Consider the following 225298-nt stretch of genomic DNA (forward strand, 5'->3'; position numbering starts at 1 on the left):
GGCCAGACACTATCAAACTCTTAGAGAAAAACATAGGCAGAACACTCTATGACATAAATCACAGCAAGATCCTTTTTGACCCACCTCCTAAAGAAATGGAAATAAAAACAGAAATAAATAAATGGTACCTAATGAAACTTAAAAGCTTTTGCACAACAAAAGGAACCATAAACAAGATGAAAAGACAACCCTCAGAATGGGAGAAAATATTTGCAAACAATGCAACTCACAAAGGATTAATCTCCAAAATATACAAGCAGCTCATGCAGCTCAATATCAAAAACACAAACAACCCAATCCAAAAATGGGCAGAAGACCTAAATAGACATTTCTCCAAAGAAGATATACAGATTACCAACAAACACATGAAAGGATGCTCAACATCACTAATCATTAGAGAAATGCAAATCAAAACTAGGAGGTATCACCTCACACTAGTCAGAATGGCCATCATCAAAAAATCTACAAACAGGGCTTCCCTGGTGGAGCAGTGGTTGAGAGTCTGCCTGCCGATGCAGGGGACACGGCTTCGTGCCCCGGTCCGGGAAGATCCCACATGCCACGGAGTGGCTAGGCCCATGAGCCATGGCTGCTGAGCCTGCGCGTCCAGAGCCTGTGCTCCGCAACGGGAGAGGCCACAACAGTGAGAGGCCCGCGTATTGCATAAAAAAAAAAAAAGAAATCTACAGACAATAAATGCTGGAGAGGGTGTGGAGAAAAGGGAACCCTCTTGAACTGTTGGTGGGAATGTAAATTGATACAGCCACTATGGAGAACAGTATGGAGGTTCCTTAAAAAAATTAAAAATAGAATTACCATATGACCCAGCAATCCCACTACTGGACATATACCCTGAGAAAACCATAATTCAAAAAGAGTCACGTACCACAATGTTCACTGCAGCACTATTTACAGTAGCCAGGACATGTTAGCAACCTAAGTGTCCATAAACAGATGAATGGATAAAGAAGATGTGGCACATATATACAATGGAATATTACTCAGCCATAAAAAGAAACAAAATTGAGTTATTTGTAGTGAGGTGGATGGACCCTGAGTCTGTCATTCAGAGTGAAGTAGTTCAGAAAGAGAAAAACAAATACCATATGGTAACACATATATATGGAATCTAAAAAAAAAACTGTTTTGATGAACCTAGGGGCAGGACAGGAATAAAAACGCAGACGTAGAGAATGGACTTGAGGAGACGGGGAGGGGGAAGGGTAAACTGGGACGAAGTGAGAGAGTGGCATGGACACATATACACTACCAAATATAAAATAGATAGCTAGTGGGAAGCAGCTGCAGAGCACAGGGAGATCAGCTCGGTGTCTTGTGTCCACCTACAGGCGTGGGATAGGCAGGGTGGGAGGGAGACGCAAGAGGGAGGGGCTATGGGGATTACGTATACTTATAGCTGCTTCACTTTGTTATACAGCAGAAACTAACACACCATTGTAAAGCAATTATACTCCAAAAAAGATGGTCTTAAAAAAAAGAGCGAACAGACAGTGCTTCCAAGAGAAACTAGGCTCGCCTGTAAGACTGTAAATCCCCAGTCACCAAACGGTGTATAAGGGCTACTCCGTACCAAAGAATTTCAGCGCCTGCAGAAGCGTGGCCTAATTCTGAAGGTCCCTCGGCCTCGAGTTATGATTCTTAGAGTCTGATTTTTGGTCCCTGCGATCCACGTATCAACACGCAGGGACGCGCTCCCGGCGTGCAACCGGCGCGCCAGGAGCCGGCAGCTCTCAATAACGTTGATCCCAGGCTGCCTCAGGCTGAGTGGCTAGACACCCGACACGCCTCCTTGGCCCCACCCCTCGGCCCCCGACGCCCTGGGGGGCGGGACACGCAGACGCCGTGCCCTGCCATTGGCCCGCACCGGCAGGGGAAATAGGGTCTGACTACTCCGCGTCCCTGCTGTGTCGTCATCCGGCGGCGGCTAGAGGACACGGTCAAGATGGCGGCGGTGGCTACCTTGACGCGGAGACCCCTTGAGCAGGTCGGCAGCGGCTCTCGGGCCCATGACCCTGCGCGACCCCTGCCCAGTCTGCGTCCCCTCAGAGCGTCCTCTCTCTCTCTCTCTATCTCTCTCTCTCTCCCCGCCAGGTCTCCGGGCTGCTGAGGAGGCGCTTCCACCGGACCGCGCCGGCTGCTCTGCAGGTAACTGGCCTGGAAGCTAGCCGGGCCGGCGAGGCCCCTCGTCCCGGCGCGGAGGCTGGGGCCGCATGTCACCCACGCGAGGCTCAGGGGAATCAGATGTCCGATCTGAGGGAACTAGACTTGACGCTTCTTCCCTCACCCTCCCCCTTAAAATTTTTTCTTGTGGTAAAATATAAGAAAATTTACCCTTTTAAACTGTATATGCAGTGGGACTAAGTACATTCACCACGTTGTCCATTCACCACCAGAACTTTGTCATCATCCCAAACAGAAACTGTACCCATTGAACAATAACCCTCCATCCCATTAGCCCCTGGTAACCTGTATTGTGCGTTCTGTGCCTATTAATTTATCTACTCTAGGGACCTCCCATAAATGGAATCATACAGCATTTGTCCTTTTATGTCTGGCTTATTTCACTTAGCATGTTTTCAAGGTTCATCCATGTTGTAGCATGTGTCAGAATTTCATTCCTTTTTAAGGCTGAATGATATTCCGTTGTAGGCATATACCACATTTTGCTGATCCATTCATCTTTGGTGGACATTTGGGTTGCTTCCACCTGTTGGATTTGTGAATAATGCTGCTGTGAACATTGGTGTGCGATTATCTGAGGCCCTGCTTTTCAGTTCTTTGGGGTCTATATCTAGAAGTGGGATTGTTGGATTATATGGTAATTCTGTGTTCAACGTTTTGAGGAATTGCCCGCTCTCCCCCTTTTTGTTACTGGAGGATTCTACCAACATGTGTAGTAAAATAACTCCTACATCCTGAAGGCAAAGTGTTTGGCAGTGCCTGGCACCTAGCGAGCGCTCAATATGTAGTATTATTTAGGCTTTCTTGACTGTTTGCTGCCCCACAGCATACCAGATGTGGAAATAAAATTACCTAGTACACTTTTCTACTTAGGAAGCCACCTATGAGCTGGTATGGCCAGCAAGCAGATTTCTTAAGCTTAGGTGCACATCAATAAAGTGTTCAGTATACTTCTCATTTACACATCCAATCAAAGACTGGCTATGAGTGATAGAAATGTTACTTTTTGAATTTTTTGAACTTTTGAAGAGAAGCCTGTTCTAGTGATAGTTTGTACATTGTGTGCTGTGGGCAGCCTAGGTCAAGAGAGAGAATCTCAATAGTCTCCTAAGTAATGCTGTAGCTTATTGACTGCTTTCCCATACCTGTGACAGGTGACAGTTCGTGAGGCTATAAATCAAGGTATGGATGAGGAACTGGAAAGAGATGAGAAGGTATTTCTACTTGGGGAAGAAGTTGCCCAATATGATGGGGCATATAAGGTAACCAAGATACATGAAAGCTACACAGAACTGAGATGGCCATTTGCCCCCAGTATAATTAAAGGTAATGGGGTCATTGCTTAATTGTAGGTTAGTCGAGGCCTGTGGAAGAAATATGGAGATAAGAGGATCATAGACACTCCCATATCTGAGGTAAGCCTTCCATCAGGAAGCAGACCTTTGAGGGGCATGTCTATTAAAGGGTACTGTTCTAATTTTTGTGGATTTTTACTTATGTTTGCGTTTTACGTTCTAGATGGGTTTTGCTGGAATTGCTGTAGGTGCAGCTATGGTATGTAGTCCTCTTTATGAATCTTATCCAAAGAGATTACTTTCAACATGACCGTTTAAAAACATTGCTTGAATGTTGGGGGAGCGAAGTGCTGGTGTGCCACTCTAAATTGCTCTTTCTCGTCTTTTTAACATCTATGTTTTTGATTTGACAGGCTGGGTTGCGGCCCATTTGTGAATTTATGACCTTCAACTTCTCTATGCAAGCCATCGACCAGGTTATAAACTCAGCTGCCAAGACCTACTACATGTCAGGGGGCTTTCAGTCTGTGCCCATAGTCTTCAGGGGGCCCAATGGCGCCTCAGCAGGCGTAGCTGCCCAACACTCACAGTGCTTTGCTGCCTGGTATGGGCACTGCCCAGGCTTAAAGGTGGTCAGCCCATGGAGTTCAGAGGATGCAAAAGGACTTATTAAATCAGCCATTCGGGATAACAATCCAGGTCAGTAGCGTGACGTGTTGTGGGTCTCTTTTGAACATTAAAGAACAAAAATGAAATATCTGCATGGAAGGAACCATTAAAGACTTCTAGTTAGGCTTAGACGTATCATATAAAATGTTAGTGATTTACAGATATAGTAAAGATAGGAAAAAATGTGGTGTTCTTCTTATTTCTGACTATAACGGGGCCAATTAGATACCGGAGAAATTTGCTGCATACCTACAACACCGGTTTAACCCCATAGATAAAATCAGGATCGCCCAGACTACAGATGTCTGTACTTAAACCATCCTCAAGGCTACTGGACACGATAGGTATGAGGCTTCCTAATCAGCACAGTGAAACTTTTCACAATATGAATGATAGTGTTGCATATACTTTTTTGGGGGGGGGTTCGCGGGCCTCTCACTGTGGCGGAACACAGGCTCCAGATGCGCAGGCTCAGTGGCCATGGCTCATGGGCCCAGCCGCTACGCGGCATGTGGGATCTTCCCGGACCAGGGCACGAACCCATGTCCCCTGCATCGGCAGGCGGACTCTCAACCACTGCGCTACCAGGGAAGCCCGCATATACATTTTTAGTCATGTAGTTACTTTGGTTTAAATATGTATATTTTGCAGTGGTGGTGCTGGAGAATGAATTGATGTATGGAGTTCCTTTTGAACTTCCCCCAGAGGCTCAGTCAAAAGATTTTCTGATTCCTATTGGAAAAGCTAAAATAGAAAGGCAAGGTAAGAGAAATTAGTATACATGTAAACATTATTTGTAATCCGTGCCCTCTATTTATGTTGGTCAAATTCAGTCTAGAAGTCACTGCCCTTTACTTTGACTAGGAAATTATAGGATGAGTTCAAGTTTAAAATGTGTCATGCCCTGATTGCACATATATTTGTTCTTTTCTAAATCTTGGTCCAGTAGATTTGTATTTCGTTTCTAGAAAGGCTGCCACATTCCTCATCTCGCTGGAATGTAGTTGAGTTTAAGATTCTAAAATGAAGAAGAACCATAGCTGGCTGCAGAGCAGGACAGTGTCTTTGGTTTCAATCTGACCTCTTATCTGTGACCACTTTGTTTCAGGGACACATGTAACCATAGTTTCCCATTCAAGACCTGTGAGCCACTGCTTAGAAGCTGCAACGGTGCTATCTAAAGAGGGAATTGAATGTGAGGTGAGTGGACATTCACTTGTTCTTAAAGAATCAGGGGACTTGCCTGGTGGCGCAGTGGTTAAGAATCCGCCTGCCAACGCAGGGGACACAGGTTCGAGCCCTGGTTCGGGAAGATCCAACATGCCACGGAGAACTAAGCCTGTGTGCCACAACTACTGAGCCTGTGCTCTGGAGCCCGCAAGCCACAGCTACTGAGCCCATGTGCCACAACTACTGAAGCCCATGCACCTAGAGCCCGTGCTCCACAACAAGAGAAGCCACTGCAGTGAGAAGCCTGCACACCACAACGAAGTGTAGCCCCCGCTTGTTGCAACTAGAGAAAGCCCACACGCAGCAATAAAGACCCAACGCAGCCAAAAATAAATAGGGCTTCCCTGGTGGCGCAGTGGTTGAGAGTCCACCTGCCGATGCAGGGGACACAGGTTCGTGCCCCGGTCCAGGAAGATCCCACATGCTGCGGAGCGGCTGGGCCCGTGAGCCATGGCCGCTGTGCCTGCGCATCTGGAGCCTGTGCTCCGCGACGGGAGAGGCCACAACAGTGAGAGGCCCGTGTACCACACACACAAAAAATAATAATAAAATAAATTTATTAAAAAAAAAAAGAATCAGAAAGTTCCCTTTAAGACCCAGAAAGAGGCGTTTGAGTTCTGTAACAGGTTAATTAGGTATAAAATCTTGCTTTGTCACTTAGTTCTGCCTCTGCTTAAAGCTGGGAGCCTACGTGCTTTTCAAATACCTAGCCTTCTACCACCTAGGGTCTGGATCTTTTTAGTATGTGTTTTGTCAAATTAAGATCCAACCTTGGAGCTGGAGTTTGGGAGAAGAGAAAACTTAGAAGTCGTCGAGTCTAACACTTTCATAACCAGGAGGTACCACTTCCTAGTTAACACTTGGGCATGTTACGTACTCTAAATCTCTGCCATCAGCTATAAAATGAGGATAATACATTTACTGTCCCGTCAGGGTGGTTGTAGAATTATACTTAGTGTAGTGCCTGGTACAGGGTAAGCGGTCACATGTTAGTTATTATTTTAATGAGGAGGAAGTTAAGGCCAAGGGAGGATAAGTGAATTCTGTAAGTGAACAAAGCTGCTTGTAGTAGAGATAAAGATTTTTGTTTTAATTACAGTTTCCCTTTGACAGTTTGTTCATGAATGGGCAGATTATGTTTCCCTAGACCCAAAGATTAAAAGGAAACAAGAAAGGAAGTGGCATTTTGGGGATAAGACTATATTTGTGAGGAAGTGGCTCTGTAAAGCTATTTATTATCTGTTTAGGTGATAAATATGCGAACCATCAGACCAATGGACATTGAAACAATAGAAGCCAGTGTCATGAAGACCAATCACCTTGTAACTGTGGAAGGAGGCTGGCCACAGTTTGGAGTAGGAGCTGAAATCTGTGCCAGGATCATGGAAGGTATTTCAGAGAAACTGATTCCAGAATAGTTAAACTGTAATAAACACTGTGTTACAGGACAAAACAATCAAAAGCTAGGGGTGGTCAAATGACTTGAATTTTCAACTTGTCAGCTTGGTATTTTTCCTTTGGGTAAATGTTTAAGAAAGCAAGCCAGAGACAATTCTCTGTAATTAGCATTCCTTTCAGATTTCATATTTCCTTCTTCAGATTTTCCTTCTCTGGGCAGCCATACCTGCTATGCTGAGGTGGTGGTGCTCAGCTGGTTTTTCATGCCTCTCTCATTTGCGCCTCCTTCCCTCTTAGGCCCCGCGTTCAATTTTCTGGATGCTCCTGTAGTTCGTGTCACCGGTGCCGACGTCCCTATGCCTTATGCAAAGGTTCTAGAAGACAACTCTGTACCTCAGGTTAAAGACATCATATTTGCAATAAAGAAAGCACTAAATATGTAGCTTGGACTTGAATTTCAAGTCATTGGGATTTCCTTAAAATACTTAATGACATTTCATCTGGATTGTCCTATAAGACCTTTTGATTTGTAAAGTTATGTCTAAAGCAACAACACACGTTTTTGTACTGGGAAGAAGTTTAAATATGTCTGTGGAAAAACTCTCCACTCTCCTGCCTAGGGGCCACGCTTTTTTTATCTGTTACAATAGCCATGTTCTTTGAATAAGATTAATGTAAAATTTTACCCTCTCATTAGAAGGACAAGGTATAAATGTGGCAAGAGTCCTGATGAAAGATATCTCCAAAAAAACATAACTTATATGTAAAAATAAAAGCATATAATTTACGTTTACTGTTAGACTGTTTTGATAAGGAATAAAGGAATTCCTAACTATGACTAATTGTATTTTTATATTCTTGAGATAATAAATGTGGGATAGAAGTCTTAAAATTCTGTTAAGAAATTACTGCCATCAGGAACTAATCAGTAATCATTAATCTCCTAGACTGCATTACTTACTTAAAACAGGAACTTGCCCCCCGACTCTTCAAATGCCTAATTCTAGTAGGTTCCCTTTAAAGTTAAACCAAAATCTGTGTCAGGTATTTTTCCCACTGCCAACAAACACACACTCTGCCATACACTGCTCTCTTCAGAAATTGAGATGGAAAAGATAGATTTAAATTAGTTATAGAAGCATACAAGTGGTACCTAATTAAAACAGGAACACAGGATTGTTAGCTCTTATTAATTAAGAGGGAAAATACGACACAAAAGAAAATAGAGATAGAATAGGTAGGGAGGAAACTTTAGAAATACTGTGTGAATCTTTTCTTTATATTTACCAAAGTTACTACAAAAAGTTCCCATTTAAAATATCTAGCCAAGCTACAAATAACACATTTTCTAGACATGGTTTATTTTAATAAAAAATACAGCTGAACATTTATCACAGATTACATGAAACTATACACAATGACATTCTCTCTGCATAGTAACCAACACTGATGTGTGTAACTTGAATTTTTAGATGGATTATTTATAATCCTTTAAAGTGCAATTTATTTAAGGGTTTAAGCAAATCATAGGATAAAGGATCTTTCTAATAAATGAGTAACATTAAACAGATGATATATTTGGATAAATCTTTGGAAAATCAGAACTGATTTTGCCAGATGTACTTGTGTTGTAATAATAATCCACCCCCACAAACGCCAAACTTGACTTAATTGCTGAGGATTAAGGAGATCCTCTAATTGGCAAGAGCTTTTTCGGATGTCAACATTTTTTTGTCCATTCGATACATACTAAAAGGAACTAAGAGTCTAGAGTAGTTCCTTTAGCAGCCCTGAGTTCTATAACCACAATGGAGTTCCTGTTTGAACTTTGTTAACAGACTGTTACGAACTTTCCCCGTTCTACTTGAAGGGAAAATGAAGAACTCAGTTGCTTCTCTGACTCTTAGCGACATAACTATGCTTTGGGCTACAGTGTTAATGTCTAGGATGAAATTAAGGTAGCAAAAATGGGAGTTATCTAAGAAATAACCAGAAAATGCTTTAGAATAGAGAAATGAACTCTGAGAGGAACATTTCTAGGAGCTGTCTAATGGTATAGGAGGGATTGCGACACGAAGGCCATCCACCGCTGTGACTGTATATTGTCATTGTTTTTTGTCCACTTCCTTCTGTTGGTGGAAATAATTGATTCCAATATGCTGCTGCCACCAAAAGATGACCATTAGAGGAAGAGCAAGACTCCTTTACAAGAGTAATGAAGGAGCAAACTATTTCTTAAGGCAGCAATGCCAGCCTGACTTTATTCTACTTGAAGACTATTTCCCTCTTGAAAAGCCTCTTACATGAGCATCTGCAAAGTCGTATGTGACTGTACTGGCTCAGCAATTATTCATCCAGATAGAGGGTACTTTAGGGGTTGCAGGTTGGAAGGAAAACAAAACAAATTTTCCCTCCAAGTGTAAACACAAAGCTTTAGCCGATCTTAGGAGCACTATGATCACAGGTTTCGGCTTTCCTCAAAGTTCCTTTTTGGAAATTCTGGATGGAGCTGAGTAAGGCCCCTCGGCTCACACCATTCACAGCCTGGGGCGGAAGCTGTGTGGGCGCCTCTGTGCTCGCAGGAGGCAAGGGAGCTGCTGGTGGCGGAGGCGCAGGTGGAGGAGGTGGGGGTAACGCGGACATCCCTGTGGAGGAAAGGGCACAGTCAGTATCTCCACACACCCTGTATCCGTGCTACTGCTCAGTCCTGGGCAGAAAGGACTTCGGTGAGACTGCAAATGTTTTCCCTCAAACGGGCCAACACACCCTGTACTGTGTGATTTTTTTAAAATACTTGAACAAGAAACGTAGAAGCATTAAAGGGGAATTAATTAAAAGTTGCCATTTCTCCCAAGTAATAGTCATGTGAGAAAAGACTGAACAATATCACAGATTACATGAAACTATACATAGTGACATTCTCAGCATAGATGAGGCTCTACTTCCACTTCCAAACTTTAATCATGGTCCCAAAAGAAAAGTTCCATTAGCTACTTTTTCCAGGTTCCAGGCAGCTCCACCTATTCCTGAGCTAGCAATTAAAGATAGACATCTGTATGCATAGAGCTGGGCTACTGGAATATCAATTACTAGTAAGGGATGAACGGTTCTTTAGCTGCTCCAACACACACAATATTTGAAGGACGTGATTTAACATAAAATGACAAATCACTTAGGATTCTCGGCAAGTAACCATTGTCTGCTGGGTTATGGGCTCCCCAGGGGCATCCATCTTGAATAATCATTTCCTATTAGGTTGCATGAAAAAAACATAAAACGCTAATGTTAGCAATGCACAGCAAGGCGCAGAGGGCTTTCTCTCTCCAGCAATGGTATTCTCAGGGAGGAATCTTCCTCAAGCACCCATGTTTCCACTGTGGCCCAACCCAGGGACAGGATGGAAATGCCCTAACCCTACATCTTTGCTGAAGTGTCAGGGGAGACCGGAATGCCGAGCTGTACCCTGGTGGGCAAGGAGAAGGTAACTGGACAGGTATCTGAATCCTCCCTTAGCTTTCAGAAACACAAACATTGGGCGCTCGAATTTTATAGTTTTGAATCAATGAATGAATTGTCCTCTTGGGACAAAATAAACACTAGGTACAGAAAAATCCCTGCTGGGACTTCCCTGGCTGTCCAGTGGTTAAGACTCCGTGCTTCCAGTGCAGGGGGGCGTGGGTTTGATCCCTGGTCTGGGGAACTAAGATCCTGCATGCCGCAACTAAGAACCCACGTGCCATGTGGCATGGCCACACACAAAAAACAAATAAATAAAAGCCCTGCTTTAAAGAACTTGACTGTGTCACAGTTGTCCCATTTCCTGTGACCCTTGCAGCTCCCCGTGACTCCACATCTCTTTCTAGTCTTATCCTCTACCCCACCCCAGTGCTACCACAGAAGACATTCTGCTAGATGGCTCCCCTACCACCTCCCTCAAACTGCTACTGAGCTGTGGTGATACTAGGTAAACATACCAACTGCTACTTGAGTTTATATGGATGAGTGGTCAGGATCATCCATAAAATACTTCAGTAAGTGCAACCTTTTTACCAACTGTGATAGGCAATGGTTAAAGCATTGTATTTCATAGAAAACCACTTACCTTCCTTTACATCTTTACCCAAACCTAAGGCAGCTGAAATTAAAGAATCACACAGATGCACACACTCATGCTCTGCAATCTTGGAATTCTCAAAAAATAATATAGCAATACAAATAAACATTAAATACAGACAAATGAACAAAATGTAATTTTCACTGGTTCTGTACAATAACAACTAATGAATGAAGTTCTATTATGTTCTATGCCAAGGTGGATTATGGGGAAATGTTCCTGGCTTTACGTTACAGGGTTACAGAGATAAAAAGGACTTCAAACCTGAAATGACTGTTGAGATGAAAAGAGCAGGGAGAGTAAGTGTGTGACATAAGCATTCCTCTGAAGGGGGTTCTTGGAAAGTGACCCGTAAAATACCAGGAGGAAGGGAGACGGCCTCTGAAGCCTCTTGGAACTCAACTGCAGAGCCCGGAGGACTGAGTGGGCGCCAGTGCCCTCCCAGCTGCCCCCTCCCCTTCCCAGCACTCTCACCCAACGGCCAGAAAAGGGCAGCAGAATCTGGGCTTGACACGTACGGCCCAACACGTACCCAAATGAGTGCCAGCATGTCTGCCTCCCAGCTTTGTGCTTTGACCCTGGCAGAAGAGTCAGTGAGGGTTACAGACGAGAAGACAGGCCTGCAGTAGCACTTTGTTCCACTAAAGGCATGGAATTGGCCATCCAGAGACTGCAAGTCTTCTAGCCCAGGATTCTCGGAGGCTAGAGATGGGCCTCAGGAACTGGACTTGGGTACAGGCTGCTATCTTGGCACAGAACGAAACTGCTTGGCCCTCGTGAGGAACCATCCCTTGACTTTGGCCTCATTACTAGGCACTCTAAATTAAAAGTGCAAATTCACTAGCACAGAGTTTGGAAATCGGGGCGTGGTATTCCGTAAATGGATCTTCATCTTACAAGTAAAGGCTGAAACTGTCTGAATGAATCGCTTTGAATATGTAGGCAGCATAAATAAATACACTGTCCAAAGTGCCACAGGGTAGCCTGTGCCTATAATATGATGCTGAGGGCTGTGAGAAAGGAGACTATGTCCATCCAAGAGGAAAGAGCAGGTCACCTGTGGTCCCCTCACAGAGGGCCCAACCAGTCGTAAAGGGCACAATGTCCCATGAGGCCCACCTTTCCTCATTGGGCCTGCAACAACTAGGGCAGATCCTGATATGTATGATTAGGGCCAGGAGCAGCTCAGAATGCTCTGGAAGGGGAGAGGAGGTCCAGGTCTGAAGGTCAACAATGGAGGAGGCAAGAACATAGACCCAGGGACTCACAGTCTCTAATTACAGCCTCCATCGATTTTTTTTTTTTTTAAGTGTTTCCTTTTTGCCTCTTCTGTCGTCCACAAAATTCCTTTAAAGGTTCACTGGAGCTTAAGCTACAACACGTTGGTAATGATGTGGGAGGGGGGAATGTTAACAAGGGGCCAAATTCGGACTTGGCTCTTTGGCCTGGAGCAAACCTGGGAACAACTGCCTAATGCCCGGGCCCCCCACTCCCCAAATATGAGGGGGCGCCCCCCCAAAGGCCTCCTATCACCCTCATCCCCAGGCCGCAGACAAAACCAGATTCCGTGTCAGGCTGATTGCCAAATGAATTCACCCAGCTTTGAAAAACATTGGCCTGCAACACCCCAGGATGACGGATGCTCTGAAACAGCTTACCTCCAGTGATCACCAGGTCAGCCCTGATCTCTCCAATCTTACCTTCTCTTAGACAAAAACCCCAAGAGCCAACTACCCCACCCTCCCCAGAACCTCAGATGGGAGCCTGGAAATCCAGCGGAGGCCCTGGAACAGGCCACAGACTGTTGCAGCAGCAAGAGCACAGGTTAGATCTGGGTAGGAATGTCTCGCCAGAAACACTGTCCCTAGCCCCGTCAAAAGGACGTTTGAGCGTCCCCTTGCCTTGGACCAACTCTGACAGTGGGCAGTCTACTCGTGTCTGCGGCCTGGGTTCCTTTGTGGTCTCCACACACATCAGGGGAGGCCACATGGCCGCAAGACCAACACCACACCTACCAGCTACCCTCGAGAGGGAGTGGAGGGCAGGGACCCCTGGAAGCAGGCAGGCCCCAGCTCTCTGGAACCGCCTTAGCCTCTTACCTCAGAAAGACGTGGAGGCTGTACTCATGTCCCAACTCAAGTATTGTTAAGGATGCTTAAAAAAGAACTGTTTTTCCCTATTGTCAGTTATACAAGCTGTAAGTTGCTTCCCTGTGACCAAGAATGCAACTGCCCAGCGCCTTTTCCCCTTTGTCAGAGGAACAAGGAACCGACACATTTGCAACAGGACTGTGAGGTGCTGGTTTCCAAAATTAAAAGATACCAAAATGCCATGCAGTTGATTTACAGGTTTTAGAGCTCTATTTTAGAACTAAAATCAGGGTGAAAATGAAGATTTTGAAGGTCATGATGAAAATGAAATGAATGTAAATGAAGTCACATGGGTGCTTTTTAAAGATGCTGTATTTCATTTAAATATTCAGATAAGGAAATCGTCTCGAATCTGCTTTCCCATTTGTTCATCACTTCAGTGAGCTAGACACACTGGGTCCCATTTCACATACAGAAACAGAGCATCTTTAAAGTTAGAAAAATCAGTATAGCTTACTTTACCGAAAATTCACGTTCAAAATGGTGCATGCTCTACTGAAAACAGCAAAGAGAGAGAGAGAGAGAGAGGGGGGACACAAGTCATTATTCAGATTTTAGTGTCATTTAATCAAATAGTAAGAGACAGCAAAATATTAGTCTGAATCACAGGCTGATTATTCTTACTGCCGAACTAGGATATACTTAAGTTAACCACAAGAAGCACTGGTTTGTAAACTTGACTGTGACCCTTTTAGAACATGGCAAACACACTAACAGAGTAACTAATGAGTCACTTTCCTCTTCATTCTTTTTTTTTTCTTTCTTTCTTCTGAGATATTTTTAGTTATTTACGAGCACAGCACTCACTTAAGAAGACCCATCACGGTTTTACCTCCCCTGGAAAGCGGAATGGGTACTGGGAGCGTACCTAGTGTACTAAATAAGGACAGTTTATCAAGAGGGGAGAAAAATTAGAACTCATCACTTCCCCAAGCAAGTCTATGGTCTAAAATAGAGAACTGTCTTTTTAAATTTGGGAAGAGCAAGAGCACAGGGACGTCTAAGGTAGGGCCCCTGGGCAGGAGCAGGGGCCTCTCCCCTGAAGGCAGCAGGCTCCAGAGGCTGAATAGGGCTCGAGCAGCATTAGCTGACCTAAGGCTAGAAAACCATTCAAAAAAAAAAAAAAAAGGTGGGAATTCCCTGGCGGTCCAGTGGTTAGGACTCGGCGCTTTCACTGCCGGGCCAGTTTGGGGAACTAGGATCTCACAAGGCCCAAGGCGCAGCCCAAAAAAAAAAAGGCAAACATTTCTTCCTATCTTCTTTTTAACTGACTGGATTCCAGGTTAATTGTGAAAGATAACCCTTTCCCTGACGGTGAATCCCAGCGTTCCAAACCAATGTGCCCCACTGCCCAGAGGAGAATCCCTTCAGCGAGGCCCACGTGGGGCAGGGCAGGCTGACCACTGCCGATCTTGGGGGGCTCTGGGAGGATGCTGGGGACACTGCCTGCCCCACCCCCAGCAGCTGAGTACCCTGGAGAGGAGCTCACACACTTGGTCTTGGAAGCGGGGAGGAAGGCTGTGAGCCGGCAGGACAGCAGAACCAACACTGTTCGGAGGAGCACTACAGGGCAGACCTGTGTATCCTAGAAACTGCTTTGTGTTTGTGTAGTTTTGAGAAAACGAGGCAGTTCTTAGGGCCAGAGCCATCGATTTTGAGCCTAGAATGGGTTTCAGATTTTGACCTGGCTTGATAAATTCCGGAAGCTCCAACATTCTAAATGAATTCATCTCTTCTTGTGCCTTACTTATTCCTTTTCTTTGTAATTTTTTTTTTTTTACTGAAGTATAGTTAACATACAATATTATATAATATTATATAAGTTACAGGTGTACAATATAGTGATTCACAATTTTTAAAGGTTATAATCCATTTATAGTTATTATAAAATATTGGCTATATTCCCTGTGTTGTACAATATGTCCTGGTAGCTTATTTTATGCATCATAGTTTGCGCCTTATTTATTCTTAACCCTCCTTCCTGTTATTCAAGTTCTCAGTCACTCTGTGCCCACAAGGCCCTGTTTTCCCTCCTCCAGTCTCCAGATATGAAACTTCCCTCTCCCTCCAGTCATGCTCACAGACTGGTTTTCTACAGACTGCCAGCTCTCTCTTCAAAAGTATTGCTGCAAATGATAAACTTCACGCAAGAAGGGCTAGAATTCTCTTGCAAGGTATTCATAGCTTACACTTGACAGTACTTTACTGCTTATAAAGCCCTGTTGTGTACATTATCTACCTCATAAAGACCAGATATTCTCTTAAAAGACAGCTTCAAAGGATGAAAATTACTTGTCCAAGGCCATCTGGAAAGTGGTGGAGCTACGACCCAAGCCCGGGGTTTCTAACTGTTCTTTTGGATCTCTTTGCACGCCAGCCAAGCAGAGCGTTTAGCAGCACAGGCCCTGTAGTGCACCTGAGAAAGCAGGCGCTCAGGAGAAATCAAGTAGATGAGCAAAGACAGAACCAAGTTTAAATCTTGGCTCTAGTATCCCCCACTTGTGTGACCTTGGTCAAAGTCCTTTAATGCCACTAGTGCCTCAATTTATTTGTCTGTAAAATGGAGCTATAAGTATAATCCCTGCTCATTGGATAGGGAGGTATTCATGAGGATTAAATAAAACAGTAACTATAAATCACTTAGAACAGTGCCTAGCACAGAATAAGCACTCAAAAGATGTTAAACACAATTATTAACAACAACAGTAATAATTTGGGTCTTCTGCTTACTAAGATTTTCCCAAATACTCTTCTGCAAATCTTTTGTTTAAACACACACACACACACACACACACACACACACACACACACACACACACAAAATGGCAAGGCAACAGGTTTGTCTCCTCCCAAAGGGAGGGTAGGAGCAAATATCTGTGTGTCAATTAGGACCATCTAAACCACTCAGGTCCATGAATAAAGAGTGTAAACACTAGCTGGTGACACTGACCGTGACATAAGTCAAGATAAAGCATTTTAAAGTTCTTGAAAGAATGATCTTCTAGAGGCAGGAAACAGAAACCTTAGCAAAAAAAGAAAGTGCTAGGAATGTTCTCACTGAAAAAAAAAAAAAGAGTTTTAGAGAATCCCACCCTACCTGATGGAATTGCCAGCAGACTTAAGGAAATATTTCTCCCATCAATTTGGTAAGGATTTCAAGAAGAGGCCCACAGCAGGGAAGTACAGTAAGAAACAGGAGAGGCCCCAGTCCTTACACAAATGCTGGAAAGGGCTCATGAGAGTAACACCCCTTCGCTTAGAAACATCTGTCACTTCTGCCCCGTCCTGAAAGCAACTGAGCTGAAAACCACCCTCAGCTACCACGAATGTGCTTAAAAATTGACGCTTTCAGGAAGAAAGGCAATGCTGTCAAACTGAACTTGCCTCAGTTGATCTATTGCTGAACAAACTGCCGAAGGGCGGGGTCCACAGTGGGTTTACAGGATGCTTGATTAGAACTGTGAGATAGTCTCCTCTGACTCCCACGCTTTTTGCCTTCTACAGAGGACATAACCCAAACCCAGACACGGAAAGTGACTCACTCAAGGTCTCTCAGTAACTAACAGTGTCCTGAGGGCTTACTGTGTATCAGGCGCTGTTCTAACTCCATGGGCATGGAACCCTCTGGACCCTCGCAATAAACCCCCTAGGCAGGCACTGTTATTAGCCTCCTTTACAAATGGGAAACTGATGCTGAAAGCTCAGCCTCTCTCTACACCACTGCCAAATCAAATCTCGGGGACAGAGTTTTGGGTGAAGTAGAAAAGGATAGCTTTATTACTTTGCCAGGCAAACGGGGACACAGCAGGCTCCTGCCTGGAGAAACTATGTGTCCCCACCCCAGAGGACCTGATGAAGGGTTTGATAACAATAGGTCCAAGGGTGGAGTCTCTGACAAGATCAGGGCGTGTGCCGGACGTGCACTTCTTTAATCTCAACTCAGGTGGTTTCCTGGCTGCTCCTCCCATGATTAGCAACTCTTCCAATCTGCCCTTTGGAACTCAGGGAAGGTCATGGAACCTGGAGTCTTGCCTACAAGAAAGAGAGGACAAGAGGTCCTCCGTGCCCGGGAGTCCCACAGGGCCTCACTCGGTTTCAAAACCTGAAGCCCAGGGAGGTCAAGTATCTCCTCCAAGGTCCCAGAACTAGCGAGTGGTGATCCTCAAGTTTAGGTTCCACAGCCCAAGGTGTAGTTTCCGAGGGCTCCCAGATCGAGTTGTGTTTGAGATGCTACTTTTAGCAGGAATTCCTTTTCTAAACTAGCCCTTGAAAATGAAGAATTTTCCTTCATTTCTTGAGAAAATTGCATTTTATCATAAAGCTGGAAGACACTATGCTTGACTTAGTTCCCAGATAAACCATAAATGTGGCCTAGAAGTAAAGACATAAATTGGAGTAAATGTGATTCCAGCAATAAGACAGGCAGCGTGCAGAGAGGCGGCAACACAGATGAGCCCAATGAGAAGCCTGGCCTCCTGTCCTGGAAGGAAAAGGACCAGTCTAAGCAGGGGCTTCTGAGCCAGAAGTTGCCACCCGTAGGCTGACAGCCTTGCCCTCATCCAGCAGAGACCCTGAAGGCAGACCAAGTCCAAGCAAATCCACCCATAAGGATTTACTGAGCATCTCCCATGGGTACGGTAGCATGAGACTATCACCTGTTTGTAGCTCCCTGATGCCTTGTACAGAACAGAAGCTCGAGATGTCACTTTGTTGGTGGACTAGTTTTTTCAGGTGGAGATTCTCTATTTAAGAAGTGGAACTACTGGGAGAAAAAAATTACCATGGGTGGACCCCAAGGAAAGCACTTGCTTGAATTGTATCTATCATTTTGGAGCTCCTGAGAGGTGCTGGCAATGTGAGGCCACCTCGGCTGGGGCCTTGTCTGCCTGCTCATCTCTGTGACCCAGCGCTTAGCACAGTGCTGGGCACACAGCAGCTCTCAATAAATGCATCTCCAGTAGATGAATAAATAAACTCACCATGGGTGGCTCGCTTAGGGCCTGAAATGCTAGGTTGATAGGCAAATACTAGCTATTATTTTTATGAGACGTGTTACAATAAATAACCAGCAGAGGTCAGAGTACAGTCTCTGGGGCTGAATCAATAATTTCATCAATAAAACATTAAAGGACATAAAGGAAAAGAGGGAGCCAATACTTGCTGGGAACCTCCCATTTCTGCCAGGCATCGTGCTTGTGGCCTCACATATGTTTCCCTCTGAATCTTTACAACTCCCCTTCAGGATAGGGAACTATCCACCCAATTGCTCCCTCTTGCCTCAGATGAAGTTTTTTCCAACCTTGAGTCTAACTACAAAAGATTCCTCTTTTTCTTCTTGTTCTAAAAGTTACCTCATCTCATGCAAACCTGCTACTGTATGAGAATCCTCCCACTGAGAACTCAGGTCAATCAGAGGATTCATCAAAAATAATCCATATAGACTGAATTCTCCAAGGCGTTTAAAAATGAGCACTGGCAGGTAACTTCCCACGTCCAATGCACACAGCAAAGTGCTCTGAGCTACCGGATAGACACCTCATTTGTTAAAGGAGGCTTCATGGATTCTCACTATTAATTCTCTCCAGTCTCCTTAATATGTCTAAGTGGTGTGAAATTAATATCCTATCTTCTAGAAAACGCCTCAGCATGATCTGGGCAGTGGCTCCCCCAAAATTTCTGATCGGCCTATACAGGTCACCTCTACAAAAGACAGAGAAGTCTATTTTCTATATTGATCAATATTTGGAAGCTTTCTTGTAAAATCTGCTGACAAAGTCAGACAGGAAATAGAATATTATCCCCCATCAGCCAGGTACTTTGCTATTAAAATAGGCCCTGGGCCCAGAACACTCGACAGCAAACTACCAGTAACCAGGCTCGGCCAGCAAGGAGAGACACCCACCAGACAGACGCGAGGCCTTCAAACCGGTCTCCTTACATTTGACTGTTGTTTGGGGGGGTTTTTTTGGAAGGTCAGTTAGAAGCATTTGAGAGCTGTCGGGTAATGCTCTTGGTAGCTCCTGGGCACCACTTTAAGCCTTAATGAATATGGTGTCATCAACTCATAAATCAACCCCAGCCCGTGACTCTCCCTCCAGACAGCTGCAGCAGCTCTTCCAACCAAGCACAGCCAGCCAACAAGCTCTGAGTGGCAGAACCGACTTCTCTGACATCCAGAACATCTGGTTCAGTTAAGAAGTGAAAGGAGATACTGGTGCCCCAGTGCGTTTTTATGAGGCGTGCAAAATGGTTAGGAGAGAGCTATTAGTTCAAAAAAGAAAGAAGAAAGATAGCATTATGAGGCCACTCCACAGAATTAGAGATAATTTTTATAAGTATTCCCTGAAATAAACTCTTTTTACATTTTTCAAACAAAACTCCCAGTATCTATCTGATTTAAGTCACAAACGCAAAACAAAGGTTAGCTAGCCACAGAAAAATATTCAGGTGATGAAGTGCAGAGCAGAATAAAGCACAAATAGTTATCAGGAAATCAGAAGCTCGGTGGGCAGTTCACTCCCACACCCAGGCATTTCACCAGCTGTGCTCTGTGACAAAGCCGACACTGTGGCTGGTCTCCCTGAGGAGAGAGCCCTGGCAGGACCGGGCCCCTGGGCAGCAGCGCGATTGTTTTGTTCAGCTGAGCGCGTACCCAGACAGGCTGTGATCTGAGGAGCCTGCGTGAGGCTTTTCAGTAGAGAGAGCGAGCTGGAGGTGGGGGCAGTGAGCAGCCCTGAAGCCGACCATCCCGCTCCCCGTGAAATCCGACTCTAGAGACCTGGACCCTGGTCTCTCCCAAGTGACACTGCTAATCTGCACTCCCACTGGTTTCTCTGGAGGAGGCTGGTCCCCTCTGACCCCTGAAATGTTTGGGCCAAGGTGAGAAGAGAAAGCCCCACCCTTCTCCCGGGCTGGTGCAGAAGGGGAGGAAGGCAGCTTTCTCTTCCTCCTCACTAACCTGCTGTGGAGGGTGGAGTCGGCGATGACGGGGATGTGAGAGGTGAGCTGGCCCCAGATCCTGCTAAGAGAAAACACAGAGAGACCCTCATGGGGACCAAAGGAAGACATCTGGGGCTTGGCCAGAGCCGGCACCCACCACTGTCTGAGAATCTGCACTGGGCTGAGTGTGTGAGCCTTGTGGGAAAAAGCGAGGTTGGGCAGAGAATTCAGGGACGGGACCCCTGACCGCAGGCGTCCAACCCGCTTCCTTCCCCAGGCCTCGTTGCCTCCCACTGCTCCCCACAGCCTGCCTGGTTTGCAACCAACTTTGTGCAATCCAATGGCTTACGCAACTGGCTGCAGTTTCTCTTCCTGAACCAAGCCCTGTCCTCGGGTAATGAAAGACAAATGACAGTGCCACAGCAGTAGAGGTGACAGAGAAGGGCAGGACCATCTGGGGGAGGCCTCTCCAAAAGAAGCGAGAGTTCCCCACCACGTCCACCCAGGAACACTCTCTGGAGAAGTTCCATTTTACCAGCAGGCACATTCAATTGATTAGGATCAGCCTACTCAGTGTGTGGATTTCCCAGGCCTTTTCTTACCTGAAATTCAGTAAATACCATGATTTACATCAAAATAATGTGCATATTCCCATACGTTGCATGCTTTTTCTGGACCTAGTAACCTTTTTATATTTCAAATATTGCCAAATTCCCAGTATCTCCTCCATTGCTCAGAAATCCCCAGAATGCGTCCTCCTGGCTTGACATGAAAGTACCCCAATGAGCAGATGGAAGCTCCCACATGAGCCCCCTCCCTCACATGGCAGTCCTATCAAGGGGTTACCAAAGCTCCCGGAGGGCTGAGGCCATGCCCCTGAGAAGCCACTAGCTGTCCTGGGGCAGCCTCCCACCACCTCCCTCACACCCACAGGACGTGGGGGGCACAGCACGGACACTGAGCACGAGGAGAAATGTCCTAATGAAGCCACACCTCCCTCCAGCTGAAGACCCTTCCACCATCTGCAATATCCTCTCGTCTCCCTATAAAAGGGAGAGGCGTTTCACTGAAAAAGATGGTGAAATTCAGCCCATCCTGATATCATACTGCTTGTAGTGCTAACACAGATTTTAAGGGGGAGAAGGTTTGAATTTGTGATTCCAGTGGGGTGTGGAGATGATCTATACATTTCCATCAACTGCTACTTTGCTTTCCTAAACTCCCTGAGGTGGTGTCTGGGGGTCCTTGGCGTCCCATCCAGCTGCATCTGGCAAAGAGCCTTGCAGGCAGGCAGGGCCTCAGGAAGGTGGAGTACACCAAGCCAGGCTTTCTCTGCTTTATAAAGAAGTAGATGGGGCTTCCCTGGTGGCGCAGTGGTTGAGAGTCCGCCTGCCGATGCAGGGGATGCGGGTTCGTGCCCCGGTCCGGGAAGATCCCACCTGCCGCGGAGCAGCTGGGCCCATGAGCCATGGCCGCTGAGCCTGCGCGTCCGGAGCCTGTGCTCCGCCACGGGAGAGGCCACAACAGTGAGAGGCCCGCGTACCGCAAAAAATAAAAAAATAAAAGAAGTAGATGCTGGACAGAGTGCCCGCCAGAGTGACAGGCTAGTTGGAGACATGAGTCTCAGCCTAGTGATGACAACGACTGGCCTATGTCCATCCCATCAACCATGGAGAAAACAGACCTCCAACTCTGAAATTACCTGCCGGCCACAACAGCCTCCAGCCCCTTCTCCTCTCCTAGCCTCCATCCCCAAGGAGCCTGCCTTGGTCCTCACAGGGACCTCCAGGGCCTGGAGCCTCCCCTCCTTCTCTTCCCTCCAGAGCCCGTCTCTGGCTTGGCTCTCGAAGCAGTGGTACGGGCACGATTCCCACCCTCCCTCTGGAGTCTATGATCTTCTTCCATCCCAACTCTTCCAATTTCAGCTCTACCCACACTGCCTGCATTCTCTGGCTATGGCTAGACCAGCCTTCAGGTCTTGCGAACCCCTCACTTCTTCTCTTGCCCCTGGCAGATGCCTTCCTCACTGACTTCCCTGAGAAGACCTGAGAAGGCATGAGCTGTGAACACCCTCAATTTCCTCCCTTCCTTCCACTTTTAAACACCTCTAACTCTTCACCTACCCCTCCTGGCTCCTGACACCACGAAGGGATGGATGGGTTTCCTCCAAGGCTGAGACTGACAGCTGGGCACTTGATGCTAACCCTTTGACCCCCAGCCCCCTCACTCCCCCCAACAATCACTCTCTCTTTTGCATCTTCAACTTCTCCGTCTCTACTTGGTCCTTATTCCGCCTGGAAATGTATGCAGCTATCCCTCAACCTAAAAAAACCCTCCCCTTCCTTTGGCCCTCCAGGGCTAAACCAAAGCTGCCCGTTAGGATGAAACCTTCCCTTCTCTATGTGGAACTCTACTTCACAGACCATAAGGCAGAAGACCTAGAAGGTCCCAAGGGATCACTTGATCTGATTTCCAAAGATGGGGACATTAAGGCCCAAAGCCAGCAGGGCTGGGCAAGGGGCATCCAGGAGTGACAGCAAGGATGGCTAACTCATGACACTGCACTCTGTGCCATCTTGGCGCTCCTGGAATGTGGCTTTTTGCGATCCCCACACACTATAGAGGCCTCTCCTTGATGCAGGAGGGCATATCCTTCTGCCACGTGGGCACCAAGCAGAGGGCGGGATTTACGGCCATTTCAGTTCCTATAGGCTCTGCTGATAAACAGGAGGCCCTGCATTGTAAGTTGGGTGGGTTTTTCTTCCAGGGCTGATGCTGCCATCAGTGAGGAGGCTGGTTACCCAGTAAGCTCTGAGGTGCCTTCTAGCACTTGAGTCCTGTGAGCCTCCGAATGCTGTGGCAATCCTTCCCTGGGGGCAGAGTTCTTTTGTCCTCTGCACTGGTCACACACTGCCCAGGAGAACCCAAGAACCCTTGACTCCTGGTCCTAACCTTTGGGACCTGGGCCCCACTACAACCTATAACCAGTTACCTGAATTATTGGCCTGGCCCCACTACAACCTATAACCAGTTACCTGAATTATTGGAGTTGCTGTATTTTGCTGAATGCTCTTCACTATTTTCAACAGCAGATCGTTTTGACTTCTTTAAAAATAAAAAATAGAGGGGGAAAAGCGAAGAATAAACATACCAGAATAAAAACATTTTCCAGGCATAGTTAGACTAGCTACACACAAAGTCATATTTGGTCTCATAACTGAACACAGTGAAGAAGCCACAAGCCAAAACTAAAGGGAGAAATAAAACCAAGAATGCTGAGTTCACTCTCTCAGGCCAGTCATTTCCCGCAATTACATTAAGGCCATAATCAGCCCAGCAAGCCAGGAAACTCTATGGTCCATTTCTCTGCTGATATTATACGGCTTTTCTTTCAGAAGCTGCAAACCAGTCATCTGGAAATGGTTTTAGCTTTCATGGAGATAAAGCACAGAATCTGTCATTAACTAAATGGGCACCATTAACCTAGAACTTTTTTCACATCTAGTCAGGAATTCGCAAGAAAGAAATCAGAGAGACACCGGCCTTACCTTTCGAGCTAAGATCTTCCTCTTTTTTCTTTCTTCTTCGGATCCATGGTGAGACTGAGCTCTTGTCAGTCTTCGATGCTGGTGGATCTTTAAGAGACCACAGTTCACCACAACTGTAAGCATATCCTACACTAATGAAAATCTCTAACATGTTTTGCCAAATCAAATCATTTGGATGAAAAGTCTTTCCTTGCTCAGCCTGTCTGCCTCCAAGCTTGGGTCTGGATGTCTGGGAGAAGAGTGTGCCAGCAGATGAAGACCTTTCTCTCTCCCCGAGTTCCTTCCTGCCTTTCTCTCTCTTACGGAAAATGAGTGTGGTCCCCAGCACCTTTAGAGCACGGAGCATGTGTGCCCCACCACCACCCAGTCTGCCCTGATCATAAAGGAGGACTGCTCTTTGTGGACATGTTTTTTTCCCCCCACAGGCTGAGGTCCTTGAGGGTAGGACTGTGAAGTACTCAGCTGTCTTGTAGCACTGAACATGGAGCCTGGTCCAGAGCAAGTATGCAAGAACACTCAGTTACAAGTAAATCACTGTGATCACCACAGCAGAGGATGGGGACACTAAAAGATCAAAAGGCAATGAGGAACTATTAGCAATTTACCTGTTTCTGTTCTTCAATTAGCCTCTTTTCTATACATTCTTTGGCAATTCTCAATGCCTCTTTTAACTTTGTGGGGATCTGAAAGAAGAGAAAGTACATAATCTACTGAGTAAAATAGCTGGAGAGTCTCTCAAGTCCCAGTTTGAATAAAAAACAGTTGCTAGTCAAGGAAGAGGACACCTGGAATGAAATCAGTTACAAGCTGTCCACTTGACTCCTATCCTGGCCACTTCTGGTATCCCCGAACACACTCACCTCATTAGCATGTTTTAGCAATAAATATATAAAACTAACACATAAATAAGCATGATGTATGTTTCAAGTATTTCAAGTTATTCTCAAGGAACCCCAAATTACCAAAACAATCCTGAAAAAGAAGATGGAAACTGGAGGCCTCACGCTCCCGGATTTCAAAATGTGTTACAAAGCTACAGAAAACAGTGTGATACTGGCAATAAAGACAGACACACAGACCAATGGAACAAACAGAGAGCCCAGAAATTAACCCTCATGCCAAAAGCACACAGTGGGAAAAGGACAGTTTCTTCAATAAATGGTGCTGGTAGAACTGGATATCTACATGCAAAAGAATGAAGCTGGACCCCAACCTTACACTGTATGCAAAAATTAACTCAAAATTGGATTAAAGACCTAAACCTAAGACCTAAAAACATAAAACTCTTAGAAGAAAACATAGGGAGAAAGCTTTGTGATAATGGATTTGGCAATAATTTCTTGGACAGGACACCAAAAGCACAGGCAACAAAAGCCAAAATAGACAAATGCGACTGCATCAAGCTAAATCAAGCTTAAAACTTCTGAACATCAAAGGAAACAATCAACAGAGTGAAAAGGCAACCTACGGAATAGGAGAAAATAAATGGAAATCATACATCTGTTAAGGGGTTAATATCCAGAATATATAAAGAACTCCTACAACTCAAAAACAAAAACATAAGTAATCAATTAAAAAATGGACTTGTCACCAAAAATGGATTATGCCACAATAAACCAGAAAAAAAATAAATAAATAAAGAGCAGAAAATCAAAGGAAAAAATGGCAAAGGACCTAAACAGACACTTCTCCAATGAAGATACACAAATGGCCAACAAGCATATGGAAAGATGATCAATAACTCCAATCATGAGAGAAATGCAAACCAAAACCACAATGAGACATAACCTCACATATTAGGATGGTAACTATCAAAAAAACAGAAAATAACAAACGTTGGTGAGGATGGAAAAAACTGTACACTAATGGTGGGAATGTAAAATGGCACAGCAGCTATGGAAAACAGCATAGAAGTTCCTCAAAAAAATCTAAAAATAGAATTACCATATGATCCAGCAATCCTGCTTCTGGGTGTATATCCCAAAGAACTGAAAGCAGGATATCAAAGCATGCCCCATGTTCATTGAAGCATTATTCACAATAGCCAAGGGATGGAAGAAACCCACATGTCCATCGATAGATGAATGGATAAATAAAATGTGGTATATACAATCAGGGGAATATTATTCAGCCTTAAAAAGGAAAGAAATACTGTCACATGCTTATAACATGGATGAACCTTGAGGACATTACACTGGGTGAGATAAGCCTGTCACAAAAGGACAAATCCTGTATGATTCCACTTATATGAGATATCTAAAAGGTAAAATGTGTTTGCCAAAGGGCTGGGGGTGGAAAAATTGGGAGTTGTACTTAAGGTGGTTCTCGAGTTTCGGTTTGCAAGATGAAAAAGTTCCAGAGATCCGTTACACGACAATGTGAATACACTTCACACCACTGAGCTGTACACTTAAAAATGGCTAAGAGGATACATTTTTACATGATGTTTTTATCATAACTAAAAACAAAAATATATATAAAGCTTATTGGAACACACACAAACAAATTCAAGTAATTATAATATTCTATAACTTCAGAGGGATTTTCTCTGTGAAAGACTTATTTCCTCCCTCCCTCCCTCCCTCCCTCCCTTCTTTTCTTTCTTAAGACTTATTTTCTGAATTTCACAACATTAAGTTTTTTCCTATTGGAAGATGCTATTAACAAAAGCTTAGTGTGGTTCTGAGCTTGTCATTTCTTAATTTATTAGTTTTTCAAACCATGAGGAGTTCAGGCCTAGAAAACAGACACCCAGACCATGTTCAACTTTTTGTCTCTATTATTCTTCTAAAAATTTAAGTTTAGGGAACTTCACTGGTGGTCCAGTGGTTAATTTGCCTTCCAGTGCAGAGGATGCAGGTTCGATCCCTGGTCGGGGAACTACCACCCCACGTACTGCGGGGCAACTACTGAGCCCGCGTGCCTCAACTAGAGAGCCTGCGTGCCACAAACTACAGAGCCCATGCGCTCTGGAACCTGTGTGCCACAACTAGAGAGAAGCGTGCACGCCACAACGAAGAGCCTGTGCGCCACAACGAAGAGCCTGCGCGCCACAACAAAGAGCCTGCACGCCACAACTAAGATCCGATGCAAGCAAAACCAAATAAATAAATTAAATGAATATTAAAAAAAAATTTTAAGTTTAAAAAAGTTTTGAGTAGGTAATACACAGTGATATGGTTCAAAACTCAGAAGGCATAAAAAGGGTATATCCACAGTAAAAAACATCCCACCTAGTCCCCCACCATGGAGGCAACCAACATCACCAGTCTCTCGTGTATCTTTCCAGAAAGAAAACAGACATACACTGGTTTTTAAGATCACAGTGTCTTTGCTGCAGGCTCTCTGGCTTGGAGGAAGAACAAGGGCTGATGATAACCCCCGGGCTGGACTACTAGAGTTGAGGAGGGCATATTTATTTACAAGGCTGAATGCATTTCCTGAAGAGTTTCAGTAACAAAGACATGAATTTAAAAGTTTTTTTTTTCCTACATCAGATCCAAAGAAGCTATTATTGTCAGAACTCCTCTAACTGGCAAAACAGGACAGAGGAAAACTTCTCCCTTGCCTATAAATCTTCTGACCCCACCTTGTTTGGGGTTTTCTTTCGTTTTTCCCCCCCCCCCAAATGTAATTTCTTCGTAAGAGTTTTACAGGTTTTGGGGGAATAGAGAGAGGAGAAAGAGAAATACCCTTCATCTCACTACCCAAAACAATGCTAACAGTGAGCGCCCAGCCCTGAACTAGGCGTTCTCAGGGATCATCTCAGTTGTCCAGTGACAAGAGACAAGTTTTACTCACCAATTCTACACAACGAGTAAACGTAGGCCCAAAGAATAGGTCCTTGCCCATATATCAGTGGCTCTCAAATGAGGGTGATTTTGCCCCCGTCCCCTCCCTAGGGGACAGTTCGCTGCATCTGGAAGCAGTTTTCACGGTCACACAGTTGTGGGGTGGAATGAGAGTACTGCTTGTATCTAGTGGGTACAGGCCAGGGGTGCTGCTCAACATCCCACAACGCACAGCAGAGCCCCGGCAACAAAGAACAGCGACCTGGTCCACAGTGTCAAAGGTCAGGGCTAAGAAACCCTGCCTTAGATAAATGGCTGGTATCATGAAAGCAAAGCAAGGCATCAACCTGGTTTGGGGGAGTTCCAAAGCCCCTGCTCTTTTTTTTTTTTCTTCCTTTTTTAAAATTGGGATATAGTTGTTTTACAATGTTGGGTTAGTTTCTATTGTACAGCGAAGTGGAGTTCCCTGTGCTATACAGCAGGTTCTCATTAGTTATCTATCTTATACATATTAGTGTATACATGTCAGTCCCAATCTCCTAACTCATGCCACCCCCGCTTCCCCCCTTGACGTCCATACGTTTGTTCCAAAGCCCCTGCTCTTTGCATAACACCACATAACACTGCCACTTCCCAGGATACTTCCTTCCAGTCCTTATTCTAGACAGAGGTATTTTTTTCTTACACACTGTATTTTATATCCTGTTTTCTTCCCTTAGCCCAAATAATAATCATTTTCCAGGCTACTACAATGTCTTCATAAATTTTACTTTTATTAGATAAAACATATTTAATCCAATACATGTACTTAAATTATTAAGCTATTCCCTTATTACAGGATATTTAGATTATTTGCAATTTTTCTTTATGTAAAATAAAGAAGGCTGCTGGCCATTCCCGTTCCACAAGGATTAAGCTGCAACCCATTGCAATTGCCCCCGAAGGTTCACGCTGGGGGGAATTCAGGGTGGAGAAAAACAGGAAGCATTCTGTGCTTTGGATATACAGGACCCTAGGGAGTTAAGATGCCTATCTAAGGAAAAATTTCAATGACCCCAGGTTCTTGGCATCTTTCATACATAGAAAAACACTAAAATCATTAACTTCAGATGTCTGTCTTCTGTGATTAGCAGTAATCTTTTTATGCTTGACTACATGTTTTTTTCCAGCAAAAAGTTCATATATATCCTGGCCCCTCCCCTGCCTCTTCATAGTTCCTTAGAGCTATCTGAGAAGCTGTCTCCCGGCTACTGTCCTCAGTAAGGTCCCCAAATAAAAACGCTCTTAAGTGTGCTTTTTCCAGTCCACACTTAAAAATCCTTCTTTTTTTGATTAAAAAAGCGCTAACTTTCCAAGTACATATTCATGTCACAAACCAAGAAATGATATAATTTGCTTTACCTTAAACTGTGGCTTTTCTGAAGTAGTCAGCAGAACATCACTGAATAATCTGTAAAGAAAAGAAACAAACAAAAATATCTTTCTTAAACCAGGTGCACTCCCAGAACACGATCAAAGCAGAATGAGACATTTTTTGCCCATCAAGTCCCCCCCAACATCCCCCGGCCCGAGCCAATACACCATCTCGTGTTTATCAAACTCAAAGGAGTTTCCGGGCCACCCAAGGTGACCTCCAGAAACCGCCACTCCCCACCATCTCGGAGCTCTCCACAGGGACTGGGTCAGCTGCGTAGGGGAGCTGATTTCCCCACTGAGGGGTGACAGTCTTCTCACGCTACATAGTGAATTAATTCACGTTTTGAAAAGAAATCTGCACATTATTTATTGTATTTATATCATATTGCAAATAATATATGCAGTAGATATTTCTAAACAGAATAATTGGCTTTCCTTTTTTTTTTTTGCCCCAGAGGAGGACAAAATTTATTCTAGAGCTCAATATAATAAAAACATGAGAGTAAGTAAAAAAGGAATTGTTCTGATTGGAATCCAACGAGAAAATAATTTTCTTCTAAGAAAAGTAGTGTTTCTCATGCTCTCTTAAAAAGAAATAGCAGCTCTGGGAGAATATCAATTCTCTCTTCAAAAGTGTGTTTTTTGTTTTTATAAAGGGAGCTATTTTTTTTAAATAAATTTATTTTATTTATTTTTTGCTGTGTTGGGTCTTCATTGCTGCGCGTGGGTTTTCTCTAGTTGTGGCGAGCAGGGGCTACTCTTTGTTGAGGTGCGCGGGCTTCTCATTGCGGTGGCTTTTCTTGTTGCAGAGCACGGGCTCTAGGCTCACGGGCTTCAGTAGTTGTGCCACACGGGCTCAGTAGTTGTGGGTCGCAGGCTCTAGAGCACACGCTCAGCAGTTGTGGCACACGGGCCTAGTTGCTCCGCGGCATGAGGGATCCTCCCGGACCAGGGCTCGAACCCGTCTCCCCTGCATTGGCAGGCAGATTCTCAACCACTGTGCCACCAGGGAGGCCCAAAAGTGTGTTATTAAAAACAACAGCATGAGGAATTCTGAACTGTTTTGGCTAAAACAGGTCAGAGAATTTAAATGGTTGTCTGGGCAGTGCCCAAAAGGCTCTAAGTAAGTCTTTCTTTGAATGGTTCCCCTTTTTAAAAAACAGGAACTACATCACAAGTACAAGTGACAGGGTTAACTTTTCCCCACAGCACTCCCTGGGCGGCCTGGAGGTGGAGACAGAACTCTCCCCTTCAAGGCCGAGGGTCCACTTATTTCCAGACAACACGTTTTGAACTGAACAGAGTTCACACCTCTCCAAGTGCTGTCTCAAGGCTGAAGCCCACACGGTAGAAAGACTTAAGTGAAGAAAAATTATCTGGATTCACTTTAGAACTGGAAGATTGGGAGAAAAATGTAAGAGCTTTGGAGCAGGGGGTGCGACTACAAACCCAAGTAAATTAACATGGATACAAGCTGTTCCCTAACTACAAATGCGTATGTTCTAAAAGTGTGTGTGAAAATTGTTTTGTTTCCCTGACTAGACCTATTTTTCCACATTTACACTGTTATTAATGGTGGCTGGTTTGGGGAGGGAGGCACCAGTGTCAGTCAAACATTAGGAAGTCACATCCACGTGGTGGGGGCTTGGGCCACTCTGTCCATCACAGCCTCCCCAGGGCCTAGGACTGTGCCGGAGCTGGAGTAGACTTTCCCTAACACAAGGAATCTGAAGTTATCACCGCCTCCTCTGACCTCGGGCTGTATGTACCTCAAGCTGTCCCGCCTTATTTCCCCATACAATTGTTTCCCAAATACATCTGTTTACAGAGCACTGGGTAAGTCGCAAGGCACAGAGTATGAGCTGAATCAATAGTAAGCATAACTAACATTTAATAAGCTCTGCTTTAGTAACTGGCACTGTACTAGGAATCATTGCAATAAATCCTCCCAACAGCCCTCTGAGGTGGAGGCTATTATTGTCCCCACTTACAGACGGGGAAACTCAGCTTCCAGAGGTTAGGAAACCTGCCCAAGGTCACCCAGGTAGAAGTGGTAAGGCTGGGCCCACCCCCAGGTCTGTCTAACCTCAGACACATGCTTCTTAACCACCCTGCTGCCTTTCCATGAAGGAATAGAAAACATACCTAAAGGAAAGGCCCCAAAGCACTATTTCACCCACCTCAGTTGACTATTCATAACCCTGTTTAAAGGAGAATGTCTCCTGAGCTCTACGCCCCAGCACAGTGCCTGGTACACGTCAGACGTTAGATATGTGTTACCCAGTGAGGAAATGAACAAACAAGCGCAGGGGAGGCCAGAGCCACGCTGCCCTCCTCCGAAAGGCCAGAACCTCCCCAGCCAGCGGCTAGCGAAGCAGCCACAGCCGTGGGCCACGCGGTGCACTGAAACAGGGTGGCCCCCCTTCAGTACCTCCCAAGCGGGAAGTCCATGTATACAACGCCAACAGGGACAGGGAGAGACACATGTGAAGATGACATTGATGTGAAGAGACAGCAGTCAGGCTGTGGTGCAGAGAGGTCACAAGGAAAGGTCAGGACACCATGCGGCAAGTGACCACCAGCAAGCAGGTCACGGTGACTCTGCGGGGACGCTGTTGAGTCTCTACCAGGACCAGACACTTGGGCTAGTGGTCAACACGGTTAGGAGGGTTACAGCCAAGGTGTGGGATTGACTTACGGCATCTGTAAGAGCCGGGAGACGGTGGGCATGCCATTTTTACAGGCTTCACAAGACAGCGTAGACTCCAACACGGCCACTTGAAATGAACAGATACACATTTTAGTTCCACAGAACATGCTGGCAAATCCACTTGGTGATGAAAAGTTTGACACCGCTTTGCAACAACTGTCTGCGGGCTGATCAGGACAGTGTCAAAACTCTTCACGCACAGACAGATGGCATACGTGCCGGGGAGGGGGATGCTGGCAACACTGACACTACTGACGCCTCAAAAGAAATGGTTCAGGAGCCACATGCTGACAGAAAGCTAAATATATTCCAGAGATTACTGGAGGAGGGATTCAAGATATCATCCATAAATATGTTTGCTCTCTGAAAAGAGAAGTAAACACTACACAGAAGTAAAATTCTGAACCTGAGTGACATTTCTCTGCTTGCCTGCTTTTAGTCAAAACCATTACACGAAATGCCAACTGTTAGTATCGCACCATCCCACACCCTGGATGATGTAAACAAAAGCAGCCAGATTTTTCTACTTGCAGGTAACTGTTCAGTGTCAGCTGTTCTGTTCAAACTCAACCCAAAGAAGTCTCGGGGCCTGTTCTCTGGAACCATCTCATTTGATACAAAACTAACACTGGTGGAGGGTTGCCCCGCATGCCTGGAAGGCACAGTGGTCCAAGACCTGCCCTGCCCTCCGCTCCCTCTGCTCTGGCAGTGAGTTCTGAGCTGGCTGTGGAGGGGATGAAAGGGTCCCCGGATGACTCTGCATCAGTCCCCACATCCCTTCTTCTTACAGGTGCCCACCCATCCCTGCACTCGCTTCAGCCCCCTCAGTAATGCTAGAAGAGCTCCTGGATCCTGGTGCCAGGTATCTGCATTCCTGTCTGCCTTTCCTAGCCCTGGGCTTGCCAGGCTCTCCTCTACCATGTGTCCAGCCTGTGGCTGTCCTCGCAGGTCTCTCTCCAGCCTTGGTCTGACTCCTGACACCTGCCTGAGTCCGCAAGACTGGCTGCAACTTTCCTGCTCCTGGCTCCTGCTTCTGTATCAGACTCAGTCTGGCCATACTTCTCTTCACATTCTCTGGCCTCCAAAATTCTAATGCATGTTATAAAATGTCCCCTGAGGTTTCAGGTAGCCTGACAAATAGACAAGTCTATCTGAATTTTCAGGGAAATGCATTTAAGGAAGTCACTCAAATTACTTTTATCTGAGTAAGACCTTCTGGCTGTGGAACGTAGCAACTTCCTCTGGGTCTTCCCTGGACTCTGGAAAGAGGGTGAGTAGCTCTGCACATTACAAGGGCCCAGAAGCCCCCTCCACACCCCATACTGACCCACAGCCATAGACGGTGCAGGAGGGAAGGAGTCTACAGGCACTGAGTCTGGCGGTCGTCCGTAAGTCATTTCATACAGTAAGTGGCCAAAGCAGTGGACGTCCACACTCTCCAATGTCTGCAGAAGAAAAGAGAGCAGCGGCGTATTTGGCCTTTGCTTTGGCTTTGTGAATCCCAAGCCTCCTGCCCTGGGCTTCCACTAGGAAACATGGCCCAGGGGCAACCCCACTCACAACTGGTAGTGATGACCCAATTCCAAAGACTTCTGTAAAAGCTCACAAAGCATTGCTCTGACCAAAGGTCTTGGTCCTACCCTCCATGGTATTCCAGTCACTGGTTCTATGCCCTCCTTGTCCCAGCTACCACCTCAACTAGCCTCTTGGAGAAACAGCAGTGCTGTGGGAGAACAGCGCCAACAGGCATGCCTACCCCAACTGTACCTGTCACTGCTTAGTGCATATCTCTTACAGTGACAGATCATGCATCCTGCCATGGGGATAATTTACACCTAAATATAAACCTACTGCTTCATGACTTTCAGCAACTTACATTGATTTTCCTGAATTGTGAGAAATAAGATCGGTAGAAGGAAGGAAGGCCCAACAAGGAATTCTCAAGGTCCAGCAGCCGGCAAGCGTCCCCTTCCAGCATCACGTTGGAAGCATGAAGATGCCCATAAGGGAATCCCTTGTCATGGAGAAACTTTAGTACCTATTAAAAACTAGGTAGAGGTCACATTCTCCACCCCCCAACTCATTCAGATAAAAGACAGGTTAAACTTTGCTTTTTCAGTCAATATATTTTGAAACAAAACCAAACTGGTCACTGGGGAGATACCTAGAAAAAAACTGAACAAGATAGCTGTCTTATCTTGGCACCAAGATAAAGATCAACCGAAAATAACACAAAAGTTGGTACTCACACAATAAAGTTCTTAAATCAGACACTAACTTAGGAATTTCCAATAGCTAAGCTTTTGGAACTTTGTTGATCTAAATTACTGCCTTAGTCTCAAATATTTGCTTTTTGGGATAAAATATGACAATGTCACCAGTTTATAAGCCATCAGACAACTTAAACTACTTTGGATATTGCCTGAGAACTTTCCCAAAAGACTATGGTGAGGCTGGGTGAAATTCCAACGCAACTTACACCAAAATTAAATAACTCTTACCTCTAATATTTGCCGCCCATATGTTTTTATTTGCTGAAGTTCAAGGCCTTGAATCTTCTTAGGGTTGCAGTACTTCCTTAGGAATGGGTCTTTTGGTTTTGCCTTTGGAAAGGAACAAAGAGCACATAAGAAGGCAGGAGACTGGTTGAATTCTACACACGGCCTCCCTGAACAGGCAGGACGCTAAGAGGCTGGGGGGCACCAGATGAGTCCAGCTGGCAGGATGTGGGCTCTTAAATACAGCAGTCTGCACAGTTAATAGAAAGAGGCTGACCTGGGTTCCAGCCTTTCTCTAGTCCAGTGAAGACGCCAAAGTCTTGTATACTGTTAGAATTCTTCAGTATTGCTTTTTTTTTAACATACAGAAGTGTTAATTACAGTTATCATGTTGTATACTACATCTCTAGTACTTATTTATATTACTTATCTTACAGCTGTGAGTTTATACCTTTTGACAGCCTTCTTCCACTTCCCCCTCACCACCCCCCTCCCCACCTCTGGGGACCACAAATCTGATCTCTTTTTCTATGAGTTTGTAAAACTTCTCAGTATTTTTTAAAATTTTTTTTACAGCTTTATTGAGATAGTTCAACATTGCTTTGTTAAGTCAAAGTCATAAACTTTAAAACGGACCTAAGAGCAGCCTACAATGTAATGGATATAATCATGTAATGTTCAACCTTCCCTCATGTGGAGAAAGGAATGCTCTTTAGCCAAATTGGGTAGTTTCTATTGCTAAGATAAAAATTAATTCCAAATAAAATTAAAATTAAATCCTCAAGGCCTAGTTTCTGGAAGCCTAGGGATCAAGTATGAATAACAGGTTCTTAAGGGACTTGAGAACTTCTTTATGACCATGAATTTGCACCACAAGTACCTTGTAGATCAGGTCCTTCAAAGTTCCTTTTTCATTAAACATTCTAATTAGCAATGCTGAGGATTCGTTAGCTGTGGCAAAGGTAACACGATAGATGTAAGGGTGCTGCCAAAACAAAAAAGAAATTCACGTTTATCTGCATCAGCATCTACACTCCTTTTAGATCCAGGATCTGGTTATGCAGAGTCAAGTACCAGCTCGACAGTTTAATTGCACATAAATGCAGAATATTCCTGGAACACATGGCATTTTCAAGTTATTAGATGGCCAACTAGTAATTCATTTTTTAGATGAGAGAAGGAAGGTAAACTATAGTGACAAAAGGAAGTGGATAAATGATGAGCTAAGCTCTCCAAGTGAAGGTGCCTGCTTTGGTACGAGTAGTCTCACAGTTCAGACAAAAGTGTGGTGCAAGAGAGAGAAAGTCTGCATTTTTGGAACAGTGGTTTTAATATTCTGCCTCTGTAAATTGGTAAGAAATACAGCCAAATCCTAGAACAGCCAAGTGGGAACAAGGATAAATGTGTCTTCACTCACAGCTTTGCCTAACATTTCACACTGCTGTTTAGTGACAAGCCTGGGAGTGTAACAGCCAGGAAACAAGCAACAGCAGCCTTCTTTCGGCATTATGGCCCTTTTCCAGGGCAGCTAGCATGAATCTTCCTGTCCCTCTACTGGAGTGTGCAATGGATGTCGACAAAGTGGGGTGGGGAGTAAGACAAATTGTTTAATGACTGAAAGAAAAGTCCTCACGTGACCTGGAATTTTGGTTACATGGACCAACTGGCTTTAGGTATTACAGTGTCCATTAGCTCAAAGGAGTACCATGAGCATTTAAACCCTTGGGAGCTGGGCTGTGCAAGGACTTGATGAGCAGGGACTGAGTGCGTCGGGGGATGGAAGGCTGTGCCCAGCGAAATATAGTAAATTAATCATGAAGTTTCTCCTGATTATCACAGCGAAGCGACTGCTGCTGATATTTTAATGGCTTTATTAAATATAATTCACATCCCATTATAAAGTGAACTCAGTGGTTTTCAGTACACTCAGAACTGTGCAACTATCACACAACCTAATTTTAGAACATTTTCATCACCTCAAAATGAAACCCAATGAATACAACAAAAGTCCTTGAGTCCATATTGATTTAAATAGACAAAGAAGAGAGAAGAGGAAGTTATTCCTTACAGTAGAATGCCAACTAATAAATAGAAGAGGAATGATGGAATTAGAAAATCTCTATGAATGCTAAAACCAGTGGATCTGATAAAAAAACAGGCTATTTATGTAGTCTCAAAAAATCTCCTTCAATTACTTATTAATTCTAGCTATTTATCTTATAAAAATAATTAAGGAAGGGTACAAATGTTTAGCCAAAATTGTTCACTATGGCTTTTTTTTTTTAATAAGAGCAAAAAACTAGAAGTGATCCAAGTGTCTAATAGATTAGCTGAGTGAATTGAGGTAGAGCCAAGGATAACTCTAACGCGGCCAGTAATAATGATATTATACTATATTTATTAACAATAAAAGATGTTCATGGTATACCATTAACAACAACAAAAAATCAGGTTTTAAAACAACATCTATATAATTTTTCAAATATAATCATATAAAATTCTAGAAAAGTAACAACTGGACATTTTGGTTCATACTTCTGGTTGGTTGGAATTATGGGCAAGTTTTATTTTACTTTTGCTTATCTGTGTTTTCTGAGTTTCTGTAATTAATATGCACCATCTTTTTATTTATTTACTTTTGTTTGTTTGTTTGTTTTCGCCATGCCACATGGCATGCAGGATCTTAGTTCCCCCAACCAGGGACTGAACCCATGCCCCCTGCAGCAGAAGTGCGGAGTCTTAACCACTGGACCGCCAGAGAAGTCCTGCACTATCTTCTTTTTAAAAAGCACATCCATTCAAAGAAATTTAGAATTAGGTGCTCACAGCCTGTGTGACACAACTAATCAAACTCAAAGACCACAGCATTTGTTTTTTGGCCAGGCATCACACCTCATTAAAAGCTTGGTTTTGCTAGCCTGACAAGACACTCTATCTTCAAGAATGAACTTGCCGGGCTTCCCTGGTGGCGCAGTGGTTGAGAGTCTGCCTGCCGATGCAGGGGACACGGGTTTGTGCCCCGGTCCAGGAGGATCCCACATGCTGCGGGGCGGCTAGGCCCGTGAGCCATGGCCGCTGAGCCTGCGCGTCTGGAGCCTGTGCTCCACAACGGGAGAGGCCACAACAGTGAGAGGCCCACGTACCACAAAAAAAAAAAAAAAGAAAAAAAAAAAAAGAATGAACTTGCCAGGACTTCCCACGTGGCGCAGTGGTTAAGAATCCCCCTGCCAATGCAGGGCACACAGGTTTGATGCCTGGGTCCGGGAAGATCCCACGTGCCACGGAGCAACGAAGCCCGTGCACCACAACTACTGAGCCTGCGCTCTAGAGCCCTTGAGCTGCAACTACTGAAGCCCGTGCAGCCTAGAGCCCGCATGCCGCAACTACTGAGCCCACATGCCACAACTACTGAAGCCCTCATGTCTAGAGCCCACGGTCCGCAACACGAGAAGCCACCACAATGAGAAGCCCGCGCACTGCAATGAAGGGCAGACCCCACTCGCCACAACTAGAGAAAGCCCGTGTGCAGCAATGAAGACCCAACACGGCCAAAAAAAAAAAAACTTAAAACAAAAAGAAGAATGAACTTGCCAACCCAACTGGACAGGTCAGATTAATTGTGCTCATTCAAGGGTCCCACAACCTCATGCATAAAACAGATAAAGAACATCAACACTAACTCAATTTTCTGGCCAGATTACTCTTTTCCTTAAAAATTTCTGCATATATTTTGAAATACACTCATGACATTCTTTCCACTGAAAGCCTTCGATTAGAATTCTTCATCCAGTTTACCTAAAACTGTATCAGTTCTGTTTTCTCAGGCTGGAAAGAGCTCTTTCAATTCACTGATACAAACGTCCTTACCAAGAACAAGAGGCTCAGAGAAGTGGCTGCTTTCCTCTTCTGGTATTTGCTTAAAACACAAAAACTACATTTACATTACCACATGTGTCATGGATTGTCTAGAGGTAATGAATGTCATTTAAATGGCCTCTGATCTATGGGAGTAGCCCCGAGCTCTCTCAGTCTTAAATGAAATCCACTGTACCTCTCCATTCTCAAGCCTAGAGACTATTTCCGGCTCTTCTGTCCATGGTCACTCATGAGAAAACACTGTGAATCTCTCATCAGCACCAAGAATAATAGAAGGACTTGTACTCACCAAACAGGATGGCAGAAGTTTGATTAGACACTGAAAATCTTTATCTGACAGATACTTGTCAGGACCAAGGTCAGCCTGCAAACATGGGAAGAAATATCAGGGTGCTGTCTTGGTCATCAAAAGAAAAACTCCTTTTAAGTCTTTCCTTTTTTTCTTTTTTTCATGTTTCTTTCTTTCTTTTTTTTTGGCAGTGCCACATGGCTTGCGGGATCTTAGTTCCCCCACCAGGGATTGAGCCTGTGCCCCCTGCAATGGAAGTGTGGGAGTCCTAACCACTGGACCGCCAGGGAATTCCCGAGTCTTTCCCTTTTTTTTAATCTGTCCAAATATCTAACTGTAAACCAAAGATGAAAACCACATTACTTCTTGCTGTCTCACTGCCTTTCTGGAGAGACAGCATATAAACATACAAATACTAGGACTTAACTGTAATCTTATCTAATTCCATTAATCAAGTGTATCACTAGAACTCTCAAAGTGATAGATAAAACAAAGTATTACCCAAGTATTTTCTTTAAAACAAACTGCCCAACTGTCAACCCTAAAGAGGTTACAGAGAACTATTTTAAACTGTTTGTATTTTTTTCCAAATGTTTACTAGTTGATCAAACATAATCACATCGATACTACCAAATGCATAAAAAAGTGACTTAAAATGACTCTCCTTTGATGTGTGACTAAGGAGGCCTTTACATCACTCAGGAACACAATACAATTTTGTAATTCTCTTGTCAATATCTGCTTTCATAAACCCATCTGAAGTCCTTGAAATGAGCCTGAAGCAAAAAAAGCTACAGCTTACCCAGCTTAACACTAGCCGCTCCTTTGGCTGATTTTTAATCTTCATCAAGAAATATTTCTTCCTTATCCTCCAACCTGTCATAAAAGCAGAGATGTGTTTATAGCTACATGATTTTACACCGATATGTTTTGGTGACCAAGTAATTAATAAAAATTAATTTTGGAAATATTATTCATAGCTATATAGGCACCATTAAACAACTATCTGGTAATACTGACATGGTAAAAGCTGAACTAAAAAAAAAAAAAAGCAAAGAAATTACTCTACTCATGGAAAAGGGAAAACAGCACTTCAGTTTAGATTTAGTGAAAAAGGTAAAGCAAGAATGAATGATGGTTCTGAAACTATTAGTTACTACCATCCAAATCTTCAGATGGAGCTTTAACCAAGATTCATTAAGTAATAAAAGTTAAGGACTGCATCCTAAAACTGTACGGAGGCAAAAAGAAAAAGAAATCACCTGCATTTCTTATGCATTTCACCTGCATAAAAACTTTCTTGGGATACTCATAAGAAAGCATGACAAAGAACCCAGTTCTCTGATCTTTCTTAACAAAATGGGCATGCCAGTTTCTCACCTATGTCTTTCAATGGTTCCACCACCTCCCACTTCGGTTCTGACCGGAAGAACATGGAAACCTGTTGTAAGGCAATCTCTGCAAAGATATTTTAGAAACTCATTAGTCAAACATTATCAGGAAAGTGCCATATGCTTAAGATATTATTCTTGCAAATGAAATTCTTATGGTCTATGACCTTCTTGAAAAACTTAATTATAAAAAAATGAACACAGACTAAATAAAATATGGGATTCTAGATTGGATCCTGGAATAGAGTAAGATCATTAATGGAAAAGCTAGTGAAATCTGAATAAAACTATAGTTAAGAGTAATGTACCAATGCTAATTCCTTAGTTTTGACAGATGTGCCATGCTTACATAAGATGTTAACATTAGGGGAAAACGGGTGAGGGGTATACGGAAACTCTGTACTATCACTGCCATTTTTTCTGTAAATCTAAAATTACTCCAAAATAAAAGGTTTAGTAAAGAAAAGAAGGTAACTACTAGCGGAATAATTACTTATACTGGAAGATCTAAAATATGCAAACTAGTTGGCTTAACCCAAGAATTCAATATATGCACCAGACAACAACCCGAGCACAAAACTCAAAGCATATTGTAAGCTCAGCTTGGAAGAGCATTAAATGTTGCTCCAAGTGATATTTATCCCACCTTCATTCCTCATGAAATTATAGCTTTCACCAACAAAGAAGCAATTAGCCTTAAATACATACATACTGGAAATAAAAGCCAGTGTTTTAGAAAAACATCCATGTACAGCAACAATATGGTTCTACGGTGGGAAATTACCGTATGCCTGTTTACTGGAAAAAAATCCACCCTTCTCTTTGTGTTTATTTATCATGAGAACGTTTCCCCCTTCTAAGAAGACAATGAAAAGAGGAAGTTCTTTAAAGTTCACTGTATAAGGAAATTATCAGAATAACTGTGTTTTTACATTTCCTGCAAAAAGCAACATCTATAATTTGCTATTTTCCCTCAATGTAGTGAGTGAATGAAGCCACACTGGATCCCTGAAAGCAAAGAGCAATCCTGCAAATTCACTGTGGAACTGCACCTCTGCCTAGCATTAGTTACATCCCAGGCACGAGGGATTTAGCAGAAATGTTTTCCATGTGTCAAAATGACCTAGTCTGGAATTAACTATGCCGAGAGCTAGGCAAACAATATCATTTTGATATATTTTACAGTACATTATGAATTGAAGTTTGGGGAAGAAAACAATCTTACTGACTCAATATGTAAAGTGTCAGTGTTGTCCACACAAAAGAGAACATGAGATGACAGACACAGAACAGACTCCATTTACATTTGTTTTAACTACTCCAATGTGACAACACATTTGGAGAGAGGTTCGGAGTGGAAGAAGCAGATGAATTTTTATAACCGACACTGGGAACTCTGAACCTCCTCTATAAGTAATGCGGATATAAAATGCTTTTAGTATTTCCAAAATAACTTGAACATAAACTACTTAAAAAGATATTCTTCTACGTGAAAATCATTATAACTTTGAGGAGGATTATGAAAAATAATTTTCTAAATGGGATACAATGTCATTCTCAGAGACTATAAAGGACAATTGGTTCAAAACTAACAGTGGCTCATGATTCCCCACAATATCATTATTCCACAATGTTTACTGTACGCTACTATATATTATACATTGTTTTAGGAATGGGGGAAACAGCTGTGAGCAAGTGGAATATGGTAGATTTGTTACTGGCAAATTAAGGACTAGAAAATAGCTTTTTTTACCTTTGGGGTCAGGGAATTGTAGACAGGACATTTTCTTTCCTCTGAACTATGATTTATTGTCAGTAAATCACATGACTACCATGTTCCCGATATTAATCCCTTCTCTCCCCAGAGTCAGGTAACACACTTCAAACCTAAACATCTACTCCTCTGCTAAGAAGCCTTTATTGGGGCCCCATTTCCTTCCCAAATCAAGACCAAGCTTCTAGCTCTGGCTCGACCTTACCCTTCTGTCTCTACCCCCCACAGTGTATGAGCCTCACACTCTTTTCACTGAGATTTGCCTGCCAAGGCCCCTGAAGACTGGTCTACCTCCACCCCTTGGCATTTTCTATTCCTACCCATCTATCCTTTGAGGCTTAGCCCACATTTGCCACTCCCCTAGCGGGGACTCCCTCCCTTCTTCCCTCCTCTGCACACTTCGGTGCTACACCTGTCCCTCTCCTATGGGATCCTGTCTCACATTAGGGCTACTGTCTTCCACTAGACTGTGAACTCTGGCTGGAAAGAAATAACTTAACAGGGCAGAGCCCACAGCCATACGAAAATACTTCTTTCTCTCTGGGAGCACTGGCCCTTGCCTCTTGGCCTGGCTAACTTCTACTCACCCCACAGATCTCTATGTAGGTATCACCTCTTCTGGGAAGCCTTCCTCCATCTTCAGATCTGGATCATCTGCACCCTGACCCCCACCCTCAAGGTGCTGCCATATTTTTAACCTGCCACAGTCTTCACCTGTCAATCTCCCTGCAGAAGTGCCATGGGGTGGGCATGGGATTAGGAGACTATTCATTCCTCGGTGCTGTATTCGTAGCACCTGGCACATAGTAGGTACTCAATAAATAGTTGATGAAGTAAGAACTAAGGGTTCAATACATGTTCAATGGATGTGGACACTCCCTCCCATTAGAACATGAAATCCATGAAAAGGAAGGCATTTGCCCTCCATTTCTCTAGCACTGACACATGGGAAAAGCTGCATGCTCAGTAGTTGCTGATAAACAAGCCCCAGACAGGAAATGCAGAGCGATGCCTTCAAGTCCATCCTGTGCTTCCCTCAGAGCTCAGACTTCTCAGCTCAGAACGTACCAGCTGCCCCCACTGTGTGCAGCCTTTGACGTCCTAGATCCCAGCCCTGCGGGATGACTAAAGGGAATAAACACTGACTCCTCCAATCCCACAACTGGGCTCCAGATCTCCCAAACTACTACAGCATGTGATACTGCAGCGGCCTGCAAAGCGGATGTGGGCCTCCAGCCTCTCTGAAGCACCCTGCTCTTGTTCTGAATATAATTTCATCTTCCCTCCCAACCTCCCCTGCTGCCCAATCCCTCTCTCACTCCCTCCTTCCCTTCATCTTGGAGTCCTCTACTATCTGACCTGTTCATAGGATTCCTGGGCTTTTAGGACTAGAAGAGAGCTTTGACACTACCTGGTCCACTGTCCCCACCCCCACCTCCTGTGTTATAGGTTGGGACCTCAAGGCCTACAGAGTGGAGATGCTGCTAATAACAAAGCTGGGACCAGGATGCAGGCCTCTTGATTTCTGGTCCAAGTGACTTCTGCGTGGACATTAAAAGCTTCCTTACGGAGTCGTTTACCGGGCAAAGACGGCTACAGTGCAGTGAAGCACCTTGCTGACAAGATGAATAAGGTGGTATATGTGTGCGTGCATGCATGTTTCCCAACACAAACCCCTCATGACCGGGAGACACCTGTTTTCCCTGTACAGTAGCTGGCCCTCAATTAGACTTTCTAATTCAAATGAACACCCCAAAACCTGCCCTCAACAAAGCACCAAGGACCTATTTCCCTTCTGTGAATTTGGTCATAAGGAAAACATAAGAAAAAGAAAAAAGGGACCAGCAATCCCAAGCTGGGGACCCAGGGAGGAGACGAGGCAGCTGCTGATGTCCTCCGAGCTCCTAGTCACCCATCCCCTGGGGAACGGCTGTTATCAACAGTTCCCCTCCAACAAAGCACCTCTGGGCTCAGTCAGAGCAACAGGCAGGAATGTGAGCATGGTGATTTTGGCCACATTTGAATGCAGAACTCAAATCCTGCTGCAGTGAAGCCGGGTGGTGAGCACAGACCATTTGGAAACTGATGAGAGGTAGAGACGTTATCCACATTAAAGGGAAACTGGCTCTGCTTAGGGAAGTGCCAGAAGTGTGAGGTGTGCAGGGAGCCATTCTGTAAGTTTTGGGAAACCTGAACAAGTCTGTCTGGCTTTTCGGGGAATGGCTCAGTTAAGATGGTGTGGAGGAGGCGGCCTGGGTTTCCCTTTCCTGAGGCTGCTGGTGAGTCAGCATAGAGGAAAGACAAGTTCTGACATTTCATGCAAAGGGGGAAATAAATCAGCACTTCTCTGAAAACAGCATCCATCCCTTTACATCAGGACTGTGCCCTCTAAATAGCAGCAGCTTCTTGAGCATTTGAGTTCTGGCAGGAGCCTCTGACAATTTTCTTATACTCCTGCCCACATCTGCTTTGGACTCCTAACTGTCTGCCATGCTGGGAGAGGGGAAAGATCAGGACAAGAGCAGCATGTGAGAGATGTACAATAGAAGGAAATACAGGGATCAGACAACCTTCCAGGGGTTGAGGAGCATTTCAACTGGGAAACATTCAGACACTGGACACTTGTACAATCATACAAATGTGCAACCCTAGGTAAGGCCCTTCTTGGGGGGGGCCACTCATGTATAAAATGAGAGGGTTCTCCTGGAATTCATCAATGAGCTCGGTAAAGTTGCAGGATACAAAATTAATATACAGAAGCTGGTTGCATTTCTGTGTACTAACAACACACTATCAGAAAGAAAAAGTAAGAAAACAATTCCATTTACAATCACATCAAAAAGAATAAAATACCTAGGAATAAGTCCAACTAAAGAGGTAAAAGACCTGTACTTCGTAAACGCTAAGACCCTAATGAAAGAAATTGAAGAGGACAAAAACAGATGGAAAGATATACCATGTTCATGGATTGGAAGAATTAGTATTGCTAAAATGACTGTACTACCCAAGGCAATTTACAGATTCAGTGCAATCCCTATCAAATACCGCTGGCATTTTTCACAGAGCTAGAAGAAATAATTCTAAATTTGTACGGAAACACAAAAGATCTTGAATAGCCAAAACAATCTTGAGAAAGAAGAACAAGTTGGAAGTATCATGCTCCTGATTTCAAAGTATACTACAGAGTTACAGTAATCAGAACAGTATGGTATTGACATGCACGTGCACACATGCACATGCATATACAGAGAACAAAGGAACAAAGGAACAGAAGTATGAACCCATACTTCTATAAGCAGTTAATCCACGACAAAGGAGGCAAGAATACACTATGGAGAAAAGGCAGCCTCTTCAATAAATGGTACTGGGAAAACTAGACAGCTACATGCAATAGAACCAAACTGGCTACTCTCTCACATCATATACAAAAATAAACTAAAAAATGGATTAAAGACGTAAAATAAGACCTAAAACCATAAAACTCCTAGAAGAAAACATAGGTGGTAAGCTCTTTGACACTGGTCTTAGTGATATTTTTTTGGTTATGTCTCCTCAGGCAAGGGAAAAACAGAAAGCAAAAACCAACAAATGGGACCTAATCAAACTTAAAAGCTTTTGCACAGCAAAGGAAACCATGAACAAAACAAAAAGGCCATCTACTGAATGGGAGAACATATTTGCAAAAAATATGGCTGACAAGTGGTTAATATCCAAAATATACAAAGAACTCATATAACTCAACATCAAAAAACCAAACAACCCTATTAAAAAATGGGCAGAGTACCTGAATAGACATTTTTCCAAAGACAACATACAGATGGCCAACAGGCATATGAAAAGATGCTCAACACTACTAACCATCACGGAAATGCAAATCAAAACCACAATGAGGTATCACCTCATACCCATCAGAAGGGCTATCATCAAAAAGACCACAAATAAAAATCAAGTGTTGGTAAAGATGTGGAGAAAAGAGAACCCTTGTGCACTGCTGGTGAGAATGTAACGTGGTGCAGCCACTATGGAAAATGATATGGAGGTTCCTCAAAAACTTAAAAGTAGAACTACCATATGATTCAGCAATTCCACTCCTGGGTATATATCAGAAGAAAATGAAAATGAAAATTAGAAACAAATATATGCACCCCCATGTTCATTGTGGCATTATTTACAATAGCCAAGATACGGAAGCAATCTAAGAGTCACAATGGAATATTAATCAGCCACAAAAAAGAATGAAATTTGCAACCACATGGATGGATACAGTCAATAACTATGTAATATCTTTGTATGGTGACATATTGTAAGTTGACATCATCAACTTTTCATGATGATTATTTTGAAATGTATAGAAACATCAAATCACAATGTTGTGTAACAGGAACTAACATAGTATTGTAGGTCAATTATTCTTCAAAAACAAACAAACTCATAGAAAAAGAGATCAGATTTGTGGTTACCAGAGGTGGGGGCTAGGGGGGATAGGGGGATGGGGAATTGAATGAAGGTGGCCAAAAGGTACAAACTTCCACTTATAAGATAAATAAGTACTAGGGATGTAATACACAACATGATAATTATAATTAACAATGCTGTACATTATATATGAAATTTAAAAAGGGAGTAGATCCTAAGAGTTCTCATCACAAGGAAAAAATTTTTTTCTATTTAATTTTGCATCTGTATGAGATGAGAGATGTTCACTAAACTTACTGTGATAATCATTTCACAATGTATGTAAGTCAAATCATTATGCTGTACACCTTAAACTTATACAGTGCTGTATATCAATTATATCTCAATAAAACCGGAAGGAAAACAACAACAAAAAATAACATTAAAAAATAAAACGGGAGGGTTAGTTTTGATACGTCTGCTCCAAGATCCCTGCTAGCTCTGACCCCTGGCAACTCAAGGTACTTCCGGTATAAGCTCCCTGAGAACAGAAAGCACATCTTCTTCACACCTGCACCCCAACACCCAGCCCTGCACCCAGCACATGGCATAGGCAGAGCAGACAGTCAAGGTTTATGGAATGAATGGCATCATCATGTGTGCACTACACCTTGACACTTGCCCTGGGAGAACATTAGCAGACACCCTCAGGAAAAAATGTGGACAAACCAATGAAGAGGGCTGGGTTGGGACTGATTTGATAAAAGTCAATCCAGGGACTTCCCTGGTGGCACAGTGGTTAAGAATCCACCTGCCAATGCAGGGGACACAGGTTCGAGCCCTGCTTCGGGAAGATCCCACATGCCATGGAGCAACTAGGCCTGTGCGCCACAACTATTGAGCCTCAGCTCTAGGGCCCGCGAGCCACAACTACTGAGCCCGCATGCCACAACTACTGAAGCCCACATGCCTGGAGCCCGTGCTCCGCAACAAGAGAAGCCACCACAATGAGAAGCCCGCGCACCGCAACGAAGACCCAACTCAGCCAAAAATAAATAAATTAAAAAAAAAAAAAAGTCAATCCAGAAGGCCCATGATCTGAATTCTGAGAACAAGTGAGGTAAATAAAGCATGGTGAATTGAAAGCCAAGCGAGATCTACTCTGAAAGAATGTGAGCTGTCCTGGGAGCCCCTTTTCTCCTACGTGAACCGAGAAACAAGTGGGGGAAGGATGCAAGCCTTGTAACAATTCATTGTTACTTACAGTAAATGTGAGTGTGAAATTAACTTTCCTTCACTTGATTGCATTCTACAAACGCATTTTTCTTACAAGCACTTCCATTAGAAGATGGCAGGTACATTCTAGGACAAGGCTTCTCAAACTTTAAGTATGCATGCAAACCACATGGCAACCTTGTTAAAACCACATCCTGATCCTAGGTTTAGGCTGGGGCCTAAATCCTGCATTACTGACAAGCTCCCAGTGATGCCAGTGCTGCTGTCAGAGGACCACACTGCAAGTAGCAAGTTCTAACTGTGGTTTTCAAACTCGGTGGCAATTAGAATCTCTAGGGGAGCTTTACAAATTAGGAATCCAATCCACAGATATTCTGATTTAACTGGCATGAATGCAGCCTGGGCATCAGGATTTTTTAAAGCTCCCCAGGTGGATTATATTATGCAGAAAAGTTTGGTGCCTGACAAGTAGTCCTCTATTTCCCTCTATCTGACACAGAAATAAAAGTGTCTCCCTCCAATTACTTCAAAAGTAGCCCCTCTATCTGACACAGAAATAAAAGTGTCTCCCCCCAATTACTTCAAAAGCAGCGTTCTGAGGACGTAAAATGTAGCCGGTAAACAATCTGTTCTCTTAGCAAGGAAATCAGCTTATTAATAATACCCAGAGTTCCACTTAGACTCTAAGCATGGTTTAGTTTTAAAAAACCAGTTGAATTCTAGTCACTGGTTCAGTTCTACAACAGTTTCTATTGGTCTCTTCAAGGCCACGCCAGAGTGTATTAAATATTTAATCACTCATTCTGCTGACAACGGGCTTACATTACTGATGCTAGCTTTGTGTGTGACTGGCACCCTTTCCAACTCAGGCCCCTGGCTGCCACCCTGACCCAGGGAAGATTTGGAAGAGAACTACCTCTTCTTTAGGCTTTGCACAGAGTGGATTTCAGCAAGCAACAGGGAAGACACAGAAAGAACACTTCTGGATCACTGTTGTGTTTAAAGTAATTCCCAGGAAAACCAGGCATAGTATATACTGTAAACACAAAAACAGAGCCAAATACAAATCAAATTGAGATTACTGTATAGATTATTGTGGACTATTTACTCTCTGTTTTGTCAGGGAAGATAATAAAGACAAGACTCTGTACACAGACAATAAGTTCTCCTCCATATTTTTCTAAACAGACATCACAAACATTTTAGAACAATGTTCTTCTTATATATCTACGGTAAAAATACAATCAGGTAATTATTAGTAAATGAATAACACCCTATAACAGATGTACACATCTCCTCATTTGGAAGGAGAATTTCTCCCACGTGTATTATCTCCAGCAAAGAAAAGCGCCTCTTTTGTCCCGGGACTGTAGCTGATAGATCCCTCTACTTACCAGTATAGCTTGCAGAATAGTTGTTTGGATCTAAAAACTTCTTAACCAGCTCACAATTAGACAAGATATGATTTGTGGTGATAACGTTGAGATAGTTCTGAAGACCTTTCTGCCTCTCAGCTATGAACTCACGATCCATGTTACCAATCAATTTTTTGGGAGGAAGAGGTAGACTTAGGCCTGCAATCTTTAATTAAAAAAAAAAAAGTATTATACTCATGTCATCCCCAAATAAGATACATTATCAGAATCCTGAGCCATCATATTTCATTAGGTCTAAGGTATTTTAGGATGCATCCTAATTTGTCAAACTATAAAAATGTGAAAAACCGTAACAACTAAGAATTGATAAGATGCTTTATTCAGCGTAGCAACTTTAAAACTTAATTTTGTAATGTGGTTTTCTTTTTATCAAACATATACATGAACATAATTTCAAGAGTCAAATAGTTCTTTTTTTATTATTACTAGCAGTCCCACAGTGCTCCTACTACCCCCCCTCAACAGGTGACATATCCATTCCCCACTCCCCAGAGGCAGCCACATTCAACGCTTTCGGCTGATCTTCTGGAATAGGGGAACGTTCACATTGTTATGTCTTGATTTTTCACTTTTAGGCATTATCTGTAAGTTTCTAATTATGGAAGATTAGGATTAAGTTCTCTTTCACAATCCTCATCTCATTCCATACACGTTCTATTACTACTCCTTCCAATATAGTGATGTTATAATTTTATTTAGTGCAATATTCATATTTACATTAGGTAAATGATATTCACAACTGAGCCAAAGAGCATGCTTATTATTCCTTTCTGTCAATTAGTAGTCTTTTTAAGTTTTCTATTCAACTCCAAACTCTCCGCCTAAGCCTTTTCTCAACACATTCAGATACAAAGATGTATCAATTTTATCTTCTTAAGGAGTACCTTCCAGAACCCACCAACATGCTCCAAGCAGGACTGGTGGTCCCTATACCTGCTGCAAAGCTGGCATCCTGGGACCTCCCTTCACCATCATGCTGGAGAAGTTTTTGCCCTTTCTCCTGCTGAACCCCATTTCTATATCCATACCTGCCCTTTTCTTAGATAATTCCCTGACTTTGGGTGGAGATACCCTCTGTCAGCTTCCTAAAAAGGGAGCAAGGGAGATAAGTGTTTTGAAACGTTGCATGTTAAAAAATGTTTTTATTCTACCCTCACACTTGATTGATAACGAGTCTTGATATGGAATTCTAAGTTGGAAATACATTTCTTCCTCAGAATTTTTAGGAGCTACATTATTGTCTTTTAGTTTCTGGTGCTGCTGTTAAAGGTTCAAGCAGTAGATTCTTCATTCTGGTTTTTTTCTCTCCCTGGAAGCTTGTAGGATCTTCTCTTTGACCTCGGTTTGTGAATTCCATGTGCCTTTATATGGCTCTATTTTCATTCTCTGTGCTGAGTACTCGGCCCTTTCAATCTAGAAACTAATATCCTTACATTCTTTGGTATTTTCTTGTATTAGGTCATTATTTCTTCCTCTCCATTCCCTTTGCTTTCTTTTTCTAGAACTCCTGTTTTCCAATGTTGGACTTTCTGGACTGGTCCTCTGTTCTTATCTTTTCGCTCCCATTTTCCACCTATGTTAAACATTTTCTCCCTGGGATATTTCCTCTATCTTTCAGCCCTTCTAAAGAGTTTTCATTCCTACTGTTATCTTTTTTACTTCTAAATACTTTTCTTTCCTTAATAGCATCCTGATGTAATGTAATGCAATTTTTAATCTGAGATTATAAAAGACAATTTTTCTAAGAACCTGTGACCTCACTCTCTTTAGCTCTTTCCTCTTAGGCTGGACAGATCCTCCCAAAAGAATCTTCCAGTCTCCTGCCTGGAGGGTCTACGCCTGACTGCCAGTATTCTGGGAGCTGAAAGGAAGAAGAGGGCTTGGCTGGGGGTAGGGGTGGGGAGTAGTCAGGTCTCCTGTTTGTTATGTAAATTTTCCAACTATGCCTGCATTCTCCAGTCCAAAGACTGTTCTACCCTCCCTAGAGAATAAACTCAGTTTTTCTACTGGAGGGAGAAGAGCAGCCATAAATTGCTCACATGGGGAGACTTGGTGATCTGACTGCTTAAACATACTTTCAACTCCTGATTTTAGCTTGACCTCAGCCCAGGCTGCAGGCAACAGCTGGTGCTGTCAATTGCTAAATCTTTTGGAGGTTCTGTAGTATAAACTGGGACCCAATGGGGTTAGCCACCCTCACTGCCATCTCAGAATTCTGCCTTCCCATATCTGCTTAATTAGTTAGCTCTCATCCATTGGATTTTCAGTTTCAAATGTTTTTGTTGTAGTTTTCTCCTCTCCTATTCTATTTGTCCTTGAGGGTGTGTGTGTGTGTGTGTGTGTGTGTGTGTGTGTGTGTGTAAGATCAATTTACTGTTGTTTTAGAGTGGCTTCGGGAGAGAGGAAAAGTAAATGCGGGTGCTCAATCTATCGTTTTCCAGATCATTTAAAACTTTGAGTCCTGGGCTTCCCTGGTGGCGCAGTGGTTAAGAATCCACCTGCCAATGCAGGGGACAAGGGTTCGATCCCTGGTCCGGGAAGATCCCACATGCCGCAGAGCAACTAAGCCCGTGCGCCACAACTACTGAGCCTGCGCTCTAGAGCCTGAGAGCCACAACTACTGAAGCCCAGGCACCTAGAGCCCATGATCTGCCACAAGAGAAGCCACCATGATGAGAAGCCCACGCACCGCAACGAAGAGTAGCCCCCACTCACCACAACTAGAGAAAGCCCGCACACAGGAACGAAGACCCGATGCAGCCGAAAATAAATTAATTAAATAAATTTAAAAAAACAAACTTAGCATATCCCTCAATTATAAATGTAGGCCATAAACCTGGTATTATTAGCAATATCTGACTTTTGCCACTAAAAGAAATCACAGATATTTAAATATTAAATTATAGTGGCTGAAGATATCTTGAAATAAAAATAACAAACAACAAAAAAACTTTATAAGTCCTTTTTCTCTTTTGGCCACACCGAGCGGCATGCAGGATCGTAGATCCCCAACCAGGGATCAAACCTGGGCCCCTGGTAGTGAAAGCACGGAGTCCTAACCACTGGACTGCCAGGTAACTCCCTATGAATCTATTTTTTAAACTTAAAAAAACAAAGTGTCAGATTGGTATCTTAATTTAATGAGCAAAACTGCTTTCAAAGAGCACTGCTAGTCTACACTTGTACGTAGATTAGAGCTGTCCAAGTGGCATGTGTATTGATCAAGGGGAAGGTCTAAAGAGAAGGGCATCTTGAATTCAGACAAGCATGTCATGTAAATCACCCATGTGAATGAACCTAACTTAGCCTGTTCCACTCTGTTGTATTTTTCAAACAATGCTGAAGACCTTGAACTTGATATTGGGCAAGATGAAGAGGTTGGTTGACAATTCTAAATTGCCTATTTCTCCAAAATATTTATGAAAATATGTCAGAACATACTTAGAGTGAATTTTCAACCATGGCAAAATTCATTGCCAGATGACACACTTCAATTTCAGGTTGTTTTCCTCACTCATACAATTAGGCTTTACGTAACAGCAGCTCCTTTATTAGCTAAATACAAAGCATACTTATGAAGAAAGCACATCACTCAGCTAGCACACATCCAAGCCAATCGTTTTATTATTAGTTTTGTTCAGGAGCATTGAGTAATACAGGGGAATCAAAGGTAATATATTACTGAAAACATAACTGATTTCTTTTAAAAGCTCCCTTATTAAGTTGCAGGATATAATCTCATTTGTGTGTGTATGTATGTGTGTGTGTGTATAAGCCCAGGCATATAGTTATACATGCACCAAAAACGTCTAAAAGGACTCACACTACCTGCTTGAGAATAGCTACCTCTGGGAGTGGGTTGGTGAATTAATTTTTATTTCTATACTATGAAATGTTAACATTTCTCATTTACTACTTTTTTCAATTAAAAAAAAGAAAGAAAAATCCCTTTTGCTCATCAAAGTGATCATATACACAACAAGGATTTTTTTTAAAATTACTATCAGCCAATATCAGCGCATTTTCCTGCACTACCTGCCCAAGAGCAGACCCAGCTGAACCTCACACATCACTCGGAATGGACAGTCACATCTGACAACATTGGATTCAAACCCCAACAGGGCTATTTTTTTTTGGGGGGGGTGCTATTTTTCATTCATGAATTTGATAAGCTATCTGTTTCAAACTTTGTGGCCTCCAAGCTTGAACCAATCTTTTTTTTCATGCTTCATTTCTCTTTAGGAAAATGTATTGATCTGCCCAGACATCCCATCAGCTCTTCCAAATCAACAGGTGAAACAGAGTTCTTTGCCAACAGCTGTGATTAGAGTGTCCCTGCCATGTCAGTCTGCTAGACAGATGGGAGGTGTTTTCCTGCCCTGGTTTAAGATCTCACAATAAATATTCCTAAAAGTATTGAAACTATGCTGTGTGTGTTACTTTAAAATCTTGCCTTTGAGGGACTTCCCTGGTGGTCCAGTGGTTAAGACTCCGTGCTCCCAATTCAGGGGCCCTGGGTTCGATCCCTGGTCAGGGAACTAGATCCCACGTGCCACAACTAAGAGCCCACATGCCACAACTAAAAAGATCCCGCATGCCACAATAAAGATCCCGTATGTGGCAACTAAAAGATCCTGCATGCCGCAACAAAGATCCCATGTGCCACAATTAAGACCCGGCGCAGCCAAATAAATTTTTTTTTTAAAGTTCACTAATAAATAAATAAATAAATAAAACTAAAATAAAATCTTGCCTTTGAAAGGAGATTAACATTCAACAGAAACTTCTCTTTCAGCTTCCTCCCAGAATTTCTCAAATGCTTACCAGTCACAGAATATAAAATTCAGAACTCCCATGACTAATTAGAAAGGAGGGAGAGAGAGTACTAGCACATAAAGTGATGAAGCCACTAAGTCAGTGATTTCCTAGACACCTCCACAGGGATGGCTTCAAGCCAATCATCCCATTTTTTATTGTTCCCTCTTCAACGTACCCTATGTATTCCCTTCTTGAGTTCCTTGTATAAAGGAAAAGAGAACAAGAAGCCCAGCAGAGAAGTCCCCAAAGTTCCTCCATTCATAAAAGTTCCTCCATTCATAACATCTGCGGAGTGACAAAGCAAAGGGGGGATGACAGCCAAACTGGGGTCTGGAGCCCATAATCTGACCCATGCTAGCCTAGCAGAAGCTTCTAAATTCCATAACAAACTCTATCAGTTTCAAGAAAACTAGCTTTTTGTCTGGAGGAAAAACCTAACTCTGAATCTACTAGTCTCTCATTTCTGTTATCAGACCTTAACGATCTGTAAATTGTCTTCAACTACATTCTAGGGAGTATTCTAGGGAGTTCTAAGCTCTCAACAGACCCTAATTTGTCCCCATTTCCCCCCAGTGTTCAGTAGTCTCTCCTACGTCAACAATGGGCAGTACAGCCAAATCACAAAACATTTGTGCTACAACAGACCTGAGAAGTCATCTGGTTCAGCCCCTTGGCTTCAGACAGGGAGAGTGAGGACAGAGAGAGGAAGTAACTGAGCCCAGGTCTCAGGGCTGGTAAGAGGCAGAGGCTGGGTCCCATGCCAAGTCTGAGGGTTCCCTGCCAGTTCCCATCACTGCAGTTCTTTCTTCTTTTCCTGTGTCGCATGCTATCTCTCTAGATGGTCACCAATTTGATGGTGCCTTTAAAATAAGGTGGTGATTTTTCTTCACTGTTACCACAAGATATGCTCACTATAAAAAGTTGGGAAAGTACAGCTTTTTTTCTGTTTTTCTACTTATACAGCTTGCATGTGTTTACTTGTACCGAACTTGGAAAGTACAGAACAGTATAAAGAACCAGAAATAAACATAACCCATAATCCTGCCACCTGGGGAACCCCATTGTTAACATTTTGGCATATTTCCTTCCAAGCTTTTTTCCTAAACATTTCAATGTAATTATTATATTGCATGTATAATTTTACATCCTGCTGGTTTTTTGGGTTTTTTTGCTTAGGTATGTTTCCTATTGGACTCAGACAACTCTGCATATGTGTATTACATTTCTCTTTTTTCAGCAGGAACTCATTTATCTGTCAGAAGGGTAATCAGACACTGAAATTCATGGTCACAGTTTTCTTCTGTGGTTTTGGAATCTTTTTGGTCTGTTTTATGGGGTTGTTTTGAAATTATTTTGTTGCCAAAAAGCTGTATGTGCTTTCTTCTGTTTGTTTACTTGGATCCAGAAAAACCTCCCACTGAAATGCTGTCTGGCCATATCCTGCCCAGCACAAGCCAACATCAATACATGTGGATATTTGCATCTGAAATAAGATGCACAGTGAAAGTGCCCATTTTAACAAGGAAAATTACACTGATGCAAAAATAAAATTCTATTATATTAAAAAGGCTATAATTGAATAGTCATGGAGATTCAACTTTATATCCCCAAAGAAGGAACAAATAGGAGATAAAACCCTCCTCCCCACCCCCCATTCTTGGGGGCTAGGCCTAGGCAATTTCAATTTCAGAAGTATTTTTCCCATGATTCTTACTCAGCCATGGCTGAACGGCACTGTACAAAATCACTCCCCCTCTGGGACTTCCCTGGTGGCGCAGTGGTTAAGAATCCACCTGCCAATGGAGGGGACATGGGTTTGAGCCCTGGTCTGGGAAGATCCCACATGCTGTGGAGCAACTAAGCCCGCAAGCTACAACTACTGAGCCGATGTGCCACAACTACTGAAGCCCGCGTGCCTAGAGCCCATGCACCACAACAAACAGAAGCCCCCACTTGCCACAACTAGAGAAAGCCCGTGCACAGCAACAAAGACCCAATGCAGTCAAAACTTTAAAAATTAAATAAATTTATTTTTAAAAAAATGTAGACAGACAACACGTGTGAAATGCAGGACCATATGTCAATTACAAGAAGGTCTGCAGATACTCAGGCCAGTTCTACTGGAAGGAAAATAAGGCATTCATGCTTCCAGCAGTGTTGTAAATAATATGAAAGTCTGGGCCCTACAAATGCTATTTTTCCAAAGTCTAGTCAATAAAAAACGGCCTTTTGAAGGAAATGAAGCATTACGCTGCCTCCCAGTCAGCAGTCCTCCTGATCTTTGTGGACAGGATCAGAGGTCACTCAGAATGACTGATGATGGCCAGTTCACCTCCCAGCTGGGCTGGTCATAAGCCAAGCACTCTGGCTCAAGGGTTTATGCTACCAATCAAAGCTGAGATATGATACAAGCCCAGTGGTCTTCAATAACCCATGGCCCCTGAAGACCAATCTACCAGGTGAAGACATAGGTGGTATTGCCAGTACCTACGGTGCTAACACTTCTCTAGGACCCTTCGATCATTACCAGCACTAGCTTTGTTTCCAGCTCATCCCTCTTTGCATTATGGCCACCAAGTTACAAACATTTAAATCAAAGGGATTTAGAAATACATATTTAAGAGAAAAAAGTTACACTGAGGGACTTCCCTGGTGGCGCAGTGGTTAAGAATCTGCCTGCCAATGCAGGGGACATGGGTTCTATCCCTTGTCCAGGAAGATCCGACATGCTGTGGGGCAACCAAGCCCGTGCACCACAACTATTGAGCCCGCGTGCCACAACTACTGAAGCCCGCATGACCTAGAGCCCGTGCTCCGCAACAAGAGTAGCCACTGCAGTGAGAAGCCCGCACACCACAACGAAGAGTAACCCCCGCACACAGCAACGAAGACCCAATGCAGCCAAAAAATAAGTTTAAAAAGTAAAAAAAAAAGTTACACTGAAAAAGGCTGAGTCTCTAGTTACTGCTGAGTGTTGTTGATCTGCAATGCTGACTATGCAGCCTTGTTTAAGAGAGTCTGAGAGTCCCAGCTCTCAGTGAACAACTCTAGCAACCCATCTAGTCATTCCTAACCTGCGAAAAGGAGATAACACACAGCATCCCATGATTGTGGTAAGGACGCAATCTGGCTCAAAGGTACCCAGCTGCAAGGTGATTATTATAAATGATGTTTATTCCCCAAAGTTTATTTTTAGAGTCACACATCATCTGTTTAAAGTATGAGCTTATCTCCTTTGCTAGGGAAATTTGCTAATTTCTTGTTCCTAATATTGTTGTTTCCAACCAGTTTCTAAGATACCCCAAGCAATAAATGTGTCATTGGTGTTTTAAAATAATTACCTGCAAGCTGTTGTTCAGCAAATCAAAGTCACTGTATCTCCTAACAATCTGTAAGAAATAAAAGTGGTGTTTTGATTCAGCAAAGACCATCAATTTTCATTTCCCTATTTAATATTTATTGGCATTTTAGAGCCAAGGCACTTGCATTAAGGGTAGCAGGGCTTATATACCTGGTGCTTAACTTGCTTAACTCAGCAGCCCCAGAAAACAGACCAAGCACTGCCCCTGAGTTGGCTGGGCCATGGGAAACTGGTTAATGCTAGCCAAACTCGCAAGATGCCAACAGGTAAGAAAGAATGATGACGTATTTGTTTCCAGGGTGAATAGCCCTTTAAGTATTTTTTTTTTATTAACCAGGCACCTAGAAAGATGAATTAATGATTTACCAAAAAAAAAAAAGTTTTAGTGAACATAAAATTAAAGTTAAAGCATGTGGACAGTCTTGAGGCCATTTCATCCTTGCCCTGGATAAAACTTCCCCCATTTGAGATCCAACCAGTCTAGAGATTGGACGCATCTGCAGGCAGAGAGGCCACACAGCTCTCTGATTGCCCGTTTCCCCTCTTGGCCAACGGTCCACATCCACTGTGTATGCATTCTTTCTTAGTTATGGTGATGCCATTGATTAGGCCATAGCCAAATTCCACTAGCTCTTCAGTCTCCGGGGAAGGAAGTTATTTTGCTTTCAAAAAGTTTTTTCAATCTTTATTGATGATTCTCAAATATTAGTGTGCATAAGAATTGCTTGGAGATCACCTAGGAATTCAGGAATTTAAGGAGGTTAAGTATCAACATTTTTGTTAAGTGTCCCCCAGGACTCTAAAGCATTGGATCTAGAAAACTACATCAAGGGTCGATTTTTCTGGTAGGACATTGCCCTTGGGCCTGTTTGACAAATATACATCAGAAAGTTAAACATGAGGGCATCCCTGATAAGTGCAAAGGAGCAAAAGGTAGTACAATAGTTAACCACAGAGAATGTGCAAATTCCACCCCTGTTCTGTCAGGGATATAAGCGTGACCTTGGACCAGTTACTTACCTTTTGAATGTAAAATGGGGCTAATACTCTCACACAGAACTGCCTTTAAAGGGCTAAGTGAATTAATGTGCCTAACAATAAATGCTCAACTGATGTTAAATAGTATAATTAGTCCAACAAAAAGCAGTTTGAATTTTCAGGCAAAGAAAAGACCAAGTATGGGTCACTGAGGTCAAAGACTGCTTAAGGTGAGAGGTAAGGTTCAACCTGGGCTATGAAGGACAAGGTAAGATTTTTGGAAGGCAGGAGGGTCATTATAATTACTAAAGCAGGAAAGAAATGGTCCCTGTACAGAATTCAGCCACCCTCTGCAAGTCAGCTGGGATGGGAAGCACCTCTAGATGTATATAGTTAAGTTCTGCCTCTCTGAGGCCACCTGTGAGGAAAGCAGGCCCTGGGGCTGTAAGCAGATCCTTACCTATGGTCAGTGTGGGAACTAGCACTAGAAATTGTCCATGACTGAACTTGGGAGTCCATGAAATGCACAATGTCCAGGGCACTGTCTCATCCTTCTACCTGGTGGACTGAATGTTAACCTGCCTCACCCAACAAGCCATGGCTTCAGGTGAGGTTTGAATTACTAGGAACAAAACAAGTAATTTGCCTAGCCCACTTACTCTGTGTCCACCTGGAGAACAAATTCCTACTCTCTGTAGTAAAATACACGAATTAAACTGAACAATTGGGAACATAAAAGCCTTTTATAATACCTGTGTTAGAGCTAAACGTTTATATCTAAAAGACATATGATTAATATAGTTTTTCCAGATTTTTAGATGCCCCAAGTCAGAATTTTGTTTAAACATTTTTCTAATGACAAAAAAAAAAAGCTTACCTGCCAGCTATTTTCTACAGAAATTCCTCTTTGTACCCGAATGATATATTCCTAAAAAAGAAGGTGAAAAGAGCCTCAATTACAAAACACCCAAATCATGCAGCTATATGGATGGACCTAGAAATTACCATACTAAGTGAAGTAGGTCAGACAGAGAAAAACATATATCATAAGATATCACTTATATGTGGAATCTAAAAAAAAAAAAATATATATATACAAATGAACTTATCTACAAAACAGAAATAGACTCACAGATATAGAAAATAAACTTATGGTTACCAAAGGGGAAAGTGGGGGCCGGGGGGGAGGGATAAATTAGGAGTTTGGGATTAAAATATACACATTACTATATATAAAACAGATAACTAACAAGGACCTACTGTATAGCACAGGGAACTCTACTCAATATCTTGTAATAACCTATAATGGAAAAGAATCTAAAAAAGAATACATATCTGAATCACTCTGCTGTACACCTGAAATTAATACAACATTGTAAATCAACTATATTTTAATAAAAACAAATTTTTAATAAGAAACAAAACAGAACAAAAAAACACCCAAATCAGAGGATCAAAAATATTAAGTGAAAGCATCAGATAAAGTAGACTTCAGAGCAAAGACTACTAGAAACAGAGAGGGACATAAAGATACAAGGGTAATCTCACAGCAAGACATAACAATCTTAAATGTGCGTGCACCAAATACCAGAGCTGCAAAATATGTGAAGCAAAAACTGATAGAACTGGAAGAAGAAATAGATGAATCCATGATTACAGTTGGAGACTTCAACACCCCTCTCTCAGCAATTGATATAACAACTAAAGAGAAAACCAGTAAGGATACAGACAAATTCAGCAATACCATTATTGATGAAAAATTAATCAGTAAGATTCATAATCTTACCGAATATTAATTAATAATTAATAACCAATTAATCTAAGAAAGAAATGAAAACTTTTATTTGAGCCAACCTGGGGACTATAACCCAGGAGACAGTCTTTCAGAAAGCTCTGAGGACTGCTCCGCCTGTTAGAGGTCAAAGCGCAGTTATATAAGTTTTTAAGACAAACAGGTTATACATCAAATGACATATCAACAGTTTACACAATCCAGATCTGCACGTACAAAGCAAGTCGTGGGTCATGGTGACCCTTTACCAGATTAAGAAGGAATGTTATCTCCTAAGGAGGTCTAGTCAATGCAGCCACACAATACATACTAAAGGGGAGGGAGGAAGCCTAAATGGAAGCCTTTTCCTGAGAAAAATTTTATGTTTGAATTTTTCTTGTCTTGCCATAAAATATGAATTTTATTTCATTACCATCAACCAACAGATTGATCAGCATTTATAGAACACTCTATCCAACAATAGCACTCCATCCAATAATATTCTGCTATTCAAGAGGATATACAAATGGCATATAAGCACAGGAAAAGATATTCAACATTACTAGTCATCAAGCAAATGTAAATTAAGACCACAGTGAGATATCACTATATCCCTATGAGAATGGCTGAAACAAAAAATAATGATAACACCAAAAGCTGGCTAGGAAAACAGAGAAACTGGATCACTCATAAATTAATGGTGGGAACTCTAAATGGTACAGACACTCTGGAACACAGTTTGGCAGTTTCTTAAAAAACTACAACATGCAACTATCATATGACCCAGCAACTGCACTCCTGGACATTTATTCCTGAGAAACAAAACCTTATGTCCATACAATAACTCACACATGAAAGTTCACAGCAGCTTTATTGGTAACAGCCCAAAAGTAGAAACAAGCCAGATGTCCTTAAGCAGGTAAATGGTTAAACTTTGCTACATCCACACCAGGGAATATGACTCAGCAACAGAAAGGAATAAACTATTGATACATGCAACAAATTGGATGAATCTGCAGAGAATTATGCTGAGTGAAAAAGCCAATACCAAAAGATTATAAACTACACGTCTCCATTTCTACAACATTCATGAAATGACAAAATTATAGATATGGAGAACAGCCTAGTGGTTGCCAAGAGTTAAGACTGCGGTAGGAGGGTGTGTGTGGAAAGGAAACTAGTGTGGCTATAGAAGGGCAAATGAAGTGCTATGGTTGGAAGGTCTCTATCCCCCCAAAATTCATGTGTTGAAATACTAACCCCCAAAGATGATGGTATTAGGGGGTGGGACCTTTGGGAGGTACTTAGGTCATGACAGTGAAGCCCCATGAATGGGATTAGTGCCTTATAAAAGAGGCTTCAGAGGGGCCCTTGCCTCTTCCACCATGTGAGGATAGTCTGAAACGTTGCTACTAGCTATGAATCCGGAGGAGGACCATCACCAGAAGGCAACCATGCTGGCACCTTAGTCTTGGACTTCCGGCCTCTAGAACTATGAGAAATAAATATCTGTTGTGTATAGGCCACTCGGTTTATGGCATTTTGTTATAGCAGCCTGAATGGACTAAGACATGAGGGATGTCTGAACCAACGGAAATGTTCTGGATTATGTATCTTGATTACATCAATGTTAATGTCTTGGTCGTGATATTGTACCAAGTTTTGCAAGATACTACCAATGAAAAAACTGGATGATGAATATATGGGATCTCTCTGCAATGCTTTTTTTTTTTTTTTTTTTTTGGCGGTACGCGGGCCTCTCACTGTTGTGGCCTCTCCCGTTGCAGAGCACAGGCTCAGAGGCCATGGCTCACGGGCCCAGCCGCTCTGCGGCATGTGGGATCTTCCCGGACCGAGGCACGAACCCATGTCCCCTGCATGGGCAGGCGGACTCTCAACCACTGCACCACCAGGGAAGCCCTGCAATGCTTTTTATAACTGTATGAGAATCTACAATTATCTCAAATAAAAAATGTTAACCTTAGGCATTCAAAACTACTATGGTAGACAGAGTCAGAAGACTAAGATCCATGATTTTTACCACTCAAAGTTTGCATTTTGTATGCATAGTCAACTAGAAAAGGCCATGGTTAAGAAAACAAGTAAAAAGGTAGAATAGATAAGCAGTGATGGCATTTTCCAAAGAAACCAAATCTAGTGACCCCCAAAGCTGCCTGAGCATTGAAATCTTCCTGCTCCTGGGGAGGGAAGACAAGAGAGGGTGTTAAAAATACACATTCACAGGCCTTGCACCAGACTTGCTGAATGAGAATCCCTAGGATAGAAACTGGGAATTAGAAGTTTTAATAGCCTCCCCAGGTAATTCTTACTAATCAAATAAGAAGGAAACAGAGACCTAGTCCAGCATTCTGCTTATACACACAAGGAGTTATGATGAAGGTACAGATGAAATCATATAAAAAACATTAACTTTTTTCCTCAAATGCTCAGAATTCTTTTAACATCTTTGGATGGTATGATTCAGGTATTACTCACAGTCACTACTCAACAAGTGCTTATCAACACAGTACTCAACAAATCCTTTCTACTGAATTAATTCTGATTTAAATAGGTTATTTAGAAAATAAAGCCAAATAAGCACTGTTAACTTGGTAACTGAATTTTAAAATAGATCTTATTTTCACTACCATTCATTTCCATTTTGTTTATTATTTATTTATTCTTAATAAATTTATTTACTTATTTTTATTTTTGGCTGTGTTGGGTCTTCGTTGCTGCGCACTGGCTCTAGGCACACGGGCTTCAGTAGTTGTGGCACGTGGGCTCAGTAATTGCGGCTCGTGGTCTCTAGAGCGCAGGCTCAGTAGCTGTGGTGCACGGGCTTAGTTGCTCCGCCGCATGAGGGATCTTCCCAGGCCAGGGCTCGAACCCGTTTCCCTTGCATTGGCAGGCGGATTCTTAACCACTCCGCCATCAGGGAAGCGCCCTCCATTCTGTTTAGTTTGCAAAGGTTGATAAAGTCCACATACGCAGGAATTTCTCCTGCTCTGGACTATGTTAAGAACGGTACATTCAACGATATCCACTCAACTTACGAGTGAATCAACTATGTACCTGGCACCCTGCTTAGCTGGTTACATGTGGGGTTATAAAATAAATACTTCAAAATTAACTTGTGTACTACGGCAAATCTCTTAAGCAATATGCCAGTGCAATTATTTCTGAATACACAGAGATAAAACACTAGAAGTATCTGATATTCTTGTATTTGGGGATCAGTCTATTAGCTTTAAAATTTTCTTTTTTTCTCAGGGTTGTCTTACTGGCAAATTGTCTGGGCTTTTACCTTCTTAGAGTAGAGCTAAAATCAGCACATATAATTGAGTACTTCCAAACAACTACACATAGACAAGCTGATGTCTAAGTCAGGGAGGAACTGTTACTTCTCAAAAATCACTTCAAGCATCCATTGCTTCACTATGATTTATAAGAGGAATAATATTAATTTTAAAAATTTCAGTTCAATGTTGAGCACTTGGTAGGTGCTAACACTGCTGTCCTGCTTTATATACTTTGGGTTTAAAGCTTAGACCTGTGTTTTACAAAGATGTTGCAGCCAATTGTAAACATCAATTAAGCACCTATCATGTTCCAATCCCTGTGTTTTGTTCATGCTGGGGGTATAATTCTAAACAGGAAAGGTACAGTGTGACTCCATTCCTTCCCTCTGTATATGCACAGTTTAGGGAGTTGGGGGTTTTTTTGTGTTTTTTTTTAACTTGGCTATAATATGGCACACAATAATGTTGGGGAAAAGCATTTGGCAAGAGGGAAGCAGTAACTACAAGACGGTGCCTGGGCCCTGATGTCAGACTACAATATCCCAAACTGACATCCTAATTAATGTTTCTGCCGAGACACTCTTTATGTTTATATCAGTGTTTCTACAAAGAGGGTGGTTCTGCCCCAGAGGAGACCTGGCAATGTCTGGAGACATCTTTGGTTGTCACAGGATGCGGGAGGGCTATGGGCATCTGACAGCTAGAGGTCAGAGATGCTGATAAACACCTACGATGCACAGGACAGCCTTACAAGGAAGGACTGACTACCTGGCCCCAAACGTCAACAGTGCTGAGGTTGAGAAACCCAGTTCCAGGTGCATCGAGTAAAACAGGTCATTCCAGTCTATGGAGGCTGGGGATGCAGGGTGGTGGAGGGGTTACTTCTGTCATCATCTGCCCCCGGCTGCAGTTTACTGGTACTCCACACACCACACCGTTGAGAATATGTGCACTCCCACCTAGAGGGCTCGCTTAATTACTGGTGGCCTCAAAAACCCCATTGTGTTTCTTCTGTAAAGACACACTAAGACACGTTAAGGCTCCAGTGTTGCCCTCAGGTCCCATCTGCCGTGTGGTTGCAGATACAGAAAGACAATGGGAAATAGGTACAGTGATTTTGCTCAGAAATACTTTCATTCCACTTGAATGGAGCAAGTTCATCCCTAACTACAAAACATTTTAATTTTTTTCGTTGGCTTGGTACCACCACCCAGCCTGACCAAAAGGAAATACTTTCACCTCAAATCTCCAATTTGTCAACTAAACATAGTACAGCTGTTCTACTGCTTGCAACCAGGCTGAAGCTCTGATTAAAGCAGAGAGGAGTGCCCTGGGGACCAGTAGAAACGCAACATTTGAAGTCAGGCTTCCACCTCCAGAGTCGGAGTCACCAGCCCAGAATCCTCCAGTGACTCATTCCCATCTTTGCCACCCTCTCTTGTGTGGAACAGAACCTGCAGTCTATGTAAGAGACAATCAACCACCAGGCACAGAAGGGAAAGCTAAGAGCCCTGTAGGGCGGCTCTGCGTCACACAGACCTATGCCGGCTGCCCATCCCTGCCATCTGCTGCCACGCGCCCAAAGGGCCTTCTTCCCGCTCCTCTTCACAACACCACACCCTTATCCTGGAGGAGCAGGGTGGGCATTTCGGCAAGTCAGGGTGGTTGGGACCGAAGTTGTTCAAAGTGGAAAGGCACTGGGACCACGTGATTTCTGACTTAAGTAAAGGAAGAGAAGAGAGAATTAGCGTAAAATAAGCACTGATCTTGTGCCAGGAACTTTCCTAGGCCCATTAACACTTCTCATCCAATCCTCACAGCTGCCTGGAGGGTAGATCTCAGCAAAATTAAGTGAGCTGTCCAGAGTTGCACAGCTAGGAAGCAGCTGACTGGGAACCGGAACCCCAGTCACTGATTCCTAGGACCCTCCAACCTGCCAGACATGGCTGGCAACCCCCAGGGACCTGGGGACGCCCTGAGCCTGGCTCTTTCTGCAGCCCTGAAAGATGAGGGTCCTCACCAGTCTGGGGAACTCGGGTGGACTCATCCTGAGAGTACAGGGGTAGGGACTGTCATTCCCACAACTGTTGATTAATGCTTCCAGTGCAGGCCATTTCCCCAGTAAGCATCCTCACTGACATTTTGTATCTCCCGAGTTTCCAAAGAGATACTTAAGATTTCACTGCACTGTAGCTGGCGGGCATTCAAAGATGCCTCAGTGTGATGAGATTTTAGAAAAACTAGGGAGGAAAACTTATTTTGAATCGTTCTGGCCCCAAATTACTTTAGTGAGGGTACAAACACAGACCACTTGGAAAGAAATGTGTAAAAGAAGCTAAAGCCAAAACTTAAGTCAACCTCCAAACCCACCTAACCCACGGCATTCTTCTCTCTTCCCTTTTGGCACAGCTATCAGATTTACTGAGACTCAGAGTACAGAGAGACGGGGCAGCTGTCTGGAGGTATTTTTACCTGTCAGCGTTCCCACATCTCTACCTCTAAAGCAGAGGGTTTCAACCCTCCTACATTCTAGAATTACCCAGAGAACTTAAAAAAAAAAAACACAAAAAAAACCAACAACCATGCTTTGACCCTACCTGCCAGAGATTCTGATTTAACTTGTCTGGGCCGAGGCACAGGCATTAGTAGGTCTTAAAAGTTCCCCAGGTGATTCTAATGTGCTGCCAGAGGCAAGAATCACGGTTCTAAAACCTCTTCAATAGGAAGCAGCTTCACACTACAAAAAGAAACACCCTGTCCTGAGAGGAAGGAAACCAGTGAACCAAGCACCCACCACAACTCACAGCATCCTCTCCGCCTACCCTCAGCCCTCCTGGCCTCTTCGGCAGGCACTCTCCTTTCTTCTTCGGTGTAGGAGGTACCTAACCTGAGCCCTCTAGGGTTTCCCGAATGGTCCTACGGTGGTGGCCCCACTCACAAGATCTGCCAACGTCACCTTCAGGTGAACAAGGAAGAACAGTAACTCTCATTTGCAGCCAGGGAGGGGCACTGAGTCTCTGAAAGCATAAATGCCTTGACTGGAGAGCAGTGGCTCTGGGATAGGAGGCCAGATCTGTGGGTCTCCAGCGCCCACGAACCACACCACTCCCAGTTCACTGCCAGACCTGCGTCCTCCCGGCACTTTCCCTTCATAGGGAGGCCCGCAGAGAAGGCTGAGCACAAGTGACCTTGCTAGACACCCAACACTATGCTACTTCCCCACGCAGGAACCTTCTAGGGCTCCCACTGGCCACGGGATAAAACCCAAACTCCTTAGCCTAGCTTCCGTGCTCTTCCACCGCCTGCCTGAACTGCCCTAACCCTTTCTTTCCGCTTAATCCCTCCTCTACCCAGTCAGACCCTGCGTATCCTCAACACCCCTCACTCACTCCTCTCCCTTTGCTTTGCTACCTAATCAAAACCTGGGAAGGTCAGCTTTTTAACCATGTTACGGCTATCTTTGTCCCGTGTCTGCCTATGTGTGAGGGGTGGGGTGGGGGCCAGGTTTCCTCTCCAACTGAACTAAGTTCTTCAAGGGCTAGAACACACGTTTCTTCATATTCCAAATAGCACCCAGCACAAGGTCAAGCCAACGGGCTGAAGTGCAGCGAACGGTTGGTGATGGGTATTTGTTAACTGACCGCCTGCACCTTCGGGAAGCAGGCAGCATGATGCTATCTTCATGTGCACCTATATGCAGGTAAAGTCTAACAGCACTCTCCGGAAAATCCCCACGGGTCTCCCACGCCCTCAGATTTTATAAAATCAATATTCAAACCTACTGTATCACACGGCACAAGAGCTGCGGCCTCTGGGCCAGTGGGCGGCACCACCCTGCTGGACAGCAAGCTTTCTGAGGAAATTCTCATGGTTGCAGGACTTCTGCTCAGCCCACTGGCCACCTGCCTGGCTGCTTACAATCCTTAATATTCCACTTAGAATTAATGATTACTCCTTGCTCTGCTGAATATTCATTACTTATCGTTGTTTCATCCACAGATTTTCAGGGATGGAACATGCCTTTGCTTTAACTGCTGTGCAAGTCAATAATGTACAAAACCTGCCCCCAAACGAATGAAAGAGTTAAGGGTTTTAAAAGGCATCTGAAGAATCACCACTATCTTAACCTGAGTTTTGGCAACTCAGGTTAAGTTTTTTATTTATTTATTTATTTTTATTTTTGGCTGTGTTGGGTCTTTCTTTCTGTGCGAGGGCTTTCTCCAGTTGCGGCAAGCAGGGGCCACTCTTCATCGCAGTGCGCAGTCTCTCTTGTTGCGGAGCGCAGGCTCCAGATGCGCAGGCTCAGTAGTTGTGGCTCACGGGCCTAGTTGCTCCGTGGCATGTGGGATCCTCCCAGACCAGGGCTCAAACCCGTGTCCCCTGCATCGGCAGGCAGATTCTCAACCACGGCGCCACCAGGGAAGCCCTCAGGTTAAGTTTTGAGCGAAGCCAAGTGTATCTCCTTTTCAACCAAAACTGACTGAATCACAGAACCCTGTGCTTTAACTTTATGCAAAACAAATTCTCTAGTTTCCACTCTGCGTTCACAGAAGGGGCAAGGAACACATCACAAACATGCTCTGATCCCCGTAGTGAGATTCAGCGGCTGTATTGCGCATGCCTCCTTCTCCAGGCCTTTTGAAGTCCACGCTCTCCTCTGTGGGACGGTCTCCTGCCCTGCCAGGGGAGCTGGCCTCCACGCTGACTTCAAAGACAGCCAATGTTCCAGCCAGAAGAAATACTGCAAAGCGGCACTCCAAAATCCTTTGACCTGAGACACGACTACGGAATGCATGCGGCATTTTAAACAGCAGTTTCTGTAGCATTCTATAGTACAGAGACCCCTAAATGATGCCAAAGCAATTACATAATTTGCTAAGATGGGAACCCATGAATTCCATCTTACATCAAAGCAAAGAAAATAAACCCTGGAAAATCTGAGGCTCAATTAAATAGTAATTAAAAATGAAATACAACCTTCCCTTGTTCAATAATCCTCACATGTCTTGGGCCGACGCCCTGAAAGGGCAGAAACAGAGGCAGTGAACATAATCTGAGAGAACCACACCCGACATATTTAACTGGCTAGAAAAGACAAATACACAAACTCTCATCTGGCTGGCAATCAGGATTTTTATGTGGGTTCTGGTATCTAAGACGGCCAACTCCTCACCCTCACGCCCTGAGCTGGTTCCAACCTAAGTACCTGCCGGGACTGAAGTGCTCCTCTTCCTTGGGCTAATTCTCTATCTACCCCCGTTTGCCGCTGCCTGGGGACAGGCCACCCAGAGTCCTTTTGGAGCCCGCAGCAGGAGCTGGCCACTATGTGGAGATCGGCTACGATGTGTGCCCCTTCCCCGCGTCACAACCACAAGGTCCCAGGGAAAGGGCAACGGCTCTCTGCCACTTACTAGTTTTGTGACCTAATTCCTCTGAGCCTCAGTTTACTCATCTCCAAAACCATACCATTCCAACAGGGTTGTGGCGAGCGTTAGGCAGGGTCGTGTACTCAAAACTTCCAGCACAAAGGCTAGCTTTGTAACTTAGTTTTCTTTTCTGCCAAGAAAACAGTGAAGGCAAGGTGTCTGCAGGTGAATCAGCGCACACAAGACAGCAGCAGCACCAAGAGCACCGAGGAGAAAGAAGCAGCAGCCGTCTTCTCTGAACATGAGAAACAACGTCATCAGTCTCTGATTGCTAACAAAGAGTACCATCCTTCCAGCCTCTATCGTCCCAGCTTCTACACTCAGTTTTAAAGGGGGCTAATTAAAAAGCCTCTCCCGGGGCTTCCCTGGTGGCGCAGTGGTTGAGAGTCTGCCTGCCGATGCAGGGGACACAGGTTCGTGCTCCAGTCCGGGAAGATCCCACATGCCGCGGAGTGGCTGGGCCCGTGAGCCATGGCCGCTGAGCCTGCGCGTCTGGAGCCTGTGGTCCGCAACGGGAGAGGCCACAACAGTGAGAGGCCCGCGTACCGCAAAAAAAAAAAAAAAAGCCTCTCCCGCTAAGATAACTTGGATATCAGCAATGAGAGGATTGGACAAGCTATTTATGGTTTATCTACATAGTGGAAGAATACACAAGCCTTTAAAAGGAGGTACTGGGACCTCCCTGGAGGTTCAATGGTTAAGACTTCACCTTCCAGTGCAGGGGATGAGGGTTCAAATCCTGACTGGGGAGCTAAGATCCCACATGCCTCGCGATTCGCGTGACCAAAAAACCAAAACAAAAGCAATATTGTAACAAATTCAATAAAGACTTTAAAGGGACTTCCCTGGTGGCGCAGTGGATGAGACTCCACGCTCCCAATGCATGGGGCCCAGGTTCGATCCCTGGTCAGGCAGCTGGATCCCACATGCATGCTGGGGCTGGGGGTTTGCATGCCACAACTAAGGAGCCAGCCTGCCACAACTAAGACCCGGAGCAGCCAAATAAATAAATAAATCTTAAGAAACAAAAAATGGTCCACATCAAAAAAAAATCTTAAAAAAAAAGGATGTATTAAAATGATTTTTCAATACTTGGGAAAAGGTATATATTATAATGTTAACTATTAAAAAAGGATTAAAAATTCTGTGATAACATTGATAGGAAGAGGGAACTACACCAAATGTTAACAGTTGTTGTCTCCGGAGGTGAAATTATATGTGATTTAAATTCTCTTAGCTATTGTTTTCTATTTTTCACTTTATCCTCAATGAGCATATATTACATTTGCAATCAGGAAAAACAATTTTTTAAGAAGTTCCTTGGTTTGTCACACATGTAGTTTAAAACATGCTACTTTAAAATAAGGAATCCCCAGACTTCCCTAGTGGCGCAGTGATTAAGAATCCGCCAGCCAATACAGGGGACACGGGTTCGAGCCCTGGTCTGGGAAGATCCCACATGCCGCAGAGCAACTAAGCCTGTGCGCCACAACTACTGAGCCTGCGTGCCACAACTACTGAGGCCTGCGCGCCTAGAGCCCGTGCTCCACAACAAGAGAAGCCACCGCAATGAGAAGCCCACGTACCGCAATGAAGAGTAGCCCCGCTCACCGCCACTAGAGAAAGCCCGCGCACAGCAACAAAGACCCAACCCAGCCAAAAATAAATAAATAAATAAATAAAATTTTAATAAATAAAATAAGGAATCCTGAGTGATAAGGACTGAAATTATCTGAGCTTAGATAAGAGCACAGGATGTTAATGATAAATGCAAGCTAGCATCTTTTTTCCTTTGGCAAGGGATCTTTTGGTCATTTTACAACCCATCAGCACTTTTACTGTGCTGGGAAGACTGGAAAAACAGAAGATGAAAGTCAAATAAATGAACTCTTCTACTTGTATCAGGGATGCTAAAACATTTGGTGGGAAAAAAGCTTGAAACTATAAGTTGAAGTCAAGCTAGGGGAGTCCCTACTGGTTTCAATAATTTCTAGTAGAACTGGCCACCATCTCTAAGGATAATGGAGAGCTGCCTACACATAAATCTATTCTACCTGGCCTAAAAATGTCACTGTGCTCTTTCCTGAGACACGAGTTCCAGTTCATAACTAACCACATACGTGACTATTCACACCATGCTGCCATTTATCTCTTCAGAGCTGAAGGTAATAATTGCTGTTTATGGAGCACTTACTCTACGCCTTCTGTTCCTCAGCTTATTCCATCTTCCAGCAATGTGTGGAGGTAGATATCACTATTCCTCTTTTATAAGAATCCCAAGGCTCAGAGAGGGTAGATGCCCTGAACAAGGACACTTAGCTAGTAAGTGCTGAGAACAGACTCCACCCCAAGCCTGACTGACCCAGGGGCAGAGCAGTTCCTCGGTTCTATGGCCTTGGGCAGAACGCTTTCTCACCATCTACCCTCTCATTCTGAGGAACTGAGGTTGGCAGAACAGGCAGAACCAGTCCATCAAGTCAGGAAGAGGCTGGGAGAGAGTGGAGGCAAAGTAAGGAGAACCCGGGCCTGGGTGATCTGAGTTAATATGGGGCTCGCACAGCGCCTCCCAGCCCAGTCTCTTGACTTCAGTGCGCTGCACTTTGCAACCTAACCTCCTACTACATGTACACAGACTGTTGTCTACGTACATCTGGGCTGGATGTTACCTGGGCACTGCACAGAGACTGTGTAAAAGTAAGAAAACTATTTTAAACAAGCCCCACTATGAACACTAGGTTCTGAAGAAGCAGAAAGAAGCATTTTTATATGAACATGCCTAAAGTGGACACAGATTTACAGAGTACTCAGCCATCTGAATGGCAGTTGCACCAAACCAGAACAGGGTCTTTGACTAGGCCGTGCTGTTTCTACACTACGCTCCTATTAACCTCTAACAACAGCTGCACAATGAACAGTGAACCTCTTTCCTGTGCTTTACTGTTAAAAACCACGGCGGCTCTGGATCTCAATGGTCACAAAGCCCCGCTGGATGCAGACCGAAAGGTTCTACTCTCTAGCTCAGCCTTCCCCAATCAGGTCAACGGTTTGAAGAAAATAATAACCTAAGGCTGTGAGGTCCAATATGGCAGCCACTATGCACATGTGGCCTGTGTGACTTAGGAACTGAATTTTAAATTTTATCAAATTTAAGTAGTCCAGTGGCTACAGTACCATTATAGACTACTTATTTGCAGATATAAACAGATATTTATGAAAATGCAAGCATACTAAGCATAGTGTTAAAACTTGCTTTTTCCCCATTTACTGTAACGTGAATTTTTTCCATTTTAGTAACTGTGCCTCTGGACATTTTTAATGTCTACATCTGTGCTGTCCAGTATAGTAGCCACAAGCAGTGTGTGGCTACTGAGCACCTGAAACGAGGCTAATCCTGGAAAATACACACCAGATTTCAAAAGCTTCATATGACCAAGAGAATGTAAAATGCATTAATAATTTTTATATTGATTACATATAATCAGTGACAGTATTTCAGATATAGTGGGTTAAGTAGGCTATATTATTTACATTAATCCCACCTGTTTCTCTATACGTTTTTAATGTGGGCTACTAGAAAATTTTAATTTACACACATGGTTTGCGTTATACTTCCATTGGACAGCACTGCCCTAAGGCCTCCACTATATGTAATGAATTAACTCCACTCCTAGCAGCCAGAATGGAAGAACGCGAAAACAGTCCCCCAACTCCATGTCTGGTTCTGCGGCTCAGGGAAGGACCGCTAACTTGCCCTTGGCTAGGCCTAGGCTATGTGGAGCCATCATACTGGTGTGGCCGTAATAACAGATCAGGTTGGCTATGGCTCCCGACTGGTATCTCTTTCATTCAAAGTCCACTAGCATCATACAAACCTTCGTTCTGCTGCCCCCAGTCCTATGGCCTGGGGCAAGTTACGTACCCTCTTGGCACTTTACTTTCTTCTAACGGAAAAATGGGAGAAATAACAAACTCAATTCACAGTGGTTATGAGAATCAAATGAGAATCTAGAAAAGTCTGGCAATTTCTTATAAAGTTAAATATTCACTTAGCATATGACTAAGCAATTCCATTCCTAGATATTTACCCAGGAGAAATGAAAGTGTGCCTACTTTCATTTCTCATATGTTCACAGCAGCTCTATTCATAATCAGCCCCAACCTGGAAACAACCCAAAAGTCTTCCAGCTGGTGAATGGATAACAAACTGTAGTACATTCATACAGTAGAATACTACTCAGCAATAAAAAGAAACATGCAACAGCATGGAGGAAGCTCAAAGCTTTATGCTAAGTGAAAGAAGCCAGACACAAGACTATATCCTACAAGATTCCATTTATATATGACATTCTAGAAAAGGTGAAACAATAGTAAGAGAAAGCAGATCAGTAGTTGCCAGGGATCAGAGGAAAAGTACTGACTGCAAAGAGGACCAAGGAAATATTTGGAGTGATGAAAACGTTACACCGTGGTTACATTTACATTTGTCAAAACTTATCAAATAAGTAATGTAAAGCACTTAGCACAGGGAAGGGTATATAATAAGTGCTTAAACAATGTTAGCTGTTATCATGACAAGTATTGTCTAAAACCAAACTTAGACTCACGATCTTCCTGGGAAGACCAGGTACCCCTTGCTTACCTTGTACTATTTCTCTAATCATTTCTAGTGCCTCTTTTTCCCTCCCGGCCCCTACCTAGCAGACTTTTCCTCTAATGTGCTCCTCCTTCTCTTTCTACCTTCTCTCCCTTCTGCCACTGACCTGAGATGTGGCCTTTCTAACTGCACTGCTTCGTTATCACCCTGGACTCTCTTCTCCCCTTCCCTCACCCTTTTTACTGAACCTCGAACACCACCAGCAAACTAAGCGTCCTAAAATACCACTTTCTGCCACATATATGCTCAAGCCCCCTCACTGCTGTTCAGATCCCTTAGCCTGGCATCCAACGGGCCCCTCAATTGGCTCTAGTCTCCCTTTTCCATCTTTTTTTTTTTTTTAATTAATTAATTTATTTTTGGCTGCACTGGGTCTTCGTTGCTGCGCACGGGTTTTCTCTAGTTGTGGCGACCAGGGGCTACTCTTCGTTGTGGTGCACGGGCTTCTCACTGCAGTGGCTTTCTTGTTGCGGAGCGTGGGCTCTAGGTGCGGGCTCAGTAGCTGTGGCTTGCAGGCTCTAGAGCACAGGCTCAGCAGTTGCGGCGCACGGGCTTAGTTGCTCCAGGGCATGTGGAATCTTCCTGGACCAGGGCTCGAACCCATGTCCCCTGCATTGGCAGGCACATTCCCAACCACTGTGCCACCACGGAAGTCCCCCTTTTCCATCTTTTACTCCACACCAGAATCCTCCACAGTAAATCCTTGTGGGATGAATGAACAAATGAAGGCAGGGACCAAGTCTATCTTGCTTAGACCTACATCCCAAGTGCCTAGGATAGTGCCAGGAACACAGGGGCATACTCACAGCAGTATCAGCTGAATGAACTAATGACCTCCTGCAGCCTGCAAATGCATCCTGACCTCAGAGAACATAGCTGCTCATTCTTTAGTTTTTTTTAAACTGAGATCCTTATGGTGGATTAGTAAGAGTCTGGAACAAGATGAACAGTTAGGGGCTCTGGAAAGTGTTGCAGAATTTATGTGTTAAAGGCTACAAGGCTTCTGTTTCTATTTCTACTTAAAAAAAAAAATCTGTCAATAAATAATTATTTAAATATTTTCTCCCTTTAACTCAAAACAGGCAAAGAGCCTCCAAGTGTGCACGCAAGAAGTACAGGAGGCACCACAGAGATCAGATGAGGGTGCTCATCATTTAGTTGGTTTATCATGGTTTTGACCATCACATAGCTTTTAAAATTATTTTGTTCTTAGTCATATATGTTTTCATTTACACCCATAATGGACCATGACTAAAGGCAGGCTTAAAGAATGCCAATGGCAAAATATGAGTTAGTGAGAGATTAGTGAGAAATACAGGAAGTGCGAATCATATAAAAATGGTTATTCTGCAAATTGTCTGAAAAAGCCCTTTATCGGTGCCTTAAGTTTTATTCACCTTATCACAATTCTTACTGTCTGTAAGATTTCAAAAACCAGTATAATTCTGATCCCAAACATTAATATAATTTTCAAAAATGTGCTAATCTGAATAAAATATTTTTTAAATTTAAAATCACTTCCAGAGGAGGTTTTCACAATTCATTATTACTATGAAAAGAGTTTGCAGGGCTTCCCTGGTGGCGCAGTGGTTGAGAGTCCGCCTGCCGATGCAGGGGACACGGGTTCGTGCTCCAGTCCGGGAGGATCCCACATGCCGCGGAGTGGCTGGGCCCGTGAGCCGTGCCTGCTGAGCCTGCGTGTCCGGAGCTTGTGCTCCGCAACGGGAGAGGCCACAAAGTGAGAGGCCCGCGTACCGCAAAAAAAAAGGGTTTGCAAGTTAAAAAAGGCCTGGGGGGCTTCCCTGGTGGCGCAGTGGTTGGGGGTCCGTCTGCCGATGCGGGGGACGCGGGTTCGTGCCCCGGTCCGGGAGGATCCCACATGCCGCGGAGTGGCTGGGCCCGTGAGCCATGGCTGCTGAGCCTGCGTGTCCAGAGCCTGTGCTCCGCAGCGGGAGAGGCCACAACAGTGAGAGGCCCGCGTACAGAAAAAAAAAAAAAAAAAAAAAAAAAGTCCTGGGGAGGGATTTCCCTGGTGGCGCAGCGGATAAGACTCCACACTCCCAATGCAGGGGGCCCGGGTTTGATCCCCGGTCAGGGGACTAGATCCCAAATGCATGCCACAACTAAGAGTTCGCATGCCGCAACTAAGGAGCTGGCAAGCCACAACTAAGGAGCCCACCTGCTGCAACTAAGGAGCCTGCCTGCCACAACCAAATAAATAAATAAATAATGAAAAAATATATATATATATATATCAGTTAAAATGGCCTGGGACAACAGAAACTAACACAGCACTGTGAAGCAATTATACTCCAATAAAGATGTATTTAAAAAAAAAGGCCTGGGGAGTGCTGATTTAGAACAAGTTCTCTGAAAGGCTCTGTTAGGCCTTTCTTAGTTCCCCCAGGAGGACCTGGGTGGAGCCACGCCCACTTTGCCCTCCCTGCTCCAGGGCAGACTGACACCTTTCTTTTTTTTTAAATTTTATTGAAGTATAGTTGATTTACAATGTTGTGTTAATTTCTGCTGTACAGCAAAGTGACTCAGTCATACACATATATATTCTTTTTCATATTCTTTTCCATTATGGTTTATCACAAGATATTGAATATAGTTCCCTGTGCTATACAGTAGGACCTTGTTGTTTATCCATCCTATATATAATAGTTTACATCTACTAATCCCAAAGTCCCAATCCTTCCAGACTGGCACTTCCAATACCTTACTTCTTCTTTGGTTTAGAGGTCTGCCACCTCTACCAGGATATAAGCTCCCTATTTCATTCATCTTTTTACTTTAATACACAGCACAGTGCTTGGCACGCAGAAGACTCTTCATAAATGCTCATTAATGTTCCCAACATCTTAGAGGCTTTCTGACACGGCAGAAACTGTGTGCTTCATTCATAGAGCAGACTGCATCCAAGCCCAGGATATACACCCACAGCCTGACTGCACTCCTCTTAGGGGAAAGGAAGACAGCTGGGCCACATAGAATATAAATGCATTTCTCAGGAAGCAGCGTTCTGAAAGATGTCAGCTGTCCCCTACCCCCACAAATGTCAATTAGCATGGTCACTTGTCAGAGGAAGTGGCAGGAAAAAGAACAACGCAGAGGGTGATTTTATTTTTTCACTCCGCTGCCAGAGGTCAAGTGGTGTGAACTGACATTGGGATTCCTTTGGCGATGAACAAAAGCTGGGATGTGAGGAGATGAAATGGGCACTGGCCAGGGGTCTCCTCCCTTCAGGCCTGGCCTACGGGAGCTCCTCTGCCAGGCCCGCAGCTGAGCCCGTGGCCTGCCCACTTGCCTCTTTCACCTCTTCTGCCACCTTTGAACACCAACAGCCAGCTCTGCTGCCAGTCAGGGGACCCTGTGCTATATCTCAGAGCCTGGCTGTCACAGCGTGTCCCTCCAGGGTAAAAGCGGAAAATGAGCAGGGGTGACAGGGCAGTGGGAGTGTTCTTTGAGATATCACTGGGTTTTTTGCTATTTGTTAGCAGTCACAGTTGACAGTGAGACATACTTTTAAATAAATAATTTTCCTTTTTCCATTCAACACCTAAAAAGTACTAGTGCCTAAAAAGTTACTAGTGCTCTAGAAAATACAGAGGTAATAAACTACAACAAGAACAGTGAGATCTGTGTGCTGAGCTCTGTTCAGAACGCCCCATGTGTCTGAGCTCAGTTAATCCTCACAGCAGCCCTAGCATCCTCTTACTATCCCCACTTCACAGATGAAGAAACTGAGGCTGGAGAGATTAAGCAAGATCATTAAGGCACTGCCCCCTCCTCAAGTTATTTACAGTTTCACGTGTGTTGGAAAGGGAGGGTATAAATAGAAAACAGGGAATAAGAAATAATCAGTGTGTAAAATGCTTGCAACTTTTGGACAAATAAAACTGAATGGGAATTTCAGAGGAAGGAAATCACACTCAGCTTGGTAGGTAAGACGGTGGGTAGCAGTCCACAGGAAGGGTTTCCTGAGCTGCGCCTTGAATAAATGCATTCACTCAACAAACTCACGCATTCAACAATACTTACCGAATGCTTACTATCTATGTGGCAGGAACATGGTTTGAAACTGAATCAAAATAGCAATACATAGACATGAAAGGCTGGATTTCAGAGTAAAAAAAAAAAAAAACACCTCAAAGAGAAAGGCATCCACATGGGCAGAACAAGAGGTCCATGTGGCCCTTTCCATCTAAGGACTGAGAAGGGGCAGAGGTGTGCCCTCCAAGCGCAGACCCACTTCTCCACCCTCAAAAGCCTGAGAGCGCCAAGAGCAGGGCCTCTCCCCACTGCATCCCTAGAGCTGACCACACTGCCCGGAAAGAACCGGAGCTCGAGAAGGACCCATGGGACAAATGAGCGCAAGGCTGCTATTGAGTGTGGTTATCTACCTGGTCACAGGCAGAGATGCCCAGAGCATGACAATGGGCCCCCAGCCACTCCCTGTGCTCTGCTGGGCCAGTGGGTGCCATCGCACTGGCCAGACCCTTACCCTGACATTAGAGGTCTGATGTGAGCAGGACCGCCTCGGGTTTCATTCCCCTCTGCTTCTGCAAAGAGCAAAGCCTGCAGGACCAAAGTCCCGGCCAAGAAATCACTTGTCCCCTGGGGAAGGGCAGGCTCAAAGGAAGGGTGGATGAACAACACTCCTTCCCTTTCACATCTCCAGGCGGTCCTCAGACATTTTTTGATTCACGATTGTCCCATAGCAATCCTCCATTCATCCCCTCCTCCCAGCACCCCAAAAAAGCCTCAGCTGAATTAAGGAGGAGAAATGGCCTGTTTCTGATGAGCCATGTCAAAGAAATGTGGGCAGCCTTGTTTGGATATCATAAACAGAAGTGCTGTGATAAGAGGCAGATCCAAGGCCCGGGCTTTCCAGCACAGCGCCCTTTGCCCTTCCCCTGTGCACTCTGTCTACTAAGTCACCTGGCATGCACACCTACATGCCCCAGGCAGGCTGTGACTGAGAGCAACTCTTCACACTAACAGGACGTAATTCATCTACTGTTCTAGATACAGCTGACCCTTGAACAACAGGGCTTTGAACTGTGCAGGTCCACTTACACGGGGATTTTTTTCAGTAAATATGTACTGCGGTACTACACCACCCGTGGCTGGTTGAGTCCTCCAATACAGAGGGCTGGCTATAAAGTCACATGCAGATTTTCCACTGCAAGGAGGGCTGGTGCCCTAACCCCCGTGGAGTTCAAGGGTCAACTGCAGTGGGTTTTCTTAAAGTAGGCTGTATGTAGGAATTCCCTGGCTGTCCAATGGTTAGGACTCCAAGCTTTCACTGCCAAGGGCACGGGTTCCCTGGCCGGGGAATTAAGATCACACAAGCCGTGGGGCGTGGCAAAAAAAAAAAAGTAAGGGTATATGTGGTAGTGCAGCACATTTTTTTAGATGCACATCTCTCACCAATTGAAATAAGTAACTCTCCAAGTTTACAGTTTTCAAGATTTTTCCAGAGATTCCAGCCTGAAGATCCACAGCCCAAGAGCAGGCTTCAGGTCAGTGAGGTTCTGAGAGGTCATATAAACGTGTGTATGACTGTTTATGGAGAATTTGTCCCTCTGACGAGATCCTTAAATGAGCTGGACCCAAAGAGCTAAAGGACTCAGAATATATCCCGAGGTTAGCATCCTGCAATGTTATAAAACTTTCCAGGGTGAGAGTTAAGGGGTTGGGGGCTTCTTTTCAGGGTAACAAAAATGTTCTAAAATTGAGTATAGCGACAGATATACAATTCTGTGAATATACTAAAAGCCACTGAGTTGTATAACACAGATGGGTAAACTGTACGGTATGTGAATTATATAAAGCTGTTACACAAACAACTTTCCAGGAAGACTCCTGTTGCTCTGCAATGGATTCCCCAAGCTAACATTATGTTAATAAATACCTGTTAGCCACCAAAATGTGACTACTGTATTATTTGAAGACAGCAGAATTCCCTTTTGCTTTCAACTGTACTCTATTAGTAAGCAGGAAGAAACACGTGATATCTTGATGTTTAGCTAGAAATGGCCAAATTTACCTCAAATTTGGTGATCAGAAAGTCAGCCAGAGACAAAATGGCCAACCTGCATAGACTCTTCCCCTGGCTGAGGTCGGAGTATTTACCCAAGGTGAAGTACTTGTTCCTTAGCCCTGAGTCAAAACTTTCAAACTGAAGAAACGGGGCCCCCTTCATCACCTCTGAAGTAGAGGCACACTCTTAATTTCCCCAAACCATGTGCATGTCACCCATGAAAAAAGTCACGGACAAGGATGACTTCCAGGCTCAGGGGAGAACAACAGGAAAAGCCTATTGCTCTCCCTCCACAACGCCCCGCACACTTCTGAGTTCTAAAACAACGTCTGGGTCCAGCTCTGCCCTTTTCAGGGTGGGACTGAAAGGAGCTTCATTTCATGTGAAGCTGCCCCGGCAACTGCTAGCACTACCTGCCTGCAGTGGAGAACAGAGGGTTTGTTTAACTTGCCCCAAATGAACCCATTTAGGCATCCAATCAACAACCTGTATTTTGAACAATCTCAAGACCACAACCCACAGGGAAGCTGTGTACGCATGGGTGGCTGTTTCCACTATGCCCCCGGGGGAGCAAAGTAAATTATCTTTTCACATAAAATAAACCTTAGCCCCAGAATCCTGCATTTCCTTCTAGTAACTACAGCCAGTTTCTTATTTGTATTCCCACAACAAGAAACCTTTCTAGTGGGATACTCCTCGAAAGAGGTGATGTAGGAGAATTGAGTCCTCAGCACCTAAATGAAGCTGTGAAAAAACTGACTTCATCAACAGGAAGAGAATGAAGAAGAGACTGACTCTACAAATTAACGAATTACCAGTCTCTAAGCTTCCAACTCAGTTTTCCAACTGCACCCATCATGGGTTTCAAGGACAAGCGGAGAAAAATATATAACCAAGTGGAAGACCAGCAATTAGATTCCCAGAAAACCACTACTGTTATCTTCTTCCAATGTGTGCAAGTGCTGCAAGTTAACTATCATCCTGTCTCTACGTGTCTAGGCACACATCTTCAAAAAAACTTTCAAAATATTCAGTATAAATTGGAATTTGAAAGAAATCTCCAAATAGCATCTCCAAAGGAAGCCGAGATGGATTCTGATATTGAGCACTGGATTGCCTTAAAACGTCAGGATCTCTAAGGCAACGACGTCTCCTGTTTTGGCATCCCATTTGAACAGGTATTCTGGTGATACGTGAATAGAGTTTAAAAGACTATTAAAAAAGGTGACTGATGAAGAGGCTGAAGCTCATTAAACCAAGCCACAAAAGGAACTTTAAAGTATCTGTGTTATGACAGGTAAAGATTCTGGTTGACTTGTATACACCTTGGAAGACAGAAGATCTCAGAATCCCATAGAACAAAGCTCCATGAAAGCAGAAGCGGCTGAGTTCACCACCAGATCTCCAGCTTCCATTCCGCCTGGCACTCAACTAGGTGCTCAGTACATTTCTGGTGAAGGAATGAGTATTGTTGAATAAACAAACGGCAGGAATGCAGTTTCCAAAATCAAAGGCTCAAGGTGAGATCCATTTCCAGTAAAGATCTTAACATGAAATATTATCTTTTCCACAGACTTTTAAAATACTCTGTTATGCCTCAAATACCACTGAAATTATCTTTTGTTTCTCAAGAACAAAATGCACCAAACACAGAATCAATGGGCCCTGATTCAGATGAACCTCCGAGAACCTTTTTCCTTCCTAAAAAGGAGGAAATGGAGATTAAGAGCTATGGCACTACAGCACAGTCACCAGCAAAATCCAGATATGTGTATTTGATAACAACCTTCTCCAAAACTGGCAGCTTCCTCTGGTTTCTGTTTCAGCTAAGTAAGCATTTTTCTTCAGTCTACTGACTTTAAAAGTTGTCCCTTTTAGTCAAGAACTTACATATTTCCTTGTCTTCATTCTTAATGCTCCCAAAGTTTCCCACAATTTACCTGTGTGGCTTTTTACCAGAATCCCTTTTGTCAGGAAAATCCTTCCCTTTCCACGCCCCCCACCCTCCATTCCCCTTACTGAAAGCATCCCTAAATACCATCCTTTCTTATTTTATGGAAGCTTCATTTCCTTGCAGCAGAGGCCTGGTCTATTTCCTGAAGCTAAATTATTTGGGCTCCATAAAAGTCAAAATAAAATCATTCAAACCACATTCAGGCACAGAATCACCTACGAACCTGCACCTTCCGCCAGCTGCTTATCCCAATATGCCTTTCTGGTGGTGATCTTGTGTTCCCTTCATCCTTCTGGCACCTGTATTTTCCAATCCACAGAATTTTCCCCTCCCATGTCCATAAATCCTAAATCATAGGTAACAAAAAATTTCCTGCTATAAATTCTGTTTCCCAAGACTAAACAACCTTGATAAATGAAAGCAACCATGGACAGAAATGCGCTTACTTGCAATAAAAACGCATTAATGTGTTTAATCCTTTGCATATATGGCGCCATAAAGTGAATAGATGGAAGAAGGAAGGAATGCACTTTACAAATACTTCATAAAGATTATTTCATTTGATCTTTGTAACAACTGTGGATGACAGGCAGGGCAGGCATTTATTACTGCCATTTACAGATGATGAAACTAAACATCAAAAAAGGTTAAGTGACTTGCCCAACCAATGATATCACATGACTAGCATCAGCCCAAACCCATATGAAGGTCCTGCCTCTTCCAACCCAAAGGATGTCCACTATGTACCCTCTCTGTAGGTTTCTGTCCTACAGCCAAGGAGCAACTTCCTAGAGATTCGGCATTTGAAAGGGAGGACAGTCCTCTCACTTTGGGGATACCATCTCCCTTCAGCTAACAAGCCAGAAAGCCATCTTCAACCTTCCCAACAGAAAACAATGCCTTTTTCTTCTGTAGACCACTCTTAGCAACTACTTCTTTCCAAAACAATTTCCAACAGTTCCTGTTCTAAAGGGACTTACTCTTATGACACTAATAGTTCAAAAAGTTTGCATCACATATCATTTTCTCAATAAAGTTCAGGGCTGATGCAATACTTTTCACTCTTTGATTTTACAGCTAAAATGACAAGAATACAAAACAGTCAAAAATTATGCAAGACAATGCTGCATTTTTTTTACTCCACCACATCTGCCTCTATGTGTCTCCTGTGAGTCACTGTCTGTGTTCAGTCATCATTATAGGAACTGCCATTCTCTACCCTAAATTATTTTACTTTATTTCTTAAAGAAAATCTCTGCAATAAAAATGGAATCCTACTACATCTTTCACCACCTTGCTGCAGCACTCACCCTTTAACGCAGAACCTCAGATGTCATGTTGCTCCAATTTTTATCACTACCATTTTACACAAACAGAAAAAAAGACGAAGTAAGGTTATAATTCATTTATTTATTCATTTAAAAACACATGAAATCCTATCAGACGCCAGGAGCTGGGACCCAAAAATGAACACAAAAGTGTTGCTCCTCTCGCAGCCTGGGGGAGACGTAAACTAAAGAAGTAAATACAGAATAAACTGATCAAGGTTAAGGTGGAGGTGAGCACATGGCTTGGGGCAGTGGCCATCATGAAATGCTTTCTGGAAGAAGTGGTTTGTGAGCATTTACAAGCTTCTCTCTCTGGACTTTCAGTACCAAATATGCCTAAAAGACTCAACCCCACTCCTTTCTGTCCTATACGGTGCCTTTTTCACAAGTCTGTAGAACAGGATTAAAGATATGCACAACGAAAGAAAATGTATGATCATTTTCCTAACTGGAAATGAACACTTTGAACAATCGAAGCCCTACAAAGCATGGCTGTCGGAAGAGGAAACTGAGGTTAAAAAAAGTCCCACTTTAATACAACAGAATAAAAGGTCTCTTTGAAGTCGCCAGAACAGCTTGAGCAAAAAGAGAAACAGAAGGCTATTGTGGGGCTTTAGCCTCCAGACGATGAACCCCAAACGCCCTGCAATGGTAAACAAACAAGCCTCTGAGCCAGAATCTGATGTGGGAACCTCACAAAACATTACAATTTAAGGAATCTCTCTCTCCCCATTCATCATTTCCCAAACAAAGTCCCACTGGCTGGCAGCTCCTGTTTTTTTGCTGGTTTCTGGGTTTATTACTTGTAAATTATATTGTGCTTTTCAAAAACAAGGTACAGGTAAATGAAAACAACCACGGTTTTAAAGACCCATAAAAGATCCTATATGTAACAGAAATCAACTCTGCCTGTGTTTACTATGAGGACCTACTACTCCTTTATGCTACTCCAGTGGATTTTAAACTCAAATGACTGCTACCACTGCCTGCTAAAGCGCAAGTTAGAGGAGGGAAGGAGCAATTTCAAACACCTGCCTCAGCAGGGGCCCAGACTGCCTCCCTCACCATCTCCCCGTGCCTCGGTCAACCAGCTGACCTGGAAATGGGGCTGCAGACCCCGGCCGCAGCTATCCCAACAAGTAGGCTCTAAAGTCACACTTCCATTTGGCCTGGCACACCCTCAACCCCACCACTGAGATCCCCAGCCTAAAGGAGGGAAACTGGCCCCAAAGAGAAGGAGATGGCTGGCGGAGGGCAGAAACGGATGAGAGGGTCCTGAGTGGTCTCTTTACTCCGCCGGCCCGACGTGGGCCCGGGAACCCAACACCTCCCCCAACTCGGAGTCCCTTTCCAGGGCACCGCCGAGCCCCTCCCACTCCTTGGCCCAAGGGGCTGCGGTTCCCACCCTCAACCCCTCCGGACTTCAGCGACCGCTTGGGCCCCGGGGACCCTGGCCCAGGAACGACGCCACGCCAGAGCCGTCTCGGCCTGGGCCGCCGACCCCTGCCCCGGGCCCCGCCCGACGGCCCGCAGCACTCTCAGGGCCCGGGGCCGCCCCGCGCCGCCAGCCCGCCCGCCCGCCCGGTGGGCCGCGCACCGTGTGTGACTGCAGGCTCTGGCTCGCCTCGATGGCTGCTGTCAGCGGCACCGTGTCGTCCAGCAGGACCTTGCCGGCCGGCGGCTTCTCCATGAAAGCCATCCCGGAACGCCCGTCCACCACCGCCTCGGGACCAGGGGCAGGAACCAGAGGCGCCGACTCCCGTCGCCCGCCGGGATCCGCCGCCGCCGCCGCTGTCAACACGCGCCGCCCCACGCGCCGCCGCCGCCCGCCGGGTCCTCGGGGTCCTAGCGCCGAGCTTCCTCCTCCGCCGCTGCTGTCAACACTGGCAACCCTTTGCCCCGCCGCCTCCCGCGGGTTTCTAGCGCCAAACTGTCGCAGTCACCGCTGCCCTGGACCCGCGCCTCCACGTGGCCGCACCGCAGGCCCGGTACCCTTAGCACCGGGCCTCAGATCTCGGGGCAATTCACCGTAAGCCATCATCACCTCCAGAGGTCCTCAGAGCCGAAAACACCGCGTCTGGGGCCCTGCGGTCAGGAACCCTGCGGTCGGGAACCCTCAGGCGCAAAGATCCCAAGCCTCTCGCTGATGGGCTTTTCGCATTAGGCCCTCAGAAGCTGGACTCTCAGTCTCGAGACCTTTACAACTGGACTTTTCCCACTCAGGCCTCCCAGGTCCAAGGACCCTAAGACCCAGAAAAAAAGGGGCTTCAGGATGTGACCCTCAGTCTGTGCCCTGCAGACCCAGAAACTTTCTAAAACAAACCCCTCAGACTCAGGTTTTATGGGGGAACTCGTGAACCTGGCTCTTCAGACCCAAGAACCTAACAGCTGGCCCCTCAAGACTGGACCCCAGAGTTGGAGCCCTAAGACTCCAGCACCCTCAGACCCAGAGCTCTTTGAACTGGGGACCCTAAAAATTGGGTATTGGTCCACAAACTCCCAACCTCTACCCTTTGCCCCAGCTCTTAGCTCAGCCCACAAGGCCTTCAAACTTGAGAACTCTCAACCTCAGGCTTGCGGTGGTCAGTCCCACTGTACTGCCTCCAAGAATCTCAAACCAGAGCCAGAGAACTCTGCCACCAACTTCTCAGCCCCAAATTGGCCCCATCTGCCTGAACCCAAGGCCATAATCCTGGCCCACCCACAGTGCTGTCTCCCCGGGCAGTGTCCCAGGACAGTGGAGAGAGTTAGACTTGGAATTAGATGACCAGGATCTTCAGGGCTCCAAGAATTACCAGCTGTGTGACCTTGAATTCGTTACCCAACCTCTCTGAGCCCCAGTCCCCATCTGCAAAATGGAGATAATACTTTTTGGAAGGGTTGATATGAGGAATGCAGTAGGATGGGAAGGGGCTCAGCACATAATAAAACCTCAGACAATATTAGTTTCTTCCTTCCCCTACAGTTCAGGATGGAAGTTTCTAACTCTTAAATTTATCTTCCCTAAATTTCTACATTTCAGACAAGAGAACAAAATTTCTTGGAAACACCACCACCACAATCTGACATCACAGCATAAGCCCAGACAGTATCTAAAGGGTACCCGCCCCAGATCACAAGCTTAAGGGGATTGTTGGGCAACTCCAAGTGGCCAAGTAGCCATGACAGACTGACTTAGAAGCCAAGACTCAGTGGAGAGAGAGATATGAAGAGGGAAACATGGAACTTCATGATTACATCCTAAAATAATCAAAATTCTCCTGCATTCCATGTTTGTCCCAGTGTGTTTAAAAGCAGCAGTCCATTAAAACAAAACTATATATCACTTAGGGAGGGTTCAACTTTTTACTTCCATTTCTTTAAGGCAAATGGGTTATTTCATTACCAGAATCACAGAAACCAAAATTCTGCTTTAATCATTATTCCTATCACGTGGGCTGATCAAGAAAAGGCTCTTCTCGCATACCGCTGGTGGGAGTATAAATTGGTCCAACCTTTCCAAAAGGCATTTATGCATTCAACAATTATTTACTGAGTACTTAAGCACGTAATAGGCCTGGCACTAGGAACTGGGATTTGACAACACATATCAAGGGCTTTGAAAATGTTCTCATGCAGTAATCCCACCTCCAGGAGAGTATCCTAAGGAAATAATCAGAGACAACTGCAAATATATAGCACTCAAGGCTAAATATCTAACAATAGGAGATTGGACAAATCATGGTACAATCATAAACAGAATATTTTGCAATGATTAAAAATGAGATTATCAAAGGATGTTGATGTTGGGAAATGCTCTAGATATAACAGTAAGTAGAAAAAAGCAATATATACATTTTATGATCCCAAGATTTAAAAATATATTTTAGGAAAAACACCAGAAGGAAGCCCACCAAAGTATTGACTGAGGGTCTCTAGCAAGTGGAATCATGATGCTATTTTTTTGTTTTCTTGCACTTTTCAAAATGTCTCTAGTGAAGCTACTTGTATGATTAGGAGAAAAATAATGGTGTTATATAACCTTTGAGTTGCAAAGGTCATCAAGTGACAGCCTGTTGTCTTCCTTACTATGAAAACGAAACTGAGAAACCAGATATTTGATGAAATGAAGCCACACTCTCAATCTAGCCTTTCTCATTCTCTAGAAATTCTTGACTAAAGTAAACCTCTCAGAATAAATACTAAATAGATCCTCTGGAGACCTGGCCCCAATCCTATGACAGTCTCGCTATCCATTTGGCTTTTGAAGTGGCTCATACTGAAGGTGGGGCAACTCCCCAGTCCAGAGCTGATCTGAATCAAATCAACTTTGCTTTCAGTCTCATGCTGGGTAAAGCAAATGAGATATGCAGTACCTTAGTTGTTGCCACATACACTACTCAGGGCTGGCAGAGGGAAAAAAAAAATTACATTCTTGCACGTTGCCAAATGTTTAGATGGCCCACAGGTTGTTTATCTAACAGCTTGACATTTGGCCAGACTGACTGAAGATAATGAGTTTTAGTGAGGTTGCTTCTAGACCTGGCAACTGCTCTACAAATCAAGACATAGAAGCTTGTGAAAAACTCAGTGCTTCCTAAGCAGCATCCCCTCCCAACTCAGAATGACTTTCTTTAAATATTCACCATCTGAATAAATCAAACAACTCACATTTGATCTTTCTTACTTCCCTTACGTGTTATTTTCCATCACATCGCAGAGGAATTTTGCTCAGGGTTTATAAGGTCATATGAACTGTGGCCTACCTAAGAGCCGCCCTAAAAATTGATTGTAGCCTAGAAATCGACTGCTTGTGGAGCCTTCCATTAATCCTGTTCTATTTATGTAGTGTCCACATTTGTCTTGGGTTTTCTTACGATTTTGCTCCAACTCAAAATTTCTCTGAAGATGTCGAGAATTGTAGTCTCTGCTGTGTTTGTAATCCATATGAAGAAAAGCCAAGAACAAAGGAAGTGAAACATCTGGGACACTGGAGATACTCAACTGCAGCCCAAGAGTAATTCCACAGCACTTGCATTCTGTTCAAATAGAGCCAGTTAATAAATTATGCCAGTACATGAGGCATTCAGAGTGGCACAACTGCTCAGAGTGACTGTCAACCTTTGGTGGAGTATGTTTTAATATAAAAACTTAATAGATGTAATTTAGTAGCAATTTTCTTTGGGAGTAAATTGGTCTCTTAATCATACTCTGAGAACATAGAAGAAAAATGACTAACAATTCAGCACAAAATGAAAACCTGTGGTTACCTAAGAGGTACGAATGTGCATTTAGCAGTTTCTTCTTTTTCTAGCTGAATACACAAGACGAATGGTGGCTGTGGTGAGGCTTTCTCCCTGCTGCTACTTAAGATTTGCTGCCCAGAAAAAGAAATGAGTGGCACTTCACCAATATGGAAATGTTTCTAATAGAATATAAAAAGCTGTTAAGCAATTTTCCAGTACATTAGACTGAAATTGCTTAAGATGGGTATACATTTCTGTGGCAATCAAACATTACATAAATTGCAGTCTTATAATGCCCCTATGTGGAAAGTGCTAGTACAATTTGGCCTCATATTTTAGTCAGTACTTTTGTACTCACTTCCACTTGTGACCCTGTACAAAGCCACTTCACAATTACCTGGAAGGGGACTTCCTGATTTGAGGGTCACCCATGCTTTCATTAGAAGAGCCATTCTTTCTGGCAACTTGTACAGAGCTCAAAATGAAAAAGCCAACCAGCTAGTTTTTGTTAGTCAGCTTTAACAGAGCATGAGAGGTCTGAGAATCTTGGCTCTGAGTAAAAACAACAAGTCATTGTGTACAGACAAGTATCCCTAACTTCTTGCCTGCTTCTCTATTCCAACTTTTTATTGGTTTACAAAGATCACTGGTTCACAAAGAAGACCATGACATCTACAGAGCACAAAAAAAAAAAAAAAAAAAGGAAATGCTCATATTGAGAAGCTACTTTAAGTTACAGAGTATTAATCAGCTATCTGCCAGATCTGACATACATCCCTCCCCACCATACTTGACTTGCACATGATGTTTCATTTTTAGAATAACTCTTTCAGTAATTCTGCTCTGAAGACAAATAATCACTGAATGTCAGCTTAGAAAAAGTGTAGGCAATAGGTATGGGTAGAAGCCATCAAGTAACAGCAAAGGGGAAAACACTACAATTGTAGCAAGGGAATAAGATCTAGAACATTCTGAATATAAACAGAATTATATAGAATAGTGGTTCCAAACACTTTACTGCCACATAACAAGATATCATTATAGAAACTGAAAGTGTTACAGTACGGGAACATTTTAAGACCCACAGGGTGATGGAAAAAATGCCCTGGAGCCAGGCAGGGCTATTTGAATCCCAGCTCTACTGCATATTACCTGTACAACCTTGGGCAAGTCACACCACATCAGTCTGTTTCCTTGCCTATAAAATGGAACATAAACTTCATAAAACTGTTTAAAGGATTAGAATTAATGTAGAAAATTGGCTTATCATTGAAAGAATGGTAGCTTATAGTATTAAAGATTACATCACACTCTACTTATGAACCCATGCTTCAGGACTGCTGCTAAGTCCCAGAGAATGAGTTCTGCAGGAGTATACAGTCTTAGCTTCAAGTCTCTATTTTGTGACTTAAGTTTCCCATTTTGTTTTTCAATGTCATATCAAATTTTAGGCATGTATAGTATTTCACCTATAAATACACCTTCTTCAGGTGGACCTAAATCTACACATGCTGCCCATTTTGAAACTCATGATAATGGCATCCTTGCTTCTCACTCTGATTTTGGTATTTTCATCTCACCAACAAACTAGAGTATGGTACAGTATTAAAGTTTAAAATACTGACTTTATTTATACACATCACTGCCCTCTAGTGACTAGAATAATTCCTTCTAGTAGTCTGACCCCCTTGATGTAAAAAAATAAATAAAAAATCTAGTTACTCATCCACCAGCAGGAAGAAAAAATCTTTTTCCAGGAAATGTTGGTTGATGCAACCAATTAAACCTGATCTTACCTTCCTCATCAAAGCTTCTAGCTGTGGTCTGAGCCACCACCTAAAGCTACAGAGCACAGGTGGACTACCTGTATGTTCTACTATAGATTCTTGTCTTAATAGTTTGGCTATGTTGGGCATGACCAGTTAGTAATAACACATTAGGCACATTTCCTCTCTAATACCCCTCAGCTCTTAAAAACGTGGCCTCCACAGTGTTCCTTAAATTTTTTACCTTATAATTTTTTAAATAAAAGCATATATTATTTATATAAGGGGGGACCCCACAGTATTTTCAAGGGAGAGATAAACAAATCTGGATTACTAAAATAGGAGCTTTGCATTCAAGATCTATTCCAAGTTTAGAATACCAACAGAGATTGGCTGACATCCTGAAAGACTGGTCTGTTCTCTAACTTTTGGCCAGTTAGCACCAAACTCAGGAAAACCTCTAACCTTATTCACAGAAGAGAATGGGCAATAGTAGTAGCTACTGTTTATAAGCTAGACCTTGTGCTTAACTATTTGTATCTGTCACCTCCAACAATCCTGTGTGGCAGGTGTTTTTATCCCTGTTTTATACATGAGACCAAGAGAACTTACATAGCTGAGTCCAAATCTGCACATAAGCCCTCCTCCGATAACAGGAAAACCATCTGAAGGGCAAGTGACACTGAACATTGAACAAATTACCATCTTGGTGTAAACAGTAACAAATTACAATAAACTCTGACCCAGAAACTGCTGAAGAACAGAATCTAAGAATATTTACTAGTAAAAGATAGGTGTTCAAAGATGACCTATCTTCTTCAATAATTAAATGCTAGCTAGTTATAAATTCAGTGAGAAACTTATTCTACACAGATATAGGTAGGTTTCTCTTATCCAAATGCAAATCTAATCAGGTCTGAAATCCTAAAAGTAGAACATTAAGCTAAATGATAACTCTCCCAATATTTTTTCAGTTTTTGGGTTTTTTTTAATGGCACCTCATGGGAGCCTGGACACAATGTCCAACCTTAGAATCACCTATGATTTTCTTTTTTTTTAATTAATTAATTAATTTAGTTAGTTATGGCTGCGTTGGGTCTTCGTTGCTGTGCGCGGGCTTTCTCTAGTTGCAGAGAGCAGGGGCTACTCTTCGTTGTGGTGCTCGGGCTTCTCACTGTGGTGCCTTCTCTTGTTGCGGAGCACGGGCTCTAGGTGTGGGCTTCAGTAGTTGTGGCACGCGGGCTCAGTAGTTGCAGCTCACAGGCTCTACAGCACAGGCTCAGTTGTGGTGCACAGACTTACTTGCTCCACGGCATGTGGGATCTTCCTGAACCAGGGCTCGAACCCGTGAACCCTGCACTGGCAGGTGGATTCTTAACCACTGTGCCACCAAGGAAGCCCACCTCTGATTTCGTCTAGTCACTTTTTCTTTGCTTTTTTTTTTGGCTGTGTCACACAGCTTGCGGGACCTTAGTTCCCCAACCAGGGACTGAACTCGCACCCATGGCAGTGAAAGCCCAGAGTCCTAACCACTGGACCATCAGGGAATTCCCTATAGACAGATAATAAATATACTTAAGCCTGTGTGAGGCATAAGGCCAAAGCATAAGTGGACAATGGAACACCCCTCTATCAGCTCCCCTCCACCAATGTGGGTTTATGGGTCCATCAGCCCCTCCTTGGTGAAGAACAGCAATCCCTGTTTTCCTCAGAGGCTGTTCAATAATAGTAACACTGATGTCTGCACTTGCATCTTTAAAGACATATTTCAGGACGTGGGAGCTTCTGGGACCATAACTTTAACCCAGCCTTCCATAACAGTCTTTTTACTTTCTAGTACAAAACATGACACTGCAATAATAGCAAGGAACCGCTTCAGCTCTTTCACTTCTGCAGAAGCTAAAACAACTTCCCCAACATATAAAGGCGCTGGAAAGTTAATTTCCTGGGAAAGAAATACACAGCCTGGCCCTGGCATTTTAGTACCTAGGAGAGCTGAAATAAGTCCATTGATCAAAACTCCATGTACAATCGTCTTTCCAAATCTGGTGTGTTTTGCAAAATCTTCATCCAAATGCAAAGGATTGACATCCCCTGTTAATTCTGAGAAGATAGCCACATCCCTCTGTGTGAAGGCCCTACTGAGTTCAGCCCGGTCTCCAACTCTGATGTGCACATGCTGTAAGTGCTGCCTGTTTAGCACTGCTTGGTTCAGGCAGATACTCCTCTGAAGCCTACCCCACCCAAGGCGATGGCTAGAAATTACTGGGAGCATCTTCAGAGGTCTCAAATTCCATCAACAGGAGCTTTTAGGCTGTTTCAGTCTTCATACATTATGCTGGCACCAAAATGTACTTTTGAGAGCGAGGAATACTTCTGAAATTGAAGACTATTCAATTCAATACTAGTTCTCTACTGTTACCAGATAATGCAAGGAGAAATGGAGAAACCTATAAGAGAAAGAAAAAGTTTAAGGCAGTATCAGGAGAAAACTGCACCACAACACAGTACAATGTAGAAACATGCCCTATTCTATAGGATAAGCCAAAGTGAGGTAGTAGCATTTTAAAGAGCATCCTGAGAGCTAGCCTTAGATAAATAAGTGGTCATGATAAACTCAGAAAGAGCATTCCAATACATTAGGCGCTAGGCATTAAGCAACAAAAGTTAAGACTTTCCCACAGGTGTTCCAAGTTTTATTCCCAAACCTCCCCCATAAAATTTAAAACCTAAGTGCTTTGTCTCACATTTTTGTAATTAATGAAGCCCTGAATTTTCCCCTCCCAGCTGGATGATGTTAACAACACTAGATTTATGCAAGCGCAAAAATGAGACACATATTAATAAGTAGTTTGGTCTACTACTCAGCTCATTTGGAATATGTGAAGGAATGGTCTTTACCTGAATCACTCTGAAAGCACATTTCTTGCCTTTATAGGATCCTAACAGGGTCAAAGAGCTCCACAATTTGACAAGACCACTACGGAAAGATCGAGAAAGCGTAAGTAAAGATTTGTCCCTGCAACATCTCCCTAGTACTTTTGTTTATGATGGTCCAGAAAGTAGTTTCTACCAGAAAACCTATTTAAAATAAGAAAACTTTAAAAATAAAAGCACAGGGCTTCCCTGGTGGCGCAGTGGTTGAGAGTCCACCTGCCGATGCAGGGGACACGGGTTCATGCCCCGGTTCGGGAAGATCCCACATGCTGCTGGAGCAGCTGGGCCCGTGAGCCATGGCCACTGAGCCTGCGCGTCCGGAGCCTGTGCTCCGCAACGGGAGAGGCCACAACAGTGAGAGGCCCGCGTACCGCAAAAATAAATAAATAAATAAATAAATATAAAATAAAAAATAAAAGCACAGTATGTCAAAGGCAAAGAAAAACATGAACCTCAATCAGGAATGTTTCTAAAATATACACTTCTGAGTTTGCAACCCTGACTATCAATTGGGAAACATTATAGTTGTAAGCAAATCACAAGTTTGGCTCTCTAGGGTGTAAGTTCCTGGTGGATGAATGTTCATATTCTCCCCAATTTAAACTTCCAAAAGCTGGCTGGAGTTCACAATGACAAAATTCTTCTCATTCTCAGAGGAGAGCACCTTTGCTCTTTTTTTGCCATCCGTCTCTCTGCTCTGTTAAACTAGAAGTGTTCCACTGTCTGTCGTACCTGCTGCATATTCTCAAGATGGCTGACAAGGTCTTCTCTTCGTAGGTTAGAATGTCCAAGGGTAAAGCAGCATCAACCTAAGTATGGAATAATGCTGTCAGCAGACTATTATCATCATTACTCTTGAACTCTAATAACTAATTCTGTCAACTGCTTTTCTTCTCAAATAAATCAGTATTTTATTTAATGGATTGGAGTACTGGGCCTGCTTTTTTATAACTTCCCCCTGCCTGGAACATTCTTCCTGTACCTCTTCATATTGCTAAGGCCTCTTTACCTTTCGCAAGTCTTCGTTTAAATTGCTCCTTCCTTGATTCCCAAGATTAATAAGCTCAACTGCTTGCTACGCTCTTTCACATACAGGACCCACATACTTCCTGTTTCAAGATACTCATCGTTCTTGCCATTAATTGTTCAAGATGGTTTCCTATTAAAATAACCAAGACCATGAGGCAGAAGCCATGTCTGTTTGTTTACAACTACATCCCCAGGAACCAGGTTTTATACTTGACATACAGAGGGTGCATGGATTTTTTTTCTCATACTTTTTATTTTGAAAAATTAGTCACATGAGATTGCAAAAAAAATGTACAGGAAGATTCCACGCACCCTTCACTCAGCCTCCCCCAGTGTCAACATCTTGCATAACTACAGTACAGTATCAAAACCAGAAAACCGAAAATAACAAATCAGAGCTTATCCCAATTTTGCCAATTATACATGCACTCATATTTGTTTACATGTACATGTGTGTAGTTCTATGCAATATTACCATACAGGTAATTTAATTTAAGTATTACCATTATCAAGATAAAGAGCTATAGCATCACAAGGCTCTCTCCTTCGACCCCCTTTACAGCCATACCCACCACTCCTCCTCATCCCTAAACCCAGGCAAACACTTATCTTTCTCTAGATTATATAATTATGATAATTATGTTATTTCAAGAGCATTATATACATGGAATCACCCAGTATATTACTTTTTGGGATTGGCTTTTTCACTCAGCGTAAATCTCTAGAGATTCCGTCAATTTGTCAGGTGTATCTATGGTTTATTCCTTTTCATTACTAAGTATATTCCACGGTATGAATGTACCATAGTTTGTTTAACTATTCACCCACTGAAGGGCACGTGGCTTATTTCTATTTTGGGGCTCTTACTAATAAAGCTGCTATGAACATTTGTGTACACGTTTTTGTGTGGACATAAGTTTTCATTTCTCTGGGATACACAGCCAGGTATGCAATTGCTGGGTTGTAGGGTAGTTTAAAAACAACTACCATAGTTTTTAAAAGGAAACTGCCAAACTGTTCCAAAGTGGCTGCACCATTTTACATGCCCACCAGCAATGTATGAGTGATTTAGTTTCTCTGCATCCTCACCAGCATTTAGTGTTATCACTATTTTTCATTTCAGTCATTCTGCCAAGTGTATAGTAATGTGTCATTGTGGTTTTAATGTGCATTTCCCTAATGGCTAATGATGCTGAACATCTTTCCATACCTGTGCTTCTTTGCCAACTGTACACCCTTTTTAGTGAAATGTCTGTTCATATCTTTTGCCCATTTTTAAGAGTATTTTTTTGGATTTTGGCTGCACCACGCCATGCCATGTGGCACGCGGGATGGTTCCCCAACCAGGGATAGGACCCGAGCCTCCGCGGTGAAAGCGCCGAATCCTAACCACTAGACCACCAAGGAACTCCCACTTTTGCCCATTTTCTAATTGGAGTGTTTGGGTATTTTTCTTTACTACTGAGTTTTAAGAGATCTTTATATATTCTAGATATTAGTCCTTTGTCAGACATGTGGTTTACAAATATCTTCCCCCCAGTCTGTAGTCTGTTTGTCAGCCTCTGAACCAAATCTTTCACAGAGTAAAAGTTTTTATTTTGATGAGTGCTTGATAGATTTTAATTTGATAGAATATGTATCAGGAAATAATTTCCTGAGAATCATCTGTCTTTGTTCTCTCTTCAAAACTCTACTTGTTTTCAATTGAATGCGAAAACAGACTACTCAAAGTGCTGGTCTGTGATAAGGAGCTGCGCCAGAGTGGAAATCAACAATATCAGTGAGCGCACTGTTTAGTTCAGCTCAGTTTTTTTTCATTGGAGACTGTCTCAGTAAAGGAAACGGTGTGCTCATTTACATTCTGGTACAAGCCACAACAGGCAAAAAAACCCCAGCGGTTTGCAGGTTGCCAGTCTACACCATACTTTGAGTTGCACTACACTGAACATTTGTCTAACAAGTTCTTGTCAACTAGGAGGCATATGAGAACAAACCTACACAAAACTCATCACTTCTGAAAGTCTGCTTCTGCAATTTCAAATGTGGTTTTAAAGTTTTAAAATAATGTTGGGAAAAGTGTCCTTTCACTATGTCTTACAAAGACCTTAGGAGTGCTCAAACTACCAAGTGATTCCATACCTCTCCAAACAGGTCCTTCAGGGCTGAAATAAGCAGCTGTTTGAACTGTGCAGCATTCAGTCCAATGCCATGATCTTGAAATTCTCTGTAAAAAATATTTTTTAAAAAATGCATTGCATTAAATTTCATGCCATTCACATTCATAAAATAGTCGAAAATAAAACTCAGGAGACTGAACTTACAGGTGGACTTTCATGTAGTGGTGCTCAGAGGGATTTCTGTAAACTATTCTTTCATATGCGGCAGCTGGGGCTGGCATCTTTTCCAGTGCTGATCACACCTACATGAAGGGTCAAGGGGGCTAGAAATTACCAAGACACAAGCTATTTTTCACTTTTTTAATGAGAATTTGACCTATATGATTTTTTAAAAGAACTCTTAGTACAATAACTTATCTAATTCTGGTCAAACTGATGTTACCCATACAGACAAAATGGAAGTTTCTATATTTTATATATGCCAGACCACTGTACTCTTATTTAATCCCAGCAAACATTTTCCCTTACTGAGTACACAGCTCTGTGCTAAACACTTTACATGACTTAGGTCATGTCTTCAAAATGATCCCATGAGCTAAAAGCTATCAGTATTCCCATTTTTGAGAAGAGAACACTGAGGCTCAGCAAAGATAGCTAACACCTGCCCAGAGGCACACAGAGATTCCAACCACTCCTGAGCTGCCTCAAGACCACTCTGGCATCATGCCTATTCATACAAAAAAAAAAAAAAAAAGTAAAAAGCGTAAAGGAGTAAAATCTGGGACCGAAGACCCTCTTCTTATTTGCTCTGTCAACATAGAACACTAACAGAAGAATGAGGGGTGGTAGTTCTCCTGGCCTCCCGCACGTTGGATTTGCCTGTTCTCTGTCTAGAAGCCAGGCCTGTACAGGGCTATTTGGCAGCCCTGCAAAAGACTGAGCTTAAACAGCAAAGGTCTTAAGAAGAATTCTGGAACGGACACTCAAGCCATTTCTAACAGATCTGGAACTTTCAAGAGCTCAGAACATGCTAGCCCCCCTGGAGAGAATCCCTGTCCTTTGGCTCCACCCCTACCTCACTCTCACTCTGGATAGCTCCTACTCATCTTTCAAATTTTAGCTTAAAGTTCACCTCTTCCAGGAATACTGCCTCTTCAGGGAGGTCTTCTGTGACACCCTAAGTTAGGTACTCTTGTTACACAATCTCTTAACATTGTCTATTTGTTTAACGTCTGGTTCCCCCACTAAAGGGACCAGGAAACTGAGGCCGAACCAAGGAAAGGGACTTTTCCAAGGTCACATAGCTATAGACCAGCATTTACAAAAACCCCTCTGGGCCCACTTCCAACTACCCCCAAATGATGACCTCAAGAGAAAATGAGAAGTCAGGGTCAAGCAGGTACATCCAACCATCCATTCAACAAACACGAATATTTACTGAGTTTGGCACAGAGTATTCATCACTTTCTGAATACAGGATTGATCAAATGGTGGTAGTGTGAGGCCTGTATGTTCAAGAGTTATCTTTGGTTTCAGGACTGCAGCAATAGTTACCTGGTGCTTCTTTCCCCGTCACCAGAGTCTCCCCGACTAAAGGGGCAAGGAGAACAGGACCCTCAGTCATTCCATTCATTATCCGGCACACGATAGGTGTTTTTTAAGTGTTACGGACTACCCTAGAGGAGTTGGCTGCTTGAGGTAGGGGAGTGAGACTGGACTGGGGCTTAGGATGCCAATAACAACAAAGATTTCAGGACTACTCTGGAAATGGATAATGGTGATAGTTGTACAACAACGTGAATGTACTTAATGCCAATGAACTGTACAGTTAAAAATGGTAAATTTTAGGTTATGTTTATTTTACAAAAAAACAAAGACTGAAGGAGCAAGTGTTTATTGAGCAGTCACCTCTGACAGGGCTGAGCCTCAGGGTGAGTGATAGCTCTGCCCTCTTCAGGTTGTCCTGAGATTAAAGGAGATGATGCTTGTGAAACCCTCCCTACAGCCCGGCATATTCACCAGGCTCACCAGGAAAATGTGAGCACTCCCATGGTGGCTGTCATCATCATCTTTGAAGTCAGCCTTTTTGGTGGCTGTAGGGATGCTCATTACCTGATCTACTAGTAATAGGTGTCCCTGCTTCCCTCCCCAATCTAGTCTCTACAGCAGCCTGAGTGACCCTACTAAAAACCATCCAAGCCACATCATTCCTCTGCTCAAAACCTTGCAAAGATTCCCGTTTCAGAGTAAAGCCAAAGCGTTTACAGCCGTGATCTGGACCACTGGTTCCTCCCACCACCTTGACCCCACGTCCTACCGCTCTCCCCTGCTCAGTCCCACCACACAGGCCTCCTAGCTTTTCCCCTCCCGCCTCTGGGCCTCCCTCCTACTTTTCCACATGCTGTAAATACTCTTCCTCCAGATAGCCACACGGCTCATTCCCTTGCCTCCTTCATGGCTTTGCTTAATTTCATTCCTCCATTTATTCCAGTGGCATTTAGATCTAATGTCATCCCCCCATGCCACTGCTCTACTTTTTCCTCATAGCATTCACCACCCTCTAACATAACTGTGAAATTCATTTCTTCTTTATTCGTACTTCCCTCCCCCGCCCTATTAGAATATACATTCCAAAAGAAACAGGCATCTTTCTGTCTTGTTCTCTGATGTTTCCCGAAAACCTAAAACAATACATCGCATACAGCAAGCATTCAATATATAACTTTGGGACGAAGTCAACGATTTACAAAAAAACCCAGAATCCTCGATCCCGTACTGTTGGGCACTTAAGTCGTTTTCAACTTTCTCAGACTAACGTCCGCCATTGATTTAGCGCCCACCTGGGGGCCGGGCGCATGCGCTCTGCACACGTGACCCGTTCGGTCCTCTCAGCCGCCCTCCGCAACTAAGACCGCGTTGTAGAGAAGCCCGGGGAGGTTGGCGGCCCAGCCTCGCCTTCAGCTCTTGGCGTCCGCGGCCGGAGCGGTAGGTACCGCTGACCGCTCCTCGCTGCCCGCCGTCCTTCCGCCTTGCGCATGCGCCCCAGGCGCGCGCGTCCATACGTCACCAGTGCGGCCAACTGAGCCCACTCCCGGAAAACAGCCGCCCTGCTATCCGCCTACCCGCTCTCCGTCGGACTGGTCTGACGCCTCCCGGACTCCTTTTCCCTGCAAGAGTGCACCAAGACTTGGAGCTCCCCCGAAGCCTACGGCCCGAACTCCGGGGTGTTTACGTTTGGCTCCTCTCTGTCCCGCCCCCGGATGTGTGACGTCTAGGGAGGATATGACGTCACCGCGCGAAGTTCTCCTAAGGACCCAGGCGTGACTCTAAATCTGAGACTCTCCATGCTTAGTGCCCTCTAGTGCCCACGCTGCAGAAAGCCGTGTGCGCAAATGTCTGCGTAGGGTAAGGGACTCAGGGCATGTTTATTGTGCCCGAGAGCGTGCTTCGCAATCATTCATTTATCTATGCCTTCATTCGTTCAAAAAATTTATATCTAGCGTCTCTTCTGCTGAGCATCTCCTAAATAAAGCAATCCCCAAGGACAGAACCGGTTCTCAGTGTCTCTTGTGGCTCCCAGCGCATAGTAGGTGTTCTGTCTGGGTTGACATAAAAAAACCCAGATGGTCCTATTTCCGAATGTAAGCCAAGTTTCATCTATTCGTTTATTGAGTAAGTACTTGCTGAGCCCCTATTATGTGCTAGGCACTGGCAACAAGACGATATGGCCCCTGCGCTCGTGAAACATATCGTGTGTATTCAATAATCAAGTGCTTACTTTGTGCCAGGTACTATGCAAAAACCTTTATATATGTTATCTCATGGAACTCTCACACAGTCGTAAAGTAACTATTATTACGATCATCCCCATTTTACAGAGGTGGAAACTGAGGTACAAGAGGCTAAGTTACTTGCCCAAGATCACAGTTATAAGTGGTGGATTGGGCCATCTGACTTCAGATGGTTTTCTCCACACTGCACCGTATTACCACCAATTGTGTGATATGAGTCAGGGGTATACATGGGAGAGGGCCTCGGGGCTGCCAAAACTTGAGTGTAAAGCCCATGAGGTTGGGGCCTTGTCTTTGTTGGCTCACCACTGCTATCCTGTGTCTGGCACTCAACTCCTACCGAGTTCTCTGAAAACTGAGTTCCCTTGACAAGTTTATGATTAATCTCCCTATCCAAAACTTTATTCCCTTTCTTGTCCCACCCCTGTTCCCCTCAGGATTGAAGGGTAGCAAAGAAAAGGGGGGACTGAAACCAAGCAGGACCCTGTGGAGCCTTCCCGGCTACAAAATTCCTTCCATGTCTAACTACGAGAGAATTAATCTTGCTTGTTTGAGAATTCCAGGGGCTGAACTTAAGGAGGTGGAAGCAGACCAACCCTGGAGTAAATTACTAATAGAGTACACATTAAAAACACCAAGATGACACTGACCAGACCACTGCACGACCCATCTCAAGATGATTATTGGAGCTGACCGTGCTGTTCTGCACGTAGTCCCCTGCTTGTGCACTCCTGAAACTCCCTTTTAAAACCTTTGTCCTCTAACCCACAACTAGGAGATGGTCTCAGACATTAGTCCACCATTTTCGCAGGTTGCTGGCCTCCTGAACAAAACAACTTTTTTCACCAACACTTGTCTCTCGAGTACTGACCTTTCGAGCGGCAAGCAGTCAAACTTGGGCTCAGTAGCTGCCTCATCCAGTTACACATATGTCTGTGTCTATGTGTGCACACACATACATATATACATAAGTATAATGTCTAGAAGGGTTCCAAGTGGACTGATGGAAGACAGGTGGGGCTGTGTGGAGGGTATAGGAGATGCTCACAATGTTTTAGCATTCATTTTGTTTGATTTATTTTAAAGTGACAGGGCATCACTTTTAGAATACTGATAATTGTTAAATAAAATTCAGGACTTGCCCCTAATGGTCACCAGGTGGAGCCGTGGACCACACCCATCTGGATGTCTCTCTTTCCACCTTGGAAGAACAGACTCTTCCTCAAGATGTCAGCTCCAACCCCCACCCGCCAAGGTAAGAGAGAGGGGGACAGGGAGTGCAGGTTCACTGTCCCTTATCTGCAATCCTGAAATCCAAGAAAAATCCAGAAACCAAATCTTTCTTCATCTGGCATAATGCTTAATCCTACCTGCGGTGAAGCTCTTTATAGCTTTTGTCCCATTTGCTGTGGATATGCATAGAGCATACAGCAGAAATACGAATGCATTGGATCATGTAAAGCTGCCCCAGATCCCACTGGGGGTGTTGCACAACGTATGGTATACATAAAATACCACCTCTGTAAAGTCTGAAATTTCTGAATTCGGTATCACATCTGGCTCTGTGAGATGTGGTAAGGGACTGCAGACCTACACTCACACTAATAGTTGCCCTTCAGCAACAGTTACCCAATCCCAGCCAGCTTTCACCTTGGGTCACTGGGATTGTCACCATGGTGTCACTTCCTGCCCCTAAGAATCCCTTCTTCTCCTCTCATCCCCTGCTGGAGCTTGGCAGCCTTCTACATGTGCCCTGAGGTTCCTAGTCATTGTCCTGAGGGTTTAGAGACCAAAGATCCAGAAACCATGGAAAGAAAGTTTCCTCCAGGAGCCAAGAGAGAGGGGCTGTCCTGTTGCTCAGAGGACATCCTCTCCCTCACCCTGACTGGACTTATGGTCCCACAAGACCCTCATCCCATCACAGGCACTGGCAACCCCAGGCCCACATCCTGGTGATCTCCAGCCCAGAGAGCAACACTGGGCCCCAAGGGTAGCTGGAGATACCAGGACAGCAGCCCCAGCACCGCTGCCCTCTGGCCCTGACCGCGGGCAGGTAACTTGAGGACATTTCCACTGCGCCATCTGTGACCACTCGCACTGCTTTTTTGCCTCCTTTCGAGGAATGGAAGGGTTGTATGAACGTCATCCAGTGTGGGAGGGATGAAAGGGGGAGGGAGAAGCGGCTGATGGGAAAGCCCAGTCTGTATGGTTAAAGGAGTGACGCTGGAAGATTTGAAAGATTGACGGATCAGAAGAATCAGGTTTCCAACTGTTAAGAGTGTCTGTGTGGGTGATGGAGACAGACGGGTATGAGACAAAATGATGAAACAGAGATGGGGCAAGGGGTGGGGGAGGAGAGACAGAGACAGAAAGACTTGGAAAGAGACAGAGAGAGACTATGAGAGTTTTTTAAAAAAATCCTCTCGAACCTGGCCTAAGAGTATTTCAGCAAACATTTCTGAAATAGACCCAATATATCGCTACTTTTTGAAAATTAATTGATTAATTAATTAATTAATTTATTTTGGCTGTGTTGGGTCTTCGTTGCTGCGCACAGGCTTTGTCTAGTTGCGGTGAGCAGGGGCTACTCTTCCTTGCGGTGTGAGGGCTTCTCATTGTGGTGGCTTCTCTTGTTGCGGAGCACAGGTTCTAGGCACACGGGCTTCAGTAGTTGTGGCACGTGGGCTCAGGAGTTGTGGCTCGTGGGCTCTAGAGCGCAGGTTCAGTAGTTGTGGCACAAAGGCTTAGCTGCTCCGCGGCTAGTGGGATCTTCCCAGACCAGAGCTGGAACCCATGTCACCTGCATTGGCAGGGGGATTCTGAACCACTGCGCCCCTAGGTAAGTCCTAAATTGCTACTTTCAATAAAAGACTTGGTCAACCCAAGTTCACGTGCCTGAGGCACAGTGAGGCCAAACAAACTGAAAGGTCGGAGTTTGGAGCAGAGAAAGGTGTATGGCAAGGCCAAGCAAGGAGCAGGGGCAGCTCATGCTCAAAAGACCCAAACTCTCCAATGGCTTTGAGGGAAGAGCTTTTAAAGGCAACGTTTGGGGCGAGGGCTGCAGGGTGGACGACTTTCTTCCAATTCTTTGGTGGTGAGGTAACAGCTGATGCTTCAGGAATCCTATTCATCAACCTTCTGGTTCCAACCTGTCTGGGGTCTAGTGCTTGTGCTCAGCATGTAGTCACCATCCTCCACCTGCAGGGGGTGTAGGGTGGGTCCTTAGTTCCAGCCGAGCAACTCAAAGATACGTGTCCGATTGTTATGCATATCCCTCCAGGAGGAACTAGGACTGTGTTTTATTACTGAACTATTGTTTCTTAACTGCTTTTACTTTGTGTCTGCATTCCCTCACTTTCCTAATTAGTAACTTCTTGAATCTGCTCTTCAGGAACTCAGGGAAGGCCTAGTAGACTAAAGCGTTTTCCTACAAACAGGAAACAGGGAACACAGAGAGGCTTTTGTACCCCAAGGACTTCCATGGTGGTCCAGTGGTAAAGAATCCATCCTGCAATGCAGGGGGCCCAGGTTCGATCCCTGGTCAGGGAACTAGATCCCACATGCAGGGGCCCAAGGTGTGACCTCAGTGATCTGTGGTTGAAGCTGCCACACACTGGCCTGGTCTAGGCGAGCCAACAGGGCCCCAGGCTCTGCTGGAAATTGAGCAAGACAGCTCCTGCCTGAACCGGTGAAAGCACGGTTTTTGCAAGACACCTTCAATCCTAAACCAAGAGGCTTCTCTCTATTTGTTATCTGTGTGAGCTTGGGCAGGACACTTTACCTCTCCATGCCTTGGTCTCCTTGGCTGTAAAATGGGCACAGTGTCCTATGTCCCTTTTAGGGCTGTGTGAGAGCTTGATAAGTTGATGCATGGAAAACACTTAGAATAGTGCCTGGCACGTTTATATGATTCAGTCATGTAATTTACATGATTCAGCCTGGCCTGACATACATTACAATTTCCCAGTACTTTCTGGGGACCTCCTTTGGACAAAGCAACAACTAAGTTTCCCTGGGATGGGGAACTAGAAGATAGACTTACACACATGGACAGCTCCATCCAATGTCTTGCATCAGTCATTCCTGGTGTCACTTCTGCCCAGAACAAGAAGCCCAGACTAACGGGCAGATTGAGTTCTAAACACTGTTGGTCCCTCAGCCTCTTCAACATCTGCCTGGAGGCTCCATCCCTAGCAGCCTCGACAACCCTGCCCCAGGCAGTGAGGGAAGAGCCCACTTGTGATTCCTGGGGCTTTCCACTCTTATTGCAGAAGCTTTGGGCAGTCTTTGAGGGAGGGCTGTGATGATTGACCCCTTTCTTCTTTCTAAGACCGTCATTAAAGACACTCCAAAGGGCCCAGTGGGGCAGTAACCAGCAGGCTCTTCATAATCACAAAGGCAGGAAGTGGGGCTCAAGAGGGAGATGTGCTTTTCTGCTTTCGAGTCTTCCTAGCACCATGGGACCAGAATTGCAGGGCCAAGAGAGAAACTTGAAAACCCACTTTGCAGGTTTGTCAAAAACAACTCTCGGGCTTCCCTGGTGGTGCAGTGGTTAAGAATCTGCCTGCCAATGCAGGGGACACAGGTTCGAGCCCTGGTTCGGGAAGATCCCGCATGCCACGGAGCAACTAGGCCAGTGCGCCACAGCTACTGAGCCTGCACTCTAGAGCCCACAAGCCACAACTAGAGAAAACCCGCGCGCATCAACGAAGACCCAGTGCAGCCACAAATAAATAAATTTAAAAAATAAAACTCTCAAGGGACTTCCCTGGCTGTCCAGTGGTTAAGACCCTGCGCTTCCACTGCAGGCGGTGTGGGTTCCAGTGACGCTTTCCAGTGACAGTGGAGTGCTTTCCACTTCCAGGTGGGAGCCGTGTCCTGCACACCTTGCCCACTATCCTTCCAGGTGGGATGGCCAGCACATGCCCCTTTCTGGATGACCCCACTGAGGGTGCAGTGCACTGGCTCCTTTGGACGCGATTCTTAGTTCAACCCAGGACATAACAATTCCTGCATCTAACAGGCTTAATGATCTGGGGTAGTTATCCCAGGTCTGGGGCTTCTTCAGGCTTCTTCTTCCCCAAGGAAACCATCTCTCCCTACACAAACCTATCAAGACTGACTCCTCCCAGAGCCTTACTAGGCTCAGAATTTTTGGTGAATATGGGAGACTGGAACAAGCAACATGTCAAATATCTGCTTTCTTTTCTGTTTCATTGATTTTTGTCCTCATTTGTATTATTTCCTTCTATTTTTTTCTAGGTGTGATTTATTTACTTTTTTTCTAGCTTCTTAAAATAGAAGCTTAAATTATTTATGTTTTAGCCTTTCTTCTTTTCTAATATACATATTTCAGCCTATAAATTTCCCTCTGAGCACTGCTTTAGCTGAACCCCATAAGTTTGATGTCACATTTTCACATCTCTTGTTTTTAAGATCTATATTCTACTCTTCCTTGATAAACTAAAATATTCAGACCAAGACCTGAATTCCAATTTAGACCACAATGTTCACCAAAGTTCTGACTTTATTTCCAGAACTATATGGCTGCAGACTCTGTAAGAAGATTTGAAAGAGTGAATATCCTGGGGAGTTTAGGTTCCTAAATGCCACAGAAGAGAGTCAAAAGGAACAGTTTGATGACTCATGCCTTTTGTTTTTGATATATAATTTCAGGACTTCCCTAGTAGCTCAGTGGTTAAGAATCTGCCTTCCAGTGGTTAAGAACCTGCCAGACACTGGTTCAATCCCTGGTCCGGGAAGGTCCTACATGCAGCAGAGCAACTAAGCCCGTGTACCACACTACTGAACCTGCACTCTAGAGCCTGTGAGCCACAACTACTGAGCCCATGCACCACAACTACTGAAGTCCTAATGCGCCCTAGAGCCCACGCTCCCCAACAAGAGAAGCCACCGTGATGAGAAGCCCACGTACCACAACGAAGAGCAGCCCCCGCCTACCACAACTAGAGAAAGCCCGTGTGCAGCAACGAAGACCCAAACACAGCCAAAAATAAATAAATAAATTTTAAAAAATTGATATATAATTTCAATTGAATAAAAATTGCAAACATGATTTCTGGAAATGAAAGTAGCAACTCATATAAGCAAGGTCTTCCAATGCCTGTAGAACAAGCCTTACTTTAAAAAACACATTTTAAAGTTAACAGAACGTCTGCCAACATTGCACTTCATTAAGAGCTTAAAGAGAGAAACCAGTAGAGGGATGGGATAGGGAGGGTGGGAGGGAGAAGCAAGAGGGAGGAGATATGGGGATGTACATGTATAGCTGATTCACTTTGTTATACAGCAGAAACTAACACACCATTGTAAAGCAATTATACTCCAATAAAGATGTTAAAAAAACACCAAAAACCAGAAACCACTTGCACGTTGCTGATCTAGACTTATTAAATTTATTTTATGTCATTGTGGTCACTTTTACAGCGGTTTAGATTTACTTTCAATCACATTACTGTTCACAGAATTCACAGAATTCATTAACAATCTAGTATTTTACATCCAAGGGTTTTCAATAGCACAGCAAGATAGAAAAGAGGTGCTTGGGAGCGGAACCCGAGTCTGATTATTTAGATAGATGTCTAGAACATTATTGCTTTATTAGTTCTTTTTAAAAAATAATAAATTATTCCCAGGGAACCCACCCTGCCAGGTGTTCTTTGTACTGCAGCTGTCCCGGGTTCACTCAAGACATACCTGACACAGGGGTGCTGGTCAAATCACCCACCTGTGTTCTCTGCTACTCTGAGAGCTGGCAAGGCAGAACACGCCCTTCTGCATGTTAAATATTTTCTACAGCCTGCCGTGTTCCTCCGTGGTCTTGCAGTTGACGGGCTGCATTCACATATGGGACTCTACGTAAACTTAAATTAGACATAAACGGGAGGGGCTTGGTGAATGGGGACTAACGCTCCTAAAACAGCCACTGAGCATGCACGGGACAGTGTCAGAAGCAACAGAAATACCTCGAGCCTCAGTCTGTGAGGAACATCTTAAAGAAAATGTCCTCGGTGGTTATGGTCCAATGTGGGCGCTTTGTGACATGAACTTGAAGACTTCTGGGTAGATTTCATAGATGGGTTTTCTTATTTCGTTCCATGTGAATGTGCATTTTGTGAAAAACATCTTGGAGTTTTCCTCGTGGCCCCCGAAGCTCTGTGGATCTGTAGAGACTGGGGCTGTAGAGACAGACTGGGGACCTGGCTTCCTCAGGGACGCTGGCGCTCCCACCGCATTTGGGGCAGGATCCCTGAGAAGTGGTGGCTGTGTCAGATTCTGGAGATGGGAGTGGATGCTGGGTGCGGAGCGCAGGCTGCCACTGGGGCCTCAGTCCAGCTTCTTGTCGTTGTCTGTGCTGTGCACAGAAGCTAAGAAGTCGACAATGAGCTTGGCTGTCTTCCTGGGTCTCTCCATCACCACCGAGTGCCCACAGTTTTCCAGGAGCTCCACCTGGCAGTTGGCAATCGACTTGGCCAACATGTCCGCCCCAGACACGTCGAGCACCTGCAGGATGAGAGAGGAAACTAGACGGAAAAGGTTCAGACCCCTGTGCGCTCTGTGGACAGAACTCCCATCCAGGCCTGGCAGGGGTGATTTTTAGGACGAAGTCACTTCAGTGTTGGGGCTTGTGGCTCTCTGACGGAAGTGACCACATGCCTCACGTTTTATCCTGCAGCTCGGCGCTAGGAGGTGTGCCGCTGGCGGCATTACTGAGGTGGAAACACAGACCCTGCCCTGAGGACATCCTGGTCTGGTGGAGAAGCCAGACAGGACAGCAGACAAATGCAGCACGATGTAGCGAGGACTCTGATGGGGGAGGATCCTGGGAGCTGAGAAACCACACGGGAGGGGAATTCGTGGAAGAGGGAGCAGCCCAAGGGTGGGAGGTCATGGCAAATGCAGGGGACAGCTAGGAGCCTGGTGCTGTCTGAGTGGGGATGGATGTGGGGTGGGACAGAGGGGGCCCACTCCTCCAGCCACGCCGGGAGCCAGGCCTCAGTCTGAGGGCAGCTGGGGGCCGTGGAGCTGTGTCAAGGACAGCGGCCAGTGATGTGATCAGGCTGGGCCAGGAGAACGCACCCTGCCCCTGGACTAGGGGAGCCCAAGCTGTGGGGAGGCCACACAGCAGACGCGCAGAGGGGAAGACTAATTATCACAAGCTGGAGGAGTATCTCCTGAAGGTCCTTTGGGGGGTCCCTGAGCTGCGGGACCTCCGGCACTGAAGTTTGTTAAAACAGGGAGTGCTTTTCCAACCATTTTTCCAGGCCCAACACCTTTTGAACAACGCAATTTCATTTTCACCTGGGTTACCTTGCTACTTTAACGCCAACCTACCGGCTTTCTCCCCAACACATTCCTTTGGTGTCGGGTTTGTATTGACTCCCCTTCTCTTAGTCACTTTCACCTTCAACTCATCCCAGACAAGGTGGGCCCCTCCATCCATAAGAGCAAGAGCAAAACCCCGACAAACTCGAGCACGGTCTGTTTTCGAGCTTTAGTCTCATCAACCCAGATCATTAAAACCAAGATTTGCCGCCCACTGGGAAGCGGGGTGAGCAGAATGCAGAGCACCCTGGGCTGCAAAAATGCAAAAAGGAACAGCTAATGGGGAGCATGACAGGAGTTCGCCTCTCCCTGTTGGTCCCCGAGAGCCCACATCACCTTTGGGATTTTTAGAATGAAGAAAGGCCTTCATTGTTCTGACTCTGATTTCTGACTGAATGACTCCCTGCTGGCCCAGCCTGGGTCCCACTTTTCCTATCAGGCGTCCACAAAGCTGCTTTCAGTCCCTGGCTGGTGCGAAGGAAGCACAGGAGACCTCCCTCCTCTGGATGCCCTCGTTCCTGTGCTGTGCATTCTCGGCTGCACCTGGCTGACGTGAGACAGCTGCACGTGGACGACGCCACCACCGCTGCCTCCCGGCCTGCGCCAGGCACACAGACCTGGCTCCCCCTCCCCAGTCTCTTCTCCTGGGTCGTCCGCAGTCGTGAGCCTTTGTGGTGCAGCCTGACTTCCTGCCTGTGCTTTCACACACATACAGTGGGGATGTGCAGCCTGCCCAGGGCTCACAATGGTGGCTTTCACCTTGGTGTCCACAGGGGAGCTGTCTCAACGGGGAAAGCTTTACTCTAATTTCCTTTCTCACGACTGTCAACAGCATAAGACTGCTAGATACCCTTTAACAGACACTGTAATTCTGTCTGCCTGTGGGCTCCATTTCCCACCGTCTCCTCTTGCTTTTAACTTTCCAAGAACTTTCAATAAGATATGATTTCTAAAGAACAGTGGCAAACCAAAGGGGAGCTTCTGGGGCATAAATGAGTATTTCTTTGGAGGGCTTATTATGGGTTGATTGTGCCCCCTCCCCAAATCCATATGTTGAAGTCCTAACCCCCAAAACCTCAAAATGTGACTTTATTTGGAAATAGGGTCATTGTAGATGTAATTAGTTAAGAAGAGGTTATACTGGAGCAGGGTGGACCCCTAATCTAGTATGACTGGCATCTTACAAAAAGGGGAAATTTAAACACAGAGATGCATAGGCACAGGGAGAATGCCACGTGACGATGAAGGCAGAGATGAGGGTGATGTGTCTATAAGCCAAGGAACACCAAAGACTGCCAGCAAACTCCCAGAAGCTTGGGGAGGGACATGGAACAGACTCTCCTTCAGAGCTCCCAGGAGGAACCAACCTGCTGACGCCTTGATCTTGGACTTCCAGTCTCCAGAGCTGTGAGACTGTCAATTTCTGTTGTTTAAGCCACCCACTCTGTGGTACGTTGTTACAGCAGCCCTAGTAAACTAATAGAGCCACCTGACAAAGCCTCTGACCTAGCGATTCCACATTTAAGAACTGACCCTTCAGATATGCTCTCGACACTCCACACACACACATGTAAAACGATGTTCACTGACGTGTTGTTTAATGGCAAAATTGAAAATGACCTAAGGGACCATCAATAGGGCACTAGTTAAATATACTGCGGCAGAGCCATGTAATGGAGTACTGTGCAGCTCCCAAAAAGAACAGAAAATTTTGTTTTGGGCAAGGATCATTCACAAATGATAAATCCAAGGGGAATGTTTGATGAGGGGCAGGATGTCTGCACAGTCTCAAAGTGCCTCCCCCCAGACTGCTTACCAGTTGCCAGGGGAGAAATAATTACTCTAGATGAAGAAAACAAGACGTCGTGACCAGACAATCAAAATTCCCATCACCAGGACTTCCCTGGCAGTCCAGTGGTTGAGACTGTGCTTCCACCGCAGGGGGCATGGGTTCAACCTCTGGTTGGGGAACTAAGATCCCACATGCCACACAGCGTGGCCAAAAAAAAAAAAATCCCCATCACCCAGTGGCAGAAAGACACTGTCCCTCTGAGGATGTGACATCTTATCACCCATGAGATAAGGGATATATGGCAGGGATATATAACCTGAATTTAATCACGAGGAAACAGCAAACAAACTCAAATTGAGGAACATTTTGTAAAATAACTGGCCTGCCCTCTTCAAATATCTCAATGTCACGAAAGATAAAGACAGACTGAGGGAAACATTTCATATTAAAGGAGATGGAAGAGACATGACATGCAGTATGTGATCCTGGTTCAGGGGGCAGGAGGAGGGGTCTATGTAGGACGTTATTGAAACAACTAATACATTTGGAATATGGACTGTAGATTAGTTAAAAGCGATCGCATCAATGTTAAGCTTCCTAAATGTGACAACGTACTGTGATTACGTGAGAGAATATCCTGGTTTACAGTAAATACACCTTGAAATATTGGGGGTAAAGGTACATAATGTAAGCAACCTACTCCAAATGGTCCAAAAATACATATTTCTAGATCTATCTAGATGAGGATGATGAAGCCAGTGTGGCAACTGTTCAAAAGTTGGTAATAAATAAGATGTGGTACACACATACCACGGAATGACACTCAGCAATAAAAAGGAGCAAACTGCTGGCATAGGCAACAATACGGATGAACCTCCGAAACACTACGCTGGAGTGAAAGAAGCCAGACGCAGAAGACTACATGCAATACGATACCATTTTATGAAAATTCTAGAGAACTATATTCTAGGCAAAACTACAGAAACAAACAACAGATCAGTGGTTGCGTGGGGCTGGGATAGGAATGGAGATTAACTGCAAATGGGCAAGAGGGAACTCTGGGGAGTGACAGAAGTGTTCTACGACTGGGCTGCAGTGGGGTGCACAAGGTGAATTTTACAGCATGTGAATTATAGTTCAATAAAGCAGTTAAAACGGATGAGACGTGGTAAAGCAATATAGGCGTGCTCTGTACTATTTCTACAATTCTTCTATCAATTTGTCATTATTTCAAAAGAAAATATTTTTAAAAATAGAATGAGTACATCTGTATGGGCTGATATGAAGTGATTTCCAAGGTATATCTTTCTTATATATGTGAACTAAGGTGCAAAATAGTACGTATATAGCATGTTTGAAAAACTTACAGATAAACTTATTTACGCATATTGACATATGCTTAGAATAGGAATGGGCGAACAATGGTCCCCTGCCTGTTTTGTGACTAAAGGTTCACTGGAGCTCTGCCTGCCATTTGTCTGCATGTCCCCACCTCTGCTTTTGCAACACACAGCACAGTTGAGTAGATGTGACAGAGAACTTATTGCCAGCAAAGTTGCAAATATTTACTACCAGGCCCTTTACAGAAAACGTTTGCCAACTCCTGCCTTAGAAAATTTAAGAAATATACACAAGACTGTAATGTAAGTGTGGCCTCAAAGAAATGGGAATTGGGATCTGGAATGTTAAAGAGACCAAGTTCGCATTATAAATCTTTTTGTACTCTTTAAAGTTTTATGTACCATTTGATTATATGGCTTTGAGAAAAATAATTTGCAAAAATGATTTAAAATTGCCTTACGGGCTTCCGTGGTGGCGCAGAGGTTAAGAATCCTCCTGCCACTGCAGGGAACACGGGTTCAAGCCCTGGTCCGGGAAGATCCCACAGGCCGCGGAGCAACTAAGCCCGTGCGCCACAACTACTGAGCCTGTGCTCTAGAGCCCGTGAGCCACAACTACTGAAGCCTGCGTGCCTAGAGCCTGTGCTCTGCCACAAGAGAAGCCACCACAATGAGAAACCCGAGCACCACAATGAAGTGTAGCCCCTGCCTGCCGCAACTAGAGAAAGCCTGCATGCAGCAACGAAGACCCAATGCAGCCAAAAATAAATAAAAAAATAAAATAAATACATTTATAAAATAAAGCTTGTAAGTGTGTTTAAAAAAAAAAAAATTGCCTTACATTTTAAGAGGTCAACGTCATTGCTCTCAGCTCACAGAATGATGCTCCCCGTGAACACTGGCACCTGAACCAGGTGTGTGCCACCTCTTCCTGGGATCAGAAACCAGCCAGGCTCCCATTATAAATGACCTCTAGCTTCTCCTCAGAGCCCGGTGTGACTGACACAGGAGGTCACAGGGACACGCTACACACCTGGTCTTGTTTCCCCCAGATGATCTGCGTCGGGACCTTGATCTTGTCCATGTTCTGATGGAGGGAGTATCTCGACTTCTCACTGACGATCTCCAAAAACACTTTTGAGAGAAGGAAAATAAAGCGAGTGCATGCTGGGCTGTGCCGTGGACACCACTGAGTGTAGACAGTCTTTGAGTCTAAGCCACTGCTTTTTTCTTGAGGGGCCCCAGAAAACTATCAGTCTCAGAAATGTAAGAAAAAAGAGCCAGCCACCCATAAAACTTGACTTGTCACACAAGCTCAGAGCTTAACGCAGGGCTACTTACGTTTTCGGTAGAAATTGTTATGAGGGATGCGGACGTCGACAAGGCCTTGCAGGATCTGAGGATAAATAACCCAAAGTCAGAAGGCAAGGGAAGATTCAAAACCTCAGGCCTCACATGGGTCTGGGACAACGAAGGAAAAGAAGTCCAGAAGTTTAGGGTTCCAGCAGTTTAGGGCACTGTCAAGGTCTGTAGGGCCTGGTCCTCCAAATTCCCATGATGTACTATCATGCAATGTAACGGGGAGTCAGGTTCATAAGAGGCTTTTTTCTTTCTCATTAGAAAGGAACTTTGGTAATACTGTGAAGCCAAAGGTCCCCTGCGGCATGTAAAATACACCCGAGATGGCCTGATAGCTGCTTTACCTTTGAGAAAATCTCCGCTTAGCCTGAGACACAATCAGGATGGAAATAATATCAACTAATTATTCAGTAATACCCAATGCAAAACAGGTCTATTTAAAAAACATTAAACCATTGGGGATGAAGGGCCTCTCAAACAATGAAGAAATAAACTATTGCGGAAATTGTGGGAAGGCTTCCAGTGTCCTGTGCTCATTGTGTGACACTGCCCTGGCCCTCCCTGCCGCGGGCGGTGAGGCAGCAGCACAGGTGGACAGGACAGGCCTCCGGGACCTGCGAGATGGGCCCAGAGAGGTACTGTGGCCAGAAGGAATACGGCCCGCCTCTTCCCCCACCTCAGGGTTCTTGAGGTAGTGTCCAGGGCTCACATTAGCAGCCATCACTCCTCTCATCTCCCTGGGAATGGTCTGAACCCCTTAACTGCACTCTCAGGAGTCCTGTGCACTGACTGAAGTGGGAAGATCCTGCCGTAACTGCTCTGGACTAAAGCGCTGGAGATGACAGAATCTGACTACTCGGGAAGTGGAAGCCCAGAGGTGAGACCAATGGCAAGCTGTCCAACACACAGTGCTGAGCATCAGACATTTTCTTTGTTCTACTATCTATCCTGCACTCACGCATCTATCCATCTTCCATCCATCCATCCTCCACCTACCCAACTACCCATCCATCCTGCATCTCTGACTCAGACATGCACATGTCTATCCATGTGTCCACTTATCCTGCATCTGCCCATCCATCCTCCATCACCTATCCATCCTGCACCTCTGAATCATATATGCATATGTCTACCCATGTATCCATCTATCCTGCATCCACCAATCCATCCACCCTCCATCCCTGCTGTCTCCAGACATTTTCCCATCCATCCAATCAAGCATTCAGCCATCTAGCTATTTTCACCATCCCTAAATCATCGATTCATCACATACATCAGTTCATGCATCAGTTCATGCATCCATCTATCCTGTATCTTCCTACACATCCATTCTCCATCCCTGCATTATCCTGGCTTCCTCCCATCCATTGATCCATCGAATCTATACCTAGGAGCTACCTCATGCAAGAACAGCCAAAGACAGAGTCCTTGCTCTTACAGAGGTAAGAATGGAAAACACAAACAAGCAAACAGACGACCATAACACAATGTTATGACGCAATGGGCTGAGTGCTCGGGTGCTCCAGAAAAGACTTTGGGACCTGCATTTATTTTCTCCCAGTGTTTTCACATCCCTGACAACTCAAAACATGGAAATTTCTAAAACCCTGTTTGGCCACTCTATTCTGGAAAGAGATAAGTGGAGAGTGGATCAGTGCAATGTCACGACTGAAAAGAGGATTTCATGGATAGAACATACCGCAGAAATCTGATTCTGGGTGCTTCCTCAGAGATGGGCCACACCCATGCATAAGTCATGTTCACAACTTCTAAATAGAGCCCATTCTCTCAACTCCTAGGAGGACCCACCCCACCCTGAGGCAGGGTCCAGTTCCTGCAACAGAGTGAGATAATTTGCTGTTGTGAGGTCTCAGCCTCAGACTCTCTTGGTTTTCCCCACACAACCTCATTTAGACCCAAGACCTTTAATATCATCATTGGCTGATGGCTTTAACTGTACAACTCCAGCCCAGACTTTCCTCAGCTCCACCTGTATAGCCAACTGTCTACTTGACACCTGCACTTGATGGTCTCACAGGGAACTTGAACTTCAAACATCCAAAATGGAGCTCTTAGCTTATCGCTCAAGCCCACCATCCGTCTCCTTCTCTTACTCAGAAAACACTACCTCTACCCAACTGAAGTACCAGGAAGTCACCTGGGACTCCTCACCTTCCCTCATCCTTCATTCCAATTTGCCAGTTAAGTCCTGTCTTCTTCCTTCCAAAGCTTCTCCGGTCTTGTCTCCACTGCTACCACCCCAGTCTACACCACCCTCATCTCCAAGCCACAACAGCACCCTAATGGGTTTCTCTGCTTCTGCCTGTGCTCACCTACAATTCTTCAGTGTTTCTCTTATTGTACTTAGAAAAACTCCAGTCTCCTTCCCATAACCTATAAGGTCCTATATGATCTAGCCCAGTGGTTCTCAAAGTGGTTCTTGGGAGTCCAAGATGTCAAACTATTTTCATAATAACACTAAATGCCACTTGTCTTTTTCACTTTTATTGTCTCTAAAGCATACTGATGTTCAGAGCCTACATAATGAGGGATAATGTCATCATTCTGAAGGCTAATGAAATAAGTGCTGTGTATCCTTGTGTTTTAAGTTTTTCTGAGTTTTAATTTCTAATATGGTAAATATCAATAGTTATAACTTCTATAAACAAATGCTCGTTGGGGTTCTCAATAATTCTTATGAGTGTAAAGGGGTCCTGAGATTTTTTAAAAAATGAGAATCTCTGATTCAGCAGCCCCAGAATCCCTTTCCAACCTTTTCTCAACCCATTCTTTCCCTCACCCTCTGGGCTCCAGTCACCCTGGCCTCCTTCCAGCATCTTGAATTCACTGTGTTTTATCCATCGCTGCCGATGCTGCTGTCTCACAGAGGCTTATCAAAGCTTCTCTGGCCTCCCCTGTTTTCAATCACTGCACCATCTTCATTTCCTCTATAATACTTATTACAATTTGTAATTATTTGTCTTCTTGTTAATTGTCTGCCTCCCCCACTGGCCTGCATCTGCCCAGGGACTTTCTCTGACTTATTTACTCCCCACGGTGCTCAAGCACAGTGCCGGATACATCGTGGGCATGATACAGATACTTGTTGAATGAATGAACAGATGAGTACAAGGCAGGAACGCAAGGAGAAAGCAGGTACTGGCGACCTGAGCCCTGGACAGAGAGCAGGCACACTGCTGTGAGACCACGTTACCTGCTGGGGCACCCTGAAGCGGACATAGGAGCAGAGCTGGAGCATTTCACTCATCTCTTCTGGAGTGGATGGGATCAAGGGAATCTTCTCTACGGCGGCCGACTCCTGCAGTTCTTTGAGCCGTTGTACAAATTGATTATCAGTTGAGTACTGCAGACCTGTGGGATTCAAACCAAAACAGCTTGGCAATATATCTACCTTCTTACCAAACCGCATTTTATATAGAGAACTTCCAGTATCAGCCCAGAACTAATATATTCCTGGTGTTTTTCACCAGTAGATTTCTTTTTCATTGGTACCGACATCCTTGCTCAAAGTCAGAACCACACTCTGAGAAACATAGAAAAAAATTCTTCAGAATATTTGAGGGGCTTGTTACTCAAACTGTGGTCCATGGACCAGCAGTACTGGGAGCCTATAAGAAATGCAGCATCTCAGCCTTTTCCCTAAGTCTCTTAAATCAGAATCTCACTAAAGTTGCCAGGGGATTCATACGTAGGATAGAGTTGAAGGAGCACCGGTCTAGACTAAGCCAGCTTGCCTGAGCCCCTTTCACATCTGTATGGTTGAGAGGAGACCTGGTGAAATGCATAACTGGACTGGAGCAACTGACTACTCCTTCCGTCTGCCTGGACCCACTCAATAATCTCTTATTTGGGGTCAATCCGTAAACACAGCGAGAATGAGTGCCCTTGTGAGCTGTCCCCCACATAGTCCCTCCTCCTCCAGGGGAGCATTAGGCGATCCTGAGCTGGAACAGCTCTCAGATTGACCATTATTTTCTATCACCTGAAGCACGACACCAAGAGTTCACACGAGCTGACGCACACAGGAGGGTAAAACTAATTTCATTTCCAACACTGAGCAAATTTCTAGGTGTTTAACTTAGCTGAAGAGCTAGAGCTTTGCAAGAGAGGCAGTGGCATCCATACTGTGCCACAGAAATCCACACTTTATAAAACTCCTATATTCAGCAACTCCTCTAAATCTAACATGGGTATCGTGTGGCTCTCATGATGCCATGGGCAGATTACATGATCTATTTCCTTCTGCTTTAAAAATAATCCTAAACTAAATGTCATATGGTATACCCTGAATTGGATCCCGGAACAGAAAAGGACATTTGTGGAAAAACTAATGAAATCCAAAGAGGGTCTGGAGTTTAGTTAACAGTAATGAACCAGTGTTGGTTTCCTAGTTGTGACAAATTTACTGAGGTTCATGAGCTATTAAGGGGAGAACTGGGTGAAGGGCATGTGGGCCTCTCTGTACTATCTCTGCAACATTTCTGTAAATGTAAAATTATTTCAAAGTAAAAAAAGCATATCTTTTCATTTTCATATACCAACAAATGTAATTCTAAACTTCTAACGGAAACTCTGGTATAAAACTCTTTCTCTGAGCAAATGAACATAAACTCAAAAAAGACCTTCCGTAAGTGATTTAAGATCTGACCTTCCGTAAGTGATTTAAAATCTAAATAACCTTCCAGAGGGGCTATTCCTCCATTCTCAAACTTTATAAGACTAAATGATTTCAGACACAGTGCTTGGGAAAAGGGGAAGAGAAAACCCTTTGGGAGCTTGCCTTTGATTTCAATGAGCTTAACAGACCTGAAAACTGAACTTTCAGAGTAAGTAAAAGATTTCAAAGGTAAATTCAGTTATGTTTCAGTGGAAGGTGCACAAGTTCAATTCATGGCTGGATTCTACCGGGTAAAGGAGGTAATGAGTATGAGTCATATATAAAAGAGGTAGTGAATGTGAAAGGACTTCCCCCCAAAACCACAGCTTGGGCTCTGGAGTGAGACAGCCTAGGGTCAGTCCCTATCCTGGCTCCAGCACTAAAGCAATTACTACTATGTTCCCACCTATAAAATGGGCATACTAAATCAATCTGGATAAGAATTACATATGTAAAAAGTCACTGAGATATACACTAAAAATCTGAACAATTTACTATGTGTAAACCACACTCCAATAAAGTGCCGGGGGTGGGGAGGGGAGCAAGTGAAGGAAGAAGACAGAAGAATTAAGATTTTTCTCACTAACACACTGTAAATCCAAGTTTGAAGCCTTATATGTATTAAAAAAATTTTAAATCTAACTTTAGTGCTCGCTTCAGGGGCATATATACTAAAATTGGAACAATACAGAGAAGATTAGCATGGCCCCTGCGCAAGGACGACATGCAAATTCGTGAAGTACCATACTTTAAAAATAAAAAAAATAAAAATCCAACTTCAGATCATAATTTCAGGGGACACGTTACAGCTCAAGTTGACATGAATACCTGTACAGAGAAACTGAAGTTTGTTGATTAAAACAAAAAAAATCTTGTGGGGCTTCCCTGGTGGCGCAGTGGTTAAGAATCCACCTGCCGATGCAGGGGACACGGGTTCGAGCCTTGGTCTGGGAAGATCCCACGTGCCGTGGAGCAACTAAGCCCGTGCGCCACAACTACTGAGCCTGCGCTCTAGAGCCTGGGAGCCACAACTACTGAGCCCCCGTGCCTAGAGCCTGTGCTCCACAACAAGAGAAGACACAGCAATGAAAAGCCCACACACCGCAAGGAAGAGTAGCCCCCGCTCGCCACAGCTAGAGAAAGCCCGCGTGCAGTAACGAAGACCCAACACAGCCAAAAATAAATTAATTAATTAAAAAAAATCTTATAATGAATAAAGATCTCTGAGTTTTCAGCAAAAAAAGGAAGAGGCATGATAATAGTACCTTCACCTCAGAAGGTTAAGGCAAGAATTAAATCCATATAAATCCATATAAATTCTTAGCTCATAAGAATTCAATAAATGTTGGGTATAAATATTATCATTATATTTCAAAGTATTTAAATGTTGTAAAGTACTGTACACATTTAAATTAACCCCCTCAAACTCTGTGGAACAAGGCTGGCTCTGTATTTTAAAACTCAAGCACTGGCTTCAGCAGCACATATACTAAAATTGGAACAATACAGAGAAGATTAGCATGGCCCCTGCTCAAGGACGACATGCAAATTCGTGAAGCGTTCCATATTTTTCAAATGTAAAATAGATAGCTAGTGGGAAGCAGCCGCATAGCACAGGGAGATCAGCTTGGTGCTTTGAGATCACCTAGAGGGGTGGGATAGGGAGGGTGGGAGGGAGGGAGACGCAAGAGGGAAGAGAGATGGGCACATATGTATATGTACAACTGACTCACTTTGTTATAAAGCAGAAACTGACACACCATTGTAAAGCAATTATACTCTAATAAAGATGTTAAAATAAAAAAAAACTCAATATGGTTATGATTATGGTTATACAACTATTGTATCTATCACTGAAGCAATCTGATTAGTATCTCTAAAATATCGTCAAAAAGATGATTCTAAAAAAACAGTCAGGGCTTCCCTGGTGGCGCAGTGGTTGAGAGTCCGCCTGCCGATGCAGGGGACACGGGTTCGTGCCCCGGTCCGGGAGGATCCCACATGCCGCGGAGCGGCTGGGCCCGTGAGCCATGGCCGCTGGGCCTGTGCGTCCAGAGCCTGTGCTCCGCAGCAGGAGAGGCCACAACAGTGAGGGGCCCGCGTACCACAAAAAAAAAAAAAACAGTCAGAGCAGACATTGCCATTTATGTCTTCAGAGATTCAGACCCCGCTGTGCTCAAGTCACTCATAGGGTTATTTCAGCCTCGTAACTCACCAGCAGGGCACACAAGAGACAGGCTGCAGACATCTGATGGGTAGTGAGCAGCATACACCCCAGCCACGTGGCCGCCCATGGAGGTGCCTATCAGGTGGAAGGGTTTTTTGTTCAGCTTGAGGCATTCTACAAACTAGGAAGGGAAATGAGAAAGAGGCTTGGTTATACAGCTGTGGACAATGACAATGGTGATTACAGAGTAGAAAACCTCTATACTTCCTATGGGGACAAGTGAAAAGGACTGTTGATGAAAGGGAATCTGGAATCTACTGGATCTATTATCCAGATGAGCCCTGTTACATGCATGTACTTCTCTTTACCTGACACAGGTTCCTGAAGGGTCATTTGTAAGTATAAAATCAACAAGGATTCTCCTAATTCATCAGTCAGCAAACTTTTAAAATAAAGGTTCCGAGAGTAAATATTTTCTTGGGAAAATTTTTGTGGGCCACATGACCTCTGTTGCAGCTATTCAACTCTCCTGTCGTAGCACAAAAGTAGCTAAAGAGGGCTTCCCTGGTGGCGCAGTGGTTGAGAGTCCGCCTGCCGATGCAGGGGACACGGGTTTGTGCCCCGGTCCGGGAGGATCCCACATGCCGCGGAGCGCCTGGGCCCGTGAGCCATGGCCACTGAGCCTGCGCGTCCGGAGCCTGTGCTCCTCAATGGGGGAGGCCACAACAGTGAGAGGCCACGTAGAGCAAAAAAAAAAAAAAAAAAAAAAAAAAAAAGTAGCTAAAGACAACATGTTAACGAGTGAGTGTGGCTCAGTCCCAGTAAAACTACCTTACAAAACTCGGTGGCAGGCCAAACAGAGCCCACGGGCCACAGTTTGCTGACTGTTGCCCTAATTTACAGGCCTTCCCATCCATCCAACCATCCATTCAGATAACGATCCATCCATCCATCTATTCAACCATCCAACCATTCATCCAACCATCCATCCAACTTTCCATCTATCCAACCATTCAACCAACTATCCACCCATCTGCCCATTCACCTAAAAAATATTATTGGATGTCTATTACGTACAAGGAACTATGGTCAGCTGCTGAGGATACAGCGAAGAGTCAAAGAAACAAGGTTCCTGACCTCAACAGAATGCACAGTTCAATGGGGGGAGAGGGGCAGGCATTACATAAATATCCTCAACTGGGGAAAATATGTCAATTTGAAGCTTAGGAACCACTAAATTTTGAAATAGTTCATGAGCCCCAAGACCTTGAAAGCCCAGTCAGAGGGGGCTGAAGATAGATACTAAATTAGAACAAAATGCAAAGAGCACCCTCCCCATCCTCTACAAGTAGGCAGACATGCTGTCATTGTCATCATGGAGCTGGTAAGCAGAAAAATAAGACTCTAAAAAATAAATGGTCTTGAGGAATTCTAAACTCCCTTTCTGAAGAGCTGAGAAAACGCCCAGATGGCATTTCCTTAGAAACAACTGCAATAGGTTTAGAGGAGAACAGCCTGCAATAAGCCCTGGTCCTCCACAGCTGGCCAAGGACACCACTGGGCTGCTGCCATTTTGTTTGCAATTACTTGCAGACAGGATGCATTGGAGAATGGTTGAGTCAGAACGGAACTCCCTTGCCTGCTCTTCAGACTCCGGCATGCAATAGTGGGCAAGACCCACCTGGGCAATCTTTGGTGGAGCCTCCTGCTTACCTGGTGTATCCTCTTGACTTGCCCATCTATGGACAGATCATCCAGGGAGGAGCGGGTGGTGCCCTCGTGTCCTGGCATGTCCACGCAGACCAAGTGTAGGTTCTTTGGAAGGAACTGAGGATACACAGGCACAGACTGTCAGTACGTGCGGTGTAGAACATGTCTGCCCATTTTTCTGGGGAGGCTACCCCTACTTACCAAGTGACCTGGACAGCCACTCCCTGGGAGGTTATGAACCTGGACCACCCAGTATCTTACCCTAGTAACATCTGATGTGAATAAACATTGCCAGTAGCCTTCTAGGGAGCAGGAACCCCCCAAATCTAATACAGAAATGGAAGGGGACTCAGGGGAATGACTGGAAAAGGGGGACAAAGGTCAGGGTAGCAGGCCTGCGTCCTTTGCTCTTTCTTGACACCAGATGGCAGGTACTACATCCTTCTCCTTTCCCTCACCCCTTCCATGCTTAACTCTAGTCACGCAGCCACTGACTTGGGACTATAAGAGATAGCTCTGCTCTCCCAGAGTCCTGTCCAGCTCCAGAGCCCACAGGAGCAATGCTTTTCCTAAGAACCATGTCTGATCGTCCTAATTCTGGTTTCAACTTTTTTTTTTTCCTGCATTAGGTCTAATTCCTAGGGTATTTTTATCCTAAACACCTTCTTCCATTTAAATATGTGCCACATTTAACCAGGAATCTGAGAAACATCAGCTATCAATAAACAAATATCCAGTTATATGAAAGATGGAGACAGCAAGTGAGAGGTTCATTAAGGCATGAGGGTGACTGTCCTCACAGTGAAATTTGGAAATAAGAACATGAGGAAGGGGCTTCTCTGGTGGTGCAGTGGTTGGGAGTCCGCCTGCCGATGCAGGGGACACGGGTTCGTGCCCCGGTCCGGGAAGATCCCACATGCCGCGGAGCGGCTGGGCCCGTGAGCCATGGTCGCTGAGGCTGCACGTCCGGAGCCTGTGCTCCGCAACGGGAGAGGCCACAGCAGTGAGAGGCCCGCGTACCGCAAAAAAAAAAAAAAAAAAGAACGTAAGGAAGTAGAGGATGTATGAGCCTTTTCCTCCTTGTGTGAAGCATACTTGGGGTCATTCGGGTATGGTCCTGCTTGAGGTGGGAGCCTGGGGTGCTTCCCTCCCAAGACCTCTCCCAGCCCCCATCTTCACCAGCTGTTCACTCTTACCAGTAAAGCAAGTTGCCACACCCAAGTAAACCAGGACAGAAAGGGAGTGATTTGGAAAACTATCCCAGAAAGCTGCCAGATCAAGACTGTTTCTCTAAAGGGCTAAGGAAAAGAAAAAGCAGAAATAGAAGGAAGACGGAAGGAGATGGGGAGGGGAGAAGGAGAAACAGAAAAGGGAGGAGGAGGGGAAGGAAGAGGAGAATCCTGGAGTATAAAAAAACAAGTGAGTTTTTAAAAGCTGGATCTTGATAGTCATGACAGGCCTGAGATGAAGCTGAGTGTCAGGAATCTTTCCTAAGAAATACTCATACGGTGAAATCATTTTTAAGGCACAGATTTTACAAATAACATTCAATTCAGTAAATTTTGTCTGATAAAAGGATCTGAATAATATACTGCATTAATTTTAGGATGATTTGAGCCACAGTTCTGGGTTCCCCTTGCTTTCTACCCCTGCTGATGACATCGTGTCCAAGTGGAAACCTCTTCTTGACTGAATGACACCCTCTGAAGAGAGAAGGCTCTAGGACTGCACCTTGACCACGCTGAGCCACATGTCCTTATGGGCAGAGAATCCGTGGAGCATGAGGATGGAAGGCTTGTTCCCAGGCCTGCCACGGAAGGAGTAACAGAACTGATAGTCTTCGTGGCGCACATAGCGCACCTGCATGCCCAGTGCCCTCCGCCAGTACCTGGGGACAGAAAATACAGGCAAGTCAAAGTCATTGAGCTCCAGAGAAGCAGCTTCGGGAGGGGGACTCTGTATAGTCTCACTCTGAAGTAAGACCAATGCTGTTCCCAGCCCTCATCCTCCACGCATGTCTCTGGAGCCCCCAGAGCTTCACCCTCAAGGAGCACTGAGCCAAACCATTCCAGAAAGCACCTTACATGAATATTCTGTAAGTAACATGTATATATGTTACTAAGCAGTCTATTAGAAAGGGAAAAGGGGGTGTTTTCTTAAGAAGCATGACACATAATAACCCTTTGTTAACATGAATTTCTAGCAGTTTTGAACCGCAGTGCAAAGAAGGAGCAGGCAATGGGACCTCACTGGGTGTCTAACTTGAGCCCTTTCTCTGCCTTGCTTCTTTGAGCTTCACAGAATTGGAAACGGCTGGTGGTAAGGCTGGGAAGGACTCCAGAAATGCCAAGACAAAGGTGGTTTCCCCTCGAAGACAGCCAGCTTGCAGTTCCTGATGGGCCATGTTCATTGACACCTGAAATCTGGGACGAGCAGCTGTGGACGTGCAGGCGTGAGTGACTCTGGGTACAGGGCAGTCGCCCTGGAGTCCTAGAGGACCTCACTGCAGAGGTACCTTAATCGGAAGGAAATGCATCAGAAGGCTTAAAGGTAAAGTGTGTTACCTCTTGTCACCTACAACTCGCTACTCATGGAGATGAAGAATCGTTACCTCTTGTCACCTACAACTCGCTACTCATGGAGATGAAGAATCGTACTGCACCTGCTGGCGGTGGTGTCATTCCACATCCACAAATCTCTGGATGGCAAGAAAGGACAACAGGAGGCTGTCTGATGGATGCCTGGATTCCTTATTGTCTCAGGACTCAACATACCTCACAGCTGTCCAGTGTGGGTGATTCCAGTGACTGCTGTGAAAAACACTACTTGGCCTATTTGTAATTCTATTTGAGCAAGCTGGAAGTTTAATTAGCCTTTCAACCAACCAAATTTCTGCATTTGAGTCTTAACCTTATTTATTTATCTATTCTTGTGAAATGGTTTTTATTGGGATACAGGAGATGGGATGGGAAGTATCCCTGCAGGTTACGCCCCACCAGGGAAAGGTCCATTCTAATCTTCCTGGGGGAGCTTTTGGAACTTTTTCATTCCTTGGAACTGCTGCTCTTGCTGCCAGCAGCCTCCTCCGGTCCACAGCTTACAGCTCCTCCTTGGAGAACTTCCTCTTTTTCTTTGGGACACTCTTGTTTCCTGACTCTTCAGGGTCACTAACTGGTTCCTCTTTGGGGAAAGATTTCTTCCTCTTGGGAAGATTTCCACTGCCGGCTGTCTCTTCAGGATCACTACTAACTAGCTCCTCCTTGGAAAAAGATTTCTTTTTCTTGGGTTTGGAGAAAGAGACCGACGAATCTTCCGTGCCATTCTCCTGAGAAGCCTCCTGGGGCTTTCACTTTCTTCTTTTTGGGTCTTGCGCTTGTCTCCTTGCACTCCCCCTGAGCACTGACGCTGTTTTCTGAAGATGCAAGGGAACTGCAGCCAGCTGTTCTTTTCCTTCTTGAAGCGTTTCTTCTGTTTCTCCAGCTTCCTAGTAATCTCAGCGGTGGCTTCCTCTGCCTGAACCATTGCCTCCTTCATGACATCCAGATTCTTTCATGGAATCTCTCCAGTCTCACAGAAGGACAGCTGCTCCTTGACTTGTTCTTGAAGCTTCTCCACAAATACACTTGAGGGCACCTCAGAGAAGCAATCAGTTTATGAGGATATACTGCATTTGTTGGCCAGGTATTGGGAGATGCAGCCTTTGTTCTTAGCAGCTGCCTGGCCAATGAACGTGGAGTGGAAAATCAGACCATATTTTGGGGTGTTATCCCTTGTCTTCAGGGCTCTGGAAACGTGGTCCCTTTGCTGGGCCCAGGGAATCACTCAGACACAAGGACTGGCCATCAGAGTCTTAACCATATTTAAGTGTTACTGTGGTTTCAAAGAAGCTATTCATTCTCAAGTATTGGACTTTGATTGAGTTGACTGCTTAAAAAAAAAAAAAACTGTTTGGATTTTAATTGTGATGCGGAATTTATGGTAACAAACATTTGGTTTTGTACAGACATAATTTCCACTATGGTGGATAAGCTTGATAAAAGGTCATACGCCCTCCCCTGCCTTCCACTCCAGATATATTTTTCCTAGAGACTCTGACAGTGAGAACTTGTTTCATAAGAATTATCTCATCAGTCCTCTGGTTTTATTCCTTACAACATATGGCAGCTGGTTGAAAGCTCAGCTTCTGTTGGTTACATAAGACTTGGCAGTGCTGGAGTTTGGCCTGAAACTGATTTCAATATGAAATTACCATCTAAACAAATTGAACTCTCTGCATGAAGAATCTCTACAAGATGAAAGATAATTAATTCAATCAGAGATTCACTTTGTGGTATACTTTGCACCAAAGAGGTAGCCAAGTCTTACAATAGCAAATAGCCTAAATGGACCAACTTTAACCCTTTGTGTAAAATAAAGGGAGAGGGAGATGAGGATATATATTCATATTTACTCATACCTGCATACAAAATGCATGGGAGCATATACAAGGTACTATTAAAATGAGTATCTGGAGCGGAGGTGGGAAATACTGTGAGAAGTAGGTGGAGAGGGAACAGCGGTGGGAGGCAGACTTACCATGCTTTTTTTAGTACTTTTTCAATGAATATATTGCCTATTGAAAACATTAAAGATACAATAAAACTGGCTAGCTTAACAGCTCTTCTTATGACAAAACATACATATTTCATGATATCAAATATGATACGGTAACATGAATTTGTTCACTCATTCATATCCCAGCTCATTCATTTACTGGCTATATGATCGTGAAACTCAATTTCCTTATCTATAGTATGGGAAAATGTTGCATTCTACTAAGGATATATATGGTTAAGATTAAAAGAGATAATCCATTACAAATTCTGGTTCAATGCCCAACACACGGGAAATATTCAATAAATGGTAGTTTTATTATTATATAAAAAAGATTCTGTCCTTCAAATATATCATTTGCCAAAATTCCAGGGAAAACTGTGGAAAATTTTGTGACAAATATTATAGCCATATAAGTGGAATCATTTGTTCTTTGGTGTCTGGCTTATTTCACTTAGCATAATGTTTTCAAGGTTCATCCATGTTGTACCCTACATCAGAACTATATTCCTTTTTAAGGCTGAATAACATCCCATTGTATGTATATACCACATTTTGTTTATCATTCATCTATTGATGGATATTTGGATTGTTTCCATTTTTTTGGCAATTGTGCGTAATGCTGCTATGTACATTGGTATATAAGTATCTGTTTGAGTCCTTGCTTTCAATTCTTTGGGGTATAGAAGTACAATTGTTGGATCACATAGTAATTCTGTGTTTAACTTTTTAAGGAACCACTAAACTTTTCCACAGTAGTTATACCACTTTACATTTCTACCAGCAAAGCACAAGGGTTCCAGTTTCTCTACATCCTCACCAACACTTGCTATTTTCCATTTTTTTAATAATAGCCATCCTAATGTGTGTGTAGTATATCGCTGTGGTTTTCATTTGCATTTCCCTAAGGACAAGGATGTTGAATATACATTTCTTTTTATTGAGATATAATTTACATACCATAAAATTCACCCTTTTAAATGGTACGACTGAGGTGTTTTTAGTATATTCACAAAGTTGTGCAACCATCACCACTAATCCTGGAACATTTTTATCAAAAAGAAACCTGAGTGCAGAAATAGAGACAGATGTAGAGAACAAACATATGGACACCAAGCAGGGAAAGGGGGGTGGGGTGGGATGAATTAGGAGATTGGGATTGACATATATACACTAATATGTATAAAATAGATAACTAATGAGAACCTGCTGTAGAGCATAGGGTACTCTACTTCACTTCACTGTATACAGCAGAAATTAACACAACATTGTAAAACAACTATATCCCCAGAAAAGCAAATCCTTCTCGCCATTAAGGTAATAGTTGTAAACTAAGTTGACAGCTGTAAACTAAGTTCCCACTTCTCCATTCTCTGGCCATTGAATAAAGCTTGCACTGCTTCAATCTCAAAAAAAAAAGAAACCCAACTGAACTATATACTTACAAATAGTTAAAAAGGTAAATTTTATATTGTGTATATTTTACCACAATTAAAATAGAAAAAGAAAGAAATCCATACCCATGAGCACTCACTCACCATTCTCCTCTGCAGCTACTGGCAACCACCAGTTTACTTCAAGTCTCTATGCATTTGCCTATTCTAGACATTTCCCATGAATGGGTTCATTCAATATGTGGCCTTTTGTGTCTGGCGTATTTCACTTAGAGTGTTTTCAAGTTCATCCATTATAGAATATATCAGTATTTTATTCCTTTTTAAGGCTAAATAATATTCCATCACATGGATATGCCATATTTGTTTATCCATTCATCTGTTGATGGACATTTGGGTTGTTTCCACTACTGAGCTATTAGGAATAGTGCCACTATGAACATACATATACAAGTTTTCCTATGGACATATGTTTTCTGTTCTCTTGGGTGTTCTCAGTTCATGTAGGAGTAGAATTCCTGGGTCATATAGTAGCTTTTAAAAAAAAAACCTTTTGAGGAACTGCCAGACTGTATTCCAAAGTGGTTACATCATTTCACATTCTCCACTAGCAGTATATGAGGGATCCAATTTCTCTACATCCTTCATTGTTATTTTTTAGAGAAACTTTCAATGTAAGTATAAATAATACAGAAAAGTACACATATTATAAGTGTACAGCCTGATGAATCTGCACAAAGTGAATGAACCCATTATCTGCCACCCAGATCAAGGTCTAGACTACGACCAGCACCCCAGATATCCACCCCATGCCCCTCCCCATTAATACCTCCTAAAGGTACCCACTACCTCATTTTCAAACAGGAGAGTTCTGCATGTTTTAGAATTTTATCATACAATAAGTTCTTATTTGTATCTGACTCCTTCCACTCAATATTATGTTTGTAAGGATCATTCATGTTGTAAAATGTAGCATTACTTCTTTCCATTTTCATAGCTATATAGTACTCCATTGTGTGAATAATGGTATGACTATACCTCAATTCATTTATCTATTACAGTATTAATGGACATTGGGTATTTCCAGTTTGGAGGTGTTATAAATGGAGCTGCTATGGAACTATTTTTGTATATATCTTTTGATCAATACATATACACACTTCTGTTGGGTGAAATCAGTGGGTCATTTTGTCAAACAGTTTTCCAAAGTGGCTGAACCAGTTTACACTTCAGTCAACAATACACCAGATTCTAGTTGTTGCAAATCTGTAGTGGGTTAATAGTATCCCGCTAGAATTCATGTCCACTTGGAAACCGTGAATATGACCTTGGAAATAGGGTCTCTGCAGATGTAGTCAAGTTAAGTTGAGGTCATAGTAGATTAGGGCTGGCTTCAAATCCAATGCGACTGGTGTCCTTATAAGAGAGAAATTAGGACACAGAAACACACAGAAGGAAGAACACCATGTGAAGACAGAGGCAGAGACTGGAGTAACACAACTACAAGTCAAGGAATGCCAAGGGTTGCTGGCAACCAGTAGACGCTAGGGACGGGGAAATGGAACAGATCCTCCCTCAGAGCGTCCAGAAGGAACCAACCTTGCCAGCACTTTGGTTTAGTATTTCTAGCCTCCAGGGCTGTGAGAGAATAAATTTCTGTTGTTGAAAGTCACCCAGTTTGTGGCAATTTGTTACAGCAGCCCTAGGGAACTAATACAACATCCTTGCCAATACTTGGAATTGTCAGTCAGCCCTTTTCATTTTAGCCATTCTGATGGGTGTGAAATGGTATCTCACTGTGGTTTTAATTTGAATATCCCTTAGGGCCAACAAAATTGATCATCATTTCACATGTTTATTGGCCATGATCTCCCCATCTTTAGGTCAAGTGTATATAATACGACATAACCGTGGGAGTGATATTTCATCATACTCACAGGTTCTGGGGATAATGGAGGTAGTTCTTGGTGGGGCTGTTTTAGTAATTCTACCTGCCAAAGGGGTCAAGTTTGACTTTTTTTCAGATGGATATCTAGTTAACCTAGTCCCCTTTCCCTGCTGCAGAGCAGTGCTACCTGTCACAATTCAAGAGACCGTATCTATGTACACCTGCTACCGGACTCTCCTGTCCCATTGGTTTATTTGTCCTTTGTGCCAATTTCACCGTCTTGACTGCTATTGCTTAATAATTAGTCTTGATAGCTGGTAGTGTAAATCATCTAATATTGTTCTCCTTCAAGACTGTCTTGCTTAATTTTTTTTTTACTTTTTTTTTTAATTTTTATTTATTTATTTTTATTTTTGGCTGTGTTGGGTCTTCGTTTCTGTGCGAGGGCTTTCTCTAGTTGCGGCAAGCGGGGGCCACTCTTCATCATGGTGCGCGGGCCTTTCACTGTCGCGGCCTCTTGTTGCGGGGCACAGGCTCCAGACGCGCAGGCTCAGTAGTTGTGGCTCACGGGCCTAGTTGCTCCGCGGCATGTGGGATCTTCCCAGACCAGGGCTCGAACCTGTGCCCCCTGCATTGGCAGGTGGACTCTCAACCACTGCGCCACCAGGGAAGTCCTGTCTTGCATAATTTGGCTCTTTGCTTTTCCTTATAAATGTAAGAATCAGTTTATTAAATTCCATAAGAAAAAAACCTGCTGGGATTTTAAAACGTGTGTACACTGAATCTACAGGTCACTGTAGGGAAATCTGACATCTCTCTATTGGAAAGTCTTGCAACTCACAAATATTGTCTATCCCCTCCATTAATTTAGGTCGCTCAAAATTTCTCTCACTAATACTCTGTAGTTTTCTGAGTAAAGGCTTTGCACATGGTTCTTTAGATTTATTTTTAGGTATTTTATATTTGTTGATACAAGATATTTTCATTTTCTATTTGTTTGTTGCTATTATATAAGAATACAACTGATTTTTGTTTACTTATCTTGTATTTAGCAATCTTGCCAAATTCATTTATTTATTTATTTATTTATTTATTTGTCTATTTATCTATTTATTTTTGGCTGCTTTGGGTCTTCGTTGCTGCACACGGGCTTTCTCTAGTTGTGGTGAACGGGGGCTACTCTTCGTTGTGGTGCACGGGCTTCTCATTGCGGTGGCTTCTCTTGTTACAGAGCATGGGCTCTAGGCACACGGGCTTCAGAAGTTGTGGTGTGTGGATTCAGTAGTTGCGGCTCGCGGGATCTAGAATGCAGGCTCAGTAGTTGTGGTGCACGGGCTTAGTTGCTCTGCAGCATGTAGGATCTTCCAGGACCAGGGCTCGAACCCGTGTCCCCTGCATTGGCAGGCAGATTCTTAACCACTGCGCCACCAGGGAAGCCCCTCACATTTTTAATTTTAACAAATTATCGATAGATTCTTCTGGACTTCCTATGTACACAATCTTGCCATCAGAAACAACATCAGTTTTATTTCTTCTTTTCCAATTATCCTCTTCTCTCTCTTATATGTATGATTTCTTATCTTTTTTTTTGCAGTACACGGGCCTCTCACTGTGTGGCCTCTTCCGTTGCGGAGCACAGGCTCCGGACGCGCAGGCTCAGAGGCCATGGCTCACGGGCCCAGCCGCTTCGCGGCATGTGGGATCTTCCCGGACTGGGGCACGAACCCGTGTCCCCTGCATCGGCAGGCGGACTCTCAACCACTGCGCCACCAGGGAAGCCCCGGTGAACAGTTTTGACAGTTTAGAAAACGAAAGCCAGAGCAGCCCCTGATGTCACCCACAGTGGCCACGGCATCTCCAGTGTGGCTGTCTGTGGACTCTCACAGCCACATGTTTGCCATCTCCTGAAGGAGCTATCACAGTCCCCATCTCTGTGGAACTGTGCTAGCCATGCTCCAGGGACACTTAGACCCAGAGAGAGTTCTCTGAAGGCTGGCTGTGACCCACCGGGGACACTGTGCCCTGAGGAACTCAGAAGACCTAGAGGGAAGTCCAGGCGAGAGCGCCCCGAGATGCCTTCCTCATACCCATACGCTCACTCGGCAGCGTGGCTTGGGGTATCAGGGATGCCCAGCTACCTCTACTGCCTGCTTTTCCTGTACACATCGCAATCCTGAAAATTAACTTGGCTAAGCCAGGTCTGCAGGGTGAACCTATGGGTGGTCATTACGGGCAGCTGAGTAAAGGAAGGCCTTTGGAGGAGCAGCTGTGGTTAAGGGACATTAAGTGACTCACAGCAAAGCTGCTCATCCTATGACAACCACCGTGCAAGTGTCACTTGCAGTGAGGTGATGTGAAGCAAACAGGCTGTGCGTTTCAGTGGGGTGGGGGAAGCCGCTCACAGGAATTCCAGCGATCCTGCAATGGCATTACAGGTGCTATTACCGTAATCACAGCCCCTCTGCCACAGCGCTACCCGGCATAATCCCAAAGGATTTCTAGGATTTTCATCCTCCCCAGCCAACTGGGTTTCTTCTTGGCCTGTGTGGCTGAGTTCACAAAATAAAGAGATCTGTGTTCATCCTCCAGCTATAGCTCTGAGTGAAGTGACAGGCATGGGCAGGCTTTAGGTCACCTGCATCTGCGCGGTCAAATAATAAAGGACTGAATGTTCTCTGTGGGGCCTCTCTGGGTTTTGGTGGTATTACTTGTTCATAAGAGTGAATTATTTGCTATGAGGCATTATTCATAATAGCAAAAAGTGGAAACAACGCAAACGTCCATTTGGATAAATAAAATGTGGTATAACCATACAATGGACCATTATTCAGCCATCACAATGAACAAAGTACAGACAGACGCTGCAGCATGGGTAAGCCTTGAAAAGCGCAAGCCAGACCCCAAAAAAACACAAATCGTACGATCTCGTTTATATGAAATGTCCACAACAGGCAAATCCAAAGAGACAGAAGGTAGATTACTAGTTACCAGGGGATGAAGAGAGGAGAAAACTGGGAGTGCCTGCTAACAAGTATGGGGGTTCTTTTGGGGGAGATGGAAATGTTCTCAATTAGATAGTGGTAATTCACAGTACGGTGAAAGCCAATTAAATGTACACTTTAAAATGGTGAAGTTTAAATTATATGAATTTTAACTCAAAAAAGTCAATTACTTGCTATGAAGTTAATTTTCTCTCGAAAGATCAAGCATCAAACTTATTCTAACATTCTGACTCTGAAAGCCTTCTCTGCAATGGCCCCAGGAAGTGGGTGTTGGGGGGCTCTGCAGCAGAGGCTGGTTTCCGCATGCGGAGGGTAGAATAATCACACCTCTGCATGCAGCCACATACGTGGTTATGGGTCACGTCGCTGAACGGCATTCTCTGCTTCACTTCAAGGGTGGAGAGGGGCACACCACTCTGGCCTCTCCACGTCAGGGGCCACATGGGAGCCTTGGCCCCAAAGCACTCCTACTGCCAGTGCTTCAAGGGCTATGGCATTTAAGCAGGCAGAGTCTTAGCTTCATCCATGCGGAGGTGGGTCCTGGGTGACCCTAGGAAGGGGTCATCACCTCCCCACAAGAGTGAGTGAAACATGAAAGCTCCCTTCTGTTCAATTAGCTTCTTTTCAAGGATCAGAGCCTGGCTGGCAGGCGGAAAATTCCACACTCTAATGAAACAAAAGGGAGCCAGAACGGAGGGCAGAGAAAGGGCACCGGCACAACCTCCCTGCATTCTTTTCTCAGGGCACAGAACGCAGTCCTAAGTTTCAGAAGTTGTGATTAAATCTCAGTGTGCTTCCCTATGGCACAGAGAGGAACCAGGTCTATTTCAGTATTTCCTTCATCATGGGATGAAACCATGGGAGTGTGAGAGGTGATTTTATTTGGTAAATGGACTGTGGCATGAAAAGCCCCTGAGGCACATCATGAGAAAGCTTCTCTCTTTTCAACTGTTAACCTTCTGATTCCATCAAGGAGAAAGGCTCTATACCTTTCACACCTCCCAGACTTTTTGACACAGAGAAAGGAGAGAGTCTTTGGTAGGCAATGGTATCTAGGCTAGAATTTATGAACAGAGTTTAATGGCATTGTGCTTATTTTTACTTTCTTATATTAATTTAATATTTTTGGTATGTATGGCAAGTTTTCCACTTAAGGTAGTGATATGTCACTCTTAAACTGATTGAAGGTTTTCTTAAAAAGTCACTCTAAAGAAAATACAAAAGAAAAGTAGAGGTGGTATGCAGATAAAGCAAGAAGCATAAAGGTGACTCAAGAATGACAGAAGTTTTGGAAACTTCTTTTCCATCACTTTACTAATGAACACTTTTTTTTTTTTGGCGTCCCTGGGTGGGCGCGACTAATGATTGCTTTTAAAAACATCTAAAACCATTCTGTCCTATCCATGCCATCTCCACGATCCTACTCTTTCTAACTCATTTTTCAGTGTATTTCACTGTACCTGTCAAGACATCACTGGATCAGAATCCAACGACCAAGAAAAACCAAAGGAATTCCCATGAATCAGTGACGTTGGGAGACAGGGTGATCTCCTGAGTAAAGACACCATCAGAAACCTGGAAGATTTTACCTGGGGAGAAGCTACCACTACTTCAGGAACACTCCCAACATTCAAGAAAGGACGTCTTTCAACTTTTCTGTAAGTTTGAAATATTTCATGATAAATGTTGAACAGCCACAACCAAAAAGGACGAGCAGAGAAGGTGGCATGGTCATGATACTCCTGAAAACTTGAACTATAAAATGAACTTACCAGTAATAGATTCTTATCAGTGCCGAAGGCCACAGGAGAAAGGAGGCTACAAACGCCAGGATCGGGATGGCCAGCGTCCCGCCCGCGATCACAAACATGTTAACCACGTCAAGATCCATCCTGCTCTTTAGGGCTGGCTGACACCTGCAGGGGCTGAAGAGAGAGACAGTATTGAAACTCCGTCTCAGGGACTTCCCTGATGGCGCAGTGGGTAAGAATCCGCCTGCCAATGCAGGGGACACGGGTTCAATCCCTGGTCCGGGAAGATCCCACATGCACTGGAGCAACTAAGCCCGTGAGCCACAACTACTGAAGCCCGCGCGCCTAGAGCCCGTCCTCCACAACAAGAGAAGCCACCGCAATGAGAAGTCCGCGCACCGCAACGAAAAGTAGCCTCAGCTCGCCGCAGCTAAAGAAAGCCTGCATGCAGCAACAAAGACCCAATGCGGCCAAAAATAAATAAAATTTTTTTTTAATTTATAAAAAAGAAAGTCCATCTCAGGAGACAAGGTGAAGAAGCAAAGCAGAACAGAGAAGTGAATGACACAGAATGAGAGCAAGGATCAGGAGACAAGTGCTTTAAAAGATCTAATAGGCAGGACAACTAAATGTAATGAGGAATCCTTAAGATGACCCTGGAGTTTCTTTTAAGCTATAAAGGAAACTGGGGACAACTGGGGAAATGTGAGTAAGGACTGGTTATTAGATAATATTATTGTATCAGTGAGTGTGGTGATGAAATTGTGGTTATGTTCATATGTAAGAGAACGTCCTTGTTCCTAGCGTCTGCTGAAGTATTAAGGGATAAAGAATAGTAATATCTGCTGCTCACTTTTAAAAGCTGAGGAGAGAAAAAATGTATATGTGCGTGTGTGTGTGTGAGCATGTGTGCATCTGTGTGTGCATTGTGTACATGCATGTGTGCATGCGTGTGTGCATCTGGGTTTGCCCGTGTGTGTGTGTGCATGCGTGCATGTGTGTGTAGGGGAGGGAGAAATAAAGTAAGTGTGGTGAAATGTACTGGTAACCTCTAACTTTCCTACTAGGTTTGCAATTTTTTTTTTTTTTTTTGTGGTATGCGGGCCTCTCACTGTCGCAGCCTCTCCCGTTGCAGAGCACAGGCTCCGGACGCACAGGCTCCGGACGCACAGGCTCAGCGGCCATGGCTCACAGGCCCAGCCGCTCCACAGCATGTGGGATCTTCCCGGACCGGGGCACGAACCCGCGTCCCCCCCATCGGCAGGTGGACTCTCAACCACCGTGCCACCAGGGAAGCCCCTAGGTTTGCAATTTTTAAAAATGAAGAGTTAGGGAGGACAGAAGGCCTGGAAGGAAGGAAGGAAGGGAGGAGAGGAAGGACAAAGTACACATGTACACATGGATGCTTATCTATATACAGACTATCACTGAAAGGTGTACAAGAAACCAGCAACAGTGGTTGCATGTGAGGTGGGGAATCAGATGGGTGTCAGGGATAGAGGGAGACTTGCTTTTCACGGTCTACCCTTTAAAATCTTTGGTTATGTATCATGTACAGGCATAGACTTCACATATAAGTGATATACAGTAAAACGTTAGGAGGGAACACATTAGAACAGCAGAGTTTTCAGTATACTTTCTGATGTCCTTCCATAGACTTGGTGGACACATCTGAAGGCTAGGATGTGAGCTCCAGGAGGGGAGGGACTGTATCCCCAGCATTCAGACTAGGGCCTGACCCATTTCTAGGCACTCTAGAAATCACCACTGAATTAGAGGGCCCCACCCAGTCCTGTCTCATGAACTCACTCACAACATGGTTTATTTATTTTTTTTCATGGAATAAAAAATATTTCAAGTCCCGTCATCCTCCCCAATAGAGAAAACAACTTCTGCAAGGATCTGTAAGTCAGGTGTGGCCCTTTGCCATCTGAGGACTTGGCCACTTGTGTTAAGTGTGCATCTCACTAACATAAAAAAGAGGCTTCTTCAAGAAAAAGCAAACATCTAGCAAATCATGGTCTTCCTTATATTTCCTGTGAAATGGAAGGCTTTGTCCCATATACACCTCTATCAACTGATGTGTGTTTCAATTTTATGATGATTTCAAGATGGCACAGTATGACCACTGAGCATGGGGGTCAGCCAACTTTTTCTGTAAAGGACAGATGATAAATATTTCAGCATTGTGGGTTATAAGGTCTCTGTCGCAACTCTTCAAGCTGCCCTTGTAGCGAGACAGCAGCCATACAACATGTAATGAATGGATGTGACTGTGTGCCAATAAAATTGTATTGTAAAAAACAGCCTTCAGGTTGTAATTTGCTAGCCCTTGATAGAGCACACCAACTCCATCAGACAGGCAAGGTGAGTGTTTTATTCCCTATATTTATAGGTTGAGGCAACTAAGGCACAGAGAGGTTAAGTAACTTGCGCAAGGTCACTCAGCTGGTAGTCATGATTAAAAAACAAGTTTCTGGCTTGAACCCACTCTCTCTGCTCCTAACTCCACTTGGTCTAATTTTGTTCAAATGGCCTTTTCTCAATCTTTGTAACCTCTCTGCTTTTAAACACCCACTGATTTCTCCATGAAGATGTGACATCTCCATTTAGATGTTTGGTCTCTTGTGAGAGGTTTGGTGAAAGAAGCCCCTCGGTCTAGAGGGGGAAACAGATACATCTGTAGGTGGGTTAGATGGTTCCTTTCAGTTTCACACACACTCTATCCGGGGACAGTACTGAGTCTAGGGTAATGAAAGCTGCCGCCTTCTCAGGGGCAAAAGCACTGTCTGTGTTTCTGATTCAACTGTCCTCTCAGTTTCTCAGTCACTGTAAACACTTTTTCCAGCACACTTATATCACTGGCCTCTTTCTCCTCCCAGAACCAGAGCTCCTAGACGGTAGGAATAATCATACATGTTCTTTCTAGTGCCTAGAATAAGCACAGGACACAAATAAGGTGCAAATGAATTAATGAAAATCAAAGTTACAAAATGGGTTCAATCCTATTTGTTTTAGGGACAACCATTCCCAATGATGCTATAAGAGACCTGACTTTTCTCTCTTTCAATAATTACAAAACTCCCCAGAGGAGTCACCTATTTAATGCTGGGTACAATTTACGATGCTACAAAGGTCCCACTGTCAAGGGGTAAGCAAATTAATCACAGAATGAAGGGTATTTTACGAATCTACTTGAATAGTGTGGGTCACAAGAGTTGGTGAAGATGGGAACTGGCGGATTCAAGAGGACTTTTCCACATCACATAAAGGCCTTAAAAACTGCTGAGGGCCGCCGTGAATTCTGATTCCTGAGCTGCAGGAAGTTAACTGCATGCTGTTATTTTAGACTAGGAATTAGAACATTTTGTGCCCAAAGCCATAGATGTCACAGACTCTGACACTGGAGATGGGAGCCCCAACGTGAAGTCATGATCATCAAAAAGAAACCTCATGGCTTCATCAATGCCTGCTAGGGATGTCACAGTCAGTTTGGGGGAAGGTTTTATCTGGCTCCATCCTCCATTTAACGGCAGAATAAAGTCTTTAATAAGGAGCTTTTGCAGAGCATCATCAATTTAGCAAGGCTTGGACTTGTTACAAAGAATCCTGCACACTTTCCCTGATGACAGCAAATACAGACAGGCCCTGAGTGAAGACACTCATGTTTTCTGAGTTTTCTATAAAGAGCTGACCATTATTCCTACCTCTGCAACATCCTTCGTTTTACAAAGGACTTGCCCCAGCCTTTGAAAAGGCAGCTGCCCTACCCTGCTGGGGTTTGTTTATAGGATGTTCTATGTACCCAAGGCTGGACACAGAAAAACTGAAGCCTTGTGAACCCAGAATCACCAATGACTGAACATCAACTAAGGGGTAGAGCGTGGAGTTTCCCTAAGCACAGGGACCAAACAACTGATGTTTGCGAGATGACTTCAGGGGGCAGAACACTCAGGGCTACACAGCATCAGGTAACACTCACATTCACACTGAGAAAGTCATCTCTTTGCAGTTCTTTTCCCGCCCTGCTTAGGTCAAAGAGAAACTCTCAGTGTGGTTATAAAATAGCTTTCTAACCCTTGAGCCTCCCACAGGCAACGGTATCTAGCTATTTAATAACGTTGTGTTGATTTTTATGGATATTTTCAGTTTATGGTAGCGATGCACATTAATCTAAGTTAAAAGAAGGAAATGAGTTAAAGAAAAATGCTAATAGGTGATACACGGATCTGGTGAACATCATGGTGGTGACAGATGAATGGCTGCCACTGGGGCAGATGTGTGTGATGGACGGGCACGCGGCTGGGGGTGGGGCGCTCCGCTGGCTCTTCCACGCACAGGCTGGGAGACCTTGGTTCCCTCATCTATCAATGAGAACATTCGTCCAAAACATCTCATCTGCCTTTTCCTACTCTGGTGACTTAAAACATTTCTGAAATTATGCCAGACAATTGAAGAGCAGGATCTGGCTCGCTCCCCACGAGAATCTCGTTCCCTGTTACATTTTCCCCAAAACCTAAAACAGTATCTGGGAAATATCTGGTGCGTGGTTAATGTTTGATAACGTTTTGGTGTTTGATAATGGCTGAATAGACTGAAAAAGAAAAATGAACTTGTTTTACGTATCTGTTGTGTCACGTGAGACACCCCAGTGTTAATGACAGTGATTTCAGCGGCTTTGCAGCACAGTCTGACACGAGGGGACATCAGGAAGGAGAGCTGGTCTTTATGGTACCAGGGAGGGTAACACACTCTCACCCCGAGACCGGAGGCTCCCACGTGGCCTTCCCCTGTTAACATCCAAGCTGTGCATTCAGGGCCTTTATCTCTGAACGCAGGGACAAAAATTAATCAGTAGATCTAGATAAACATTGGACTCATGTTCCCAAGTTTAGTCAGGGGTTAGAGGTCAGGCATAACGTGCCACAATTGTCTTTTAATGTTCTCACTGACTTTTAAAACCCGTCATCCTGAGTTCTGATACTTTAATCTTAAGGTATAAAGCAAAATTCCAAGAATAAATAGAATGTAAAACACTTTTATAGAATCTTGCCTTCCCCCGGACATCTACTCATATGCCATCAATTTTGACAAACTAAAGTCCTGGTCTCTTCAAAATCATGATTATTTTAATAACTATAGCAACAACAATAATGACCATGGCCACTACCACCATAGCCAAAGATAGAAGAGCGACAGCCTCCATGTACTGGACGACTGCTGTATGCCAGGCCCCGTGTAGATGGTTCACACACATCCTCTCATTTTATCCTGCACAACACTGGGAGGAAGAAGCATTTCTCCCATTTTAAAGATGGAGAAACTGAAGCTTACAGAAGTTAACAAATGCCCCCAAGGTCACCTGACTGGTACCTGGCATGAGCTGCATTTCAGTCCAATCCTGCAGGTGTGCCTGGTTCATGCTACCTTTGCCTTCTCTCAGCACTTGCTAAGCAGATATTTATCGTACATCAGTTACACAAAGACCCGGAGTTCAGCGTTCCCAGCTCAGTGTTCCCATAGACATTCTTTGCACTTCTCCAGAACTATTTTAAGAGGATGTAACATGCTAACTTTACAAGTTAACAACTTGTTACCTTATTGTTGCTGGTGTCTTTGAATAACTAACCAGTGCTGGGACTTCCCTGGTGGTCCAGTGGTAAAGAATCCGTCTCACAATGCAGGCAACTAAGCCCTGCGTGCCTCAACTAGAGAGCCTGCTAGAGCCCACGTGCTCTGGAACCCGCGCGCCACAGCTAAAGAAGAGAAAACCCGCACACCACAACGAAGAGCCCATGTGCCGCTACTAAGAACCAACACACCCAAAAAATATCAAAAAACAACAAACAAACCAGTGCTGCTCATAATTTTTTTCTTTAACTCTGCAATATGAAAATTCTTTCCACAGTGCTGTCCACCTCGAAAAAGCACTAAGTTCTTGAAATCTGAGTATAAAATCCCAGCTGTTAAACATTGTTGCATCTACCCAACACTGATTTCTGAAACTAGGTTCTTTTTTTTCAATAATTTTTATTTATTTATTTATTTATTTATTTAATTTATTTAGTTTTGGCTGCATTGGGTCTTCCTTGCTGCGTGCGTGCTTTCTCTGGTTGCAGCAAGCGGGGGCTACTCTTCGTCGCAGTGCGTGGGCTTCTCTTGTCGCGGAGCATGGGCTCTAGGCACACGGGCGTCCGTAGTTGTGGCTCACGGGCTCTAGAGTGCAGGCTCAGTAGCTGTGGCACATAGGCTTAGTTGCTCCACGGCATGTACGATCTTCCCGGACCGGGGCTCAAACCCATGTCCCCTGCATTGGCTGGCTGATTCTTAACCACTGCGCCACCAGGGAAGCCCTGAAACTAGGTTCTTGTAAAGATAAACCAATTCCTCAAAATTATCACTAGGGCTTCCCTGGTGGCGCAGTGGTTGAGAGTCCGCCTGCCGTTGCAGGGGACACGGGTTCGTGCCCCAGTCCGGGAGGATCCCACATGCCGCGGAGCAGCTAGGCCCGTGAGCCATGGCCGCTGAGCCTGCGCGTCCGGAGCCTGTGCTCTGCAACGGGAGAGGACACAACAGTGACAGGCCCGTGTACCACCAAAAAAAAAAAAAAAAAATCTATTACTAATGACTAACAGCTAAAAAAGATACTAAGATTCTCTTGTATGGAAGCCCCAGGATTGATGAGATAGAGTAATTTGAGAAATGAGCAGCTCTAACGCCTTGTCACAGGAATCTTCTCCATCACGAAGGAAAATCGCACTGAAAGTTCCAAGGAAGTGGTTAAGCCTGCCCAGTCATCACTGAACGTGTGGCACGACCCTAGGATTGCTGCCATAAGGTGCTCACCTCTGCTCTCCTGGCCTTGTCTCCCCCTCACTCTGGCTGAGCCCATTCCTCCTCTGTACTTTGCAGCTCAGACACCCCTGCTGTTCAAGCCATGGCTCTGAGCATGCAAAGCTTGGTTCCTAAGATTCTCTGCTCCTGCTCTCCCCTGGATATTCCCATGATGCGTTCCTTACTTTTCCCCTTGAACAGTCCCATGATGAGCTCTTCATTGTCTTCCTTGAAGAGCTCACCATATCTACACCCTCTGCCACTCCCTCCTACAGGAAACGCAAAAATCAACATACCTGGCCAGGACCTTCTTCCAGACTTTTCCAAAAGCCTGCTTGACTATCTCCATGACCCAAAAGTCCTGTGCTACAAGGTCTCAGGTACATCTCTCCCCTTGCTCCTGACTTGTCAATTTCTGCCAACAGTATCCCCATCAGTCTGGCCTCCCAGACTCCGATGCATGTCTCACTCTTCCTCCTTGCTCAACACTCCTGTCAGGCAAGGAGGTGCCAGTGCTGGAGCCAACCTGTCTGAGTCTGGACGAACTGCACTGTTTATAGGTGGTTATTTAAGTGTAAATTAATTAGATAAAATTCAAAGTTCAGTCCTTCAGTCACATCCATCACATTGCAAACGCTTGAGAGCCACATATAAATGGAGCTGCTGCGCTGGACAGCACAGATTCAGGGGGTCTACACCCCCCGAAAGCCTGTGCAACCAATTCCTTTGGCTTAACATTTACTAGGAACGTCGTGGGGGAAGAAACATTCCCACCAGGTGTGAGGCGTCGTAGGAGTCAGACCACAGCTCCCTCGGCCGCCACACTGCGTCCAGGTCGTCATCTCTCCTTGCTCCCACTTCTGTGAAGACTGCTCTTTCACACCCCGTTCAGTCCTTCCACCACCAGCTGCCAGAGGAATCTTCTCAGTTCATGCCAAGGACAGGGGGCTCTGGTCTAGTGTGAACTCTGAGTACTCCGTATGATCCCGACTCAACTTCCTGGCCCCCACCTCCGCCTGCACCCCAAACATCCAACTCCTGCCCCCACAAAAGCCCCGCACAGCCTCACACTTCATCTTTCTCACACTGTCCCCTACGTGTGGAGCACTTCTTTCCCGCCTGCCTGATGAACTCCTCTCTGTCTTTGGGGCTGATTCAAGTGTCACACTCCCCAGGAAAGCATCCTGGTCCCCACAGGTCCAGGTCTTCTTGACTCCCTTCAAACTCAGAGCCCTGCTCCAGGCACAGTCTTTGAGAAGGGAGGGCTTTTGGATATATATCTTGAGCTTTAAAAATCTTCAGGTGCCCAATCCCCTCCCCACCAGAGAACACTTCTGCCCCCAGACAGGCTGGCCTGCAGAAGGGTACCAGGGAGCTTACAGAGTAGCCCCAGTCTCATTAAAGGGCTGCCTTGCCCGCCCACCCACCCCGTAATATATGGTGTTAAAAATCTATACTCACTCTTTGAAGAGCACAGCTTTCTTTCCCAACTGCTACTGGTTCTGGCAGAAGCTGAAATTGAGACTCTGGAATCACAGGAAAGAAAATGACAAAGCATTAGATCATATTAGAGAATATGAATGAAGTGCTAACAACCAACCGGGGAGGCAGAACATCTCCTCCTTGGCACAGGAGAAGCGCAAATATCCTGTGGCTTTAAAGTTCCCTCCGGTTCAGGTCACCTCCCCTAATTAAACAACCTGCACCAAGGGTAGGCAGGGCAAGTGAGATAAAGAGCTTGGCCAGGAGGGTGTGAAGGTCAAAGAAGGAATCTGCAATGAGGATAAAGTAAGGGACTGAGCTGGTGATACCTGGCCTGCAGGAGCGAGAAAGGCAATAAGGGAAACAGGCATGCTTGGGTGAGAGGGGATACTGAAGGCTTGAAACTTAACTAAGACCTTCAAATAAAGATTAAAACTCCCCTTCTCCATCTGGGATTAGGGTTACCTAAAGTTATACTCAGAAAGGAATGAGAGGAAGGTGGCAACCAATGGGAAAATGAATACAGTATTTCTATTAAGAGTGGCTACAGACAGGGGACCGCAAAGCTCAAAAACAGGGCTGGACAGAGCAGAGATGCTGGCAAAGGCACTGCAGCAGAAAAATGAGGAGACAGGTAGATGGGTGATTGAAGGTCACAAAACCCCTGAATTATTCCAGAGGGGTCAAGGAATTAAACATAAAAAAATAACACCGAGATAGCCTCATCCACCAGAGAGCAGACAGCAGAAGCAAGAAGAACTACAATCCTGCAGCCTGAGGAACAAAAACCACATTCACAGAAAGATAGACAAGATGTACCAGATGAAGGAACAAGATAAAACCCCAGACAAACAACTAAATGAAGTGGAGATAGGTAACCTTCCAGAAAAAGAATTCAGAATAACGATAGTGAAGATGATCCAGGACCTCGGAAAAAGAATGGAGGCAAAGATCGAGAAGATGCAAGAAATGTTTAACAAAGACCTAGAAGAAGTAAAGAACAAACGAACACAGATGAACAATACAACAACTGAAATGAAAACTACACTAGAAGGAATCAATAGCAGCATAACTGAGGCAGAAGAACGGATAAGTGACATGGAAGACAGAATGGTGGAATTCACTGCCGAGGAACAGAATAAAGAAAAAAGAATGAAAAGAAGTGAAGACAGACTAAGAGACCTCTGAGACAACATTAAACGCAACAACATTCGCATTATAGGGGTCCCAGAAGGAGAAGAGAGAGAGAAAGAACCAGAGAAAATATTTGAAGAGATTATAGTCAAAAACCTCCCTAACATCGGAAAGGAAACAGCCACCCAAGTCTAGGAAGCACAGCGAGTCCCATACAGGATAAACCTAAGGAGAAAAATGCCGAGACACACAGTAATCAAATGGGCAAATATTAAAGACAAAGAAAAATTATTGAAAGCAGCAAGGGAAAAACGACAAATAACATACAAGGGAACTCCCATAAGGTTAACCGCTGATTTCTCAGCAGAAACTCTACAAGCCAGAAGGGAGTGGCATGATATACTTAAAGTGATGAAAGGGAAGAACCTACAACCAAGATTACTCTACCTGGCAAGGATCTCATTCAGCATCTATGGAGAAATCAAAAGCTTTACAGACAAGCAAAAGCTAAGAGAATTCAGCACCATCAAACCAGCTCTACAACAAATGCTAAAGGAACTTCTCTAAGTGGGAAACACAAGAGAAACAAGGACCTACAAAAACAAACCCAAAACAATTAAGAAAATGGTAATAGGAACACACATATTGATAATTACCTTAAACGTGAATGGATTAAATGCTCCAACCAAAAGACACAGGCTTGCTGAATGGACACAAAAACAAGACCCATATATATGCTGTCTACAAGAGACCCACTTCAGACCTAGGGACACATACAGACTGAAAGTGAGGGGACAGAAAAAGATATTCCATGCAAATGGAAATCAAAAGAAAGCTGGAGCAGCAATACTCATATCAGATAAAATAGACTTTAAAATAAAGAAAGTTACAAGAGAAAAGGAAGGACACTACATAATGATCAAGGGATCAATCCAAGAAGAACATATAACAATTATAAATATATATGCACTCAACATAGGAGCACCTCAATACATAAGGCAACTGCTAACAGCTATAAAAGAGGAAATCAACAGTAACACAATAATAGTGGGGGACTTTAACACCTCACTTACACCAATGGACAGATCATCCAAAATGAAAATAAATAAGGAAACAGAAGCTTTAAATGACACAATAGACCAGATAGATTTAATTGATATTTATAGGACATTCCATCCAAAAACAGCAGATTACACTTTCTTCTCAAGTGCGAGACGGAACATTCTCCAGGATAGATCACATCTTGGGTCACAAATCAAGCCTCAGTAAATTTAAGAAAACTGAAATCATATCAAGCACCTTTTCTGACCACAACACCATAAGATTAGAAATCAATTACAGGGAAAAAAACATAAAAAACACAAACACATGCAGGCTAAACAATACATTACCAAATAACCAAGAGATCACTGAAGAAATCAAAGAGGAAATCAAAAAATACCTAGAGACAAATGACAATGAAAAATGATGATCCAAAACCTATGGATGCAGCAAAAGCAGTTCTAAGAGGGAAGTTTATAGATATACAAACCTACCTCAAGAAACAAGAAAAATCTCAAATAAACAATCTAACCTTACACCTAAAGGAACTAGAGAAAGAAGAACAAACAAAACCCAACGATAGCAGAAGGAAAGAAATCATAAAGATCAGAGCAGAAATAAATGAAATAGAAACAAAGAAAACAATAGCAAAGATCAATAAAACTAAAAGCTGATTCTTTGAGAAGATAAACAAAATTGATAAACCATTAGCCAGACTCATCAAGAAAAAGAGGGAGAGTACTCAAATCAATAAAATTAGAAATGAAAAAGGAGAAGTTACGACAGACACCGGAGAAATACAAAGCATCCTAAGAGACTACTACGAGCAACTCTATGGCAACAAAATGGACAACTTAGAAGAAATGGACAAATTCTTAGAAAGGTATAACCCTCCAAGACTGAACCAGGAAGAAATAGAAAATATGAACAGACCAATCACAAGTAATGAAATTGAAACTGTGATTTAAAATCTTCCAACAAACAAAAGTCCAGGACAGATGGCTTCACAGGTGAATTCTATCAAACATTTAGAGAAGAGTTAACACCCATCCTTCTCAAACTCTTCCAAAAAACTGCAGAGTAAGGAACACTCAAAAACTCATTCTATGAGGCCACCATCACCCTGATACCAAAAGCAGACAAAGATACTACAAAAAAAGAAAATTACAGACCAATATCACTGATGAATACAGATGCAAAAATCCTCAACAAAATACTAGCAAACAGAATCCAACAACACATTAAAAAGATCATACACCATGATCAAGTGGGATTTATACCAGGGATGCAAGGATTCTTCAATATATGCAAATCAATCAGTGTGATACACCATATTAACAAATTGAAGAATAAAAACCATATGATCAGCTCAATAGATGCAGAAAAGGCTTCTGACAAAATTAAACACCTATTTATGATAAAAACTCTCCAGAAAGTGAGGCATAGAGGGAACCTACCTCAACATAATAAAGGCCATACACAACAAACCCACATTCTCAGTGGTGAAAAACTGAAAGCATTTCCTCTAAGATCAGGAACAAGACAAGGATGTCCACTCTCACCACTGTTATTCAACATAGTTTTGGAAGTCCTAGCCACGGCAATCAGAGAAGAAAAAGAAATAAAAGAAATACAAATTGGAAAAGAAGAAGTAAAACTGTCACTGTTTGCAGATGACATGATACTATACATAGAGAATCCTAAAGATGCTACCAGAAAACTACTAGAGCTAATGAATGAATTTGGTAAAGTCGCAGGATACAGAATTAATGCACAGAAATCTCTTGCATTTCTATACACTAATGATGAAAAATCTGAAAGAGAAATTAAGGAAACACTCCCCTTTACCACTGCAACAAAAAGAATAAAATACCTAGGAATAAACCTACCTAGGGAGACAAAAGACCTGTATGCAGAAAACTATAAGACACTGATGAAAGAAATTAAAGATGATACCAACAGATGGAGAGATATACCATGTTCTTGGATTGGAAGAATCAATATTGTGAAAATGACTATACTACCCAAAGCAATCTACAGATTCAATGCAATCCCTATCAAATTACCAATGGCATTTTTTATGGAACTAGAACAAAAACTCTTAAAATTTGTATGGAGACACAGAAGACCCCAAATAGCCAAAGCAGTCTTGAGGGAAAAAAACAGAGCTGGAGGAATCAGTCTCCCTGACTTCAGACTATACTACAAAGCTACAGTAATCAAGACAATATGGTACTGGCACAAAAACAGAAACATAGATCAATGGAACAAGAGAGAAAGCCAGAGATAAACCCACGCACCTATGGTCAACTAATCTATGACAAAGGAGGCAAGGATATACAGTGGAGAAAAGACAGTCTCTTCAATAAGTGATGCTGGGAAAACTGGACAGCTACATGTAAAAGAATGAAATTAGAACACTCCCTAACACCATACACCAAAATAAACTCAAAATGAATTCGAGACCTAAATGTAAGACTGGACACTATAAAACTCTTAGAGGAAAACATAGAAGAACACTCTTTGACATAAATCACACATCCTAGAATAATGGAAATATAAACAAATGGGACCTAATGAAACTTAAAACCTTTTGCACAGCAAAGAAACCATAAACAAGACGAAAAGACAACCCTCAGAATGGGAGAAAATATCTGCAAACGAATCAACGGACAAAGGATTAATCTCCAAAATATATAAACAGCTCATGCAGCTCAATATTCAAAAAACAAACAACCCAATCCAAAAATGGGCAGAAGGCCTAAATAGACATTTCTTCAAGAAAGACATACAGATGGCCAAGAAGCACATGAAAAGCTGCTCAATATCACTAATGATTAGAGAAATGCAAATCAAAACTACAATGAGGCATCACCTCACACCAGTTGGAATGGGCATCATCAGAAAATCTACAAACAACAAATGCTGGAGAGGGTGTGGAGAAAAGGGAACCCTCTTGCACTGTTGGTGGGAATGTAAACTGATACAGCCACTATGGAGAACAGTAGGGAGGTTCCTTAAAAAACTAAAAATAGAATTACCATATGATCCAGCAATCCCACTACTGGGCATATACCCAGAGAAAACCATAATTCAAAAAGACACATGCACCCCAATGTTCATTGCAGCACTATTTACAATAGCCAGGTCATGGAAGCAACCTAAATGCCCATTGACAGACGAATGGATAAAGAAGATGTGGTACATATATACAATGGAATATTACTCAGCCATAAAAAGGAATGAAATTGGGTCATTTCTTGAGATGTGGATGGATCTAGACTGTCATACAGAGTGAAGTACAAATATCGTATATTAACACATGCATGTGGAACCTAGAAAAATGGTACAGATGAACCGGTTTGCAGGGCAGAAGTTGAGTCACACATGTAGAGAACAAACGTATGGACACCAAGGGGGGAAAAGCGGTGGGCGGGTGGGGGTGGGGGTGGGATGAATTGGGCGATTGGGATTGACACGTATACACTGATGTGTATAAAATTGATGACTAATAAGAACCTGCTGTATAAAAATAAAATAAAATAAAATTTAAAAATAAAATAAAATAATAACACCATGAAAGTTCTAGAAGAAAACATGAGAACTCTGTTTGAAAACACCTTCACAGGGAAAGCCTTTCTAAGTTAAGATTTAAAACCTAGAGGCCATAACATAAAGATTAATAAGCTGACTACATAAAAATGTTTTTAAATGTCCACATGGAAAGGGATATCATGGGACTTCCCCAGTAGCGCAGTGGTTAAGACTCCACACTCCCAATGCTGGGGGCCCAGGTTCGATCCCTGGTCAGGGAACTAGATCCCACATGCATGCCGAAACTAAGAGTTCACGTGCCACAACTGAGGAGCCTGTGAGCTGCAACTAAGGAGCCTGCTGGCCGCCACTAAGGAGCACATGTGTCACAACTAAAGGAGCCGGCAAGCTGCAACTAAGGAGCCTGCCTGCCGCAGCTAAGACCCAGTGTAACCAAATTAATAAATTAAATAAATAATAAATAAAATAAATATTTAAAAAAAGGATATCATGACCAAGGTTAAAATGTGTCAATACATATCAGAGATGACAGACTAATAAAGGGTCCTACAAATCAATAAAAACAACAATAAAATCCAGTAGAAAAATGGGCGAATGATCTGAGTAGTTCATGTAACAGAAAGGAAATACAAATGACTCTTCGACATATAAAAAGATGCTCAATCTCATTTACAAGAGAAATGCAAATTAAACCTACAAGGCGATGGTGATCTTTATTGTATTGGCAAAGAACAAAAAGTGTAATAACAGACTGTGCTGCTGGGGCCGTGGGAAAATAGATGCCCTCACGCAAGGTACAGATTTATACTCCCATCAACAAACCCTACAGATGGCATTTTGGCAAAATCTGCAGCAATGTACAGTACACATACCTTTGATCTAATAATCTAATTTCTAGGAACTGATTTGTGTTCAGACCTGAACATGTTTGAGAACATGTTTGTGAAGGTTATTTGTTATAGTATTACTTATCATGGCAAAAAAAATTGGAACTCACATGCCCACTCGTAGGGGATATGTTAAGTAAATGATGGTACAACTTTATAAAGAAGTATAATGTACAGCCATTAAATACAAATAAAATTAACTATAAGCCATTAAAATAATGAGGCATATTTGTCTCTACGGGTAATGACCTCCAAGGTACACTGTTAACTAAAAATGCAAGGAACAGAAGAGAATGGGTAGAATAACATCTCTTGCATTGAGAGAGAGAGAGAGAAATATGCATGTTATGCTTATATGTGTGTAAAATGTTTCAGGATGGATACAGATGATAATCATGACTGGGGCTGGGAAGGAAACTGAGAGGCTAGGGGCAGAGATGAGGGAGACTTTTCACTGATATCCTTTTGTACCTTTTGAATTGCTACCATGTGCACGTTCAAGGTTTTCCCTATTTAATTAAAAAATACAATATAGGGACTCCCCTGGTGGTCCAGTGGTAAAGAATCCGTCCTGCAATGCAGGGGACGTGGGTTCGATTCCCGGTCAGGTAACTAAGATCCCACGTGCCGCAGGGCAACTAAGCCCGTGCGCTACAACTATCGAGCCCGCATGCCACAAACTACAGAGCCCATGCGCCACAACTAGAGAAGAGAAAACCTGCACGACGCAACTAGAGAGAAGCCCACACACCACAGTGAAGAGCCTGCAAGCCACAAAGAAGAGAGCCCGTGTGCCACAACTAAGACCCGATACAGCCAAAAATAAAAATAAGCAAATAAAATAAAATAAAATATTTTAAAAATACAATATAAACTCCTCAAGTACAATGGTCTATCCTACATTGTCCAATACAGTAGCCACTAGCCACATGGTGACTGTTTAAATTTAAAATGATCAAAACTAAATAAAACATAAAACTCAGCTCCTCAGCTGCGCTAGCCACATTTCACATGCTCAACAGCCACAGAAAGTGTATCTCCTTCATGGTTCTGGGAAAGGTACTGATAAGAAGATTCACTCCGTCCTGCTTTGTACCGAATCACTAGCAGCTGATTCCCCACGGGGGTTTTTGCTCGAGAGCCAGCCAAGCCCACAGCCCCATGCCCTGCTTCTGCCACCTGCGGCAGCACTGTGGGCAAGGAAGCTCAGCCCAGCAGGCTGGTCCTGTAGACAGAGAATCAGAGAACCAGAAAATCCTGCTACCCAATCCTGAGGAGAAGGGACACAGCCCGAGGCGAGAGAGAGGCGGGCAGGTCAATCAGGGGCTCAGCTGGAAGGCAGGGGGCTTATATACCCAGTGGCACATCTTCTAAAAAAATCGTACTGGCCAAGAAGCGAGGCAATGAAACACGCACAACGTATCCTGAACTAGCCCAGCACCTTCAAAGCAGCAGCCTCTGGGATCAAGATGTACGCTGGCGATTAGTCTGAAATAACCACCTGCTTGAAATCATGCTTAAAGCAAGAAAACCCTACAGAAATACAAGCCAGTCTTCCACTGGATAAAAGAGGAGCCAAAAGCCACTTGACCCTTTACCTCCAGGGACCACGAAGTCTTTAGGCTCTCCCAGAACAAGCTTTAACTCGAACACTGCTCTATGAATTAATGCGAACACATGCACTGTCATTGGCTGAGATCAGCTCTCAAAGGTAAAGTGCTAGAAAGAGCATCACATAAGTGACTACGTTCCACATGACTGAAAGGAATTAAAATAGCCCTCTATATGGGTATGCAATAGCAGAAGGCCGGAAATAGAACCTCAGGGCCCCAAAACACTCTCCCATGCTCGAATCTGTGCTCCGAACTCAAAAGGAAAGCAAGGAGATTAAAGAGGGCTTTGTCATTTCTAAAGGAGGGAAGCTGGTCTACAGTATTTTCTAACTGCAGGGACAAAGCCAGTGTGAGACAAAAAGCAGCCCTGTTATAAACAGCTGGCAGGTTCTACCAGGACAAGAACTCTGGCTCCCAGCATTGAGGTTCAGCATTCAGAGCCCTTCATGAGCTGGTTCCTACCTTCTCTAGCCAGAATCTCTTCCCCAGAGATCTCTGTACACAGGGAAATCAGCATCAGAAAAAGGTGATGCCACGCTCAAAATTTTAGTCAAAACACAGTTTTGTTTAGAACTTTATCCAAATAAGTAAACAAAAATCAAAATCTATCCTAAGATCAATAGCAAATATGGAACAAAATTTAAGTTATAACTGTCATCCTGTGCTAATTCTTAGAACAAAGAATAAATCACATGTAAATTGCCTTAGAGTATGGTAAGTCCTTCCAGTTAACATTTGGTTGTCACAGCGCTATTATACAAGGGATGTTTTTTGCAAAAATGCTTTACTGCTTTGCCCCAGGCCTCTCAATCCTTTGATTTTCAAGTCCCACCCTCTCGTCATCAACTAACAGGTGTCACATCTATTACTGCCTCCACAGTCAAGTGGCTTCTGCGGTGCGTTCATGAAATCCCATGTCTCTCTCTCCAAGGTTTGTCTTGTATTTGTAAAATGTCCTTGCGACCTGGGAGAGACGATGACCAAGAGGTGGATGCTCCTGGAGCATGACTGGACACCAGTGTTGAAAAGAGACGGAGGCACGACGGGGTGGGACCCAAGATTGTAAGTGGCAAGTCCATTAATGAATATTTTCCTGTTATAACGTCTGCTTCCCCACTAAAGCCTGTAAACTATGGGGAATCTGCTACTAGATAGGCTGATAATCAGACCCTCTGGTGACTGTACCTGAACTGGCTTTGTATTTTTCTCCACTGCCCCATTTTCTGTCGACCTGGACGATACCCTCTATCTATCCCCATCTCCTAACAAATCTTTCTGGCAGAACTAAGAGTTATCTCCTTCAGTCCCCCAGCCATTAGCAACCTCGGCTTCATTCTCCATACCTACAGGTATTTATGACCTGCATCTTTTACCATAATACTCACGAAAACACTGGCTGTACCCTCCACTAGGCTGCAAGCTCCTTGAAGACAAGTCTTACTACATCTCTGCATCTGCCATGGCACTTTAGCATACACGAAGGGCAAGGGAAGAGCTGAATGGGACCCCACGTTGGATCTGCTTGACTTTAACCTTTGCCTTTCGTTGCTTTTGTTATTATACTCATACCTAACGGCCTGCCTCAGGGAACCCTGCCCACCTGTGAACGGCTGCAAGAAAAAAAGAAACTAACACATCCCCTCACCGAGGCTGGTCATTCCAGGAGATGTTCTGCAAGACCGATGGCCCTTTTCCTTTACTTCCTCTCCGCCTCTCCCTCTCTATTCTGCCTTATTACTTTACTTCCTCACCACCTCCCCCTCTCTGATTCTATAAAAGAAACTGGCATCCAAGTCCAGATAAGATGGTTTATCAGAGACACTAGTCTGCCATCTTCTCGGTCAGCCAGCTTTCCGAATAAAGTCGTCTTCCTTGCCTCAACACCTCGTCTCCGATTCACTGGCCTCTTGTGCGGCGAGCAGAGCGAGCCTGAGCTCGGTAACACTTGGTGGTCACTTGGTATAAATACCAAGTGAAAGCATGGAAGCCATGAATCAGCAGGGCGGCCCCAGCGGCGCCACTGCAGGCCATTCCTTCACTTTGCTCGTTACGGCCACCAGTCAAATGAACATTCCTCATCAGAGCAGTGTAGCTTTAGAGGCTCCAGTTCAGATGGGAAGGTGAGACCCAGAGAGGTTAAGCCAGGTGCCCAATGGCACACAGCTCTTCTCTCCTCTGCCCCTACTCCACTGGTGGCTCACAGTGGCCCTCAGCATGACATGGAAGGCCCCCGCCCCACCTTTCCCTGAATGATCTGCAATCCCTACGCCTTACGCTCCTTCACACCCGCACAGCTTTGGCACAAACGCTCCCCTCTCCCTAGCACGCCCCTGCCTGCTGAGCTCCCGCTCAACCTTCAAGTCTTGGCTACGAAAATATTACCCCATCTGTAAATGCTCCTCTGAGGGTTCAGCTGCGCAGTTCCATAACCTGGGTTCAATTCTCTGCTCTGTCGCTGATCCGTGTGTGACCTTGGCAAGTCACTGAACCTCTTAGAGCCTCGGTGTGGGGACAAAATGAGATGATGCACGGGGACTGCTCACAGCAGTGACTGGCGGATGCAACCGCTCACAGCACAGCTGGGAAGAGCTGCCCTGCCTTCCAAGGCGGCGCTAGAAAGCCCTGCCACTGAAACTGAGCAGGACCCTATGGGGCCCTCCCAGGCACAAAAGCCCTTCTGTGTCCTCCATTTCTTGTTTGTAGGCTTCATTCAGCCTCCTTGACCTTCCCTGAGTTCCAAAGGGAATATTCAAACAGTTGCTAATCAGGGAAGAGAGGGAATGCAGAAACAGAGGAGCTGTCAGAATAGTGCAGCCTTGGGGCAGGGTCCTGGGTCCTCCTCAGGGAATATACATCACAGTATCTTTGCCCTCTTCTGCAGAAACTAAGTCCCCCACCCAGATGGAGGATGGTAACTTCAGGATGAGCGCAAGGTTCCTGGAGCACTACCCTGTTACCTCACCACCAACCAATCAGAAGAAACTCACAACCTGCAGCCCGCACCCCAAATTTGACTTTAAAATGGTCTCCCCCAAAACCACCAGGGAGTTCGGGGTTTCTGAGCATGAGTCACCTGTTCTCCTTGCTTGGCCCTGCAATAAACTTTCTCTGCTCCAAAATCTGACGTTTTGGTTTGCTTGGCCTTTCTGTGTGTCGGGCACACGAACTTGTGTTCAGAAACACCACACCTCCATCACCCTGCACTGCCACTGTGCCCAGGTCTGTTCAGATGCCTGCTATCTTTATATTCCCAGAGTGTAACCCATAGCTCAGTTCCCAAACTTCATCACATATAAGGCTTGAATTCTATTCCATATAATCTTTTTTTTGGGGGGGGGGGGAGCTGTACCACGCAGCATGTGGAACTTCCCAGACCAGGGATAGAACCTGCGCCCCCTGCAGTGGAAGTGCAGAGTCTTAACCATGGGACCGCCAGGGAAGTCCAAGCTTGAATCCTATTCTGGGTATATCACAGATCAAACACCCAATACCAATAGCCAAAAGCCACAGCTTAAACCACCTAGGAGAAAGGCTGCTGTCACTTTGGGTAATTACTTCACAAGAAGAGGATCTCAACCTGCAGCAGGGTAAATAAGAACCTGCCCACACCTTCAGCAGGAGGTACAGCTTCCCTGAATCAGCAGCTTCCCTGGTACAGCCCCAAAGGCATCCAACCACGGACAGCAACACCCTACACAGCTTCTGGGATTGAAAAACCTGAAATATGATCAAGAGGGTTTCTGAGGGCTCCGTTTAGGAGGATATCTTGATCTCTCCCTATCTTTTTTTTTTTGGCTGCGTTGGGTCTTTGTTGCTGCGCCCCGGCCTTCTCTAGCTGCGGCGAGCAGGGGCTACTCTGTTGCGGTGTGCAGGCTTCTCATTGCGGTGGCTTCTCTTGTCGCGGAGCATGGGCTCTAGGCACATGGGCTTCGGTAGTTGTGGCACGCAGGCTCAGTAGTTGTGGTGCACGGGCTTAGCTGCTCCGGCATGTGGGATCTTCCCAGACCAGGGCTCTAACCCGTGTCCCCTGCATTGGCAGGTGGATTCTTAACCACTGCGCCACCAGGGAAGCCCCCTTGACCTCTTCTGAAGAGGCAACTACATCCAAGGTCAGAGAGAACTTTGGTTTGCAAAAATTATGTCTTTGGGGCCGGATTAATTCTTTGCTGTGCATCTCCTATGCATTGTGAGGGTAATTAACAGTATCGCAGGCGAGGCCCCCAAGTTGTGACAAGCAAAAATGTCTCCAGATGCTGCCAAATGCTCTAGGGGGAAAGCTGCCCTCAGGGGACACCACTTCTACAGGAAGTGAGCCCACTCAACTCCAATCTTTATTACTGTAGTTAATCAGTAAGGAACATTTTTAGCCACTCACCAAATCTACCTTGACATATTTTCTTCCAGTGCTCAGGAATTTTTTTTTTTAAGGGCACAGTCTAAAAGGCAGTTCTCTTGAAGGCAGTGGTTCTCAATCCCGTCTGCACAACAGAACCCCCCAGGGAGCTTTAAAAAAAATACAGATTCCTCGGATTCCAGGGACCACCCTCAGAGATTCAGATTCAGCTGGCCTGGGGCAGAGTCCAAGCATGGGTTTTTTTTTTTTTTTTTTTTTTTTTTTTTGACGGTACGCGGGCCTCTCACTGTTGTGGCCCCTCCCGTTGCGGAGCACAGGCTCCGGATGCGCAGGCTCAGCGGCCATGGCTCACGGGCCCAGCCGCTCCGCGGCATGTGGGATCTTCCCGGGCCGGGGCGGGGCACGAACCCGTGTCCCCTGCATCGGCAGGCGGACTCTCAACCACTGCGCCACCAGGGAAGCCGCAGGCATGGGTATTTTTTAACCTTCTCTAGAAGGTTATAACATGCAGCCAGGAGATGCACTGCCCAGAGACACTTCATCTGATTCCACCCTCTCTCCCATCCTTTGAATCCGGCAGTGTTAAAAGCCAGTGAGCCATTCAGCCAAAATGAGGCTAAGGGGATTTATTAACATCCTCGTTCTTGACAGTAAAACATCCTCTGCACACTCCATTTCTTGGCCTGCAGATGACTTGCCAGAAAGAAGGGAACTTAACCCCGTAATCAAGTGGCTTTCCCATGGCCTTATAAACAGTGCTATCCCATAGGACTTTCTGTGAAGACAGGAATGTTCTCTATTTGCTCTGCTTAATACGGTAGCTGCTGGCCACATGGCACATGAGCACGTGAAATGTGGCTAGTGTGACTGAAGAACAGAATTTTTGATTTTATTTAATTTGAATTAATTTGAATTTAAATAGCCACATGTGGCTAAAGGTCGCTGTAACGGATAGTACAATAAGTGTTTATGAACCTACAGGGTCACAGAAATAAAGAAAAGTCCTAAAGTCTGCTAAATTCCATAGAACTGTGACACTTACAAAACGTTATGTCTTAAAATATCTAGACTCAACAGTCCTTAAATTATCAAATGGGATCCTAATGTATTCCAACGAAGAATCAATTTAGGAGAAATTTTAAAGTAAAAAATTTTTTTTCAACTTGCATAACTAGCTTCCCAGCATATTCCAAACACAGCTTTGAGGGGGGCATTCCTGGCCCTCTTCTTTTGAACACTCATCATTGTAATAATTGATCTAGTCATCAGAATAACCAGGAGCTGGAAAAGAACACGACACAGGGAAGTTGATTTCCACTCTCAGCAGTTCATTAGAGTACTAGGATAAAACACTCTTGCTTTCCTTCCCTCCAAACCCAGATAACTTTTGCATGGAACCTCTTGCCCCCAAGATAGGCCTGAACCAACACACAATGAAAACCAAGGTCATCTCTAAGAGCAAGTTTTTTTTCTCCTATCATTGTTTCATAATCACTTACAATTGAACAAATCGCATTCACGCATTCATTCCAGGTGTGCAGATCCTCACAGAACTAGTAGCTCATAAATTTTTAAAAAGCTAACAAATAGAAAGGCAATTCTATCTCATTGTAAAGGCAATGGATGGTTTGGAGTTGAAGAAACTCTCACCGGCCTTCCTGAGTACAAAAAATATTTATCTCAAAAAAAAAAATTGTATATCAACTATACTCCTATAAAAATTAAAAGAGGTCTTCCCTGGTGGCGCAGTGGTTAAGAATCCGCCCGCCAATGCAGGGGACACAGGTTCGAGCCCTGGTCTGGGAAGATCCCACATGACACAGAGCAACTAAGCCCGTGCGCCACAACTACTAAGCCTGAGCTCTAGAGCCGGCAAGCCACAACTACTGAGCCCGCATGCCACAACTACTGAAGCCCACACGCCTAGAGCTCACGCTCCGCAACAAGAGAAGCCACCGCAATGAGAAGCCCACGCACCGCAACAAAGAGTAGCCCCTGCTCGCCCCAACTAGAGAAAGCTCAAGTGCAGCAACAAAGACTCAGTGCAGCCAAAAATAAATAAATAAAAAATAAATTAAAGTACAGAATCTTTAAAAAAATAATAATAATAAATTAAAAGAAAAAAAAATGCTTACTCTCCTCGGCCCGAACTCCCTTGACCCACCTCTAAGCAGAGTATGAGCTATTTAATAATGAGTTAATAATTCTCCAGTAATTCCAAGTGGTGCTCACTCTTCATAATAGCTGGTACTTATTGAGTGCTTACCACATGCTGGGCCCTGTGCTTTATTTTATCTAAATCTCACCACTGCCTTCTGAAGCAGGTACCATTACCAGAAGCTGAGGCTCAGAGTTTAGGTAACTGGCCCATGGCCACACAGCTACCAAGTGGTAGAAATGGGATTTGGACCCAAGTCTCTCTGATTTTCTGGTGGGAATCCTTTGGGTTGTAAACAAAAAAACATGTAATTATAGCATTCGGTACCACACTGAGCCATTCTCTCTTTGATCAGCTGCAGCTCAATGAAGGGAGTTTGGGGTAGCAGGGTTCAGAAATCCTGAGCTTATCCTTACTTCAGAAACCAACCCATCCCCCATGGACCTCTTTCTCTGTCCTGGGGCTTCACCAGGCAAGTGGAAGAGGAGTCTTGGGGAACACTCGTGATCCTGCTAGGACAACTGCACCCAAGAGGACAAGACAGATGCGTGCTGCAGAACTTTCCAAACGCCATCATGGGAGTAGAAGGTAGTAGGGTCCCAGCTATGGGATCCCAAGGGAGAAAGAAACAAATTTTAGTTGGGGGCAGGGGAAAAATCAGGGTAGTGTTCTTGGAGGGGACAGATGAGCTAGACCCTAAGGGGTAGGTAATATTTTGTTAAATCAAAAACAAATGGAGGGCTTCCGTGGTGGCGCAATGGTTGAGAGTCCGCTTGCCGATGCAGGGGACACGGGTTCGTGCCCTGGTCCGGGAAGATCCCACATGCCGCGGAGCAGCTGGGCCCATGAGCCATGGCCGCTGAGCCTGCGCGTCTGCAACGGGAGAGGCCACAACAGTGAGAGGCCCGTGTACCGCAAAACAAACAAACAAATGGAGACCAGCCTTAAAAATTCCGTGAGCAGATGAGACCAGTTTAGTCATACAAACAAAGCTTAATTTATTTTGCAAGACTAACTTGACCTGGGTCATTTCTTGCTTGTCCCTAAAAATCATAAGCAAAACCTTGTTTCCCAAGGTTGATATGAGGTAACTATTAACCAATTCCGTGTTATTTAAGAAAATTCTAATACCATAATCAACCACTGTAAAGAATAAACCGTCACTGCTTTCTCCCTATGTAAGCTGCTTTATAATAATATATCCCTGAGCCTCATTCCATTGTTTTGGTTTGAGCGCTCCGGGTTCTGTCTTGTTGGTGTGTTTGCGCAATAAATTTTTACTAATTACTACTCTGGTGATTCATCGGTTTTACTTCTGTTATTTCTGGACTTTTGACAATTTAGACATTAGAGATTCCATGAAGGGCATTCCCAGAGGTGCGGACAGCCTAAGCAAAGGCAGCAGCAGGAAGAATGTGTGTTCACTAGCCTGGGCTAGAGCAAAGGAAGCAAAGAAGGAAAGGGGAGGTCACAGTGCAGAGGGGGAGGGGGCAGGGTCTCCAGGGGCCTAGCTGAAAGGCTGAGGCAGCATCAGAGAACCCAGGAAGTACCCAAGTAACTATCCCAGGACCTGTTTTGCACCCCGGTCCTGGCACTGTCAGGCTGTGTGGCCTCAAGCAAGTCCCTTCTCCTCTCTGGGCATCAGTATCCTTGAGGAGGCTACCAAGGATTTCTTGCTGGTCTGAAAACCTAATTTTAGAAAAATAAACTGATGGTAGGAACACAGGTTATTAATTTCTCTAATTTTTAACTTCCTATATTTTAAAAATATTGTTGATAAGAATTTATTAGTAACAATAAAATAAGTCTAGTGGTTCAGAATAGGGGCTTTGAGGTCAGACTCACTGTGCGTTCTGGGAGGGAACCATATCTGAACCCCTCACACTCCTCTAAGAAATGGGCACAGTGGTGGCACCTACCTCATGGCGCTGTTGAGAGGAATAAGGCAGGTTTTTTTAAGGTGCTTAGGAAAGGGCCTGGCACCCTGTATTTGCTTATTGTACATCAGCTATCATTAATAATAAACTATTTTTAACTCCCAGTCAGGTGTAGTCAGCCATTACGGATTTCTGAGCCGGTGAGAGGTGAGACAAATGCTGGCCTCTGGTCCCAGAAGGGACCTTTTGTTACTTAACCAGCTAGGCCCGGGGGCACAAAAAAGGACTCATACATTGGCCTGGATGTACAGCCTTTTCACCCTCCGGCACCCTCTTCCTCCCTCCCTACCTCACTCTGTCAACTTGGCCTCCTCCACTCCTCTGCGGGTTCAGGGGTGCAAACCCGCACGTGCTCTGCCCTGCAGCTGGCGTTACACAATCTGCATTTCCAAGACTGCCAGGAAGCCCTTGTAGGAGTGGGCGGGGGATGCTGCGGCTGTTGGCCGGCCGGCTCCGGGCTTTCAGGGTGTTTGGACCAGTATCCTGACTCGCCAGCTGAGGGGAGGAGAGGGCGCATAGGGCAAGGGAATTGGGGCAGGCTGAGGAAAGGGGAGCTGAAAGGCTGCTGGAGGTCGGTTTGGGCTGGGAGAGGTCTTGAGGGGTGCAGATGTCTGGGGGCAGGACGGGGGCAGGTGACTGCGGCTGGGAGGGCAGCCAAGCAGCAGCCCTTCCCCAGAAAGTGGGAGAAATGGGGGTGCAGGAGCCTCCAAACCACCCAGGCACTTGGGTGGGGAGCGCACACGGGTTGATGATGGCGCAAGCAGTGGGGAGGCCAAATAGAAAGAGGTTGCAGGTCCCCGACCCATCCTCACCTTGTCCGCGGCCTTAGGAAAGCAGGCACCCCGGGCCCGGGAAGTAGGGGGACCAGGGATTCGGAAATGTCAAACCTATCCAGGCACCGGAAGGAAGCGCGCAGGGGCTGATGCCAGGGCGGGGGAACGGAGTAAAAAGGGAGGTGCATGTTCCCGACCCTTCTTCACCTCGTGCCGCTTGGAGGGAGGCCAGGCAGCCCGCACTCGGTAAGTGGAAGGTAGGTCACGGGGCCATTGGAGGAGCCCCCGGATACTCCCTCCTAGACGTGCACACCCCCACCCCGCCTCAGCCCGCCCCACCCCACCAGCGCTCACCTCACCTGACCTCAGCCGCCTGGGACCAGCCGCACTATCTAGACGCCTGTCCTCGGCCCCGGGCTCCTGCTCAGGTCCAGCAGCACCGCCCGCGCCCGCGCCGCTCTCAGCTCCGGGGCCGGCTCGGATGGGAGCCTTAAAGGCGCTGCGTGAGGGCCTACGTCCTCCGACAGAAAAGCCGGCTCCGCCCGCGCCCGGCCCCCAGCGCTGCTTGCCGGCTGTTGCGTTCTGTCTTGGGGTCTCAGGGGCGAGAACCCCTAGCTCCCCGGCGCCCCCGGTTTATAGCATTAAGCCCGGAGTGTAAAGTTAGTATTCCGCACAACCCGACCCCAGCAACCCGTCTCCAGGCATCCAATAGTTTCACGCCGCGAAGCCAGGGGCGGGGTTGGGGGAAGAGGGGAAGAACACAAACACCCCAGCCCCGCCCCGAAGGCGCTCACTTGCGCCCTGGGGGAGAGATCGGAACCCAGAGGGCCACACACAGTTTCACAATGCGACGCCAGAATTCGTCGCGGCATTGTGTTTCATTTACTGAGCACCTGTTGTGTGCCTAGCTCTGCTGGGCACCGCACCCGGCAGTAACTCCGGCTGGATCTCTGACCCCGAAGGGCTCGGAGAGACAGACAGGTTCTCGGGCAAGCAAAGTAACCCTACCTTGTATGGGTTATCTCATTTGATCCTATGAGGTGGACATTGTGCTTGGCTTCCTGTTTCAGAATTCTGAGAAGAGGGGCTTGCCCTGTAAAGGACAGAACTGGGAATTCCAACCCTGGATCGTCTAGCTCCAAAGCTCTTGGGGACAAAAATAGCCATCTTATAAGGCTTTCAGCCACCACTGGTTAAATGCCCGCTGTGGCCATTTCTTCATTTTAAGGACAATTAAACCTCACTAGGCCAAAAAAATAGGAAGGGGAGCATAAAGGTTATCACCCATTAAAATTCAAATACTGTTTTCTGTCTAACTTATCCGCCACAAAGCCTAGGTTTTTGAACATCTGGCCTCAGTTTACTACTCCAGCCTCATTTCCTAGCATTCCAAGGGCGCCTGGGCTGAAGTCTACCACCTCGGCCTTTGCCAAGACCTCTCATCCTTTCCTACTTGGCCTGGCTACTCCTTCCTCTCTTTTTTCCATACCTCAATTCAAATGTCACTTCCTCCAGGAAGCCTTCCTTAAGTTCCCTTTGGACCCACACTGTATTGCGGGCTTCTTCCACCAAAGTACTTATTCATTCATTTAACAAATATTTACTGAGCACTTGCTATGTGCTGAGCACCATGTGTGTGTGTGTGTGTTTGTGTGTGTGTGTGGTGGTGGTGGTGGTGGCTGCGACAGAGATGTCTTCCTCCTGCACTGAGTCCCTGGCTTGTCTGCTTCTCACTCCAGACCTAGGTGGGACCAGTACCCAGCAGGACTCTCTTGTCCATTTAAATCCACCACAAAGGCAGCCTCAGGCCTGCCAAGCCCTCCAGACTGGCAAAGCCTAGCTGAGTCGGGCAGGTCTTGGGTTTTAAGAATGGGATGTGGATGAGAAGCCCCAGAGATGTGGCAAAGGTGAATCTCTGAGGCCACTGGTGACCACCCTGTAAAATCTGCTTCTGTCAGGGCTGCTGGAATCCATCCAGAGTTTGGGACAATCTCCCTGGCTGGAGCTGGAGCATCTTCTTCTAAGATGTTAGCCACCTCATCATTCAGATTTCAAGGGCTTCATCTGACTTGCTTCATGGACTTGTTCTCAGAGCTTTGGGGACAATTTATTCATCAAAGGCCATGTTACCTTCTCTGGCCTTAACTCTCCTCAAACTAGCAGTCCTTCAACACCCCCGAGCAGGCCCAGAGAGGCAGCAGGGACTAAGACTGATCTTTAGTCCTCACTTACAACTTATTAGCAATCTCAGGCTCAGGGAGCATTCACCAAACAGCAAGGGGGTGAATGAATAAATAAGGGAATGAAATGCATGGATGACTTCCTGGAAGACCCCACATTGGAAGCCGTCAATAAGCTTTACCTGGTGTATTGGAACACTGGAAAACACCTGTCTTTTACATTTAATTTCTTTTTCCTCTCCAAAACCTTGAAAATGGGTAATTCATCTTTTCTTCTAATTCATAGTTGTGGCCCCAGAGGCCTCCTAGGGTCTGGAGTTTCTAAATCCAGAGAGGTTTTTTTTCCCCCCAGAGTTTTTTATTTAGATACACTGAGCTCCAGGTGGGAGTCACCTTCCCTGTGACTCTTCTCCACCTGGTGACTGACAGGAGAGAAGCCTTAATTAGCTTCTGTGTCACGGTGAAGCTCAGAAGGCAGGAGGAGAGGAGGGGACTCACCTGTGGTCCCACCTCAAGTCAGCAATGCCCCATTCACTCTCTCTGAGGAATCAGCGGTGGGTGGGAGGCCAGGGAGCAGTCCCAGGGGCAAACCACATTCCTAATGGCACCTTCAGTCATTTTAAGTATAAACTCCTTATTACCTGACAGGTCTCACCCCAGCATTAGGAAAGAGTTTAGAAACCTCTCCTCTGCCAGCTGGTGCAGCAAAGGGCCCCAGACTTCACCCTGCCACACAGTCTATGGACATCTCCTAGACTCAGCAGCATACCAGTCAGAACTGAGTGGTGCCAATGGTCACCACTGTTTAATGCACTTATTACTGATCGGGCACTGGACATCACCTCACTTAGTCCTCACAATAACCCTGTGAGATGTGCTAACCCACTTTACAGATGGGAGCACTGAGGGGTTAACTGACTCACTCAAGATCCCATAGCCAGTGGTGGGGCCAGCACTGAAAGAAGTTCATTCATTCATTCATTCATTCATTGAATATTACCAAGGACCTACTACATTCCAGGTACACTCTGGTGAACACATCTTGCCTCAAAGGACTTAGAGTCTTTTAATAATAAGAAAATATTAGTAACTATTGAATCAAGGATTATACACAAGCTCTGATGGAATTATGAGTAACAATAAGTACAAAGGCCAAGTACAAACGCAACATGGCTGAGACTTAAATGCTATAGTATATGGAGGGCTTCCCTGGTGGCACAGTGGTTAAGAATCCGCCTACCAATGCGGGAGACACGGGTTTGAGCCCTGGTCCAGGAAGATCCCACATGCCGTGGAGCAAGTAAGCCCGTGTGCCACAACTACTGAGCCTGCGCTCTAGAGCCCGCGAGCCACAACTACTGAGCCCGCGTGCCACAACTACTGAAGCCTGTGCGCCTAGAGCCCGTGCTCTGCAACAAGAGAAGCCACCGCAGTGAGAAGCCTGTGCACCACAACAAAGAGTAGCCCTCGCTCACCGCAACTTGAGAAAAGCCCACGTGCAACAACGAAGACCCAATGCAGCCAAAATAAATAAATAAATAAAAATTTTAAAAAGTCAATAGTATACGGAAATATACATAGGAGAAAAATGAAAAATACATGATACCGCATGTCCACAGATGCCAGATGGGCAGCATCCCTGGGCCTATGAGCCATCCGCACAATCCATTCTCCAAAAATTTACTGCATGGCAATTCTGAGCCAACCACTGAGGCCCCTGCCCAATAGGCTATTCAGGTGTCACCACCTTGAAGCAGTCTTCCCTGATTACCTATGCAAAATTAACTGTTCTGGGGCTTCCCTGGTGGTGCAGTGGTTAAGAATCCGCCTGCCAACGCAGGGGACAAGGGTTCGAGCCCTGGTCCAGGAAGATCCCACATGCCACGGAGCAACTAAGCCCGTGCACCACAACTACTGAGCCTGCGCTCTAAAGCCCACGAGCCTCAACTACTGAGCCTGCGTGCCACAACTACGGAAGCCTGCACACCTAGAGCCCGAGCTCCACAACAAGAGAAGCCACCGCGATGAGAAGCCCACGCACCACAAGGAAGAGTAGCCCCTGCTCGCTGCGACTAGAGAAAGCCCGTGCGCAGCAATGCAGCCAAAACTAAATAAATAAGATAAATTTATTTTAAAAACCACACTATTAAAAAAAAATCAACTGTTCCATCATCCATACCCTTGTAGCACGTTGTACATGAAGCTATGTTTACTCATTTCAGTGACTCTTGACTCCACTGAGTTGTGAACTCCTTTTCCACCTCCATCTCCCCAGGGGCCAACATGATGAGTGGCACAGAGCACTCAAATATTAGCTACCATGTGTTGAGCTCTTCCTGTGTGTCTCACTTTGTGCTCAGTGCTTTACATATATTATCTCAATGAATCATCCCAACAACTCTATGAAGTGGGTACTATTATTAGCCCCATTTTACAGATGAGGAAACTGAGGCTCAAAGAGGTTAAGCTACCCAAGATCACACAGCTGATACTGCCAGAATCCAAACCAAGCTGTGTATGACACAAAATCTCTTCTAACTACTGAGATGCCTACTGCCAAAACTAGTAATGGAATTAATTATGAAAGATATGGCAAAGCTCACCTTGCAGCTTATATCTACAAATCTATGAAATACTAACATTTTTAGGCAAAAAAGCATCTTCTTTACAAAAAACTCAAAATACTGCTTATACATTTATTTGTGAATTAAATAATTGTCAAGCCTCTGTTTATGCGTAGGATCAAGTTGTGGGAGATACATTTTGACTCTAGTCTAAATTACAGGTTGAATTATTACACACCCCCAAAACAGAACATCAAAGCAAGAGTTAAGAAGTAAAAATATATCATGAGACAACAAGTCAACATATGTCAAAATGTAGCATATGATCATGGAAAGAAGGACTCAATAATCAGGAGGCTCTAAAACGACAGTTCTTACACTATTGATTCATTTGTTGAAAATGCCGGTTGAGCACAGTCCTAGGTCAGAGAAGATCCTGGATGGGAAGGAAAGGGAAGCCTCTGAGAGAGCAATGTGACTGCTGCAGGGGAGCAAAATGTGCCACCTCAAAATACGTCTCTTTGGCATGAGGATTAATTTAGGCTCCTTACTTTTAAGAAACAGAAGACTCAGGAAATCTTTCTTTTTACCTCCCCCTTAGCTGCCTAAACAATTTAGATAAAGGGGCTGTTCCCAGGATAGAGTTATCGTCAGACATATCTGCAAAGAATATGGAGTAGGCATGGTGGGGGAAACCCCAGCAGGGCCTAGAGAGCAGAGTTCACTCTGTGTCCACTGTCTCTGCCTGGCCCAGCAAACACTTATTTACCAAACATTTGCTCTTCCATCTTCATGTGACTTGCCTTCTCCCCTGTAAAGTCCCAAACCACTACCTTCAAACATCCTTTTTTGTCTTTAGCCAAAGATGATATTTAAGGTGAGGGTTTGGGCCATGTTGGCAAGTTACTCAGTTCTCCTGAGTCTCTCCCTTATATACACATTATTAAACTTTTGTTTGATTTTCATCTGTTAATGTGTCTCATGTCAGTTTAATTCTTAGACCAGCCAAAAGAATTTACAAGGGTAGAGGAAATTTTCTTCCTCCCCAACACTGTACAAGTATTTTCCAATCACCTGTGTATAAGTTAGAAGATAATGGAAATTTTCCAAAAGATTAACCTGAACTTTTAACAAGCAGCAAGAGAGACTAATACTCAGAATGGTTGAGACTGGAATGCCAAAGACAGAAAAAGTTTAATTTAAATTCAGATTTGGATCAAGAAGATGAATTTAAAAAAGGAACTGAGCATATGTAATGCTAACAGATGGCAAAGGGAAAGCAAAACCACCAGGTTCCTGTTTACTTCATCTTCATCACACAGAAAGAGCTTCCATTTGGTCAGGTTAGAACATCACGAAGAGGGAAAACAAGTCCAGGATAGGAAGAAAAGACATGGAAAGAACACCCAACAACCTAAAAAATTAGTCCCAGTTACCAGATCAAAAGAAATGATTGCCCAGGGAACCAAAAGGATATTTGGGTATGACCTCAGAGACGTATTCAGTGATCTTCGAGAAGTCATGCCACAAGACTCTAATTAGAGTTAGGGTCCCACTTCAAATAGGGAGAAAGATTGATACAGGAATCTAGAGACCAAGAGGGATGGTGTTGATTTCTAGCAAAGTTCTGAGCATGATTATTAAACCGAAACAAAATAGGTAACTACCAAGGGTTCAGCATGCATAATCACTCCAAAGGAAGGGTTTTTCAACAGTTACTATCATAAGTAGATCTGAAGACTGCTGTAGGAACTGTATACAGACTGTAGTAGGCTTTGGACAAAACATTTTATTGCCTGTTTATGGGCAGACGAAGCAATCTAGACTGTAAAACATCACAGCTCAGTGGATTCGTAGAAGGTTAAACAACAGTGGCCCAACTTTCTTTAATCTGACAATATCAGACTGGAAGCCATTTTCTAATGGAAATTCTCCAATTCTATGTCCATGACATTAAAAAAAAAAGAGAATTTAGATAAACAGAAATCTGAACTTGTCATCAAATTTTAAATCAAACAAAGCTGGGAAGAAAATCAGGGTTCAAAATTGTTTCAATAATTTGGAATATGCCAAAAACATGGTGAAATTTAACAGTCTCATCTTTAGGCTTTTAAAATTCAAATGGTATCTCAGCATACCATGGACCAGATATTCTGAAACACCCTTCTTCTCAAAACACCTCTGTCTTGGATAAAATAGACTTTGTCGTGGGTTGCTTGGCTGAAATAAAATAAGAGTGTTAAAGTGTTAAAATAAGAGTAGGGGGCAGTGAGCAGTAAATAAATGTGAAATGCATGGTTGTCCCAAGACCAGATATGTATAGCAGACCCATAAGCAATATTGGGAGACTAAGCCTTTGGCTCTAAGTTGAAGAAGCTGCACGTGAGAGTCCCATAGTTATCAGGACCCTCAAATGGCTAGAGCAGCCTCAGGTGGGTAGCGTTCCTACACGCCAAGCACAAATAAGGATGCTCTCCATAAGAGAGCATCCAGTATTCTCATAGATCATGATTAACCAAATATGGTGATTTGGAAGACATATCTGAGGAAATTACTCAGACATATTAGCACAGAGTGATGTGATATGAAAAACAGGAAAAAAGATATGGTATATGCAGGATAGACTGAGAAGATCTAAAAATCCATTTAAACAACATCAAAGAAGAAGGAAGGAGAGGCCAAATTTGAAGGAGTAATGGCTGAGAATTTCCAGAGCAGAAAAGAGACATGACTCCATAGATGTAGGAAACATAACATATAAAGCAGGATAAATAATAGGAAATCCACACCAAGAAACATTGTAGTGAAACTGCAGAACACTAAAAACAAAAGATCTCAAAAGCAGCTAGTTATTAAAAAAACATTACTCACAAAAGAAGGAATCACACCGTTAGCAGATTTCTCAATGGCAACATTGGAAGCTAAAGGATAGTAGAATAATATCTTCAAAGACCTGGGAATTGGATACTCACCATCTTAAGAGGGACTTCCCTGGTGGTCCAGTGGTTAAGACTCCACATTTCCACTCAGGGGGTGCGGTTCAATCCCTGGTCAGGGACGATCCCACAGGCTGCGGGGTGCAGAAAAAATGAGTCTGAGAGAAGTTTTTCATTTTGCAAACCTGGAACTCTATACCCCTAAACAATAATTCCTTATTTCCCCCTTACCTCCACCACTGGTAGCCAACATTTTACTTTCTGTCTCTACCTTTAGATACCTCCAATAAGTAAAACATATAATGTTTGTCAAAAAAAAGCAGATTCCTGGTTTTAAAAATAATTTAGATATGATCATGGTATTGTGTTTTGATATGTTTGCTATGTTATTATTGTTCTTTTCATTTATGTCTATCTTTGAGAGGTAAATACTGAAGCAATTAAGGATGAAAACGAAAAATTAGTCTGAGAATATACTCCAGGATGAGTGTGGGCTTGTACAGATGATTCTACTGGTTCGAGAACAGTCTCAGTCCCTACGTACCTCTCACAGTGCAGGCATCTTGCCAGACTTTGAGATCTTGCTGTGTAAAGATTCATGTTGTCTTTGTAAGAACAGATCCTAAATACAAGCCAAATATTAAAAAGAAAAAAAAAAAAGAATGAGGGTGAAATACGGATTAAAACAAAGTGATTTTACAACTGGAAGACTTGACTAACTGACCTTCTAAGATATACTTCAGAAAGAAGAAGCATGACTCAAGAACTGAAATGAAAACCGGAATAGTGAGTGAAGAAATTGGTAAATATGGTGAATCTAAACAAAACTGTCAGTAGAAAACAATCATGGTGACAATAATAATATAAAATTTATAGGTTTAATACAAGGTCAGAACTAAAATGCTGGGAACAATAAATTAGAAAAGAGGTGACTGGAGTTTAAGTGTCTTAATGCCTTTGCATTTGTGTGAGAAGTGAATTAGTATAATAACTTTGGCCTTTGTTAAATATGTGTGGTAAAAAGTCCATGGTATTCACTAAAATAATACAAATAAGACACATATATATGTACGTACAAACATACATGCATATATATCTTTTGAACCAATAGAAGGAGGGAAATGACATAAGCCAATAAAAAAACAAACACCAATCAACCCAAAAGAAGTATATTAAAAAGTGACACTTTCCCCCCCAAAAAAGATAGTAAAAATAAGTCCAGATATACTATCACAATAAATGTAAATTAGCTAAACGCCTCAGTTAAAAATCAGAAGTTGTCAAATTGACTGTTAAAAAATCTGAGGCACTGTTTCAAGAAGTACTCCCAAAACACAGGAATCCGGAAAGGTTGAAAGTAAAAGTATGGAAAATTATACACCTGACAAATACTATCCGAAAGAAAGCTAGTGTAGCTAAATTCATATTAGATAACATAGACTAACAAAAAATATTATTAAGGATGGAGAGGATCACTGCATAATGATAAAGAGTTCAGTTCATCAGCAAAATGTCAGTTCTAAACTATAGAAAACGTATCTTATAATTACTAAAGATATTGATGAAATCTTTAATCAAAGGAAAACTTTAAGTCCAGAAACATTAAGAAAGTTTAGAAGCACATCTAAACTTTCAAGGAATAGAAAATTCTACTCTCTCATAGGTTCCTCTGGAAAATAGAAAGAAAGGACATATTCCCAACTCATTCTACAATGCCAATGTAAATTCTGTACCAAAATCATCAGACCAGTATTACTCATAAATAAATCAAAAACAAAGAAGTAAAAATCCTAAGTAAAATATTAGTAAATTGAGTCCAGCAATAAATAAAAAGATTGATACTTCGTAACCAAGATAAGAAAAATATTCTTGTAGTTAACCTCATCAATATATTAAAGAAAAACTATAATATCATCTAAATAGTTGCAAAATTTTAAGATAAAATTCAACGGTCCCTTACGGTAATAACTCTTAGGAAACTAAGAGAACTTCCTTAACCAGTTAAAAGGCATTTACCAAAGACCCACAGTTTGAGCAAGTATGATCCTCAATAATGAAAAGTTAGGAATACTCCCTTCAAAATCAGAAGCAATTCTGACCAAAATCTCAACAGGGCTTTTCAAGGAAGATGAACTGATTCTAAGATTCCTTGGAAGAGCAAAGGGTCAAGAAAAGCCAAAATACTTCCAATGAAGAAGGAAAGGTAGCATCAAGCTTATTAAAAATGTATAGTTATTAAGACAGTTATCTATTCATGTAGGGGTAGATAAAAACACTAATGAAACAGAAGTCACAGAAACAGACCCATGCACATAGGGAAACTTGGTTTATGACAAAGCTGACATTTCAGATCAGCAGGGAAAGGAGGACAATTCAGTAAAAAGTGCTAGAACGATTAATTATTTGTATAGAAGAATACGGAATTTAACGATTCTCACTCCCCTCCCCCATTAATTCAAGATAGATGAAAGATTTTAACATAAAAGGCAAAACTAAATTTTTAGAAGACAGTATAAGAGAATATTTTTAGGATCTTTCCAACACTTGGCACAACAAGGCTTTTTCTTTTATCTAGTGGGTAAAATGGTATCTCATTGCGATCTTAATCTTCATGGCCATGATTAATGGGCTTGAGCAATTTTTCATGTATTTATTTGCCATTCCTGTTTCTGTATCTGTGAAACACCTGTTCATATCATTTCCTCATTTTTCTGTCCATGCCTTAATGGTTTGTAGTTAACATGTGTTGCAAATATCTTCTCCCAGTTTGTGACTTATCTTTTCCCTTTCTTTAGTACTTTGGGATAAACAAACGTTAATTTTAATTTAGTTAAATTATCCTTTGTATTTGGTGCTTTTTATATCTTGTTTAAGAAATCCTTTCCTACCTCTCCTGAGCTACATGGCTAGATTAGGGGAGATATAGCATCCCAGGGAAACTAGGGATGTAGGTACTAAATTGTGACCAGCGGATGCTGAGCTGGCAAGAACACACAGATGGTGGTGCAGATGTGGAAACACAAGCTCCAGGTGTTTGAGTCACTTGAACGTACCTCAGGTGATCTCTGGCTTCATGAAGCCCAGCTCTACCACTTATTGGCTATCTCTGTAAACCTGAGTTTCTTCACGTAGAGACAGGGGATGACGATGAAGAATTGATAATGGTACCAACCTCATGTGTCTACAGAGATGATCAAGCCAAACCAAGCATTCACGGGGCACATCCAGTCCTTAGAGGGGCCGGAAAACTGTCTTTGAATAGTCAAAGGTTAGTTATGGAAAAGAGAGTATGAAGACCCCAAATGCAGGCCAGGAATCAATGGGTGAAGGTTGCCAGCAGGTGTGTGCACGTGCATGTGTGAATGTAGGGCAAGAGTTCTTCTTGCTAAGAGAACACACCTCTCCAAGGCTTCTTGTTGGGTGCCTCATAGGCTTCACTTTAGCATCCATTTCACCCCGGTCATTGTACCAAGACCTCTCCCTCTTAGCTGTCTCTGCTGGGGCCTTTAGGCCACTTAAACATGAACATTGTAATGAAACTTTCAAAGATGTGCATCACATTATGCCACCTAAATCAGGATGCTTCCTGATCTAATTTATCAACAGGCTAGTGCATCCTCATGTCTTCCCACGTTGTCTCTTCTCTGAGCTGCTGAGGTCACGCAGGGAGCCAGGTCACACATCTATATGGGTGGATCACAGTCTGGTCACCCTTCAAGCAGTAGTTCTGGTGCCTGGGTTGGGGGTCTGGGGACTGGTAGTAGGGGGTACCCAACAGGGCCAGGAGCAGGAGGAATGAAGCAGCACGAGTGGCAGGAACAGGCCAAAGAGTCAGAAACGGGACGGACCCCGGGGGTGGGGCAGGCAAAGCCAGGAGGAGAAGGCAGTTGTAGGGGATGGCTTGTCATCCACTCCTTAGTGTTAGTTCTCAAATGGATTGTTTTCATTTAAATCCATAGGGTGGGCAGACGGCAATTAGTGGCTAGTGGACATGTCTTCACTGCCTACACTCTGTCCTGGACATTGTGCTTTTCATGCATTAGCCCATTTGCTTTCATCTTCACAGCAGCCATGAGTGTGGGTGTTATTACTTCCACCATGTAACAGATGAGGAAACAGGCTTAGATGTTAGGTAACTTGCCCGAGATCACATAGCCAGCAATTGGTGGGGTAGACACTTGTCTCCTGAATCCATGCTCCTAACTGCTGTATCACATGGTGCTCAATGACTACCTCCTCGTACCTTGTTCAAGACTTACATTTTGCAGGCTGCCATGGAGATTCCCCAAAGTTCGGAACAACAGAATGGGCATTGGGGTCTTTTCCTTACGAAACACACCTCATTTCTCTTCTTATAAGCGGTCTGAGGTGACCTCTGAAAATGGTTGGCTATTTACTTGACCCAGAAAACCCCATAAAATCATGCAAATCAAGAGGTTCAAACCTTTGTGTTCACTTTCAGAACATTCGTGAAACTGCTCAGGCCAATAAGGGTGTGCATATCCCCAAATCCACCAAGTATCTGAAGGATGTTCACTTTACAGAGCCTTAAGGGCCATTCTGTTGGTACAATGGTAGCGTTGGTAGGTGTGCCCGGGCGAAACAGAGGGGCTGGATGCAGGGTCAACGGCTCAAAAACAGTGGTGAATTTTTACTGCACGTGATTAAAAATGCAGAGTGTAACACTGAACTCAAGGGTTTAGATGTAGATTCTCTGGTCATTGAGAACATCAGGTGAACAAAGCCCCCAAGATACAGTACGGGACTTAGCAAACTCGTGGGCGGATTAACCCGTGCGTGAGCTCTCCCCAGCACACTGAGATGACCCTCACTGAAAAAGAACAGATTGGTCCTAAACCAGAGGAGGAGGTTGCCCAGAAGGAAAAGACATCCCAGAAGAAACCGAAGAAACAAAAACTCAGGGCCTAGGAATTAATTCAGCATGAAATAAATGCAAATTAAAGTTAAAAAAAAATGCACCTCATCTTAGTGATGGCAGCTCCCCATCATTGTGGCTACATGTGATCACAGCCTGGTTGCATGTGATTGGGTCTCCATGGAAACACAACTTCCACTGACTTCTGCTTCCAGAGAAGTCTGCTCCCAATCTGAGAATTAATTTCAAATATGGTTTCTTTTTTTTTTTTTAAAAATTTAATGCCCTTAGGTTTCCCTGGTGGCGCAGTGGTTAAGAATCCGCATGCTAATGCAGGGGACACAGGTTCGAGCCCTGGTCCGGGAAGATCCCACATGCCGCAGAGCAACTAAGCCCGTGCACCACAACTACTGAGTCTGTGCTCTAGGGCCCGCGAGCCACAACTACTGAAGCCCACGTGCCACAACTACTGAAGCCCACGTGCCGCAGCTACTGAAGCCCACGTGCCTAGAGTCCGTGCTCCACAACAAGAGAAGCCACCGCAATGAGAAGCCCAGGCACTGCAACGAAGAGTAGCCTCCGCTCACTGCAACTAGAGAAAGCCTGCGTGCAGCAACAAAGACCCAATGCAGCCAAAACTAAATAAATTTTTGAAAAATTAAAAAAAAAAATGTAATGCCCTTGGTGGGGACCTGAGCTGGAGTGCACCGACCTCGTCTGCCGAAGGGTTGTCGGCCAAAGCACCCAGAGCGGGTGCCGCACGGTCAAGAGCCAGGACCGAGCGCCTCTGGCTACAGATCCGGGAGCTGTCGGGTCCTGCCACCCACCGCAGGGCGCACAAAACTGGCCGTGAGGATGGCCACCAGGGTCCGGACAGCTGCCGTCTGGGTATTTATGGAGCACCCACTATGTGCCGAGCCCCCTTCAAGGTCCAGGCATGCGGTGGTGAACGAGACTGACAGGATCCATGCTTTGGGGAGTCTGCACTCTGGTGGAGAAAGGCAGATGCCACGTAAATGATGGAGAAACTACTTACAAGTGAACAGGAGACATCGTTGTCACGTCGTACATAGGATTAACATTGGTTGATGTGAAAGACTGGGTGTTTGGGGAAGTTCCCACGGAGGAGGTGACGTTTGCAGGTCTGAGTTACCAGAGTAGGCCAGCCGTGGGAAGGGCAGGTGCATGAGCCTGTGGGGGGGGGGGGGGCGGGGGAGCCATTGCCAAGGCCACGAGGTGGGGGAGGGTCGGTGCCTTTGTAGCAGGGAAGGAAGGCCTGTGCGGCCCGGCTTGTTGGGGAGGGGAGGGGAGCAGACAGACATGCAGGGGCCAGAGGTCCATCAGGCTGGGAAGCTGTTGTGTTAGGAAAGGGGGTTGGGTTTTTCAGAGACCCTCTGGCTGCTCAGTAGAGAATGGGCGACTGCAGGGGTGCAGACGAGAGGCGGAGGAGGTTTTGTCTGGGGTAGTGGAAACGGAGAAACTAGACAGAATTGGGGGTGTTTGAAAGATGAGTCCTCTTCTCTGACAACCAGCTTATGCTTTTCACCTAGTCCACTGTCACTTTTTAGAGTGGTTTATTTTCTGTAAGTAGTCCTGTATTTCTTACCATTCCAACCCACCAAAGTGAATGCTCAGTGCTTACTGTGTGTGTGGAGTTCTGTGCTGCCTCTGGTATAGGTATTCATCAGTGCCTCTTCTTGGGACCAGGTTGCACTGCTGGTTGGTGCAGAGCCAGGATTTGAACCTGGGTGGGATGGCCCTACACCCATTTCCCTGGTCAGTGTACTCTAGTGCCTCAGGGTATAGCCTGAGAATTGCTCAAGAGACAGGGATTCTAGATTTCTGGGCCCTAATAGTAGTTAGTTATTATTTACTCACAAAGGGTCACTTGTCAGCTGCTCCTTGGACTCAGGAGCAGTTAAGTCCCTTGCCGTGCCCTGGGTGCAGTGGGTGTGTGTGGCCCAGTCCCTGGGGAATGATTGATAGGATGTGGAAGACCCCACTCAGGGATGCGCTGAAAGTGGAAAGGATATAACATGCAAGACATTTTAAAACTGTGCAACAGAGGGGTCCCTTTCCCATGGGTGGTGACATACTCAACCCATATTCTGGGTGTCCCCTCCTGGGTATCTAGGGTGATACCTCGTAATTAGAGGGCTGTAGATGAGTGTGAATTCAGAGCAGAGGGAGGAGGTGATGTTGCACTGAGGCCTGTGAGCTCCTAAGTCTCTGTTTCTTTCCTCGGAGGATGCTGGGCACTTACTGGCAGGTTTTATTTTTTCAGTTTGGCTACTTTCTGCTGTTGACACTTCCCTCCCTTAAATGTGTCATTACAAATCCAATTCAGGGAGTCTCCATTCCTACCTAGGGGCTTGGAAAGATTTTCCGTCTCCTCCTCTCGTGTAGGAGTTGAGTTATTTTAAACCAGGGAAACTTGTTTCCCTTTTTCTCCAACGTTGGGCAGGGCCTTTGCTCCCATGGACCACCGCCAAACACCGTCACCACGGTCACCACCACGACATGCTAATAGCATAGTTTGCGGTGCAGTGAGTTGGGGCTTCAAGACTGATGTGAGGGGTGCAGGGGGAGAGAAGGGAATTCTGCCTGGCGGGGCCTTTCTGAGGAAGGTTGGCCAGTGTTCCCGTGCATACCAGGCTGGATGTCTTCAGCTGCGCCCAGACTGACCCTCTTGGCGAATTAAAGGTTAAAATGATAATTTCCTGTTAAAATGTGGCAGTGTTCATGAATTACCCTTTCAAAACTAACAACCCTCACGCACCCTTGTTTATATATACCGGGTACCGGTTAGGCACCGAGGATACACGGGTCAAAGGCAGCCCTGGGAGTTGAAAGAGGGGACAGAGGGCAGGCCCGGCGGCCACGGGATTCGCCTGGGGCAGAGGGAAGCCCAAGAAGTGACCTTGGCAGCTCCTCTCAAAGGACCTGTGGGATTAGCCTTGCGAAGGCGAGGGAGAAGTAGGCTCCGGTCAGAGGGAGCCCCTGTGCGCTGCCAGCAGTGGGCGGGGGGCGTGGCCGGCCGCCAGCAGTGGGCGGGGGGCGTGGCCGGCCGCCAGCAGGGGGCGGGGGCATGGCCGGCCGCCATCAGGCCTCTGGAGCCAGCACAGTGCTCAGCCGGAGGCTTTGGGGAGGGGTCAGGTAATGTGGCGACCCGTCACCTCCCCGGCTGACTTGAGCAGGCTGCTCATCCCTTCCAGACAAGCTGAAAACTACATTTTCCTCGTGACTCGAGGCTTTGATGATTGTGGAGTCACCTTATTTCCAGGAATCCTTTTTTCGTCTTAAAGTCTGTTTTATATTCTTACAGCTGTAGGAGCCTCCTTTTGGTTAATCGCTCGTCATGTATTTTTCTCCAGCTTTTGACTTTTTTGTATCTTCATATTTTAGACGTGTCCTTTTTAAATAGCAGCATTTTTTTAAATCAGTCTGTCAATCTTTGTACTTAACTCAAATACTTTGTCCGTTATGATTAATGTAATTACTGTTATACTTGAGTTTAAATCTACCATCTTACTGTGTTTTCTCTGTACTGTGTTTGCTGTACCTGATCTGTTTTTTTGTTTGGTTGTTTTTTTCTCCTCTCTTGGCTTTTTTTTTTTTTTTGACTGATAATTTTTTATTCTTTTTCTTTCTGTAAAGATGTTTGGGAATTATACACATTATTTTTGCTTTAAAAAAAAATGAGTGCTCTTTATTCCCCAGTAGGAACTTGTGATTTGAGCAGTAACTTACGGGCATTCAGACATATATTGTCTTTTCTTGATCTTCACAGAACCTGCCAAGTCTTCATATATAGTATTGAGACTTTATCTGCATCGTTTTCACATGAGACCTCTGAGGCAGTGCAGAGTAATGGCTGGGAACACAGACTGCTCTCTGGAAAGCCTGACTGCCATTTACTAAATATGCATTTCTGACAAGTTACTTACTCTCTCTGGGTCCCAGTTTACACCTCTACAAAACAGGGGTAATAAAGTACTTAATTCATATATTTGTTCTCAGTGTTACTAAATTCTTAACAAAGTAAGTGTTGGCTACCATTATTCCTCTCCCACCTACCCCTTCCCCCCTGCCGCCCCTGTTCCCAACAGCAGGGTGACCAATCATCCTGATTTACTTGGGACTTTCCCTGTCTTTACACTGAACACCCACCCCCCCAAATCTTCGACAAACCAGGACCGTTGACCACCCTCCCTGACTCTGCAGTCAGAGAAGTCATGATAGGCCAGATAAAATGGCGGCCAGTGGGGCTCAAGAAGGTTTGAATCCCAGATTTCCATTGGTAATTCAAAATCATGACATTCTGTGGCCACAGGATGTAGAATGATAGCTCAGAGGCACAGAAAACTCACTGAAACCAAAGGTAAGTCCAATTAACTCTCTATTTTTGAGTCCCCAAGGGCAGAAGCTGTCTTATTCATCGTTGTACCCTCTGCACACTTAGGCTGATTTCTTAAGGTCATGTGTTATGAAGGACACTGGCCTGCATCTAAATCCAGTTTGGGGACGACTTTGGAGCAGGTTCTGTCTGTGGAGGGGAAATTCCATCCTGAAATGGGATTCCTGCCTTGAGACTCATTCATGAATCACAGTTTGGTTAAAGATTGACACCTTCTGCTCATAACTACCCTCCTCACCCTGTCTTTGGGACTGACGTGATTTTCAATGGTTTGTAAATAATTGCCCAATGCATGATGACCCAGAAGGGGTGGCGGCCCCTAGAGAACACCACACAACTTACTGAGGTCCCCTACTCACAGCGTGGGGTGTCTCCCAAGCTCTCATGTGCCTTCTGTGCGGGGTAAGAAGGAGGTTTCGGAACACAGGGAGAAAGCACCCCATCTGGGGGATGGGGACATGGATTGTTCTCGGTGTTCTGAGATGGAACACTGATGGGGCCTTGTCGCTGCTACATGCCAGAGAAGACAGGGTACAGAAGACTGAGCAGGGGCTTGAACTCTTGTATCGAACAGTCTTGGTTGTACCTCTTACTTGCTGGGAGACTTGTGGCAAGTGAATCACCTTCTCTGAGGCTCCATTTCCTCTTCCGTAAAATGAGGACAGTAGTAATACTTGATGGTAGGGAGGTTTTAAAAACCTAGTACATATGAACAGTATATATAATATGGGGCCTAATACAGCTTAGTAGCCTCAATACCCTAACAGGGTCTGTAGCTGCTATTATTGTTGTGATCCGACATAAGTATCGCATACAACATTGTTCCAAGGGGAGAATAGCCCCAAATCAACAAATGCAGAGAGGAGTGTCAAACAGCGAGCACTCAATAAATGTTAGCTGTTATTAAGGGCTTTTAAATCAATCTGCTTCCTGTGTCTCAGAATTACCTGGCTGCCCTGTGAACACTAGAAAAAGCTCACTTAAGAAATTCCATGGTGGGACTTCCCTGGTGGCACAGTGGTTAAGGATCCATCTGCCAATGCAGGGGACACGGGTTTGAGCCCTGGTCGGGGAAGATCCCACATGCTGCAGAGCAACTAAGCCCGTGCACTACAGCTAATAAGCCTGTACTCTAGAGCCCACAAGCCACAACTACTGAGCCCGTGTGCCACAACTACTGAAGCCCACGTGCCTAGAGCCTGTGCTCTGCCACAAGAGAAGCCACCACAATGAGAAGCCCACACACCCCAATGAAGAGCAGCCCCCGCTTGCTGCAAGTAGAGAAAGCCCACACGCAGCAACGAAGATCCAATGCAGCCAAAAATTAATTAATTTTTAAAAAAACAGAAAAAGAAATTCCATGTGACATATAAATTAGTATTCATGCCAAAAATGCATCATGTGAATGTAATCATGAGGAAACCTCAGACAAACTTAAATTGAGATAACTGGCCTGTACACTTCAAAAATGTCAAGGATATGAAAGACAAAGAGTAGAGGAGACTGGGCTTCCCTGGGCGCGGTGGTTAAGAATCCACCTGCCACTGCAGGGGACACGGGTTCCATGCCTGGTCCGGGAAGATCCCACGTGCCGCGAAGCAACTAAGCCCGTGCACCACAACTACTGAGACTGTGCTCTAGGGCCCGCGAGCCACAACTACTGAGCCCACGTGCCACAACTACTGAAGCCCGCACACCTAGAGCCCATGCTCCGCAACAAGAGAAGCCACTGCAATGAGAAGCCTGTGCACCGCAAGGAAGAGTAGCCCCCGCTCACCGCAACTAGAGAAAGCCCGCATGCAGCAATGAAGACCCAACGCAGCCATAAATAAATAATTAAATAATTAAATGAGTAGAGGAGACCAAGGAGACAAGACTGCTAAGAACAATGCATAATCTTGGATTGGCTTCTGAATCAGAAAGAAAATATTGCTATAAAGGACATTATTAGAATAACTGGTAAAATTTGAATAAGGTCTGTAGATTAGCTAATATATAATTGCTAAACTTTCTAGTTTTATAATTGCTATAATATTTTATCATTATAATTATCCTGTGCTTCATTGGTGAATCTGGATGAAGGATATGTGAGTTTGGGGGCTATTTTTGCAACTTTCATGCATGTTTGAAATTATTTCAAAATAAATAAAACGTAGCTAAGAGCTACCACACATTTAAAAGAAGAATAAGAGGGGACTTCCCTAGCGGTCCAGTGGTTAAGACTCCTCACTTCCACTGCAGGGGGTGCAGGTTCGATCCCTGGTGGGGGAACTAAGATCCCGCATGGGGCAGCCAAAAAAAAAAAAAAGAAAGAAACTGTGCAGTTACAGAAGCAGCCAGCTCCCTGCTCGGTAGTCAGCAGCTGCGAGCAGCCTCTTGGTCCTGTTTCTTCACCATCCCTTTACGTGGTGAGCCTGAAAGGCTTACTTTCTATTAATGGGCAGCTTTAGAATCTTCCCTAGAAGTGGAGACAGGTCACTGGGCATGTCTGCACAGGTGGTAACGAGAAAGGCAACCGATCCAGCGCAGGGCAGAGGCCAGTGGGAAGTGGTGGGCCGGGGGGCCAACGGCAGCATTTGACCTGCCTGTAACCTTTTAATCTAGATGCCTCATTAAGGGGTCAGGGCGAAAAGCATTGTGGTGCCCGAAGAGACTCTTCTACCATGGGGATGCTGCTTCAAGGGGCAAGAAAGGTGAACTTGGTGCCTCAGAAAAGGAGCAGTGTTCACTGCCAGTCAGAAGAAGGCGCTGTTTTCTCCAATGTCATCCTTCCCGCCAAGTGTGCCCACTGAGTGGTTGCACAGATCTGCAGATCCCAGGGGCAGAATTAGGGTAAGCTGAATGAGGCAGAGTCATGAAAGTGCACAGTTGAATCTTGTCTTTATTTAAGATTTTGATACTTTGTTCATTATGGATGTTTCTGCATTCATTTGAATAATTATTCAAACTAATTATTCAAAATATTTCATAAAGTATTATTTATCTTGATTACTGAGTTGTTTGGCACCCCTTTAAAGTTCACACCCAAGGCCAGTGTCTCATTTGCCTCACCCTAGTCCCACCCTGGCAGATCTAACCCATTAAATACGACACCACCAGCTCAGAGTTTGCAATTGGTCAGATGAGGTCTAGAGTTAATGGGTCATTTTGTACCCATGAAGATCTGGCAAAGGGAACTAATCCTGAGAACCCGAATTCCTGCCTTTGATATCACTTCACAGTCAGCAACTGGGGCCCGACTTCTTTATCTCTCTCAATTTTCTCATCTGTAAAATGGGGATGGCAATCCCGTCTTTGCACAGTTTATTCTGAAGACAGAATATCACCCTAACTGAACATCCCTAAGGGCCACTAAATACCCCTAACTCACTAAATCTTCACAGCTCTACCATGTAAGAGCTCTTATTATCCCCATTTTCAAAAGCGAGGAAATGGGCACGGAGAAGTTTAGACACTTGCCCAAGGTTGAAGAGCCGTAAATGGAAGTGCATATACTTTAACCTCCATACCAACATTCTCAACATGGGGTGATCTCCACCCTCACAGGGGCATTTGGCAATGTCTAGAGACATTTTTGGTGGTCATGAGTAGGGGATTGCTACGGGCCTCTAGTGGGTAGAGGCTAAGAATGCTGCTGAACATCCTACAATGCATGGGGCAGTCCCCACAACAAAGCATTATCTGGCCCCAAATGTCATCAGTGCCGAGAGTGAGAAGCCTGCTCCATGCTCCGCTCCCAAGGTCAGGGAGCTATGTGAGAACTTAGCACCTAGTGCTCCGAGAAAGGCAGATAGTGTGTAGTGGTTTCTGTTATTATTTCTTTTGTCTCAGTGGCCTGGGGTCTCCCTTGGTTATCCAGGGACTTGAGTTCCCCTGGCTCAGCAACCTCTCAGGTGGTTGAGAAGCTAGGCTCTGGAGTCAGTCAGAGCATCACATCATGCATTCAACAATGATTTATTGAGCACCTGCTATATGCCCAGTCCTGTCCTGGGCAGCACCGACACACATAGATGTCCCTGCTGGTGTGAGCTGTCAGAGGTCGGGGGTGGATGGACATTAGACAGCACACAAGCTCGTAGACAATAATACATTGTCACACACGCCATGAAGCAAAGACCTGGGTTCCATGAATAGAGAGTGAGAGGGAAGCCCCTGATGGGCTGAGGGGGGCCAGGGAGAGAGTTGTTTGGCACCCCCTTGAAGCTGAGACTTCATTGAAGTCTTTATTGAAGCTGAGACTTGGAGGTGGGAGGAAGGAAGAGCCCTGCAGGTGGAGGGAACAGCCATGCAAAGGCTCTGAGGCAGGAACTGAAAGCCAAGCAGTGCCAGGGGAGGCCAGCAGGGGAAGAAGAAGAGAATAGAGGATGTGACCTTGAAGGGGTGGGTAGGTAGAGGCCACAATAAGGAGTTTGGTCTTTATGCCAAATGAAGAGCCTTTGAAGGGCTCTAGTCAGAGCAGTGACTGCCTTCAGAGAGCAACCTGCTTGAGGTCCAGAGACAGCCCCTTGTGGAAGATGCTGCTTGAGGTCAAACCAGAGCCTGCTTCATCAGTTGGAAACCATCATACAAAGGTGAGATCTGTCACAATTACACAACCTTAAATAATGCGCCTCCCCTGGTCCCAACCCCAAGCTGGTTGTGAAACTTAATGACTAGGGCAATTTGCATTTATTACAAGATTATTGTTAGGGCTCACTCCTTATTACACAGAATGGCATCCGTCACTGGAAACACCTGTTCTGAGTTATGCAGTTCATCCTCTGCCAATAATAGAAACTTCCCTACAGGTCCCTTGTTTCTTTTTCTTTTTTTTTTCAGGGAACTTCCCCGACCAGGGATCCAACCTGTGCCCACTGCAGCAGAAGGGCGGAGTCTTAACCACTGGACAGCCAGGGATGCCCCAGGCCCCTTGTTTCTTTCTGTTGCTTTTGGGTAACTCAGCCTGTGATACTTTTGCTCCCGCCGGAATCCCCATCTTGCCTTCCTCAAATTCTGAGGTACCCTTTGTCCCCCAGTGACTCTTGCCCCACCAGTGCCCATGGTGAATGGCTGTGGCTGCCTATGGTGTCCGGGGCCCTGCATCTCAACTGCTGATCCTCATGTCTGCCCACTCGTATGACACGCATGGGACTCTTCAGTAGGGACTACTGACAAGGACTAGTGCTTAAGGCTTTAAGGGCATCAGACTGTCCCCGCTCAATCAGGATGGTGTTTCCCAAGGTGGACATAGCTCAAGATACTAAAAGGAATTATGTGAAGAAGAGTGTTCCATGGACAAGAAATTCAGGACATACTGTTCCAACATGGTTAAGCAGCTTTGTTTATGACAGGACTTTTCAGCAGTTAATATTAGCATTAATATGCTAACGTGCATTATAAATCTCCAATATATGTGTATCCTTTTTTTCAGGAGCATCTTCCAGACTACTGCTTGGAAGTTCATGCCACAGGAAATGTCACCCATAGCCACTAAATGGCAGAAGGAAGGACACCTCAGAGTGTTCAATGTGGGTCAGGTGAGTGCCTGCCTTTCCTTCCAGGCTCCAGGCTGCCGGAAGAGATGGCCTCAAACTCCCAATTCCCAACAAGGAGGCCTGACAGAAGGAGGAACAGAGGGTTTTTGCTGTCCCTGGGCCACCAGTGCAGCCTTGTCGGTCCAGCCACTCACATTATCAGTCACTCCTGGGGCTGGGTGAGAGCTGCCTGAGGCTAAGTTGGCACAGAAGGACGTGCTGGCATGGGCATTGTTTAATCAGCTTAAAAGAATAAAAAGCTTTTAGCACTTTATTTTTCTAATTACTGAACAAGTACATGTTTTTGTTAAAAAAAAAAAATTCAAACAACACCCAAGTGTATACAATACAAAGTGGAAGTTCTCTTTTATTTCCTCACTGCCTGGCTGCATTGGGTCTTTCATTGCTGCACGCAGGCTTTCTCTAGTTATAGTATGCGGGCTTCTCACTGCGGTGGCTTCTCTTGTGGAGCACGGGCTCTAGGCGTGAGGGCTTCAGTAGTTGCGGTGCGTGGGATCAGTAGCTGTGGCTCTCAGGCTCTAGAGCACAGGCGCAGTAGTTGCGGCATGTGGGCTTAGTTGCTCCGCGGCATGTGGGATCTTCCCGGACCAGGGCTCGAACCTGTGTCCCCGGCATTGGCAGGCGGATTCTTAACCACTGCGCCACCAGGGAAGTCCTGCAGATTTCTCATCGAGGTGTGGTGTGCCTGGTTTGGTGGGGGAGAAGGCTGACCCTGAGTCAGAGTGACTGGGATCGAATCCCAGCTCTGCAACATGCTAGCTGTGTATCCTTGGGCACAAGCCTCAGTTCACTCATCTGCAAAATGGAGGGACCAAAATAAGGACCTGGGGGAGTGTTAAGTGAGATGAAACAGAAAGCACAAAGCAAAGCCCCTGCACTTAGCTGGATTCAGTTAAATTTGACTCTTAGGATTTTACTTCCAGAATCCAGGCACTTTTTAAAAAAAAGTTCAAGTCCATGCAGTCAATGTGCTAATTACAGAACGGGGTCAATCTCTTCCGTCTGTTCATGTGATTTTTTTGAAGTCCTCAAGGGCAGTTTCTATATACAGAAACCACTAATCAGAGGTTCCTTTATTTTTCAAATTAATGTTCAAATTATCAAATTTAAAAGATGTCCCCGGGGCTTCCCTGGTGGCGCAGTGCTTAAGAATCTGCCTGACAATGCAGGGGACACAGGTTCCAGCCCTGGTCCGGGAAGATCCCACATGCTGTGGAGCAGCTGAGCCTGTGAGCCACAACTACTGAAGCCTGCGCACCTAGAGCCCACGCTCCACAACAAGAGAAGCCACTGCAGTGAGAAGCCCACGCACCGCAAGGAAGAGTAGCCCCTGCTCGCCACAAGTAGAGAAAACCTGCGCACAGCAACAAAGACCCAACACAGCCAAAAATAAATAAATAAATTTATTTTTTTAAAAAAGTATCAAACTTAAAAATTCAAAACATTAATTGACTCACTCATCCTATAGTTTAGGTTTTTTTTTTTTTTTTTTTTTTGCGGTACGCGGTCCTCTCACTGTTGTGGCCTCTCCCATTACGGAGCACAGGCTCCGGACGCGCAGGCTCAGCGGCCATGGCTCACGGGCCCAGCCGCTCCGCGGCATGTGGGATATTCCCAGACCGGGGTACGAACCCGTGTCCCCTGCATCAGCAGGCGGACTCTCAACCACTGCACCACCAGGGAAGCCCTAGTTTAGGTTATTTTTGATGCTGGGAATTAAAACCTTTCCCAGGACGCTGGCAGGGTGGTTATTGCCTTAGATAGTGTCATGCTTTTAAGTTCAGCTTATAAAAGTTTTTATTCCTGGGACTTCCCTGGTGGTCCAGGGTAAAGAATCTGCTTTACACTGCAGGGGAGGCGCATTTCAACTAGAGAGCCTGCATGTTGCAAACTACAGAGCCCACGTGCTCTGAAACCCGTGTGCCACAACTACGGAGCCCATGCGCCCTGGAGCCCATGTACTACAACTAGAGAAGAGAAAACCTGCAAGCCACAACTAGAGAGAAGCCCGTGTGCCTCAATGAAGAGCCTGCGTGCCGCAACTAAGACCTGACGCAGACAAAAATAAATAAAATAAATAAATAATAAATAAACCTAAGAAAAAAGTGTTTATTCCTTTTTTTTTTAAACATCTTTATTGGGGTATAATTGCTTTACAATGGTGTGTTAGTTTCTGCTTTATAATAAAGTGAATCAGTCATACATAAACATATGTTCCCATATGTCTTCCCTGTTGCGTCTCCCTCCCTCCCACCCTCCCTATCCCACGTTTATTCCTTTTTTAAGTCCAGTTGGTATTGCCAGATAAAATATAGGATGCCCAATTAAATTTGAATGATCTAAAATTCTAATTGATCTAGTGTTCTGTACTTTTATTTGCTAAATCTGGCAATTCTACATCCAACAAACTTAAATAATTACCCATAAAGGTTATGGATCCATTTACAAACATTTTAAACTTCTTTTATACACCTATTTCCTTGTAAAGTTCTTCAGTTTTCTGAACTAACAAAAAAGCCACCTTTTTTAATACTAAATAATTCTAAGTCTAAAAAAATTAAACTTATAAAACACTGTTAACCAAAAATTCTTATAAATGTTCCAGAACTGTACAGAAACTCAGTAAGGTTTCAACTTAAAGTTACAAATCTAAAAAGATTCCCTCAAGGGCTTCCCTGGTGGCACAGTGGTTAAGCGTCTGCCTGCCGATGCAAGGGACACGGGTTCGTGCCCTGGTCCGGGAAGATTCCTACATACCACGGAGTGGCTGGGCCCGTGAGCCATGGTCGCTGAGCCTGCGCATCCGGAGCCTGTGCTCCGCAACGGGAGAGGCCACAGCAGTGAGAGGCCCGCGTACCGAAAAAAAAAAAAAAAAAAAAAAAAAAAAAAAAATATATATATATATATATATATATATATAAAATAAAATAAAAAGATTCCCTCAATTGCACATTTTATGTTGGGATTACAAGATTGCCAATTTAATAGGTCAAAATTTCTCATATGTTACAAGATCATAAAAACCACATACGTACAAATTCCTTCCTGAAAGGCACAAAAAATGTGTACCACACTGACTTCTAAATCTTCCTCTGGTCAGAAGATGCCCACTCGCCAGGGAGGACAGTCACCACCAGCTTTTCACCAGTGATTCAACCAGGCTTAAGGCCTGGGCTGTGGCCAAGAGGGAGATTCACATCTCCATGAGCTCAGGAAGCCATTAGTTCCTTTCATGTACTACTTGGGATTATCTCCTGAGAATGCCTGGGTATATACTTGGCTACAGACTTCAGCCAGGATGCTGACTGGATGTATGTTGGAGATACTGCACGCTTTTCCCGGTGGCTGTGACCACATGCCCGTCACTTCCGGGGGGGTAGTCCGGAGATACCAACGCTTGGTTTCAAGTTATTCTCATTACCTCCCCTCTTTGCAGAAGAATTTTCCTTGCCAAAGTCTGCAAATCCTACTTGGGTTTATAACTTGATTGGATTTTATCCATATAAAACAAACTTCTTTTGCTCTTCAGAACTTCCTATTTTCCTGCCCAAATCTCTAAAAGCTATTTTACTTGGACTGAAATCCTACAATTCTTGCAAAACCTTCCTTTCTTGGGGCCACACAACTCTCTCTCATAAACATTAAATAATACGGGTTGAATCATGGATCTCTCCAGGGGTTTAAGTGCAAGGGTATTAGACCCATCCCAGCAGACAAGCAACTGCTTTTCCTGGCAACACACTGCGAGTACTTGGTATGTTAAACCGTACACAACAAAACTTGCCTTAAAAATTATGTAATTCAAACCAGACTTGGACTTCCCTGGTGGCACAGTGGTTTAGAATCTGCCTGCCAGGGGCTTCCCTGGTGGAGCAGTGCTTAAGAATCCACCTGCCAATGCAGGGGACATGGGTTCAAGCCCTGGTCTGGGAAGATCCCACATGCCACGGAGCAACTAAGCCCATGTGCCTCAACTACTGAGCCTGCGCTCTAGAGCCTGCGAGCCACAACTACTGAGCCCACGTGCCACAGCTACTGAAGCCTGCGCACCTAGAGCCTGTGCTCTGCAACAAGAGAAGCCACCACAATGAGAAGCCCATGTAACGCAATGAAGAATAGTCCCGGCTCGCAGCAACGAAGATGCAATGCAGCCATAAATAAACAAATTAATTAATTAAATTAAATTAAATTAAATTTAAAAAGAAACAAACCAGACTCTATCTTAATTATGCCCATCAGGGTCATTGGTGAGCTGGAATCTGGGTGTGTCCAGGGATAGCCAGCTGCCAAATCCCAGTGACGGCAGAAAATCTGGCAGAATTTCCCACTGGCTCTGCCCCACCCCTTCCCCCTGCAGAAGGCTCCACACCCCAGGTGCCCTCTGGGGTGGACCATTTCCGAGTTCATCAATTTCCATGAGAAGGTACATGGTATGTGACCACAGTAGAGATGACCAGATGTCACAGCTGGCTTCCAGCTGGGTTAAGAGTGACTTTGCAGAGACTGGTGCCTAGATTCAACTGACCAGTTTCCTTACCCGAGTGACAAAAACAAGGGATCCCCAAAACCAGCTCATTTCCTTCATTTCCCTGCGGAATGAAACGCATGATCTTCAGTTCCTCAGAGAAGTGAAAACAGCAACAAGGAATCCAGTAATTCCTGTTATCTGCAGACTTAACAAGTCAGCCAAACAAGTCAGCTGAGCCTGAGGTGGTGGCCAGGAGCCTGCTCTCCAGACACTGCTGTCCTCTCTTCAAGCCCTGAAGCCAGGGGAGCCCGGGATGTCTCTGCTGCTGGCCACCCTGCTGCTTCTCCTCTCCACCCACAGCGTCCTGGCCCTGAGGATCTGCTCCTTTAATGTGAGGTCCTTTGGGAAATCCAAGAAGGCAAACTGTAATGCCATGGATGTCATTGTGAAGGTGAGCCCCTTTTCCTGTCAGAAGGATCGCTGGACACCCTTCACACTCTCTCGACAGCTTTCAGACTTTAAGAGACTCAGGAGGAATTTAACTGAAGTTAGTCCCTAGGGTGAAGGTAGCGTGTGTGCGTGTGTGTGTGTGTGTGTGCGCGCGCGCGTGTGCGTGTGTGTGCACGCACACGCGGCCCGCGCGCGAGCTTCTTCCTCGTTCTCTCCCCCTCCAGCCATCAACCTTATCCCAACTTCCAATTCTAATCTTTCTCCCCACTTAGATAAGACTTTCCTTAGGTAATCTGACCAATGTCTTGGGACTGTGTTCACTTTCCTCTGGAGGCAGTTGACTCGCTTTATTTAGAGGTTAATTTATGTTTGATGCTGGAGTTAAAACCTTTCCCAGGACTCTGGGTTTTATTACCTTAGAAAATCCCAGAGGCACCACATTGTGGTGGGAGCACCAGGAGCCCTGGGTTCAGCTTCCACCTGGCAGCAAGGTGCACCGGCTCCAGAAGGCCTTTCTCCTCTCTGAGCCCCCCAGGCCCCCCACCCCGTGCCTTTCAGCAAGAAAGGGTTATTGTGAAATGTAAGTGCAGCACAGGGTTATTGTGAAAATGTAAAGAGTCCATGATAAGAGCTAACATTTATAAAGCCTTCGCTAAGCCCACTATATGCCAGGCACTGTAGACGCTTTATATAAGACAACTCATTTAACTTATGTTAAATAAGCTATGATCACACCTGTCCTGTCTTCATAAATATCGGCCATCACTTCTTCACCCACAATTCCTTCCTCATAAAGCAACTTTCTTTCTTAATAACAGCTTAATTTTTTAAAATTATAGAGGTATAATTTTTCAATTATAAACTTATAATTTACAAATTAATTTTATTAAATTAAAAATAGTCATTATGGACTATTTTGAAAATAGAGAAACATATCAAGAAGTATCTTATCACTTGAAGACAACAGTTGTTGGTACTTGGGTAACTTTGTTATGGGCATTTTTCTATTTTGCAGCATGGAGACACCCTATATCATCAGTTTTGTATTCTGCTTTTATATGAGAAGTATTTCACATGTTATTCATATTCTTTTAAAACACAACTTTTAATGCCTTATGCTGTGTTTGCAACATGTTTCATTTAATGCTTTCCTATTTGGGGATGCTTAGGCTGTTTCCAATTTTTCTGTTGCAATGCATCTTCCTCTTTGATCTGTGTAAGTAATAATAATAACAATACTTTGTTGTTTGCCTCCTGTGTGTCTGGCACTGCTCTAAGTATCCATCTGTCCTCCAGCAATCCTGTGAGGGAATGACTATTATGCCAATTTACAGATGAGGAAACTGAGGTGTAGAGAAGTAGTAGATACCTTTTTACAATGGAAAACATTCCTCAAAGTGGGAAAACTAGACCAAAGGATTAATGCATTTTTTAAGGCTTTTGATACATATTCTAAAATGTCTTCCAGAAAGATCTGACAGTGATAAGTGACTAAATCAGCAGGCTGGCTGGATGACCAGCACCCAGCTCTCCTTGGTGAACCCTGCAAGGCTGATGCCATGAAATGCAAGCCTATATTTTTTTTTTAACATCTTTATTGGAGTATAATTGCTTTACAATGGTGTGTTAGTTTCTGCTGTATAACAAAGTGAATCAGCTATACATGTACATATAACCCCACATCACCACCCTCTTGCGTCTCCCTCCCACTCTCCCTATCCCACCCCTCTAGGTGCTCACAAAGCACTGAGCTGATCTCCCTGTGCTATGCGGCTGCTTCCCACTAGCTATCTATTTTACATTTGGTAGTGTATATATGTCCATGCCACTCTCTTACTTTGTCCCAGCTTCCCCATATCCTCAAGTCCATTCTCTATGTCTGCGTCTTTATTCCTGTCCTGCCCCTAGGTTCTTCATAACCATTTTTTTTTTTTTAGATTCCATATATGTTAGCACACGGTATTTGTTTTTCTCTTTCTGACTTACTTCATTCTGTATGACAGGCTCTAGGTCCACCCACCTCACTACAAACAACTCAATTTCGTTTCTTTTTATGGCTGAGTAATATTCCATTGTATATATGTGCCACATCTTCTTTATCCATGCATCTGTCAATGGACACTTAGGTTGCTTCCATGTCCTGGCTATTGTAAATAGTGCTGCAGTGAACATTGTGCTATACGACTCTTTTTTTTTTTTTTTTTGGCGGTACGCGGGCCTCTCACTGTTGTGGCCTCTCCCGTTGCAGAGCACAGGCTCCGGACGCGCAGGCTCAGCGGCCATGGCTCACGGGCCCAGCTGCTCTGCAGCATGTGGGATCTTCCCGGACCGGGGCACGAACCCCCGCGTCCCCTGCATCGGTAGGCGGACTCTCAACCACTGCGCCACCAGGGAAGCCCTATATGACACTTTTTGAATTATGGCTTTCTCAGGGTATATAATGCAAGCCTATTAATGGAAGGATCCAGACTTGGACATAGTCTTCCTCCTCTGTCACTACACAGGTGCATTCTCAGCCCCCAGCACTTCTTAATGGCTGCACCGGCCAGTGCTGGTGGCTCTCTCTTCTATGCCCTTCTTGGAGAGGAAACTGGAACATATATGTGCTCTGGAAACAGGACCAGTGGCATATTCCCCCCGCTCCATGTCTTTGGAGAGGACGAAATTAACACTGGGGATACCCTGTCCTTCAGCAACAAATTCCAGCCCACCAGGACCCCATACACACAAAGGTCCCTGTCGTCCCTAATGGGCTTCGACTTGGTCTGCACCCTGGTTTCCAGGTTATTGCTCGTCCTGAAGGAGCCTCTCCTGCATTTTTACTAAGTTCTTCCTCACCTCTCAGGGCCTGTTCAAATGCCTCCTCCTCATTGGAGACTTTCCTGATCCTCTGGGCAGATGTAATTAATTATTCCTCAACATTCTCACAGCTCTGACATTTATTTAGCACAACTTTCATTTGCCTCTCATTGTAGCTAGTTCTTTGCATTTGTCACTCTCACTGATAATGAGTCTTTGAGGGCGGAACTGTATTTTAATAGTTTAGCATGCTGGGCTTTGCAGTCATGTTAACCTGAGTTCAAATCCTATTCTACCATCTATACCAGCTGTGTGACTTTAAACTAGTTACTCAATCACTCTGAGCTTTGTTACCTCCTATGCTTAATGAGCTAAAAATCGTAGTCATCTGATAGGGTTGATGAGGCTCAGAGTAGGCTCACAGTAAATGTTATCTCTTACAGTTATTAACATTATAATTATACCTCTTTATTTCTGCAGTATCCAGCCTGGTATTCTTCACTTACTAAGGGTTTAATAAATGTTTACTATTATTATTATTGTAATTATTCAAGCAAAGCCAAGAGGTAGGATGTGCGGGGGTCATGACTCTGGGCTCTGGACTTGGGTTGCCTAGGTTCACATTCTGCCTCAGCCACTTTCTAGCTGGGTGACTTTGGATACTATCTCAGCTTTCCCAGAAAGAACCTCAGGCTCTTTGTCTTTAAAATGGACATGATAATAGTACTTACCTCAGGGAGTCCATCATTTATTTCAGAGAAGTTAGTTAATTTAACAAAGCACCCAATTTGATACTTAAAACATAGTGCCTAATAATAAAAAAAACAAACAACCCAATCGAAAAATGGGCAGAAGACCTAAGTAGACATTTCTCCAAAAAAGACGTACAGATGGCCAATAGGCACATGAAAAGATGTTCAACATTGCTAATTATTAGAGAAATGCAAATCAAAACTACAATAAGGTATGACCTCACACCAGTCAGAATGACCGTCATTAAAAAGTTTACAAATAACAAATGCTAGAGAGGGTGTGGAGAAAAAGGAAGCCTCCTACACTGTTGTGGGAATGTAAATTGGTGCCGCCACTGTAGAAAACAGTATGGTAGTTCCTCACAAAAGTAAAAATAGAATTACCATATGATCCAGCAATCCTACTCCTGGGCATATATCCAGACAAAACTATCATTCAAAAAGATACATTCACCCCTATGTTCATAGCAGCACTATTCACAATAGCCAGGACATGGAACCACCCTAAACATCCATCAACAGATGACTGGATAAAGAAGATGTGGTATTGAATACATATACACAATGGAATACTACTCAGCCATAAAAAAGAATGAAATAATGCCATTTGCTGTAACATGGGTGTAACTAGAGATTATCATATGAAGTGAAGTAAGTCAGAAAGAGAAAGACAAATACCATGTGATATCACTTATATGTGGAATCTAAAATATGACACAAATGAACCTACCTATGAAGCAGAAACAGACTTACATACATAAAAAACAGACTTGTGGTTGCCAAGGGGGAGAGGGGAGGGGAGAAATGAGTGGGAGTTTGAGGTTAGTAGATGCAGACTATTACATATAAAATGGATGGACAACAAGGTCCTACTGTATAGCACAGGGAACTACAGTCAATGTCCTGGGACAAAGCATAATGGAAAAGAATATTAAAAAGAAAGTCTAAAAAAAAGAACGTATATATATGTATAATTGAGTCACTTTGCTGTACAGCAGAAATTAACACAACATTGTAAATCAACTATACTTCAATTAAAAAAAATAGTAACATAGTATGTTATGTTATAGTAAGTGCCCAATAGAAGATTTCATTATTTGTAGTAAATGGCCTCACAACCCCGGGAATTCTCTCTCTGCAGGTCATCAAACGCTGTGACATCATACTCCTGATGGAAATCAAGGATAGCAACAACGAAATCTGTCCCACACTGCTGGAGAGACTGAACGGGTAAAGACAGGGCCCCTGGACACTGTCGGCTCAAAGCCAGGTGCAAGGGCATCTGAAAGTCCCTGGGAACTGAAACTAGCGTGAGAGCCAGCACTGGCCCAGACCACCAGGTCACGTGGCCAACACTGCCCAGGCTTTCAACTTTATTAACCGTGGTCCTGAGAACGTTCAACCAGCTAGTTTTTTTTTTTTGCGGTACGCGGGCCTCTCACTGCTGTGGCCTCTCCCGCTGCGGAGCATAGGCTCCGGACACGCAGGCTCAGCGGCGATGGCTCACGGGCCCAGCCACCCCGCGGCATGTGGGATCCTCCCGGACCGGGGCACGAACCCGCGTCTCCTGCCTCGGCAGGCGGACTCCCAACCACTGCGCCACCAGGGAAGCCCCAACCAGCTAGTTTTAACATGATAAAGCAAAAGAGGGAAATGGGTGAGGAGTCAGGACCGAGAGAAATGAAAGAAACAGACTAGAGGCTGAGCTGAGAAGTACTGTTACAAAGAAAAGATTGAGCGCAAATATGTAATCATGATATACCCACAGGCTGGAATATTATGTAGCGATTAAACGTCATGGTTACCACAGAATAGGTTAGAGCTAAATATTCTAGCATGGAAAGATGGCTACCATACATGGAAAAAAGCAAGTTCAGAACTGTAGGTAGAAGAGCCCATTTTAGTAGTCACAATACATCATATATGAATGAGGATGTGTTTGAGTTTGCGTCAGCATAAAAGAAAGACAGGAAGGATGTGCTCAAGCTGTTATTAGTGGTTACTTCTGGGGCGGTGGTGGGTATGATCGGAGGACCATTGTGGAAGGGGTGTGAGAAGAAAATGGGGAACATTTGCTTTTTATTTTATATACTTCTGTATGATTTGAATATTTGACAAAAATTCTGAATTGACTCTATAAATTAAAATTTTATAAATGAATGTCCTCGAATAGCTTTCAATGCTATTGGGTTATATTTATGATTTATTTCTCAAAGAATAATCACCCCAGAGTGAGTTAAAAATGCATATTCAAGGGCCCCCGTCTATTATTTCTGAGACACACTAATTTCTTAAAACTTCTAATATAATGTTTCTTTTGTAGCTATAAGATTAAACAATAGAGTATACAATAGGTACCAAGTTCAATTATGTAAAAAAGCAAAACGAAATAAAAAACATATAAAAGATTCAAAGGCAATGAACCAAAATGTGGACAGTGGTACAAATTTACAAGGAATTTAATGTGATTTCTGCTTCTATGTATTTTCTGTATTTTCCGAATTTTCTACAATGAGCATGTTACACTCCCCCTTCCCTTTTCTTATGAAATATTTTAAACATAGTTAAAAGCACAGAGGAGATCACAAACAGCTATGTACCCCCCCATTCAGATTGAAAAAACAGTGATATCTGGCCATTATTATACTATTTTTATAATTAGGAAAACTCACGTTGTGTTTTCGAAATGAATGGTCAATCCAGCCTCATTAGGCTGGGGAGGAAGAGCCTTGGATTCTCTCCTTCACACACAGGGCTCTTTGGGCTGACCGCACCCACCCACTCTGGGCCTCAGTTTCTCATCGGAAACCTCAGACTTGGAGCAGTGTGTCTCCTTTTTAGCCTCCCAGGTCTTCTGTTTCTGAGTCTGCTCTGGACAATGATAGAGGGAGTGCAGCCCAGGGGTTAGGCACCTATGCTCAGCTCAGACCACCTGGGTTTGGATTCTGGCTTTGCCACGAAGGGCAAGTTACTGAACCTCACTGTACCTCATTTTCCCCATCTGTAAATGGAGATAATAATAGAACCCACCATCTTCCTGGGATGTGGCGATAATTAAATTTAATCATGCATGTAAGTGGTTGAGCTGTGCCTGGTATGGAGCAGTGGCGACTAAACATTGGGATGTTCATTACTCGTCAAAGTAAGGGAATTGTGATGGCAGGTGATGGTCCAAAGGGCCGTAAGAAACAGCTACCGTTAACACCCTAACCAGTGTATCACGGTTGCCAGGCATCCTGTTAATCAATTTACATGTGCTATTTCATTTCCTCCCCACAGCAGCCTGTAGAGTAGGTACTGTTACTGCTTCCCTTATAGCTGAGGGACTGAGGCACAGAGAGCAGGGACCTGCCCAAGGTCACCCAGCCAGTAAATGGCCAAACCTACTTTTGAACCTGGGTCGTGTCTGTCTCCAAGGCCAATGCTCTATTCTGAGCCCCCTCAGCCGTCCGTGGAGTGGCTCTGGCCAGTTTTCAGAATTATGAGGGACGGAGGGGATGGGGGCTCCAGGCACCTGCCCGCAGTTGGTCTGGATTAAGTCCTGCCACCTCCAGTGGTCTCGGTTCTCCCCAACCTCCCTAGACTGTGCCATGGACTCCAGGCAGAGCCAGGCCTGTTTGTCTCCTAATTCCCTGTAAGCCAGGAGGGGCCCTTCTCCTCTCACAGCTGAGTCATTGCGAGTAGTTTGCCAACCCAGGACTTGGCAAGGCTAGATTCAGGACAGGGCCAGCCTTCCCAAACTGGAAGCCCAGCAGAATCCACTGTCTGCACTCCTGGGGCTCCCACGACCAGATCTGCCTTAGAATATTCATTCCCAGGAATTTCTGTCGGGTCTAAGTTGACCCCTAAACATTCTCCTTTTTTCCAACGGAACCTGAGAGTACGCCATAGCTTAGACATGCCCCAGATCTTCTCGTGGGAAGATGAAGTAGAACCGCGTCAGGCTCTGCCCAGGGTGGAGTTATCAGCAAATTTGGCAAACACGTCTGAGAGTCAAGTTTCCCTGATAAGGGTGAGGGGTAGGATCCATGGGACTTCACGACAATATCCTCAGCCCCCAGGACAGAAACAATAGCTGATTTGGAATCATAGTTCCAGGACTTGTGAGAAAATGCCCGGGGGTTTTCAGAGCAGAAGAGAATGTCTAAAAAAATGTTACTGGGAATCCTGCATGTGATAAATGCTCAGGAGTGGTGCATGGACAGGGTGACCTAGTGAGGTATACTCCACCAGGAAGTATGAGGTGCAGCCCAGCGATGGGCCAGAACAGTGTTTCATGGTCTCAGTGGTGTCCCACAGGTACAGGCCAAAGCAGGTGGATTTGGGGGTGAGTAGGATCTGAGTTCAAATCCCAGCTTTGTACTTGAAAATTATAAAAATGGAGTAACAATAGTACCCACCTTATAAGGACAAGAAGTAATGGCTGTAAAGATCCTGGTAGATGTTACAGTCCCAGTCAATGGTGGTGGCCATTCTTATGAGACTCAAAGTTTATGATGAACAGAAGCCCTCCTACATGATGTCACAGGAGATACAGAGGCAGACTGGAAGGAGGGGAACCTAGGCAGTAGAGAAATGTTTGTTCTTTAAGATGAAATGTAAACTATTTTTTGGCTTCCAGAAACTCAAGAAGAGGCAAAACATATAACTATGTGATTAGCTCTCGTCTTGGAAGAAACACATACAAAGAACAGTATGCCTTTTTCTATAAGTAAGTATAAATTATGCTTGCTGGAACATGGTTCACTTATCAATTATGACTGTGAATAGAATCAAAATCTTTCCTTTAAAACCAAATTTGGATCTCTAACCAGTTCTCAATATTGATCAAAATAATTGCTGTCAAAATCAGGGCTGATGCAAAGTATTAACTCTTCAAAACTAATCTACTGGTTGACTCAGTGACCTGGTCAGGAGAGTGAAGAGTTCTTTTTTCTTCATGGCTAAGTCCTGGCTGGTGATGGAAACCTGAGTTGCCCAGCATGGCTGCTCTGGGACTTCATATTCTCATCTTCTTCCTACTAATAATTTGTTTTGAATCTGACCTTTAAGTTGTGAGTTCCCTAGATAACTAGTATTGCTCAGATCTTCAGCTCCCAAAGGGCTCTGGTCCTTGAGAAGACTCAACTAAGCCTTGTTCTCAAGCAAAAGATCCCTTCCAGCACTCAAGTCTGCAGGGGAGACCAACAGAGCTGTGAGAACCTACGTCTCTGCTTCTTGAAAGAAGGAAGAAGACAACCAACTCATCTGGGAGGACTTTCTTTATTTTCTTCTTCTAGGGAAAAGCTAGTGTCTGTGAAAGCAAGCTACCTCTACCACGACTACCAGGCTGGCGATGCAGATGTATTTTCCAGGGAACCCTTTGTGGTCTGGTTCCAGTCACCCCACACCGGTGAGACCCACAGGCCCCTCTCACCCCTGATATCCCCAGCGATCCCATAAACGGGCAGCAGCCCTGAGTGTGGGCTGTGATCCCAGGGTTTATGCGGCACCTTTAGTGAGGCAGCAGGCTTGAGATGACCGTTAAGAACTTCTAACACTTGAATGTAGAGGATGCAGTATAGTTTGATGACACTAGGCTGGGTTCTCAGAATGCCACGACTCAAGACTTCCTCAGCTAAGAAGCCACTTTCTTAAATCAATGATAACCTTGCTCTCTTTGGAGCATTTAGGCTGATGGAAATTATTTACAAAAATCCCTTAGTCCCAATCAAGTACAGCTATTCCTTCATTTGAAAAATTCGAGCAATGGCCAGCAAAGATGATCTCCCAACCTAGAATCACACTGTCCCTCCAGTACCCACTGAGCAATCTCCCGCACAGACTGGGGATGGAGAGGAAATCCAAAAGATTGCACCCTGATCTCTGACAACAATAGTACTTGTATTAGTCACTAACAATTATTGATCCCTGATTAGCGTCAGGTTCCTGTAATCTTTGCAACACCCTGCAAGGTAGCAACTAGGATTATCTCCACTTTACATTGGAAGAGACTGAGGTTCAAATAGATGGGGTCACTTATTCAAGGTCACCCAGCAGTTATTGAAGTGGACGAGCCAGGGTTGCAACTCAAACTGGAATCTCGGGAGCCCACACTTTTTACCACCATGCAACCCTCAATGGACGGTCAAGAATTAATTTGGTTTATAGACTGGAACTATATAGAATCAAATATTTTTCAACACCCACTACATGTCAGGCTCTGTTCTGGGCACTGGACAAGACAGACGAAAGTTCCCTGCCCTTGTGAAGTTATGTTGCAGTGGGGGAGACAGATAATGACCAAATAAATATATGCAGAGCTGTACATATGAACACCTATATCTATACTACACAAATATTAACATCTTGAACTATGAAGTTCACTATTTTGGCAGAGGGTTAATTAGCTCAGGGGCAGAGTATTTCAGGAAAACAAACATGGGAGAATAGTAGGAAATTCCCAGTAGGAAAACAAAAAACAAAAAAAATGAGGAGATGGGGCCTATTGAGGGCAAGAAATGCCTTTCAGAGAGCATGTTCAATAATTGTCTTTGTCACGCACACAACTCACATTTAGCTCGCCTGGCAGTGTTAGGAGAGGCCCTCCCCACCAAATTATTATTTCTTCTCCGAGAGAGTCCTCAGCCTTTGTGAACTGCTGAACAAACCTGTTTGTCTGGAGCTTCCACCCTTCCCTACCCCTCCCTCTCACACACCCACCCCGGCTGGGATGGCACTACAGCTGTGTCATGTTTGGAGTCTTCTATCTTGCCCAAGGAAATGTCTTTATGTCCTGCCTGTTTGGGATTAAAGATGAAGGAGTTGGCCATTCATCTATCTTTTCTTTCCTCCATTTATTCTCTCATTCATTCATTCATGTATTCAATCATCAAACATTTCTGAGCACCTCCAATGTGCCGGGCACGGTGCTAGGTGCTGGGGCCAAGAGGGTGAACAAGACAGATAAGCCTGCTCTCACAGAGCTTAGGTTCCAGTGGGCCAAACTAAGGAGCTAAGCGGGTAATTTCAGAGCATGAAGGCAGTAAGCAGGGTTCACTGAATAGCGGGGTGAGGGGCCACCTTAGGCAGGGCAATCAGGGATGGCCCCTTGGAGGTGACAGTGGCTGTGACCCGAAGAAGCCAGTCACAGAGAGGTGGTGGAAAGGCATTCTGGAGGGAGGAGGGCACAGTGAGCACACAAGCTCAGAGGTGGGAAAGGAGCTGGGGTGTTTAGGGGACCAAAAAGAGGTTGGGGAGTGGAGAGGAGGAGTGTGGGGGAGAGTGAGAGACAGGCTGCTGGACCAGGGTGTGGTCCTGGAGACAGGCTGCCGGTCTGAGTCCCGGCTCCCTGCTGTGGGACTTGAGCAGTGATCACTCAACAGCCCCCTGCTCCTGAGTAGGAGTGAGGACCCAGGCACAGAACAAGGGAAAGCCCGAGGAGGAGGTATTCAGAACGACACAGATGGGCAAGACGCCCACCCCTCTCTCAGGCTCCCTCAGTCCCTCCTGGTGGGGGAGGTTTTCAGACACTCCACAAAGGACCACTTTGTGTTTTAAATAAACTTTTCCAGGCTTTTTTTTTTTTTTTCTGATTACAAAAGGAGTATAAACTGACAAGCCTCAATTTTTTAAATTAGAAAAAACATTTTTTTCTTAGTACAAAGCCAAACAGCCTTCATATTTTAAAAAAATAGAAAATACAGGGTTTTTTAAAATGAGAAAATAAAAACATCCACCATGCCGGTGAGGAACACTGTCTACCAGCTTTCTCTTAGCCACGCAGGGCGAGTCGGAGAAAAGAGGCTTTCATGTGCTGAGAATAGCTGCCTTATGACCCTAAGATCATTCAAATCTCAACCGCTGGACCCTCTGGAAATGGGGGGCCCCAGACGACATAGTCCGTGCCTTTTGGGGGCACAGCCTGTTTCCCTCAAGCAGTGTTCGTGGAATCTCGCCAGAGGAAACATGTGACCTCTGCCTCTTTCCTCTTCCTCAGCTGTCAAGGACTTCGTGATTGTTCCCCTGCACACCACCCCTGAGACATCCGTTAAAGAGATTGATGAGCTGGCTGATGTCTATACGGATGTGAAACGTCGCTGGAAGGCGGAGGTGATGACCCTCTGTGTCTGCTGAATGCCCATCTAGCAGGGGCAGAATCTGGTCCCTGAGAGGGAGGGCGAGGACGCAGGGCCTGTGCAGACCACCACCACTTTAGAGGCTTATTTTAGGCCTTTCCTCAGCCCCAAATATCTCTCTGCTGAATCTGCCTGGGTACCATCCATGTGGGCCTTGGGAATTCATACACTGCTCCACTGATAATGGCGGCCAACATTCACTGAGCGAACGAGTACCTGGTGCCGGGCACTGTGCCAAGACTGGACATGGACAAGTTTATTTAATCCTCCCAATAGCCGGATGAGATAACTATTTTGATCATTCCCACTTCACGACTGAGAATAGTAAGACAAAGAGAGGTCAGGAGTCTTTCAGCTACAAGGGACAGAATCTCAAAATGGCTCATGAAAAGGAAGAGCAATTGATTGGTTCAGGCATAGCTGGACCCAGGGCTCAGACAAGGTAATCAGGGCTTGTCTTGCCTCTCTCTCCATCTCTTGACCTTCCTTTCCCCTGGGTGGGCTCCATTCTCAGACTGGCTCCACCCTTGGGATGGTAAGATAGTTGCCAGCAGCTTCCAGAGCAACTGACAAATTTTCTGCCCCACAATGCAACAGATACCCTGGGATTGAGTCTCATTGGCTATAACTGTGTCACATGTCCGTCCCTGAACCAATCACTGTGATCAGGTGGTTGAGATGCCCTGATTGGTTAAGTATGTTTCAGCTTTACCCCAACATCCTGGACTAAGGTGGAGGAGGGAGATGGTTTCCCAAAGAAATTAGGGGTGCTATTCTCACAGAAGGGGAATACATCCACCATCTCTCTTGGTTTCAATTATTTCCTCATGTGGACAACAGGGATGCCACCTCCTGATCTGCGAGGCCTGTGAAAGCTCTTGGCAAATGTGGAAGGGCTTCAGAGGGCTCTTCCTCATTCCTCTTTTCTCCTTTTGAGATGTGACTCCAGTGACCCCCTTCCTCCTCCTCAGTTTTGCTGCTCTAAGTGCAAAATCAGTCAAATAAAGTGTGGACACAGAGCTGGGGCATGGCGCACACAAGGGGTATATTTCGTTACTTATTTGTAAAAAGCAGGGCAAGAGAAAGACTCATTTGTTCCTAAAATTATAAATTCCACTCATTCATTCAGCAAGAATTTATTGAGCATCTGTTAAGTGCCAGGCAGTGGGGAGCCATCAGTGGCACAAAAATGAACAAGAGGGGAAACTCTTGTGCTCTGAGGGAGGGGCCTTCAGTGAGGCTGATCAGGGTTCAATAGCCTAGAGCGGGTCACTTTACCCCTCTATCCTTTTTCCACAGGGCTGTCAAAGGTTCCTTCTACCTCCTGGTGTTTATTCTAAGATTTAAATTAAACTTTAGAAAATGCTTAACGCTGAGCCTGGTACACAGTGAATGCTCAATAAATCATGCCTATATTAATAGAAGCTGGTTGACACTCGGGTTAAGGATGACATCCTGTCCTCAACTGCGCCCACCGACCTCAGGGAAAACCATGATACCCAAGGTCAAAATAAAATGTTTTTGACGAAAACTCTAAAGTTAGCAACAGCGCCAAACAATAGCACAAACAAGGAAATCTGTGTTTCCTCTTGAGGAATATTAAAATTCTGTTTCAAGAGCCCTGCAAGGAAAAACACTTCCAAGATAGAATGCTCTGATGGTGGCCTCGGGGCAGAGGCGGACAGCTCATTCTATCACCCCCCCTCCACCCCCCACTTAAGCCTCTTCTCACTTCCCCAATAGGCAAAATTTCCACAGGAGTAAGTTCCTAGCTTCAAAAGAGGAGAGAAAGAGCAGTGCCAGAGCTGTCAAATATACCACCCGAGTTCATTTTCCCTGCTTGCAAACAAAAGGCATCAAGTCATTCATACGTTTATACCTCACAGTAGTTTAAGCCAGAGACAAAAGAAGTGAGGGAATAACTGAGCTGGATTCTTCCATCCCCACCTACATCTGCACCCCAAATTCCAGAGATTTGGTGACTAAGAACAGGAGGGAGCAGCTACAGCAAGCAACCTTCTTCCCACTGAGGACACACTTCCTTGTCATACTCGCCTGTCAAATACTCAGCAGAACTGTGGCTCAATTTTAAACTGTGGCCTCTTCTTTTAAAAAGCAAAATGAAATTAAGACCCGTTATTATTTTGCTGGGGCTGCCGTAACAAAGTACCAAAGACTGGGTGGCTTACACAACAGAAATGTATACCCTCCCAGTTCTGGAAGGCTGGATGTCCAAGACCAAAGCGGCAACAGGGTTTGGTTCTTCTGAGGCCTCTCTCCTTGGTCTTCCCTCTGTGTCTATGTCCTAATCTCTTTTTATGAGGACACGAGTCACATCAGGTTAGGATCCACCCATATAACCTCATTTTACCTGAATTAGCTCTTTAAAGGTCATCTACAAATACAGTCACATTCTTAGGTCCTGGGGGTTAGAACATATGAATTTTATGAATCTGGGGGGACACACTTCAGCTGATAATAGAACTCGTCGTTTATTGGGTGTGCGAGGTGGAGTCACTGCTACCAGTTCTGCCTGAAAGCATTAGACAACAATGCCTACAGGTGACAGTTTCGCATCTTGTCTTTCAGAATTTCATTTTCATGGGTGACTTCAATGCTGGCTGCAGCTACGTCCCCAGGAAGGCCTGGAAGAACATCCGCCTGAGGACTGACCCCAAGTTCATTTGGCTGATCGGGGACCAAGAGGATACCACGATCAAGAAGAGCACGAACTGTGCCTATGACAGGTAGGAGGCATCTGCCAGACCATCGCTAGCCCACACAGTGCTCGGTGTGCATTGGAAAAGGTGGCCCCCTCTGGGCAGATGAAGCTCTTGGCTTGGAGAGCTGAGCCTAAATAGACTTTAAGCTTCTCCACTGGGTACTTTGTGCAGTATGCAACCTGCGTGACCATCTATGGTGGCCTTGGTCACTGTAGCTTAGCAGTGGCAAGTGCAGGCTTTGCTGTCAGACGGGCCTGGGTTCAAATCCTGGCTCTACCACTTAATATGTCTGGGACCAAGAGACTTAAGCGCTCTGTGTCTTTGTTCCCTTACCCGTAAAATGGAGACTGTAGTAGTGTCTCACTCATACATGAAGACTACACAAAGTAACATATATAAATCTTCACATGCAATGTCTGGAATATGGTAAATGCTCAATATATTCATTGGCTGTCACTTATTCCATCACAAAGACACACCACAGTTTACTCACTCAGTCCTCTGTCACTGGGCATTAGGTTATTACCAAGGGTTTGCTATTAAAAGCATAGCTGAAATGAACATCCTATATATGATTTTTTTTTTTTTTTTTCCGGCACGCGGGCCTCTCACTGCTGTGGCCTCTCCCGTTGCGGAGCACAGGCTCCGGACGCGCAGGCTCAGCGGCCGTGGCTCACGGGCCCAGCCACTCCGCGGCATGTGGGATCTTCCCGGACCGGGGCACGAACCCGTGTCCCTTGCATCGACAGGTGGACTCTCAACCACTGCGCCACCAGGGAATTTTGTGTTTATTTATGATTTCCTCAGGGTAAAAGTCTAAAACTGAGACTAGTTAGTGCAAGGAAATTTACACTTCTAATGCGTTTGCTATACACTTTTTTTTTTTTGGCTGTGCCTCATAGCTTGTGGGACTTTAGTTCCCTGACCAGGGACTGAACCCGGGCCATGGCAGTGAAAGCGCCGACTCCTAACCACCGGACTGCCAAGGAATTCCTACACATTTCTAAATGCAAATATATACATTTAAATAATAGCATTCTCTGGTATTTGTAAAGCCTCCCTGGAGATTTTCAGTCAGCTTTCAGCTTTGCTCCTTAAGTCAGGAGGGAGGTGAGGGGGGACCTGAAGCGTGTGAATGTTCATGACTGGCACATCCACAGCGGACACCACAGGCAGGAAAGTCCCTAGGAGCCCTGTTCCCAGGAGTGGTTGCTGTTCCCCAAGCTCAGTCTGCACGAGACGGCCATCTGCAAGCAGACAGTTTCCATTTATCTAGTTTTGAGTTCTGAGTTTCCTTCCCATCCCGTGACCTCCTCTGCTCCTGTTAGAGCTTTCAGGGCTGGTGTGCCCTCTGCAGACATCATCACTTCTGCTGCCCAAGGTGGAAACAGCCCTGGCCCTGGGGGAAGTAGAACCAAGGTGAGAAGTTACAGGAGACTGAGCTTCCTGGGTACCTGCCCCCTCCATCCCATTGTGAGGGGCTGCAGCGAAGCTGGTTGGAGAGGGCCACTCACCCACTCGCCCACTTGCACATGCCAGCTGTGTGGCCTTGGGCAGGTCAAGTCCCTTCTGTGGTCCCATTCTTTTTCCCTGGCAGAGGAGAGGGAGGTGATCGAAAGTAATGGAGCAGAAGAACAGTGAATCCCAGGGAAAGATGGATTAGATGGGGTGGCTGAACAGGTTAAAAAAGGTGTTTACTAAAGGACCCCCAGTATTACGCACTTGTATGCCAAAAGGTGGCAGGATTACAATGTGCTTTTTTAAACATTAATTTCTTGTTTTGCTGCTCTGAATTTTCTATGTTTTCCGTAACAGTATATATCTTTTATGGTTTGTAAAAAGGCATATGAGGGGAGAAGATGAAATGGCCTCAATTCCAGTCTTTGTTCTGTGTGCAAATATTTATTGAACACTTTCCATGTGCTGAGTGCTAGTGGACAGGCCGAGATGCCCAGAGCTGGCTGGGCACTGGAGCAGCCTCAGGGAGCTTAGTGTGATCTGCAGACTCACCGGCACACAGAACTAGCAGAAGTCTGAAATGGGGGAGGCTTAACTATGCTGTTCTTGACTCTCTGGGTCTGAAAGGATGGCTTCAAGAAATCCCCACCCAAGGGACTTCCCTGGCGGTCCAGTGGTTAAGATCTCTCCTTCCGATGCAGGGGGTTTGATCCCTGGTTGGGGAGCTAAGATCCCACATGCCTCGCAGCCAAAAAGCCAAAAGAAACATCAAACAGAAGCAATATTGTTAACAAATTCAATAGACTTTAAAAATGGTCCACATCAAAAGAAAAAAATCTTTAAAAAAAGAAAGAAATCTCCACCCAAATGCGAAGAGTTTACTTACGGAGATTAGTTAAAAATTAACCAGGTGGTGCTGGTCGCAAACAAAGGAAACCAGGTCAGCTGGTCCGAATCGGGGAAAGCTCATTGGACAGTCATGGGCTGGCAGTTTAACCCAGCTTGTCATTCTTCAGCCAGTCAGCTGGGGCCACGTAGACCCCAACTGCATCACCACACTCGGGATACATTAGATTCCATTTAACCACCGCGTCCCCATTTTCTGTTACCACTGCAAAGCAACTGTACTACGGTTTTTCTCTATATTTGTCTTTAAATCTATTCATTTATTACTGAAATAAATATATTTTAAAAGGAAATTTCATAAAGCTAAGGTAAGAAAACAGCACCACTTGCCATAAATAAAATATAATTGTCAAAGTAAGCCCAGTGAAAACCGAACAATGTTACATTATACCTTAATTCTCTCGTCTGCAGAATGCTCTCTCTTGGTCAAAATAGGAGCTTAGGGAGGCATTAAAGATAAACCAGAGGGCTTCCCTGGTGGCGCAGTGGTTGAGAGTCCACCTGCCGATGCAGGGGACACGGGTTCGTGCCCTGGTCTGGGAAGATCTCGCATGCTGCAGAGCGGCTGGGCCCATGAGCCATAGCCGCTGAGCCTGCGCGTCCAGAGCCTGTGCTCCGCAACGGGAGAGGCCACAACAGTGAGAGGCCCGCGTACCGCAAAAAAAAAAAAAATGATAAACCAGAACCTTTCTCCATAATTGAATCAGGAAAAGTGAAAATAATTGCAAAGGGAACATCTTTTCAGGACGCAAGCCATTGCAATGTGCTGTGATGTCCATGTCTCTTCTACCGCCAGGGCTCCCTGCTCACACAAGGGACACTGCCCTGGTGCCCACAGATCACCACAGAGCTGACCCTGTTTCCCAACCATAGGCACTGTCCTGAGGGTCTCTGTCATGGAAGGGGAAATTTCTGCCTCAACCCCTCTTGAGTTCTTATGGCTGGACTATAATAAAATTGACACAAGACCAATTAATAGGAGAAAAAGAAACAAATCTTTATTTGTGCACATGGAGGTCTCATAGAAATAGGACCTAAGAAGTGGTCAAATCACAGCAATATCTTTTTTGATCTACCTCCTAGAGTAATGAAAATAAAAATAAACAAATGGACCTAATTAAACTTAAAAGCTTCTGCACAGCAAAGGAAACCATAAACAAAACAAAAAGACAACCCACAGAATGGGGAGAAAATATTTGCAAATGGAACAACTGACAAGGGATTAATCTCTAAAATATACAAACAGCTCATGCAGCTCTATGTCAAAAAAACAATCAAAAAATGGGCAGGAGATCTAAATAGACATTTCTCCAAAGAAGACATACAAATGGCCAAAAGGCACAGGAAAAGATGCTCAACATCACTAATCATCAGAGAAATGAAAATCAAAACTACAATGAGGTATCACCTCACACCAGTCAGAATGGCCATCATCAAAAAGTCTACAAATAACAAATGCTGGAGAGGGTGTGGAGAAAAGTGAACCCTCCTACACTGTTGGTGGGAATGTAAATTGGTACAACCACTACGGAGAACAGTATGGATGTTCCCTAAAAAACTAAAACTAGAACTATCATATGATATAGTAATCCCACTCCTGGGCATATATCCAGAGAAAACCATAATCCGAAAGGATACATGCACCCCAGTGTTCACTGCAGCACTATTTACAACAGCCAAGACATGGAAGCAACCTAAACGTCCATTGTCAGAGGAATGCATGAAGAAGATGTGGTACAATGGAATACAATGGAATATTACTCAGCCATAAAAAATAATGGAATAATGCCATTTGCAGCAACATGGGTGGACCTAGAGATTATCATACTAAGTGAAGTAAGCCAGACAGAGAAAGACAAATATCATATGATATCACTCCTATGTGGAATCTAATTTAAAAAAATAAAGATACAAATGAACTTACTTACAAAACAGAAACAGACTTACAGATATTGAGAACAAACTTATGGTTACCAAAGGGGGAATGTGCGATAAATCAGGAGCTTGGGATGAACACACACACACACACACACACACACACACTACTATATATAAGACAGATAACCAAGAAGGACCTACTGTACAGCACAGGGAACTCTACTCAGTATTCTGTGATAACCTATATGAGAAAAGAATCTTAAAAAGAATGAATATATATATGTGTATAACTGAGTCACTTTGCTGTACACCTGAAACTAACACGACATTGTAAATCAACTATACTCCAATAAAATTAAAATAAAAAAAAGAAGTGGTCAAAGCAGGCAGCTTTTATACTTTTTAGACCAAAAAAACAATACATTTGTGAGGAATTGAGAGGACAAAGAAGCTCAGGTTTTGGGTTCTCAATGAGTGAAGAATCTAAACAGAGTTTGGGCTTGGAGTAGTGAATTCAAGAAGTAACAAGGTTTGTTCACACAGGCTTCTTGGCCTGAATTCCCTTTCTCTGGGGATAAGGGTGCTGGTCCTTCCTTCCACCTCCAGATGCAGGGAGTGCATCTTTCACAGGGGAGATTTATTTCCTGCTTTCAGGGAGACTGACAGGCGGGCCCTACTGCATTAGCCGTTTAAGTAACTTTAATTCAAAATAATCAATATGCCATTGTGGCATATTTCGGGGTGGCCCGCCCTGAGCTTCAACACAAGCTAAAGCCAGGGCTGGACTTTTGAACTCCATGTGAAAGCACCAAGCGGTTCAGTCATTCTAGATGTCAAGCAGGAAGCCTGGTTTGATCTCAGAAATCAACAGGGTGGATTAACGTGACTATCTTCCCTCTTCTTCTCCAGGATCGTGCTTAGAGGACAAGAGATCGTCGCCTCTGTTGTCCCTCGATCAAACAGCATCTTTGACTTCCAGAAAGCTTACGGGTTGACTGAAGAGAAGGTACAGCTGTCGTCTTGTTTTTCTGTGCCACCGTCCTGGGAGGATGGGTTGGTGTCACCCAGTGGTGGTTCAGGTCACCAATGGAGATCTGACATTGAGCCACTGGACCTTGAGTCTCAAAGTCTATGATTCCGTGACTTGAGGACCTGCCTCAATTTCTGACTGAACTGGTGCAGGGAAAATGCTCCCAGTGCATGTCCTGTTGGGTGACTTGGGGCATTTCATCCTGGGCCTCCCTCAGCTTGAATTCGTTCATCACTAAAATGAAAGTGTCTCCTAATTCCCAAATTTATCTCTCCTTTCTCTTTACAGGCCCTGGATGTCAGCGACCACTTTCCAGTTGAATTTAAACTTCAGTCTTCAAGGGCCTTCACCAACAGCAAAGAATCTGTCTCTCCAAAGAAGAAAAAAAAGACCAGTCGCGCCTAGATACAAGGGTGCCATTTTATTCACCATTTCTTGCCCCTACATAAAGCAGCTCCAATAGGTATGAACTGTTCCCGGCACTCAGGAAACAAGACTGGCCCAACTGCGTTCATTTTTCAACTTGTATCTAATTCATCTTGAGCCAAACTGGGAAGAGTGTCTTCTATTCTCCCTCTAGAGCTCGAGCTCATACCTCCCCTGAATTACTCAAAAGGAAACTAGGGTCTTTTGCAGTCCAAAACGATGGCCTTCATGTCGGGAGCTAGAGCCCCATCAGCTGTCACTGCTCTACCTGCCGAGAGAGGCCGCAGGAAGAGGAACATCAGCTTTCCGTCTTCTTGAGGGCGTCCTGTTCCATGCGAAACGACCAGAAATGCCAAGAACACCAAGGCCCCAACTGTAGCCCATGATTTGGGCAATGAACTGCGTCAGGATCTGGCCCTCCTGTCTGAGGTCAGGCCACAATCATATCTTGCAGGGATGAAGGGTGAAGGCCATTCTCACTGGTCTCCCTGCCTCCAAATAGTCCTCCAACTCAGCCAGCCCAGTAACCACCAGTGTCATCCCTTGAAATTCCAATCTGACCACAGCACCCCCTCTTTCCCACCCCCTGCTTTAAAAGCCCCTGAAGGAGCTCCCATCACCACCTGGAGAGAGCCCAGGGCATTTGGACACCCATGAAGGTCTCTATTACCTGGCCTATCATGTCAGCCTTACCTTCGTCCCACCTTGCACTTTTGCCCAGCAGGACTGCCCCTTCCCTGCATGCCGCAAGCTCTCCCTCCTTCTGGGCTCTGGCTCAGCCCAGCCCAGATCCTGGGCAACTAACCCCGGCCACCCCAACATATGCCATACCCCTATTATAACATACACCACACTGCATGTCACCAAGGCCACTATTTGGGCTCTTTGGGGGACCTGGTGGGACAAAGGCCCAGTTGGCTGGGAGGGACTGGAGGATTTTGTTATCTTTCTGCAACTAAAGACCTGCAGAGGAGTCCAGCAGCGAGGCACCATTTTACCTGTATCCACGGTGACCATTTTTTTGGTTTGTTTTGCTTTGTTTTCCCTTATATTGTTTCTCTGTCCAAGTAGTACATGAACAGGGCTAAATCTGCAAGCAGTACCAAGGAATAAGCAAAGAGAAGGAACGCTGTGCCTTGGCCCCCCTGGTGTCCTGTCTCAAAAGCAGCCCCTCCTACCAGCTTACGCATCCACCAGCGAGTCTGCATAAATAAGCACCGTGTGTAACTTTGAGAAATACAGAGTATAGCATTCTATACACGTGGTCCCTCTCTGCTGATTTTCCTAAATATATCCAGGACGATGTGACTTTTGATATAAGAAAACGAGACCGTAAGCCTGATTTTTTTTCTATACATTTATTTGTTTGTTTGTTTTTTGGCTGTGTTGGGTCTTTGTTGCTGTGCGCGGGCTTTCTCTAGTTGTGGCGAGCGGGGCTACTCTTCATTGCGGTATGCGGGCTTCTCATTGTGGGGGTTTCTCTTGTCGTGGACCATGGGCTCTAGGCACGTGGGCTCAGTAGTTGTGGCTCACGGGCTTAGTTGCTCCACGGCATGTGGGATCTTCCCGGACCAGGGCTCGAACCCATGTCCCCTGCATTGGCAGGAGGATTCTTAACCACTGTGCCACCAGGGAAGCCCAGAGGCTGTATTTTTATTAACAGGACTTGCTTCATTGAAGGGTAGGCCAGGCAAGCCTTTGGGTACATATGGCTCTCACTTAATTATTTAGAATGAATTTCTGCCATACAAGGAATCAGGCGAAGTTTCCATTTCTTTCTTTTTTATTTTGGTCGTGCCAGGTGGCTTGCAGGATCTTAGTTCTCCGACCACAGATTGAACCTGGGCCCTGGGCAGTGTAAGTTTGAAGTCCTAACCACTGAACCGCCAGGGAATTCCCTTTTTTTTTCTTTAATAAATTTATTTATTTATTTTTGGCTGTGCTGGGTCTTTGTTGCTGCATGCAGGCTTTCTCTAGCTGCAGAGAGCAGAGGCTACTCTTCGTTGTGGTGCGCGGGCTTCACATTGCAGTGGCTTCTCTTGCTGCGGAGCACGGGCTCTAGGTGCACGGGCTTCCGTAGTTGTGGCGCACAGGCTTAGCTGCTTCGTGGCATGTGGGATCTTCCCGGACCAGGGCTCGAACCCGTGTCCCCTGCATTGGCAGGCGGATTCTTAACCACTACGCCACCAGGGAAGTCTTCCATTTCTTTATCATTCAACACAGCAAGTATTTTGGCAAGTCTTGAGAAATGGAGATGCCTCTATTTCCAGTCTTTGCTATTTTCTCGTCTTCATCAACATTCCTTTCCTGCCTCAAACAAACATGCTCCCCAGTGCCCTTCATCCTGTCCCTGTGAGTCAGTGGCGCGGGTGGGAAGGAGAGAAGGGAGCTTCTCCAGGTCAGTGACCCTGGCTCCCATCTCTCCCTCGGACTGAAGAAGGCAAGTGTAAAGGGCAGTTGCCACACCGGGAGAGGAAAGAGTGACAAACTGGAGGCCACATCCCTCTTCCCTCCCAGAAGGAGAAAACGCACCCAGCCCAGGGATGTGTGGGTGAGAGAGGTTCACACCTGTGTCAGCCACCTAGGACCCCTATCGGGGCTTCCACCCAAATAGTCCTGAAGGCAGAGGCCACACTGAGGGGCCAGTATTCCATGTCACTAACCCACAGGTCACATCTTGAAGGAGCAGTGGGTAACCGCGGTCCCACAGGACGCTGGCAGCAGTGTGTTCAAGCTTTAGGATTCAGGGAAACTACTGAAATTAAGTAAATCTAAAGGAATTTCAAGGAAACAAGGATGCGCACACATACACACTCGATCCTTCTGGGAAAATGGGATGGGAAACAGTGAGGGCTCTGCATGCAACACTCGCTGAATGACTGCTTGGTGCCCCAGGCTTCATGGGGCCAAGGGCAAAGGGGGCGGCCCTAGTCCAACCCACTGACTCTTGTTTGATGACATCACAGCCTCCTTACTGGTCCCACCACCTCCCCACTACAATCTGTTCTCCTCCCACAAGCAGGGTGTGCTCCCTAAAATGCAAATCTCATCCTATCTCTCCCCTGCCTTAAACCCTCAATGGCTCCCCATTTCTCTCCGCATAAAGACCCAAGTCCTCACCATGGCCCACAAAGCTCTGTGGTTCTTGGCTTTCACTTACCTTTCCAGCTCCATTTTCAACCATGTACATTCTGTAGCCACATCACTTCGTTCCTCTGTTCTTCAGGCTCTCCCCAGCCTCTGGGCCTCTTCACGTGCTGTTTCCCTCCTGCTGCATCACTCTTCTCCCCCTTCAGTTAGCAAACTTCTCATTCCTCGAAACTCAACTTAAACCTCACTCAATCAGAGAGGCCTCCCCTGATCAGCTCTCCCCAGTCTACTTTGGGACCCTCATTTACATCTTCCCACAGTGCCCTGTGTGTCCCCTTCCTAACCCTCATCACATGTGTAATCACCTGTCCAATGTCTGTTTCCCATCCCCAACCTACTACCTCTATGGGAGCAGAGCTATGTCTTCTTAGTCACTGCTCAATAAATTTTTGTCAGGTTAATTAAACTCAGGGGGCACAACGGTGCCATCTTGGAGTAAAAAGCAATAGCCTTTACACAGTTATCCTTTAAAAAAAATTATTTTGAGCAAAAGATAGTAAACATTGGGTAGTAGAATTGTTGCAATTTTTCTTTTAGAAATCCTTCCGGATGGAAATACTTAATTTGCAAAGTCAGGGAATGAGTTTTGCTGGTTCAAACTGGGGATTTAAAAAAATAACAGTACCCTCTAGTGTACTGTAGTTTCTCAAAGAACACCTGAAAGATATAAACTAGAATGGCAGGAATTCCCAGGTGGTCCAGTGGTTAGGACTCTGTGCTTCCACTACCACGGCCCTGCCGCTGAACTAAGAACCCACAAGCCTGCATGGTGTGGCAAAAAAAAATAATAAAATAAAATAGGGGGACTTCCCTGGTGGTGCAGTGGTTAAGAATCTGCCTGCTAATGCAGGGGACACGGGTTCGAGCCCTAGTCCAGGGAGATCCCACATGCCATGGAGCAACAAAGCCCGTGCGCCACAACTACTGAGCCTGTGCTCTAGAGTCCCCGAGCCTCAACTACTGAGCCCGCGTGCCACAACCACTGAAGCCCGTGCACCTAGAGCCCGTGGTCAGCAACAAGAAGCCACTGCAATGAGAAGCCTGCACACCACAACCAAGAGTAGCCCCCACTCTCCGCAACTAGAGAAAGCCTGCGCGCAGAAATGAAGACCCAATGCAGTCAAAAAACAAACAAAAAACTAAACTTAAAACAGGAAGGGCTTCCCTGGAGGTGCAGTGGTTAAGAATCTGCCTGCCAGTGCCAGGGACATGGGTTTGAGCCCTGGTCCGGGAAGATCCCACGTGCCGCGGAGCAACTAAGCCTGTGCACCACAACTACTGAGCCTGCGTGCCACAACTACTGAGCCTGCGCTCTAGAGCCCACGTGCCACAACTACTGAAGCCTGTGCACCTAGAGCCCGATCTCCACAACAAGAGGAGCCACCGCAATGAGAAGCCCACACACCGCAACAGGTAGCCCCCGCTTGCCACGACTAGAGAAAGCCCGCACACAGCAACACGCAGCAAAAAATAAACAAACAAATGAATAAAAAATAAAACAGGATGGCACCAGAGACACAAGAACTAAAACCTTAAAATCCAGCTAAAGGTAAACCTCACTGTGGCTCCTTGAACTTGCCCTCCACCCTCCTACCTCAGGTATTTGCAGTGCGGTGCCTTCTGCCTAAACTGCCCTCCCCTCTTTGCCCCTCTAACCTGTGAACACATTGTCCCTCTCTTTGTGGGTCTAGGGCTATCACAGCCTCCGAAACTCCATGCAAACGTCCCTTCTCTAAGACGAACGCTCCGGTTTCCCTCGCCCGCACGCACACGCACACGCACACGCACGCATGCCCGCCCCTTACCCGAGGGTCAGCCCACCTGGCGTATAGTCCCCAGCTGGCCCAGGTTTCCATTGATTGTTAACAAGCCCGTGTTCTTACCTCCTATGAGTTCCCTGATGGCAGGAGAAAACGTGTTAGTTATTTGCAAAAAGTCCTTCTGCTGACCCTCTCTCCTCTAGGAAACTCTTTTACTTTCCCCATCAAATACCCTGGAAGTTTTATTTTATTTTTCCAACTTACTTATTTTGAGATTCCTGCTTGAGTTACTTTAATAGTTTCACAGAGGTTAAGCTGAAGATGTCTTTAAAGATAGTAGTAATAATAATAATGACAGCGGCTGTCATTTGCTAAAGCTTGCTCTGGGCCAGGCTGTGTTATAAGAAGGAATGGTATACACTATCTACTAAATACCAACAATAGCACTAAAAAGGTGGGCTCTGTTGTCATCTCCATTTTAGAAATGAGGGAACTCAGGCCCAGAGAAGTTAAACAACTTGCCCATGGTCACACAGCTGGCGAGTAGTGGAGGTGGCACCTCCCTCCATGAGGCAGAGTAGGCGCAGGGCCTAGGGCCACAACACTTTTAGGGGCCACGGAAATGTTTTAATTTCTTTCAGGATAAGAAGGGAAAAAATAAAAATTTAGGTTGAAGACAAAGTTTTAGTATATAATATTAACATAACTGTCTTTATACCAGTGTTGTTGTAAAATATAATTTTTACTATTTTTTCATGGAAGAAGGGATTCGTGAAGGCAAAAGTGCACTAGGACCCACAAAAGTCATAATGTGGCCCTGGTGGAGTCAAAAGTCAAATCAAGTCAGTATGCCCCCAAAGTTAATGTTTTCACTAGTCTAGTGTAACCCCATATTACAGGTGAGGAAATTGAGATCCAAGGCCACACAACAAATGCATGGCAGAGCCAAGCCAAAAATGCAGGTTTCCAGTGGTCCAACCATGGTACCCTGTGGTCCAACACCACCACCTAGTGGTCTTGCCGGGAACTTCGCTTCAGTCAAAGGATGAACCTAGAGAGAGGGCACAGGTCCAGATACCCCAGGAAGCAGCTACCCGCCTGCCCTTGGACTCCATACTCCGCAGTGGGGAAGCCAGGCCAAGGCACCAACTCCACATGCTCTCTTTAGGTTGTCATCAGAATTCACACATCCTCCCTACACACACACACACACAAAGGCACCCCTCTCCCAGGGCAACAGAGCTATCCCTCCGAGTTAATACTTGTAAAACACCTAGATTGGCCCTGTGCGATAGGAATAGCATGTGAGCCAATTTGTAATTTGAAATTTTCTAGTAGCCACATTAAAAAAGCAAAACAAGGGAACTTCCTGGCAGTCCGGTGGTTAGGACTTGGCGGTTTCACTGCCGTGGCCCACGTTCAGCAAGCCGTGCGGCACGGCCAAAAAAATAATTAATTAAAAAGCAAAAAGAAACAAGTAAAACTAATTTTAATAATGTATTTTATTTAACATAGGGGGTCAGCAAACTACAGGCAATGGGTCAAATCTAGCCCATCACCTGTGTTGTTGGGTTTTTTTTGCGGTATGCAGGCCTCTCACCGCTGTGGCCTCTCCCGCCGCGGAGCACAGGCTCCGGATGCACAGGCCCAGCGGCCATGGCTCACGGGCCCAGCCGCTCCGCGGCACGTGGGATCTTCCCGGACCGGGGCACGAACCCGTGTCCCCTGCATCGGCAGGCGGACTCTCAACCACTGCGCCACCAGGGAAGCCCCCATCACCTGTTTTTTTAAATGAAGTTTTATTGGAACATATCCACACCCATTTGTTTATGTACCAGCCACGGCTGCTTTTACACTGCAACAGCAGAGTTGAGTATTTGCTTATTTGAGACTGGATGGCCCACAAAGCTGAAAATACCCACTACCTAGTCCTTTACAGAGAAAGTTTGTCGATCCTTGATTTAACCCAATATATCCAAGTTTGGTCATTTCAACATGTGATTCAATATAAAAATTATTAATGAGCTATTTTACATTTTTTATTATACTAAATTTCTGAAACCCGGTGTGTCTTTTATACTTACAGCACATCTCTATTTGGATGAGACACATTTCAAATGCTCAGTGGATACATGTAGCTCATGACTATGGAACTGGACAGTGTGGGTTTAGAATAAGGCCCTGCATGTAGCAAATATCATAGAGGTGCTCACTAAATATGTAAATAAATAAATTCCCCAGAAGTATTAAGCCCTAACAACCTGGAACATCCATTGCTTGTTATGAATCAACCTTTTTCCCATGCTTCTAGAATGGTGCTAGCAATGTGGTATCATCCTTGGGAGAACTGAAAACATCATCACTCAAATCATGTTCCAAAAGACTTAATTTATTTGCAAAATCCCAGCTGTGAAAAGCTGCCCTGGTAGCAGCCTGTCCTCTTCTAAGCAGCTTTGCAGCCTTGCTGCCGATAGAGATAATCATAACAACTAATATAATTCACATAGATAGAGCCAGCCATTTGCTAGGCATTTTCTGAGCATTGTTTCATTTAATGACAGAAATAACGGTGATGTCCCTCAGGAGGCCTACCCTGACACCCCATGCTGGCTTAGGCGTCCCCTCTGCGCTCCAAAGGTGTCCGTCTTCCCCCATCACAGCCCTTCTCACTCTGTGCCATGAGCTCCAAGAAGATTTGCCCCCTCTGCCCCAGGGACCCAGCCTAGACCTGGCCCCTGGGAGCTATCAGATCAAGGTTTGCTGCATTCAGTCAAATGACCCCAAAGAACGCAGTGGGCTATCTGGTTGATTACATTCGGCAGGTATTTGTCAAGCACCTGCCTCTAGGGTGCAAGGCGCAGTGCAAGTTCCCAAGGATCACATGCACACACAGCCTTGTTCACGCTCTCTGCCTCTTGCTCTTTCCCACTCAAGAACTTTCCCGAAGTTGATAAGGGAAAAGCAGGCAACTTAGCTCAATTTGCTGTTTTAAAACTACTAGCTCCTTTGTGGAGTTTCAGGCTAAGGGGAAAACTTGGAGACACCCGGAAAGTTCCTCTGGGGGTGGTCCTCACAGAGCTGTTGGTTTGCCTCGTTCTGTCTTTGGCCAGACTGAGGGGCTGCTCTTTGAACGAGCGGAGTAGAAGGGTACCACAGTGCCCTGATTAAGCAGGGTGGGCCCGTGAGCATTTTGGTTTCACAAAGGGCTGTGCGCAGGGCTGAGACAGGCTGGGACCTGGGGCCCTTTGCTGCAGTGCTGCAGTGCTTGCACCTGGACACACCTCTCCTCCAGCAACAAAGTACAAAGAAACTGTATGTGACTAAAATAACTGCGTGCATGCACAGTTGGGGCAAATTCTGGGCCCAAAAGATACAAAAGACCAAAAACCCCAACTGCCACTTTTGAAGAGCCTGGAGCAAAAGTAGGGGGTCAGGAGCAAAAGCAGGGTACTGCACATGCCCCCTGCACACAACAGCACCTAAGGGGTGGGCCAACCACCTAAACCATCCCTCCCGCTCGACCCCCCGGACACACCCCTACCCTCACCCCATACAAGGAACAAGCTCGCCCCTGCCTCAGGGAGTGAGCCAGCAGGCAAGGAACAGGTTGTTTGCTCTCACTCCCCCGCTGCAGCAGGTGGTCCAATAAAGCATGCCTGAATTTCTTGTCTGGACTCTGATCAACTTCTATCGATTAAGGGGGCCAAGAACCCTGGTTGGTAACAGGGTGAATCCTTGGGTTCCCTCCATGCCAGAGGCCTTGTAAGCAATGAGGTGCTGTGTGCACCAATGCTGGGTAGGATGCCAGCCACACACATTTGACATGCCTGGGATTCTGGGAGGGAATCCAAGGAAAGAGGAAGGTCCTTCAAGATGGCCCCAGTAACCAAGGTTTAGCTATCAGAAGGGAGGGGGTATGAGCTGAACTGTGTCCCCTCAAAAAAAATACGCTGACGTTCTAACCACCAGTACCTCAGAATGTGACCTTATTTGGAAATAGGGTTACAGTAGATGTAATTAGCTAAAATGAGGACATACTGGAGTAGGGTAAGCCCCTAATCCGATACGACTGGTGTCCTTATAAGAAGATGGCCACATAGGCTTCCCTGGCGGCACAGTGGTTAAGAATCCACCTGCCAATGCAGGGGACACGGGTTCAAGCCCTGGTCCGGGAAGATCCCACATGCTGCAGAGGAACTAAGCCTGTGTGCCACAACTACTGAGGCTGCGCTCTAGAGCCCATGAGCCACAACTACTGAGCCCACACACCACAACTACTAAAGCCCGCGCACCTAGATCTCGTGCTATACAACAAGAGAAGCCACCACAATAAGAAACCCACGCACCACAACAAAGAGCAGCCCCCGCTCGCCACAACTAGAGAAAGCCCACGCGCAGCAATGAAGACCCAACGCAGCCAAAAATAAATAAATAAAATAAATAAATAAATTAAAAATAGATGGCCACATGAAGACAGAGACACAGGGGCCATGTGATGACCAAGACAGAGACTGAGTTATGCAGCTGCAAGCCAGGGAATGCCAAGGATTGTCAGCAAACTTCCAGGAGCCAGGAAGAGGCCAGGAAGGGTTTCCCTGCAGGTTTCAGAGGCAGCAGGATTTTTAGGCTTCTAATTTTCGGATCTGTGAGACAACTTTTTGTTATTTTAAGTCACCCAGTGTGTGGTCCTTTGTTATGGGAGTCCTAGCACACTCATCCAGGAAGGGACTTGTGAGTTTAGGGTGGTGGCCAAGCTCACATCCACCCCTAGGGCAGCCGCAGGGCACATCGGGCTCTGTGGCAGAGATGGGCTGGGTGTTTGGGGACGCTCTCCCTTCTTCTTCCTGGCCACCTGGTCGCACAGCACTCCCAGCCTTCTCACACCTAGAAGTCATGTGATTTGTTCTCACCCATAGGATGTGTCAGCTCCAGGCCAAGGTGGTCAAGGGTGGGCATGTTCTCTCCAGGCCCGTCTCTCCTCCCTCATCCCGCAGCTGGGTGTAGAGGACCCGGGGAAGGACTCTGAGGCCCTAGGAGATGGCCTCCTAGGAGATGGGAGAAGCCTGCGTCCCCAGATCAGCATGTGGCAGGTGGCCTGCTGAACACCAGATTGCACTGTGCTGTAAAAAATACATTTATTTTTTTTAGTACATTTGAGCAACTGGGATTTACGGGCTGTTTGTTACAGCAGTGAGGCAACCCTGACCTGTGCAGGTTCTTGGAGGTGTGAGAAGCAGAAAGTAAACTTGGAAACGACTTCCTCCCTAAACTCTGGGATACCCTGGGACTGAGCAACTCTGCTATGGGTCCCTTCAACAGGATGTAGAGAGTAAGGACAGGGAGATACCCCCCTCCTCTCCCCTTAGCACCTTAAGAACTTAGAGATGCCCCTCCCCTGCCCCAGGTCTGCTGCTGGAGCACTTGGAGGTTCCATTGCTTCCCCCAGGAGAGTGACCTGTGCTGGTGATGGTGATGGCAGGGGCGAGGAGCTCTGCAAGGAGCTGAGGTCCCTGAGGGCAGACAAGAGGCAGCAGGTGGGCCCCCCTGAATCCCAGACATGTGCCCACCTTAGAGTAGGACTCGTGCCTCTCCCCACTTGGCAGAGCTGAACAGAACACAGGGAGGGTGGGGCTGGCAGTGTCTCTGCTCTTCAGGGTCCAGACAGACCACAGGAAGAGGAAGGAGCAGCTTCTGAACCCCCAGCAAATTCACATCCGCTGGTCTGTTCGCCGTGGGACATGGAAGATGCTCCTTTTGATGTAAAAGCTCTTTGTGATGGGCTGGAACCTGGCGTAAGCTGGAGCCCTGGCGTCCTTCATGGATTCCCCTGAACACAACAAGGGCCCGGTGCTGGGCCCACCACTCCTCCTGCCAGCCCACCCACAGCCCAACACAACACAGTGCCACAGCTGCTCCAGCTGCTAGAACAGTGAAATGCTTCTGCGCACTTAGCAACAGCGCTGCCCCTTGTGCCCCTTGACCCCTACCCTAGGCCCCCCATTCCTTCTTAGGATCCAGTAACTAAACGGTATGCCTGGCAAAGCATGGGCATCTTGAGACCCTGCTTTGGCTCCATGGCCAGGATCTGCCCTGATTGGTGGCACGCAGGTTATGCTAATTGTTAACTATTTCAATCCCATCCCAACCCCAACCTCACTTGCCCCTCATCACATGTCTCCCCTTGTCTAGTGATTCCCCAGCCATCCCAATGCTCCACGGTAAACACCTCCAGGGTGGCCCAAGGCTGAACTAGCTTCCCAAATGCCCGTTGGCTGCAAATCCTCCCTGTTGAATTAATAATAATAATAATAGTACCAGTTACCATTTCTTGAGCATTTACTATGTGCCAGGCACCAGACTGGTGCTTTCTATGTGTAAAAGGCACTTGGGGCTGACCTAGCTGGGGCCCAGACAATGCCTTCAACCCCTCTTCTGTGGCTATTTGCACCCACTGAGAAGGCACAGCTCCTGTCTGTACCTGTTTGGGGAGGGGAGAAGTGGTCAGTGGAAGGTCTGTTATCTGTTCCCCATCTGGCTTCTGAACCGGTTGGGTTAGGGGCATGAGGCCAGATGCTTACAGAATATTCCAGAGATTCTGGGAGCAACTGTGGGTTTAAACAGAACACTATGGGGAAAAACTGAACTTTGCCCTGAACCCAGCACTGCCCTTGTACCCAGGGGGAAGCCAGAATCAGCTCCCCTGACTCCAATGCTTGGGTTGCTGGATAAAACGTAGGATGCCCAATTACATTTGAATTTCAGATAAACAATGAGTAATTTTTTTCAGTATACGTATGTCCCATGCCACATTTGGTACATACTTACACTGTTTATCTGAAATGCAAATGCAACTGGGCATTCTGTATTTTAATTTGCTCCATCTGGAGACCCTATGCCTGGCAGTGGTTTCACAGGCAGTAGGTATGGACCTGTGGGCCGAGCAGGAGAGGAGGAACAGGGAAGCCCCATGTGATGCCTAAACTGAGTCTTGCACTGTGGGCACAGGGAGTCGGGCCCTTCTCAGAAGAATCCGATGGGGGAGATTCGACCCGGGACCCTGCTCAATGTCCCACCCCAGCAGGCCTTCCCTGACTACCCTGTCTACCATAGCAGCCCCTCAGCCTCCATCGCTTTCTCCTGATTTACCTCTTCTTATAGCCTTGATACTCAAGTGTGGTCCACGGACCAGCGGCAACAGCATCGTCAGGGAGCTTGTTAGAAATGCCGAATCTCACCCCACTCACGTCACTGAAGGATCAGAACCTACATTTTAACGCGATACCCTGGTAATTCCTGTGATGGTAAAGATTGAAAAGTGCAGCTCTGTAGCACGGACCACAGCCTGACACTACTTCATATATCTGTCATCGGCTCTCTGTGAGGGCCCATGTCTGTCTTGCTCTCTGCTATACACCCCAGGACAAAAAGAGGAGCACATATTAAGTGCTCAATAAACATCTGTTAATGAATGAATGAATGAATGAGTGAATGAACAAACAAACGAACCAGAATTCAAACCCAGCCTGGTAATTTCAACCTGAGTCGCTCTGTGCCTGTTGGTTCACTAACTCATTTTGGGGTAGAGCCGGGATTCAGTGGCTCCAGATCTCCCTCTACTGGCTGTTCTGAACGACAGGATTATATGCTGAATGAATGAATGTGTCCTACCCACCTCATGCAACTTTCTGAGGATAACTCCTGTTCCGGGTGTTTTCCCGCCTGATTTCACCAAAATCCTGTGACAAAGGAAGGGAGGTACTCATTTGTTCCCAGTTTTCAGGTGTGGAAACTGAGGCCCAGAGAAGTTAAGTTTCTTGCTTGAGCTCACACAACAGGAAAGTGGTGGAGCCAGGATTTGAACTCACAACCTCTTGATTCCAATTCAAGGCCTCATTCCCTAGTCCATACTCATTTATCCCACAGTGACTGAGTGCCAGCCCCAACCTGGGAGCTGGGAGGGCGTTAATAAAATTAACTAAGAAGCCCTGGAAGCCCAAGGCCTCACCAGGCCAGATGGATCCTCAAGGAGTGGTGATAGTGCTGTGCAGACTCAAAAATTGCAGGAGCACAAAGGTGGGCTCAACTAATCTCCTGGAGGACTCTTGGAAGACTTCCCAGAGGAGGTGACATCTGAAAGTTAGCCAGCAGAAGATGGGGCAGGAGGAACATTCTAGGTGGAAAGACCAGAACGTGCAAAGGCCTGGAGTCCTGCTCAGAGAACAGTGAGCCAGAGGAATATGATGAGGGACGAGGCTGGGCCCGCCTGCCAAGGCCTGGAATGGCAAGAGGGTGGTGGCCCTTACCCACATGCCAGCTGTACTCCCAGGATGGAAACTTCTCCTCCGGCTTCTGCCAATGCCGATCCCGGAGGTAGGAGGCCTGGCCTTGGCCGTCAAGGGAGATGCCTTGGAAGAGCAGCTGCAGGGTGTGGGGGGACCTGCTTCACGCCTAAGCCCCCTGGTTTGGTCTGGCCTGCTAGCCCCCGAGTTGCTCTTCGGGTCTGCCTGACTCTGTCTCCCTTGGGCGGAGGGCCCTGGACACCTACTCCCCTGGACAGCTGATCCTGGAGCCCCCTGGTCTCTGGCCATCCAACAGGTAGCTGGTGGCCTGGGATGGCCCCACTCCCAGACTGACCTGAAGGGGGCCTTTTGGAGCTGCTTCCTGGGCAAGGGTCCCTCCTTCAGGTGCTTGTGGCCATAGCTGATGTTCCAGGCGACCTGGGCGTCAGTCTCCTTCCGGATGTGCTCCTGCCAGCAGGCTTGCTTCTGGGAGGTGAATAGATCCCTCGTGGCAGTGAGGGCAAGGGGGCGGGGGAGGGAGGAAACATTCTGCCGCCTATGTTTGCACTGCTGGTGCCTCATCTCCAAGGATACGTGCAGCCAATGAGGGCTGGGTTGCCAAGGCCCTGCCAGAGAGGAGAGGCTGGGCTGCTCAGGGCACTGCGAGCCACACACAGGCAGTGGGTGGGTGGGACAGACCAGACTGAAAAAAGGAGCAAAGGCCACACCTACCCAGGGTGCCTGGGAGGGGGCCCTGTTCTGCCCCAGAGGAACCCAGGGCCCAGGCCTTTCCTCCTCATACCCAGAGGATCCCAGGTGGTGCATGCGGTTCCACTGCCTCTATTCCATTCAGCAAACCCCAGTGTACACCTACTGCATGCCAGGCACCCAAGGGGGTCTAAAGAGAGGTCGTCTCCACTCCAGGAAGCTCTGGTTACTCCTCACACACAGCTCTGCCACTTGACAGCGGTATGGCCTCATCTGTACAGCGAGATGATGGCGGGAACTACCCTTAGTGTTCAGAGAATGTTAGAACAGTGTTTAACAACTTGAGACAAACAGCACCTGGCACGGAGGAAGCCCTCTGTAAACGTCAGCTGATGATTAACAAGCACCTGCGAGGTGCCAGCTGCTAGGCTGCACTCCGTGTGCCTTAAGCCACCTGCGTGATTACTGGGGCTCGCAGAGCCTCCTTTTCAGGTGGGGAAATGGAGGCCTGGAGAAATGATGTGCCCCAGGGCACACTACTGGTGTATGGTGGTACCCACTCTGTGCCAGGCCCTGAGCTGGGGCTTCACTGAGTGACTTCACTCAACGACTAATAGGCTCTTTTTTTAAAAATATATTTATTTATTTATTTATCTATTTATTTATTTGGCTGTGCCAGGTCTTAGTTGCGCCATGTGGGATCTAGTTCCCTGACCAGGGATTGAACCCCGGACCCACTGGACCACCAGGGAAGTCCCACTAGTAGGCTCTCTTACGTCACTTTTCCAGGTGAGAAAAGTGCTGCTCAGCAACATTAAATGGTCGCACTGGGATTGACTCCAAAGTCCACATCTCTGTTACAGACTCTCCCACGGAATGTGACAAGCATCGTGAGAGAGGTGCAGGCAGGGCGGGGCAGAGGAGGACCCACCAGTCACCCCAACAGCACCATGAAGTCAGCCTTCTGGATCCTCACACCCTCTGCCTTCTTGACCAGGACCCTCTGGGTGAGTACCAGTGAGAAAGAGGTTACCCACGATGCCCTGGGGCCACTTCCCTTTCCACTCTGCTGGGCATGCTCTTGTTTATTCATTCAACAAACATTCACTTGCTCTTGACCCTGTGCCAGACACACAGCCAGGTACTAAAGGGAGATGAGAAGGGACAGAGCCCACAGGCTTCCTGCCCTCAAGGTTTCTCAGTACAGGAGAGACAGATGCCTAACCAGGTGGATAGAGGGGCAGGCAGGGAATTTGGGGGATGGTCTGGGAAGTCTTCCTGGAGGAGGTGTCCTTTGATTAAGAAATGAACCATAAACACTGGTTCATGGCAACTCTCTTGCTGCAAGGTAGGTTGGGTAAGGACGGAGGGAGGAAAGTCAAGAGTTAGGGGGCTGGGGGTGGCAAGACCCTGGGGTGAAATGGTAGTGGGGTCTGGTGCCAGAACTCAAGAAAGCCTCCCTGGCCCAGACCGCCCCCACCCACAGACTGGTAAGCCCAGGTGTTCAGAGCACAAAGAGGGCAGAGGTGGGTGTCCCCCTCCTTGGGGCTTCGGAGACCCTGTGCCCTCCCCACCACCCGGGCTGCCCACGGTGCTTCAGTTTAAGGATCCAAGGCGGCCCCTGGTGGTCACTGCAGTGACAACAGCCCAGGCAGCTATCCTCCTGCCCAGTGGACAGGCTACCCCCGAAGGGAGGGGTGTGGGAGGGTGCAGAGAGGCAACCCCTGAAATGTTGCCTTCCAGTTGGCACAAGGACAGCCAACCGCCCACAGGGAGAGCCGCCTTCAGATTCTGTTCCCTTGTCCGCGGGCGCCCACCCTGTGCCAGGCCCTTGTGAGCAGCTTCAGGACCCCAGGTTTTAATTCAGGTTTCCCAAGTTTTAACACAACTTGATCATCGCTACCCTCTCTAAGCCCTGGCAAACTCCCCTGTAAAAATTTGGGGATAATCTTAAGAGTCAGTGCCTCATTGTTACTTAGGACATTTGTCTTACTGTAGATTTAAAAACTCATTTAAAAGCCACCAACAACCCCTGGGAAGGTGTGGAGGCAGCCCCCAGGTCTGTCTCTGGCCTGGGCCTGCGCTAGGGAAAAAGAGGTCACTGCAGCTCAGAAACAAGGGGAGGCCAGGAGTCGAGCAGGGGCACAGGTGCCTCCCAGCTTTCTGGCCACGCTCCCAGGCCACCAAGGACCCACTCTATCCATTTCCACCGATGATGCCCAACCCTACTCCCCAGCCTGGGGCTCTGTCCAAGACAAGGGCCTTTCCTAGGACTCAGTACTTGTGTCTTTAAAGTAGCGCCTCCTGGAATTAAGCTCTCAGAGCACTTTACATGAGTAATAGTAATTCTGTGAACCCTTACCGTGTGCTGGATACAGTGATATTCTTTCTGTGCATTTTGTTGGTTAATCCTAAGGGCACTGTATGGGGCAGGTCCCATTACCCTGTTTCACTGAAGAAAAAAATGGAGGCAGTGTTTTCTGTGAGGATAAACAATCAGCGGAGATCACAGCAGGACCAGGATTTGAACCCGCTGGCCTGTGCTAATAACCACCACGCTAAACGGCTTCCCTACAAACTACGCCTCCTTTTGTGAGGTATCCCTTCCACTCTGACTTGGGGAGCTGAGTCTCCCCAAAACTCGGGCATCCCCTCCCCCAGCAGCTCTGGGTGAAGGAAGGTTTGCCCAAGTCAGTTGGGAGATGGATGTGTTGTGGGATCTTTCTAGAGGTTAATCTTAGAATGGCTTTTCCCATTATCTTCCCATTTTATGGATGAAGCCACTGAGGCACAGAGACGAGAACTGCGTGAGGTGCCAGCTGAGACTGGAATCCAGACTTGCACCTGCAGCATCTGACCTGCTGCTTTCTGAGCGTTTCGCACACATTAGGTTCTTTTGCTGCTACTAGTGGGGTCTGAAGCAGGCATTTCCGGGGCTCGGTGCCTCTGCCAGGACTTGCCTCTCCTCTGAGATCATCCCACCAGCGTTCAGTATCAGCTTTGCCTTAAGAATGTCCACACTGACAGGGAGGGGTGTCCTGGTGCCTAGGGAAGGCGGTGGTCACGGCAGAGGGAGTAAAGTGGGCAATAAAAGGCCTGCGGGATCCTTTCATCTTCGAGCTTTGTCCTGGGGAGATAAGCAGGGCCGTTGGATGCGAGCCACAAACCAGGCTCGTAAACTCCCCATCTCCTGCCAGCCTGCTTTAGCGGAGAACTCTAGCGGAAGAAGGAAGGGGTGTGGGGTAGGCCACCCTAAATTCCTTGCACATGAGCCGGTCCCCTGCGGGCTCAGGGGCCCAGACAAAAGCCTTATCACAAAGCAAAAAGGATCCCTTTGTTTAGAAAGATTCCTCCCACCATGTTTTTGGGCAGCATCCTGAGACCAAAGCCAGAGAGAAAAAAATCAGATTCAGGCTTGCCTTGAGCGATGTGACATTTTCACTCCCTCTTGAAGTTATGAGTTGCTATTGTGAGGAAAAGAAAAAAATTAGCTAAACAAGCTGTTTCTGGGAGAGTTTTCATTAGCTGAAATACTCTGATTACAAAGCCCCTTCCCCCCACAAGGGAATGGAGACTTGGAAAGATTTCATTCCTTTGGCTGAGCACTAAGGCCAAAGGGCACTTAAATGAACGATCTTGCTCCCCATTTCAAAATACAAACTGGACTCCCCTGGTGGCACAGTGGTTAAGAATCCACCTGCCAACACAGGGAACGAGGGTTCAAGCCCTGGTCTGGGAAGATCCCACATGCCACGGAGCAACTAAGCCCGTGCGCCACAACTACTAAGCCTGTGCTCTAGAGCCCACGAGCCACAACTACTGAAGCCCACATGCGTAGAGCCTGTGCTCCGCAACAAGAGAAGCCACCGCAATGAGAAGCCCGTGCACCGCAGCAAAGAGTAGTAGCCCCCACTCGCCGCAACTAGAGGAAGCCCGCACGGAGCAACGAAGATCCAATGCAGCCAAAAATAATCTAAGAAAAAACAAACTTGGGGGGTTGACAAGGATTGAGCACTCGTTTTGCCACTAACCTTTACTCTGCTAACTTTTTAAAATTAATTAATTAATTTGGGGCTGTGTTGGGTCTTCGTTTCTGTGCGAGGGCTTTCTCTAGTTGCGGCAAGCGGGGGCCACTCTTCATCGCGGTACGCGGGCCTATCACTGTTGTGGCCTCTTTTGTTGCGGAGCACAGGCTCCAGACGCGCAGGCTCAGTAGTTGTGGCTCACGGGCCTAGTTGCTCCGCAGCATGTGCGATCTTCCCAGACCAGGGCTCGAACCCGTGTCCCCTGCATCGGCAGGCGGACTCTCAACCACTGCGCCACCAGGGAAGCTGATACTCTGCTAACTTTTAAGGCTGTGCAGTTTTCAAGGCAAATTAAATCCCTATGTGCCCAACTCATTTTGCACCAAACTCATCAAAATGTGGCTTTCAAGGCCCCTTTGAAGTCTTAAGACTAGACACATGGTCAAGGGCCCACGTGTTTACAAACGCACTGGAAACAAAGGGAAACGTTAATAAAATGTTTCCTTCTTGGCAGCACTGCTGATGAGTGCTTCACGGGGTTGCAGAGGGAAACTGGATGAGGAAGAGGAGGGCGTCTGGGCTTGGAAGGGGCCAGGCCTCCTCTGGCTTGGGGATCTCTGCAGGGCAGCTGGCAGCTGCGGTCTGCCTAATCTCCACCAGCCACCAAAAGAGCGATCGTCCAGCCAACCCTTGGTAGGAAAGGGGCAAAGTCAGCCAGTGAAAGTCACAAAGGGCCTGGCACCGCTGGTCCAGGGTCAAGTTTCAGTTTTCAATGTGTCTGCACAAACAACAGCCGGTTCCCATAGCAGGAAGTCCAGGTGCAGATAACAGTTGCCCTGTGGTTCTAGCCACTGACCAGTAGAGAGACGCACAAATTTCACTCTGAGACGTCTTGGACGTAACTGTCGGGGGACCACCAGGTGCAGCCCCAGGTGCTAACAAGCGGCCCGTGGAGGAGGCGCATCACCTGGCAGGGTTTGATCATAGAGAGCAGTGGCCGACACTCTCACAGCTCCCAGTGGGATTTCATCTAACCCTCACAACCACCCCAAGGGGGGCACATTCTGAGAGGTGAAGCACACTCCTCAAGGCCACACAGCCAGTGAGCACCCGAGCCAGGACTTAAGCCCTAGACTACCTGATGCCAAAGTCCAGCTGTTAATTTACAAATGCGGTCTCCCCAGAAACCACCTGGCTTCAAGCTGGGCCCC

General features: G+C 45.0%; 6 protein-coding genes across 15 annotated transcripts; 2 read left to right on the forward strand and 4 right to left on the reverse strand.

The window, feature by feature from the left end:
- The first annotated feature begins 1906 nt into the window (after positions 1–1906).
- On the forward strand, positions 1907–7632 carry PDHB (pyruvate dehydrogenase E1 subunit beta). The gene is made up of 10 exons (XM_082848621.1): positions 1907–2005; positions 2113–2166; positions 3357–3464; positions 3555–3617; positions 3721–3756; positions 3911–4196; positions 4818–4928; positions 5275–5366; positions 6644–6785; positions 7092–7632. Exons 1-10 carry the CDS (start codon positions 1964–1966, stop codon positions 7235–7237), a joined length of 1080 nt encoding a protein of 359 aa, XP_082704747.1. The 5' UTR covers positions 1907–1963; the 3' UTR covers positions 7238–7632.
- A 515-nt stretch (positions 7633–8147) lies between these two features.
- Positions 8148–83764, reverse strand: PXK (PX domain containing serine/threonine kinase like). Of its 4 annotated transcripts, none has more exons than XM_082848739.1 (19): positions 83596–83764; positions 58392–58442; positions 56517–56564; positions 48316–48502; positions 39506–39583; positions 38928–39001; positions 38126–38200; positions 34841–34945; positions 33964–34065; positions 33339–33500; positions 32790–32907; positions 31451–31529; positions 28738–28786; positions 24151–24228; positions 23546–23632; positions 23033–23102; positions 20017–20076; positions 10893–10929; positions 8148–9439 (listed from the first exon to the last, which is right to left on the reverse strand). In XM_082848739.1, exons 1-19 carry the CDS (start codon positions 83695–83697, stop codon positions 9253–9255), a joined length of 1749 nt encoding a protein of 582 aa, XP_082704865.1. In that variant the 5' UTR covers positions 83698–83764; the 3' UTR covers positions 8148–9252. The 4 variants fall into 4 exon arrangements, with proteins under 4 accessions (XP_082704865.1, XP_082704864.1, XP_082704863.1 ...); XM_082848738.1 differs by having other exon boundaries at positions 20017–20079; XM_082848737.1 differs by lacking the exon at positions 10893–10929.
- A 6856-nt stretch (positions 83765–90620) lies between these two features.
- Positions 90621–91264, reverse strand: HTD2 (hydroxyacyl-thioester dehydratase type 2; the record flags this gene model as incomplete). The annotated part of the gene is made up of 1 exon (XM_082848102.1): positions 90621–91264. The coding sequence occupies one exon, from the start codon at positions 91262–91264 to the stop codon at positions 90758–90760; it is 507 nt and encodes a 168-aa protein (XP_082704228.1). The 3' UTR covers positions 90621–90757.
- Positions 91265–91333: 69 nt separating this feature from the next.
- RPP14 (ribonuclease P/MRP subunit p14) lies at positions 91334–98232 on the reverse strand. The gene is made up of 6 exons (XM_082848103.1): positions 97913–98232; positions 95277–95374; positions 95095–95179; positions 92659–92735; positions 91891–91969; positions 91334–91439 (listed from the first exon to the last, which is right to left on the reverse strand). The coding sequence occupies exons 2-6, from the start codon at positions 95351–95353 to the stop codon at positions 91383–91385; spliced, it is 375 nt and encodes a 124-aa protein (XP_082704229.1). The 5' UTR covers positions 95354–95374; positions 97913–98232; the 3' UTR covers positions 91334–91382.
- Positions 98233–105260: 7028 nt separating this feature from the next.
- ABHD6 (abhydrolase domain containing 6, acylglycerol lipase) lies at positions 105261–166408 on the reverse strand. Of its 6 annotated transcripts, none has more exons than XM_082848692.1 (10): positions 166368–166408; positions 141179–141243; positions 132905–133057; positions 121987–122143; positions 120259–120372; positions 118594–118726; positions 114915–115072; positions 111683–111737; positions 111375–111475; positions 105261–106387 (listed from the first exon to the last, which is right to left on the reverse strand). In XM_082848692.1, the coding sequence occupies exons 3-10, from the start codon at positions 133021–133023 to the stop codon at positions 106211–106213; spliced, it is 1014 nt and encodes a 337-aa protein (XP_082704818.1). In that variant the 5' UTR covers positions 133024–133057; positions 141179–141243; positions 166368–166408; the 3' UTR covers positions 105261–106210. The 6 variants fall into 6 exon arrangements, with proteins under 6 accessions (XP_082704818.1, XP_082704817.1, XP_082704814.1 ...); XM_082848691.1 differs by lacking the exon at positions 166368–166408 and adding an exon at positions 159016–159336; XM_082848688.1 differs by lacking the exon at positions 166368–166408 and adding an exon at positions 159011–159336.
- A 19531-nt stretch (positions 166409–185939) lies between these two features.
- DNASE1L3 (deoxyribonuclease 1L3) lies at positions 185940–206223 on the forward strand (the record flags this gene model as incomplete). Of its 2 annotated transcripts, XM_082849176.1 has the most annotated exons (8): positions 185940–186077; positions 190769–190857; positions 194249–194338; positions 194907–195019; positions 197606–197718; positions 200334–200491; positions 205619–205715; positions 206028–206223. In XM_082849176.1, 8 exons carry the CDS (start codon positions 185940–185942, stop codon positions 206142–206144), a joined length of 915 nt encoding a protein of 304 aa, XP_082705302.1. In that variant the 3' UTR covers positions 206145–206223. The 2 variants fall into 2 exon arrangements, with proteins under 2 accessions (XP_082705302.1, XP_082705303.1); XM_082849177.1 differs by lacking the exon at positions 194249–194338.
- Positions 206224–225298: the final 19075 nt, after the last annotated feature.

The sequence above is a fragment of the Leucopleurus acutus genome (assembly GCF_964270905.1).
Source record: "Leucopleurus acutus genome assembly, chromosome: 10".
Lineage (NCBI taxonomy): Eukaryota > Metazoa > Chordata > Mammalia > Artiodactyla > Delphinidae > Leucopleurus > Leucopleurus acutus.

What these genes read in the sequence shown, in the direction of transcription:
- PDHB (XM_082848621.1), top strand. Translation starts at nt 1,964, where the DNA reads ATGGCGGCGGTGGCTACCTTGACGCGGAGACCCCTTGAGCAG. An exon ending in CGCGGAGACCCCTTGAGCAG is followed by an intron (nt 2,006 to 2,112) that starts GTCGGCAGCGGC and finishes TCTCCCCGCCAG; the next exon opens with GTCTCCGGGCTGCTGAGGAG. An exon ending in TAGACACTCCCATATCTGAG is followed by an intron (nt 3,618 to 3,720) that starts GTAAGCCTTCCA and finishes TTTACGTTCTAG; the next exon opens with ATGGGTTTTGCTGGAATTGC.
- PXK (XM_082848738.1), bottom strand. Translation starts at nt 83,697, where the DNA reads ATGGCTTTCATGGAGAAGCCGCCGGCCGGCAAGGTCCTGCTGGACGAC. An exon ending in AACTTCTGCCATCCTGTTTG is followed by an intron (nt 34,946 to 38,125) that starts GTGAGTACAAGT and finishes TTGTTTTGGCAG; the next exon opens with CACCCTTACATCTATCGTGT. An exon ending in ATGGGCGGCAAATATTAGAG is followed by an intron (nt 33,501 to 33,963) that starts GTAAGAGTTATT and finishes AGTTTTTAATAG; the next exon opens with GTACTAAAGTTTCTCCATGA.
- RPP14 (XM_082848103.1), bottom strand. Translation starts at nt 95,353, where the DNA reads ATGCCAGCCCCAGCTGCCGCATATGAAAGAATAGTTTACAGAAATCCC. An exon ending in CACTACATGAAAGTCCACCT is followed by an intron (nt 95,180 to 95,276) that starts GTAAGTTCAGTC and finishes TATTTTTTACAG; the next exon opens with AGAATTTCAAGATCATGGCA. An exon ending in TGAAGGACCTGTTTGGAGAG is followed by an intron (nt 92,736 to 95,094) that starts GTATGGAATCAC and finishes TTCCATACTTAG; the next exon opens with GTTGATGCTGCTTTACCCTT.
- ABHD6 (XM_082848692.1), bottom strand. Translation starts at nt 133,023, where the DNA reads ATGGATCTTGACGTGGTTAACATGTTTGTGATCGCGGGCGGGACGCTG. An exon ending in TGTGGCTCAGCGTGGTCAAG is followed by an intron (nt 120,373 to 121,986) that starts GTGCAGTCCTAG and finishes GTGTATCCTCAG; the next exon opens with TTCCTTCCAAAGAACCTACA. An exon ending in TAACAATTTCTACCGAAAAC is followed by an intron (nt 111,476 to 111,682) that starts GTAAGTAGCCCT and finishes TTCTCTCAAAAG; the next exon opens with TGTTTTTGGAGATCGTCAGT.